The sequence below is a fragment of the Lissotriton helveticus genome, chromosome 7 (genome assembly GCF_964261635.1).
Source record: "Lissotriton helveticus chromosome 7, aLisHel1.1, whole genome shotgun sequence".
NCBI classification, from domain to species: Eukaryota; Metazoa; Chordata; class Amphibia; order Caudata; family Salamandridae; genus Lissotriton; species Lissotriton helveticus.
Window position 1 is genome coordinate 1,926,086,408 of NC_136068.1, and position 247,442 is coordinate 1,926,333,849.

Here is a 247,442-nt window from a genome sequence, read left to right on the forward strand (position 1 = left end):
TGAAGCTGCGCCGCCAGATAATAAAGTTCCTGATTGGGGACCGCGAGTCCCCCCATTAGCGTCGGGGCGTATAGTTTCTTCAGAGCCACTCTGGGTCTCCCTGTGTTCCAAATGAGTGCCCGCACTATAGTTTCCAGCTCTCTAAAAATCCAGGCGGGAACGTACACCGGTATGTTTGAGTAATAATAAAGGAGTCTCTGTAATATTATCATTTTCGTTAGAGTGACTCTGGCTGGGACATTCAGTGGGAGTGTGCCCCAGAAAGCCATTTGGGCTCGCAGGGAGGAGATAGCCCTCACCAAGTTGCCGTCCAGCACATCTGCCGGTGACCGGTAGATGTGGATGCCTAGATATTTGAAGGCACCTGCGTGCCAGGTCAGCGTCGTGTCTCCTAGTTGCACCTCACATTCGTGCATGTCAGGGTGAAAGGGGTAAACCCCGGACTTCCCCCAATTGACTTTCAGTCCCGAGTGGGCCGTGAATTCTCGTAGGGTGTCCGTGAGCCCTTGTGGTATCTGTGTGAGGTCCCTGATGTAGAGGAGCAGGTCATCAGCGTACAGCGAGACCGCGTGTGTGCCATCTATCAATTGGATGCCCCATTCTGCACCTTGCCCCCTCAGCAATTCCGCCAGTGGTTCCATCGCTAAGGAGAAGAGCAGTGGCGACAGGGGGCAGCCCTGTCTTGTGCCCCGTCTGACTCGTATGGTGTCCGACTGGAGGCTCCCGATCCGGACTCGTACGCTGGGCGTTTGGTAGAGGAGGCCAACCATGTCTGTATACGCCTCTCCTAGGTCGTACTTCTGCATTACTGCCCTAAGATGTGGCCATTCCACTGAATCGAATGCCTTTTCCAGATCTAGTACAAGACAGCCCGACCGTGGCCAAGGTATCCTCGCATACTCCTGCACCCGAAATAGTCGGCGGATATTTTGCGATGTACTACGTGTGGGTACAAAACCGTTCTGGTCTGCATGGACCAGTGTGGGCGTATACAGGGCTAGCCTCCGGGCCAGTGTTGATGCTAATATTTTATAGTCGGTGTTCAGGAGGGCGAGTGGCCTGTATGAACCCAACTGCGTCCCGTCTTTTCCTGGTTTTAAGAGGGAGACCAGGGTGGCTTCGTTTAGGGAGGGCGGTAATGAGGAGTCTTCCATCGCTGCCTCATATACTTTGATCAGTTCAGGGATCAGGAGGTCCGGATACGCCTTGTAGAACTCCGCTCGGAGTCCATCGGGACCCGGGGATTTCCCATTGGAGAGAGCCGCTATGACCACTCGGAGTTCTTCAGAGGTGATGGGCGCCGCTAGTTCATCGCGTTGGGCGTCTCTAAGAGTCGGTAGCGGCAGCGGTCTGAGGTATTCCTCAGTGTCCGGAGCAGGGGTAGGTAAGCAAGAGCGGTATAGTTTGTCATAGTGACCAGTGAATGCGCAATGTATCTCCTGCTGAGTGTGCAGGAGCATTCCATTGGCTCCCAGTATTTTCGTTACGGGTTTCGTCCTTTCCTCCCTGCTAATTAACCATGTCAGTAGATTGCCTGGTTTATCTCCTCTGTCGTGGGTACGTGCCGCGTGGGCTGCATAATTTAAACACCGTAGCCTCTCCATTAATTTCTCATGCTCCGCCTGCGCAGACTTCAACTCTGCTCCGTCATCCCTCTCTGTATCTTGTTCATGTCGTATCAACTCTGCCTCTACCCTTTGAAGGTCTTTCTCAACGCGCAGTTTAAAGTTGACCTGTGTGCCCAGGCATTGTCCCCTTATGACCACTTTGAAAAAATCCCATTCTATCTGGGGGGTGGTGGCAATGCCCGTGTTCTCCTCAAAGTAGTGCGCTATATGTGTAAACAGTGAGTCTCGGAAAGGTGCGTCCAACAGGAGATCTGGCTGCAGTCTCCAGGTGGGGACAGGAGGGTGTGTGTTCGTCCATGTGACTTCCAACATGTGGGGATTGTGGTCCGAGTGCGTCCGGCCCATGTAATATGTATCTGTTACTAACGGGAGTAAGTCTTCGGTGAGCATGTACCTGTCTAGTCGTGTGTGTAGGTTATGGGCTCCCGAATAGTATGAGTACGTCCGGGTGTTCGAATTTCGGTGTCTCCATACGTCCTGCAGGTTCCAGTGAGTGGCCCAGGCCATAAGGGCCTTCATGGCGCCCACCACTGGCGCATTGGGTAATGGTGGGAAGGAGCGGTCCAGTGTGGTGTCTAGCACACAGTTGTAGTCCCCTCCCAGTATCCAGGGGATCCCGTGCCAGTGTGATAGGGCTGTCGAAACTTTCGCAAAAAAATCCTGCTGGTCCGTGTTAGGAGCATAAACCGACACCAAGACTAATGGTCGTCCATCCAGGCGTCCCTTCACAGCCACCAGCCTCCCCTCTCCGTCTATGTAAGAGTCTTCAATGTCAAACGGGGTCCCCGGTCTCATCCATATCAACACACCCCGTGCATAGGAGGAAAACCCTGTCGCGTACAAATGTCCTCGCCACCGTCTTCGTAGTGTGTATACCTCAGGTGTTGTCAAGTGTGTCTCCTGTAAGAGTGCTATTTGGACCTTATGTCTCTTCAGGTATGAGTAGATCATGTACCTACGCGAGGGTGTGTGTATACCACGCACATTCCAAGTGCAGATTTTAACCGCAGCCATCACAGTTCATCAGCAGGGCCCCATCTTCCCTCCCCCCAGCCACATACACCTCCCTGGAGAGCCCCTCACCGCCCATCACAACATCATTTTCACACATGGGGGAAGTGTATGTTCCTGGCCGGCCACTCAGTGGGCCCCGCCGTAGACACTGCAGTGTGTCCAGTAAGCCGCGCGGGACCACTTGTGCCAGTCCTCAGAGTGTAACGGCGGCCCGGATCCGCCGAGAGGGACCGGTCCGGGGGGCCTCTGCTGTAGCAAGACCAATTAAGAGTGGGTACCTGAGGCCGTCTATTCGTTGACAGCTAGCGCCCTGCATGTCTCAGTGTCTACTCACTGCGTCTCAGGCGTGTGCGTCAGCGGGGGCGGTCTGGTCCATCAATCTCCTCTCGTGTGGGCAGTCAGTGCCTTGGGACTGCCTCCTTCCAGCACTCCGCTCCCTCCGTTCAGATAATGGTGGGAAGGGGAACGGAAGGATTTGTGGAGCGATGGAGAGGGGACGCCAGGGCGCGCCATTCTGTTAGCCGAACAGGTCCGACGTCTGCGGTGTGATGTCAGGCAAGTCACCCGAAACTTGTGAGTCTGGTAGTCCGTAGATTGCCTCGTCGTCGCTCAATAATGCCCTGGGGCTGGTGACCGGCAGGGAGCGCTGGGTCGGTGAGCTGCTGAATTCCGTGACCATCCGCAGGGCCTCCTGCTGTTCCCGGCGTATTTCCTCCTCGGGTGGGCTTGCGCTATGTTGTGTTCCGCCCGCTGCTGGTGAAGGTGATCTGTTCCCGCGCCTCCTTTTAGAGCCCCTGCGCTTCCTCGTCCGGGGCCGGTCTCCTTGTCTCTTGGTGCTTTTGTCCGTCCCATTGTCCAGCCATGCTTCCACCTCCTCCGAGGAATTGAAGAAGTGAGTCTTTTCATTTGCTATAACTCGCAGCCTTGCCGGGAAGAGGAGGGAGTATGTGAGTCCAAGTTGGCGTAATCGTCGTTTCACTACCAGGAAGGAGTGTCTCTGGCGCTGCACTTGGATCGTGTAGTCCGGAAAAAACATTATATTGGCATTATCCACCTGGATGTTGCCGAGTTTGCGGGTTTCTCTCAAGACGGAGTCTCGGTCTCTATAGTTCAAGATACGGATGGGTAGTGGGCGCGGGTATGAGACTGTCTGGAGCGGCCTGGTCGGAACCCTGTGTGCCCGCTCGACCACGAAGTGAGGCGATAGGGTACCCTCCGGCAGCAGGGTGCGGAGCCAGTCCTCCACGTGTGTTGTAGGATCTCTCCCTTCCCATTTTTTGGGCAAACCCACTATTCGGACGTTGTTGCGTCTCGCCCGTCCTTCTGCATCCTCCGCCCTGTCTTCTAGGAACTCTACTCTGTTGAGAAGATCCTTTAGTTGCTTATCCGACGGTGTAACCCGTGGCTCCAGATCCGTTACAGTGTGTTCCAGAGTCGCGGTGCGTTCGGCTAGTTTTCTGTGATCAGCTTTCAGGTGTGTCAGGTCTATGGCAACACCGTCAATTTTCGCCTCCAGCGATGTCCGGGTGGATTGTATGGAGTTCTCTAGCCGTTCCATGGCTGCCAGGACCGAGTCCAGTCTGGCCGTCACTGGGTCTGCTTCGTTCGATTTCTGAGGCTTGTCCATCTTGCCTTTCGGGTGCGTGCCCCCAGTTCCTGTGCGCTTTCCCGCACCTCCAGACATGGGCAGGGTCCTGCACTCCAAAGTCTCTGTCTGAGTGGTTGTCAGCGTCCCTGTTCGTCAATGGCCCAGGGCTCGCGAACGCTGATCAGGAAAAATTCTCCGGCTGTGGGTTCGAGGCAGGTTGGCCATATGGGGCCGTGCGGGTCTTCTGCTCGCCGGGTGATGAGTTAGGGCAGGTATGGCGTCATCGCACCAGTGTGGGGATGCGATAGGGGGCTCTCAGTGTATTGACCTTGGTTGGGCCAGGCCGATCGGCGTGCGGGCCTCAATGTACCGGTGTGTGTTGCACTACCTCCCCGTCCCTCGGCCAGGCGTGGTCTGCAAGGTCGCTCGGCCTCAGAGGTCGCGTGTTCTGTGTCCAGCACTATTCCGCCACGGTGCTGCCCACTTAATGGTGCAGGATTGCGAAGGGGGTGAGGCCTCGTGAGTCGTTCTCCGTGCACCTCATGGGCCTCAGCGTCCTTGATGAATGTAGAGCTCCCGGCCGGTAGGGCCTCTCGCGGCAGTCTTCCTTTCTCAGTCTCGGGTGAGGCGTTGTGAGCGGTCACTTCCTGCTTGAGGCCACTGAAGACGCCTCCCAGCGCATTCCTGTGTCGGTCTCTGGCACGGCCGGACTTCGCGCTCCCAGTTCAGGTTGTCAGTGGCGGCTGGTGCTTTCGCGCCTCAGTGTTAGTGGGGTACAGGCCCAGTGTTCGACTCCGGTGACCCCCGCCCGCCTCTTCATCAGCACTGCCAGTTTGCGAGTCGTACTTAGCTCGGTGTGCCTCTCCCGCGCTATGCCCGTGCCGGCTTTGGAGGTTCACATCGTCTGATTGCCGGTTGGCACCGCCATGTTGGTGAGGGCGCCCCTTCCCAGATATGTTGGAGGGCCCGCTGGTGGTCTCTGTTGCGCTCTCCCGTGTCCACTGGGCCTGTTTAGGCGGTGCGGGGGTCCCCAGGCTCTGGTCCGGGCGCCCCTGTGGTCCGGGGCGTCCCTACCGGGTATCGGCGTCCGTGACTACTGGCAGGCGCGCAGGTCTCTGGACGGCGGGTCCCCGCCTGCTGCACGCTGCCGTCGGAGCTCGCTCTTTCTTTCTCTCCCGAAGCCCCCGCCAGTCGACACCGCAGCCAGGGGGCGGGGGGAATCCTCAACGCACCAGTAGTCTTGTTCTCGACCTGAGCCCCCACAGTCGCCGGCTCCAGCCCGTCACGGGCGCCTCCTTGCTTTCGGTCGGTGTCCTCCGGGGGTCGGCGACGGCCAGCAGTGTCCCAGCTCTGCCCCCTCTGTGCAGGTTCCGCACGTCTCCGGCCCTCGCGGCCCGCACTTCCAGTTCGGTCCCCAGTCTTTCCTGGCGGGTCCCGCCGGCGCAGCAGCTCCTCTCCCGACTCAGACTGTCTCCGTAGGGCCGGTGCGGACACGGAGCTCGTAGGAGCTCGCAACTTGGTCCGATGCCGATCGGTGGTCGCACGGTGCTGCACCCCAAGTTGTGGCCGGCCAGTTGGGGTATTAGACGGATAAATTACCCCCAATGTGGAGGTTCACGCCGGAGCTCTCCTAAAACGCTGCCAGCCTCGCTGCGCGCTTAGCCACGCCCCCCACAATATCTTCAATAATATAGTAAAAGTATTAGTTCTTACAACTATAAACACATCAGTGACCTCCAGCAAAGACGCTTACTGCCGTGAACTCTCACAAACAATTCTATCTGCATCATCAGAGCTCCATCATAACTTAGGATTCCATATCATAAGACAATTACACACATCTCCTGCCTTATGTATATAAACACGAAACATTTACATAAACTGGAATTGATATGGCATAAGAAAGCGATAATACATTTTACATATTTCTACACAATTTGGATTAATAAAACATAGCTTGCAATAAAATATTTTCAAAACAGAAATAACACAGAAAGGAGATTATCCACTTGGTCCAGGTTCTTTGTATACATTTCTAAAACTCTTCTATTTTACATCATACTTTGTCACTACAGAACCCTTCCCCTTCATTCCCTTCCATGAATAAGAGCAAATACTTTCTCCATTTTTAAAAATTCTCACTCTCTTCACTACCACCCAATCACCTCATTTCACGTTTACAGTCCTGACACCCTTCCTACTGTAGGAAAGCCCCTCAAATTAATTTGCGTCAGTGCAAATAACTCAGTTCCAGCTGTTTCCATTCAGGTTCCTATTGGGGTCCAAACATAACCTTCTAAACACCTCCGATACCCTTTGTTAAAATTAGCAGCCACCCAAAACACAGGTAACCCCTCCAGAACCTGCACAAAACAGCCTGAAACAGCCCAAAGTTTTTCGATCCTTCCAGAAGAAGGGTGTAACCGAGTAACTCAGCCTAATTCGAGAAAAACCTCAGTCTACGCCCTATGCAGACACAAAGGGTGCGCAGGTGTCAACAGAAACATTACATTAAAATTCAAAATCCACTTCCCTTCACAATTGCAAGCATTATATGGAGGTCAAAATGACACCCCTCCCCAGATCAAAGTGTCACACCTTTGAACGTAGCAGCCCACAGGGAAAGAGTGCTGTCCCCACAGTAGCGATGAGAGAGGGGAACTCAAAATACAAAGAGCATTAAAACAGTTCCAAAGTCACCATTCCCCTAAAATTCTAGCACCCCTTAAAACAATTTGAACCTCACCACCCTCCTGAAACCTTAGCACTTCCTTTTCAGTACCCATTAGGAATCATAGCCCACAGCCAGCCCATCAAGTGCATTGGGAAAATGTAAACACAGGTATTTTTTAGACTGCATAACAATATGTTTTTTCTAAGTTAACCTACAAACTGCAGCTCTTATCCTACCGGTCTGTGATTGAGCTGAAAGGGCACCAAGACTTCCGCGACCCGCCATTCCATTGATTAAAAGGATTATTTTTCACAAGACCAAGTGCTCAAGTAACATAGAAAGCAAATAAACTTTTGCAGCAACCCTTTAAAAGAATGTTTTTGCACTGCACCAAGACAACTCTAGCCGCCCACCACCAGTCGAGAGACACATCACCCAAAGACAACCCTACAGCCTGCAAATGTTTCTTAAGTTACATATTTTTTCATTTCTGTACACGCTCTATTTTGCCGGGATGCTCTTGAGCCCCTCTGGAGCTAGACGTATGCCTAATCCAGTGAGCTCTACTTCTACATTCTTCTAACGTATTCGCAGAGACCTCGCCCATCTCACATACACGTTCACCGAACCAAACGCTAATCTTCCTCCTGCACTACACAACGCACACCTACACAACATATGGCATCAACACATGACCGCTGTAGGCACTCAAACTAGGAACTGGTCATGTTATATATCTTCACTGATACTCTACTTCGTAGGTGCAGACAGGCCTTACCTATCCCAGGAGTTACCCCCTGAAATAGCAGAATGTCTCGTCTGTCTGTACCTATGCACAATCCGGGCTAAGATCCATTCCAATGGAGAACCTCAATGGACAATAGCGCTTGTTTTCAGAGTGTGATCAAGCATGTATTAGTGGGCATATTAAAGCTCGTGTTTTGGTTGTTGTATGATTTTGTTTGTAAAAGGCGTGAGTAGTAGTCTTTGAACTCGTAGCATGTGTATCATTAGCATTGGTATTTACCTGCATTACGATAGTCATTATGTTGTTTTTCTACCTCATAATCCTCACTCAGCAGGATTATAAGGCATTTCATTGAATCTGCCCATGTAGGTGGTGGAGATGGTGGTTGAGGCCAAGTTGGTGCGCTGTGTTGTTTTTGTGGCAAAGCCTTGTTGAGGAATAGTAATGGAGATGCAAAGTTGTGAAGAGTATCATGTTGTTTATTTTGTTTGCGTCTGTTTAGGGTGGAAGGTGTATGGGTACTAGTGGTGGTGTAGCATGTGGGTCATGTTTTAAGGCTCCAAATTGGGCAATAGATGAGAGGGGGAGAATGAGTATTGTTGTGTTGTGGTGTCTGCGGTTGGTGTTGGTGATGATAGTGGATTTGAGAGTAGATATGGTTTAGGGTCTGTCTTATTTGTGTAGTCATGAGGGTTAGAGTGTGTCTTTGTTTCTATTTTGTGATAGAAAATAGTATGAAGTTGTGAGTGTGTGCAATTTTGATGTGCTGTGTGTTACATTTTGTTTATGGAGTAGTGAGATGAGATATTGATATAGCAAATTTCGGTATATGATTTTAATGTAAAATACTATTGGTGAGTGGAATTTGATTGATTGATAAAGGTCCTGGTGATGTGTGTTGGAGGGTAGTGCATGTGGTATGTGTGAAGGTATGGGCAGGGATTATGAGTGGTGGTGTTAGATTTGGTAGCAGGGAGAGGTAATGTGTGGGTGAAGTGTAATGTAAGGATTTTTTGATTGTGTGCTTTTGGTGGAAAGACTGGGAGGTTTGAGTATAGATTTGATGTGGAAGGTAGGAGGTCTGTTATGAGTAGAGGGTAGAGCTGGTGTTTTTTATAAACAGGAAGTGTCTGTTTGTGGGGATTAAGGTTAATTACTAACTGTGTTTGTGGTATGCTGGTGATGTGTGAAGTTGATAGTGGTATATGACAGAGTGGTGGGCTGTGTGACAGTGAAGGTACCATTGTGTGGGCATTTACTGAGAGTGTGTTAATAATTTGTGGATGTGTATGCCTTAAGATGGTTGCTGGTAAATGTTAAAAAGTGCAGCATTTCTGGCCCTTGACCCAACCTGTCCCAAACAGGCAACTGCCAGTGTCCTCTCTGCCCTTAGACTCAATACCCAGGCTCTGATTCTCTGAGCCCTAAGGTTAAATAGCCCTAAGTCAGGTGATCTTTGACCAATGGAAGCCCTATACCAAGCCCTAATCATTCATAACCATAGCTTTTAACCCTTTCAGTGCTCACGAGGGAATGATTCTGCCATGACTGAACCATTCTGCAGACAGCAGAGGGATTTCCCTTTTTTTTGTTTGCCTGGAGAGGTGGGTAAGAGCTTCCGCAAAGTCCCGGGCCAATTTTTATATTTCATGGCGCGCTATCGTCATTACAATGAAATCAAAACTGAAACTTAGATTCAGTTTCTCAGTTTTGGTGCATTTGGCGCTATCTCAGACCCCCGAGCACTGAAAAAGATGGGAGAGGTATCATACCCCTTTACAATGGTACCCTTCCCTAGTGGATCCCCGTTTGGAAATCACCCCAGGAGGACGGTCCCCAAACATCGATCCAACTACTAGCACCAGGGAGGGGGGAGCAGCCCCTTGGTCAGGGGCCTTTGCACCTCCCATTTTCTTTTGGGCACAACAGTCTTTCTGCCCCCAATGTGCCCCGACGGAGGGCAGAAAGCCCACTAGACACTAGGGATTTTTTTTTTTACTCTGGGGTGGGGGCTGCCCAAAAAGGGCCTGGTAAAGCCCCTACCCCCCAAATAAATGCCAGTCCTTCTGCCCCCCCAGATGGCAGATGGGGCAGTAGCCCTCAATCTGCCCCCAGACACAAGGGATTTTTTTCATTGACGCTGGGGAGGAGACGTCCCAAAAAGGGCATGGCAATGCCCCTACCCCTACATAGAAATGTCAGTCTCTCTGTCCACCTGGGGGGCTGATGGGGGCAGAAGCCCCCAATAAGCCCACTAAAAATCAGGGATTTTTTTTACTGAGGTTGGGGTGGGGGCTGCCCAAAAAGGGTATGCCAATGTCCCCCCACCAGAGAAATGTCAGTCTTTCTGCCCCCCAGGGGGCAGACAGGGGCTGTAGCCAACAATCTGCCCCCCTGGGGGGTTGAAAGCCCACTAGAAACCGGGGATTTTTTTTTAATAATGTAGGGGTGGGGGCTGCCCAGAGTGGGCATGATATTGCCCCCACCCCAAAACAATTACCACAGTCTTTCTTCCCCTCCCTGGAGGCATATTGGGGCAATAGCCCCTTTTATGCCCCCCCGGGGGTCTGAAAAAAGCCCACTAGGCCATGGGATTTTTTTTCAATTCAGGGGTGAGGTTAGCCCAGAATAGGCATGCAAATGCCCACATCGACCCCAAAAAATGCCAGTTTTCTGCCCCCCCAGAGGCATATGGGGGCAGTGGCCCCTGATCTGCCCCCGGGGGGCAGAAAGCCCACAAGGCCTCAGAGATTATGCGTGAGGGATGCCCTGAATGGGCATATCAATGCCCCATCACAAAAAATGGCCACAGTCATTCTGGCCCCCTTGGGGGCATATCAGGCCAACCCTTCCCCTTCAATTTCCCCACATGGCAGCAGAAAGCCCAAAAGGCACAGACTTGTTTTTAGCAATGTGGTTTTGCAAGGGGGGCCCCATGCGTTTTTAGCCCCAGGCTCGGCTGCCACCTATGGAAACCTACTAAACCCACATATTTCTGAAAACTACACACCCATGGGAGTCTAGAAAGGTATGACTTGCGTGGGTCCCCCGTCATTTCCCTACCCAGAATCCACTGCAACCCTCAAATTTTGTGTAAATAATCAATTTTTTCTCACATTTCTGTATGGGAAAGTCGTAGGTTCACCGGGCTAACAAAAATTCCTACCACCCAGCATTCCCCAAGGTCTCCCGATACAAATGGAACCTCACTTGTGTGGGTAGCCATAGTGGCTGTAACAGGAAAAGGCCCAAATCTTACTGTGGAGACTTCAAAATTACCTAAAACAAAACTACCTGTTTTTGGGGGGCACCTGGGGTTTTGGCCCTGGGCTCGCCGCCATCTAGGGATACTTAGTTACCCACACACACATTACTGAAAACTAGATACCCTGGGAAGTCCAGTGAGGTATGGCTTGCATGTATCCACCAACGTTTCCCTACCCAGAATCCCCTGCAAACCTCAAATTTAGCTGAAAAAACACATTTTCCACATATTTTAGTGTGGAATCACAGTGGCAGCACAAATATCCTACCCCACAGTGTTCTCCTTAGTGTCCTGAGTAAAATGATACCTCACTTGTGTGGGTGTCACATGCAGAATTGGTTAAAAACGTATTTTTAAAAAAATGTAGCGCTAAGAATTCACTGTGCTATACCCTTTGTCACTATGTTTTGGGCTCTCCCCAGTCAAAGGCCCTTGCCCCACCCACACATGTGAGGTATCATTTTACTCGGGAGACAGAGGGGAACACTGTAGGGTAGGACACTTGTGATGGCACGGTGGTTCCACACAAAAATATGTGTGAAGGTGATTTCAGCACCACACCCCCTTTTTTGATGCCATTTGCAGGGAAAAAAACAGACACTTTTATCTGTAGCCATTTTTCCAATTTTTCAACAACAACAAAGTGCTGTATTTTGGCTAATTTCTGGGTCCCCTCCATGGGAATCCACAAACCCTGGGTACCTTAGAATCCCCATGATATTGGAAAAAAGGACGCAAAGTTGGCATCGATACCTTATGTGGTCAAAAAGTTACAGGGGCCTAAGTGAGAACTATCCCAAATAGCCAGAAAAAGGCTTAGCACAGGGGGGAAAGGCCTAGCAGCAAATGAGTTAAACCTAGAGCCAATGGGAGACCATGTCCTATCACCTAATCACTGACCTAGCCCTGTAAGCCAAACCTATGCCCTACATCTTATAGAAGCCCTATCCCTTGTACCAATCTGAATCCTAGCCCTGTTAGCCAATCAGAACTCAAACCCTAGGTCCAAGGTCCAATAGAAATACGAGCCCTAGAAGCCAGTCAGAACAGAGATTCAACAAGAACAGAAACCAATATAAGTGGCATGTGATGCTACGCACAGGCTGGTGTGCAGGAGGCAGAGAGGTGTTCCTGAAGGCAGAATCTCCTTGGATACAGACGGGCTCGATCCACACTTTCTACTTTGTGTTCAACCCTGCAGGTAAGGCCCACATCTACAGCCACTCAAAATTCTGCTTTTCGCGCTCTTAAACTAATGACTTTATCTAGCCACAAACAAACACAGCAAACACTTTTCAAACACAATTTAAGCCACTCAGCAGATTGAGCAGTTTCTTAAACACACTTGTTGGATTTTGGGGTGTATTTCTCTTATTTGCTTGTAAAACAGGGGGTGGGTGGATGGCCGTTTAGAGGCCTTAGCACAGTATAGGGTCATGCTGCACACATCTCTCTTGGTTTAGAAGTGCTCTCATCTCATCATTCCTTCTGCCTCAATACCTATAATGAGCGCGCGCTGAAGCACAAGGCTTGCAACCAAAACCTAGGCTTCGCTTTGAACCTCTTGCCACGCGCTGAGTCGACGCTTGATGTTTATTAACTTTGCATTTCATTAACTTGTACTATATTACAATAAGTCATGAATATTTTATAGCGTTTCTTCAGGGGCTGATACTCGTTCTGCATTTAAAATGCGGCGCACCATGGGGCAAAAACAGCACAGATGCGTGACGCATCTGTGCCGTAAAGGCGGCGCATTGCTGGAGTTGCGTCGCAAGAGCGACGCAGCTTCAGCAAGGCTCGGGGGTGCCCTATCTGTCCAATGCTGCATCAAGCCTTACGCCTGCTTCAAGCAGGCGCAGGGTTTTGACGCAGCATTGGCCTAAAAGTGACTGAGTGAAATCTTGTAGATTTCACTCAACCACTTTTAGGAGGCGTTCCTGCACAGGAACGCCACCCCCTGCGCCAGAACGTCTCCTTATGGCGCAGGGCTTTACAACGTGACGCATCTCCCAGATGCGTCATGTTGTAAATACCCCGCAACACGGCGCATCTTTTGCGCCGCTGCTGCGTCACGTGACGCAACGGCGGCGTAAAAGAGGCGCAAGGGGCTTGTAAATCTGCCCCCTAGTATTTAAAAAAAAAACTTCATTTAATCTTCTGCTGCACGCAACACTACAATCAATATAACCCTCTAAATTTCACCATAAAAGGCAGCCCAATATCAGACTCCTTACCCAGGAAGTTCTCTTGAATGTTTTCATCGTAGTTGAGGTCACCACCTTATACTGCCCTCTGCACACATTGCATGTCGCCACATATGTAGTAATCCACAACATATCTTCAATAATGTGGTACTAATATTAATTCTTCCAAGTATAAAGCAATCATTGACCTCCAGCTAAGACGCCAACTCCCTTGAACTCTCACCGAAATTCCATCTTCTTCATCCAAGCTTCATCATAACAGGATTCTACATCATCAGACATTCACACACTGGCTGAACCCTGAAGCCTTGCTCTGTCCATCATAAGACATTTACACACAGGCTGAACCCTCATGCCTTGCTCTGTCCATCATCAGACATTCACACACAGGCTAAACCCTGAAGCCTTGCTCTGTCCATCATAAGACATTTACACACAGGCTGAACCCTGATGCCTTGCTCTGTCCATCATCAGACATTCACGCACAGGCTGAACCCTTTGTCCCTGCTTTGTCCATTGTTAGAAATGGGGTAGCATGGTGCAGGGCGGGCGAACCAAACTCCTGAGGACATGTGTTAAGCATCAACGCAGTACACACAGACGACACACAAGGCACACCACAACACCCGTTTTGATGAAAAAGAATAACTTTTGTATTGTCTCAAATATGCAATAGTAAACACAGTAGTCTCAATGCTGCGCCAACTAGCGCCAGGGCAATATATAAAAGGGGGATTATGTACAGAGCAAAGGAAAAGGAAGGAAAGGGTAAGTTCATCAGTGTCAATACTGCAATTAAACCATAAGCATTAACCTTTGGCATAACAGCCATCCAGCATACAACAAAAACATTAGGCACGAATTTCATTAACAGTGGGCATCACCCTTAAGGGGAAAATATCAGGCACAATAGTGTAGGCAGAACACAGGGCATAAAAACCTTCTCTGGCATGAACACCTTCCACATGGGGCATATACCGTTAGCATGAACATCACCGCAGTCAGCTTGCATCAACCCCTACAGTCCTGGCCCCCTACGCTGCAGATGAGGTTACAGGCAGTTTGTTACAGGCACACATGGTCACTGGAGACACATCTTCTGGCCCTTTACGCAGCTGCAGTCTAGTAAAAGCACTACACATTTACCCAACAAGGGAGCACTTACTGATTAGCCAGTAGAAAGTACTCCAGTTGAGTAGAGGTATTGTACAAAACGGTGGCATCTTCATGGGCAAATACGCAGGGCAGGATTCATTCTGGCACGATGCTCCTGTCACAAAAATTATACCTCAACAGGAAGCACTTACAGATACAAATTAAGCAGGTGCCCAAGTTGAAGCTCAAATTCAGTAAAGTATTAATCAGCCCTAAATAATTGTGCACACCACCGCACCAAAAGGCTCCGAGGTCCCTTGAGTAAACTGTCCATCATAGTGGGGAAAGGGCAGGAATACATACATTTCATAGCGCTAGTGTGTGTGGTGGACGGGGCCAAATGGGCGAAGCTTCTATGCGAGTTCACATGCCTCTTGTTTATAAAGGGTCAGAGACCGAGCAGAGCAGCAGATAAGGAGAAAGCAGGCTCCTGGTCACAGGAACTACACGGAGATGGCACTCGGGAAACTCATGGATGCAGAGACCTCCTCAAGGTTACAGCTCATTTTCGGCAGCAGATATGAGGATAAAGGACACTTGCCCAGCCTCGACCTTGCTCACAATTTTTTAGGGCTGATTAATCACAGCACCCTCTGGTTCATCACACCACCCTCTGGTCTGGTTCACCACTGCCACCCTCTGGTTCACCACTGCCACCCTCTGGTTCACCACTGCCACCCTCTGGTCCATCACTGCCACCCCCTGGCTCACCACTGCCACCCTCTGGTTCATCACTGCCACCCTCTGGTTCACCACTGCCACCCTCTGGTTCACCACTGACACCCTCTGGTTCAACAATGTCACCCTCTGGTTCATCACTGCCACCCTCGGGTTCATCACTGCCACCCTCTGGTTCACCACTGTCACCCTCTGGTTCACGACTGCCTCCCTCTGGTTCACCCCTGCCACCCTCTGGTTCACCACTGCCACCCTCTGGTTCACCACTGCCACCCTCTGGTTCATCACAGCACCCTCTGGTTCACCCCTGTCACCCTCTGGTTCACCACTGCCACCCTCTGGTTCACCACTGTCACCCTCTGGTTCACCACTGTCACCCTCTGGTTCATCACTGCCACCCTCTGGTTCATCACATCACCCTCTGGTTCACCACTGTCACCCTCTGGTTCACCACTGTCACCCTCTGGTTCATCACAGCACCCTCTGGTTCACCACTGTCACCCTCTGGTTCACCACTGTCACCCTCTGGTTCACCACTGTCATCCTCTGGTTCATCAGTGCCACCCTCTGGTTCATCACTGCCACCATCTGGTTCATCACAGCACCCCCTGGTTCACCACTGCCACCCTCTGGTTCACCCCTGCCACCATCTGGTTAATCACTGCCACCCTCTGGTTCATCACTGCCACCCTCTGGTTCACTACTGCCACCCTCTGATTCACCACTGCCACCCTCTGGTTCATCACTGCCACCCTCTGGTTCACCACTGCCACCCTGTGGTTCATCACTGTCACCCTCTGGTTCATCACTGCCACCCTCTGGTTCATCACTGCCACCCTCTGGTTCATCCCAGCACCCTCTGGTTCACCACTGCCACCCTCTGGTTCACCCCTGCCACCCTCTGGTTCATCACTGCCACCCTCTGGTTCACCACTGCCACCCTCTGGTCCATCACTGCCACCCCCTGGTTCACCACTGCCACCCTCTGGTTCACCACTGTCACCCTCTGGTTCAACACTGCCACCCTCTGGTTCACCACTGCCACCCTCTGGTTCATCACTGCCACCCTCTGGTTCACCACTGCCACCCTCTGGTTCACCCTTGCAACCCTCTGGTTCATCACTGCCACCCTCTGGTTCATCACTGCCACCCTCTGGTTCACAACTGCACCCTCTGGTTCACCACTGTAGATTATGGGGAAACAGCACACCTGTCCAGCCTCAACCGGGGGCTGGTTAATGTGTTACTGAATTTGAGCTTCATGTTCGGCACCTGCTTCCTTATCTGTAAGTGCTTCCTGTTGTGGTTTCATTTTTGTGACAGGCTGGAGCATTGTGCCATACTTGTAACTATTCTCTGACCCTGCTTCGAGGGTCAGAGCAGGGTCAGAGAATAGTTGCAAGTAGGCAACGAACTTTGGAGGCGCCGCTCAGGAATCACTTACAGGGTTACAGCAGGTGCCTAAGTTGAAGTTAATTTCTTTGTAACCATTTTGTAAATGGTTACAAAGAAATTAGCTTCAACTTGGGCACCTGCTGTAACCCTATAAGTGCTTCATGTACTTCAGTTTTTGAAAATCCGTCCCGCTCGCGATTTCGCTGATTTTTCTGCAATTTTGCGAGATTTGCGGACCGTGAAATTGCAGAAAATCCACAAATTCCGTGAACGGAACGGATTTTACGCCCATGCTTAGTGCTTAGTTTTATGTGAGAGGTTCCCCTGCAAGAGCAGAGCCCCTCTGCAGCCTTCAGAATCTATTCTCCAGGGTTACTTGTGACGCAGCCTGACCATATACTCTTAAGTGCATTATAACCTCACTGTAAACGCTAACTTTGGGATGGCTGCACGGAAACATGCCGTGTTTGGTGTAAAACACCTTGGAATCCTGCCCCATACCAGTAACTGGTGTGAGAGTAGGATCCCACCCTTCTAGAGGGAGAGACATGACACCACTGGTATACCCGAAACCAGCTTAACTAAGCCCTGGCATCACAAAATGGATGCTGCAGTCAATGACACAAGTCTGGCCTCCTGCTGCTGACAGAAACTCTGGCAGGGGACACCTGGACAATAGGTTTCCTGTCACAGGGAGGTGTAATCACCTCCCTGACAGGCTGATGTGTATTGAGGCTGGGTGGGTGCACTCTCAGAATGCTTTGAATTTCTGCACTGGGGGCACATTTGGTGTCCCTGTGCATAGTCCAGCTCAAACCAGTTCAGGGGCTTCCAGCCCCTGCTTTGACGTGAAACTGGACAAAGGAAATGGGGGTAGCCACCCCTCTTTCCAAACCCTCCCATAGGTGGGTTCCCTGAGTTAGTCCAACCCCTTCCTTAGGTATAAGTAAGGAACCTCTGAACCAGAACTTTAGATATCCCTGGACGAAACTCTGATACTGAATCCTGGACCCTCGACTTTCTACTAAAGACTAGAAGACTGAAGATTCTCCCTTGGAGTCAAGGAGTGACTCCCCTGTTTGGCAAGCACCAACATAGCATCTGTCCGGACTGCATCTCCAAAGTCTTTGCAACACCAGAGGTGTATTTCCAGACTTCCCCAAAGCTGACACAAGGCCCCAGCAAAGCTGAGACCCGTAGCTGACGTGGGAGACGTGGAGCCGGAACCCCTGGACAACGTGCACATTTGCTAGTGCATCACCTTCCTGATGACTCTTGAAGCTGTGCTTTGGCTTATTCGTAGCCCAGACCCCGAGCAGAGAATCCACTGAAGATTGCTAGCCTACCCACTCTGAGTGACCCGTGGGCCGCCATTTTGTGATTCCGCTCAAGGTACCTTTGCGATCCCTGGTCAGTCAACTTGTGCATCCCTGTGAAGGCAACTTTGATTTCCTTTGGGCTTCTCTGGTTGTTCCAGATGTGTCCTCACTCACCCTCGCTGGGTGAGTCCCTCAGGCCTCGCTGGTCTGCACCATAGCCTTTGTTCTCCTTCTGCTTGGATTGCTGCTGCCATGGCTCGCTGTGTCCAATTGGGGCACCAGTGCTTCAGCACTCGACATCCTTCATCAGACATCTAAATTTCAGCTCCTGATCATCATCGATGCCTCCTGGTCCTCGTGGCTGAAGAGACAAGCTTCCCATCAACTCACCTGACGCACCCAACATCAATGGGCATTCGCCTACCGTGCCCATGGTCACTGGCTAGTGACCCAGACTCTGTCCCCTCTGCTTTCAGGTTCTTCTCATCTTCGATCCAGACTTGGATCTCTTCGAACACTTCGCATCTTCCCGGCAGCAGAACTTCTTTGTCATCTTCCATTGAAAACGAAGCCGTGACCGGACACCATTTGACACCTATGCCCCCGGCTTCCCTGGGTTAGGTAACTCGAGTACTCTGGTGCTCCCCTGAGTGTTGGCCCTAGACACATCTAAGTCCAAAAGGGTTTGCTTCTGTCATCTTCTAAGTGTCCTTAAACTTTAAAATTCCAAATGCGACTTTTCCCATTGAAGTCAACGGTGATTCGCGGCTGTGTTCTCACACTGCATGCATCCCCCATGGGACCCCTGGTGAGACTAGTGAGACATGGTGCACACCTGCATCATTGGATACTCTTGTCTGTGATGCCCTTGCTTGCATGGGCTTGCATGGGCTCACATGGGCTCAAATGGGCTCGCATGGGTTTGCATGGGCTCACATGGGCTTGCATGGGCTTGCATGGGTTTGCATGGGCTCGCATGTGTTTGCATGGGCTCACATGGGCTCACATGGGCTCGCATGGGTTTGCATGGGCTCACATGGGTTCACATGGGCTCCCAAGTGCTCACATGGGCTCACACAGGTTCGCATGGGCTCACATGCACTCACGTGGGCTCACATGGGCTCACAAGGGCTCACACAGGTTTGCATGGGCTCACATGGGTTCGCAAGGGCTCTCATGGGCTCACATGGGCTCGCATGGGCTCACACAGGCTCCCATGGACTCTTATGGGCTCACATGGGCTCACAAGGGCTAACACAGGCTCACATGGGCTCACATGGCAGTCTTTAACCCCCCTCCTAGAATAGAAGCAGTGAGACTAATGCCACATTGTGCACACCCACATCACTGGACACTCTTGCCTGTGATGCGCATGTTCACATGGGCTCACGTTGGAGTCATTATCCCCGCTGCAAGACTAGAGGCAATGAGGCTCATATCACACAGTGATCGTCTTCCGCAGCACTAGACACTCACCTGGGATGGTCATGGTCCATGGGCTCACATGGGAGTCATTAACCCCATACACAAACTTGAAGCGGTGAGGCTCATCCTACTCAGTGCACACATCACAGCCCCAGACACTCAATGCCAGCCCATGTGCCCAAGTCACTAGCATTGTACAATGTTCTGTTATGTGTTATGTTAACAGGTGTATTAGGCGCGACAACTGCCCCAGCGAAGAGGCGTCCCGGCGCTAACCAGCAATGAGGTGACAGAACATTAAAGCCCCAGGATCTACGGAGTGGGGAAGAGAAAGATTTTTAGAGATTTCCTAAATTCGAGGTAGTTAGTGGACCACCAAATATGGGCCGGTAAAGAGTTCCAGAGGATGGCTGCTCTGTTCCGAAAGGAACAGCCATCAGCACAAACCCTCCTAACTCTAGGAGCTACCACCAGATGTTGTCCCGCAGAACGTATCTGGTGAGAAGGGGCATGAGGTAAAAGCAGGTCAGTTAAGATTTTAGGGAATGCCAGTTTCAGTGTTTTAAAGGCTATACAAAGAGCCTTAAACTCGATGCGCCTAGTCACAGGTAGCCAGTGTAAACGGAGAGTGGCGCCTGCCACAGAGCAGACTACAAGAGCAGAAAAGTAGATATTTGCACCTTTATACGAATGATAACTACAAATATGCAATCTGTGACATCACCAATTGAGAGTGGCTAAGGAACAGGTGCAAAGTGAGACATTCTGAAAAACATTGACAAAGTGTTCCTCTTTCAGATCTTCAAATGTTGGGATACATTTTGTTCCTGCTTCTGTCCCTGAGGGCATCTGCATCTTTCTGTCCTGACTGTGGTGAGTGCTGTTTGTCTGACAGGTTAATGACACTAGCCGATGATTTGTACATGCGCTACTTTTAGTGCAAAAGTAAAGTGAGGATCTACTGGGTGCATGTTTGTATTGTTAGTTTTGTGTAGCAAAAGCATTTGTCACCTCACGTCCTCTCCAGAGCACTAGAAAAAGCAGGCAGAGTGTGTGACAACTCTAGGGCAGTGAAAAACGAATACTGGTGTCACATATTATAGCATACCAAATTTGCGACATTACATAATACATACCAAAGTCTAATATTACATTATATCAAAATGACATGATATAGCATATTGCATTGTACTATATAGGGCTTATGTATCAATTATTTTTCCCGTTCGCAAACGGGAAAAAGCCTTTTGGGATGTATCATCCCAAAAGGCCATTCCAAAATAGGGAATTGCAAAAACTTGAAATTGGTGGTAATCTGCAAATCCTTAAAAGCAATTCTGGAAGCACCCAAGTTGTGCGAATTTGCCGTAAGAAATCGCAAATGACCACAAACTTCAAGTTGGTGGTAATTAGCGATTCCCAAAAAAATGCACAATTGTCATTTTTTAAAGTGCCATGTGGCGCACATACATGCCCCTAGGTCATGTATGTGTGCCACATGTGCACACATGCATATTTCAGGGGTGCAACTGGGTGTCCTTTTGATACCCTTGCAACCTTGAAATTCCATCCGCAATTTGTGTGTACCTAATGGGAACACGCAAATTGCAAATGTTTTCCCATGCATTCCTATGGGCCTGTAGGAATGAATGTGAAGGTATTCTTTAATTGCGAGTCACAATTTGCGATTCTCAATTAAGGAATATGTAGGAATCACAATTATTATTGTGAAACCTAAATACATTGCCTTTTGCGAGTCCTTAACAGCAAATTGCTAAAATTCGCTATTAATAATAATAATAATAATAATAACTGATTTTATAAAGCGCCTGGTTACACTAGGCTAGTGTGTAACCGCGCTGCAGTGCGGCTTTAACCAGAGCACCTCAAGCTCATATTTCATCCCACGCACCCGCTACCTAGCCCAGGCCTACTCTTTGGGAAACTCTTTGTAGAATGCCAGCTCTGACGTCTCCAGCCGGAGTCTCAGAGGGAACTTGTTCCACTGTTGAGTTGCCCAAGCGCAAAAGGAACGCCCTCACATCCTCGCTCTTCTGAATTTCGGAACCTGGACCTGCCCCGTCCCGCTAGATCTCAGCTGCCGGGTAGGATTATATAGGGTTAGCAATTTATGGAGATAGATGAGCCCTTTCCCCTGTATGATTGGGTGACTAACACATAAGCCTTTAAACAGCACCCGTTCCCTAATCGCAAGCCAGTGTAGTGTTTTCAGCGCCCTCTTCGAAGGAGCTCTCTTAGGCAGCATCAGGACCAAGCGTGCCGCCGCATTCTGTATGCGCTGCAGCCTCTGAGTACACTTGGCATTAGCTCCCAAATAGAGGACATTCTCATAGTCCAGCCTTGATGTTATTAAGGCATGGACCATGGTTCTCCAGGCTGTTGTTGGCAGTAGGTCCAATGTCTTCCTGAGACCCTTCAGGATGCCAAAACATGTGCCTGTGTGGTGTTCACATGAGATCTGAGTATCGAGCCATACCCCCAGATTCCTAACCTGATCGTTAGGTGAGGGTAGAGGGCCCATCGCTTGAGGCCACCAAGCCGAGATCCACACCAAAGAAACCTTCCCAAAAATCTTGTTTCCATTTAGTTTGAGGCAATTGTTCGCCATCCAAACCGTCAGTTCCTGCAGACAAGTACTGAAATTGCTGGCAACCTGCTCCTCTGGTGGTGTCAAAGCCACAACCAGTTGAGTGTCATCTGCGTAGGACACGACTTCCATCCCACATTTTTAGGTGATCTCCGCCACTGGTGCTACATAAAGATTTAAAGAGTTGGGCTGAGACTGGATCCTTGTGGAACCCCCTGTTTCAGGCTGACGTCTTTGGACCGGTAGGGTCCAAAATTAAGGACTCGCAACACGGTTTCTTGATACATATGCTCCTATACTTATATACATGTTAACTGAAAAAAACAAAGGGTAAAGTGATGGTATAGCTAGGGGAATTTATCAGTGACAACTTAACAATTTGAATAAAAAACCAAAGAAATTCACCAGTTATAGAGCTAACTATATCGTGCACCCACTCCATTCACTGCTTATGACCTCACATATTGCTTCACTCATGATGTTCTATGACAAAATGTATGCCATCATCATTTATGATATCTCAAATGAAATCATTGATGACATCACCAATGACATCACTGATAACATCATCCAATTAGTGTGTTTGCTGTTTTATAGCTCAAGTGGTTGCTGCTAATGGACTTTGCATTACTACAGTATTGTTATTAATCTTTGTATTCAGAGGTAACTCTGTGTGCAAGTGACAACTGATGTCTTCAGTTTCTTCTACACAAGTGTTTTGGTTTTGCAGAAAAAGTTCCAAAAGGGAAAAGATTCTACATAGTAGATAATAAGGTCCTGATTTCAAGTTAGGTACTGCCGTACTGGTGGTCTGACAGCGGTGGTCCATCAACCGTATTATGAGTCGAAAAAGTTGCCTGTGCAGGATTCGCGGTTGCACCGTTGGAATCACCAGCACACTGTCAGGACAGTGATCGGGGGAAGGCATCCTCCATTGGGTGGTCCAAAGGAGCAAAAATGCCATGCGTATTAAGAGTTGGCTGTTCGGCGAGCCAACCACTGCAGTCGGACCAAAGAAAGGATTTGCAGTGCATAGTTACTTCTATATTGTTTTTCCCTGAAGTTATTGAGGTGGATCTATTCCTCCTGGTACCCCATACACAAGAGCATCTTCACCCCAAGGACAAAGACCCCATCTGCAGTGAAACACAGGTAAATGCCCCTTATACAATATACTTATTGCCTGGGACTGGCCACATATGGGTCAGAACCTAGTATTAGGTAGGTGTCATCTTAACATATGTATCGTGTTTATGCGTGCATTCAAAACATATGTGTTTATATATATATATATATCTCAATATATATATAAATATATATATATAAACATATGTATATATTAATTGAAAAAAAAAGGTTTCAGGGGTGTTATAGTTAGCTGGACATTTCACTCATACAAAAGCATTGAAATTCCTCTGTTAAAGTTTGTTGTACTAACTGTAACTCTCGCGCCCGCAATCCACTGGTGATGATGTCACATATTACATCATTCATGACATAGTCAGTGACATCACTGAAGACATCACTGATGACATCTCAAATGACATCACTGATGACATCACTGATGACATCATCCAGTGAATGTGGTTTGGTCTGTTATTTAAATACGTGTTATATATATATATATACCAATCTGCATTGAAGAATCAGAGGATATATAAATATCTGGATAGAGCATTTAGTAGCAGTGTGATTCACTAATTAGTTGACTAATTTATAGTGTCTCACTAAATATATTGGATAGTGACTAAACTGTGTGAATGCCTGTATTACTTTGTCAGTTGTTGTGTAAACTGCTGCACCAGTTGGTTACTAGCTACGTGAAAGTCTATATTAGTTATTGAATAGTTAACTGACTATTTGTATGGGAGAGTGAATGTGTGTGTGGTTTGATGGGGGATCTGCGACTGCCCAAAGATATGTGAATAGTTAATTCAGTATGTATATGAGGTTCAGACTGCGTGTTATAATAGTTGTTTGGGTGAGTGAATATCTTTATGGGTGTGGTAATGAGCAAAAATATTTCTCCATGGTACATGTCCAAAAAAATGGAACAAATAAAAAGCAGTGTAAGTTCAGTTTCTCAAAGCACTTACTTGGAGAGTGATTTTGATTTTGACTGTGGACAAATAGTTTCACAGATTTCTGACAATAGTTAAAAGGGGCCTTTTGATGAGGTGATGGTGGAAGGTAAGGGCACTTGTGTGCTGTTTGATTCTTGGGCAAAAAGAATTGCTTCAAGACACTTTCCTTCTCATTGCTTAAAAGATAAAGTAAAAGTTTTAAGAGCCGATATTAAGCCTTTTCCTTAGCCAATTAAACTCTTAGGTTACTTTCAAGGGTTGATTGAATACAAAGGAAAGTTTATCTCGGGGAAAGTATATATTTCTCACAAAGGTGATAGTATTTTGAGTTGGTTTCACTAGAAAGATCCAAATAGCAATCCACCCATTTTATTGAAAGAAAATTTTCATTTGAACGAAATTGATACTGATGATGGTGATACATATATTTCTAATCTCAAAACATCATTTCCCAGTGTCTTCAATAGTAAATTGGGTTGTCTTCGAGATTATGTACATAAAATCAGGTTAGTGTCCAGGGCAGTCAGTATCTGTCGCAAGTATGGTTCACGGAGTTCCCTTTTTAGGTCTCGCTAGACGTAAGCAAAAGCGAAGCTTTTGCGTCTAGCGAGACAACTTATGTTGTTACTTTTCAGGGAATGAGGACAGCAAAGTGCCACGCGCTTCAGGCCGAGATTTGACCTCGTGAGCGCGCACGCACAGCCGGCGCCGTGCTCAGCCCCTGCCACAGACACACACATGCACACGCAGGCAGGAAGGGCCACACACACACACAGACACGCAGGAGCGCACCTACACACACGCACGCACACACGCACGCATACAGAGACTACAACCACCACCCCCCCCGCCCCCGCCTCCCTCGCCGCCGCAGACATAGAAGCGCCCCCGGCCGCCGCATGCATGAGGCCTCACGCCCCTCCTCTCTATCCGGGACTCACCGGGTCGGCTGGCGCTCAGCGGCGGGCCGGTCTCTCCTTCTCCAGCGGGGGCTCCCTCTTCTGCACGGGCCCCCCCCGCCATGGCTGGCACGGCATTTCCGGTCTCCCTCACGACTCAGGAGACCGGAGGACAACAGACAAAGCTTTCCGTAAGGCAGTGGGAGCGGGCACACCTCTTCCCGGCCCCGCCCACAACCAGGCGGCGGGCCGGACATCTGCTTCCGGTGTTTTCCTCCAGGCTGCGGCGGTGATTGTTGTCTACATTGCAGAACTGCCTTGTTTTTAATTGGCTATTAATTTAACAATATAACGTTATTGCACCTGTTATTTAAAGAAGCGATGTGGTTTAAATGAGGACAAGTCTAGAAGGGATAATGCACTGTGTATCGGCACAATCCGTATCCTGCTATGGTGCAGGGCAGACCATTGCTCGAATGTGTACCTGAAATCGAGGCAGTTATTGCCATTAACACCCACCGTACAGGCCATTCCCGCATTTCTATGCTTTATACTCAATTGTCAGAAAGTTTTCTGAATATTTAATATTAATATCAACTATTTTGCAAGTTTTTAACTTTACTTTTTTTAATACATATTTACATGAGGACCATGCTACTGATAGATAAAAACGGTCTATATTTTTCCATCATGCTGAGCTCTCAGTCAAATGGCATTAGTTCTTCACCAAGAAATACACTGACAGCTGTAGGCTTTACTAGTGTGCAGCAGGTAAAACATTTCGCAATATAGTATTTTAATCAGGGTAATAAACTTGAAAAACAGTTTCAGAAATCCTTTAAAAATTGGAAATATCAGCTTCCTACCCCAAATGGCACCCCACGCCCATTATCGGGCGGACTGCCTGCAGCTACACTGAGAACCTTCTTCGAGTACTGAACTACGCTATGTGGCTGCTACTCAGTCAAATTAAATATTACACCCTTCTATGTGTTGCAGTATTTTTCATGGTAGACCAGAAAAAGAATTGATATAGTCATTATAAATTATAATAACTTTTATTTAAGTATTAATTATTTAAAAAATAAAAAAGCCATTGTTTTTGTAATATCAATACATCTAAGTCACGTAAATACAACACATATTGCATTACAAATGCTATAGGTGTCACATTTGCGCAAGTTAAAACTATCGGCATTGTAAATGACAAAGCTATTAATTTCGCCATTTTCAAAACCCACACAAATAAAAAAATTGTCATTTACAATACCAATAGCTCAAACTTTCCTACTGCGAGACCTATTGCATTGCAAATGCTTGTCTTTGTGGGAGGAGATGAAAAATCAGTTAGAAAAATTAAAGTCTGAAGGTATAATTGAAGAGGTAGAAGGGACACAATGGTTGGCACCAGTTATAATCTTTATTTGGATATAAAAAAGATAGCCTTAAAAGCACGTCTCAATGACTCACACAACTATACACATTATTGAGTGACAGAAAGGAGATCAATTGAACAACAATCAGTAAATGAGGATCATCCGGGTCGCATCTTTCAGTTTCTGTTACGTGTTAGAGATTAAAATATAATGTGCAAGGTAATACGGACACATAACATTAGGGCAAAAGGGGATTGTTACGCTGAGAATTAATGTTATTAAACTTGTAAAGAACAATCCAATGTTCAGGAAATTACTACTGGTTACAATAAAATGCAGTCAGATTAAAAGAACGAACTGGTCAATGACAACAGTTATGATAAAATACAATCGATTAGAAATTATTTTTACATTTAGAAATAAAGTGTGTTTAGGTTTAAACAGTTAGATGAAGGAGGGGGGCGTTAGCTGGTCCTTCCGGCTTTTGCATAAAGTCACGGTATGCATGCCGTATGTAGGTTGTAAGGCCTATATTTAAATCTGTGTTTTCAGGATTCAAAGCTGCTATAATTGCCTATCTGCAGGTCAGAACACCCAGCCTGTTCCACTCCGCTTTGAGTTTACATCTGCATTGAAGCATAAGGGCGGAGCATAAGCAGACCACGTGCTCCAATGTTTCAGCTGTCTTCCCGCACCCTCTGCACATTAGGTCGTCCGTGGTGTGCCGCCAAGGGGGCAGACCTTTTAGGAATTGCCAATCACCCATTCTGATAGCCATGAAACTACGTTTTAAGTAAGTAAGAGTAAGTGCAGGAGAGATAAGTAGCGGGGGATATCTGCCCATAAGAATTCATAATTGCCCATGCATGACTGCGTTTAGCAAAATGAGCCTTGTCGATAATAGTTAATATTTAAATATGTGCCAATGTTGGAGGCCTCGTAATTTAATAGGCCCAGTTCTAGTCTGATCTGGGCAGCAGAGGCAGTTTTAGGCAAATAGAGGACTTTTTTTTATAGATTTTAGTCACGTGTTGATTTAAAACAGTGTTTAGTTTACCCCTGAATATCTCGATGCCATACGACAGGGTTGGCCCAGTTTTGGCTCTCAAAAATTCCAATAAAAATGATAATGTTGGACCAGACAGGTTTTTTGAAAGCTTGGCGAGGGTCACCTGTAAAGTCATAGCTTTTACTGAAATCTCATTACGCTGTTTGGCGAAATTACCCCTAGAGTCAAAATGGACCCCTAAGTATTTGTATGTGTTTCCTATTGCTAGGGTTGTATTGTTGTATGACCACCCACCACTGACCTTGCGTTTCTTCCCAAAGGTTACCACTTGGGTTTTCTTTAAATTAACCTCTAATTGGTTCATAGTGGTGCAGCTGTGTAGCTTATCTAAAAGCCTTTGCAACCCAACCCGTGTAAGGCTAAAGAGAACCAGGTCGTCGGCATATAGAAGATTACTTATTGCCGAACCTCCTACCTTCGGGGGGTGGCTGTTTATTTCGTCCAGTGTGACCGACAGATCAGCTATGAACAGGTTAAAGAGAAGTGGGGCCAGCACGCATCCCTGTTTGACACCTCTGGTTGTCATGATTTTCCGAGAGAGGTGCGTGCCAGACCCCAGCTTCACTTGTACCCATGTGCGTGAATACAGTTGGATAATCGCCTCCAGGAGTTTTTTTAAGGATCCCCATTATCTTAGCTTTTCCCATAGGGCTGCCCTAGGGACCCGATCGAAAGCAGCTTTAAAGTCAACGAAACAACAAAACACTGCCCTAGCTGTTGAAAGTGCTTTGTCGACAATTATGGACAATGTCAGTAAGTTGGTCTGAGTCCCGGATTTGGCGGTGAAACCTGTTTGATTCATTGGGATCAGGTTGTGATGCTCTGCCCATGACCTCAGCTCCTTCAGAAGAATTCCTGGATAGTGCTTGGCCTCGATGTCTAGAAGGGCAATTAGTCTGTAATTGCTTGGAGAGGCGCGGGAACCTGATTTGTAAATTGGGTGAATTATTGCGCCGTGCCAGGAGTCCGGGAGAACTGGGCGGGTGTCACCCCGCAAGATAGATACTTGAATAAAAGGCAGCCTACCCCTTACTGCCGCCGAAAATCACTGCCGCGGCCCAGCGCCGCCTTGGAGGGACCCCCACTGTTGTGCTCATCGGCGCTGCGGCCCCCGGTATGAGGAGAGGGCCGCCGAAGTGAAGAGAGGGCCGCGTTAGGCCCTGAGGCCGCGGTCACCAGTATCACATGACGGGGGAGACGCGACGTCACAGGCCGCACCCCCCCAGTCGCTGCGCAGGGATTGGCTGCCGACCGGGCAGCCCGAGAAGGCAGGGAGAAGCCAGCCGGCAGAGTTGCGGGGCTCCCATGGTGAAGAGGGAGCCCCGATTGTGCCTGTGAACCGGAGCGGGTCCCCACCCCGCTGGTGAGTGCCCCCGCTGGAGGAGGCCGACGGAAGCCCCGGTTCCCTGTGTGGAAGAGGAGGGGCCCGGGTGAAGCTGTGGAGGCACTGGGGCGGGGCCCCCCTGTGCCCCCGAGGGAGCCCGGTGAGAGTGACCGGAGCGGGAGCCAGCCCCGCCGGTCAGGATCTAGAGGAGGCTGCGAGGGAGAGCTATTCGAGGCGGGGCTCTTGGAGTGTGAAGGAGAGCCCTGCGTGTGTCCCGCGCCTCTCCCACCACTGCTTGCGAGTGGCCTTGGGCCCAGAAGCGGCCGCAAACCCCATCACCCAGCACCACTAGAGGAGGCCTACCGAGGTCCCGGAGGAACCCAAGTACCCCCGCCAGTAAAAGAGTGCCCCGTGTGTTGCTGCGAGTCCCGCGGATGGCTGCAGGAGTACAGAGGGGAGGGCCTCGAGGCACATTGTCGGTGCCTGCCCCCACCTCCCAGGAGAAACCTGCCAAAACAGCCGAAGGCCGGTGAGTGCGGGCGACGGTATACTGTGTGGAGGGTGGAGAGGGCAACGGGACACAGAGTCAGTGTCCGCCCCCCCTCCGGTTAACTGGTAAGGGCCTGAGTGCTCAGAGCACGGGTGAAGGCCGCACCCGGTAGTGCTAGAAAGTACTTTGCACTGGGCCAGGATACTACCTAGGCCCATTTGGAACTGCCTACAGAGACCCCTGCTTTTCCAGAAGGCGAAGGGGGAAGTATAAGATGTCCTGGTGGCCCCCACAAGACGACTGAACTGGGCAGGAGCCCGCCTTAAGTGCTGAGTGACAGACAGGTGGTAGAGTGAATCCCTGGACAGTGGAAGGGTCGTGACTTCTGCCCCGATACGTCACCTCCCCAGGGTCCCCCCTGGAATTATGGATGTCCCTTCTGCCTGCATATGCCCCGAGGAGGGATGGCCCTATGTTGAGGTTCTGGGCCTAGAGTCAGGCCCATATTAAATGCATAAATGCCCCCCAGGTTCAATGTGATACGGGCCTAGTGTCTATGTGACTGCTACCTGCATGACCTCCATGAGTTAGGGCCAAGTCTTATGTTAATGCTGGGTTGATGTTTAGGCAGATGGTTTTGCGCCCAGTGTGCTGATGGCCTAGTATTAAGGCCCCTGTTAATGGTGGGTGTCCCCATGCATTATGCTGCTGAGAAGACGCCCATAGGTCAGGCCTACTGCCCCTACGCCAAGGAAGGTCCTAATGGTCACAGTGGTGACTTGCACCCGGTTACGGCGCCCCCTCTCCACGACTGGGCGTGTCCTGTGGCTAAGGTTACTGAGGCCCAGGTATACTGTTGTTTTACACCTGATGGGTGATTGTACGCTTTTGTGCCCACAGGGCAAGTGAATGTGCCTTTTCTTACCGGTATGGGCCTGGTAAGTCCCTATGCTGGCCTGATGTGTCATTCCAGGCCCCTGGCTACATCCCATGTTAATGAGCGAGCCTTGTTGATTTATTACAGGTGCTCCTGTCTGTTAGGATTTGCTGTGATGCCGTGAAGCTTTTCCTTTACAGGGGTCGTGTTGGAGTTATACTGCATGGGGTGTCCTGATGCTAATGTTGTACTTTGCAATTACAGCCTACCACTAAAGATTAGTGCCTGAGTTGGCCCCGCCATATTGACCCCAGGTTCAATGTTAATTTAATCACATACTTCTTTATTTCAGCCATGGACTTACAGACTCAGCCCTTACTTCCCATGTAAATAATCCCCCCTGATACACTTGGCTCTGGTGCCAGTTGGCGCCCTGTGTGATACCACTGTTTATGTATTTTTTTGCCTTGCAGGTTGGAGATATACTAAACTACTTACTAATTTTCCAACTTAAACTGGTGTCCTGCCTCTTTTGTGGTGTGCCTGGTGTGTCGTCTGTGGGTACTGCGTGAGTGCTTCACATGTCCTCCGAAGTTTGGCCTGCCCGCTTGGTTCCGTGCTACCCCCCCTGGACATTTGGTAACCCCATTTCTTACATTGGTGGCAGCGGTGGGATAGGACTTGTGTTTGCGCAGTAACACAGCGGCCACGGGTTACACCACAAGTAGAGCTTTGAGAGTAATCACAGCCTTTTTGTGGGGATTATTGTTTGGCTGAATACTGTGTTTGTTGTATTGCTTCCTCTGGAAAAGTTTTTTAATTGTGTCCCCTTGTTCCACTGTGGGTGTGTCCCGGGTGTACCTCGCCACGATGGCGTTGGTTTATGATGAGGTGGAATTGATGGAGTACACCGAACAGGAAGTGATAGACTTCCTCAAGGAGAGAGGGATACCCCCAGTAGGAAACATTAGGAGAAATTTGTTTGTCTATGAGGCCTTTAAGAGGGGGGAGCCCTTAAAGATCGGTGGGGACCTGTCTGATTACCCCCCGAGTATTTGAAGGGTGGATTCGGTAGAAGCCAGTGGGAGGGCTCCCAATCTATAACCCTGGAGGGTAATTACCCCGATGAAGAGGAAGAAGAGTTTGATAGGGCGGAGATGACAGGAGCTGATGAGGACTCCGTGGAGAGGGAGTCCCGCCCTGGGTCCAGTCCCGGGGGCATTGCCCCACCCCTTTCCCTGTCCCCAGAAGAGTGGGTAGATAGGAGGGAAGAAAGGGAGCATCAACTAGCGCTGGAGAAGCTCAGGTTGGAGCAGGCCACGGAGTTAGCGCAGCTAAGGTTGCAAGAGCAGAGGCTAGAGACAGAAATGGTCCTTGCCCAGGAGAGGATGGCAGAGGCAGCGAGGGCCTTTGCCAGGGAGAGAGTAGCTCAGGTGGGTAGGTTGTCCCCTGAGAGTGGCTGTAGGAGTCTGGATACACCGGTGAGGGTGGGATCCAGTGGTGGGAGCGAGTGTAGGTCCAGTGCAAGGAGTCCCACTCCCGAAGCCCAGGAGACGGTGCCTGATTCCCAGGAAGAGTGGGACGGGTTAGTGTTCAGGGGCAGAGGGAAACTGTCCCACTAGTCCTGGGGAGAGTATGAGGAGGAGTGTTGGACTGCATTGGAGGATTGGGTGGTGAGTAGAGCAGTGGAGGATTGGGAAGGGCTGTGCCATGCCATTATCGGGGAGCACATGCTGAGGAGTTGTGTCCCAAGTCTGCGTCACCATCTGTTGCAGCGTGGGTTCTCAGACCCCAGGGAACTTGCACGGGAGGTAGACCTCTGGGTAAGTGCCAGAGAGTCTGAGAGGGCATTGGGGAGTGATCCTGAAAGTAGTGGTGCAGGGATCTTCCGACCCAGCGTGGCGGGAGAGGTGAGGAATGGCCCAGCTAGGTCCCAGGATAGTGAGAGGGTTGTAATGCCTCACATCCCATCTACAGGAGGGAGTGAGATGGGGAGGTATTCCGAGGTGCCCCAACCGCAGTCACAGGGCCTGGAGAGTTCTTTTAGGGAACCCCAGGTTGGGAGCCTAGGCTGTCCTGATGTGCCTTCCCAGGAAGGGAATCCCCTAGTGTCAGGAGAACCCGGAGCATCTGTAACCAGAGCTCCAGTGGTTCGGGGGTCTGACCAGTCACAGGGTTTAGATCCTGGACTGGGGTTCCAGGTTCAGGGGTTGCCTGACCTGGAGGGTTCGGTACCTGTAATTAAGGTCCCTACCTGTTTGACTCCCAGGGGTACTTCTCCCGGTGGGAGGGTGCGGAACTCTGGGAGGGGGTGCAGAGGGAGGAAGGTCTCTCCTCTGTCACCGGCTCAGCCACAGGGCGCAGATCCCGGGTTGGGTGGCCAGGTTGAGGGTTTGCCGGACCTGGCGGGTGGGACATCTGTGATCAGAGTCCCCCCAGATTTGATTCTCAGGGGTACTACTCCAGTTAGGAGGGTGCGGAACTCTGGGAGTGGGTGCAGGGGGAGGGAGGACTCGCCCCTGTCACCGGTTCAACCTGAGGGTTTCGACTCTAGGTTGGGGAGAGAGTGGTTGTTTGAGGGTGTCCCCAGGGGAAGGAGATGGCGGAACCCTAAGAGGAGAGGTAGGGGGAGGAGAGCCTCGCACCTGAGTGCTGGTCAGCCTGAGGGTGTAGACCCCAGGTGGGTGGACCAGTGGCAATTTGGAAAGAGGAGAGTGGTCCAATAGTACTACAAGCCTGAGTCTAAGCCTCCCACTCTATGAAGAAACAAGGGCCAGAGACTTCTGGATAGCCTAGAGGCCAGTCCTGGCCACATCCCACTAGGGAACACCAGTGGGGTGGTTTTGTTGGTGAAGGGAGGGTTGCGAGAGAGAACCATTGGGTACCAGAGTGGAGAAGAGACTGCAGGTGCTCCTGTAGTTGCAGGCATGTGTCCACCTTTTTCCGCCCCAAGCAGGGAAGCCCATCAAGGCATTGATTGGTCTACCCTGGCTTTTGGCTGGGGGGGAGTTGTGTTGGACTTGGCCCGTTTCCCCCAAACTTTTTCGCTTTTTCCCCCCTAATTTGAAATGTCTCCCCCATGGTAATAAACCTGTAGAGGCTATGTGTGGTAGAGTTGCCCTGTTTTAAAATGTAATGTCACGAAATGGTGTGCAGGAAATATTCCCCCATTTTAAAAATGTACCCTGGTGAAATGTTCTGTATTAAAAATGGATGCCAAGGCCATGGGTTTTGCCACCTGACTGCTGTAGGTCAGCGGTCTAGATATTATTACCCAGCCACCCCTAGCTTTTGGAGGGAAAGCCTGGTACTCAGGGTGCTCAACCCCTCCCCTTGAGCCAGTTTAGGCCAGCTTGGCAAACATCTAGAAGGATCTGGCACTGTCTGGGAGGAGGGTATAAGTAAGGGGGATGTGCCACCAGAGAGTCAGACAGAGCTGGGACAGGAACGTGAGGGGACCTGCTGCAAGGTCTTACCGCCACAGGGGCCTGTGAGCTGGGCCCTGCACCCCTCAAAACTCCCCCTCCCCTCTGCTGTCCCCTGGGCCCCTGAAGAAGGAGGGCCCTCCTAGTTCCCTGTCACTATTGGGACCTTGAACCACGCCAGCGCTGCGCCAGAGAAGCTTCCAGAAGGGGAAGAGTGCTGTGGACTAGCACCACCCTTCCCCAGGAGGTGAGGAGTGTGCCCCTGGGCTGGCTGAGGAGCTGTTCGCCCTCTGAGAGGTGTGCCTGTCAGACGCTGTGCTGCGAAGCACTGTATGGAGAAGATTGTACCCCCTAGAAGCTGTGCTGTGAGGAGCTGCATGTCAAGCGCTACAACCCTCTAGCACTGTGGATACTGGAGGAGTGTGCCCCATGTGGTGTGAAATGAAGCTCTGACCTGATCTGTCCAGCCGGTGAAGCGCTATAATTTGGAAGCGCTGGAGTAGTGCTAAATTCCTGCCCCAGATGCGTGGCCTGAGAAAGGAGCTGAGAGATGTGTGGGCAGAGGGGGATGAGCGGTGCACTGTGAGTAGCGCCGTTTGCTGAGGAGAATAGCGCCATGGGAGCCTACCCCGTGTTTTGGCGTGCTTTTGCCCCGTGAACTGGGCGGGTGTCACCCCGCAAGATAGATACTTGAATAAAAGGGAGCCTACCCCTTACTGCTGCCGAAAATCACCGCCGCGGCCCGGCGCCCTTGGAGGGACCCCCACTGTTGTGGTCATCGGAGCGGCGTCCCAGTATGAGGAGAGGGTTGCCGAAGTGAAGAGAGGGCCGCGTTAGGCCCTGAGGCCGCGGTCACCAGTATCACATAACGGGGGAGACGCGACGTCACAAGCCGCGCCCCCCCAGTCGCCGCGCAGGGATTGGCTGCCGACCGGGCAGCGCGAGAAGGCAGGGAGAAGCCAGCCGGCAGAGTTGCGGGGCTCCCATGGTGAAGAGGGAGCCCCGATTGTGCCTGTGAACCGGAGCGGGTCCCCACCCCGCCGGTGAGTGCCACCGCCGGAGGAGGCCGACGGAAGACTCGGGTCCCGTGTGGAAGAGGAGGGGCCCGGGTGAAGCTGTGGAGGCGCCGGGGCGGGGCCCCCCTGTGACCCCGAGGGAGCCCCGGTGAGAGCGACCGGAACGGGAGCCAACCCCGCCGGTCAGGATCTGGAGGAGGCTGCGAGGGAGAGCTATTCGAGACGGGGCTCTCGGAGTGTGAATGAGAGCCCCGCGTGTGTCCCGCGCCTCTCCCTCCACTGCCTGCGAGTGGCCTTGGGCCCAGAAGGTGCCCCAAGCCCCATCCCCCAGCACCAGCAGAGGAGGCCTACCGAGGTCCCGGAGGAACCCAAGTACCCCCGCCAGTAAAAGAGTGCCCCGTGTGTTGCTGCGAGTCCTGCGGCTGGCTGCAGGAGTACAGAGGGGAGGGCCTCGAGGCACATTGTCGGTGCCTGCCCCCACCTCCCAGGAGAAACCTGCCAAAACAGCCGAAGGCCGGTGAGTGTGGGCGACGGTATACTGTGTGGAGGGTGGAGAGGGCAACGGGACACAGGGTCGATGTCCGCCCCCCCCCCAGGTTAACAGGTAAGGGCCCGAGTGCCCAGAGCACGGGTAAAGGCCGCCCCCGGTAGTGCTAGAAAGTACTTTGCACTGGGCCAGGATACTACCTAGGCCCCTTTGGAACTGCCTACAGAGACCCCTGCTTACCCAGAAGGCGAAGGGGGAAGTATAAGATGTCCTGGTGGCCCCCACAAGGCGACTGAACTGGGCAGGAGCCCGCCTTAAGTGCTGAGTGACAGACAGGTGGTAGAGTGAATCCCTGGCCAGAGGAGGGGTCGTGACTTCTGCCCCAATACGTCACCTGCCCCAGGGTCCCCCCTGGAATTATGGATGTCCCTTCTGCCTGCATATGCCCCGAGGAGGGATGGCCCTATGTTGAGGTTCTGGGCCTAGAGTCAGGCCCATGTTAAATGCATAAATGCCCCCCAGGTTCAATGTGATACGGGCCTAGTGTATATGTGACTGCTACCTGCATGACCTCCATGAGTTAGGGCCAAGTCTTATGTTAATGCTGGGTTGATGTTTATTCAGATGGTTTTGCGCCCAGTGTGCTGATGGCCTAGTATTAAGGCCCCTGTTAATGGTGGGTGTCCCCATGCATTATGCTGCTGAGAAGACGCCCATAGGTCAGGCCTACTCCCCCTACGCCAAGGAAGGTCCTAATGGTCACAGTGGTGACTTGTACCCGGTTACGGCACCCCCTGTCCCTGACTGGGCGTGTCCTGTGGCTAAGGTTACTGAGGCCCAGGTATGCTGTTGTTTTACACCTGATGGGTGATTGTACGCTTTTGTGCCCACAGGGCAAGTGAATGTGCCTTTTCTTACAGGTTTGGGCCTGGTAAGCCCCTATGCTGGCCTGACGTGAAAGAACCCTACCACAGACAACATGACCGCCCTCAAGCACGCCACCCGCAAACACCATCAGCTGATCCACACCACCAAGAAGACAGCATTCAAGGAACGATTAGACAACAACGCACACAACAGCAAGGAGCTCTTCAGCATCGTCAAAGAGCTTTCCAACCCCAGCGTCGGAAACAATGACATCACTCCCTCACAAGACCTCTGCGACTCACTCGCCACGTTCTTCCACAACAAGATCGCAGACATACACAACAGCTTCGGCGAACAGACCACGCACCCAACCACAGAACCGACGCCCCCCACCACCACCCTCCGCGACTGGACCCCAGTCAACATCGAAGACACCATACGGACGATGAAAACCATCCACTCCGGAACACCAACCGACCCATGCCCTCACCACCTCTTCAACAAGGCCGACTCCGTCATCGCACCCCAACTCCGGGACATCATCAACTGCTCCTTCAACACCGCTACCTTCCCGGAGAGCTGGAAGCACGCCGAACTCAGCGCCCTCCTGAAGAAACCATCGGCAGACCCCACCGACCTCAAGAACTACCGCCCCATCTCGCTGCTCCCGTTCCCTGCCAAAGTCATCGAGAAGACCGTCAACCGGCAGCTGGCCGCCTTTCTCGAAACGAACGGATCCCTCGACCACTCACAGTCCGGCTTCCGAGCCAACCACAGCACTGAGACCGCCCTCATCGCAGCCACGGACGACATCCGAACCCTGCTCGACAACGGGGAAACAGCGGCCCTCATCCTCCTGGACCTCTCCGCAGCGTTCGATACTGTCTGCCACCGCACCCTAGTACAACGCCTCAGCAACGTCGGAATCCAAGAGAAGGCACTGGAGTGGATCATCTCGTTCCTCGCCGGAAGAACCCAGAGAGTCCGCCTCCCCCGGTTCAGATCTGAGGCCACCAAAGTCATCTGCGGCGTACCACAAGGATCATCACTCAGCCCCACCCTCTTCAACGTGTACATGAGCCCCCTCGCCGCCATCGCAAGCCAACACAGCCTCAACATCCTCTCCTACGCCGACGACACCCAGCTGATCCTCTCCCTCACCAACGACCCCGCAACTTCCAGAAACAACCTACACAAAGGGATGAAAGAAGTCGCTGAGTGGATGAAGAACAGCTGCTTGAAACTAAACTCTGACAAGACGGAAGTCCTCATCCTTGGATCATCACCATCTGCCTGGGACGACTCCTGGTGGCCCCCGGCCCTAGGCAGCGCACCCAAACCAACGGACCACGCACGCAACCTGGGCTTCATCCTGGACTCCTCCTTGTCGATGACCAGACAAGTCAACGCCGTCTCATCTTCATGCTACAACATTCTACACATGCTCCGAAAGATCTTCCGATGGATCCCCACCAAAACCAGGAAGACGGTCACCCAGGCACTTGTCACCAGCCGATTAGATTACGGAAACACCCTCTACACCGGAACCACAGCCAAACTACAGAAAAGACTCCAACGCATCCAGAACGCCTCTGCACGACTCATCCTGGACATCCCCCGCCACAGCCACATCTCCGGACACCTGAAAGATCTGCACTGGCTCCCCGTCAGCAAAAGAATCACGTTCCGCCTCCTCACCCACGCGCACAAAGCCCTCCACGACCTAGGCCCCAGGTACCTCAACAACCGCCTGACCTTCTACACTCCCACCCGCCAACTACGATTGACCAGTCACACCCTCGCCGCCGTTCCACGCATCCGAAGACCCACCATGGGAGGAAGATCCTTCTCCTACCTCGCAGCCAAGACCTAGAATTCCCTCCCCATCCACCTCCGTCTTACCCAAGACCACCTCTCCTTCAGGAAGCAACTCAAGACCTGGCTGTTTGAGCAGTAGCGGACTCCCCACCCCCCACCCCCCCAAGCGCCTTGAGACCCTCCGGGTGAGTAGCGCGCTATACACATTTCTTGATTGATTGATTGATTGATGTGTCATTCCAGGCCCCTGGTTACATCCCATGTTAATGAGGGAGCCTTGTTGATTTATTACAGGTGCTCCTGTCTGTTAGGATTTGCTATGATGCCGTGAAGCTTTTCCTTTACAGGGGTCGTGTTGGAGTTATATTGCATGGGGTGTCCTGATGCTAATGTTGTACTTTGCAATTACAGCCTACCACTAAAGATTAGTACCTGAGTTGGCCCCGCCATATTGACCCCAGGTTCAATGTTAATTTAATCACATACTTCTTTATTTCAGCCATGGATTTACGGACTCAGCCCTTACTTTCCATGTTAATAATCCCCCCTGATACACTTGGCTCTGGTGCCAGTTGGCGCCGTGTGTGATACCACTGTTTATGTAATTTTTTTGCCTTGCAGGTTGGAGATACTAAACTACTTACTAATTTTCCAACTTAAACTGGTGTCCTGCCTCTTTTGTGGTGTGCCTGGTGTGTCGTCTGTGGGTACTGCGTGAGTGCTTCACATGTCCTCCGAAGTTTGGCCTGCCCGCTTGGTTCCGTGCTCCCCCCCCTGGAGATTTGGTAACCCCATTTCTTACACTCTCCCATAATAGTTTGCACCAAAATTGATTTTCGTGTGCTCGTTTGTCTTTTTGTGCGGCCAGTCTGAATGATTTTTGAGCTGTTTGGTACACCTTCAGGAGCTCGTTGTTCCCTGGGGATTTTGTGAGAGACCGCAAGGTGTTATTTCTGTATTTCTTCAGCACCTTTGAGTGGTTTGAGAGTGTGAACTGACTAATGGAAGTAGCCTTGTTGGCATACTGTTTGGCTGGAAAGAGAGTTCGTCCATGCAGAGGCCCGGGAGGCCACCTGGTCTGATCCACCTGTTATGAGAGCCAAACTTGCCTTAATGATGTTGGGACTTATGTATTCACTCCATCTTAAGCGCTTCAGATTTTCAGTGTAGATTCCTGCACAAGTTGTTAAGGCCAGTTTATGATACTCTAGCTTTATGTTGAGGGTGATGACCTGGAGGCGGTGGTCACTTTCCGATCGTGGTTGGATGCTGAAACTATCCAGGTGTTGGAGCAGGACTGAATTGCAGATGGTGTAGTCAGGATAAGATTGTTTATGGCCAATTGTCCAGGACCATTTTGGAGGAGTATCATCCTTCGATCTTTCATTCATTACCAGATATCCGGCACTATAGAATTGCTGCTCCCAAAGTTCTCCCAGGCCACAGTGAGCTTGCTTTAGGGGTTTAGATTGGACCACTGCCTCAGTTAATATGAATGGGAAAAGCCCTCATATTCGGCTGGTTTACCCTGAAAGAGGTTGGTATTAAAGTCCCCTGAGACAATGCAGTCCGAATCGGGTTGGTCCGCGGCCAGGTCACTCATGATTTTTGTTAGACTTGCCAGATGGCCCCTTTTTGTACGCGTACTTGGGTTGATGTAAACATTAAGAAGTAAAAGTGAGCTTTGTTTGCACCATGAATTGATTTTGACTCCAAGTAGCCAGTCTTCGTCAAAGTTTAGTGGCACGATTGGACCTTTTAAGTTGTTTGAGACATAGATCGACAGGCCCCCTTTAGGGTGGCCGTAGCGGCAGTCTCTGATTGCCGGTTTCCACAATTCGATGAAGCCAGTGACAGGACAACTTTGAGTAGCCCGCGTTTCTTGCAGGGCTATTACGGTGTGCCCACATATAAAGGAGTGCGTCTCCAAGTTGGTTATTTTCTGCTGAAGGCCACTGATGTTCCATGAGCACAATGCAAAAGTAGGATCTGCCTTGGGATTTAAAACGATTACCGGTGAAGATGCTTGGGATCTTACTTCTGCCGAAACTTTACAGTTTTGGTCCACAAGGTGAATTTCACTGGTCAGTCTGTTTTAGTTTTACTTGAGAGGACAGCCGGAAGCCATCCCCAGCCTTGGATTTTATCAGGGTTGGGGTCACCAGTTGGAGGAATTGTTTTTAGTTCTGTTGTTCCTAACGCATTTTTTAATATTGAGTACGGCCTTGTTTTAAGTCCAGATCTAAGGCTTTCAACTTTTGTCGGGGTGGTTGACTGGTTTAGTAATACTGTGGGGTAACCTGGAATGGAATAAGGGTAGATTCTGATGCCCCAATCCCGGAAGGTAGCCTTGTGATCCAAAAATACTCCTGCCCAAGAGGCCGGCCTAAATGACACTAGGGTTACCTCGAATGGTTGTGTGCCTCTTGGTGGAAGGAATTCGATGGACTCTATGTCGTTCAATGGCCCTGGTTCGAACCCGCAGTGCCATTGACTAATTTTAATATGTTCGACCTATTAAGGGTGTCATGCCGACCTTTTGATTTATATTCGGGGGCTAGGAGAATGTTAGTATATTGTAAATCACGTTTAGTCCCTTTGCTACGTGGGCTTGGGTTAGACTGAGTGGTTTTGTTGATTGGGGAACCTGCGTCTGATCCCTGTTGGGATTGGGGCAGATGTCGAGAGCCCTGCCTCAGTGTCTGGCTATTTATAAGTTAAGTTGGTTTCTAATTGTAGATTGTTTTTGAAAGGTTAGTTTCAATGGTAAATTTTCCCGCCCGGGGTGGGGTTGTTGCAAGGGCTGATCGGAGTTGTGCTGCCGTGACTGTAGTCCTCGGTGTGATTGGTTCGTTGGGTTTAGGCCTTAGTTTTTCTATAACAGGCTGTGGCTCTAATGCCACAGTTTCAGGGAGTGTGATGTTTAAGTCCTGACACTTGGGGGTAAGTCCCCCTTTGGTTGACTGTAGCTGGGGTTTATTGAAGTTGGTGATGGTTAAGGGGCGCTTGAGGCTTTTTTGTTAAGTGCCATTGAGAAGAGAGGAAATATTTTCGAAGAAACGGCTGTTGGGTTTGCTCTTAATTTATTTATTTGTTTGCGCTGACCTTTTTGCTCTCTCTTACTACAAGGTGGCAGGGGGACAGGCGGTATTTCAAGGTTGGAAGGTGCAAGGGCCTCTGGGCAGACAGACAGCTCTGCCACATTGGGGCTGATGGGATGTGTTTGCTCGCTTGCGATCCAGGCATTAGGGGCCGATGCTTCCATCGACGCTGATGCTATTGGAGACCATTGGGGTTGGTCGGACTTTGTTTGGTTGTTGGTCTGACTTGATCAGGGTTCTTGTTCCCGACTCAGCTGAGTCCCAATTGCAGGGTTAACTAGTTCTGAAGTCAGCTTTAAGGGTTTTTGGGGTTGTTTGTGGGAAGTGTCAGATAGACTACCTCCCTTCAGCAGCTTAACCTCTTTTATTACAGTGGATAAAAAGGCTGGAAGCGAATAGAGTGAGTCAATGATAGGTGAACAACAACAAACTGACTGTGCTAGTTTTGAAGATGATTGTGCTCCTATGATTAAGTTGTTCAATGTATCCAATTTATTGTCGATCCCTGCTGTGAACAGTGCTAAAGTGTTCAGTAGGTCGACCTGCGTATCTAATTTATCAGAGTGGTAATTTAAAGCGGTGACTGTCAGTTGAAAGGTTTGGAGTAGTTGAGGCCAGACACTTGATATTGTAGGGGCTTCTTGATGTAACTTCGATTTTGAGGTCTGGTTGGGGGAGTTTTGAGGATTTTTGAAAAAGAAGGACATGTCCGATAAAAATTGATCATTTGAGTCAGATTTTTTTGGTGATTTTGGTGAAGTTGTTATTGCTGCTGATGGTGGTGAAAATTGGCACTGTTCGAAGACAGGTCGAGTCCAAGCTTTCCTTTGAGGAGCTTGGGGTATGTAGTAGGGGAGGACTGAGTATGTCATTATTGGGAGCTTGGCCGTTTTGCGCATGAATTTGTGGGAAGATTAGTTGAAGGTGAGGGGAAGGGGGTAACCTCCTTTGGCGCAGCAGAGTTTTGAGATGGCACTGTTGATGGGATCTCTAATTGCGATGGCTGCCATGCAATGGAACTTAGATTATGAGTAGGGCTCTCTGGAGGCGGTTGAGTGGAGCAGACCTCTTGCTTATGAGTAACATAAGGAGGAAGAAACTGGCTCGGTGTGGGTAGATAACATGGTGGGGGATTTTGAGTGGACCTCACGCAGCCCTCCCGGACAGTTGTCTGTTCGTTGGATACGGACCCAAAGATGTAAACTTCCGGTGAAGCAGGCTTTTTGGATGTTGTTAACAGTGTTTGCTGCAGATAAGTGCTTGTCTTTGCTGGTTGATCCGAGACACGAGGCCTGATTACCTCCACGGGCTGGGGGAGAGAGGAGGACTTTGCCATGTCCGGCGCTTTTTTAAAGTAGTCCAAGAGGGTCAAGGGTTTTAGACTGTTCGACGCTGGTGCCTAAGGGAGGGACGTGCTACTGCTACAGGTGAGTTGCCTTCCATTTGGGGTCGATTTTAGAGCCTTCAGTGTGTCCTGGGGGGCCGGAGGGCTCATGTGGTTGGCCGGGAGGCGATCTTCAATGATTGCCGACTGTTTTGATTTCTTCCGTTTTAATGCGGTGGTAGTTTTTCTTATTTTCCCAGATCTCATTTTTTCTATTGATGGACGGGGTTATTCAGAGCCAGCTGGTGTGGGGGCCTATATAGTGGGACCTTTTTCCAGACCTGCACTGAGTTGTTTCTACTAAGATCTGGGGAATCGTAGGGGTCATAGGGGTCATGAGGAACCCTAGTGCCTCCCCGGTGAGTTTTTTGATCCGGCTTTAACTTTGGCTTATCTTCTCGTGGCCGCAGAGTCAGCTGTTCTGTACTGCTGCTATTACTGGCGCTGTTTCTGGTTCTTTGCCTGAGGGCACCCCTTGCTTGCTTGTTCCCTGTCCTGGCCCCCCCACTCGCAGCCACCTGCCCGCCGAAACGACCACACCGGAGGTCAAGGAACCGTGCTTTGGCTCAGAGACACCCCCCCAGATGCGACACCTCAACCAGCCAGGTGGGGTCACACGTGGGGGGGGGGTGAGTTTGTGAACCCCCACGGCCTGGTCTCCACCCCAGGCGGTGGCGGGGCCAGCAGGATGTCAACGGGCCTGGGGAGTCAGGGGGAGTGGGGGGAGCAGAATCAAAGCTGGTAGGCTTAACCAAAGCGCCCGAGTGGCCAACCGGCAGTGGAGGTAGGTGTTGGCAGGTGGGGGGGGGGTCAATCGCGCAGAGTTGAGAGGGGCGAAAGGGGCTGTAATCCCCGGAAGCTGGTGGGTGCCTTATGTAGTTGACCCGGGGAAAGTACTCAGGGGCAGGCTAGATCAAGCGGGCAGGGCAGGGCAGGGCGAAGCAACATGCGACTGGGGGGGGGGCTGGATCTTGGACTTAGCCTTGAAAGCGGCGCCACACACACCCCTCGCGTGTGGACTTACTTGGTTTGCTTCACCACACCGCACCATACTGCACCGCCGTCACCTCGCCCTGCCTCGTCTCCGGGTCTGCGGGGCCCCAGTCCCGCTAGTGTAGAATCAGCTCCGGTAGCTCCTCGACCTCCGCTCGCTCCTCTTGCGCGACCCAGGTCCTCCCACCTGTGACCAGCTATGCCTCGCCTAACCACGTCAGCACGCCCTACATGCTCTGCGTTCTCCTCTGTCAGTCAGTGGAATGCAGCCTGAGTATCCTCACTCCCTCACCCAGGAGGTGAGGGAGTGGCGCCAGTTGTTACAGCACGCAAGTCTGGTGGCAGTCTGCGCTTATGGATAGACTTGAGAGCTCTTAATAAACAGGTCATCGTTGACATGTACCCTCTTTCAAAGATTTCTGATATGCTTATGTTGTTAAAGGATTCTAAGGTGTTTCCAACAGTGGATCTCAAGTCTGCTTATCACCAGATTAAGTTGGATGATGACTCTAAAGATTACACTGCCTTTATTACTCCTTTTGGGACCTTCAGGTTCATCAGGTTGCCATTTGGATTAGTATCGGCAGCGTCAGTGTTTCAAAGAGCACTTGAGAAAGCTGTGCAAGGTCAATTTGGTGTTTAAATTTACCAAGATGATGTTTTAATCTTTGGGAGAGATACTGAGGAACACGATTTAAGGTTGAGACAAGTGTTAGAAAGGTTTAGCCAACCTAACCTCACTGTCAGGTTAGAGAAATGTAAGTTCAAGAGATCTTCCATTGACTATCTTGGACACACTATTCCTGGGAATGGTGTGGAACCTAAGCATGGGATAATTGAGACTATACAAAACCTGACCCCACCAATAAATAAGGAAGAATTAAGGAAATTTCTTGGTATGACCGAATATTACAGCAAATTTGTCAACGGTTTTGCCACGAAAAGTGTCAACATGAGGACTTTGTTGTGCAAAGGGGTTGGCTTCAACTGGTCTGAACTGTGTGAACATGAATTCAATGATTAAAAAAATTATCTTAAGAAGACTCACAAACTGAGGAGTTTTGATACATAATTGAATTCTGTGTTGATCACTGATGCCAGTATGAAGGGCCTTGGAGCTGTATTACAACAGGAGAAGGGTGACATGGTTAATGTGATTTTGTTTCTCTCTAGAAGTTTAAGAGGGGCAGAGCTGAGGTATTCTGTAATAGAGAGGGAAGCTCTGGCTGTTCACTGGGCCACAAAGAAATGTAAACAATGGCTTTGGGGTACCAAATTCACTGTGAGACCCGATCTCAAACCGTTGTGTGAAGTTTTTCACAAAAAGGGTTTTCATGCTACATCGAGCAGAATATCCAAATGGGTTGTAGCTCTCCAAGCTTATGATTTTAATGTTATTTGCCTGGTGCACGCAACTGTATTGTGGATACTCTCTCAAGACTTGTACACTCCAATGAGGACAATGTGAATTATGAAGATCAAGAGATGAATGAATGGGTGTTCAACATTGAGCATGACGGAATAAAAGAAGACAAGTGGCGTGAGGAGTGTAAATCTGATAATGGACTTAGAGAACTGTGTGCCCTGATAAAAAAAGGTTGGATAAAAAAGGTTCATGGTAATTTAAAGACATTTTGGAATGTTAGACATGAGTTGTCTGAAGCTAATGGTTTAATCTTCAGAGGGTCAAGATTAATTCCTCCGCTGGTGTTTCTTGGTGAATTAATAAAGCTGGCTCACAAAGGACACAGGGAATGTCAAAAACAAAAGGAAGACTGAGAATTAATTACTGGTGGCCAGGAATGGATCTCCACGTTGAGCGGACGGTTAGGGATTGTATTCCATGTACATTAAGTGAGAAATGTTTCAACCCTATGGTTCAACCTATGGTCATAGGGAAGCATCCTAAAGGCCATTGGCAAGAACTAGCTCAGGACATTTTGGGTCCTGTGTGAGGTAATGGGTGTAAGACTTATGTTTTTGTTCTTATAAACATTTAGTCCAGTTGTCCTGAAATCAAATTTACTAAAAGCATTGACACAAAACATGTTATTTCTTTTCTTAAAGAGATTTTTATGCATGAAGGTTTTCCTGGGTTTTTATTGACTGATATTGGGGTGCAGTCTGTGTCAGCTGAAATGGAGGAATTCTTACAACGCTGTTCCATCTGTCACAAACAATGTTCACATTATCATCCCGAAATTAATGGTATAGTGGAACACTTTATTCGGGTCCTTAAAGAAACCATTTCTATGTCAAAACAAAATGGGCATGACTGGAAGGATGAACTGAACAAAAAAGTTGAAGTTTACAGGTTCACCCCTCATGCAACTAATGGATGTACACCTTTTGTGTAAATGATGTTGAGTCTAGGAGAGAGTCTTCACATGATTTGTGGAGGTCCAAAGAAAAGAAAAAAGTGATTGCAAGATTGCAAGAAAAAAAGATTATGATGCTAGGAAATCTGTTAAAAGCACTGTTGTTAATGTGGGAGATCTAGTTATGATCAGAGCTCCAATGGGACGTAAGGATTCAGGTGTGTTTCAAAGACCTCACAAAGTTATCAAAGTGTTAACCAATGCAATTAAGACTGAAGAATCCCGCATCTGGTATCTCAATAGGGTTGTTGTCATTAAAAAACATTCTTTGGTGGAGGATGGTGTAGTATCCTCAGGTTGTAAATATGTTCATGTATTCCTCTGCATCTAGCTGCTCAGCTAGTGTGAGTGTTCCGGTTAGAATGTTAGTGTGAGTGGAATGTTTGGGTGCATGAGTGTGAGTGTGGTCAGTTGAGGATGGGCTGAGAAGCTAGGAGGCTGCTCCTGGTGGGGCTGCTTGTTCCAGACTTATACTTCCTGTAATCCTATTTATGGCTGATTAAACCTTCTACATAACTCAACTACATCTGCCTCGGCTACATCATTATATGTATGAATGGACCAAGATATTACATATTGTTCAGAGGTTAATCCAACAAATGATTCCTCTTGCTCTCGCCAAGGTTCTGTCTCTCCTCAGAGGGAGAGAAGTATGAGAAATAGAGTAAAACCCTCAAGGTTCGTGGACTTTGTGATGAATTATTAAATCTTAGTTAGATTCTTAACCTCTTGGGTGCCCATGACGAGCTCAGCTCGTCATGCAGCACGGTGGCGCTGTGCTAATGACCAGCTGAGCTCGTCATGACCACGCCCGTTACAATGGAACGCCCAGCCCAGCAGGGGAATTATTCCCACGTGGGCGTTCCGTAACGGTCATGACGAGCTCAGTTGTTGTACAATATTATTGTACCACACAATGATATCAACATAGATAGGTGGATATCAATCATCTCCTCAAGTTGAAAGGTGGCCAACTGTTGGACATGAATATGATCCAAGCGTGTTGAGAGCCTGCGTGGATAGGACATTCCTAGGGGCAGAACCCTCTCTAGGGCCACTGGCTCGCACAGGGGAAGGACTGCTGTAATTGCCCAGTGATCACTACCCTCATATTTAGCCACCTCAAAATTCTCAACAAGGTTGAATTGTCAAAGAGACGTAAATATGTAATCAATAGGGCCTAAGAACTGGCCCTGCCGGAAAGTTGCTGCTGCTGAGGAATCATTTTGTTATTGTCTGTTTAAATAAATCAGACCTTGATTCGCCAGCCATTGACTAAACAATTTAGCCTACTTAGAACACCATAGTGGAGAAGGGCCCAAGGGGAATTATAGTTTATAGACCTCGGGGTATCTTGTCCCCCAACTAAACAATGAAACACACGGAAGATACCGAAGGTCTATCGTTAATCCAAACTCAATGCAGAGCCTAATGAGTGTTCTACACAGGTAACTGGAACAGAACAAGGATTCTTATTCTACAGGAGACACACAGAGAAGAAGTGAATATAGAAATATAGTTCTAAAGAAGAACTCAGTCCAGAAAAAGAATATGAACCCATAGAAAAGTACCCATCAGCCCACTCAATAGTGGAACTTCGTCATCTGGGGTTTTTTGTTTGAAAAATTGGTGTCCAATATGCCCTTCCTCAGATGAAACTTGAGGCAAGCTTAGGACCCAATGGTTGAACCCTCAACCAAAGCAGATGACAGAGTATGAATGCTGATAAGGCTTAGTTGCAGTGCTAAGAAAAAGTGTAAGAGAAGAGGATAGTGCTCAACGTGATTAAAATACCTATCTTCATGTCAATAAGAAAACTTTATTATATGTGCCCATCAAGATGGTATAGTTAAAAGCAGAGTGAGAATAGCAGTGAAAATATTTGCTATTTACCATAGATGTTTAATTGGTCAACATGTTTCAGCCTCTCCAGGCTTTCGTCAGGACCTGTAGTTCACTACTGCAACACTTACTTTTATGTGCTGTGAAGGACAGACTATAGAAATTCTTTGAATTTGTGTATCAGCTCCTGTAAAACAACATAAATACAGAGAAACGAAAAAACCATACAGCAACCAGTTATGGTGATTTCAACAACAATCGTTGGATTAGTGTTTTCCATACATATACATTTTATTGTATGATTTATAACTTACCCAGTATTATGGGATGAAGGACCTCACCTCACCTGGCAACGGCTCAGGATAAGGAGGCCACGCACTGTAGAGGATTGAAAAAGTGGTGTATTTTAGTTCATCTCATTACTTATTTGAGTTAATCTCATGATTTGGAAAGGTGTATCCAAATTGCGTTCTAGTAAAGACACAAGAATGGCAAAAAGGAAGGCCAAAGCCTAGATGACTATTACTGGTATGGTGTTTCTATCACAACTCACTCCTGTTCATACATGATTATCCGGAGTGGCAGAATTGTAACTTTCTGCCCTGAGTGTTAAGGGCATGTTTGTATCTTAATACCTGTCATTCACGCTAAGGTTAAGGACAGGGGCCAGTAAATCAGGCAATATTCTAGGTCCCAAACGGTCCCTTCCAAATACTCTATCACGATTATTTAATAATAGCATGTGTTCAGCCAATATTCTAGGCAGAGACTACCACGCAAGACCCACCGCCGCCTGGAGCACACTCACCTCTCCGTCGTTACCTCGTGCTTCACCGAGCCGAGGGGGAGGTGATGGCCCAGTGCGGTGCGCTCGTTTAACAAAGCGGCCTGCGGACCAGAGAGAGAGCTGTATTTCTCTGTAATCCGATAGGTTCATCTATTGAGCCAATCAGAAAGTGTATATTACCAGCGCTCGTTTCACAGAGCAGCCTGCGGACCAGAGAGAGAGCTGTATTTCTCTGTAATCCGATAGGTGCATCTATTGAGCCAATCAGAAAGTGTATATTACCAGCGCTCGTTTCACAGAGCAGCCTGCGGACCAGAGAGAGAGCTGTATTTCTCTGTAATCCGATAGGTTCATCTATTGAGCCAATCAGAAAGTGTATATTACCAGCGCTTGTTTCACAGAGCAGCCTGCGGACCTGAGAGAGAGCTGCATGTCTCTGTGATCCGATAGGTTCATCTATTGAGCCAATCAGAAAGTGCATATTGCCAGCCCTGAATGCTAGTAATTGGTCATAGTAGCCTTCCTGTTCAGCCAATCGTAATGTTTCTTTTACGGACCGCTCTGGGGACACGTGTGGCAAAAGCTGATTGGCTCAGCGGTTATAAACAGGAAAGGAATTAAAGGGCCAATGGCATTCTACTTTTACCTGTGTATTTACATTTTAAAGTCTCAGCGCTCGTTTTTAGGAAAAGCGCGAAATGGCATAAGGATCCCATATGGGGCTAAATTTTGAGATTTGTTACTAGAAGATCCTAATTCTAAAAACTGGAATAAGTGTTAAAGTCCAGTTGTGAGGAGGCAGTCCACTATGCATAGAACTACTGCCTTAGACCGCTAAGTTAACATGGTATGCATTCTTATTGTGTTATATTAGATCTTTCAATTTATAATTGTTTATTTATTACATTTTGGTAATACAACACACCCTAGTTATATAAAGAGCCAAAGTGGTAACGGAGTAAAAAAGACATTCCCCTTCAATGACTTTAACAGATGGCTAAGGATAGTGTGTTTACGGAAGTTTCCACACACATATTTGAAATGAGGAAGTGAGATCACCCGCATGACTCATAAACAGAAAACAGGAAAGGAACAGATCCATTATATGGCATGGTAGAGCCGGCATGTATCTTACTTTTGCAGCCAGGCCAAGTTTTTAATGAAGGTGCCATGGATAGTGTTCTATAACCGAGGCACAATTACAACTGTATCCAAGGGATATCGTCGTTTAACCCTTCTGTGTCACATTTCAATTTATGTACCCATCTCTGTTCCTTTCTTAGTAGAAAATGGGATACGTTAGTAACATGTTGAGGTATATAGGGTTGTTCCAGAACAACCCATCTTATCTCATCTGCTTGATGTTTGGCGGTGAGAAAATGGGAAGTCAGGCGAGTCGCCTGTTTATTGCGTCTGATTGTGCTCTTGTGTTCCTGTATACGTAGCTTAATTTTCCTGGTCGTCATTCCTATGTATCTCAGACTACATGGACAGGTAATTAAGTAGATGACTCTCTCGCTGTTACAATTGGTGTGACGTTTTAGCAACCATGGTCGTGTGGTGCCAATGTCTACATTCAAAGTTCTTTGCGTAAGGGGACACACTGAACAATTCCCACAAGGGTGATGTCCCTGAACAGGAGGGAGATTCCATAGAGTGGGGATGGGTTCCTCTGTGGTGTGTCGTGGTCTTGTGTGGACCAGTTTGTCCCTTAGATTGTTCCCTCTCTTGAAAGAAAAAAGTGGTAGAGGAATTGTCTCTCCAGCACTGTTCAAAATCCTCCATCTTTGTCTTATGATTTTCTGTATCTTAGAAGATGAGGTATTAAAAGTGGTGACACATGCCAGTCTGTCCAGAGGTGGTTTGTTGACTGGGGGTGCCAAGAGCGCCTCACGGTGGTTGTTTTCTGCCCGTTTGAGAGATTTTTTGACCAACGTTCCTGGATACCTCCTTGTTCTCAATTTCGTCGAAAGATCTTGAGCTTGCGACTGGAAATCTGCTTTATCTGAGCAGTTCCTACGGACCCTCAGGAACTGACCGAATGGCAGGTTTTCTCGAAGAGAACGAGGGTGATAGCTATCAAATCTTAGCAAGGAGTTTCGCGCCATGGGTTTTCTGTACAGAGTGCTCGCTAAATGTCCATCTTGTGGAAAAATTAAGAGATCTAAAAACGGGAGTGCAGTCTTACTGTGATCCAAAGTAAATCTAAGATATTCATTTTGGCTATTGAGCCAACCTTGAAAAGCCAGAAGAGATTGTTCATCTCCTCGCCAGACTAGGAGAATATCATCAATATATCTTCTCCACATCATCAATTGATGATGGTGAGGGTTGTTGATATTGAGGACATGATGGGTCTCGAACTGGTGAACATAAAGATTCGCCAGGCTGGGAGCAAATTTACTGCCCATAGAAGTACCTGATACCTGTAGGTACAGGTCCTCTTCATAGGCAAAGAAATTTTCTGTCATGGCAATTCTTGCTAATTCCATTATAAAGTGGATAGGTGTTATGCTGTCAGGGGCAGAGTTCTCCAGAAGTTCTCGAACTGTTTCCAGGGTGTCTGTTTGGGGTATACAAGTATACAAAGATTCGACATCTAGACTAGCCAGTATATCTGAGTCTGTGTCGAACTGTACCTCTGGAAGTAAACGCAGGACATCCTTTGTGTCTTGTAGATACGATGGCATCGTCTTAACCAATGGACTCAGAAAAACCTCCACAAAAGAAGATAAGGGTTCTAATAGAGACCCTATGCCCGAGATGATGGGGCGGCCTGGCGGTGGTCTGGTTGCTTTGTGAATCTTCGGCAACGTATAGAAGTAAGGAGTTATAGGAAATTTCGTTACCAGAAAAGTTGCCTCCTGTGTCGTAATCCAGCCTTCTGTGCTGGCCTCTTCTATTAGATGTTTGATCTCGTTGGTGAGTCTCATTGTAGGATTCTCAACCAGACGTTTATAGAACTGGGTGTTCCCTAGTTGCCTTAGACATTCAGTCCGGTATGCGGTAGTGTCCTGGACAACTATGGCACCACCCTTGTCCGCTGGTTTGATCACGATATTGGTGTCTCTGGACAAGGTGTCTAGTGCATTCCTCTCAGATTTTGAAATATTCTGATAGTCATCTTGTTTGGAGAAATCCAAGGATTTCAAATCATTCAGTACAGCTGCTTCAAACGCTCCTACTTTGGGCGGTACTTGATGGAGCAGCGGCATGAAAGTGGACTTCACCCTCAAACCTGTGTTCCTATCTACGGTTTGTTCATCTGAATCTTTGTCTTTAAAGAGGTAGTGCAATCTCACAGTTCTAAAAAAAATTTCAATTTCCTCTCGAATTTGAAAGGAGTCTCCATTGTTGGTAGGCACAAACCCGAGACCTTTATTGAGTACCTTTTGTTCCATGGGGGTCAGTATCCGAGTGCTAAGATTCACTACGAGGTCTTCTTCCACCTCAGGGACAGTACTTGAACTAGTTGGCCTCATTTGTTGCGGGCTGTGGGAAGATCTTGCTCGTCCGCCCATTGGACTTGACCTTGTCCTCTCCGTCTGCCTCGATTCCAGCCTCGGCCCTGTCCTAAAAAAGCTTGACTGTCAAAATATTGAGGTTGCATTGGATAGTGTGACATTGGAGGAGGGAATTGGGGGTATCCCCATGGGGCCGGCGGCCACCATGGTCCTGCTTGGTACATATTGCCTCGCCCATTGTATCTGCGATTTCCTCGATTTTGGCGACCTTTCCCTCTCCATTGATTGGTACTGTTCTTATCAGTGTCTGAAGAGTCAGAGTCTGAGGAAGTGGCATAGGAAGAACCGTGTGTTGGTTTCTGTTTATTAGAGTCATTGGGATTATAGTTCTCACTTGTGTACGGGTATATTTTTTCATGTGAGAATTTCTCGAGATCTTTTTTGAATTTCTCTATTTTCGCAAAGAATATTGGGTCCCTATATTCTTTGTTTGCCTTATTTGAATCTTTCTGTTGTTTTTCAAATTTCTTTGTTGTTAATGTGGTTTTAATTTGCCCTTCAAGGACTTGGATTTCAACTAGGATGGCATCTGCAATTCTTTTAGCTGTTGTAATAATTAGAATGAGACAGTCTCTAGTGCAGCGCCAGGCTATTAGTGACCAGTCTTTAATAAAGGCTTTATCCGTCAGGAAAAGTCTTGGCGCATTCGTTACTATAAGCCCTGTGGGTGCACATTTCCCATGTAGATATTCAGCCATTATTTGGCCATGTACTGTTGTACGAGAGAGACTTTTTTTCAGATTTAATACTGTTTCCCAATCTCCTACCACTGCTGTAGTTGTGGGGGGGAGTTGGTCTAACATGCTAGGGTTCTCGCTCAGGATGGAGGAAAGAAATTCGTCATCAAAACCTAGGCCACCAAAGTCTGCCATTGTGTCACTAGAAATTGAGATGAACTAAAAAGACAAAACCATGCACCATTGGATGGAGCAGTTGCCTTTTGGAGAAGGGAAAAAGAGGGGGGCCCGCAGCCGTAGCTGCTCAAGATAACTTTGTGATGAATTATTAAATCTAAGTTAGTTTCTTAACCTCTTGGGTGCCCATGACGGTGGCGCTGTGCTAATGACGAGCTGAGCTTGTCATGACCACGCCCGTTACAATGGAACGCCCAGGCCAGCAGGGGAATTATTCCCACGTGGGCGTTCCGTAACGGTCATGACGAGCTCAGTTGTTGTACAATATTATTGTACCACACAATGATATGAACATAGATAGGTGGATATCAATCATCTCCTCAAGTTGAAAGGTGGCCAACTGTTGGACATGAATATGATCCAAGCGTGTTGAGAGCCTGCGTGGATAGGACATTCCTAGGGGCAGAACCCTCTCTAGGGCCACTGGCTCGCACAGGGGAAGGACTGCTGTAATTGCCCAGTGATCACTACCCTCATATTTAGCCACCTCAAAATTCTCAACAAGGTTGAATTGTCAAAGAGACGTAAATATGTAATCAATAGGGCCTAAGAACTGGCCCTGCCGGAAAGTTGCTGCTGCTGAGGAATCATTTTGTTATTGTCTGTTTAAATAAATCAGACCTTGATTCGCCAGCCATTGACTAAACAATTTAGCCTCCTTTTTAAGGATTCCAGGAGGGAACTGCGCTGATGGAATGTTTTAAAAATCCAAAACTGGGGGGAGGAGCTACGCTCGAAAACAAGATGGCTGCTTAGGCTCCCGGCTCCGCCGGCCTCCGTCTCCCACCGGACTATCCTGCCATATATCCTGATTTTACGTCCGACCTCCGTGTGTATAAACCGTTGCTGAGCCCGATGGTGCAATCCTGAGCGTTTTACCGACTCGATCGACGGAGTTACACTGTGTTGTAATTCTCAGCCTAACCCGGATGGTGAGCCGGGGCCTCGAGTACTGGCCCGGCCGGGTTATAGTTGAACAACATCGGCCGTGGGACCTAGGCGGGTTCCGGTCTCTCGCTGCGGAGGTTATTTTGCCCAATTCTGATGTTGGTCACGCGGCATGGTTAACATCAAAGGAGTGGTGCCGCGACGCTACTGTGGCCGTGGGCGGAAGTCCCTTGTCCCGGAGACCGGGTGCGAGCCCTCCCCAGGTTCGAAGGGTCGGGGTCCTCGCTTGCGGTAGCGGAGGATAGCTTGCTGTGGTGGTCAAAGTTCAGCCGCCCTCCGTGGCCGTCCGCTCTGTTATTGCCTGTTCCCTCGGAGAGCCGGTCACTCTGGGGACATATAACTTGCCTGCCATTGAACGAACGGAGATGGTTCGGACGCAGTGCGAACCGTCGCTGAGGACCGCTTTGGCCGCCATCGGGGCTTTACATTAGCATGTGGAAGACATGGTCCACAAAATGTCCGCTGGTGCAGTTGGGACTGAGGGCCTGAGACCGGTCTCTGATCCGTTGCAATATCTCTTACGAGCGGGGTCTCCCACGGTGCATGCCTGGTCGGTGGATGATGGCCTCATGTTGGATGCAGTATTGGAGCCCTTGGTCAGTGAGAAAGTACCTGCACGTACCCTTGGAATTGTGAGTGCATTGCTGCAACTGATGTTACGTCTGATGGAGGTGGAATCACTCGGCTCTCCGTCTCCGGAGTCTCTTCTCAGTGACTTTTGGATTGTAATGTCATTTTCTTCGCCCCTGGCAGTTTCATCATGTTATCGGAGGACACTGCATCAGGACTTACTGTCAGAGTGGGGGTGCTTATGTGCGACTGGAGTTCTTGAAGGCCTACCACTTTTGAATTTATTTGGACTGAACTTCGTTGATCTCCTTTTGGAGTGGTTCCAATTGAAGGTGTCCGCATTGCAGACCGAAAGGGCCAAGGATGAGATTTACTGAACGGGGCTGATATCGAGGATACAATGGACATGGGGTTTGCTACCACTATTCTTGCGGAGGGTTGGGTGATGTTTATAACTTCCCCTGATTATTCTGACTAAATCTCCTGATTGCTTTTGGTTATAGTTGGGGGTCGTTTGTTTCTGGTGGGGGGAGGGGAGTTCGGGAGCGTGTATGTCAATTTTCTCCCCCAATTTTCTTTTCTACTTTTAGTACCCAGTTTGTTGGGGCAACAGGCACACTGTTAGTTGGGGTTGGGCGGAAGCGTTATGCAGGGGTGCAGGCTGGGGGGTTGGGGTCTGTTGTAATGTCTTTCCCTTTTTTTGTTTATATGTTCATTCTCCTGTACCTCCTCTGTTATTGGGTGCCTTCTAGACAGATAATCCTATATGTTGGGTGGACAGGCCTCGGGGGTGGCGTTGTTTATTTTGATCTTCCTTACGTGCCGGTTTGGTAGTGGGTATTGGATGTGCTAATTGATAGCTCGCTGCTCAATGATGTTTCATTCTCTGGCCACTGGATATTACCCCGTCTCCTAATATCCTGTTGTTTCGGGTGGTGGGACTTACAATGACGCTAGTTGCACTGTCTGTACTCTCCAGTACGTTATTGGGCGGCTCGCCGGCACGCACTGTGACCTTCGTTTCCTGGGGGGTTACCCATCTGTCCAGTTATGTTGCTTGTATATTGCTGTTGAACTCGTGATGTAAGGCACCTGCTGTTGGTTTTTCTATGTTTTTCAATAAAAATTGTTTTAAAAAAAAATAAATCCAAAACTTCCTCCAGCTGCAGGTCCAGCTGCACAGGGAAGAGACGGGCATTAACATACCCGGCCATTATTATCACTCCTTCAGGATATTTTGCTAACAGACGCTGAAAAGGGGATTCAAATCATTCCAGCCAGCATTTCATTTGCCGATGATCTTCTTTGTGAATATAGACATTTATAAGTAGGCAGTACCTATGAACGTTGTTGCTCAACCCCATTTTCAACCACTGAAAACTTCAGGCCACTTGACACATTTATAACCTCCAATGATGTCTTGATCACCTTGGTAGATATTAGTGTTAGAACACCTGCAGATGCTCTCCCCTTACCTCGGCTCCTGCCTTTACTATTCAGTGTCACAAAGCCTTCTACTGGCTGGTCCTCTCTCAACCAGGACTCCTAACAAACTTCCAGTACACCACTGTTCCTTAAATGTTCAAACCCGTGGATATTCCCACTCAGGATTATCAGCTTGGAGAGGAGCCATCATTCTAGGGGGCACTAGGCCTGGTGTTCCAGTTGCCATCCTCAAAAAGGTGCTGCAAGGGAGAGAACCTATTACCATGAGTGCATACTGATTGATTAGGCTGTGAGAGAGGTCTATCATTTACTATAACCACTCTTACATCTTCAGGTGGCTGGCTACTTGCCATGTGCCTTCAGGCCTTACAGGTGGATCATAGGGTATAAACCGCTCCAATTGGGTAGCAGATAATCCGATGTGCATAATTAGTATTGTTGTAATTGAATCTAGGACCCTATTTAATTATTCCTGATTCTTGCCCTTATGTAGTTAGATCATATCATAACCTTATGAGCTTTAGAATCGCACCTATATAAATTCATAGCCAACGCCGCTCGAACACAGCACGGCTATTTCCCATAGACTCCTAGAAAAGTACAATGTGTTCTTAAACAAACTAAGCCTCCAGCAGCCCGGGAATCCCCCCTGGTTCTGTTTTGATTTGTCCTAGAACTCGCAAAGTCCTGAAAGAACTTTTAGTTCTTGTGACATCTTATGTCCAACCTTACGTCAAACTCGGCACCTTTCAGGTATAAATATCACTGCATCTGCCTTAGCAAACACATGGTGGTTTGGAGCAGATCGACTGACTACTTACCCGAAGCCCTGCTGTAGCAAGTGCCGAAGGAAGCCGACCGTCCCATTTGACGCACCGAGGAAGACGCTGTCTTTTCTCTGCCGAGAATCCAGCTCCAGTGTTTACCGGCCACCCTCGCGGGTTGCTGGGAGATCGAGTCCTGAGAAAGAGATACAAGACCTCCTTCATCCTATACCCAAGGTACGGAGCTGATTAGACCCTTAGAGAATTCTTGACTACTTACTCCTTCCCTGTACTAGGCTTAGGTTAGGCACACCGGGGTAGGCGTTTCTTAGAAGCACCAGTTGAGTACTTTTAGTCATTGTATATCATTGTATGTATTTTAATCATTTTAAAGACCGTATGGCTTAGAAACAATACCATGCTTTTACAGTATTATTTCATAATGCTCTTTTTACTGTACGCACTTTACTTTATAACAAGTATAACAATTGTAGCAATCCACTTCTCCTGCATGAGAAAGAAGACTGTTCAATAAATAACCTCTTTTATTGAAAACGCCCGTCTCTCTATTTTCTCTGCACTTCTGGTGAAACGAAGCATGCACAATTTACTGAGTGAAATAGCTATCTATTGTTTCCGCGACTCTGGAGGTATACTCCTTATTCTGGAGGGAGCACAGTTGTCATGTTTATGCGGTTGTCAGAAACTAATCCCTTCTTGTTTACTCGAGAAAGTTTCTAGTGACCTCTGAGCTAGTCGGCACACATAATTAAGTCTAACATATTCAATAGAGACCTAGTCGACCTCAGTCCTACGTCTACACTATCGTTTATGTTATTCCAATGCGCAGAGCCTATTGGGAATATAGGAACTACACTACATGGCGCCCAACGTTTGGTAAGGCGATATTTAACGCTAGATACTAAAGTAACTAAGTCGTGCTTTTCACACAGACCCCTTTTCCCGTAAAAACTCCAATAGACGTCTGGAGTGGGTGAAAGGTTAAACATCCGCCAATACTAAGTAGGATGAGAATCCTATGAATTAGTTTATGGTTTTGTCAACGTTGAAGAATACAGAGTTCCAAAATATTGTGCACCTAATCTTTGTCTCCTTGAAAATCGCTCTGCAAACTTTCTGTCGACAGAAATGTCTGACGATGAAAGAGATATAATAGCAGCTGAAGCAGCTCAAATATTGTTAGACGACACAACTGTCCAACAAAATGACGCGGAGGTTAGACTAATCCTGGTCAATCTAAGAAGAACTATAACTTGCAAACTTATAAATAATGGAGTAACATCGAGAGGTGGTACTGTCATATTTGTGGTAGAGGCACATGAAAATCGGCAGACAGAGGTATTCTATTCATGGATAAAATTCTCAACAGCAAATGCTGTAACACACGATTTCCACTACTACAAAGCAGAGGAAACTCCGGATGAATATGCTCCTTTCGAGGACGTTGAAATTACTCTAACCTACCAAGAGCATCATCTCTGGTTCAATGGCGCCCTAAAACATAATAATCACATAACCAGGCTCGGTCCACTAGGTAGACCAGGAGCCACATAGCCAGCTATACACCACATCCTGACATTGAAGGAATGTCGGACGGAGAACTTTTAGTTCAGCTAAAACAGTTAATTAAAATACATAGACAATTGGTCCAATATGTCATGCGGACTCTTACAACTCAACCAGCAATAAAAATTGCACAGCACACCCCTCATCAGGGGAACCCAAATAAAATTACACCACAGACTATACAATCAGTCAGTGGCAAATTACCTGCAAAACGGGAACAAATTCCGTTCTGGTTAGCTCAAAAAATTTGTCAAATAGATCCAGTATTTCCAGATAGTACACCTCTGGACAAACACAGAATATTAACAATCTGTCTACCAATGGGGATTGCACCACATGTGGAGGACTATGACACTTGGGGAACAGTCTTTGCTTCCATCTACATAAAAACACTTGGTGTTCCGTCGTTGGCGGTTATACCAGACGTACTGAAACAGATTCAAAATGAATACGGTCCAGAGCCTGCTTTAAATCTGGGTATGAAATTACTGAAAGACTTTAAACAAGTCTCGGCTATATTACTAGCCAACATAAAAGGAGAAGCAGCATCTGTGGCGATCCGCCAAAAGTTAAGAGAAACAGAGGTAGCTGAGCAACCGTTTGAACTTGCCAGAATAATTGAAAAGTGCTATGAAGAATTAGGTAGAGATAGTTTGGGTGGGAAACCACTAAAACCACAACTAACTGAAAATCCTGAAAAAACTTTTATTAAGAATAATCTGATTACTCCTAAAAAGAAGTGGAAGGGTAATAAACAGACCTCTCCCAGGGAAAAACAGTTTCAGTCCAGAGGTAGGTTTCCCCAGAGGAGAAATAGATCTCCAGGCCGGGGGGACAGGTCCCCACAACGGGAGCCCTCTGAAAAAAGATACAACCTTAGAGATAGGGAAAAAATAAGAAAACCTGACAGATATCAAGATAATGATATACGTCCCTCTCGATCTTTTCAGACTACCTCGCAGAAATCGGAAAGAAGAGGACGGTCAGAACACAAAGAAGAGCGCGTCAAGTCCAAAGACAAGGAACCTGCTCATCAAAATAGAAAATCACAATTTTCAAAGAAGAAGGTAGCAAGTATTAAAATAAAACATGCCGAGGATTCTGAGGACACAACTCAAGAACGGAGAGTGGGACCAGACAATGCTAGACAGAGCTGCAGAAGTGACCATAGCTCGCAAGATCCTGATGAATCTTCTGGAGACAGTGGACACGAATGAATACATTCAGGTGGAAACTGCTGACACCAGGGTTAGTGTACCCCATAAATTATATGAAATAACATTACGTATAGAGGGGGATAAAACTAGGAAAATAAAAGGTCTCTTTTGGGAGAACCTATGAAAAGGCTATGACATCCTTTTAGCAGAAAAAGACTGGCCACCAGAGTTTGTCAGGGAGTGCCCACATGGCGAAGAAATGATTATGCATTTGAGGGAAGCAACCTAATGCTCCACCGGCCGCACACTTGCTTGATGCCGCCCTGGCAGTCAGTTTCTTCACCATACTTCTATAATCCAATATTTTTCATCATTAAACTATTCATCATATGTTTTGTCTGAAATCTTCAACCTTTTCCATCAGTCCACAGACGGGTAATTGTGCCATTTTCTAGTTTCTACTGTAAATGCTGTGCCCATCCAGACCTCTTGCATAAACATGACAGATGCAGGGGGGTTCATCCAAAACAGCGTTTATTAAAAACCAATGCATTTCGAGCATCAAGTGCTCTTCGTCAGGGTACGCTGAAATCAATACAGAAATACATTTTCATTAGCATCATGTACAGTGATTGATATATTTAGTCATTGTTCTATAATAATACCAAATGCATGCTAATTCATTTGTAGCGTAACTCTCTTTCGACTAAGCTACTAGTGTAACACCCTCTGGGGCCATCTCACACTGCTCACTAATCCTCCAGTGTTTGCACGAGCTAAGAGATAACCTCTTGTCTCTAAATAATCTATACATCAACTTCCGTCACTGCTTTCCTGCGCCTCTCAAAATTACTGTCATTTGCGTTCAAGTATCCCCTTCCATGTTAACATCCAACCTCTTCCCTGCCGTGATTGTAATGATCTGCTACCACCCAATCTTGCACTCGCTATTTCATCACAAGCTCGCTGGCCCATTAACTCATTCTACATATTTTCCGTATTCACATGCAGCCGTTACCCCTTCCTTTTGGAATCGGATTTCCCCATTATCCTACTCACATAAATACCTCACAACGAAAACACTGAAACACTAAAGAAAACTAATATATATTTTTTAAATCGTCTACTCAATCTTCCGCTCATTCAACTCTTTAACCGAACAGACTGCTTGCTCCCAAACATTCACCCAATCAGTTACAAACCCATTTTTAACACGCACTCACTCGGTGCTTAAAACAGATCAATCCTCATACCTGTTACATGCGCTCTTGCTACTCGTCAACCAAGTGCTTCTCTCAAAGTGAACTGGTCACCCCCCTTAATTTAACCCCTCTCTCACGACACATCCCTTTCTAATTGCAGTGCTAATTGCCTGCTAATACTCTCCCGCTGTTTAAGTTTTTCTTGAGGCAGCGAATATATAAAAATTACATGACCCATAATGCCAGTGGCTGAATAAACAAGTGCTAAACATTCACATAAGTTCTGAAAGGAATACTCTCATGTGCGCTACTGCTAAAATGTCCCAAAGTACTCTGCTGATCGCCAGCTTGTCCATTCCAAATAAACTCAGCTTTATCCAAGAACCCAGATGATTGCTCCGATATGTGAACAGTCTTTTTAACCTCTTTATCTCCATTCTTCATTTTAGATCTGGCGGGTGCTACCTAAGCATGGGCGTAAAATCCGCTCTGATCGCGGATTTTTCGGCAAATTCGCAATCCGCGAACTCTCGCGAATTTGTCGAAAATCCTTGAATTCGCTCGCGGCGGATTTTTTGCTTGGTGATACAATATTGCGGCGCGCGGCGTGGTGCACGGCGTTCACTTTCCGTCATTCAGCGTTTGCCGAGTTGTTTTTCTCGATCATATTTTGCTAGTGCTGCGCCATTTTGCATCTTGCTGCGGGATCCCGCGGGAGTTTTGCGCCCGCGAATACGTAATCGCGGCTTACCACCTTGCACAGCACGCCTCGCGAGAGTTCGCAATTGCGAACACGTAGTTGCGGCAGAAAGGAACAATCTTGCACTCGCGAAATAGAGATTTTGCAATTCTGCACAAGAAATCCACCAGCAAACAGGATAAACCTTCAGAAAATGATGATTTTTTATCAGATTCACTGCTCAGGTTGACATTTGCATGGCCTTTTTTTTTGCAAGGAGTCCATTTTTTTTGGGGGGGGGGAAGGAAGTGCCCCACAGTCTCCAACATCCTGTTCCTGTCCAGCAGGCTCCTCCCAGTGCTTTCTTCATGTGCTGGTCACTTTCATTTGGACCTTGACCAGGAAGGATTACTTTTTGTGGGTGCTGCTGGATATTTGGATTTGAGGCCTTTTTGACTTTCTTTGGATCACTTTTGGATTAGAAATCAACTTTCACAAGTAAGTTTGTTTGGGGCATTGCAGTTGCTGCAACTACTATTTTGGAACTTTTTCAGAACATTAAATAAAATATATTGTGGGTAGCCACAGTATCCAGTAGGACCAGTGTTGGTTATGGGTGCATGATACAACTGTTTTGTTGAATTTAAACACCATTGAGGCCATGGATGGGCTGGGATTGTGCTGATTTTTGTTGTTTTTGTCGTTTTTTTGGGGCTGCTGGTGGGGCCCTTTGCCCAGGGGTGGTGAGTGTTGCATGGGCCTAGTCTTTCTGTGGGGTGTCGTCTTGAATGTAAACACCATTGAGGCCATGGATGGGCTGGGATTGTGCTGATTTTTGTGTTTTTATCGGTTTTTTTGGGGCTGCTGGTGTGGCCTTTTGCCCAGGGGTAGTGGTGCTTGAACTGAGTGTGCCTGTGGTGTGGCCTCACTCTCTTTAATGTAAACATCCTGGATGGCATTGGATTGTGGTGATTTTTGGGTGTTTTTCTGTTTTTTTGGGGTGTACTGTTGATGTGGACTGGCCATGTGGGTGGTGGTGGTGGCCATCTTGAGTGCTGGCTGGTACAGGCAACATGTGCTTGGGGTGCAGGGGGCCATTTTGAAGAGAGGCAGTGTCTGAGGCCTGCACTTATTTTGCCTACTTTTCATCCATTATCCCCAGGGGTAGTGAGTGTTGCATGGGCCTAGTCTTTCTGTGGGGTGTCTTCTTGAATTTAAACACCATTGAGGGCATGGATGGGCTAGGATTGTGCTGAATTTTGTGGTTTTTGTCGTTTTTTGGGGCTGCTGGTGGGGCCCTTTGCCCAGAGGTGGTGAGTGTTGCATGGGCCCAGTCTTTCTGTGGGGTGTCCTCTTGAATTTAAACACCATTGAGGCCATGGATGGGCTGGGATTGTGCTGTTTTTTGTGTTTTTTGTCGTTTTTTTGCCGCTGCTGGTGTGGCCTTTTGCCCAGGGGTAGTGGTGCATGGACTGAGTGTGCCTGTGCGGTCTCACACTCTCACTCTCTTTAAGGTAAACATCCTGGATGGCATTGGATTGTGGTGATTTTTGGGTGTTTTTCTGTTTTTTTGGGGTGTACTGTTGATGTGGACTGGCCATGTGGGTGGTGGTGGTGGCCATCTTGAGTGCTGGCTGGTACAGGCAACATGTGCTTGGGGTGCAAGGGGCCATTTTGAAGAGAGGCAGTGTCTGAGGCCTGCACTTATTTTGCCTACTTTTCATCCATTATCCCCAGGGGTAGTGAGTGTTGCATGGGCCTAGTCTTTCTGTGGGGTGTCTTCTTGAATTTAAACACCATTGAGGGCATGGATGGGCTAGGATTGTGCTGAATTTTGTGGTTTTTGTCGTTTTTTGGGGCTGCTGGTGGGGCCCTTTGCCCAGGGGTGGTGAGTGTTGCATGGGCCCAGTCTTTCTGTGGGGTGTCCTCTTGAATTTAAACACCATTGAGGCCATGGATGGGCAGGGATTGTGCTGTTTTTTGTTGTTTTTTTGGGGCTGCTGGTGTGGCCTTTTGCCCAGGGGTAGTGGTGCATGGACTGAGTGTGCCTGTGGGGTCTCACACTCTCACTCTCTTTAAGGTAAACATCCTGGATGGCATTGGATTGTGGTGATTTTTGGGTGTTTTTCTGTTTTTTTGGGGTGTACTGTTGATGTGGACTGGCCATGTGGGTGGTGGTGGTGGCCATCTTGAGTGCTGGCTGGTACAGGCAACATGTGCTTGGGGTGCAAGGGGCCATTTTGAAGAGAGGCAGTGTCTGAGGCCTGCACTTATTTTGCCTACTTTTCATCCATTATCCCCAGGGGTAGTGACTCAGTGTTGCATGGGCCTAGTCTTTCTGTGTGGTGTCTTGAATGTAAACATCATGGATGGCATGGGATTGTGCTTATTTTTCTGTGTTTTTCCATTTTTTGGGGTGTATAACTGAACTGATGTTCCTCTGTCTTCCATTGCTTTTAGGTGCACAAGACTCTAGAGAACCACCAGTGCCAGGAAGAAGTCCTGCAGCGGTGTGTGTGTGCAGCATAACGTCACGCGACATCACGTCTGGACACAGACAACTCTGCAACTCGTGCAACTGCTGCCTGCTGTTCTGAAGAAGATGGCCCCAAAAAAAGTTACCCGTAGCTCCTCTAGCAAGAAAGTTGCCAGTAAGGAGCAGAAGAAGCATGTTACCAAGGAGACTGGTGTGCCGGCCGCCCCTTTTTTTGGGAGTAAAAAAAAAAGTATGCCTGCAGCAGCAGTTGGATCTGCTGGGGACCAAGCTGGGAGCAGCACCCCCACTCCATTGGGCTCAGTGCCACCACCACCACCACGCCAACTTAAGTCCAAGCCCTTCAGTGCTGCAGAGGCACTTAGTCTAGTTGTTCAATCACCATCGACCAGTGATGTTGGCTCATCGCAAGAAAGTAGCAGCAATGTTCCTCAATCAACACAGGTTGTTGTAACTCATCTAACGAGTGTTGAACAACCACAGCCGCAACAAAAACCACATGTGCAAGTACAAGCCCAAGTACATGTGGAAGGAGAGGCAGCGCAAGGAGATGCGCAAGCAGAGGTGCATGGAGGGTCACAAGTGCCCACAATAGTTGTTCCTCCCGAAGTAGGGGCACATCAGGAAATCGACAATCAAGGCGAGGTATCATTTGAGGAAGAAACTCCTCCTGATGATCATTCATTGTCTTCCACACCCCTAGCAAGGAAGAGATCAAGGGTGGTGTCTACATCTTCTTCAAGCACACCTCCTTCTGATGATACGGATCAAAATTGGGAACCAGCACCACTGCCGTCTGAGAGTGAGGCACATGATCTGACAAAGGTAGTTAAGCGTAAAAGGAAGCTCGTCCAAAGTCTCAGAGTTATGGAGTGTGATGATGAGGCTCAACAAGAAGTGGCGGATACTGCTGCTGATGAAGACTCTGACAACGACGACCCAGTCATCATAAAGGTCACTGCAGCCCCAGCGGGCATGCAGCAAACAGATGATGATGATGTTGTCGACGAGGAGGCAGTGGAAACACCACAATCATTGGAGTTAAGTACACCAACTCGTACCGCTTCCATATTTCTTTCTCACAAGAAGGGACCTCCATCCACCTCGACCTTAATTAGTGGCGGTGAAAGTGCACAAGGTACAAAAGTTGGGCAATCCAGATCCTCCACTTCATCTGGCATTAGCAGCATGACCACCACCACCAGTATCGCCGCCTCCTCCAGGCCCCACAGACACTTCAAGTCCCCAGTTTGGGACTTCTTTACTTCAGAGAAGTGTGGCTCACTGGTTAGAGGAGGCAGACCTGGAAGCAGAGGTCAGCCCGGGACCAGGGTTCAATTCCCGGCTCGGCGGGGTCTTGAGTCCTAAAATGTCCATGGACTCGACAATTCTCGCTCCGGTGCCTACTCGATTCACAGGTTCACACTCTGCGACTCTGGGCAATAGCTTGCTTAATCTCCACAACGGCCCCTCGCGGCGGGATGCCTGGCTTTCACCTTGCGGATACCCTGCCGGGGGTATCTCACAGGGGAATACCAGGACGGGTTCCCTAAGCAAGCACTTAGAAACCGCTTGGTGATTTGCGCTATATAAATTCCTGTACATTTACATTTACATTTGCCCAAAAAGGGAAAAGTTCGCCATTTGTACCCTTTGTAAGCTTGCAGTTAGTCGTGGTAAGTCAGGTACCAACTATGGTACCGGAGGCCAGAGAGGTCATCTTGAGAGACAGCACACTGTCCAATGGTTTGCGCACCTAGATGCGATCAAGGAAGCCCGAATTGGAAGTCAAGAAAACGTTGGTGTTGCATCTGATGATGACGAGGAGGAAGAAGTCGTGTCAAACACTTCACTTACACCCAGTACCCCTGTCAGCAGCACACCCCGTGTGAGGCACACTAAGAGTGTTGGAGCGAGTGAGACACCAACGCGCAAAAGTTCACCAGCGAGCATAATTGGGTCAACGAAGTCATTATCATCCCGTAAATGCTTGGTCCAGGGCAACATTAGAACCATGTTTTCTTCAGACGCGCCATATGAACGCAACCACCCACTGACGCGTCTGTATAACACTAAGCTGGCTAAAATGCTAGCTGTGGACCTTCTCCCTTTTTCTTTTGTAGAAGCGGTAGGTTTTCTAGAATTAGTGGCAACGCTCTGCCCTAAATGGAAGGTTCCTAGCCGGTTCTATTTTGCCAGAGTTGCGGTTCCAGCACTACATGAAGATGTGCTGGAGGTGATTGGGGCAGCTTTGCAGAAGAGTGCTGTTCACACAATACATCTGACAACAGACATGTGGACCAGTGGCGCAGGCGCTGATTACATGTGCATCACTGCACACTGGGTATCTTTTTCAGGTGTTAAAGCAAAGCTAAACGCAGGTGTTGACCCGGACCAAGTTTTTAAAGCTGCTCGGAAACATGCAACACTAGCCATGTTTGGCTTGGAGAAAAGTCACACAGCACAAAACATTTTGGACGAGTTTAACAAAAAGGTCTTTCACTGGCTGTCCCCAAAAAAACGCCAGATTGGTTATGATTCCACAGATAATAGCGCCAATGTAGTTAAGGCCATGGCGCTGGGTGAATATTTCAGAGTGCCGTGTTTGGCGCACTGTATCAACCTGGTAGTTCAAAAATTCTTGAGTGATAAAGACAGTCCAGCGTTCGAGGTAATGGCCACCTGCCGCAAAATGTGCAACCATTTCAGCCATTCTTTTAAGGCCCGGAAGCATCTGAGGAGCCTGCTACTTGAACGTCGAATGCCAGTGAAAGCACTCATCCAGGAGGTGGCAACACGTTGGAACTCAACCTTCTACATGCTTGAGCGTCTGTATGAGCAGTATACGGTACTCGATCACTATTTCATAAAAGAGGGTACAGCTCAGAAGGACCTGCGGATGGGTGCGGCGCAATGGGACATAGTTAAAAGCCTGACAGACATGCTTCGTCCTTTTGAGTTCTTCACGCGTGCAGTCAGCCAGGAGGACTGTAATTTGGGAAAAGCTATCCCATTGTTGTGCATGCTGGAGCACCAACTGAAGGCGGTGTCTTCTGAGTTAGAAAAAGATGAAAAAAAAAAGACCCTTTTCTTTTGTCGGAGAAATTATTAGAGCGCCTACGTGGTGATGAACGTCTTAAAAAGATCAACTCAGAACAGCATTACATTTGTGCTACTATTCTGGATCCACGCTACAAAAAGGCGCTGGCAGGCCAAGCATTCTTTCCTTTTGCTGATGAAGATGTTAAAAAGTACAAACGTTGGCTAGCCTGGTCAGCCAAGAGGTTTGAAAAAGAACGGCAGGATATTAAAGGAGAAGGCAGTACATCAGCATCAGCAGGCCATCCCCAGTCAAAAAAATCCACTTCTGCACCTGTGGCTGTGGCACAAGTGACCTCTCAGCTGTTAAAGACACCGGCAACTGGATCATCTGCACCACACACAAGAGTAACAGTGGCTGCTGAAGAGGATTGGCTAACTTTGCTTCGGTATGGTTCTCGAAAAAAGGTAACAGGCACAGCAAAAAGTAAGCAAAGTGGAGGAACCGTTGAGGACCTTGAGTCGATGGTGCAGGACTATCTGAATGACTCAACAGAGGTCTTTCTTAATGATGAGCCATTGCAGTATTGGCATGGGAAAAAACAATTGTGGCCACAGCTCTCCAACCTGGCTATAAACTATTTGTCTTGCCCACTCGCAAGTGTGTCTTCTGAACGTGTTTTCAGTGCTGCTGGTGGCATTGTAACTCCCAAACGGAGCCGCCTCTCGCCCAAAAATGTGGGAAGGCTAACAATGATCACGATGAATCAGCACCTCATACCACCAGATTACAAAGTACGAGAAAGCACGCCGCATGAAGACGAGGAGGACGGCAACGTAGATGAGGGGATTTGTTCTCTGTTCGGTGACGCTGACCTCATCCTGTCTGAATTCGCAGAGTATGATGACGAATTCTTCTTCTTATTCCCTGACACCGAGCCCTGAAAATGAGACAATGAATCAATAACTTTCTTTTTCGTCCTTATTCACTTTTATTCCTGTGTGTCTGTCTTTCTTTGTTTTGCACAGTTAATTTAATTCAAACTTTAATCACCTAATCCCAAAAACAAGCCCATCAGCAGAACTGTCTTCACTTGTTTGCTTATTGATTTGAAGGTGCCGCAGTCTACATTCCTCAGGTTCACAAGTTCAGAAGAACATGCTCCTCTATCCTCCTCCTCCTATTTCCCTCAAAGCAGAGGGCTGGATTACGCCCAATGAAGAAAGACTCAGCACTTGTGGGGGTGTTCTACTTCTTTGCGAGTGAGTTGACGGCTCTGGGCCCATTGCTGTGAAGCTCTAATAACGGATAAAAGTGTTTTGGACCAAATATGAGGCGGAAATTTCTTGCCGTTTTTGCTAACTTGCTTGCCTTTGAGGTGCTCTTTGGCGGGGTTCCGGGTGTTTGTGGGTGAGTTTTGGGGTCTGGGAGCACTGCTGCGACAGTCTAATCTTGATTGCATTTGCTTTTCAGGAAATCCATGGTGGAAAACAGGAGTTATGATGATGATGACCTAGCTGCACAGCGCGTTTGGACCGAAGGCCGAGAGATATTGTAAGTATGAGATTTTGCTTTTTGGCTGTTTGGGGGTGTTGTCGCGTGCTTTTTTGCGGGTGGGTTGGCGGGTCTCTTGGGGCATTCCTGGGAAGGTCTAATACCGGATAGAAGTGGTTTGGACAAAATCCATAAGGAAAAGCCTTTTTTTTGCTATTTCTTCTGACATGTTGCTCAATGTAGCATTTTCGGGGGCCTGTTTGGGGGGCTTCCTGGTGTTTGTGGGTGGGTTGCGGGGTCTCTGTCGAAGCACTGCTGCGACAGTCTAATCTTGATTGCATTTGCTTTTCAGGAAATCCGTGGTGGAAAACAGGAGTTATGATGATGATGACCTAGCTGCACAGCGCGAATGTCTGACTAAATATCGACATTCACAATATCGACGTACAAAATTATCGGAGCAAAAATATCGAAATGAAAAATATCGGCTTCCCATACTTAACTAGATATATACACAAATATCGATTTTTTTATATCGATATACTAAAACATCGTTTACTTTTATATCGACTACATTAACATCGGAAAACACAAATATCGCTATCTACAAAAAATAATGACATTAACTATAATATCGACATCAAAAATATCGTGCACTTAAATATTGGATTATCAACTATATCGACTTTTTATATGCTTCTGTTTGCATAATTAATTAACGTTTTATATGTTTTCACATCTAAATAAACACACAATACTGAAATTAATACTATAGACACAATATTAATCAATCAAAAATATCCTATTGCTATAATTATATCACCTACACATATAAAAATATTTTATACTACTTTGTATAATTGTATAATTTTTTGGGGATTTTCACTTCTATTACAAAGTAATCACAACTTAAATTCAAATATACTAACTAACCAATCACAAACCTAATTTTTAAAATGAACCAATAGCAAAGTAATTACTACTGACACTCCCCTATATAAACAATTAACATCTAAGCACAAACTACTTGCCAAAAGTCACTGAAGGAGATTCATTTCTATCCGATTTGCTGCACAACAACTAGAAGAACGAGACTATCAACCTACTATCACATCTTCTAAGTAAGTAAATAAAATAGAAACTGCATTATTTGCTACTACTACTTACTTACCTGCTAAATACCCAGTGCCCCTTTACTATTCATACTACTTAACATGTTAAATAATTATATGAAACAATTTTTTGTAGATACTACGACTACTGAATATTCTACTCAAAATAACTGTGAACAAACCCTAGGAATACAGATTCTAATAACTATGTAAGTAATTTCAAATTGTTTCATTATGTGCACATAAATCTAAACACACAGAAATAATGACTTTTGGCCCACATATTTATTTTTTTCTGTAGATTCTACTACTGAAAACTGCACTACTAATGAACTAAGGACATCAGTACTATTTATCCAATACATTTTACTAAGTAAGTATTATGCAACAGAAATAAATGTGCAAAAATAATACAAACATTTAGAACTGTTCTAATTATTTTCTATTATATATTTTTTATTTACAGAGCAAACACAACGAATAGATATACAGACTTAATACAGAACTCCACATTCTGAATAATACTGATACTAATCACAAAGTAAGTATATTAAAGGACATAATTACCAGATAATCTATTAAAAACATACCAACATGGTGATTATTCTAACACATATGTTCCTTTTTTATTTAAGATAACACTACAAACTACTCTCCAGAAGCAGAAGAAACAACTATACTGGCAAAGACCAACCTAAACAAATATGTAAGTATCTTCACAATGTGAATCATGAAGATACACTTTTGTAGTACAAATGAGCTCTAACATTGCAAATGTACCGAAACATTAATTAATAATATACTACTTTCATGTTTATCATAACAGCTACAACAACATCACAAACAATTATCCCCAACTAAAGAAGCAAGCAACTCCTAATTTTGCTGTAAATTCTAAAACACGTAAGTATAAACATTCCTACTTATCACTAACATAGATTATTTATCACATTTAATTTGACATTAACTATTATATATATATTTTATAGATATACAAAGTACAAAATGACCGAAGGAGCCGAATTTGTGACCAGCCAGAAAGGAAAACTATTACTATGCTACATGGGTTACACTTATACACAAGAAAAGCAATATGGCAGGAAAGTTAATTGGAAATGTTGTAAATATTATTCTAACAAGTGCTATGGCAGAGCAACAACTAGAGAAGCTACAGTACTGTATACTAGGGAACACAATCATCCACCTAATGTTACAGAAATAGAAGTTAGAACAGCTTTGGAAAATATAAAAGAAGCTAGTACAGGTTCCCAAAAGCAAACAAATGTCATTTTAAAAGAAGCCATTCCTAAAATCCCAAAAACTGCCACAACTCAAATGCCAAATATCCTCTCCTTAAAAAGAACTATAGCACGAACTAAAAAAGCTACTACTGCTCCAACACCATCTCCCAGAACATATCAGGATATAAATTTAACTGCTAACCAAATAATAACTTTAAATAAACAACCATTTATAGTTTACGACAACGAAAACAATGACAAAAGGCTTATAATATTTGGTACCAATATGAATTTAGTTAAACTGCAGCAAAGCCAATATTGGATGATGGATGGAACATTTAACATCTGTCCCAAACCATTTTTCCAATTATACACAATACATGGCCTATACCACAACTGCAACATACCTTTGCTATATGCACTATTACCAAACAAAAATAATTCCACATATATGGAATTAATAAATATAATTAAACAAAAAACGAATGATTTTTCTCCTGAAAGTATCATTCTTGATTTTGAGCAAGCAATGCTCTCAACTATCCTAAAAATCCACCCCCATACCTGCATTCAAGGCTGCTATTATCATTTCAACCAGTGTTTATGGAGACACCTTCAAAAAACTACCCTAAGTGTCGAATATGCTACAAACTCATCTTTTGCTTTCCAAATTAAAAAACTCATTGCACTTGCTTATGTCCCTGAAACAGACGTAGCTGAACACTACAACATTGTTATAGACAGCCCCTTCTACAAACAAAATGAAGCTAAATTAAGTCCATTTCTCGACTACTTTGAAGACACCTGGGTAGGCAGACTCCACAGATCTGGCCACAGACGAAATCCCAAATTCCTCATACCCTGGTGGAACGTTTACAGAAGTACCCTTAACGGAGAATCAAAAACTAACAATGCAGTGGAAGGTTGGCACAATGCATTTGTACAATCAACTGGCAGAACCAAACCTACTCTAGAACATTTCATTAAATGCCTACAGAAAGAACAGAGCTACCAGGAATTTAGAATGGACCAATCTGTAACTGAACTTGTCCCTAAAACATCAAAGCAAAATAAACAAATGCACAAGTACCTGGAAGAACAAGTTAAACTTTACCCTAGTACAAAAGGCATAGAATACCTAAACATCATTGCCAAAACACTACTCTAATTAATTCCCAAAAAGGTAAACAACAATAAAAGTATCACCTAAGTATGCAAAAATATGTAACGTGAGCTTCTAAAGTATTTAATGTATGCAATATATAGAGATATTATTATAATATATGCACACATTAAAACTAAATAACAAGTAAAAAACAATTCCATAATAAAAATAACATTACCCACCCACACAAAATAAGAAAGCAAGAACTTACCAATCATGTTGTCAATCCAATAACGTCCTCCTCCCCAAAGTAATCCAGGTAGTTCAAAATTAACCCCCAAAAAAATGTAAAAATACAACTATTCCAAAAATAAGACATCCACGTTGTCCAGAGCCATCGAATAACCATAAAAAACCCGAAAAATCGGAAAAATAAAAAGAATCGCTCCAGCAAAACCGAAAAATTTAAAGAAGTGTTTGTAAAGCAGTGTTGAATAAAACAAACAAACACTTCCTTAAAAAAAAAACGGAACTTCCGATGTAGCGTACACCTATGACAAAAACATAGAAAACAGACATTCCCACCCACATTAATTAGCTAGTAATTAGGTACAAACATATTAAAATTGATGATTTCACTTGTAGATATACCGTAAAAGACTAAAATTCACTCTATATATAATGAGTTAACTAACTAACACTACGTGTATATACCATAAGTAATTATCTGTTTTCGAAATCTAAAACATCACTCCCTCACATTGAACAGCACAAAATATAAGGTCACTAGTCTCAAAACATCATTAAAATACACATAAAACATATAAAATAAACCTTACCTGAAGCGACGTGAAGTGTCTCCCAACCGCGATCAACACTTCTTCCAAATAACCCAAAACGACCTAACCCGGTTACAAAATAAAGCACCCAAATGCAATAAAATAGTCCCAAGTATAAAATATAATATCTATACTTAACTAAATAGGCAAAAATAAACCTTAAGTTTCTATTATTGTAAAAAAATATTTACTTTAATCCTACAATGATTTGATTAACAAATATGTAAATGAATGTAATAAATACATATTATGAAAAGAATAATATTTATGTTAACAATGTCTAGAAATTTAAGTACATTGTCACAAATTATAATAATAGAAAAATGTGTAAACTATTTTTGTACAAAAAGTATGAAAATAATAATGCTTCTGTATAGTTGCTTATCATTGTGTTTATAAAATATGTTTATAAAACTAAATATAATAAAAAGATTTTTGTTATGAAATAACATTTTATTTGTGAAACATAAATAAAAATAATGTTTCTACAATCATGTACAATTATTTGTATCATTATCTTACTATAATGTAACAATCTTATTAGAAAATTAGCACTGTATATTAAATGTGAGTATATGTTGGACTCTAATAATTTAATTATTAGTATACCAAATCCAGCTTACATTAAATTAAAACTGACCCAGAACCCAAAAAACTACCCCTTTAACCAAAAACTGAAAACTGACCCTGAACTCTAAAAATACCCCAGTACCCAAAAACCCAAAACTGACCCTGAACCCTAAAAATATCCCTTTACCCAAAAACCCCAAACTGACCCAGAACCCAAAAAATACCCCTTTACCCAAAAACTGAAAACTGACCCTGAACCCAAAAAATACCCCTTTACCCAAAAACTGAAAACTGACCCTGAACCCAAAAAATACCCCTTTACCCAAAAACAGAAAACTGACCCAGAACCCAAAAAATACCCCTTTACCCAAAAACTGAAAACTGACCCTGAACCCAAAAAATACCCCTTTACCCAAAAACTGAAAACTGACCCAGAACCCAAAAAATACCCCTTTACCCAAAAACTGAAAACTGACCCTGACCCCAAAAAATACCCCCTTTACCCCAAAACTGAAAACTGACCCTGAACCCAAAAAATACCCCTTTACCCCAAAACTGAAAACTGACCCTGAACCCAAAAAATACCCCTTTAGCCTAAAACTGAAAACTGACCCTGACCCCAAAAAATACCCCTTTACCCAAAAACAGAAAACTGACCCTGAACCCAAAAAATACCCCTTTACCCAAAAACTGAAAACTGACCCTGAACCAAAAAAATACCCCTTTACCCCAAAACTGAAAACTGACCCTGAACCCAAAAAATACCCCTTTACCCCAAAACTGAAAACTGACCCAGAACCCAAAAAATACCCCTTTACCCAAAAACTGAAAACTGACCCTGAACCCTAAAAATACACCTTTACCCAAAAACTGAAAACTGACCCTGAACCCAAAAATACCCCTTTACCCCAAAACTGAAAACTGACCCTGAACCCAAAACATACCCCTTTACCCCAAAACTGAAAACTGACCCTGAACCCAAAAAATACCCCTTTACCCAAAAACTGAAAACTGACCCTGAATCCAAAAAATACCCCTTTACCCAAAAACTGAAAACTGACCCTGAACCCAAAAAATACCCCTTTACCCAAAAACTGAAAACTGACCCTGAAGCCAAAAAATACCCCTTTACCCAAAAACTGAAAACTGACCCTGAACCCAAAAAATACCCCTTTACCCAAAAACAGAAAACTGACCCTGAAGCCAAAAAATACCCCTTTACCCAAAAACAGAAAACTGACCCTGAACCCAAAAAATACCCCTTTACCCCAAAACTGAAAACTGACCCTGAACCCAAAAAATACCCCTTTACCCAAAAACTGAAAACTGACCCTGAACCCTAAAAATACACCTTTAACCAAGAACTGAAAACTGACCCTGAACTCTAACAATACTCCTTTACCCAAAAATAACGAATATTATGTAATTACAAATTATTTATTAATTAACAAGAACAATAAATTAAATATATGAGCACATTAGCTGTAAATAAATACATATAATAATGAATAATATTTTTTCCAAATTAATTTACAAGTAAAACAATTATATTAAACTAAATGAAGCTAATTAATATAATTAACTAAATAATATTAATGAATTACCAAATATTTATTAGTTAACATTATGTAAACAATTATATTAATTAATTAACTAATTATTAATTATTAATTACCAATTAATTATTTATTTAAAATTATGTACATAATTGTATTAATTAATTAACTAATTAATATTAATTAATTAGCAATTAATTATTATTATTTAATTACTATATATTTTTTTTTAATTATATACTAAATAATAATAATGAATTAATAAACTAATTAATAATAATTAATTACCAACGATTTTTTTTCTAAAATTATGTACGAAATTATATTAATTAATTAACTAATTATTAATCAGTAATTACCAATTAATTATAATATAAAATAATGTACAAAATTATATTAATTAATTAACTAATTAATATTAATTATGTACCAATTAATTAATTGAATTTTTATTTTATAAACATATATTATTTTATTATTTATTTTTAAATTACTTCCCACCCTTATCCCCTATAAACCCAATAACCCGCTCCTAAAACTTGATATCTATTCTTATTTTAAAATTTTATTAATTAAAATATTATTTAAAAAATATATTTTTTTTATATTTCTTATTATTTTATGTATTTTAAAATACATTTTAATACACTCCCCACCCTTATCCCCTATAAACCCAATTACCCGCTCCTAAAACTAGATATGTTTTAAAAGAAATAAAATTTGTTAAATATATAGTAATTTTTTAATATAGACCTTTTTATCACATTTTTATGTACAATTATTATATATTTTCCTATACTATTTATTTTTTCCATTACTACACGATATTTTTTATAGTCGATATTTCGTCATACGATATTATTATTTTCGATATTTATACTTACTTACCTATTACGATATTTTTGTATCCGATATTTTTGCTTCCCAATATTTTTTACCTTCGATATTTTTACTTCTATATTTTGTCTTTACGATATTTTTTTTTCGATATTTTGTCTGTGTACCGCACAGCGCGTTTGGACCGAAGGCCGAGAGATATTGTAAGTATGAGATTTTGCTTTTTGGCTGTTTGGGTGTGTTGTCGCGTGCTTTTTTGCGGGTGGGTTGGCAGGTCTCTTGGGGCATTCCTGGGAAGGTCTAATACCGGATAGAAGTGGTTTGGACAAAATCCATAAGGAAAAGCCTTTTTTTTGCTATTTCTTCTGACATCTTGCTCAATCTAGCGTTTTCGGGGGCCTGTTTGGGGGCTTCCTGGTGTTTGTGGATGGGTTGCGGGGTCTCTGTCGAAGCACTGCTGCGACAGTCTAATCTTGATTGCATTTGCTTTTCAGGAAATCCGTGGTGGAAAACAGGAGTTATGATGATGATGACCTAGCTGCACAGCGCGTTTGGACCGAAGGGCGAGAGATATTGTAAGTATGAGATTTTGCTTTTTGGCTGTTTGGGGGTGTTGTCGCGTGCTTTTTTGCGGGTGGGTTGGCGGGTCTCTTGAGGCATTCCTGGGAAGGTCTAATACCGGATAGAAGTGGTTTGGACAAAATCCATAAGGAAAAGCCTTTTGGCACTTTTTGTAACTTAGGGTTCATTAGGGTTAGCCCTAGCAGCAGGATTGCATGTGTTTCGGGGTGTTCTAGATTTTTGCAACTGAGTTCTGGGGTCTTAGAGCACTCTTGGAGCGATGCTGGCTATGGATACTTTTGCTTGCTTGCAAGTGGTTTGAATACAATCCACGGTGGGTAAGGGTGTATTTGGGCCTACTTTTACTTTCAAAGTACGTTTTGTCACCATTTTTCTGCTAGGCCTCGTTTTTTGAGATCTGATTGGGGGTCTTCTACATTTTTGCGACTGGCTTTAGTAAGGGTCTTGGTGGGAGCATTGCTGGGAAGGTCTAATTTTGTTTTAAAACACAGTTTACAGTACACCTAGCTTGAAGGGAAAGATCCGCTAAATTAATTTGGCCATACTTACTTATTTATCCTTAAAAAGGTGACTCAGACAGATTACGCAATTTCAAAAATATTGTACTGTCTATTAGGAAAATCAAAGTGTGACTTTTTGCACCACACAGCGTACATACCTTATATTTATTTATCAGTGGTATTGTAATAGCACTTCCTGTTTTCCGTTCAATAATTACAGGCCGGGTTTCAGTCAACATCCGCCAGGCAGGCAGTGGACAGGGTGTCTTCTGTCAGTGGTCACTGGTCACCAACATTGATGGACGAAGCGTCAGCTGGAATGGAGTACTGCCGCTAATAAGAGGAATTGTTTGCTGCATGCAACTTACTTACCAAATTCAACAGGACAACTCCAACAACATACAGAATACAGATACAGTATCCATTGTTTTCTTCTATGAGTGTGACTGCATGTGGTTAGCTTTAGTTTGTACCCAACGATTTCTTTATCTTCAATTATTGTTTGTCCATGCTGTGCTTTTTTTTTCTTCTCTCAACAAAACCTACCCAAAAAGAAACCCCCATTCCCATCCATTTTCCAAACCCTAACCCTCTTCTCCCGGGCTGTGTGGTTTTGCTTGATGTCTGACTAAATGACATCAATAATTCCACACACTTGCTGGGGAGGATAAGGTCATAGCAACAGGCTGGTGAAGGAATACGAGGATATATTCTAAACGTACTCAGCTTCAGTACTATTTCTTGTAGTAGTAGGAGCCAATGTCAAATAAATTCAACGCAAGTACTAGTTATACTTGCAATACTTTACCATTTGTTAGGCTACATTGTGGCACTGTTCTAGTGTACTGTCACCTGCTATATTCTCTATCGTACCGTAACCGTTGTAATGCTACAGTAAGGACAAACCAGGTTTCGTTTTCTTTTTTTCCATAGGCATGCAACTGCCACTGTGTCACACCACTAGTACCACCGCAACGAGGAAATTTCATCCGCCCAGGATTGCCAACCTTAATCTCCATTTCCCATGGAGCCAGCCCTGGTCCTAGCCCTAATTTCTAACACAAATTACAGGTAAGATAAGCGTTTGGTGGGAGGTAGTATTATGGAGTATTAGGAGTAGACGAGAGATTGACGGTAGTACTACTAAAGTCCTGGGACTCTTCAGGAAAACAAACGTACTGTTAAACCCCCACCCACCAGACTGAAAAGCAGTAAAAAACAGGTATGGTCAGATAAAGTTTAAAAAAGTATATTTATGTAGCCCTAACAAAATAATCTCCCTCAAGACCCTCCCTAACCACAACGATTGTCTTTGAAAAGTCCCAAAAAGAACCCAACTCCCAAATCCCACCCCCCAAAACTCTCTAAAAAAAGGGCAAGGGACACTCCACTACTGGAGGGTGCTGGTGAATTTTGCGGCCAGGGCATTATACTCCTTGCGGAGGGTGGCATGGTCGAAGCGGAGGCCCTCCACCAAGTTCTTGTACCTAAGGACCTCCTGCTCCAGGTAGGACATTCTTTCTCCTAGGCGGCGCTGGCGTGCCTTGCAACTCCTGTGGGGGGCAGCTGGTCTTTTTGCTGCTTGGCGGTGGCGGTTGGCTTTGTTAGCCCGGCTCCGTACCGCTGGAGCACTGCGCTGGCTGGCAGCCCGTGGGGGCACGGAGGAGGATGCAGCTGTCCCAGTGGAGGATGTTGTGGTTCCACCGGTTGACTGCGTGTCCTCCTCCTCCAGGGCCACCAGCCACCGATATTGGCAACAGTGGCATCCAGCCTCCGTTGCCGGGCCATTCGAGCCTGCTCCCTCCGTGATGTCAATTTGGAAGGAGCAACTATATGAAGAAAGAAAGACATAGTCTGTAACCAATGCTCCTTAACATTAATAACACAAAGTGATTGAGCCGAAAGTTGTCACAGTACAAGTAGCAAATTGAAAGCACAGTACATAACTATTGAGGACAGTATCTATCTAACCTCCCACTTCTGCATCCTTGCTCTAACATTAGTGGGAGTTTAATGAACAAATTCTACGACCACTATGGACTTCCATTACAGTCGACTATGACAGTACACCAGTCTTATTCTTCTTCTTCTCTCTTGTTTAGGAAAATTGGTACGTTATCTTATGCAAGCCGGCAGAATACCAGCGCAGTGAACTTGCACCCGAGAAAAACGCACACCATGATGAGTGAGACAGACTTGCGTTACTGTACCGGTCCAGTACATGCAGGTGGTGAAGCTATTACTTTTCTATTAGGGGTGGCACTGAGAATACTCTGTTACAAGGGCTACTGCTTAATTAATTTACCTTTCACCCTACAGTGCAAATGAGTACTAGAAAAGGAAAATGAAGAAGCTAAATAATTTGATTATCTATCACTTCACATGGGATGTATTTGATGACATATGGGATGACTTTAGGTGCTTTGCTTATTATTGAGTGAACAGTGATACACCCACACATGAATGACGTACTACTACTAAACTTAAGTTATTAAGAGAGGTACGGAGTGTCCACCGTAATAACCGGATATATGCTGTGCTTGCAGTTGCAATACAAACTACTGCTACTATTCATGGTAGTATTGGACAAATTTACAATTTATTTTCCTTGCCTTCCCTACACTGGAACGGACGTGCGGGTGCGGTGTTACATGCTCTTCAAGGTAACACTTAGTTCATCCAGTGACCATCTACTCTCTCTAGATACACATATGCTATCTAAGAGTCAGATAATACCATGCTCCAGGCATCCATCCATTCAAAGTATATGCACACATACAGTTTCTGTTTCACCCACCCAGGCTGTTGTCCTTCCACCCATCAATGCTTCATCATTGACCCAGCCATGCACCATACCATATTCTTTCCTTCCCAGCCACCTCGGGGGCCAAGCAAACACATATCATTCTTCTTTGCCAGCCATCATAAAATGTCTCGTCCTTCCACACTTACTTACACCCTTCTTTCGCTTTTCGTTCATCCCATCCATCAAGTTCATCTAAGATCTTATTGGGATTCTTCTCACCAAAAACTTCACAGCTAAGTCGAAGTACATTTAGAGGAGGCTACTACCTGGTTGATTTATAATACACCCGTGCAGAAAGCACACTATGCAGTCTTCAATCTCAATAAGTAAGGAATATATAGCTTACCTCTTCCCGCCACCACCGTGCGAACCCTCACAGGAACGTCCGGCACTTGCACCGCCTCCTCCCCAGAGTCCTCGCACAACACCACCACCTCCGCGCTGGCCCCGCCACCAGATGTTCCACCTACAAAGTACATTTAAGAATGTTAGAATACACCACTCACTACTATATAATATTTGGTCTAGGAGGAATAAACAAATGTTAAAAAAACGAAATACAATGTAATAATTTGTAACTGTCTACTCTAAAGTAAAAATGTCCCTTTTTCCACAAGAAATGTGTCCAATTAATCGTTAGCACTAAGTACTTTTCCATTTTCAGTTAAACGTTTACTTTTATGACAAATTTGATTTTAATAAATGTGTTTACTTTTAATAAAGCTTTTAAACTTAAATAGACTCTGTGGTTTTTGGTCCTCCAGACTAGAGTGGATGAGCTAAAGGTTTTGGAATTTTTGCAAGCATGAGTGCCTCTGGCACTTCTTGACTCTGACTCCGTACTCTTGTCCTGCGTTGGATAATCTAATGATCATTGGGGATCAATCATCGGCGACTTTGGGAGCTAAATGACTCTGCCACACTATCTAGTCATTAAGGAGATTGGGGGGTCCTTCAAAAACTGATATCACTGAGGTATGTGGAAAGAAAGTCTACCTGCGCCTATTATAATTGATAAACAATGCACTATTTAGTGTTCATAGTTCGGTTTGTGCAGATTTGTCCCTGCAACAGTAGTAGAATGGATTGTCCTCCTATCCAAACCAAAAGTAATGTAGTATCTTATTCTTTCTTGGTGGTCATTCACCTTTTTATTGTTGGCAATTGTCAAAGCATAAACATTTAGAAGACTTGAAAAGACATTATGGACAATCCCAGAGGACTGCACTCAGTGCATAGAGCTATTGCTGACTAGAATGGGAGTCCAATGGAATTGCCAAATGTGCAATCTTAGTTAGCTACACAGACAGACTAATAAGAATAATCTAGTAATACCACAGGGAGTCATAGTCGAGGCAGGATAATAATTTAGATCCAGTCTACAAGATCAAAGACGATTTAGAAAAAATCGAATGAGGAACGCTAGGAAAAAATAGGTACTCTATATTAAAATTCAAACTTACTGGGGCCAGCAAAGGAGCCCTCGCCTGCCCGATTCTGGCCTGCATCCTCCTGAACAGCACCCTCCTCCTCCTCCTCCTGTGTCCTCTTGCCCTTGGGGGGAGCTGATGTACAACATGAAAGAAAGAAAGACCAGAAAACATGGATGAGATTTGTCAACCAAATCAAACATTTCAAAAGAACAATAACAAAATATTTTGGAGAAATAGCAAATAGATAGACAACTATTCCACGGGATATATTGACCTATCTCATGTGGTATACTACGTTATTCGTATTGCCTGATTTGCGGACCATTGACTTTGAAAGTTCCTATGTAACTCACTAAACAGACTACTAAAAAGGTTTGCCTAGGCCTGGCAGGCAGCAGTCCGCAGCACGCGAAGTGACAGACAAAGTCCATCCTGCTTGCAGATCAGTGAATACTCAAACTATCAATCCACCGACCACCACCACTATTTCTTCTTATAGCCATGTGTCTAAAAGGAAGTACTGGACTTCAGTCTGTTGGGGCTGATTTAGAAGTCCCTTGCGGCTCACATTCCTCCATTCCTCCGGCGCAAGGGAGGGCGTTCCTGCGCAGGAACGAATCCTAAAAGTGGCTGAGGGAAATCTACAAGATGTCAATCAGTCACTTTTAGGACAATGATGCGTGATTGAAACCCTGCGCCTGCTTGAAGCCGACGTACGGCTTGATGCAGCATTGGGGAGATAGGGCACCCCAGAGCATTGCTGGAGCTGCGCCATCGTTGGCACGCTACTCCGGCAATGCGCCGCCTTTACGGCACAGATGCGTAAGGCTTCTGTGACGTTTTGGGCCCATGGGTGGTGGAGGTGGCATGGCGCACAATTACTGCCGCATCCCTGCTACTTTGCAGGGATGCGCCGGTAATTGAAAATATGACCCTTAGTGTGTAGCATTACGCAGTTCTTTACACTACACTCATACATAATTTCTCAGGCCAATGAAATGAACACAAAATACAAAACAAATAAGCATAGTAGCAAGCAAGGCTACTGAGAAGGTGAGCAGTGCACCTGAAATGCATAGAAGATTTTGAAATATAATTTACCTACAATGTAATCGGCAGCATTATTGCTCTTGGTAAAGAACAAAGATTTGCAAATAACAGAGCCGGATAAAACAGAGTAGTGATGAAATAGCTAGAAATAGCTACTACTACTCACCAAGCCCGGGGACCTCTACGCCGAGCGCGTCCAGCAAGTCCCGTTCCCGGTCCATGACATCCGTCCAGCGGTGTGTGGCCTGGTTATAGGTGCGCCGGACCCCAGAGAGCTTAAACATGGCCCGGCACACCTTCTCCCACCGCTTCCGGCGCTCCCGGATGCCATAGCCGGTTGCGATCTTGCTGCCTCCCAGGATGGTCTTGGGGAGGCGGCGCTGGACGTAGAAGATTAGTGCGCCCACCTCCTCCGCGCTAAAGATCTCCCGTGGCATCACTTGCTCCCCCCTCAAACGCCCGCACGGGAGCCGGGCATGGGGTGCGGGACCCTTCCCCTTCTCAGGGTGCTTCCCGGCTCCCTTTACCATGGTCTGGGCAGAAATGAAGTTAAATGATAAAGAAGAAATAGAATAGGGAAGAGAAAAGAAAAGAGTTTAAAAAAGTAGTTTAAAATTAACTAAAAGTAGCAGAAAACACAAAAATATAGAGCTAGAAAAATAGAGGGATAGATAATAAGTAAAATAGATCAAATAAACTTCAAACAAGCAAAGGATGGCAGAGATTCAGAGAGGATACAGAAAGCATGCCCAGAACCATAGCAATGAATGAGAAACAAGATGGCCGCGCCCATTCACGACCGCGTGGGTATGTTCGCGCGAGATTTTCCTCGCGAGCACGCGCAAAATTGTACTAGCGAGCAGCACACTTTGCGAGATTACACATAGCGGCCGGAAACGGAATAACGTCACGCAAACAAGATGGCCGCGCCCGTGTACGACCGCGTGGGTAAGTTCGCAAACGTATCACTACAAGCGCCTTGCGAACACGCAAAAAATCACGCGAACATACACGCCACAAAAAAAAAAATAGTGTATTTGCACGCATTCGCGGCTTCTGAAATCGATTCACGGATTCGCGCCCCGCAAATTGCGCGAAATTGCAGAAAAACGATTTTTGCTAAACTGAAAGCAATCACCAGGTGCAAAAGTTCAAACTTAACATTAGTAACCATTCACTCTAGAGCTTCCTGAGGGGCCCCTCCAGAGTTCAGTTGCCTATTTGCAACTATTCTATGACCCAAACAGCAGGCTCATAGAATAGGTACAAGTAGACCATAAAGGTCCTGTGAAAAAAAATTGCACTGCAACAGAAAGCAAATTACAGATAAGGAAGGAAGTAGGTGCCAGCTAGACTGGAAGTTTCAAAATTACTGACACATTAATCACCTCCAAACTAATTCATGGCAGTTGAAGAAGGGCAGGTGTGCTTGCTTTCACTGCAACAGAAAGCAAATTACAGATAAGGAAGGAAGCAGGTGCCAGCCAGACTGGAAGTTTCTAAATCACTGACACATTAATAAACCCCAAATTAATTCATGGCAGTTGAAGCAGGGCAGGTGTGCTTGCTTTTTTTCACCCCCATAATCTACAGTGATAAACAAACCTAATGGGTGGCAGTGAGGATGTACCAGAGGGTGGCATGGGTGTACCAGAGGGTGGCAGTGGTAAAACAGAGGGTGCTGTGAACCTGTGATGATAAACCAGACGTAGAAACAACATAGTCGCGGCCGTTGCGAGCCGAAAAGTAAGTTCGCAATTGCGAAATGGTCCACAAATCCTCGCGAACGCTCGCCAACACAAAAACCGTAAAAATCCGCAAATCCGCGAGAGTTCGCGTATTTTTGCGGATTGCGAATCCGTAAATTCGCAAATTCGCGTACGCGAGATCCGCTAGATCCGCCCATGCTTAGTGCTACCCCAACGATGGGTTTCAGTGAAATTCAAAAATTGGGGGGTGTGGGGTGCACACCTAGTTTCGACATTCTCAAACGTTTGACAATGTCGAAACTAGGTGTGCACCCCACACCCCCCAATTTTTGAAGAAATGATTATGCCTGCCTTCTCAAATCACATTACAATTCACAAAAAATACACTTATGTTGGAAAATGGGCAGTAGCCCAAGCCCCTGCATTATATAAAAATCATGTAGGGTGGGATGAGGATTCACCTAACCATAAAATACAGTTAATAAATCAACAAACTGCCCAGAGGCAGTATCCTGTTTAGCAAGAAGCTAAAAAACAAGTCAGGGAGATCTCGGATCAACTTGAATATCAGGGGGTGATTGAAACATGCACCTCACAAATGAACAACCCTTTGTTTCCGGTCTCCAAGCCAGACAATTCATATCGTCTAGATTTGGATAACAGACACCTAAACTCTTGTTGCAAAACATTTGCAGAACAAAACTCACATAGTGCAGCACTAATGAATAACATTGTGCACAAAAAATATAAAACGACATTAGATATATCAAATGGTTTCTTCTGTCAAAACATTGCACCAGAAAGCCGGTATTTGACCGCTTTCTCAAGTATGGGGGCACAAAAGCAATTCTGTTGTCTCCCACAGGGATTTAAGTACAGCCCAGGATTATTTTCAGCTAGGGTAACAGAGTTACTAGAAATGTATGATGATGAGGCATTATCCTATGTCGATGACATCTATCTTACAGACAATGACCTGGAGACACACTTGAAAAGAGTAAATACCATAATACTTGGGTTCACATCAGAAGGGTACAAATTCAACTTTAAAAAATCTCGAATTGCCCACCACACTGTCCTATTTCTAGGATATGAATTATCAAGTGATGGCAAAAGCCTAGCAGACAACTTCTTAGAGAAGTGTGCAGTACTCCAAGCACCAAAAACGCTTTAAAACTTACAATCAATTCTAGGTTTCCTGAATTTCGGAAGAACTTACATTCTCAACTACGCAGAGAGGATTAGCACCTTGGCTGCTTGGGCGGATCCTCTGCTGTGCTGGGCCATAATGATAATGGGTGTGGTCATGACGAGCTCAGCTCGTCATGAGCACCCTAAAGGGAATACCTCATGACGAGCTGAGCTCGTCATGAGCATCGAAGGGGTTAAACCCCTCTACGAGTTATTAAAACCTGATTTCAAACAAAATAATTGGACACAGAAACACACAAAGATTTTAAGATCTATACAGACAGACATGTTAATGAAAACAAAACTGCAAACATGCGCAAACGAATGCAACCTTGTAATCCGAGTCATCCCAGGAAGATGCAGATTCACATACCTAACCTCTAATGAGGGAGAAACGGTACCTATAGCTTACAAATCACACTTGTACACACAAGCTGAAATAAAATTCAGTTCCACTGATAAAAATTCTAACTGCACTATAAACTGCTGTAGCAAAAGAAATAGCCCTAGCCAAAGGGAGGAGCATTTCTGTTTTAACAGCAGTGTCAGCCCTGGAGGCTGTAACAAGACCAATCAATCAAGGTTCTATGGCACTACATCCGAGATGGATACAGTGGGTTAATTTTCTTGCTATACCAGACGTGCTACACACATATGATCCAAAAATGAAAAAGCTAGAAGATCTAGAATACGAACAGGAATGTTCTCTGTCAATCGAAATTCTGCCTCTCGAACAGTACACCTGTGTAATCTACACAGACGATTCTGTACAACACTACATTGTGGACAAACAAATTCACAATGCAGCATGCGCGATTGTTAAAGGTCGCTGGCTTTTAGGTACATTTTTAGACCAAAGGTTACCAAAAGTGAATCACTCAGAAAATGTACAGCTCGGCGAGCTGAACTACAAACTTTGAAGATGGCGCTCGAGAATGCCTATCGCGAGTTCCCCACACTAATAGTGTGCGATTCGCATTTCTGCGTAAATTCTTACTATAATTTGCTGCAGAAATGCATTGTAAATGGTTACAAAGATGACACAGGTGCCACAATAAAACATAGGAAACTATGGGAACAAATAGTTCTTTTACAGAAAGAACTACGAAAGACTCACGCGAGCAACGCACTGAGTCATCAACGTGATGGCGTTCACGTTGCAGGGAATTCATTGGCTAACAGAGCCACCACGTCAGCTGGTCAGCCGGCTTCCGTAGCTACAAAAAAGTGTTCTAAAAAACACATAGATGGAGAAACCATGCTGGCCGTGAAAGCCTCACTAAAAGGCGATTATGCGGCATTACCTCTAAACTATCCACTCAGTAATACATACATAATTGACGCAAACTCGATTCCTTTTGCTCGAATCCCTGGAGTGGGGGACAGAGTAATCCCAAACACGAACCAAAGGGTTTTCTTGATTGCAGATGCACACATGGGGTTGGGTCTTAGGAACCAAGAGATCTTGAAATTTCTAAAGGATTTACAAGAAGAATTCTGGTGGCCGGGGATGAGCTTGCATATTTTTAACTTTGCACGAGCATGTCCAAACTGCAACAGAGATCGCAGTTGTGAACCAGCCCAGATACCAGACCGAGTACCACTAATAGAGAGCATCAGGCTATCTATGCACAAACGTCCGGAAGGAAATGAGCAATCCCATTAATATTAAGACAAAGTACATTTAGTTGTGCCCCCAGCGCTCGGCTGACGCCAGAACTGTTCTAAAAGATTTGTGAGTCTTTATCGGCACATACGCAATTGGCATGCTACATTTTGACCAGGGTCCTGCATTTAGCTCTCGGGCTTACAAGGAGGCCATGGCCAAACTGGGCATTGCATTGCGGTACTCTAGTCCCTTCCATCCTGAGGGAAATGCGGTTGTGGAAAGAAAAAACCGAGACATAAAACAATCTATAATAGCGAGGTTATTAGGTTCGGGTGATGGGTGGGTCAAACATCTAACAAGTGTCCAACGTAGTCTTAATAATCTGCCAAGGAATTCTCTAGGAGGGATCACTCCGTACGAACTATTGTTCGGTACTTGGATGATAATTCATGACCTCGATTGTCAGACTTCAGTGGTAGAACGAAAAACCTTTGATATCACAGATCGTTTGGCTGTTTTACAGGACTTGAATGAAACAAGAAGAAGTCTAAGTAACATAAATCAAAAGCCAACGACCACTGAAGAAAAACCACCTGTCCCAGCAAGACCTGTCTGGATTCCAAGATTGGGGATCTGGTCAGAGAGAAGATCGCGGTGAAGAAGGAATTTGGGCCTTCTTACAGAAAAGCAGTACCTGTCTTAGCAATCAGCGGAACAAGATCAGTAGTACTACTGCCCCTTGCTGGTAAAAAGGAGAACAGAGTTGTATCAATCGACCTGGTAAAACCACAATCATGTGGCCAATAATAAGTAATAGGCCCAGTGGACTCCCAAGAAAGAGCAGACCAAATCTTGATACAATTCAAGAGGTTCAAACTGAAAGACTAATCACATTTGAAAAAACTCCTGTGAATAAAAAAGGACTATGCAACAAAGCAATGGAACTTGTGCCTCTTGAAACCCAAATTGCAACAACTAATCGTGAAACACCAATCTACAATGATGTAGCATCAGACTACACAAAAGAAGAAACAACTGCAAAGATTAATAAAAATCCTGAAGCAATTGAAACAATTGACAGAACTGCATCTGGCTACTTGATCAATTTCGATGACTTCTCTGTAGATCCAAGTGAACAAGAAAAAGAGCCAGCAGATAAAACTTTCAAACAAAAAAATTACTGAACTCTTTCATCAACTAGGAGAAACGTATCTGATTTCACCATGGATTGAATTTTGGATTATATTAGGTGTACTTTTCCTGCTACTATGGCTCATTTTGGTTCTAAGCTTGGGAAGATTTATTGATGGAAAATATAGTACAATGGACACAGCAAGTCAGAAAATCAACCTGGTTCTGAAGCCCCACAGATCTTCACACATCGAAAAAATAGAAATCTCTTCAGTGAACATCACAGCCATTCCAATACCTGGTGGTGTAGCATGGGATGCTATTGATTACAAAATATATAGCCCGGTTGAACTATTGAAATATCGACATCAGTTCAAGGTTTCCTTAAGTGACTTTGTATCACCTAGCACTTTTGATGATTGGGACTTTGAATCAATTAATAATATGATGTCAGATTTAGAAATGTCAGCAAAATTTACAGAACATCATTATTTAGAAGGGTCAGCAAACTATGAGGAAATATATTGTTATAACCATTATGGATATCACTATTTGCATAAATCTGCTAATCCGAGAAATGTTTTAATTTATAATCAATGGAAACATTGTCCGACACCACCAAAAGGTAGCTCGAAAACATTTTATGAAAAATCCCCATACTTCTCAGGGTTTAATCACACTGATCCAGAAAGTTTTTTTTCTCCAAAAATATAAATAAGACAGGAACAAAAAACATGTTGACAAACACCAAATTAATATATTCAACAGAACTTTATGAAAAATTGTCTACATTTGGTTTTGAATTTTGGAAAAACAACATTGAGACAAAAACAATCTGGGGTACAAAAGATTGGCAGGTACAAGGTATAGAATCTTTATTTAGAGCCTGTATGATCCCAGAACAAATTACATTCCTGAATGAGACGATTCAGCAAACTACCTGTCTTGGCCTAGCCAAGATAAAAGACCTAAACAAACCGTCTATTCCTAGACCCATACCTGATAGTAATAGCACTACAGATGTGGAAATGGACGTGTCCAATATTTTACAAAATAACAGAACTAATCCTGATTGGAAAAAATGGTTGATCTGGCCCACAGACACTAATAACTGTCATGATAGATTCCTGAACAAAACACAAGGTTTCAAACAAAACAGGTCAGACCCAAGATATTCCCAGAGACAACATCCAGGGATAATCACAACATATAGTGTAGGAAAACTATGCCTAGATTGGCTACAGAAATCCACACTCCATGAAATTAAGCAACACTTGACCTTACTTAAGGAAGGTGCTGACTTGCGAGATTTCATATTGGGACCTCGCAAACAGCGTCAAAAACGTTTCATATACGCCGGTATATACGCTGCTTACAATGAAAATTGGAAATTAAAGCAAATTGAAACTGCTAAACAAATACGAGAAATTGATCGTATTCATTTGGAAAAAACACTTTCTGTAGTGGACAATAGGTTAACAACTCTGTCCTCCAGAATCTATTCACTGGATAGCATTGTATCATCTGCTATTGATATAATAGAACAAGACATGCTAATGTTACAACATGGCCAGTCCCAATTGCGTTCTATTGTACAGTTAGGCTGGACGTTACAAAATCTCCGTTCAGGCCACGTGCCCTGGCGTCTTATCAACACAACGTCATTATTCTCTGTATTTAACCTTACAGATAAACAAATCTCTTTGGCACAAAGAGGAGCAGACTATACGGTGCTAAGCATTGAAAAAATAGAGAGATTACCATTGACAATCTCTGAAAGGCCAGTTATCAAGTGGATAATACATGGCACCCTTACAATTCCAATAACAACTTTTCAGTTTCAATATTGCCAGAAGCATATACCAGCAGGCATGTATGAAAGGTTGGGTAAGGGGCACATCAAATCGACCTGGAGTCTACCATACACACATAGATGTTGAATCGGGGGTAACAAAGAGGTATTTCTTAGTGGTAACAATTGTAAAAATTCACTGAGCGGTACACTTCTGTGTCAAGGAATTAACTTGCATGGAGCCGGCGAAGGTTCTTCAAATAACCTTTCATGCCATCTGCACGGCACCCCTACTACACAAATAGAGCCTTTTTTCAGCCAACTTTCCAACGGCAATTACTTTATATTAAGTGACCGCAGCTGTTGTGGCATGGTGCCAGGAACGCCATATCTCGTGAGCGTTACATCCAGGGTCTTTTGCAAGTATTGTATCCAACCAGCAAACCAGACATGGAGGCAGCAATATGGCCTTCTCTGAATATCTCTTCTATTCAAATTGATACTTTAAGCAGAATGAAATCTATTCTTTTACAAAAAACTGTGCCTCTGACCTCGTCCAGAGAAACGTATGATCTGCAAGTTGCAAGGACAGAAGCAGAGATACATGCATTATTATCAACAAATTGCCCCGTACATTTCGTAGAAATGTTAAGACAAATCTTAAACATGTTTGATTGCAGTGGCATCGCACATGTATTTAAGTCAGTTTTTGTTGGGACTGTTAGCACTCTTTGAAGCAGTCCTGAGCATCTTCCTGAATTTTGTGCACTCTGTCTTCGGCGGCCTGCCTCTCACCTTGGGACTCGTAGCAGGAATCTTACTTTTATTCCTTCTGCTTCGATATGGCAAGTCCAGTCACCGACAAAACTCAGGCTACAATGGAGGAAAAGCTTCTAGCTGTAAGATACCAAGAACGGATAACTAAAGCCCTTGGCCTGGCCAGGCTGAGAGATGTGAATACCACATGCAGTCTTTCATTCAGACCAATCTGGAAAGATTGCATCCTACCTGTTCTACGATGCCTGCTATATGGAATGGAATGCTTGCTAGACATCTGTCTTGCAGTCCCATCGGAAGTACTCTCGGATGTCGATACTTTGCTTGGTTTGGTAACGGATCATGCAACGTGTTGTCCCCAGCGGCTACCAATCCTGATGACGGCATTTGTTGAGACCTCACCATTATGATTAGGTGGCGGTGAGGTACGTGATGAAAGCGGCACACAGGTACAACCTTCTACGAGCATTGCTAATCCAGACATCGATGAAAGCAATGCATCTCATGATTGCACAATCGCTGCCTTTTCATACTTGGTGGAACGTTCCCCTACTGTTGTCGACCAATTCTTTGCCGGCCTATCAGATGTAATGTTCTCTCCTAACAACGAGAATAACATTTGAAACATTTTTAAACCTCCAAGTGCACACAGCGTTCCCTGAACAGAACTTCTAACATACTATTGGAACTATTTTTTGAACAGATGAATATTTTTTCAAAGGTTCCCAAAATATTTACCTGTTTCTTGACACAAGATACTCTGCTTAAAGTAGACCTAGTCTTAGAGGACAAGATTTCTGTTTTGAGCATCTAGAGGCAATATTATGACTCAGCCTGTAGCCCTTGAACAAATATTATATAAATATGTGATGAAATGGTCTCGAAATTCTTTTCTGTATCCAGAGCCATTTCATGAATGTAAAATTTTTTACTTAATTCAACCATTAATTAAAATGTACAACATATGCTTTATCTATATGATACTACTGCTTGAAATGCGTACAGTTTATATTCATTTTTGTGTATGCACCATTTCAAATGCATTTTTTTATGTATTTTGGGGTGGGACGGAAAACACATGCATAGTTATCTTTCTTCATTTGCTTAGTATTTTAGTAATGATGGACATTATACGTGGAGTGGGTGTTGTAATTGAATCTAGGACCCTATCTAGTTATTCCTGATTCTTGCCCTTATGTAGTTAGATCATATCATAACCTTATGAGCTTAAGAATCGCACCTATATTAAATCATAGCCAACGCAGCTCGAACACAGCACGGCTATTTCACATAGACTCCTAGAAAAGTACAACATGTTCTTAAACAAACAAAGCCTCCAGCAGCCCGGGAATCCTCCATGCTTCTGTTTTGATTCGTCCTGAAAGAACTTTTAGTTCTTCTGATGTCTTAGGTCCAACCTTACGTCAAACTCAGCACCTTTCAGGTATAAATATTACTGCATCTGCCTTAGCAAAAACACAGTGGTTTGGAGCAGATCGACTGACTACTTACCCGAAGCCCTGCTGTAGCAAGTGCCGAAGGAAGCCGACCCTCCCATTTGGAGCACTGAGGAAGACGCTGTCTTTTCTCTGCCGAGAATCCAGCTCCAGTGTTTCCCGGCCACCCTCGCGGGTTGCTGGGAGATAGAGTCCTGAGAAAGAGATACAAGACCTCCTTCATTCTATACCCAAGGTACGGAGCTGATTAGACCCTTAGAGAATTATTGACTTAGATTCCTGGCAGAAACTATCTTAACTTAAAATGTAAACCTACTTACTCCTTCCCTGTACTAGGCTTAGGTTAGGTAGGTTGAGTACTTTTAGTCATTGTATATCATTGTATGTATTTTAATCATTTTAAAGACTGTATGGCTTAGAAACTATACCATGCTTTTACAGTATTATTTCATAATACTCTTTTTACTGTACGCACTTTACTTTATAACAAGTATAACAATTGTAGCAATCCACTTCTCCTGCATGAGAAAGAAGACTGTTCAATAAATAACCTATTTTATTGAAAACGCCCGTCTCTCTAATTTCTCTGCACTTCTGGTGAAACGAAGCATGCCCAATTGACTGGGGTGAAATAGCTATATATTGTTTCCGCGACTCTGGAGGTATACTTCTTATTCTGGAGGGAGCAAAGTTGTCATGTTTATGCGGTTGTCAGAAATTAATCCCTTCTTGTTGCACACATAATTAAGTCTAACATATTCAATAGGGACCTAGTCGACCTCAGTCCTACGTCTACACTCTCGTTTATGTTGTTCCAGTGCGCAGAGCCTATTGGGAATATAGGAACTACACTACAGTATAGCGGGCGGAATAGGGCCCAACTGGGGGGGCTGGTGGCAGGGGGCTCTTTTTAAAGGGCATAAGGCTTGTAGTCCATCGTTGGCTAAGTCCTCTTTGGCCTTAAGCACTAGTTGTGCAAATCAGGGCAAAATAAACGAAACTCTAGAAATTTCTCTACCTTGTATGCCAAGTTGAAAAACCCAACTGAAGTTAGATCCAGCGAGGATACCCATGAAAGGGAGGGAATTTGATTAAATGTATGGAGGATTTTTGAGCGGTTCAAAGGTCGAAGTTTCTTTGCTTTTTTCCCCTGGCAGGTAATATCCAACAATAGCTCTGAACTCACCAATTGTGACACGAAGGAGGGAGTTCCACATGCGATTTATTCAGGGTCTGGGTCTTAAACACCTTGCTGCGGGCTACTGTTGGATCTTTATTATTAGAGGTGGAGCAGACTACCAGGGGTGAAAAAATGGGGTCCGAAATGATTTTAGGACAAAGTTTTACATTTTATTTTGACTTTTTATATGAGGAGACATCCACAGATCTACCACCAGGGGACCTTGAATATTGGCCTTGGGAACAAATACCTCTTACTGGCTTTTCCTTTCGTACTCGGGCCTTCCTTTTGCCTACACATGGGGCATGAGACGCAAACAATCCATTTTGAGGCCGTGCCCCCTGTGTATGGCAGGACCTTGAGGTAAATTTAAAAGGATTTAAACAATGATGTTTCTCCTCATAAGCATAGGAGATTTGGAAATATTAACGTATCCTTCTAAATTTAATTGACCATCAATGTTCCCTGAAATGGCACAATGGGCCCCCAAGGCTCTGTGACCAATACTGCAGCGGGTGGCTGTGAAATTGTGATTCGCTCACATTATTTTTAAAATATTGCAGTTCATGTTGAATGTCTTTCAAATATTTTGATTGGTCCACTTGCTTTGACCTTATTGACACCGGCTTTTCCAAGATCCTATGTAGAGTGGTCTGCATAAGTAGCATTACGTCCATCAATGATAGAGTTTGGTTCCTCAAACATGGAGCCTGATATGATGATGAAATAACTCCATTCGGTTGATCTTCTCTGCATTTACGCCGGAAGAGTTCAGAATCATCAGAACAAAAAGGTAATAAAGAGATATCTAAACGGTGTGAAGAAGACCGTCTTGGACCCCTGCTTGCAGTCACACTTATAGCCTGAGAAGACACCGAAAGGTTGGCTATTTGCACTTCCTCTATTGCTGCGCATAATACGTCTGTTGCCAGACAGGTCATGGGGTATATTAACCCCCCTCCTCCAATGAGGGTTAGACTCCATTATTAAAATGTTTAAGGATGAAGGGCCAAATGTACAAACAAGCAAATTGCACCTCGCAAAGTGCGGGTCACAATTTGAGAGGCGCAATATACTATGAACAACAGTGTTCTTCTCACTGTTAGCGATTCCCAATGGGGTCGCAAATAGAGAGGCTCATGAATATTAATGAGCCTCTCGCAATGTGCGACCCAATTGGGAATGGCAGGCCCTCCAAGGTAGGGTGACCTGCTGGGCTCAGCAGACCACCATGTCTGGGACTGCTTTTAATAATGCAGTTTTTTTTTCAAATGCTACCCGTTTTCCTTAAAGGAAAACAGACGCATTCTGTTTTTTATGGGCATGCAATGGACCCTGGGACCACTGCCTGCCCTTAAAAAATATTTTCCCCCCCAGGCACTGGGCCTCTTACTGCTGGACGCGGGGACACTAAGGAGGGCCCCCCTGATCACTCCTCGGCCGTCGCTGCGGAGCCGGCTGGGCGCCGCGCTGGGGGTTGGCCCTGACCCAGCCGAGACCGGGAGGCTGCGCCACACCACGAGCCATAGGAGGCCCTTCGCCTGTAGGCCCCAGGCCCTGCTTGCCGTGGAGCACCTGCTGCCATCGCCCCCCTGGCGCCTCCTCTACCTACACGCTGCCTTGCCTCCCCGGCTGCGCCATTTACCTCAGCTCCTGCGGCCTCTTCACATCCTGGACTTCTCTTGCTTGAGTGCGCCCCGCGCCCTGTTGGCGGACCGCTCTGGCTTCGGGCTCGTAAGGGCCACGGCACACACCGCCATCTCTAGCCTCGTGGTCTTGAGCCCCTGATCGTGGGACCCGGGCGGCTGGGTCGCGGGGCGCCAGCGCGGCCTCCCACAGCTTATCCCCCGCCACAGACCAGGGATCGACCACAGCGACTGGCCCTGCCCCCCACTGCCCTTTGCCGCCCCGAGTGGACCATGACCCGCGGCAAGGGGACCAGGCTGGACCCCCCGCCCACGACGACCAGAGGAGCATCAGTGGCTTCCATGTGGGGCAAGGCGGGATCGCCATCATCCTCCGGGGGCCCCCCATCATCATCAGGGGGGAAACCCCCACCGTCAGCCGACTCTCCACCGGTGACACAGGCCTTCATGTCCTCCTTCATGGCTGATCTAAAGACTGAGATTGGATCCCTCAGGTCGGAGGTCCATACGTGCGTCAAAGAACTTCGCAAGGAAGTCACCGACCTTGGCGACCGGGTCGACGGCCTGGAAAAGACGGTCGATTCCCACACCGAAGACCTGGAGCAGATCTGGCGGAGAGTGGCGAACCTCGAAGAACAACATATCCAGCTCCAGATCAAGCAGGAGGACTTGGAAAATAGGGGACGCCGCAACAACCTCCGCATACGGGGTGTGCCACTTGGAGAAGAGGGGACTAATACCATGGCCTATGTGGCCCTACTCCTGCAAGCGGTGCGGGGCGAGGAAGACGCCCCCCCGCCGCGCCTCGACCGCGCACACCGAGTCTTTGGAGCGGGAGGAAAAGCGGGTCTTCTGCCCGACATCGTCACCAGGCTTCATTATTTCACTGAGAAGGAGGCCATTTTGAAGGCGGCTAGAGACAACCCGGACCTGAGGTACGAAGGCCACAAGATCCAGATCTTTCAGGACCTGGCCCCCTCCACCCTCTACAGACGAAAGGTCTTCCGCCCGATCACGGAGAGACTCCGGACCCTCAACATCTCTTATCAGTGGGGCCATCCCTTCGCGCTCATCTTCAGGTGGGAGGACAAGCGCAGGGCACTCAGGTCCTATCAGGAAGCGGCACAACTGCTAGGCATGCCGGAGTCCCCGGACCACAGTCCAACCCGCCCTCCCCACCCGGAGAAGGCCCCTCCACGCTCAGAATGGTCCACTGTGCGCAAACGTCGCCGGCCCCCTCCGGTGGATGCACTCTCTGCCTCACAGACCAAACAGGACATCATCGCACACATCCGCTCTCTTGAGGGCGACCGTGAGGAACAGGCCTCCCAGCTCCTCGCTTCTGGGTCTGAGGGTGGGGATCGCCCCTCGACTGCAGAAGGACACTGACCATTGCTACTGTGCCCACAGCTGCCCTGAGCATACGCTCGCCCATTGGGCACTCTGATGTGTCCTCATGCACCATGGAGACCTCATCCCACTGTTCTTGGGGGAGGGGCTTCCCCCCTCTCACTGGCAGGCCACATCCGTGGCTCTCCCCCCCCCACCCACGGGGGTCTGCAGGAATGGACGACACCTTTTGCCTCCTCCAGGCCATGTACTGCATCACGGAGCCCCAGCGCCCCGTTGGCGCCTGAACGGACCATGTGGCCCCGCGGCCCGACACGCCCCCGGACTACCTTGGAGCAGCGGGGTGGACGGGCTCTGAGACGACTTAATCTTATTCCACTTACCTAGATCTCCGCTCCCCCCCTTTGTCCCGTAGGAAGTGACATTCCTGAGTTCATCCAAACCCTCGGGTAGAGGATGTCCGGTACCTGGGACAATGTACACTGGCCCTGTTGGCCTGTTTTGGTTCTGTTTCTTCTCTGCGCCTTTTCTCTTTTTTCTCTCTCTCCTCTTCCTCCTTTCCCCTTCACTGCCCTCTCTTATTATTCTCTCCCCGCGCCTGCGAAGGGGTGGCGGGGTGGGTCCTGCGGGGGTTGGCGCGCTGGAGGCGAGATGAGGCTGCCGCTGTCCTGTCTGCGGGAGGGTCTGCTATGTTGGGTCTTGCGCGACTCGACTCCCCCTTAGTGCTATGACTGCGAACATCCCTACACCCTTGAAGGTCCTCTCCCTCAACGTCAAAGGGCTCAACTCCCCCAACAAGCGGAAGCAGATATGGCGCTACCTCCTACACCACTCCCCTGACATTATCCTCCTCCAGGAGACACACCTTCTCAGGGGAGACACCAAACGCATGGCGCACCCCAGATACCCTACACAGTTCTGGGCATCCTCTGACACCAAGACAGCGGGGGTGGCGATCCTCTGCAGGGCTGGCATTAGGCGGGGACCCGTGAAACCCTTCAAAAGCGCTGACGGGCGTTTCCTCCGAGCCACGGTACAGATGGGACGAGCACAGTTCACTCTAGGGTGTGTGTACGCACCCAACCAGTCGCAGGACAAATACCTCCAGGCGCTTCTGCGGGAGCAGTTCCCATTGGGCGACACTAATGTGATCCTGGGCGGCGACTTCAATCTTGTCTGGGACCCTGAGCTAGACCGGGCGGGTGCCCCCTTTAACGGCGCGGGAGCAATGTCCTCTACCCTTAGAACGCAGCTTACAGACCTGGGACTCGTGGACGTGTGGCGCTACCACAACCCGGGGGCGCGGGACTATTCCTTCTATTCGCATTCCCATCGGACATACTCCCGAATCGACTATCTCTTCACCTCCCTTGAATTGGCCCGAGACTCCTTAGCTGCCGCTATCTCCGACATCTCCCTGTCGGATCACGCTCACGTGGAGCTTTTGTTGCAGGACCCCCTGGCCCGTACCACTCGTGAACGCAGGTGGGCGCTCCCGCCGAGGATCCTCCGGGACCCGGACGACGTCGCCAGCATCCGAGACGCCATAGACTCTTATTTCGCCATTAACGACACCCCCGACCTGCCCTTTCACACGGTCTGGGACGCCTTCAAGGCCACCATTCGGGGCCACATCACCTCCCTGGCGGCGGCGCGGAGGAAGGAAGCGTTCAAGATGGAAACCGACCTGGCTAGCGAGATCAAACAGGCGGAGGCTCGGGACCGGGTCTCCCCTTCACGGGCGTCAAAGAGAACTCTTGCCATTCTCAGGGGGCAACTCCGCGCCCTGCGCACCAACAAGGCGGAACACTCCCTACTAGCGCTCAAGCAACGGTATTACGAGGGAGGGGACAAAGTTGGTCGTCTGCTGGCCGGCAGGCTGCGGGCACGTGCCGCTAGGGCCCACGTTGCCAATGTCAAGCGGCAGGATGGCACCAGTGCCACCTCAGAGACGGCCAAACAGGCCGCATTTGTCGCTTACTACTCCTCCCTATATGCTGAGGAACCCACTTCTGCGGAGGCACGAGAGGCCGTCCTCGCGGACTTCGGGGGGTCTCCACTGTCCCCTGCATGTGCAGCCACGCTAGAGGGCCCCTTGCAGGAGGAGGAAATAAAAGAAGCGGTCAAAGACCTCCCCGTGGGGAAAACCCCGGGACCGGACGGCCTGCCGTTGACCTTCTATCGCCTGTTCATGACCCAACTCCGCCCGCATTTACTGCGGCTCTACAGCTCCTTCTCTGATACCGTTGGCCCATCCCCTGATATGGGCCTGGCGGAAATTGCCCTGATCCCCAAGCCTGGGAAGGACCCCGACCTATGTGCCTCCTACCGCCCCATCGCCCTCCTTAACACCGATCTCAAGATCTACACTAAGATCCTGGCCAAGCGGCTGGACCCGCACATGCCGGGATTGGTGAACCCGGACCAGGTGGGATTTATACGGGACCGTCAGGGAGCCGACAATGTTCGCAGGCTGGCACACTTAGTGGGAAAGGTGCACCACTGGAAAATCCCGGCCTGCCTCCTCTCGCTGGACGCAGAAAAGGCCTTCGACCGGGTCGACTGGACCTTCCTGCGGGCGGTCCTCACGAAACTTGGTCTTGGCCCTACCATGATCTCCAGGTGCATGGCCCCTTACCTTGGGCCGCAGGCCAGAATTCGGGTCAACGGCCAACTGACATCGCCGCTCTCGATTCACAGGGGCACGAGGCAGGGATGCCCGCTTTCGCCGCTCCTGTTCGCTCTTGCGGTCGAGCCACTGGCGGAGCTGATTAGGCGCGCTCCTGACATTCATGGTATCCCCCACGGAGGGCGCACTAACAAGGTAGCGCTGTTTGCGGACGACCTGATTCTTACCCTTACGAATCCTCGGGTCTCCCTCCCAGCGGTGCACGCAGCCCTCTCACTGTTTGAGCAGGCGTCCGGCCTTAAAATTAACCACACCAAATCTTGGGCGCTTAACCTCACCATCCCCGATGAGGAGGTCTCCTTCCTGAAGGGGGTCACACCCTACCGTTGGGCGGATGACCACATTCAATACCTGGGTCTGGACCTCACACCCCACCTTGACTCGTGGTCCTCGAGGAACTGGGCCTCTTGCCGCAAGGAAGTTCTGGCAGACCTGCGGAAATGGAAACCCTTGATGATTTCCTGGCTCGGGCGGCTCAACGCTGTCAAGATGTCGGTCCTCCCCCGCATTCTGTATGTTTTCCAGTGCCTCCCCACCCCGATCCCGATTCACTGCATCAGAACCCTCCAACGCGACCTCACGTCCTTCATATGGGGGGGCAAACGGCCCCGGTTCTCGCAGAAAGTCCTCATGGAGCCGAGAGACAGGGGTGGCCTGGCCTGCCCGAATCTCCTCCACTACTATTGGGCGGCGCATCTCCGGTTCGTGATCGAATGGGGTGCACGCGAAAGCGACAAGCACTGGTTCCACATGGACCGAGTGGTCACGGGGCGCACCATTTGGGACCTACCTTGGCTACCGCGTGTGGCGCGCTCCAGAAGTGCATATATGGCGGTCCCCACAAGGACGGTTCTTGAAGTATGGGACAGAGTGGCAGTGTCCAAGGGCCTAACCACGTTCCCCTCTCCACACACCCCCATTGCAGGTAACCCGCACTTTCCCCCCGCTGCCCAGACCCGAGCCTTCGAGAGCTGGACACAAGGAGACTGCAGGGTTGCAGGAGATCTTTTTCTTGGTGGGTCGCCTAAATCATGGCTGGACTGCAGGGAAGAATTTGGCCTCCCTTTAACTGCTAGCTTGCAGTATGCGCAGCTGCGCCACTGGATTTCGGGAGACGACATGTATCAGGCTGCTACCAGGGCATATACCCCATTTGAGAAGTTGGCACGCTCCCTCGGGGGACTGAAACGGCTCATCTCCCAAATCTACAACATATTGCAACACCCCGTCGTTCCGCCTGCACATCCCTATCAGAGGCAGTGGCAGTCGGTGACTGGCGCTGATATCACGCCATCTCAATGGACTCGGCTCTGGAATGACATCCCCAAAACCTACCGCAGCATCCCGCAGAGGGAAAACGCGTACAAGATGCTAACACAATGGTACTACACTCCCCTGAGACTCAGCAAAATGTTCCCCACTTCCTCGCCGCTGTGCTGGAGGTGTGGCACTGCGACTGGTGACTTCGTACACATCTGGTGGTCGTGCCCTACCCTAGCTGTCTTTTGGAAGGAGGTCCTTAGTCACATTAAGAAGGTGTTGGGTTTTCCCCTCCCTGAAGAGGTTTGCACACTCCTGCTGGGCATTCGACCCCCCACACTTAGGGCCCTCACGCGCAGCGACTGGATCCTCACCCTTCACATGTTAGGTGCTGCCAGGCAACTCATTGCTCTGTACTGGAAGCGGGCTGAGGCACCGCCGATAGCATCCTGGTTCGTGCGCCTCTGGCACGTCCTGACTATGGAGCTACTCACGGCGCGGATACAATCAAGGGGGATACGCTTCAAGGCAGTGTGGGAACCTCTCGTGCGATACCTGTGCTCCATCAGCTATGCCCGCCACATGCCTCCCAGGCTCCGCGCCCTGCAATTGTTTGAGGATGCCCTCATCCCTGCTGACCCGAGCAGGCTAGGCGCTTAGTCACTTCCCCCAGTGCCGATTTGCGTTTTCCACCCCATATTGGCGACTGCAGACGCACCCCCCAGACCCCTCTCTACCTCGCTACTGCTCACTCCTCTTCTGACTTTTCTTCTTTCCTACTTGCCACTCTGGCTTCCGCCCCTCTTTGGGGCAGTTCGGTCCCTGTTGGGCCTTTGAAAATGTGGCACCACTGCTCTCCCGCACATAAGCGCCTCCCCCGCGCAACGACACATTGCCATCATATGGCCGCCTCTTGCTATACTCTCCCCTAAGCCACGCGGCCGGCCCCTCCAGGGGTTGTAGGCAGAGCGCTGTGTTAATGGTTCCACCTCCCCTGGTTAGTACTACCTACTGGCTTTTTTTTTCTGCGCGGCCGGCCCTGAAATGGGGTTGTAGGCTTATCGCTGTGTTCACAATAAAAAACAGATTTGAACAAAAAAAAAAAATATTTTCCCCTGTTTTTGCGTAGGGGAATGGGTCCGCTGGGGACCGGTGCCCTTTTGTGACCCTATTACCACCCTCTTGAAGAGGGTGGTAATTGCAAGTGTTTTGCAACCGCAATTGCAGACAAATAACATCTGTACATAGGGTTGCACATGCAATTAGGAAGGGAATGCCCCTTCCTAATAGCGAGTCACAAAACCCTATTTTGGGACTCGAAAAATAGGGCTTGCACATACCCCTTGCTGCTTTTGCATGTGTAAATGGGTTCACAAACCTGTTTACCGCATACAAAAACCATTGTACATCTGGCCCGAAGTTCTTTATTGAGGTAACAAGAGGTGAGCACGAAGTTTTCCAATTAGAAAGACCGCTTTGAACGTGTTGAGCAGACACCTTCCTCTATCCTGTTTTCCTCCTTTTACAAACTCTCCCCTGCAATCTACATTTTATGGCACTAGGGACTGCTCTCTTATAACGAAGCACAGGAGGTGATGGGTGAGAGGAGGTATTCATTCGTGGACCAACAGTAAGTAGGTGAGGTTATCATTAAAAGACAAAAGTTGAACTTACCTCCTTCTTGAACACAACCCCAGCTGCAGCCACCTCCTCACCCACTTAGTCCAAAGTTTTCTTTACATTCATTTAAAGACCGTTTTAAACCCCTCTTTCTATTCACAGAGGTAGGGGGGTTGTCATCTTCATCCACAGTATGGGTGTATTTGTTAAAACATATATATATATATATATATATATATTACCTACTGGCGGTCGCCAGTAGGTATATATAGTTAGGATTTTTTCTCTATGGGTTTTTTGAAAATTCTATGTCTAATAACTTTGGCGTTTGTGGACGGAATCGGCTGAAATTTTCAGGAAAATGGCACATTTTGTTTCTGAGCAGCCCTTGAAAATTTGGGGGGGGTTCGTCCAGTGGGGGCCGAGAAAAAAGGGGGGTCCCAAAACGTGTTTTTAACATTGAGTTTTCCATAGGGCGGTTGGCCTCACTTTTAGCCCGAACGGCTGAATGGATTTGCACGAAACTTGGCAAAATTGTAGGGACTGGTAGCCCGATGTGCCTTTTGTAGGTCTCAATATATGTGCTCCAGTGGATTTTGAGAAATTAACGTTTAAAAAAAGATATATATCTGTAACAGCGGACCGGGCAGCGTCCCAGGACGCGTACTTTTCGCGCAACGGAGCTTTGTGAAGCGAAGCTGATTGGTTCTCCGGCGTCTGTCAACATTCCAAACAGTCCGTAGCGGCCGCCATCTTGTCTCTCGGTAGGATCGAGAGACAAGAGGAGGTCAAAACAAAGGGGGAAATAACTATAAGGGGGCATAGTAGATCCTCGCTGACCCCCTAGGTTTGATGTGGAGGTTTTAAAAGGGCCCCGCGGGGCAAAAAAAAATAATAATAATAATAATCGAACGGCTGAATGGATTTGCACGAAACTTGGCAAAATTGTAGGGACTGGTAGCCCGATGTGCCTTTGCTAGGTCTCAATATATGTGCTTCAGTGGATTTTGAGAAATTAACGTTCAAAAAAAGATATATATCTGTAACAGCGCACCGCTTCGCGTACTTTTCGCGTTACGGAGCTTTGCGAAGCGAAGCTGATTGGCTCTCCGGTGTCTGTAAACATTCCAAACAGTACGTAGCGGCCGCCATCTTGTCTCTCGGTAGGATCGAGAGACAAGAGGAGGCCAAAGCGAAGGGGCAAATGACCATAAGGGGGCATAGTAGATCCTCGCTGACCCCCTAGGTTTGATGTGGAGGTTTTAAAAGGGCCCCGCGGGGCAAAAAAAAAAATAATAATAATAATCGAACGGCTGATGACCATAAGGGGGCATAGTAGATCCTCGCTGACCCCCTAGGTTTGATGTGGAGGTTTTAAAAGGGCCCCGCGGGGCAAAAAATAATAATAATAATAATAATCGAACGGCTGAATGGATTTGCACGAAACTTGGTAAAATATTAGGGACTGGTAGCCCGATGTGCCTTTGCTATGTCTCAATATATGTGCTTCAGTGCATTTTGAGAAATTAACGTTCAAAAACAAGATATATATCTGTAACAGCGCTCCGCTTCGCGGAGATAAAATTATATGTGTATTACCTAGCTGTTGCTAACACCAGTTAGCGACGGCTAGTAGGAGATAGCGACCATCTTGGGTCCCACTTTGCATGTGAGTGATATTTATCACTAATGACATGCAAAGTGGGCATGCCAAGATGTTAGCGACTGGAAACAGTCGCTAACATCGCTATCTCCTATTATCAACTTTTGGAAATATTCGAGATAAGCGCGAATATCTCCAAAAAGTAACAGCTGCCCTGAGCAGTTCTTAGCCATGTTATCCAATGGGAGGTGGATAACATGGCTAAGAGCATTAGCTCGGTAATGCATGAATATCGCGGAGTTTTCAGCGACATTAATGCATTGCGCTCGTTTTTTATCGTATTTGCGATAAACCTTGATAATAGCAAGGTTTATCTGCGATAATTTCTGACGGTAAAAAAATCGTTGCTAAGCATCGTTAGGGATAAATATCGCTTAACCTTGGTAATATGCCCCAACGTCTGTTAACGTTCGATTCGAAGGAAATCAGGAATTGTTGAAAAACATTGTGTGCGCCATCTTGTCTTTTTTCAAATGCCACACTTTTGTCGTGCACGGCAGCCATTTTAGATGCCTTGACCAGATCCACTCTGTGAACGCTGTCGATCCTTAGCATGGCTCCCCACCCTCGCAAGCATCTCCCCCAGGCAGTGGTCACCCCCGCTCTCTGTTTTATGCATGGGTAATAAACCTCCCCCCATCTGCGCTGTTCTTCCCTGAGAATCACACCCTGTGCCCGCCCGACACCTCCCTTTCGCCCTATTCACTACCGCACCCTCTGACACTCCTTTTCCTCTGTGTCCGATTGTCCAGGCCGGTCCTAGGCTATCAGCTAGCCCTGCAGATGTAGTTTATGGCCACAGCTGTAAAGAATCACCCGTCTTCAAAGGAGTTATAGTAGATCAAGGCCCACACTCGATGAGATCCGTCACAGCAGAAGCGTTGCTATTATCTGAAAACCATTCTGTATTGTGATTGGGGAGGGGACCGAGCGTGAAGCGGAAGATTCCAGGGATGACTCTTTGTACATCAAAGTTTTTACAATTATGTGTCACATTAAAAATATATAGCACTCCGACAAAGTAGTAAGATTATAAAACTTTAATAATTTATAAATATATACAAGAAAACAAAAATAGTAATAACATATAAACATTTTTAGAGAAAAACAACGAAGTAGCGGTCGGCTGTGCGAATAGTCCCAACGCAGCACAACGTCCAGATTTCCGGCGTGGGGCGTCGCGGGGGGTGGGTGATCAGTAGCAAACTGTTGTGCGAATAGTTCCAAGGCAGCAGAACGCGCCGAAATCTAGATGACACAAAAGTGATGTCTAGTAAGTTGCCACCCAGCAAATAACGGCGTGGGGCGTCGCGGGGGGTGGGTCATCAGTAGCAAACTGTTGTGCGAATAGTTCCAAGGCAGCAGAACGATGGCACCAAGGTGATGTCCAGTAAGTTGCCGCACTGGTTTTGGTATCCTACAATGCTGCTCCGAATAACGGCGTGGGGCGCCCCGGGGGAGGCGGCGTGAACGGGCCTCTCCAGGTGGAGTCTCGTCTGTTGTAGTGGGGCGCCCCTTTACCGTTTCAGTTGCCATTCCGTCCGCTTTTGGTCCACTGTGTCAAAATCCGCCATTCAGCTGAGTTGCGCCCACTCTTGCGGTGCAGCGATAGGCGGCTGTCACAGGACTCTCAAAATGGCGGCAGGCTGTTTCCTTTTTGGGCCTGGTCCACTGAAATGGCCCTGGGACACCTTGGAAATCGGACGGTTGTCTGCTAGGTCTTGGACCCCATTCTCGAAAGCGTCCCCTCCGCCTTGAGAATTCATCAAAAGTTTTGGGGGCCCCGACTCCTGCAGGCTTCTGGTGGGGAGCGGCTGCCATGATTGCTCGCGGAATGACCACGACGGAGCTACGAGATGGTGGTGCTCTCATGGTGACGCCAGCTTCAGTCTGAAACATCCAGAAACAAGGTGGGGCTTTCATCGTTTGGGGGAAAAAAAAAGTTTTCATCCAATGAAAAGTGTTGTTTTTAGGTCATATGATCAAGCCTTCCATCATTAGGAAACCAAAAGTAAAATGAACCAATGAAAAGTTTTATAAACAAGTCACATGACCTGTTATGCGGCATAGGGTATAAAATGCGGAGAAAATACGTTGGCACGTGAGGCGGCGTCAGTAGCGGACCGATGTGCGAATAGGCCGAAGGCAATACAACGCGCCAAGATCCGGATGGCATCGAGGTGGTGTCATAGTTGAGAGTTCTGAGCAGCGGTTGTAACACTGTCTGAAGCTTATTTGCAGCTGCTGCAGCTTCACTACGCGCCAAGATCCGGATGGCACCGAGGTGGTGTGTAGGAAGTTGCCGCACTGGTGTGGCCATCCTACAATGCTGAAAGTCGGCGTGGGGCGCCCCGTTGGCCTGTGAGTTTGCGTCAGTAGCGGACCGATGTGCGAATAGGCCGAAGGCAGCACAACGCGCCAAGATCCGGATGGCACCGAGGTGGTGTCTAGTAAGTTGTCGCACTTCTGTGGCCATCCTACAATGTTGAAAGTCGGCGTGGGGCGCCCCGTTGGCCTGTGAGATGGTGTCAGTAGCGGACTGATGTGTGAATGGGGCCAAAGGCAGCGCAACAATATTTTCTACTATATTTCCGGTGTAGAAGAGACCACAAGGCGCTGAGATGCCAAGATCCGGATGGCACCGAGGTGGTGTCTTGCAAGTTGTGGTACTGGTGTGGCCATCCTACAATGCTGAAAGTCGGCGTGGGGCGCCCCGTTGGCCTATGAGATGGCGTCAGTAGCGGACCGATGTGCGAATAGGCCGAAGGCAGCACAACAATATTTTCTGACTGACACCACAAGGCGCTGAGATGCCAAGATCCGGATGGCACCGAGGTGATGTCTAAGTTGCGGACTGATGTGCGAATGGGGCCAAAGGCAGCGTAACAATATTTTTTGTATGGAAGATACCACTAGGCGTTGAGATGCCAAGATTCGGATGGCACTGAGGTGATGTCTAGCAAGTTGGTGTGGTCATCCTACAATGCTGAAACTCGGCGTGGGTCACCCCATTAGCCTGTGAGATGGCGTCAGTAGCGGACCGATGTGCGAATAGGCCGAAGGCAGCACAACGCGCCAAGATCCGGATGTCACCGTGGTGGTTTCATAGTTGAGAGGCACTTCATCTGCAGTGGGGCGCCGAGATCCGGATGGCACCGAGGTGATGTCTAGCAAGTTGCTGTACTGGTGTGGTCATCCTACAATGCTGAAACTCGGCGTGGGTCGCCCCATTAGCCTGTGAGATGGCGTCAGTAGCGGACCGATGTGCGAATAGGCCGAAGGCAGCACAACGCGCCAAGATCCGGATGTCACCGTGGTGGTTTCATAGTTGAGAGGCACTTCATCTGCAGTGGGGCGCCGAGATCCGGATGGCACCGAGGTGATGTCTAGCAAGTTGCTGTACTGGTGTGGTCATCCTACAATGCTGAAACTCGGCGTGGGTCGCCCCATTAGCCTGTGAGATGGCGTCAGTAGCGGACCGATGTGCGAATAGGCCGAAGGCAGCACAACGCGCCAAGATCCGGATGTCACCGTGGTGGTTTCATAGTTGAGAGGCACTTCATCTGCAGTGGGGCGCCGAGATCCGGATGGCACCGAGGTGATGTCTAGCAAGTTGCTGTACTGGTGTGGTCATCCTACAATGCTGAAACTCGGCGTGGGTCGCCCCATTAGCCTGTGAGATGGCGTCAGTAGCGGACCGATGTGCGAATAGGCCGAAGGCAGCACAACGCGCCAAGATCCGGATGTCACCGTGGTGGTTTCATAGTTGAGAGGCACTTCATCTGCAGTGGGGCGCCGAGATCCGGATGGCACCGAGGTGATGTCTAGCAAGTTGCTGTACTGGTGTGGTCATCCTACAATGCTGAAACTCGGCGTGGGTCGCCCCATTAGCCTGTGAGATGGCGTCAGTAGCGGACCGATGTGCGAATAGGCCGAAGGCAGCACAACGCGCCAAGATCCGGATGTCACCGTGGTGGTTTCATAGTTGAGAGGCACTTCATCTGCAGTGGGGCGCCGAGATCCGGATGGCACCGAGGTGATGTCTAGCAAGTTGCTGTACTTGTGTGGTCATCCTACAATGCTGAAACTCGGCGTGGGTCGCCCCATTAGCCTGTGAGATAGCAGTTCTTTGGATTTGGGCCTGGCTCGTCTGCTGTAGTGGGGCGCCCCTTTACCGTTTCAGTTGCCATTCAGCTGAGTTTCGGCTGCTCTTGATGCTACAGCGACAGGCGGCTGCAACAGGACTCTCAAAATGGCGGCCTGTTCTTTGGATTTGGGCCTGGTCCACTAAAATGGCCCTGGGACACCTTAGAACTCGGACGCTCGATTTTTTTTTCCTTTCCTGTACATGCAAAAAAAGGTAAATGCCCGGTACGTTACACGCTTCATCTGCCACGATGAACTCTCTAGAGGAACCGAAAAAAAATATAGTTGTGGTAACTATACCATGCATTGTCATATGGAGAGGTGGCACCAATTAATTATAGTGCTGCATAAAAGAGATTTGGAGGAGAACCCCTGACCTGCTAGTACATTCATCAAAGAAGTGGCACTGAGAGCTTCAGAGGCAAGGGAAACGGTCCCAAATATTTAGAAGAACTTTGGAAAGATTAAAATGACATGTTTAGATTGTGGCAAATTTATTTCATGTGGACATCTGAGTGTTACTCTAATAAATACAGTATATGAACATCATCATAGTCGATGGTTGGTAGAGACATTTTGACTATATCCTGGACCTGCCCGTCCTCGCCCAAAATGGCGCCAGAATAAATGGGACTCGTAACTCCTTGTTGTGTACTGGTTGCAGAACCTTGAAATCACGAGATACGTATGCAGTTTTGAAGCACATGGCGGGCGGGGACGAGAATTGATTGAATATTTCGACATCCCTATTGATATTAAGTTCTGATGTGTTATTGATTACTGTACTGTTGAAAGTTCGAATTAACGTCACCCATGGTACTTGCCCGCAAATGTATATCTAGATAATTTTATTGTAACTGGCCCTGTCGTATTTTAATTATAAAATGTACGTCCACCGATTCCGTAACTGTTAGACACCTTAGTTCTTGCAACCTAATGGCCCGCCCGTTACGTTCCTCTACAGTGTAAATGTCTATTTATCATATACGATTACAGTTTGCTCCGTGGCCGGCCCACGTGGTTATAGGCTCGTATTTGTATAATGAAATTTTCACAATAAAGGTTTTTAAAAGAAAACATGGTAGTAGTATATACATTGGTAAAGTTTTTAATAATAGTCACTGTTTTAGAATCATTAAAAGGCAAGTGAAATAAAGCAGACCAATTACATGAAGGGTAAAAGGTATAATACGAAGGAACGCAGTAAAGATAAATGGTCAAGGGCTGTTGTGTTTTCTATTCCTGCAACATAAAGTGATCGATAAGAATCTCATATTCAGGCGTATCGGCGACTAAGACAGCAGGTCGACCCTCTTTTGCTCAACGGCTCCGTCATGGGACGAAGAAACGCTCTTTTTCTCGAAAAAAGAATATATTTTACTTGCAGGACAGTTGTAAAATTTCCGGGAAAGTACATTAGCCTGGAACATTATAACATATATTTAAGAAAAAATAATGTTCGGAAGTAATGAAAAGCGTAATTTTTAGGTCATATGACCAAGCCTTTCATCATTACAATAAGAAAAGTAAAATGAACCAATGAAAAGTTTTATTAACAAGTCACATGACTTGTTATGCTTACGTTACGCGCTGCGCGCCCCGGATGACTTCCGGATGCGCTAACGCGGCGCGTCATATGACGCATTACGCGACAACGCAGGTACAGAATATAGTCAAAATGTCTCCACCAACCAGCGGTCGGAACACAACCCCTTTCAGCAGGCTAAATAGTTCTGTTAAATGACAACAGAAGGGACAGGCAACAAGAACCATCAGTCAAAGAGGGGAGGGCTAGTTCTTCTCTACCGGGTTACATTGGGGCGCTACCGGAACTGATCGAATTGGTAGTCTACAGTGTTTCTGGATGTTTCAGACTGAAGCTGGGGTTAGCATGAGAGCAGCACCATTTCGTAGCTCCGTCGTGGTCATTCCGCAACCAATCATGGCAGCCGTTCTTTATCGTTATTTTGGGCGGGGTGGGTGGCGGAGCAGAGCTGTTTTGCAGCCATCATTGTGTGGAGTTCAGTTCATCTCACTAGTTTTGTATTTGTCATGAGGGGTTGTTCCTAATGTTTCTATTTTAGCGAGGTCAAAAAGAGATCCCATTAGTGGCCTACTGATTTTGCTCGATTCCTTTTCTTTTTTTTTACACGATTTTTCGTTATCTGCAAAGACTAAACAGAGTATTGCGACTCTGTGTTTGTTTGTAAATAGAGAATGAACCAAAGAGAACTAATTCTAAAACAGTAAATACTTGGATAACAATGAATCAAATGGAGAGAGAAGCAGGCACGACGGATTACAATGGGGGCAAAGACCTGCGTTAACTACCTTTCACTATCTGCAAAGAGAGAGTACTCCTAATAGAAATGAGGGGGGGGGCACCATTCAAAGCAGATCAGTGTGCATAAACACGAAAATGTTTTCACTTACCACGTACTTGACATTCGACAGCTTATGATATTTGCTATTAAAAAACCATTGAAATTCACTGAAAAAACCATAGGTTATAGACCATATATAGTTAGGAATTAGCATTTACAAAACCTTGAAAATTCACTGAAAAAACCATAGGTTATAGACCATATATAGTTAGGAATTAGCATTTAAAAAACCTTATTTTACTCACACAAAACCATTGAAATTCCATATATAGTTAGTTGCACTAACTATATATCGCGCACCTGCAATCCACTGCTGATGATGTCACATATTACATCATTCATGACATGGTCAGTGACATCACTGATGACATCACTGATGACATCTCAAATGACATCACTGATGACATCACTGATGACAACATCCAGTGACTGTATGTTTCTGTAAAGTTAAAATGTGTCTTACATATTGAAGAATGAGTGGAAGTATAAGTGTCTGGACAAAGGATTTAGTAGGTGTATGACTGAATGCATGAGTGAGTGATTAAATGTGTCTCACTGAGTGCATGGGTTAGTGACTAAAGTGTCTTAATTTGTGCATCATTATGTCTGTTGTTCTGTAAACTGCTGCATGTTTTGATCAGTAGCTATATGATTAACTATATGGGTTATTGATTGATTGCCCAAGTATTTGCATGGGAGACTGAGTGTGTGTGTGGCTGGATGGGAGGTGTGTGACTCTGTACAGATCAATGTGTACTTGTATCAATGATTGTATAAGAGAGTAAGTATGTGTTAGTATATGGTTGAAAACGTAAGGTGCTCTATGTTTAACTGTATAGAGTAGAAAATGGAAGTGTGATTGATTCTTTACAGGACTGACTAGGTGTGTGAGTAACTCCATGGATGAGTGGCAGAGTGTGAGTGTCTGTATAGGTGTATGAGTGCATATGATTGTGTTGTAAACATGAGTGATTGTATGTATGAATGATTGTATGGGTGAATGAGTGAATGTGTGTGTAGACGTAGGAATCAGTGAGTACGTATGTAGTAACTAGTATTGGTGTGTCAATGGTTTCAAAAATTATACTCTGTTTTTAACACTGGGTGAAACAGAGGTTATATTAAAATGTGAGGAGATGCATTGTATTGTCACATGAATGATATCATCAGTGATGTGATCATTGATGTCAAGTGAGATGTCATCAGTGATGTCATTTGAGATGTCATCAGTGATGTCATCAGTGATGTCACTGACCATGTCATGAATGATGTAATATGTGACATCATCAGCAGTGGATTGCAGGTGCGCGATATATAGTTAGTGCAACTAACTATATATGGAATTTCAATGGTTTTGTGTGAGTAAAATAAGGTTTTTTAAATGCTAATTCCTAACTATATATGGTCTATAACCTATGGTTTTTTCAGTGAATTTTCAAGGTTTTGTAAATGCTAATTCCTAACTATATATGGTCTATAACCTATGGTTTTTTCAGTGAATATATATATATATATATATAGTAACATAATATAATACAAAAATATCCAATATTATTACCTTAGGATAGCGGAAGTGTAACAATTACTATTCCCACTCCAGAGAGTGCAACAGTAGGGAAAGCGTTGGATAGCGTAGGGGTACAAATTACTATTCCCACTCCAGAGAGTGCAAAAGTAGAGAGAGCGTTGGATAGCGTAGAGGTAAAAATTACTATTCCCACTCCAGAGAGTGGAACAGTAGGGAAAGCGTTGGATAGCGTAGGGGTAAAAATTACTATTCCCACTCCAGAGAGTGGAACAGTAGGGAAAACGTTGGATAGCGTAGGGGTAAAAATTACTGAAAAAAATCCTTTACAACGCAACTTTTACAATGCACTACCATTACGACACAACTTTTACAATGCAAGTCATTACAACGAATTGCGCTGGAGCGCGCTCTAGGATAGGGAATAGTTTAATTACTATCCAACACCTTAAACTATTCACTATCCAGCGCCCCCCAACGCAAATCGTTGTAACGACTTGCGTTGTAAAAGTTGTGTCATAATGTCATGCGTTGTAAAAGCATGCGTTGTAACGACATACATCCAAAATTACTATTCCCACTCCAGAGAGTGCAACAGTAGGAAAAGCGTTGGATAGCGTAGGGGAAAAAATTACTATTCCCACTCCATGAAGTGCAACAGTAGGGAAAGCGTTGGATAGCGTAGGGGTCAAAATTACTATTCCCACTCCAGAGAGTGCAACAGTAGGGAAAGGGTTGGATAGCGTAGGGGAAAAAATTACTATTCCCACTCCAGAGAGTGCAACAGTAGGGAAAGCGTTGGATAGCGTAGGGTTAAACATTACTATTCCCACTCTAGAGAGTGCAACAGTAGGGAAAGTGGTGGATAGCGTAGGGGTAAAAATTACTATTCCCACTCCAGAGAGTGCAACAGTAGGTAAAGCGTTGGATAGCGTAGGGGTAAAAATTACTATTCCCACTCCAGAGAGTGCAACAGTAGAGAAAGTGTTGGATAGCGTAGGGGTAAAAATTACTATTCCCACTCCAGAGAGTGCAACAGTAGAGAAAGCGTTGGATAGCGTAGGGGTAAAAATTACTACTCCCACTCCAGAGAGTGCAACAGTAGAGAAAGCGTTGGATAGCGTAGGGGTAAAAATTACTATTTCCACTCCATAAAGTGCAACAGTAGGGAAAGCGTTGGATAGCGTAGGGGTAAACATTACTATTCCCACTCTAGAGAGTGCAACAGTAGAGAAAGCGTTGGATAGCGTAGGGGTTAAAATTACTATTCCCACTGCAGAGAGTGCAACAGTAGAGAAAGTGTTGGATAGCGTAGGAGTAAAAATTACTATTCCCACTCCAGAGAGTGCAACAGTAGAGAAAGCGTTGGATAGCGTAGGAGTAAAAATTACTACTCCCACTTGCATGCAGTGTACCACAGAAGTATGTCTGTAGTCTGGATCCAGATCAGTATTCCAGATAAATGTGAATTTCCATATGACCTATGCGGTCCCCATAGTATTTTTTAATTGTTATCTACCCTGTGACATCTTTCATGAAAACTTACAAGAAGCTGATCTGCACTTTCTTTGTCTTCAAGGCAACTCCTGACCACCTCCTAGTGTTGTCTGTCAAATGAAAATCCCCTCACAGACCCTTTCTTGCTGGTTAACGCCTCTTAAATGACATTTTGGACATCATAGAATGACTAGGATCAGGCTGCCCCCATGTAAGACACCACATCACACTAACGAGAGCTGATATACTTAGATCATACTAAGGATATACTAACCATGAGTCAATAACCTCATTATAGTTCCTCCCATGTGCTTCACCTTCACCTATGTATCCATGTAACTGCACCTATACTTTCCTCATCCCAGATCCATGCACTGCTCGGCATGTCCATGGATTCCCATCCACCCGTGTATTCTCAGTTACTTCTCTATTAACACTTTTACTGATCCTGCTATCCAGACAGATATTGACACCATTTGCACATCCATCCATGCTTCTCCATGCATCTAATATAGAACCTTCCAATGCATATCTCTGATTATTATCATCCATGTATTGATCCATAAACCTTTAGTTGTGCAGATCCAGCTATCTAACCACACGCATCAGGCTTCCTACCTTCTCACAATTATAAGCAGTCCTACTCACCCAGCCATCTATTCATTCCATGGACACCCACACAGCCATCCATCCATCCATTCATTAATTCATTGAGTATTTCAAAATGCTAGAACCATTTCAGAGGGGGGACATGGAAAGCAGGGGATAGAGGGTGTCAGCTGTGGGGCTAAGGGTCCTTTTCTTCTGATGTCCTGGGGTGCATCTGCTGTGGCTCTACAAAACTGGGCCAAGTCCAATCCCTCAGGTGCTTGACTCACAGTGGCAGCAGTGACAAGGAGTCACAACTGCTCTGGTGGTTCAGTTCCCTCACACTTCAGCAGGGTTAGGAGGCTCTCTCTCAGCAGTATGTTGGTTACAAGGCGCTTCTGTCAGAGGATCAGCTCTTTCCAGCAACATGAGACCCCAGATGGCTGTCACGCAGACCCTGTATCTGGTGGCACAGCAGTTCCGGCTGCTCTGCAGTGCAGCCCCTTCCTTGGTCAAAGAGAGCTTGAAGCTGGGATCAAAAGTGGCTCAGTGTCCCTTGCACATTCAAAGCAGACAGGGGATGTGGTTTCTCTATGGTTTGAGAGCAGGTTTGGGCTGATTTTCTTTCCATGTGTCAACTGTAGGCTGTTCTCCAGACAGAGCCTTTTTGTAGATTGATGTTCCTGACAGCAGGGTGGTTTGCACCCTGGAGTGCCCACAAAAGAGGCACAAAGAGGTCTGAGCTTTTGGCACCTTGCTATCAACTTCCAGAATGAATACAGTGATCAGAAATGAGAACAAAGGCTGGGCTTGCCAGAAGGATCCCTGAAAGCATCCTGTCCCTGAGCACATTCATGCACCACGCATCCACATAATGACCTCAATGCAAGGTTAAACACCACATCAGACTAATAAACACACATGCACTGATAATATCATCAGTTTACAGCAGCCATTAGATGAGTCGCACGGTCCATCGACCTTTGCTGTGCATGGCTTGACCTTTGCTGCTGCATGGCTTTGACCTTTGCTGCTGCCTGGCTTTGACCTTTGCTGCTGCATGGCTTTGACCTTTGCTGCTGCATGGCTTTGACCTTTGCTGCTGCATGGCTTTGACCTCTGCTGCTGCATGGCTTTGACCTTTGCTGCTGCCTGGCTTTGACCTTTGCTGCTGCATGGCTTTGACCTTTGCTGCTGCATGGCTTTGACCTTTGCTGCTGCATGGCTTTGACCTTTGCTGCTGCATGGCTTTGACCTCTGCTGCTGCATGGCTTTGACCTTTGCTGCTGCCTGGCTTTGACCTTTGCTGCTGCATGGCTTTGACCCTTGCTGCTGCATGGCTCTGACCTCTGCTGCTGCATGGCTTTGACCTTTGCTGCTGCCTGGCTTTGACCTTTGCTGCTGCCTGGCTTTGACCTTTGCTGCTGCCTGGCTCTGACCTCTGCTGCTGCATGGCTTTGACCTTTGCTGCTGCCTGGCTTTGACCTTTGCTGCTGCCTGGCTTTGACCTTTGCTGCTGCATGGCTTTGACCTTCTGCTGCTGCATGGCTTTGACCTTTGCTGCTGCATGGCTTTGACCTTTGCTGCTGCATGGCTTTGACCTTCGCTGCTGCCTGGCTTTGACCTTTGCTGCTGCATGGCTTTGACCTTTGCTGCTGCATGGCTTTGACCTTCTGCTGCTGCATGGCTTTGGCCTTTGCTGCTGCATGGTTTTGACCTTCTGCTGCTGCATGGCTTTGACCTTTGCTGCTGCATGGCTTTGACCTTTGCTGCTGCATGGCTTTGACCTTTGCTGCTGCATGGCTTTGACCTTTGCTGCTGCATGGCTCTGACCTTTGCTGTGCATGGCTTTGACCTTTGCTGCTGCATGGATTTGACCTTTGCTGCTGCATGGCTTTGACCTCTGCTGCAGCATGGCTTTGACCTTTGCTGCTGCATGGCTTTGACCTTTGCTGCTGCATGGCTCTGACCCTTGCTGCTGCATGGCTTTGACCTTTGCTGCTGCCTGGCTTTGACCTTTGCTGCTGCATGGCTTTGACCTTTGAGCTGCATGGCTTTGACCTTTGCTGCTGCATGGCTTTGACCTTTGCTGCTGCATGGCTTTGACCTTTGCTGCTGCATGGCTCTGACCTTTGCTGCTGCATGGCTCTGACCTTTGCTGCTGCATGGCTTTGACCTTTGCTGCTGCATGGCTTTGACCTTTGCTGTGCATGGCTTTGACCTTTGCTGCTGCATGGCTTTGACCTTTGCTGCTGCATGGCTTTGACCTTTGCTGTGCATGGCTTTAACCTTTGCTGCTGCATGGCTTTGACCTTTGCTGTGCATGGCTTTGACCTTTGCTGCTGCATGGCTTTGACCTTTGCTGCTGCATGGCTTTGACCTTTGCTGTGCATGGCTTTAACCTTTGCTGCTGCATGGCTTTGACCTTTGCTGTGCATGGCTTGGACCTTTGCTGCTGCCTGGCTTTGACCTTTGCTGCTGCATGGCTTTGACCTTTGCTGCTGCATGGCTCTGCTGCTGCATGGCTTTGACCTTTGCTGCTGCATGGCTTTGACCTTTGCTGCTGCATGGCTCTGACCCTTGCTGCTGCATGGCTTTGACCTTTGCTGCTGCCTGGCTTTGACCTTTGCTGCTGCATGGCTTTGACCTTTGAGCTGCATGGCTTTGACCTTTGCTGCTGCATGGCTTTGACCTTTGCTGCTGCATGGCTTTGACCTTTGCTGCTGCATGGCTCTGACCTTTGCTGCTGCATGGCTCTGACCTTTGCTGCTGCATGGCTTTGACCTTTGCTGCTGCATGGCTTTGACCTTTGCTGTGCATGGCTTTGACCTTTGCTGCTGCATGGCTTTGACCTTTGCTGCTGCATGGCTTTGACCTTTGCTGTGCATGGCTTTAACCTTTGCTGCTGCATGGCTTTGACCTTTGCTGTGCATGGCTTGGACCTTTGCTGCTGCCTGGCTTTGACCTTTGCTGCTGCATGGCTTTGACCTTTGCTGCTGCATGGCTCTGACCTTTGCTGCTGCATGGCTCTGACCTTTGCTGCTGCATGGCTTTGACCTTTGCTGCTGCATGGCTTTGACCTTTGCTGTGCATGGCTTTAACCTTTGCTGCTGCATGGCTTTGACCTTTGCTGTGCATGGCTTGGACCTTTGCTGCTGCCTGGCTTTGACCTTTGCTGCTGCATGGCTTTGACCTTTGCTGCTGCATGGCTCTGCTGCTGCATGGCTTTGACCTTTGCTGCTGCATGGCTTTGACCTTTGCTGCTGCATGGCTCTGACCTTTGCTGCTGCATGGCTTTGACCTTTGCTGCTGCATGGCTTTGACCTTTGCTGCTGCATGGCTCTGACCTTTGCTGCTGCATGGCTTTGACCTTTGCTGCTGCATGGCTTTCTATAGCAAGGAGGGTCATTCACACAACTGTTCCTGATGCATTCTGGCCGATCAGCCTGGGCGGAATCTAGCCCCCAGCTATACATTTGGATCTGATTCTGCCTTTAGGTTTCCTTTTCAGGAAGTGCATTGTGTTCTAGGTGGAACCGCTAACTGTAGGAAGGACAGGGTGTGAACTAGCAGCTGCTGATCCCAGACTGACCAGCTTCTGAACTCCTTTGCATTTTGACATGTGACTGATTTCCTTAGCAGTGGCGCTGACAAATGCACGTTTGCATCAGGCCACTAGCCTCGAGCCACATTCATATGTATGATTCTGCAATTGACTACACATTATAGGGTTGACTCCTGTGAGGGAAAGCACATTTTATTCTCTGCTTCCACATTCCCTGCATGTCACAGTTTTTTTAAAGCAGCGCCTTTAAAGAGAGGGCGAATGCTTTTGAAAAATCCAAGCAGTGGCAAAGTCAACAGGTCTGCGTTGGCCACCAGGCTTTCGGCAATTCTTTTTTTGCGTTGACATGATTTTTTCAAAACAGTATTGTTCGGGAAGGTGCTGGGGCCCAATTAAATCTAAAAAAAAAAACATTGGCTAAAAGCAAAATAGTTTTCTATTCTCAAGAAATTACACATTACCATGGTATGTCTGACAATGAAGAAAACTGCCTAGTGTGGATGTGTTCCTTGTGAAAGGACAGCATGGTGAAACTCATAGTATAGCCAGTCAGTGGCTGAAGGGGGCTAAGATTGCCCCTCGATACACATGGAGAAGAAAATTGTGAATGACACAATATAAACCCTATAAGTAACTATGTTATAAATACTTTTAGTAAAATCAAAAAAAGGACAAAGGGCAGAAAAAGAAAGAATGAGGGATGAGAAAAAAAGAAGGACGTAGGACTAAAAAGGAAGAAAGGGAATATGGAAGGAAGGGAACAAGGAAAGAAAGGAGGTAGGTAAAAAGGAGAGGAAGGAATGCAAAAGGGATGAAAGAAAGAAAGAAAGAAAAGAAAAAAGGAAGAAAGAAAGAAAGAAAGAAAGAAAGAAAGAAAGAAAGAAAGAAAGAAAGAAAGAAAGAAAGAAAGAAAGAAAGAAAGAAAGAAAGAAATGAAAGGACTAAGGTTGAAAAAAATAAAAAGTATAACAGGAGCCAAAAAGAAGGAAAGTAAGGAGGAAAGAAGGAAAAAAGAAAGAAAGAAGGCAAACAAGGGAAGAAGGCAAGAAATCAAAATGCATCATTTTAAATCTCATATTTGATGATTGTGAAAGCCTAGGATTGTGTGGAAGGGAGCGTGTTATGTTATGTTATGTGCACTTTTAAAGCTCCCGTCCCACCCGGGAGGGTATCTTGATGTTGATGAGGAGGTTTACTTCCACCCCGTCAGCGTCCTATGTGAAGAATCAAGTTATCCGTTTCTGCTTGAATTTTAAGACTGAGCTGGTGGCCCTAATGTGAAGGAGGAGTATGTTCCAGGCAACAGGAGAGAGGTGCGGGAAGGCGTGGCCACCAGCGTTGGCTCCTTGGATGGAGGGGGCGTGGCCACCAGCATTGGCTCCTTGGATGGAGGGGGCGTGGCCACCAGCGTTGGCTCCTTGGAGGAAGGGAGCGTGGCCACCAGCGTTGGCTCCTTGGATGGAGGGGGCGTGGCCACCAGCGTTGGCTCCTTGGATGGAGGGGGCGTGGCCACCAGCGTTGGCTCCTTGGATGGAGGGGGCGTGGCCACCAGCGTTGGCTCCTTGAATGGAGGGGGCGTGGCCACCAGCGTTGGCTCCTTGGATGGAGGGAGCGTGGCCACCAGCGTTGGCTCCTTGGATGGAGGGCGCGTGGCCACCAGCGTTGGCTCCTTGGATGGAGGGGGCGTGGCCACCAGCTTTGGCTCCTTGGATGGATGGGGCGTGGCCACCAGCGTTGGCTCCTTGGATGGAGGGGGCGTGGCCACCAGCGTTGGCTCCTTGGATGGAGGGGACGTGGCCACCAGCGTTGGCTCCTTGGATGGAGGGGGTGTGGCCACCAACGTTGGCTCCTTGGATGGAGGGGGCGTGGCCACCAGCGTTGGCTCCTTGGATGGAGGGGGCGTGGCCACCAGCGTTGGCTCCTTGGATGGAGGGGGCGTGGCCACCGGTGTTGGCTCCTTGGATGGAGGGGGCGTGGCCACCAGCGTTGGCTCCTTGGATGGAGGGGGCGTGGCCACCGGTGTTGGCTCCTTGGATGGAGGGGGCGTGGCCACCGGCGTTGGCTCCTTGGCTGGAGGGGGTGTGGCCACCGGCGTTGGCTCCTTGGATGGAGGGGACGTGGCCACCGGCGTTGGCTCCTTGGATGGAGGGGGCGTGGCCACCGGCGTTGGGTCCTTGGATGGAGGGGACGTGGCCACCGGCGTTGGGTCCTTGGATGGAGGGGACGTGGCCACCGGCGTTGGCTCCTTGGATGGAGGGGGCGTGGCCACCGGCGTTGGCTCCTTGGATGGAGGGGGCGTGGCCACCAGCGTTGGCTCCTTGGATGGAGGGGGCGTGGCCACCAGCTTTGGCTCCTTGGATGGAGGGGGCGTGGCCACCAGCGTTGGCTCCTTGGATGGAGGGGGCGTGGCCACCAGCGTTGGCTCCTTGGATGGAGGGGGCGTGGCCACCAGCGTTGGCTCCTTGGATGGAGGGGGCGTGGCCACCAGCGTTGGCTCCTTGGATGGAGGGGGCGTGGCCACCCGCGTTGGCTCCTTGGATGGAGGGGGCGTGGCCACCAGCGTTGGCTCCTTGGATGGAGGGGGCGTGGCCACCAGCGTTGGCTCCTTGGATGGAGGGCGCGTGGGCAGTGGAGAGCTGAGTGCTGGAGGGTTGCTGAGAAGAGGTGTGAGGTGGGATGTGGAACGTGATGCTCATTCCATTCACCCAGAGATGCTGTTGATTACCATCTGGGTGCACAATCTTTCCTAATTTACCATTCAGGCTTAGTTCTCAATAATGCTTTATTGGTTTTGCTGTATTTTTGCGACTCTGTGATAATTCTAACTATGTACTCTGTATTGCATTATCTTCAAGACAACTAATTATTCTATACTATCTTTTTCTACATTCTTTAACATTTCCCATGGCGTAAAACTTTGTTAATCAGTGACCTAATTTATTCACCGATTTACTGATGTTACTTAGTTGTCCCCCATTGTGAGAATAGTGGAGTCTTTACGTCTAGATCAAAGTTGTTTGAGTGAATGAATGAATGAAATGAAAATGGATTTGTAGAGCGCATGGCTGCCCGAGAGCATCCCAGCGCTGTAGAACAAGGAATACCAGGGACAGTACCAGCGTCTAGGAGTCCTGGGGGAATAGAAAAGTTTTAAGGAGCTTTCGGAACTTCGGATAGCTCGGCTCCATCCGGATCCTGGGTGGGAGAGCATTCCACAGGGTCGCTGCGTTCACTGAAAAACGGCGTACCCCAGTTCGTCCCCCAACGGCGTCCCCCAGTTCGAGTCCGCCTTACTCTCTGCACACAATTTGAGGTAATTTGAATTAATTTGGGGTGATCTGAAATATTGGTGTTTTGTGAAATTATTAGGCTCTGCTCCCACATAGCCACAGTGTGGGTTAAAGGCACCACCCACGCACACACATACACACGCACACACATACACACGCACACACATATACAGGTACACACACAGGTTCAATCAACAATTGTGATGACTGGATTGATGGATTCATTGATTGCTGATTGTGTGTGTGTGTGTAGCGTTGGATGTCTGGATACAATGATAAATAGATGAGTCCAAGTGTGTGTATGGATACATGTGTGGATGTTTATATGATGGCTTGTATAGAGGACTGCACAGATCTAGGATGAAGAATATATGGGTTGGTTCTGGATGGTTGGGTGGAATTATAGTTAGTTTATTCATGTGCAGAGGTCACAGTGGCTAAAGCTATCGATCAGGCAACAACGTTTGTCCCAGTTCTGGTGAAATGTATCAGCTGTACAGAGTGTAACATGGAAAACGTTTTGAGTTGGCGGGATTTTAATAGATCACCTATAAGAAATGTTAGTTGTATATAAATGTGTTGTAAATAAAAAATGAAAAATACCATATAGCACTACTAATTAATTGACCCCTGACTAATCTTATGACTTCCTGCAGCTTTAATCAAACTTATGAACTGAAGATCAACATCTATTTAGGTGAGCAAACGAATATCACAACAAGTGATTCCAATACCACCAGTTCAAATGTGTGTGGGTGGTCCATGCCCCCAGTTTACTGAAGATAACATCTCAATCTAGTCATTTCAGTCTAAGCCTCAGGCACACACATAACATCCTTTGGAAAATCTAAGATTTTCCACTAAATTCAGGTTTGTTGTTTACATTTCCTCACTTACCTGGGAGATCCTCTGTAGACAGACCATCTTCCTTGTGCTCCCTAGCCAATTGTCTACAAAAAATGTAGGCAATTTATTGCAAAGAAAGGCAAGATATTAGTACATGTTGTCTTAATGAAATAACAGCAAATAAAAAGCTAACAGCAGTAATGACAGTACGTTGGACTGTGTTCAGATGAAAAATCATGTATGCACAGCTGAAGATTGCTACAATGCAAGCCAAGCAGTTAGACAGTACTGTCAATTGATACGCGTGAAGGCATAGGCAGTTGACTGCACCAACATAGAAAAGCCGCCACCCTTCCTGAAGGTTGCTGCTCTGTCTGATTATGACCTCATCTGCTTTAACTTCATTTAATGTTGCATGTTTTGTATTGAAGCTGGGTTGTCTTAAAAATGCTGTGGGCTAAACTTGAGAACTTCATTCCAAGAGTGGGTGATACATATGAGTTGCATACGCTGAGATCCTCAGAGAAGGACTCGCATGCAAAGCTTCTGTTCTGTACTTTCTGATATTCTATGGGCCATTGGTGGTCCAATTCATTAAACATGGGCCGCCAAGTCATATATTTTCTTTCCTTGCTGTCTCTGGCTGCAGGTGAGATGGAGGACCTGAGGTTCTCAAGGGCCATGAACCGCGAAGGTACAGTGGTTGTTAGGTGGGACTTGAACAAGGCCACCAAGGAGATCACATTTCAGGTGGAAGCCCAGACACTAGGATGGGTCGGGTTCGGACTCAGCCCCGGCGGAGGCATGACTGGGGCAGACATTGCGATCGGTGGAGTGATGCCGAATCAAACTACCTATTTTGGAGTAAGTGCACCAATTCTTGGGGGAAACATACTTATTGTATAGTAAAGTGCTGCATGGTAAAGTGACAATAAAAATAAACGTGTGGTAATTCCCTCAGGATAAGGACGCCAGGATGAAGTCTACATAACACTGAGATAGATAATGAGAAGTGTTGTGATATCCTTTCCTTAGCAATGATTGTGATACATGTGATCATGGTTGATTTGGAGAGGGATTCGCCTAAACTCAGTGATTGCTTGGATTGGAGAGTAAAGAGAAGCGGACCAAAGTAGAAACTTTTTTAAAGATACATGCCTTGGTCAAGGATTTTAACAAGTTTAGGTCGGCCGACGTATGCAAGCCCGCTAATAAACATAGACAATCAATGATGCTTCTAGTATGCAGAGAATGTCATCTAGAATCTTTTGTTTCACAGTGTCTGTGCAGCGCAATTTGGAAACAATTTGGAAACAGATTGGTATGAGACCAACAGAGACATTTTATTGATGTGGGGTGATATACAGTCCCATGACTTTTTGCCACAAAAAAGTTGTGACCGCTCTATAGTTCAACACATGGTGGGATCTGCCTATTTTATTTATTGTTAATTAGTGATGCTTCTGATTTTCAGAGCTTGTAGTGATATTGCGGGAGTTCCTTAGCAATAGATTCTGTGCACAGAAAATTCTTAATCATGTCAATTGGATTGCATTGATAGGTTACTGTTATAGTGGAATATTTCTTCTTCGTAAGCAGGAGTAACGTACCCTGTCCCCATAGGTTAACAGGTTGTAGGTATATTGATGAGGTACAGGCTACTTAGAAGACTCCACCAGAAGCACCATCCTCTCCGTTAAGCCCACTCTTTCTGACTGTCATCTATCTTTTCAGTTATTTACCAACATATGACATTATGAGGTTGGCTGACCAAAGTAGGCAAATAAGGTTGTTTGCACAGAGCACATTAGAAACACAGCAGAACATAGAAGAAACCTTCCCATATCTCTTAATTGTGATATTAGCTTTTACAATAAAATGTAATTTCACTCACATAAACATTATTTAATGGTATTATGTACTCCATCCACCTCCTACAACCTAATAAAAACACCGTACTAACACTCAAAACCAAGAAAGGGATATCTATGCACTGATGAATTAATCAGCAAATTGTGTTTCATTTCAGGACTACCATGCAGTTGGGCAGATTAAGCCAATATTGGATCCAATTCAGAACTTGAGGCTACTTTCTGTGACTGAAAACGAGACAAGTACCATTATGAGGTACATCCGCAAATTCAGAACATGCGACCCAGATGATGTGGATGTCACAGTAAGTGCTGATGGTTCGGGTGTGAGACTCGTGATTTACACCAATCGCAGTATGATGACTCCATACGGCGCTTGTAGGATCAGGTTTCACTTAAAATGAATGTGATCATTAAAGCATTTCCCCTGTGCATTGATGGAAGCGATCTCTAAGCTTGGAACGATGAGATGATAATCTCATGTCAATCTGATGCTGATGTTGGTGATTGTGTGTTAATGTTGTCTTGTGATTTTGAGTCTAATGATTGGCAGAGGAATAACCATCACAAACAGTGTCTTGAAGTTGAGGTTTCCAGCCATTTAATTATGACAGTGTTCAGCCTCTTTGACATGACTGTTGAAGGTTTCAGCCGAGTCTCATCTTATGGTAGTTGATTATTTAAAGACCTAAATCAAGTAGAGTATCATTCCAATTAGTTAAAGAATCATGAACAATATTTAATATGCTAATCATGAGGAGCATGCCTAAGCACATTTCAAAATGATCTCAGAAGATCAATGTAAGTGAAGAGGTATCACATTAAATCAAGTTTGTATTGGGCCAGAAATAGAGCAAATTGTCCTAGGTATTGTTTTCAGTGGTTTCTTATTAAAGACAGGGTAAACAGGGGCTGCTGCCGTCCTGATTGTTTAAGCGTGTCACACAAGAGAAAATATTTGATCAGAATGGAATGAAAGTTTCTTTGATGAGTTGCATGAAAGGGGAACCTTTGAGGAGTGCCATATCTACTAAGATACAGTGATTTTTGTGCTGCTTTACTTTAGAGTGTCCTGTGTCAGCACACTTATTGCGCACCACAGTACAAGGTCGTGTGCGTGATGTTAAGCATGGATTGTGTAATGGAAGAATACACCAGTAGAAAATGTATTCATTTGTTCAAAGTTTAACACATCTCCCCTTCTGTGTTTGGAGTGTGTCAAATGTGTAGAATTTGCCTGTGCCTATTTATGTAAAATGACAGAAAGATTACGTGAAATTACAAAAAAGCAGTGTGCTTAACAGATACACATATTCAGTTATGAACCAAAGTCCTGTGCACACTTATACGTCTGGGATTTCTCATTCACACATAGGGGTTAAAGGGAGTTTCCTCTAACCTTTGGCACAGTACTTACAGGTATCCAGCACACTACACGCAATAGCAGCAGGGCGCCACTGCTTCCTGGACCACCAACACCCCACTTTTAGACTTTAAATTCGCATTCAGGTATTTTTTTCATTTGCTGTCATTTATTTTACCACAAATGGTGCAATCGCAGTAAATATTTTACTGCAAATGCTCAGTACAAACTATTCGACCTAGAGGCTAGGAACAGGACAGATAATATACAGTTGATGGAGGCCCAGAAAAGGTAGATGGTAAAATGTATACAGCTTTCATGTCAACATCCTCCCTGATTTACTGGGCATAGAATTCTGTCCCCCCTTTGAATTTCAAATGCTGCACAGAACATGATCTTTAAATGAAGCCCTAATGAACATCTCCGTCATTGCCTGTTTCCTGCGGCATCAGCATGCCTGTCATGCTCTCTCTGTGTTCAGAATTCTGGCCCACATGAAAAAGTTGAGGCACATATCAATGTTTCAGCCGAAGATTCCCACGAGAACAGCTTCCAAAGTGAAACGTTCCTAGCATTGCCGCCTGCTCTCTTCAAAGGTTTTATCTGATTTGTTCTCTTAGATTTAGCTGCCATGCTGTTCAAAATTCATGGGAAATCCAAAGAATCTTATGATTCATCAACCGTGGAATTGTTTCAGAGACACTTCTTTGTGCAGTGCTGGGCACTCTAAAACCAACGATTAAAACAAGCAAATAGTTGACTCCTGTAAATCCCTACAGCCCTGCTGATCAGCCTGAGAGTGACCAGGGAGAAAGAGTTCATACTACACACAGAAATGAATCAAAACACTCAGCCAGACACCACCACCTGCACAGGCTCCAGAGAAGGAGACTTCTAACACTGCTCATGCTGAGGACTAAAAACATCAAGACCAATATTGACACTGTTTCCTCTTATTGGAGAATACAGGACTCATCTCCCCCCAATCTTTTCTTATTATTTACTCAATAGACATGTAAAGCCACTATTCCACAGAGGATGTGCTCACCTAAACCAGGCATTCTCTGTAAAAGAATTGCCCACCTTAGGGATCTTTAACATTGCACTGTACTGCTGAAAATCTGAAGCTTTGAAAATGCATACTAAGAGGAGCATTATGCTGAGTGACATTAGCATAATGTGTTTGCATGAGACATGGGCACAGAAACCTTTCTTCCTAAAATGCTATCACTTTATTTTCACGCAAGCCATCCTTTATATCAAAGGTAGAGTCAAAGGGGGTATAATAACACTCGGGTTTGACAAAATAGTATTTTTTAACAACTCAAATTATTTTCACATCATGGTTGCAAGGGGATGGAAAATCCTGATTTAGTATTAATACATTTCTACAACAACAACTTCATAAATCAAGCAGAGGTTGTAGAAGAACTGGGACACACAATGGAGGGCTTGCTTTCCAGTTATACCAGATGGCCATTTATTATATGGGTCGGGGATTTTAACTCTCACACTTGTAATCACACTATGGAGTGGTGTGGCTCACTGGTTAGAGGCGGCAGACCCGGAAGCAGAGAACGGCCCAGGACCAGGGTTCAATTCCCGACGCGGCAGGGTCGTGGACCAGGGTCAGCGGACTCGATAATTCTCGCCTCGGTGCCTACTCTAACCAGGGATCACACTCGGCAAGTCTGGGCATTAGCTTGCCTCATCTCTACAACGGCCCCCCACATTCACCGGGGATGCCTGGTTTCACCTTGGAGATACCCAGTAGGGACCATCTCACAGGGATAGCCAGGACGGGTTCCCCAGCGGTCTACAGCGCCATGACGCCTCAGGGCAGCAGTGCGCTTTACAAGACACATACATTACATTACATTACATTACATTACTAACCCTACCCTATGTGGGGTTATTGGTGAAAAGAGTCATCCCCTGACTCATTTCAACCATCATAACTACAGCAACGCGTTAAATAGCTTACTGATGGCATGGCACTTGGAAACTGTTAATCCAAAATGTTCTATCACAGGACAAATGGCGGTAATGTTTCATCAGGCAGGGGGGTCCTCAAGTATTGATTTCATGTTGTTCCCTATGTCAATCAATCAATCATGCCATTTGTATAGCGCACTACTCACCCGGGAGGGTCGCAAGGCGCTTGGGGGGAGGGGTATGCTACTGCTCGAACAGCCAGGTCTTGAGTTGTTTCCTGAAGGCGAGATGGTCCTGGGTTAGCCAAAGGTGGATGGGGAGGGAGTTCCAAGTCTTGGCAGCCAGGTAAGAGAAGGATCTTCCACCGGCGGTGGCTCTTCGGATGCGTGGTACGGCTGCGAGGGCGAGGCTGGTGGACCGTAGCTGGCGGGTGGGCGTGTAGAAGGTCAGGCGGTCATTGAGGTACTTGGGGCCCAGGTCGTGGAGAGACTTCTGTGCGTGGGTGAGGAGCCGGAACGTGATCCTCTTGTCGACGGGGAGCCAGTGCAGGTTCCTCAGGTGGCTGGAGATGTGGCTGCGTCGGGGGACATCCAGGATGAGTCGGGCGGAGGCGTTCTGGATGCGCTGGAGTCTTTTCTGTAGCTTGGCTGTGGTTCCGGCGTAGAGGGCGTTTCCGTAGTCCAGTCGGCTGGTGACGCAGAAACCAGAGACTCCTCATGCAGAAACGTTAAGAACATTGAGGTCACACTGTCTGAATTCAGTGATCACTCCTTTCTGCATTTTACGTTTAGCTGGCACTCACCCAAAAGTTTGGGCCCCAATTGCTTACCCAAACCAACACTAGCCAGGAAAAACAGCTACACTGTAAAATGGAAGAGCATTGACCCCACAAACTTGTTACCGAAAATAGTGTCCTTTTCATATAAGGAGGTCTGTCTATGTCTGAACTTACCTTCCAAGGTTAACCAAATCATGGAAGCATTTAGCAGTATCCAAACTTCCATAAAGGAGCACCTTACTTGTAAAATATCCCAAAAAACACCCTTACAACTAAGGTGGTTTGGAAAAATTGATCACAAGCATTAGCGGAACTTCATAAAGCACTCAAATCGCAACCTACAGATCAAAATCTTACGGAAGCCTCAGGTCTGCTTATAAATCTGCAAGGCAGGAAAGAAAAAGGGTTATAGCCAATGGAGCCTGGGAAAACCTGAGATCAGCTTCCATATTCAAAGACAGCAAATCTTTCTAGAAAATAGTTAATGGTGTCTCTTTTCCAGGAAGAGAGTGGGCCTTCACTGGACCTCCACATAGATGCGGCCACATGGGTAAGCCATTTCCGAAAAAATATTCCAGGAACAAACACCCAAAATGCTATAGCTACCTGAGCCATATTCGAAGACTCCACCAGCACTGGAGTTCTCCATAGATGAAGTAGAACTAGCTTTAAACAATCACCAGTGCTGAAGGCACCCGGGCCAGATGGGATTCCACTGGATGTCTTTACAACTAATACACCTCTCTGGGTACCGGTCTTCACAGCAGCATCGAATGCCATAGCTAAAGCCGGCCTTCTGCCGTATTGGAGACAGTCCGTCATAGTCCCAATCCATAAGGAGGGGAGCGGCGCACATCCGGCTAACTACCACCCAATCTCTCTATTGGACAGCACAGCAAAGTTAATGTAATAACACAAAAAAACGGGGGTCTCACAAAGAGCCACTCAGTTGGCTTCACATGGCCAGACTCCTTTACTAAGTGAGTCAAGACACCAAATCCTATATAGCCTCAAAAGTACGGAACAAACAGTAGACAAAAACAAGGACGTGAGTGATTGTCAGTGAGACCCAAAACAAGTCAATGGATTCCCATCAATATATCGTGATGATCAATTTTCTCATTTGGTCCTCCACAAGTTGGGATGGTATGTCTCTTGATCATTGAGACTTTTTTCCATACCCACTGTAACAGACTGAAAAATGGGTCAGACCCACAATCACCTTCCGAGCATGAGAAATGTAATCAATGGGAACGGTGCAGTGCAGAACCAAAAAAGGAAATGGTGGAGTAAAATAGGGTGAGGAGTCCGGATAAGGAAATTTTTTATTGAAGTATCGGCTCAACCCCTAATTAAAACCAAGAACAGTGCAACAAAGCAGTTTTAAACAAATAACTGCCAACGGGCCAACATGTTTCAGCCAGACGGGGCATCATCCCACAGCTTTCTTCAGGGCCGCTGCTCTATAATTATTGCTACTGCAAAAAGTGATACTACTAGCTTAAAAAAGGATACACATAGACATATAAGTGTTACTGTTCCTCCATCTCAAGTGGTGTGTCTCACATCTATAAAACAAACACAAACACCGAGTTATTCTCTTACTTTGTTCCATACATGAAATTAAGCACATAATTGCAATTTCTTATAGCTCACCCAGCTTGACCGGGGACTGGACCTCACCTCACCTGGACCAAGCTCAGGGAATAGGAGGTCACACTCTGTGGGAGTAAGGCATGAGATGCATGGATAGAAAAAGGGGGACACAGGGACTCCTATGAACTCCTCGGCTGTGGGTCTATTTTAAATGATTACACTGAGTTGGTAGTCTACTTCAATTACACGTGTGAATTAGGTGTAGAGCACTATTTTCTTTGTATACCCAGTTAGTGTGTTTCTAGAGACTGTGCACTCTCGCATCTATAGCTGTGACAAAATGGCTGAAATTAGTGGACTGGCTTATGACGACACAATTCTCCAATCCATACTCGATAGCATGCCGAGTATTTTGGAAGCACTTCCGACTCTATCAGCAGGTGCGCTTGATGAATGGACTAAGGTTCTTACACTGAAGAAATCACATTCGCGCACCTCAGTACACGGTATAGCTATGGCAGAATACCTTAGGGCAAGCTGCGCTCCACCGGGCTTTGGTAGTGACCAATGCTCCCTGTTTGTTTCTGAATGACAAGATCTTTTTAAAGGACTGGTCACTAATAGCCTGGCGCTGCACGCGCGACTGGCTTAGCCTCATAATTAGTACAGCTATGAGGGCAGTCGATTTGATCTTAATTGAAATTCAAGTACTGGATTCACAAATTAAAACCACGGTGACATCCACTCTTTTCAAGCGTCAACAAAGAATTTAAAGATTCTATACAACAAATCAAGTTAGATAAGTTTAAGAGAGACTTAGAGCAATTCAAACATGAACGCGTTTATCCTTATACGAGCGATTCTAACTTGGCTCCTGAATTCAGAAAGAATGGCAAGAGATATGGTTCCAACTATTTAGGGTCCAGCTCTGATGCCAGTAGTGATTCTGATTCATCCAGCCCACCTGCACTGTTTGCAAGAGGCAGAGGAAGACAGAATAGATTTAACAGCTATAGGGGATACCAGGCACCACAATTTCAGCCATGGTGGACTCCAGTACCATGGGTCACCCTCCCCAGCCTCAACAACATCATTATCCACCCTCAATTGCACAATTTCCAGGCTATCAGACCAATTACACCAGCCAGCCTTTTTTAGGGGGTGGCCCACGGAGGTCACAAGGCAAAAGAAGAAATCAACAGATGCAGGTACACTGGGATGATTCGATGGGGCCAAACGCGGGCACCCGCAGTCACACCAGGAGGAATCCTCCTCCTCCGACGGGGACCGAAACGAATCCAGTCTCGTAGTAAATCTGAGCAGCAAAATACTAAACGGAATGGAAGAAAAGGTACTCAACAGGGGCCTGGGCTTTGTTACAACATTCAATGGGGATCCATTCTTGCTTCAATGCGAGTTAGCTCAGTTCTTCCGGAAAATTAAGACTCCGGTAATTCTTTAAGGATAAACACGATGAAGTTGATAATTCTGTTGACGTTAACACCGTTAACACCGGTCTGAAGACAAAATCGACCTTCCAACCACCCACCCATTCTATACCTCCTCAGGTTTTGACATTTGAGAGAGGGGTCAGGGATGATATGTTATGTTATGTTATGTTATGTTATATTTGTGCTTCTATAGCGCACGGCCACTCCAGTTGGAGCATCCCGGCGCTTTTTCGAAGGTATCCACTAAGTGAGGGAGAAACATAACACTGAAGGGAATCGCAACACACGCATAAAGAAAAAAACAGCAGCGGTCTAAGGGAAAAGCCATGTTTTAAGGGCCTTTCGGAAGGACATCAGGCTAGAAGCCTGTCTTAGAGAAATCGGAAGGTCATTCCAGGCACGAGGAGCTAGATAGCGGAAAGACCGACCTCCTGCTCTGGTGCGCTTAATGATGGGAACCTTCACTTTGGATAGCGCGGCAGATCTAAGAGATCTTGAAGGCTGGTACCAAGACACACGATTGGAAATATATTTTGGACCGATGCCGTGTAAGGCCTTGTAGGTCGTAGTCAAAGTTTTAAAAAGAATCCTTTTATCAACCGGGAGCCAATGTAAGGTCGAAAGAAGAGCAGTGGCTCTAGCTCTTCTTGGGAGACCAAAGACCGCTCGGGCTGCAGAATTCTGAGTGACTTGAAGACGCCTGACCAGGTATTTGGGAAGCCCCAGAAATAAGACATTGGCGTAATCCAGTCTGGATCCCACCAGTGCCTGGACAATAATTTTCCTGTGCTCAATGGATACTAAAGGTAGAAATTTACGTAGCGTTCGTAGAATGCCAAAACATTTCCCCGTGAGAGAGGAAATATGTGGACCAAAAGAAAGGTCATTATCAATGATCACTCCCAAATTTTTGGCCTTCTGGGATGTGCTAACTGGGGGAGACATCTCCTGCGGCCACCAGGGTTTCCAATCTGGCTCGGAGGTGCACCCGAAAAAGAGCAGCTCCGACTTGTCGGAGTTGCATTTCAGTCCATGGTGTCCTAACCACTCGAAAACCGCACTCAGACAACCTCTGATCTGCTCGTCATTAAACAGGCCATTCCTGTTGCTCACAAACAGGAGCTGGGTATCGTCAGCGTAGGTGACAATCCGGGCACCGAAAGACTCCGCGACCGCTGCCAGAGGAGCCATAAAGATGTTGAAAAGGAGGGGGCTCAAGATGGACCCTTGAGGAACCCCCACTTCTAGCAGCGGCATCTCAGCGGAGTACGGAGGAGCCCAGATTGTCTGTCGGCGGTCGGCTAAGAAGGATTGAAGCCATCTCCACACCGTTCCCTGCAAACCAAAATCCCAGAGTCTAGCAAGGAGAAGCGCATGGGGAACGGTGTCGAATGCCGCCGACAGATCAAGCATGACCAATACCGCCTTTCTTCCAGCATCCAGCTCCTCCCGGATAGCGTCTGTGCCTTCGAGGAGCGCAGTTTCCGTGCTAAAATTCGCACGGAAACCGGATTGGGTGTTATGTAACAGATCGTTTTCCTCGATGAAGTTAGATATCGATCTGTGAACAAACCTCTCAGTCACTTTCGCTAGAGCCGGGAGTAAGGAGATAGGTCTGTAGTTGGCATGGACCAGAGGGTCGAGTGCTGGTTTTTTCAGGAGTGGCAGGATCATGGCGCTCTTCCAAGCCTTAGGAACTACCCCAGATAAGAGTGACATATTTAAAATGGGGTTGACCAAGTCATTTAGCACAGGTGCCAAGTTCGCTAAACACTTGGCCGGGCACGGATCCTGTGGAGATCCCGATTTAAGGTTGGACAGAATGTCAAGAGAACTTGCATTGTCCAGTGGAGGAAACTCACACAACAAAGGACCATGATCGGACATGGGACACCCCAGACTCACAGGTTGCTGCTGGAAAGAGGAAGAGAGGGAATCTTGAATAGTAATAATTTTCTGTACAAAATATACAGCCAGATCCCTCAACCAGGGTTCAGAGTGCGTGTGGATGGGGGTGTACGCAGAGGGAGAAGTAAAGTCTTTTACCACCCTATTGAGAAGCTATGGAACGTTAAGCCTAACACCTTCAAAAACCTATCCAGACAAGAACATCTAGCTTTACAGTCTCTATCGCAGGACTCTACGATAACGATCAAACCAGCCGATAAAGGCGGGGCGATCGTGATCCTAGACACCAGCGAATACAGGTCTGAATGCCTTCGTCAACTTAATGACAGGAGATCCTATGAGCCCCTGTCGGAAAATCCAACTGAGAAACTAACAATCCAAAGTAAGATTCTGGTAGAGGAGGCACTCAGCGAAGGCTGGATCACTAATCATGAAGCACAATTCTTGCAGACTAAGCACCCAACAACACCATATTTTTATGTCTTGCCAAAAGTGCACAAACCCCAGAGACCACCTCCTGGGAGACCGATCATATCGGGTCAGGGTTCCATTTTGGAACCCCTTTCCACCTTTGTGGATCATTGTTTGAGACCCATTGTGCACACCATACCCACCTATCTGCGAGATACTAAAGGTGTGCTCAGAGTGATTCTGGATATTGAATATGATCTTGAAAGAGACTATTTGGTCTCTTTCAACGTAGAGTCCCTGTACACTTCTGTCCCCCAGGATGAGACTTTAGAGACCATCATGTCCATCCTGGGGCCATCTGAATTGGACACCATCACATCTGTTCAGTTCGTAATGTCACTAGCGAGACTGGCGATGAAAGAAAATGTTTTCAGGTATGAGGAGACGATCTATCTCCAGACATCAGGGACCAGCATGGGAAGCATTTTCGCTCCAAGCTTGGCGAACCTGTATGTTCATTGAACAACAACACGTCTTGGTACCCACCAATCCATTCTATGAATCCATCAGGTAGAGGAAACGTTATATCGATGACGTGTTCGTAGTGTGGAGAGGTGATAGAGCATCGATTTTTCAATTCCATCAATGGCTGAATACCAGGAACCAGTATCTACGGTTCACAGTAGAGATCAACAAGAGAGACTTTCTTTCCTTGATCTCTCTATTTATGCCACTCCCACAGGGCTGCATAGCGAACTGTACCACAAACCGATGGCCAGAAATTCCCTTCTACAATACGGAAGCCATCATCCGAAAGCATTACGGGATAATTTACGGTATGGGCAATTTCTCTGAGTTCGGAGGAACTGCTCTACTCCACAAACTTTCCATAAACATGCAGAGGGCCTGTCACAACAACTTCAGGCCAGATACTATTCAAAGAACCTGATGAAACGCTCGCTTAAACGGGCTAAGAACAATCATCGCGAAGCTCTTCTTGAGCCTCCAATAGAGAAACCACCTATGGACCGTTTGACTTTTGTCAGTACCTTTAACACACAAACCAATAACATCCAGAAGATTGTTCGTCACCATTGGCGTATTCTAAACTGCAGGAATGACAGAATTGACCTTCCATTATTTGCTTTCAAGCGGTCGACCAGTATACGCGACCTTTTGGTTCACACACGACCAAAAGAGACACCCAAACGAACGATTGGTGCACTATGGGATCTACCAGCTGTGGCAGGACACCACCCAATCCTGTGTTGTTCTATCTGTCCACATACGAAACACACTACATCGTTAGAGTTAGGTACTGATCGCCCTTGGGAGCAAGTGCAATTCACCAATTGCAATAGTGCCCAACTGATCTATTTGCTTACCTGCCCCTGTTCTATCAGGTATGGCAGTATGACGACCCGGAAAGTCAGAACACGAATGCTCGAACACAAGAGTTCTTTCAGGTGTAGAAAGACTCTCACCAGACTGACCAAGCATTTTGTGGATAAGAAGCACGGACGGGGAAGAGGACTTTCAGTGGACAGTACTGGAGAAACCATTTATACCATTGCACATCAGTGATGTCTCCAAGTACTTGTTCACGAAAGAACAGAAATGGATTTATAAGCTGTCGACTGACACTCGGGGCTTAAACGATGAAATACCCTGGGTCAGCCTATAATATAGATATTTGACAGCCATTAATATTCCTGCATTAAGGTCTCTGCAGTTATATATATTTCTTGTATATATACTTCTGCATATATACACGTTTTGCAGTTGTTTCCATTATTTACTGTTCATTGCTGGCCAATTGATCTTCTGGCTATACTATCGAGGGCAGTGGTTTGATAACTATACTAACAATCTGTCAACACTTGTAGGTCTTCTCTTCTCCTTCTTTGAGGCAGTCCCATCGAGAACAGCAGTTTGCTAATTATACTACCAAGCTGTCAAACAGCAGTTTAGAGATATGCACTATGACCTTTACAACCACAACCTTTTTGGGCGACTGAGATGGCAGTGAAGTGAACATGGACCAGAGTAACTAACCCTATGACAATGGGGTCGTTTTAAGGCTGTGTGGAAAAGTAAATTTTGCCATGTTCTGTGTCCCTACGTGTCCTCCATCTTATGTTATGTGTGCATGATTAATATGCATATGTATTCCCCATGTTCGATTAAAGACGCAATTACAGTTGTGTCCATCTCTAGTATGCCAGTTTCCAGTTCTCGTGAAAGCTACGAGTATTAGGCCTATGTAAAGTTGCGTTGCCACGTTTCTCAGTGTGCACGTTATTTCATTGTAAAATCCCCGTTTCTAGGCCTCAAAAGGGCCCGGACACCAGATTCAGCTCCTGTCTCCTGACTGAGCCCTCGCTGAGGAGCGATACAGCCCCCACCTGTATCCTCGACCCTTAACTTACTTCCTGCCTCGCCTGGCTCTGCCCACGAGTCTGCCAAGAGTATGTTATGATTCTAGTTATCAGTCCAGCCCTCCTTCTCTGCATTCCTAAGCTACTGAATCGCATCAATAGTTTCCGTCATTGTCTAGCCTTTACGTCTCCATGTAAGAGAAATACTGCATTTAATGGTCATTTAATATTCCTCAACGCACTACATGTAGAATAATGCATGCTCCAGTCTTAGAGTCTGTTAGCCTCTCCCCTCCTGACTCTTAGTTTATATCAACATGTTCTCTAAACATCAGATACTAGATACTGTTTAGGTACATGTCGCCCTGACTCTCCAGACTTCAGTCTCTGCTCCTAGCACAGAGTTCATAGCCCCCAGCTTCTCCTAGTAACACGTCATTGTCAGTTTGCGCGCACCACTAGGTTAGAGGTCCCGGCTCCTTAGGTAGCCCCCTCCATGTTTCCGCCCCATTCATGACATATTCTGTTACGTTTGCATCACATGTCTATGTATACGCCCTGTTACACCTACTTTTATGCCTTATCTTTCGCGACTGCTATTGACCACACCCACTGCTCCGCCTATCATATGTATTGTAATGCAACTGTTTTAGTATATATGCTTGTGTACTGTTATTAAAGCTAGCGCTAGCCATCCCAGATCTTGTCCGTGCAGGTTGTCCTGTTCCTGTCCTTTATGCTGTATTAAACCTGCAAACTCCTACTACCTCGAATCTTGACTCTTATTTATTGAGCTATCTGTTATTCATTTATCCATTCAAAAATAGAGGTATTATTTATTTATTTACCACATAATGGCGCCCGAATAGGGACTTGCCCTTTCCCCACGAGCCGGTGAAGCCACGCCGGCCCCCTGACCCTCTGCAGCCGTGACGGAACCATACCGTGCACGTGCAGATATTTCTGCTTCAAGTATCCCTCAGGCCCACGGAGGAGACGGAGGTGGCGGTCCAGCATCCAGACGAGGCGGTGGAGGAACGCGGCGAGTCCCGACCAGAGCCCAAGCCGAGAGTCCAAGGTCCGAGGTATCCGGAGGCCCACCCGTAACAGAAGTCCGAAGTTCGTCCGTCCGGCGTCGAAGCAGTCCAGTCCAGTCCGAGGCCTTCCGTTCTTGCTGCCCGGTGAGTACCGTTGCTGGGGTAGTATCTAGACAGGGTCAATCTAATTGACTCTGGTCCGTGGGTTTTGGTGGTACACAGACCCAAAACGAAGTGTCCACTTCGGTGGATGCGGGTCCTGACGTGTCTCTTTATGAGACCGGTAAGTTTCGTACTGTTTTAGCAGTGCATCTAGTTTCTGTTCTAGTCAGTTCTGTTCTCGAGAAGATTCATGTATTCTGTTTTCCGTATTCCAGGTAGTATTCTGTGCGAACTGTTATTTTAAATGTTCTTCATGTATTTTAATGTCGTGGTATGAAAGTGGTGTAATTATCGTGTTCATTGTGTATTGTATTGTGTCTAGATTACAGTTCAGTTATGCCTTTATTTTCTAAACTACGTCAGTTAAGAACTAGAAAAGGTCTGTTAGAAGAAGCAGTTCCTGTCCCGCCTAGGGACAGTCCAGGTCATTTTATGTATCAGAAGCATGGCATAAGTGCCATATTGTATCTAGATTTATGGGTGAAATACACCAAAGAGTTAGAAGAAAAGTATAGATGGCCCGTATCAGGTACGTGGGATGCTGAGTGCATCATGCGAGTAGAAGAAGCATTGTGGAAAAAGAAAGCCAGACAGTCACAGAAAGATGCCATCGAGTTATGGCGCAAAGAATCTCATAAAAGAACCGAAAAAGAAATCAGAAAGTCAGAATTAAGTAGAGAATCCGCAGAAAGAGCCCAAGAAAAGGAATTAATCGAGATAGGTGAACGAGTTAAAACAGAACAATCAGACAGACAGAGGAATGCCCTCATCAAGGGTATGTATCCTCTTCTTGCTGAGGGCTTGCCAAAAGCGACCCCGGAGGCATCCAGTAATTTTCCGCCACCATTAGTTCCGACCAAGCTACGTCACAAACCGACCGCAGCTGATATTTTTATCTCATCCTATTTGGACGACACAGTCCCGGAATATGCAAATCCTGTTCCGCCAGCTCCTGTAAATAATGTAAATCCAGCTCCTCCAGACACCGGGGCACCTTTTGCAGTACCTGCTACGGTACCCCCTGTCCAGCCTACATTGCAATTTCCCACTCCGCCAGCACGAAGAGTATCAGTCGACGGTTCCAGTTTAGGGGCCGCAGGAGGAGGTCCTCCTGGTACCCCGCCACCACACCAACGTAGAACGTTGGCCGAGTTACATGAATGTGCGTTACAGCGTACGCCCAAATATAAGTCCGTTGCAGATATCCGACGAGCTCTTACTGAATGCCGTTATGATCCAGTTGCAGGTGATGATAGTACAGTAATATATTCCATCCGTGTAAGACGGGTGACCGGGTATTTGGACACCCTACCGGATATGAAAGGAGATCTAGACAGAATATATTGTTTCATCCGTACAGGGGATGATCCAGAAAGTATTGGCGAAGCCATGTCTCAAAGGAAAGCTGAGATCCAGCTCATGATATTAAAGTTTCTGATTAATTGTCTAATAAGAGAACAAGATTACCCGACTAAAGATCCGGCCGAAATGAGAATCCTGACAAGGTGGAGTGATAATATAGCCGAGGGTAAGCACAAGACTATCAGTAGTATAGAGAGTATGTACAAGAAAATTCGTAAGGAAATACTAAAGTTACACGAACAACGTAAAGCAGCACAAGTAAGCGAGAAAGAAAATGACTCTACTGAAGAGGTAGACGACGAGAATCCCACCAGAATAGCGTATGTAGGTAGAACTAGACTTTCCGACCGATATTCACGTCTAGATTACAAGAAAACTGTTCCTCATCCAGCACCAGAACAAGGTTCTCTAGAACAAGTATTTCAAGCTACCGATCACATTCTGAAATCACGAATCGGTTACAGTGAATTAAGTACCATGCATGAACAAGAACTAGCCCGATCAGCAGTCCGATGGATTACTGATTCTACCACTTTTCCAGACGAAATAGTGGCACAAATGTTTCTGAAACTGCCCCCAGCCGAGCAACGACTGGTGGGTATGTATATGATCCAGCACCTCATTACTCTGTATGAGGATCAGCATTCTGATCCAGGTCCGTTACACGATGTCCTGAACGAGTTACTCCAGTATAGATGGAAAGGTCTAGGTACCGATTTAATTAGTGTCATTCTAGAACAACGCCACAAATATAGAACGTTTTTGAACCCGCATTTTGTTCATGTCTCACCCCCAGAAGGTAAACCGTTTTATATAGACAGACAGAATCCGTTACGAGAAGTACACCCAGTCAGGACAGCAGATGGTGAAATGCAACGAGTGTTTGTTTACACTCTGATCACAAAGATGGAACTCTTAGAGATGAAGAAATTAATTCCCTGTCATGATAAAGATCCAGCAGGGTTCCACCGAGAATTAAAAGACATGCTCCGTATGGGAGAATACACGTATCCAGATATAATTAAAATGTTAAAGGTCCTGTTGCCCGCAGGGGTATATGAAAAACTCAAGGAAAAAGAATGGGAGGTGGGAGAGAAAAAGATCGATTGGGCAGTCCTAGAAGCTGAAGACAAGATACGAGTACCAGGTACCGGTCTTGGAGAGAAATGTAAAGAATTACCAGAATTGTTGATACAAGTTTTGCCAAGATTATTAGCCACTAAAAAGGAAGACTGGGATGCAATCTCAGCCTGTAAACAGAAACAAGATGAAGACACTAGTGATTTTTATTCTAGATTTGAGAAATGCTTTAGTATCAACAGTGGCCTCAAGACAAGTAGCAAGTCATACCCTCATCTTTTTGTTACTAAATTAGTCGAGAATTCAAGTCCACAAGTTAAGAACCGAGTTTTGAAAGTCGAAAGTACCTGGCAAGCTAATACCCCGTCCCAAATGTTACAGATGCTTCAGTATCACCAGAATAGAATCAGAGAAGAGCAAGATCATGAAAGGAAACGTATGAAAGACACGAAAATGAAAGTATTAGTTGCACAATCTGTTCCTCAAGACAGTCAGAAGAGGGGTACGAATCAAGCCAGTCATCCTGCAGTTCCCGTTAAAGGGACCTGCAATTATTGTAAACAGCCAGGTCATTATATAAACGAGTGTGCAGTTCTGAAACATAATATAGCTACTGGTAAGACTAAAGAAAGACCACGTCCGCCTAGACAAGAACAAGTTTCACAGACTTCTCAGCCACAGAATGCACAACAGACAGTTACAGCACCGCAGCCTATTGCTGCAACACAGCATGTTACACAGCAGATGTACCAGTATACACAGTCCGAGTATCCAGAGTATCAGCCGTACTCATGAAACAGCCTAGAGAGGGAGGCAGGCTTGCCTCTCATCGAGATACCTGTAGATCAAGAGGGTCCCTATGTTCACAGTCAAGTATTAGGGAAAGACAGAAAGTTTTTGATTGATACAGGGGCAAGTAGGACCACCATCAGTCACGCCGAAGTTCCAGGGGCTCTGCTCTCAGGCTCTAGAAATGTTTCCCTTGGATTTTCAGGAAAGCCTATTGTAAACGAGATATCTAAGCCAGTTACTCTAGAAGTAGGTCCATTGTCCCGCACTACTGATCTGTTACTTACGAAGTCCTGTCCAGAAAATTTGTTAGGTATTAAAACACTGAAAGAATTAGGTGCAGTTATTTGCTGCTCCCCAGAGGGAATACGATTGTTCTTACGTGACTTCAAGGGTCACTATGTATTACGAGATTTTGATCCGAGATTGTCCAATGTTCCGCAGCATCTATGGGCACAAGGTCCAACTGATGTTGGCTATATGCAAATCACACCCCATCGTGTGACTCTGAAACCAGGTGTAGTATTACCACGAATCAGACAGTACAGATTGCCACCTGAGGCTGTAGCAGCCTTATCCAAAATTATTGACGAGCTCATCGCTCAAGGAGTAGTTGTAGAAACTGACTCCAATGTATGTAATTCTCCGATCATTCCAGTCATGAAACGTACTGATCCAAATGCACCACCAGTATATCGATTAGTGATTGACCTTCGAGAACTCAATAAATGTATCATTCCCCAGTACCCAGTTGTCCCAGATATCTCTTCCCTATTGACAGCCATTGATTCTGAAGCCTCATTTTTTACAGTCATAGACCTCAAGAACGCGTTTTTCAGTGTCCCCATTCATCCAGACAGCCAGTTTCTTTTCGGTTTTTGTTTAAATGGAAGGAGCTATATGTTCACACGCGCTCCTCAAGGTTTCACAGAAAGTCCAAGTATTTACAGTCAAGCACTTAAGAGACAACTAGACAACATTCACATGCCAACTGACACTGCCCTGCTCCAGTATGTCGATGATCTACTGATCACAGCCCGTTCTGAACGTGCTTGCGAGCGAGCATCCCTTACAGTCTTGTATTTCCTTGCCGAGATGGGGCACAAGGTGTCCCCTTCAAAGCTTCAATTCTGTGTCCAGCAAGTGATCTATTTAGGCCACTTACTGTCCAAGATGGGTAGGCAGTTGACACCAGACCGTATCCAGTTAATAGCGAGTCTTCCTCAGCCCAAGACCCAGAAGGAGGTACGTGCTTTTATCGGCCTCACTTCTTATTGCAGACAATGGATTCCTCAGTATGCATTTCTAGCCAAGCCACTGATACAGTTAACGACACAGGAGGCAGCCGTATAGACTGTCCTCCCTTGGACATCTGAACATACACTTAGTTTCAATGAGTTAAAGAAAGCTTTATGCCAAGCTCCAGTTCTAGCTACACCGAACTACAGTAAGCCTTTTACACTTTTTGTCACTGAACGTGAAGGTACAGCATTATCTGTTCTCACACAAGATCAAGCAGGACAATACAAGCCTTGTGCTTATTTTTCGAGCACATTAGATCCTGTAGCCCAGGCTCTGCCTGCGTGCCTCAAGTCAGTTGCAGCCACAGCACTAGCTATCAGACAAAGTGATTCCATAGTATTAGGACATTCCTTGACAGTACAAGTTCCACACTCTGTGGAAGTTCTTTTAAACCGAACACAGACTCAGCACTTGACAATTGCACGTTTAACAGGTTATGAATTGACACTGTTCCAGCCACACATAGAAATCAGACGCTGCAACGTTCTAAATCCTGCTACACTGTTACCGTCAGTTATTTCAAATCCTGCCACACATGACTGTGTGGAAGTAGTTAATACTATGACTAAGCCAAGACATGATTTGACAGACATTCCATTACCAGATCCCGACCTGACACTTTATGTGGATGGTTCATGTATGAGAACAAGTACAGGAGAACTAGTAGCCGCGTATGCAGTGACTACTGACACTGAAGTTATAGAAACACATCGTATTGACACTCTGTCCGCTCAAGCAGCAGAGCTAGTTGCTCTGACACAAGCCTGTATACACGCTAAGAACCTGAAAGTTAACATTTACACAGATTCACGCTACGCATTCGGAGTCGTACACGACTTTGGAGTGCTCTGGCAGGAGAGAGGTTTCATGACTTCTCATGGAACCAAGATTCAGCATGGTCTCCTTATTCAAGCTCTGTTAGATGCCATACATTTACCGACATCTATTGCTATCATGAAGTGCAAAGCACATACGAAAGTTACTGACACTATTTCCCAAGGTAATGATCTAGCAAATCGCACAGCCAAGCTTACAGCTCAGACTCTAGACATTTCAGTTAGTCCGACCCAGACACATACTCCAGATCCGACTACATGTATGACAGTTAAGGACCCCACTCAAGATGTCATAGATATCCAGTTACATGCTACTCCCGATGAAATCAAGAAATGGTCCGAACAAGGAGGGGTCCAGACAGATCAGGGATGGGTGACGAAGGGAAAAGCCACATGGTTTCTCCCCGACTCTATGGTTCAAGTCATTATCAATACCGCACATAGTCCAGCACATTTAGGAGAAAAAGCTATGTTAGATAGTATCCAGAACATTTGGTTCAACAAGCATTTACGAGCTGCAGCCAAGCAGAAGGTCCGTACCTGTATGATATGTTGCCAGTTCAATCCAGGTAAAAGTGTCCCGGTGGAACAAGGTGGATTCCAGCCCCCTGACCACCCTTTTGAAGTCCTCCAGATGGATTATATTCAGATGGAGCGATGTCGAGGTTTCAAGTATGTCCTTGTAGTTGTATGCGCTTTGTCCAGGTGGACAGAGGCATATCCAGTCCCAGATTACACAGCCACGACCACTGCCAAGCAGCTGGTTCGTGAATTCTTCCCTCGCTACGGACTCCCTAGGGTCGTATATTCAGATAACGGCCAGCCATTCTCATCTGAGCTCATGAAACACATCTCCCTTTTGTTAGGGTACCAGTGGAAGTTCCATTGTGTACGCCATCCTGAAGCAGCTGGTCTAGTAGAGAGACATAATCAGACCCTGAAAATCCGCCTTGCCAAAGTCTGTAAAGAGAAAGGTGTGGATTGGCTAGTAGCTCTGCCAGTCGCCCTATTCTATATGCGCATGGTCGCACATTCCAGATCAGGTCTGTCCCCGTACGAGGTCGTTTTCGGCCGCCCCCTAATATGTGGGGTACACCTAGACCCCGAAGTATTACAGATGTTTCAAGTAATATGCTGACAGATTACCTAGCTTCCTTGATGTCTGCCCTACACTCTTGTCGTTCACAGGTTGCCGCCGCATTTCCAGACAATACCGAGGTGGCACCGCATGAAATCGTTCCTGGATGCATGGTTCTTGTGAGGAACTTTGATCGTTCAAGTCCGCTGGAGCCCCGCTGGAAGGAACCCAAGCAGGTCCTCCTAACCACCCGTACAGCCGTGAAGTTGGAGGGGAGAAAAGGCTGGGTGCATCTGTCGCATATAAAGAAGTTTGATGGACTAAAACCTGTTTCAAAGAACATTTCCGAGGATTTCAAAAACTGCCAAAATACTATTCTTAAGGACTGTCCCGCAAAAGACTCTGAGACGAACCCTTCCCTGTTAGAGAAAACTCCGCAGCAGGAGTATAAGCTTAAATTAAGGTCTAGTAAAATAAGTCAGCCAGTTTGATTGTCTAAGTCCTCCCCTAGGTGAAACGGTTAGACCGGTTTCTGACATGTATATAATAGACCCCCACAGAGAGAGAGTTAGTGAGAACTCTAAAAGTTGCACTATTATTTTATGTTTTCTGCTATATTTCAGCATTATGATTTCCTGCACAAGTTATGCATTTTATTTGTGTTTCCCAGTTTCTCATGTAAATAAGTCTGCTAATGTTACAGTAGAGCACACGTTTAGTGATCTGCCTCCTCATGAACTCTCTTATCGTCTTGCTATGCGTAATAATTCTTTTATCCGCATGTTACATTATTCACACCAGACCAGCAATGCCACTAATTGTTGGGTGTGTGGTCGACTCCCCCCTTTCCAGACACCGAAGGGAGTTCTGCCACTCTTTCCTTATCCATTTTCACATAATGGTTCGTGTGGAGCATGGTCCACGTTAAAGTCATCCTCAAATGATATGTCCTTTCTGAACAGTACATGTTTTCCAGACAAGCAAGGTCTTCCCCACAGAACAGGGTTAGATCCAGAAAATGAAGTTTATAATCTAGGTAATTATTCTTCGAATTTTATGGTCCTGAATGTCCAGTCTGATTCTACTCCAGACTTACCTGCTATGTCAGTATTACCAGTCAAAGGTGAATTATGTGTCCGAAAGAATGGTTCCGTACATGTAGGCCATAGTGATTGAGACTACTTCTGCTCTAGGTAACTTAACTGAAGAGCAATCTTTTATGAGAATTGTCGTGCTCCAGAATCGTCTCGTCCTTGACGTCATACTGGCCGATAGGGGCGGGGCATGTAGAGTCATCGGATCTAGTTGCTGCATTTTCATTCCTAATAACGCACCGTCTGTTTATTCAGCTATAACCAGACTCCATAAAATTGCCCATCTGTTACACCAAAATCCAGGCACCTGGACATGGTCCGGTTGGTTCTGGAATATAATTTCTGCCTGGGGATGGAAAGTATTGTCATTTCTGGGTATTGCAGTAGCGATCATATTCAGTTGCTGCCTCTGTATACAATGTGGCCCTGCGATTTGCGGCATTTGTGCTACCTCTTGTATTCCTAGTCCCAAGTCCCGTTCTAAATCCAGTTCCAAGAAAATTCGAGACGAGCAAATGATACTATATGAAATGATAGATGGTATCATGAATATTGATGTTTCCTGATGGAAACGTAGTGACAAGGAGGGAATGTGGAAAAGTAAATTTTGCCATGTTCTGTGTCCCTACGTGTCCTCCATCTTATGTTATGTGTGCATGATTAATATGCATATGTATTCCCCATGTTCGATTAAAGACGCAATTACAGTTGTGTCCATCTCTAGTATGCCAGTTTCCAGTTCTCGTGAAAGCTACGAGTATTAGGCCTATGTAAAGTTGCGTTGCCACGTTTCTCAGTGTGCACGTTATTTCATTGTAAAATCCCCGTTTCTAGGCCTCAAAAGGGCCCGGACACCAGATTCAGCTCCTGTCTCCTGAGCCCTCGCTGAGGAGCGATACAGCCCCCACCTGTATCCTCGACCCTTCACTTACTTCCTGCCTCGCAGTGCCCGGCTCGGCCTGGCTCTGCCCACGAGTCTGCCAAGAGTATGTTATGATTCTAGTTATCAGTCCAGCCCTCCTTCTCTGCATTCCTAAGCTACTGAATCGCATCAATAGTTTCCGTCATTGTCTAGCCTTTACGTCTCCATGTAAGAGAAATACTGCATTTAATGGTCATTTAATATTCCTCAACGCACTACATGTAGAATAATGCATGCTCCAGTCTTAGAGTCTGTTAGCCTCTCCCCTCCTGACTCTTAGTTTATATCAACATGTTCTCTAAACATCAGATACTAGATACTGTTTAGGTACATGTCGCCCTGACTCTCCAGACTTCAGTCTCTGCTCCTAGCACAGAGTTCATAGCCCCCAGCTTCTCCTAGTAACACGTCATTGTCAGTTTGCGCGCACCACTAGGTTAGAGGTCCCGGCTCCTTAGGTAGCCCCCTCCATGTTTCCGCCCCATTCATGACATATTCTGTTACGTTTGCATCACATGTCTATGTATACGCCTCTTGTTACACCTACTTTTATGCCTTATCTTTCGCGACTGCTATTGACCACACCCACTGCTCCGCCTATCATATGTATTGTAATGCAACTGTTTTAGTATATATGCTTGTGTACTGTTATTAAAGCTAGCGCTAGCCATCCCAGATCTTGTCCGTGCAGGTTGTCCTGTTCCTGTCCTTTATGCTGTATTAAACCTGCAAACTCCTACTACCTCGAATCTTGACTCTTATTTATTGAGCTATCTGTTATTCATTTATCCATTCAAAAATAGAGGTATTATTTATTTATTTACCACAGCTGAGTAGATATGCAATTATGTATTTTAGAAACTTGTAAGTAGGCCTTAGGGTAATTAAAGGATGAACCGTGAGCAGTGCTTTAAATGGGCCGGTACTCACCGGTACTTTACTTTAGCGCTACGAGGCCTTCGGGTAGTATTGCGCTCTATAAAACCCATTTTCATTACTGAGTACCGGCCCTTTTTCCTTTTCTCCCCTTGAGTACCGGCACTTTTTCCTAGCAGGAAGAGAGTACCGGTACTCATGGGACCGGACTTAAGCCCAGGCAGCGTGCCCAGGCAGCGCTTCCTTTATCACCTCCACTACCTCTGCAGCTCCTCTAACAAGCACTGTCTGCACGGAATTAATCACGGGAGCGCTTGTCACCAGGAACCAGCGTGAGGTGCTCCGGAAGTCTTCAGAGCGGGGAGGGAGGGGGGTCTGCAGAGTGCTTATCGGATCCATTGTTCTTTCACAGTGGGGCTGAGAAGGGGCTGTAAAATCTAATGGGTGGCGGTGGGATGCACTGTTCTGGATTGAATATTCCGTGAACAGAACAGATTAAAAGTGGGTTTATGTGTTCTCTAACAGCGGCACGTTAAGCGCACCTGGGGACAGGCGCCAGCTGGCCTGCCCCTCTCGGCCTTGGACCCCTCCCGGTCTGCCCTGGGTGTATGATCCAAGGGGGGGGGGAGAGGGGGCACCGTTCTTCAGCAATTATTAAATGAGTGCGTCCCTGGCTGAAAATTACAACTTGATCTATATTTTCTAAAACTCTATCTTGTTTTGAACTGTGTTTCTGTATATTGGATAAGTGGCAAGTGTTTGTGTACGTGGTTGAGAAAACAAGCTGGGGGAAGGCACTGAACTCTGGCTGCTACTTCAGAGTGAGTCACAGGAATGAACGCAGCTCACTCGGAAGAACACGCTCTTCGGATACCCTTCAATTTATTATTTTTTTTTTTAAAACAAATGTCCATGAAATACTTGATTTCCCTGTTGCACAAATAAAACACACATTTCAAGCACAGTAGGCAAACACAGTAGTGACGCACACAACACAGTAGCGGACACATGCACACAAACGATAATGCACGGACATAGATGAGTACATACTGCTGATGTAAATGCACCAAACATCCATGCCAAAGCATGCACATGCAAACACTTGCGAAAACCACAAGCACGGACACACAGCACACACATTCCATCGGTAGACACACACATACAACATGCACACATACCAAACGCATACCAACTCACAAAAGAAACTATGGAGCTTCTACTGGTCACCTTACAGTATCTTGCTGCGCCTTTCTTCACAGCATAACATTTGATGAAGTCACATTTCCTTTATGGTTATCTTGATAAATAACTACCATGTATAGTGTGTGCTGCACAAACTGAGCAAATTGATGGACCGAATGCAGAACAAATCAGAACATTACAGTTTTTGTCGCATAGAGCCTTGTGTTACCTGCAGGTCAAAAGTTAAGATCCTTGTAAAATAGCTGAGTGAGTTATGACCCTGCAGCAACGACATGCCTGCAAACAAGAAGGCATATATTTAGATCCTCGCTGCTATTTCCTCCATCTTTTCTTATTTCAAGGATGCTAAAAAAAAACTACTTTGGGTAGTAATAAACACTGATAATTAAGTGCCATATATATAGTTATTAGTGAGATAACTAATGGACAGATACATCCGACATTCTAACAATGCATCCAGATTTTGTGCATACAACCTTGGCAAAGTCAAAAAGCTAACCCGGCCCTTGTCCCACCTTAGCACCGCCCTTAACTCCGCCCACTGCTCTTTTTGGTGAGTAGCTGCACTTATTTTTTTCCATTTAAAGCACTGACCGTGAGGTTCCTCTAGAGTGACACCGGGGTTACCTACAATCTAGAGAAAGTGATTTAAAACCCGGCAGGAGTTCTTGCTAATAAAGTTATTGTTTCAAGAGACTAAGAACTACAGCGTACATATGGATGACGTCATACTGTACTTTTGAAGGTACCGTGAGATCGAAACTAATCCTCTATTCGAGACGGTTTTAAGACGCGCTCTTGCTAAATGAAGAAGGCGGACCCGTAGGAGGAGCAGGGGAGGGCCTGGACGCCCCCTCTGCTCCCCCGTGACTCAGGTTCCGCCCGAGGGAACGACGGACAGGTGTCAGGCGGGCGCAGAGGTTCCATCGGCTTTGCGAGTTTGGAAAGGGTATTTGTTAACTGCAGCCCCCTTCGAGTACAGTAACCTTTGAACATAGAGTTTACTGTTTGATGGAGCGATTTAAGCTCAATTATTCCAGGATGTAGTAGTTCCAACATGCTATGTAGCGCCAAGACGATAGCAAAGGTGCTTTACAAATAGTTATGTTATGCCAGCGCCCCTTAATCAGGAAACTGACTTTGAAAAATATTGAGAAAGAATAAGACATTTAAAGTTCAAGACATATCAGATTGGACACTTGGGGATGCTGCAGTATCAAGAAACTGCAATTCCTGAACACATTATTGTTCTTAAATTCAGTATCAATATGAAAGGCAGAATACAAATGGGAAGTTTAAGTAACATAATGGCGTCTATCTCCCCCCTCTACAGGCAAACACCCAGCGCATCATCGCTGCCTTCGGGAACACCGACACCCTCGAGTACCATGGACCGAACCAACATTTCCTGGCATCTGTCCAGCTGCTGTCGGAAACACCTGTCCCACAGCCTGATCCGGTTCCGTCCTTTACCCACAGCCTAAAAATGAGCAACGTGAGCATTTAAAGAACGAATGTGGTATTTAATCATGTATGTGCATCTGTGGTAAAGTATATCTTGCAGAGGCCTTGTTTGTGGTGCTTTGATCCTTAGACATTGTGTGTTCGATAGGATGGGATCTTAGGTATCAATTATAGGCGATTGCCTTTAAAACTGTCCCCATCTCATCAGGAAAAATTAATCCAATTGTTGGTAGTTTGGGGTTGATGGAACCATAGGACATGTGCAGGGATGTTTGGGTCACCAAAGAAATAGATCAGTTTGCAACTGAAGTATTCCACATGCACCAACAAGGAACCACTTTAAAGTGAACTGGTCTTCCCTTTAAAGATCGGTGCTGGCTTGTGGGCATTGCCAGTGGCTGCGTGTCGTATAATTTTCATGTTGATACACGTGCTTCCATTGTTTGGATTAATACGTGTTCCCAAAGTAGCCATCTTTTATCCCATTCCAAGATGGCCACTGTGTGTGCACATGTGCCCATCCATGCCAGCAGTTGCGTCTTTGCACAATAATCATGACCCACTCATGGACAGGTCCTATTTCCGCTGTCTGTAGGCAGACCTATTCTCTACAACTTATGCCATATGCTTGTAGTGGGCTTATGTTCAGACACATGCTCATGATTGGATGGTATTATTGTCTGTACCAGATTTGTGGTCTTGGTTTGAGGGCTGCATTCCCCATACTTATGTCTGGACCATCCAGGAGCATTCTGAAAGGATGATTAGTATCCTTCTACTGCTGACATCACTGGTTCATTTGTAAAAGTGCTGGGGCTCTCGACAGGTGGCCGCTGACACATGCACATTTCTCCTCTTAGCCCTACCTAAAACATAACCTACTACAAACCGTGAAAGTTGGGAGAGGTTGTGGTGTAATGGCCAGAGCTGCTGACTTCAGAGTTGGGGGACCAGTTTGGAGTCTCAGCGTCTGGCTCAACATCCTGTGATTCTGGGCAAATCACTTAATCTCCCCCGTGCTTACCATAAATGATTGTGTCCTTAACCGGTGCTCATGAAAAGCGGCACTGCTGATGATCACGTGCCAGTGCTGAGCAACAGAAACAACCGGCTCAACTTAAGCACCGGCCGCATTCAAGAGTATCAAGGTCTGACTTGAGTGTGTGCAGGACTTTGGTCCAGATGTGCTATTTACTGCTTGCAAAATACTTCTCCAATTTTTGCTACCAGTATTTTTTTCAACCAATAAATAATTTTCTAATGTGATCTAGTACAAATAGTTTGGTTTGGAAAATTGAGGTGTGGGGTAATTGTAGCTAACCAGATAGGCAGCAACATTGCCTCTGTACTTAAGGTTAAGTAAGAGGCCTCGTTACAAGTGACCCGGAGTCCTGCACAATAATTATCGCACTTGATACAATCTTCGAGGTGTTGTGACTTCATCCTTTGAATATTTAGCCTCAAAATAAACATGCTGATACGTTACATTTTTCAGGTACATTTCAATACTTTCCATTTCTACCAAGTATGTGTGTCCTACCTTACCAAAGAAAAACCAAAGGTGGTGATGGACGGAGCGTTGACAATACAAACACTCACCCCAGTCAGTGTTCCTGGAAAGGAGGTGGTTTAGCTACGACTGCCACACAGACTATACTGAGGGGAAAGACAAACACAGAGATCTCTACACTAACAAGCAGCTCATGCCTTCCACCTTTCTTCGAAACAAATGCTAGTCATGGGTTCATGTTTTACTTTACTGAAAGAAAGAAGTGCCTGAAGGTGAAAAATACTGTGAACACTGTCAATGCTATTTCACAATTATCCCTCTTTTCATCTATATAATCAATTATATATTGTGAGACAATGGGTTCTGCCCATCTAATCCGCCCATATTTTTCACTTTTTGATCGCCTCTTTTTGCCCTTTTACTGTGGGGGTAGCCTCGTAACCTTTGACTCACCCATGGTAAACTGCAAGTGTTTACCACCAGTGTCTGCCTCCTAAGATAAGGCAGCTGAGACGCAGCAAAGGTAAGGCGCATTTGGCTGGTTACACATGAACACGTGTGCACACATGTTTGGGCTGTGTGTGGAGACACCTGTCCTTCGCGGCCCGGTAACCGCACCCAGGTAGCTTGGTGCGGAGGGGCTCTGCAGTTTTGGATATTGACCTGGGGTAGGCCTCATAATGTTAGAATACACTCATAGGGAAGGTCAGTGATGTTTACTGTCTTGTCTGCAGAGACATTCCCTTGAGTTGGCCTTGGACTGCCCTCCTCGGCTCTCCTGAGAGAGGCCAGCACTTTAATGGAGTCTTTGGTTCCCAATGGATGGCAAATGTGGGCCCATTACTTGTGCAGGCCACACATCTAGTGGCCTGTTTTCTTACACTTATAATTTAGCTTGCAAACACTTCTTAATTAAATTACTGCTATGATATCTGTTTTAGGTTTAGATTTAAGCAGGTAGGAAGTAACACGTACCACTGCTTGTTTCTATGTTTTTACTTGCAGATACATACAAATAAAGGCTATGTGATGAATCGACATGCAGAGCCTGCTTGGCCGGTGGACGGATCTCTTTATTCCACCTGAGTGTGCTCTTTCACGTGGCCAGTTTTGAAGACTCCTTGAGCAGGGGTTGGAAGTTCCTTAAGCAATATGACTGCTCATCATTAGGCATTTTAACACTCTGAAGGTGTTCGCATTCCAGGCACATATTTGCATCCTGCATCTTTCATGGTGAATGGGTTGATTTTCACTCATTTTTTAAGCCAGAGACAAACGTGTAAAGCTAGAGAGTAAAGCAATCTTTTACCGAGTACTGTCAGCAGACACTTGAAAAGGTTTGTTCTAGAATAATTCTTATTGAAAGGATCCTCCATCAGGGCGTTACAAACCGTGCTCTTACATTATCTTTTTTCCTCATGTCCAATTTTTAGTTTCCTGTTCCATCTACTGGCACGACATATGGCTGTGCATACCTACCGCTGCCTCAGGTGCAAGTGAAGCATCACATCTTTAAGGTAACCTTCTGTTTACTCAGTAGAGTTCATTGCCTTGTTAACCCATTTGCCATGTTCATCATTTTAGAATTTAGAACATTACAATGATCGGTATTCCTGTAATTGGCTATTATATTGCTTGATGCTGGTGGTTTACCTGACTATACACCACCAACGTCAGTGTAGGAAGGTGGATATCTGACTATGGTTGCCCCCAACTTTTTGCCTGGTGTTTTGCTGGTTTTTCGACTTAGTTGACCTGGGGCCCTGCTATTTAGGACCCCAGGCCCCTGCTCTCTCTGTAAAATGGATTCCATGTACCCTAGGTACATACCTAATTGGATACTGAGTCACCTTATCAACCCCTGTACAGTGTACCTTAGGTACCCAGGGCATAGGTGCACAAAGGGCCTACCAGGGGCTGCAGCATGTATTATGCCACCTCTGGATGGCCATCCAAAACAGACACAACTGGCTGCTTGACAGCTGGGGCAAGGTGGTGTAATCACCCTTGCTTTAGATATAGTATACCTATATCTAAACCTAAAATGGGCACACAGATCTCCTATCAGTCACTCCTATGGCAGGCCTTAACAATCCTGAAGGCAGAGTGCTTGGAATCGTGTGAGATAGTGCTCTGGCATGAGCTGAGCCTGTCTGCGGCCTTCGGGATCTATCCCTTAGCCGTTTCCATGATAGCGTCAGACCATATACTTTTAAGTGCCTTATAATCCTCGCGGTTATGGTAACTTTGGTCTGACATTATCTAAACATGTTGTGTAAGGTGTCATACGCTTTGGAATACTACCCCCTTGCCAGTTCTGGCGACGGGGGTAGCCTTCCACCCCTCTAGAGGGAGAAGACATGTTGGTAGCTGTAACCCCGGTTAAAGTTAACTCAAGCCTCAGCATCACAAAATGGATGCTGCCACCACAGACACAAGTCTGACCTCCTGCTGCTGGGAGTCCTTCCAGCGAGGGAGGCCTGGACAAAGGGTTTCCTGTCAGGGGCGGTGCCAGCACCATCCCAGGCAGGATTTTGTGTATCCCAGGTAGGCAGGGCTGAGAGGAAGGTGACTGCAAGTGGCACCCCGGTGCTCACTGTGCATATGCCGGCTCAAACCAGTTCCAGGGGCACACCAGCCCCTGAGCTGGGGAGAGCCGGACAAAGGAGAGGGGTGTAACCACCCCCCTTCCTGGTCCCACCCATGGGCAGGACCCAGTCGCGTGCCAGCCCCTTTTCTTAGAATAAAGGTAGGAGCGGGCACCCTTCCCAAATTGGATAATCTTGAAACTTGAACTACTTTCCACGAAAGGAACTCTTGTCATTCTCTGAAGACTCTCCCTTGTGGCTAAGGAGTAGCCACCCTGCACCAGCAGGCACCATCTAAGCGCTTGCAGTTTGCTGCATGTCCATCCTCCGGATCAAGACTGACCAGCTCGACGAGACCCGGATTCCCTGCCATCTCTGACCTCTACCTGCATCATCAGCCCAGCTGAGATTCGTGGGTGCGACGAGACCCGTGGGACCGGCTATCTTCAAGACCTGCACGATGCTTAACCAGCACGACCACCGAGGGATCCTCGAGTGGGTGCACTGGGGTTCGAGAAGCCCCAACCCTGAGCAGCTCCAGCACCGAAGTCCAGCCCCCCAGCATCCATGAGATCTGCGTGGGGCCCTTCTACTGCCTTGCTGTTTGCCACGTTGTCCGGTCACTTGCCCGTCGGCTAGTGGCCCTCCTGACAACGTACCACGACGTTTTCACCGCTGGTCTAGGTCCTCTAGACTGGCCCTTGATCCTTGTTCAACAAGAAGTGCCCTGGACCCTCCTGGTCCACTCCAGACGCCATTTTGATTCAACCGCTTGGGCTTGCCTTTGCCAAGGTTTGTTGCTCCCATCCTGGATCCAGCATCGCCGACAGCAGACAGCAGACACCATCGTGGGACAGCTCGCACCTCCAGCCTGGACGCCGACAACGCCTCCTGGCCCGTGTGACTGCAGAGTCCAGCGTCATCCACTCACCTGGTCGAGGTGACTTCATCCGGTGCCATCCTGGTGCCCACACAATCACTGGCTAGTGATTGAGAACTGGGTCCCCTCTGCTTTCAGGTCGTCCTCTTCACTGATCCAGCCTTGGATCACACCGAACATCTTCACTGGTCGCCTGCCAGCAACATCTTCTTTCAGGCTCCATAGACTACAACGCGGATTCCCGACGTCATTTGAACCCTATGCAGCCGCAGCCCCTGGGCTAGGTAACTCGAGCATATCGGTGCTCCAGCACAGGTTCACTATCCTAGTGTCCAGATCCTTTTTCGTTTTTAGTCTACCTAGTCGGATTCGTCCGGAAACAGTAACTTTAAAAATACTAGCCTCCATAGACTTTGTCCCGCATCCCGCGTAAGAGTTCCCACTCTGCACCCGGGTTCCCTAGGCCTCCTGCTCCTAACCTGGGGGTTCAGTAAGGTAGTCCTAGCGGTCCTGAAGCCTCTGGATTGTGTTACTTACCTGCTAGTACTTCGCATTCCACTTTTAGAGTATATGGGTTTTCGTGCCCCTCGGGCAGTTGTGTTATTTGTGCAACTTACAGTATTTTCTTAAGAGTTTTGTATTGTGCTTAGCTCCCTGACTCATAAAGAGTTCAGGGTAGACTTGTTAATAATAAATATCCTTTATTTTTTATAACAACTTGTGTGGTGTCCTTTCACTTGGTGTTCAAGGGGTATATGTGATGGTGAAACAGCTGGCTTAACACGCCCTCTAGAGTTTAGCCTAAAGACTGCTCTTGTCCACGCTACTAGGATAGCTGGTCTATAAGGTTGACTTACAACCAATCATCAATAAGGGTTGTTTGGAATGATACAGAGTGATCACTAGAATAGTGAACACTATATATCAGGCCAGCTTCTCACATTGGTGAGCAGCGGTTGGGATTTGAGCTTGCTGTTGTTTTACCACACACGTAACCTAAGAATATCATTTGAAAGATCACATAAGTACCAAGGTACATATAACTTAGCTTAGAATACTCTGAGTTCTACTGAACCAGCTGTTGTAGTGTAACAGGGCTTAGCACACCCTAAACTACAACTCTAGCAAGGGATCAGTAGGTAAACCCATAGTGTAGGTAGGTGCATCACTTACACCACACTAGAAGCATGTCTACCCACGGAGAGTCTTCAGAGACTCCCCTAGTGGTTAGTGACCCTCCACAGGTCATCTCAAGATATGCAGCTCTCAGTTTCCAGGAGATGAGACAATTGTGTACCTCCAGGAAATTGAAACAGGGTTCTAACCCTACCACTCCCTTTCTGATAGGTCTCTTAGAGACTTATGATGCTAGAAAGGCTTCTCATACAGATGGGAGCATGCCAGCCTTAGAAGGTACCCTTGGTGATCCAGACCTCCCTGAAACTGAAGAAGTAGAGGAGGAGGAGGATGAAGAGGATCTTTCTGGGGATGAGGCAAACAAAGGTCCTGAGCTAGTCAGCAGACTTACTAGGGCCAACTTAGACCTACATAGGGAAGGATCTGGGGGACCCCCAGTACTGACCCTAAGCAGGCCTAACTTTGGAGTTAGAAGAGACAGGTCTCATTCTAGGGACTCCAATAGATCTGTGCACTCTCATGCCTCTTCTCAGAGGAGAATGATTTCTCCCCAGAGGAGAATGACTTCCCCTCAGAGGAGAGAACATGAAGCAAGGATGAAACAAGCTAATCTAAGGATCCAGAGGGACGAACTTGCCCTTGCCAAGGAGAAGCTTGCCTTTGCTAGAGAGCAACAGTTGAGTGGGGTAGTCCCCACTGGTGGCAGCATTATCCCTAAAGATAAAGACAGGAGTTTTGATACTAGACACCTGAGTAAAATAGTGCCACCCTTTAAACAAGGGGATGACATCCACAAATGGATGACTGCTTTGGAGAGGGCCTGCACTGTCCAGTGCATTCCCCAGAGTCCGTGGGCAGCTATACTGTGGCTCTCCTTTGAAGGTAAAGGTAGAGATAAGCTCCTCACTACTAGAGCTGAGGATGCTAACAATTACCAAGTCCTGAAGAATACACTGGTTGATGGGTTTGGCTTAACAACTGAGCAGTACAGGTTGCTGTTCAGGGACACCCAGAAAATTCAGTCTCAGGATTGGGCTGACTTTGTTGATTGTGCCACTAAGGCTCTGGACGGCTGGCTACTGGGTAGTAAAGTTACTGATTACAAAGGATTGTATAATCTAATTATGAGAGAGCAAGTCTTAAATAATTGTCAGAAGCAGTTATTACACCAGCACCTGGTAGACTCTGATCTGACCTCTCCACAAGAATTGGGTAAGAGGGCAGACAAATGGGTCAGAACCAGGATTAGGCCTAAGAACCAGGGTGGTGACCAAAAGAAGGAATCAACCAAGCCTCAAGAGAAGGGTGGGAATAAATCTACAGATCAAACCACATCAGGGCCCCAAAAATCCTCTGAGGGGGGCGGGTCCCAGAATCCTTCCAATACCCAGAAGAAACCTTATTGCTATACCTGCAAACAGGTAGGCCATTTGAAAACTGACAGCAGTTGCCCAAGGGCCAACAACAATAAGGAAAACATACCCCCAAGTAACACTTCCAAGCCTCCTGTTACTACTAGTAGTAATCCCCCAGGTGGTGGGAGTGCCTCCAAGAATTTGGGTGGATTTACTTTGGGAGTTCCTGGGGACTCTGGCCTAACCAGGTCCCCTAACTCAGATACTCTTGTCTGTGAGACTGGCATGGGGTTTGCCAACTTCACCGATTGTCCCAACACTTTGGACAAGTACAGACAGGAGCCCCTCATCAATGGTCTGAAAGTTGAGGCCTTTAGAGACACAGGGGCTAGCATCACCATGGTGACTGAAACCCTAGTCCCCTCAAGGCAACTTATACCTGGAGCCACATACCAGGTGACCAACATTGATGGAGTGCAGAGAGATCATCCCATAGCAGTGGTAAATCTCAGCTGGGGAGGTGTCACTGGCCCCAAGAGAGTGGCAGTGTCATCAAACTTGCCTGTAGATTGCCTACTGGGGAATGATTTAGAGATCTCAGCCTGGGCTGAGATAGAGCAAGAAACCCATTTTAGAATGGTAAACCTCCATGGTAAGGTTAGTGGGGCGGTGATAGCCACAGCCCCAGTCCAAGATGTCCTCCCTGAACAGGTCAGGAGGGCTGTGCCAGTCACAGCCCAATCTCAGACAAATTCCTTCCCTGAACAGGTTAGCAGGGCTGTGATGGTAACAGCGCAAACCCAAACTGAGTCCCTTCCTGAAAAGGTTGGTGGGGTTGTGATGGCCACAGCTCAAACTCAGACAGATAATAGTGTTGTGAAGCCTGAAACTATGGATCACTCCACTCAGACAGAGAGCATTGAGGAGGAAGAGAAATCTCCCTCCCACCAGACATTAGGAAAGGATCAGCCTCCTCAGGGAACTGATCTTACCCCTTGTGAAGAAACTGCCCCAGAGGTAGTCAGGCCTAGCCTGGCAGAGCCTCTGATGTCAGTGGACCCTTCCAAGGTGGGACCCAGTCTGGAGCAGGTAACCTGCCCCTCTCTACCCTGCCTCAGTCAGCTCAGGGCTGTGGAGGTCAGTGAGGCCAGTGGAGGACCCCAAAGGGCCCCCTGTCCAAAAGAATTCCCCAATCAACAGATTAAGGGCACTGAAGCTAGTAGTCCTAGCCAAGTGAAAATAAAACAAACTCCTGAGGGATCCCCCTTAAAATTAGTTAGGGACTTCCCACAGATGGACACTGTTGGGCACAGCCAAACCTGGGACCTAAGGGCCCCAAACCTGGCCTGTCCCTCCAGTAAGCCAAACAGAGGGACCCAGCCTCCAGCTTTAGGTAGGCAGAGGTTGACCCTGAGAGCATACAGCAACTCAGTCCTGGAAAGAAAGGCATACATGGTGGATAATGATTGGAGGAAGCTGAGCCCAAAATTAGTGGGGCCTCACTTCAGTACTCCATCTCAGCACCAGCCTTTTCCTTTGCCAAAACACACCACAGGTAGAGATTCCCTATGGTGGAGACCCTCAGAAACCCTTAGGGTGAGGGATTGCTTAGTGGACCATGAGATAGGGGGTAACCATGCCAGTGCTGGTACTTCCTTATATGGCCACTCAGGCAATATAGGCTTACCTGGCAAGGATAGCCTTATCTCCTTTCGTTTGGGGGGGGGGGGTATGTAGGAAGGTGGATATCTGACTATGGTTGCCCCCAACCTTTTGCCTGCTGTTTTGCTGGTTTTTCGACTTAGTTGACCTGGGGCCCTGCTATTTAGGACCCCAGGCCCCTGCTCTCTCTGTAAAATGGATTCCATGTACCCTAGGTACATACCTAATTGGATACTGAGTCACCTTATCAACCCCTGTACAGTGTACCTTAGGTACCCAGGGCATAGGTGCACAAAGGGCCTACCAGGGGCTGCAGCATGTATTATGCCACCTCTGGATGGCCATCCAAAACAGACACAACTGGCTGCTTGACAACTGGGGCAAGGTGGTGTAATCACCCTTGCTTTAGATATAGTATACCTATATCTAAACCTAAAATGGGCACACAGATCTCCTATCAGTCACTCCTATGGCAGGCCTTAACAATCCTGAAGGCAGAGTGCTTAGAATCGTGTGAGATGGTGCTCTGGCATGAGCTGAGCCTGTCTGCAGCCTTCGGGATCTATCCCTTAGCCGTTTCCATGATAGCGTCAGACCATATACTTTTAAGTGCCTTATAATCCTCGCGGTTATGGTAACTTTGGTCTGACATTATCTAAACATGTCGTGTAAGGTGTCATACGCTTTGGATTACTACCCCCTCGCCAGTTTTGGCGATGGGGGTAGCCTTCCACCCCTCTAGAGGGAGAAGACATGTTGGTAGCTGTAACCCCGGTTAAAGTTAAACACAGCCTCAGCTCCACAAAATGGATGCTGCCACTGAGACACGAGTCTGACCTCCTGCTGCTGGGAGTCCTTCCAGCGAGGGAGGCCTGGACAAAGGGTTTCCTGTCAGGGGCGGTGCCAGCACCATCCCACACAGGATTTTGTGTATCCCAGGTAGGCAGGGCTGAGAGGAAGGTGACTGCAAGTGGCACCCCGGTGCTCACTGTGCATATGCCGGCTCAAACCAGTTCCAGGTGCACACCAGCCCCTGAGCTGGGGAGAGCCGGACAAAGGAGAGGGGTGTAACCACCCCCCTCCTGGTCCCACCCATGGGCAGGACCTAGTCGTGTGCCAGCCCCTTTTCTTCGGATAAAGGTAGGAGCGGGCACCCTTCCCAAATTGGATAATCTTGAAACTTGAACTACTTTCCACGAAAGGAACTCTTGTCATTCTCTGAAGACTCTCCCTTGTGGCTAAGGAGTAGCCACCCTGCACCAGCAGGCACCATCTAAGCGCTTGCGGTTTGCTGCATGTCCATCCTCCGGATCAAGACTGACCAGCTCGACGAGACCCGGATTCCCTGCCATCTCTGACCTCTACCTGCATCATCAGCCCAGCTGAGATTAGTGGGTGCGACGAGACCCGTGGGACCGGCTATCTTCAAGACCTGCACGACGCTTAACCAGCACGACCACCAAGGGATCCTCGAGTGGGTGCACTGGGGTTCGAGAAGCCCCAACCCTGAGCAGCTCCAGCACCGAAGTCCAGCCCCCCAGCGTCCACGAGATCTGCGTGGGGCCCTTCTACTGCCTTGCTGTTTGCCACGTTGTCCGGTCACTTGCCCGTCGGCTAGTGGCCCTCCTGACGACGTACCACGACGTTTTCACCGCTGGTCTAAGTCCTCTAGACTGGCCCTTGCTCCTTGTTCAACAAGAAGTGCCCTGGACCCTCCTGGTCCACTCCAGCCGCCATTTTGATTCAACCGCGTGGGCTTGCCTTTGCCAAGGCTTGTTGCTCCCATCCTGGATCCAGCATCGCCGACAGCAGACACCATCGTGGGACAGCTCGCACCTCCAGCCTGGACGCCGACAATGCCTCTTGGCCCGTGTGGCTGCAGAGTCCAGCGTCACCCACTCACCTGATCGCGGTGACTTCATCCGGTGCCATCCTGGTGCCCACACAATCACTGGCTAGTGATTGAGAACTGGGTCCCCTCTGCTTTCAGGTCGTCCTCTTCACTGATCCAGCCTTGGATCACACCGAACATCTTCACTGGTGGCCTGCCAGCAACATCTTCTTTCAGGCTCCATAGACTACAACGAGGATTCCCAACGTCATTTGAACCCTATGCAGCCGCAGCCCCTGGGCTAGGTAACTCGAGCATATCGGTGCTCCAGCACAGGTTCACTACCCTAGTGTCCAGATCCTTTTTCGTTTTTAGTCTACCTAGTCGGATTCGTCCGGAAACAGTAACTTTAAAAATACTAGCCTCCATAGACTTTGTCCCGCATCCCGCGTAAGAAGTTCCCACTCTGCACCCGGGTTCCCTAGGCCTCCTGCTCCTAACCTGAGGGTTCAGTAAGGTAGTCCTAGCGGTCCTGAAGCCTCTGGATCGTGTTACTTACCTGCTAGTACTTCGCATTCCACTTTTAGAGTATATGGTTTTTCGTGCCCCTCGGGCAGTTGTGTTATTTGTGCAACTTACAGTATTTTCTTAAGAGTTTTGTATTGTGCTTAGCTCCCTGACTCATAAAGAGTTCAGGGTAGACTTGTTATTAATAAATATCCTTTATTTTTTATAACAACTTGTGTGGTGTCCTTTCACTTGGTGTTCAAGGGGTATATGTGATGGTGAAACAGCTGGCTTAACACGCCCTCTAGAGTTTAGCCTAAAGACTGCTCTTGTCCACGCTACTAGGATAGCTGGTCTGTAAGGTTGACTTACAACCAATCATCAATAAGGGTTGTTTGGAATGATACAGAGTGATCACTAGAATAGTGAACACTATATATCAGGCCAACTTCTCACATTCAGGACCAGGCATATTTATCCAGTTAGATCGCACCCAGGTCCTTAACACCCACATTGCACATTGCACATCAATCGGTGTCTAGAGCTATGAAAGGTACATGATATGGGAAACATCCTTTACAACGCAACTTTTACCACGCAGTGCTGTTACAACGCAGGTTTTACTACGCATACCATTACAACGCATTACACTGGGGGGCGCTCTAGCATAAGGAATAGGTTTAATTTACTATCCAACACCTTCCCTAGTGTCCACGGGGATTGGAGTTGGAATAGTAAATTAAACTATTCACTATCCAGCACCCCAAAGTGTAATGCCTTGTAATGGTATGCGTAGTAAAACCTGCGTTGTAACAGCATGCGTGGTAAAAGCATGCGTTGTACCGTCATACATCCCATGATAGCGGTAAAATATGGACTCTGAATTCGTCCATTCAATCTCTAAACCTGTTGGCCAAAAACAGCATTTAGTGATATTCACAGAGAAAAACAATGGCTGACTCTAGCAGAACTAGTATGAATGCATCCAAGGTGAACCTGATTAATGTGATAAATAGTTTACTTCACCAAAAAGGAAGGAAAGAGTGGTGCACGGTTGGGTTCCTTTTCACACTATTAATTGAGGAGAGTTGTCCAATACTACAAGAGGTCCAGGAATATATTCCAGGGACATTTGGTAACAACAATACAGTCTTCCCTTGTATAAATTCCCAGAACAATGAAGTATTTGGAAGCAAAGAAACATAACTATATATAAACAATCATCAATGATGATGAGCATAGGGCAACAAACAAAGCAACTTAAGATTAGGAACCACGCACGGTAGTGGTGGATATGATGTCGCACTTCCAAAAACAATATTGCCAGAAATAGGTACGGTTTAAATTGCACTTTTTTACAAGTCACCAATTCCAATAGGTTGCCACTCAGGGTAAGATACCCCACTACCCAGAGTATCAATTAGAACAAGACACAAGGGGCTTATTCAAAAATATACAAACAGCAAGACCTCGGCACTCTAAATATATCATAAACACGTTTTGAATACATTTCTATAGCATAGAAAACACCCAAGGATCATGAGAGAGACATCATGTCGCAGAGATTCAGTGTACAGAACAGATTCACATTATTCAACAGTAATTTATTACAGTGATTTATTTTCAGAGATACATGAAATAAATATATAATATTTATTTCATGTATCTCTGAAAATAAATTACTGTTGAGTAATGTGAATTTGTTCTGTACACAGAATCTCTGCGACATGATGTCTCTCTCATGATCATAGGGTGTTTTCTGTGCTATAGAAATGTATGATATATTTAAAGTGCCGGGGTCTTGGTGTTTGTACAACTTAAAATTAGGGGTTATGAAGATTTCCACTCCACCTGTGTAGTTTGAAGAGTTGTGCACACTCCGCACAGAGTTCCGAAAAACTCTGCAAAGCGATGCAGAGTGGAGTGTTTTCACTTGCTCAGCTTGCCAATGTTAAGTTGATGAGATAGAGAAAACATTTGAGAGACCCCCGCGCTGCTAGACTTCTGAACACAGGCGGTCGCGGGAGGTCACTACTGCTCATATTGCGAAAGATGCTGCTCGCATTGAGGCAACTGTTGCTCGCATTGAGGCAACTGTTGCTCGCATTGTTGCTCGCATTGAGGCAACTGCTGCTCGCATTGAGGCAACTGCTGCTCGCATTGAGGCAACTGTTGCTCGCATTGAGGCAACTGCTGCTCGCATTGAGGCAACTGTTGCTCGAATTGAGGCAACTGTTGCTCGCATTGAGGCAACTGTTGCTCGCATTGAGGCAACTGTTGCTCGCATTGAGGCAACTGTTGCTCGCATGGAGGCAACTGTTGCTCGCATTGAGGTAGCTGCTGCTCAAGTAGAAGATCTATTGAGCTGCAGCAAGAAGCAGGGCCCTCTGTGTGATGTCATTTGTGCTGATTTTACTGCGGGGGAGAATCTCTTGGTGCTAACAAATCATCTGCACAAATAGCATGATGTACCGAACTCCCCCTCTGGTGGATCTGAGGTGGAGATTTGTGGGCAGAGTTTTGCTTAGAGCATCTCCATGAACTCTGGCCAGACCTACTAATCAGAAGGAAAAACAAATTGAATATTAATTATCTAGAGACAAATGGACGGGATATTGTGTTTACTTGTTTAATTAATGAATAGTAAATCCCAGTAGGGTGTTCAGGATGACTAGCATACATGTATTATCATGGAACATTGCAGGCGCAAAAAGATTACTGGAGGAAGGATTCGCACTGGATGAATGGGCGGACTGCGATATAATCACTTTACAAGAAACATGGCTGCAAGAAGAAATTGCTTTGGTTGGGTCTATACACTATACTGTTGCTGCTGTCAATTGTAAGATCTATGGTCGTGCCATCGGAGGCCTTTCAGTATATGTGTCAACATCTTTAAAAATTAACTCTGAACAACTAAAATCTCCTGATCCAAGTATCCAATTAATCAAATTAACAGGACAAAATGCAAGCAATACCAAGTCGACAATCCTGATTAATTATTACACTCAACCTAAATCCCAAGGGAAAAAGACAAAGAATGCGCTACTGTGTAATGTAATAATGGGCCTTCGCACTACAGAGCCATCGACGAACATTATAATAACCGGCGATTTTAATTCTAACTTGATATACTCCCCAGAGGAAGATGATATATTAACTGCCAATAACATGCACTGGAGTGATCCACAATAGATACATGGTGGGGCAGGAATTAAAAAGGATCATTTAGGGATTCAATTAGTAACAGAACTAGAGTATCTAGGTATGCCTGTCCTGAATGGGAGGACAGAGGAAGATCAACCTCCAAGTAAAACTTATTATAGTCCACATGCCCAATCAACCCTGGACTTTACAATTGTAAGTCTTTCATTAATCCCTTTAGTAATCAGCTTCTATATTGAATACACCCCGATGAGTGATCATGCAATGCAACATTCCGAATGCAACCATCGTACATGTTAGAAGGTCATCTATATACAATTAATTTAAAACGCATACATTGGTCTAATTAAAATAAAATCGAGTGGGTCTCGATAATGGAGGACACGTTGAATGATTTAGGTACCGCCCCAAGGAATAAGATCCAAGCATGGTCTTTCTTTCTGGAGAAACTAAAATTGAAAATGAAGTTACCCGATACGAAAACTAACAGAGATGGTTCACAGAGCAAACTATCGAAGGAACTACAAGACCTACGAAGGTATCTGCGAAGAACCCGTAAGAAGTTGCAGTCGAACGATAAAGGTGCATGTCAATTGGTCACTTTTCTTGCGCAAAGAAATTTATATAAAGAGAAGGTCTGGGAGTTTAAAAAGAGGATAAATGAGCGCTTTTGGTCCAAACTGCTCTTTAGTTCAAAACTCCCGAAAAACTCCTCGTAATGTTCTTACATCAAATGTGCAGGAAATTGAATGAGCGACTTTCCTTTCGTCAAAATGTAAAGAAAAACCTCATTAAAAACCTCAGGTAACGAACTCGCCCTAAAAAATCAAAACAAAAGGATAACAGATAAAGAACAAGGGAGTCAGCCATCAACCTGTAACTCATGCAATGCCTCAAGTTCTTAAATCTCGTACGATCCTTTCACTGCAGAGGAGATAATAAAAATAATTAAAAAGGGCAAAACCAACGGGGCACCAGGGCCGAATGGCATCATGCAAGCTGTTTACAAATATGCACCCGAATATTGGAGTTCACTTCTGGAGAAACTCTTTGCAGATGAGCAAATTTATAACCGAGTCCCTGAAAGCTGGCAAGGCTCTATAGTTATGCCAATATATAAAGGAGGAGAAAGAACTAACCCGATTAATTATCGATTAGTAGCATTGCAGGACGTAAAGGCAAAATATTTTGCATCGCTTCTTTTAAATGACTTGGTAAACTGGACAGGTGAAAAATAATTTATCCCTATGAATCAAACAGGGTTCAGAAAAGGGATTGGAACAATATCAAATATCTTATCCATCAACATGATAGCGGAAAAATGCCTACGCAGTAAACAGGATTTGAACCTGTGCTTTATAGACTTACAAGCCGCCTTCGACAGTGTGGACCGAAATTTATTATGGAAGAATTTAAGAGCATGGTCTATACCAGAGAGTATCTTAAGGGGCCTGTTGCTATTCTATTCTGACACCTGGATTCAAGTGAAACTGGGGGATGGTTCCGGTTTATCGAGAAAAGCGTTTACATCAATTGGCTTAAAACAAGGGTGCGTACTTGCTCCTCATCTATTCAATCTTTTTATTTCAGATCTTTCTGGGAAATTAAATATCTGTAATGCACATCCTCCGAAATTGGGCAACTTACAGCTCACACATCTGGCTTATGCCGATGATATCGTCCTTATGAGTTTAACGAAGGTTGGTCTATCCAGGCTACTAACAGAACTCTCAGTTTTCCTGTCTGCAAACAATCTGGCTCTAAACGCAACGAAAACCAAAGCAATGTTAATTATCAACCGGCGTTTAACACATCATAATATTTGGTTAGAACGAAAACAGTTGGAGAAGGTATCAAATTACAAATACCTGGGATATTTTATCGACGATAAGCTCGCTTTAAAAGACCAGAAAAAATATCCGACTCAAAGAGCAGGAGCCTTAATATTTGGGCTCAGCACTCTGTCGAAGAAACTGAAAGGTCCATCCTTAAAACCACTATTAACTGTGATTGCGAATAAGGCCCTTCCCACTTTGACATATGCAAGTGTAGCAATGCATGGAAAGGACTCGGACCTTTTAAACAATTTAATAACCAAAATTTACAAAAGGCTCCTTCGACTTCCCAATTCCGCTTCTCCAGCGCAAATGCGCCTAGAATTTGGCTTAAAGAATGAATCATTGGGGAGACTCTATTCATACATCAAGGTGTGGTACCAGATTAAGAAGAAAGCAACCAACAATAATCTTAATACATTTTAAGGCAGGAGTTGGAAACTCATAGAAAATCAGAGGCAAAAAAAATTCCTATCGCGGGCATTGGAGGAAACATGCTCTGCAAATCTCTGGGACAAAAATTTGGCATTCGCTTCATTCAAACAGGCATTAAACAAAGCGGCCAAATTTCATTCATTGATTACGGACAAAGACATTTTTTCCCATCGTTCCCACTCCTGGGCCGTGATCAACAGTTACAAGTCACTTACCCCGGCAGCCTACTTGGATACAACTTATTCCATTTTTATAAAAAAAAGCTGATGGCCCTGGCTGAGATTTGGTAACTTTCCGACCTTAGCTGAGGAGTCTGCTTGGAAACAGTCCGAGGTTATCACCTGTCGTCTCTGTGGCAGTACAAAAGAAGATTTAATTCATATAATATGCCACTGTAAGATGTTTATCAGGGAACGAACATTCTTTTTAAAGACTATTTTTCGGATTAAGAGACTACATACTTGCAGAACTGCCATCAATAAACAATAAAGTTTAAATTAAAAAAAAGTCTAGCAAATATGCAAATATTCTCTTTAGAGTATCAATGTATGTGATTTTATTATGCATATTCATTATGGATCTCCAGAAGAAATGGATTTTATCATTGGTGAGTTGTGAGCTCTGTCTCAAGGAATACACATCATGGAAATCATGAATGGTCCAGAATTATTCTTACTTTTAGATATTAAAAAATGTGGCCATTAAATAGGTTCCGCAAAACACTCAAGGGTGTATCTATCATGGCACTCCTAACATGTTTATTAACTGCAAAACAATGCTGAAGGCTTAAAATTGAATATAAGCTTGAGGGTGTCAGTAAATATACTAATATAGCGCTAATTAATGGTCTGAATGAGTTAGCTCAATACCTATTTAACAGTGGACCAGACTTCAGTTCAGTGAAGAATTGCCACTGTACAGATTGACATTATAATTCATTATGATCCTCCAATGAGCAAGGCTTGCCTAAATCAACTGGAGTGAGTGGAAAGCCCATAGGTTCATACAAATGTAATTGCTTTTTATATACAAGTTTCAAATATGAAGGAGATTTTCTGGATAACCATAAAGTATCAAGATTAGGCTTAAGTTAATTTATTTGGAAATGTAGTTCATGTGTGTAAATAGCCTGAAAGTCACTCTTTGTCTATGATCTTTGTATTGGACACATGAATGAGTCTCCGGAAAAACAGGAAAAGTTGTGGTTAGTAGAAAACCCCACTGGCAGTGAATAAATTATATGAAATCTTACAAGCAACTGAAAGCCATATCTGAATGCAAGTGTACCCTCCTACTCATCAATACAAGAGGCCTTTCTGTAACATGTATCTTTCCCCTTCACAGTTTGAGCCGGACATACAAAGAGGCAACGAGAATCTGGTTCATCACATGATTATCTACGGATGTCCCAACACTACGAACGTCTCCGTCCCACCGGGGATTTGTATGAACAATACAGATTTTTTCCCCTGCAGACAAATTATTTTTGCATGGGCTGTTGGTGGTGGGGTGAGTCAAAGAATGAAGAACTGAGGTTGTCCAAAGTCTGTGTTCATAAATACCGTGTATTATATACCTCCACACAACATTTCTAACTCTAGGCTTGCCACAAGGGACATCCCTCTTGGCCAACCACCATTGCTTACTTTTTTTGTCAAATACCTTTTCTCTATCTGTATCACAAGTGATTTTTCTATATCACACCATCACTTCCCCTAATTTTCTGCTTTTATCAAACTTGCAACTCAATGTAGGCTTCTGCTCTTGTGTCCTCGGTTGCACCACCAGTACTTTATATTATTTTCCTCTGTCACTGTATGATTCCTTTAACTTAAAGAATAGGAGGTGCCTACAACACCAGCATTTCAATATCACTTATGGTGAGTTTGGTCAGGAGTATCGCAGCTTAAAGTCTGAGAAGCAATTAAACACCAAGAAGATAAAAGCTAAAGACAAGAGAAGAAAGGGAAAAGAAAAAAAAAGTTGAAAAAACTTTACAGAAAAAATGACAAGCATACGTCAGAAAAATAGTTTAACAGATATTTCTGAAATGTGGTGATAAAAAGAGAGGAGCATATTATCAAGGGCAATATCGCCGCGTTAGCGGGACTTTTACCTTAGCGGCAATATTTTTATCGCCCTATTAGCAGGCTGTCGCTAACAGCAGTTAGCGACAGCTTATAGGTGATAGCTACAGGTTTGTGGCCCGCTTTGCATGTCAGCGATATTTATCACTATGACATGCAAAGTGGGTGTACCCAACCTGTTAGTGACTGAAATCAGTCGCTAGCACCGCTATCGCCTATTAGCTAGACAGGCGAAGCGATAAAAGAATTTGCGCTAAGCGTGATTATCGCTAGAAACTAATGCCTGCTCAGACCAGGACTTAACCTGTATATCCAATGGGAGGTGGATATTCAGGTTAAGTCCCTATTAGCGATAAGGCCTTAATATCGCTGGATTTCCAGCAATATTCACACATTAAACCGCTATCACCGGATATTTTATAGCTTTAGAGATAAACGTTGCTAATAGAACATTATCTAAGCAATAATATCCGGCGATGTGCAGCGATAAAAAAAATTTGCTAAGCTCATTTAGCGATAATTATCTCTATTTGTTGATAATATGCCCCAGAGTCCCTGGGCAACCCGAAGTCACAGGGTTTAACCTCTTGAGCGCTCATGACGAGGTCAGCTCGTCATGAGCCACGGCACTCCGGTGGCCACTCCCGTTAGATGGAACGCTCGAAAGCTGGGCTGATTCCCCTGCTGTGCTGAACGTTCCATTGGAACGGGCGCGGTCATGACGAGCTCAGCTCGTCATGAGCACCGGAGCGCCGTGGCTCATGACGAGCTGACCTCGTCATGAGCATGGGGGCGCTGCACGCGCAGCGCCCCCTGCCCCCCAGCACAGTGGGGGAATCCTGCCAGCGGCAGAGGGGTTTAATATTAACAACCAGACTTTTTCAATTCTGTCTTCCAGGAACCCCTGTTCTGTGAACTGCAACACTGGAAACCAGTACCCATTTGAAGACCTGTCTATCAGGGTGGAGAGGTAGTGCAGTTTAAGGTTTACTCCCAGAGGTGCCTTGCTGAGAGATACAGAGCTCAGCAACCACAAAAATATAACAATCAAACAAATTGCAGTCAGTGATTTCTCTCTAAAAATAAGCAATACAAATTTACAGATATATACAAGATGGCAGGTAGAAATACCAATGATATGATGTGTAAGGTGCCTCGCAACATGCACGGAGCTCACATTAGGGACAGGTCATGGTCACCAAATAACTCCATCCATGCCTGCTAGACCCAAGGCTGGAGACATCCCTCATGGTTTGTGCTCAGAGGCAGATGACTCAAGCTGCAATACTCTTCTGCATCCCTGCAGCAACTCACCAGAGATGTTCATCAGATCCGTAAAGCAGCTGGGAATTCCCACAGATAGGGCCATGAGTATGATGCAGAGGTTGAATTGTATTCAAACCTATAAAAGGAGCTAACAAAGCTTCTTCATGAGAGGGCAGATGCGATCAAATTTACTTTTCTCTGTGAGTAACTGGGCTGAGGATTGCAGTAAAAGCTTTAGGGGTGGCATGGTGCTCACTGGGAAGCCAAACAAGGTAGTATTCCCGTACCCATAAAATATGCCCATTTCCCTGCAGAATCCCAGTAGCTTCCAGTGTGATCCACTGGGGTTGTGGCTAAACCTTTTATCTAGCTGATGAGGACCAGTAATTGTCTACTTTTTGTTTTTGGTCAATTTGTGTGGCAAATAAGTTTTTTTTGGATGTCCATTGCTCCTCCTCTGGCCTCTGACCCACACTAGTCGGCCCCTCTGCCAACATGGCACACTTTCCTCCATCTCAACGGTGAAGCCCGTTTTCTGCTCCCCTTGTTGTCTTCACAAAGGAGGCACAGCCCCCAGGTGTAGGCACAGGGAGTAGAGGACAGAGTGAATCTGAGGGAGCTCCAAGCTCTTTATGGGCCGTTGAGCTCAGACCCGGACACTCCGCTGCGCAGAGGAAATTTAATGGCAGTCTCTCACTTTTAAGGGAAACATTTATAAATATTGCATCTTGCTGGTCCTCTGGGGAGACCCAAAGCCTTAGGGGCTACCAAGGGGTATAATGTAAATTCCATTTAGGATGGCCTTGCTTCTGTGGATGTTCCTGCACAGAGCACTCACTGTGGTGTCCCAGGGAGATGCACATGGATGACTTAGTTTTTTATAGAGTATTTTTTAAAGGCCTGTTAGCTAAATCAAATGGGGTTTATAACGCTCTGGTCCGGATGGTGTCCAACTACTTTTTATACACTTTCATGACCCTCTATTTTTGGATGCAGTCTCTGTGTGGGATCTATTACTTTTTAATACCCCTAGAAAATGCTGCCTCCTCCCTTTAGCAGGATTGGACAGAAAAAAATTTGGCACTACTTCCCTGGCTGATTGACTGTTTTTCTCCTGACCTGTGCTCTCCCGGGAGCAGCGCCCATGGTCCTCAGGCATGCCACTCTGCCTGCAGCCCCCACTAGAGATCATTTTGCATGTCTCGGGATAATCTGAACTGAGCCACAGAAGGTGGATCCGGGAAACACTTTAGAACCAATATCATTTAACCAGAGATCTACATTGCTCCTCCATTCATACTCATGAGCTGTAAACAGTTTACAGTCAAAATCCCAACTCAGAGCTTATTTGTCGGTGCAGGAATTCAACATTCTGTGAGTGATATGACAATATTAACTCAGTTTAAGTTGCAGACTAGAGTATTGTCTTCCAAAGGACAAATATTATGCATTCATGAAAATGAAACCCAAGTAAAATGTGAACACCGTGACTCCTAAATCAGTTCTCAATGATGTGCAAATGTCCCGGCTAAAATATATGCATGTAGAGTTTGCACACTTCAAAATAAAAATACTCCAAATCTGGAGAGGTGAAATACTTTAACGTTTTTCACTCTGATTTGCCTTTAATGCTTTATAAATCTGTCAAGCCATCTTGGGATCCATGGCTGACCCTGCCATTCCCAGTTGCCCCAAGCCTGCCTACCGCTTACCTCCTAAAGCAAAAGAAGATGGGGTAGTTCTGGGGCAGAAAAGAAATGGTGAACCATTTGTGAGGATTACAGATGACACACATGTAAACCTGCTATGTATACTATCAAAACTGAAGTTTTCTGCCATTACTAAGTCAAAGTCCTCCAGCTGCAGGTAATGCTGAAGGTGCATGTAACATTTTCTGAAAGGTAGATTTAGGCCCTTTATCTGAGTGTTTGCTATATCCACATTATGGGCTCGATTAGGATCGCGGTTTTCCCACATCCTCCGGGCCGGCGGAAGCCACCGACGGCCCAGAGGATGCGGGAAAACCGCTGCGGAGGCACAAAAGATCCAACGCCAAATTAGGATGGCGGTGGGTCTCAAAATCCGTCCGCGGCTTTTCCGCCGCGGTCGCCTTCCGACCGCGGCGGAAAAGCTCTAACATGGCTGGCGTTGTCTATCAGACACCACCAGCCATATTCGGATGGGGGAAATGATATGCTTTTCCACGGCGGCTTTTCCGCCGTGGAAAAGCATACGAACATTGACTTTGGGTGCCCCCTTGGTGAAGGGGGGTGGGGGGTGCACATGGGGCGGTGCCTATGGTACCCCCCTGCATTTGCGTGGACAAAGCGGCAGGCACCGTGCGGTGCCTGCTGCTTTGTGCACGCAAATGTCGTGCATGCATTTTTAACATTGCGGCGGGTGCAGCTTGAAGCTGCACCCGCCGCAATGTTAAAGATTGAGGATGTGACCGCCACACTGGTGGTCACATCCTAATCTGCACGGAGGGACCGCTGCAGCCCCTGCGGACGGTCCCTCCTACTCTATGGTGGCGGACGGACTCAGGTCCGTCCGCCATCATAATCGGCCCCTTAATGTGAGTAGAGTTCATTGTACTCCGTACAGTGTTTACAAAATTCTTTTCACCTCAAGTGTAAGCCACCCATCTAGATTGTTAGACTTGATGCATCTATGGGCACACACTCATGCCTGGATCTCACCCCTCCACTTTTCACCTCTTGTGGTGACATTGTCAGTTGAGATAGTATATGTGCACCCCTATGTGTTATGGTGTATATCAGATAACATATGTTAGCGCCATGATGACAAATCCCATGATGCTCTGTGGTTGTTACGTTAATTTGGCCACTATTGTTTACACCACACTGGCTCCCACCTCAACCCTATCCTATGGGCTCTGGGTATGCGATGTACTCCGCTAGTCGGCATGCCCTCCGCAGAGGTATCTCTACATCGTATGTTGTTCACAAGGACTATCCTGTGAGAGGAACCTGGGATTAGAGCTCAGAGTTGCATAATCACCAGACCTGCATCACATACCGGAGACATGTCAATAATGTTTTGTATTTTGCCATGTGCCTGTTCTGACTCCTTAGGAGGTACACGTTATACACGCGTAGCATCTAATGCGCCAGATGGCTTGGGGAATCCCTTTTTGCATAAGACCTGACTTAAGAGCATTTACTGTCTGAGGTTCTGTTGCTCACACATGCACTACTGCATGTGTGAGCAACAGCGGTGACCGTCTTGACCCTTCCAGAGGCGGCCGCTCCCCCACGCAGCTCCCCACCCCGACTGCAGTGGTATCGTAGCGCTTGGCATTCATTACAATCTCTGCCTCCTCGCATTGCTCGTACTTTAAACTGTGCTGCTCTCACTTAGAGGCGCTGCAGAATCGACTTAATTGATTTAATCTGGCTAGAACACGCTTGTTGGTATCTGTTGCTGCTGGATTCTAGAAAGTGACAAATTTGAAGCGCGCAGCCCGCATTGTGACTTAATTTATTTACTTAATTATTTGTGAATGCGTGTTTGCACAACGTAGTACTGCCCAATCCAATTTGGTTATTTTGGTAGCAGCCATCTTCACGTTTGTTGGTGCCTCCTTGCTCGGACCTAGACCCCGCCCTCGGCCTCCCAGCTGTCCCTCCCTCCCACTGAGCCTACTACCCCGACCATCCGCCATATCCTTTGTGACCGTCTTGACCCTTCCAGAGGCGGCCGCTCACCCACGCAGCTCCCCACCCCGACTGCAGTGGTATCGTAGCGCTTGGCATTCATTACAATCTCTGCCTCCTCGCATTGCTCGTACTTTAAACTGTGCTGCTCTCACTTAGAGGCGCTGCAGAATCGACTTAATTGATTTAATCTGGCTAGAACAAGCTTGTTGGTATCTGTTGCTGCTGGATTCTAGAAAGTGACAAATTTGAAGCGCGCAGCCCGCATTGTGACTTAATTTATTTACTTAATTATTTGTGAATGCGTGTTTGCACAACGTAGTACTGCCCAATCCAATTTGGTTATTTTGGTAGCAGCCATCTTCACGTTTGTTGGTGCCTCCTTGCTCGGACCTACACCCCGCCCTTGGCCTCCCAGCTGTCCCTCCCTCGCCCCTCCCCCCTTCACTATCCATTTATGACAGTTGCATTTGCGCGCAGCGTTCACGCGCAGCGATCACGCCCCAGTCGCGCCGAAGGTGCGCCAAAGGTAAGCCCGTCTGCGCCCGTCCGCGCCTGGACCGCGCCCAGCGCCCTGCCCCCTGGCCCACGCCGTACCCAGCCCACTAGAATAACATACAATGCCGCAACTCTCCTCGCCCTCAACCCCGGACGCACTCCACAATGCTGCAAAGCCACCCCAGGACGGACCCACGGCCCATTCGCCTGCCTCTCCTGCAAGTTCACCTGCTCCAGGACCCTCACCAAATCCACTCCCTCCAGTCATAGCTCCGAGTCTAACCACCTGAAGTGCATCCTGCTAAACACCCGCTCGATCCACAGACACGCCACCGAACTCTGGGACCTACTCGACACTGCATCACCGGACATCGCCTTCCTCACTGAAACATGGATGAACACATCATCAGCACCCGACATCGCCATAGCCATACCGGACGCTTACAAGATCATCCGAAAAGACCGCACCAACCAAACAGGAGGAGGCATCGCTATCATCCACAGGAACACCATCAAAATGATGACCAGCACCGACGATAACCTCGCTACCGCCGAACACCTTCACTTCCAGATCCACACCGACCCCAGGACCACACTTAGAGGCACCCTCATCTACAGGCCCCCAGGAACCCGCACTAAATTCAGCGATGACATCACTGACTTCATCAGCCCACATGCCCTCGCCTCCGAAAACTACATTCTATTAGGAGACCTCAACTTCCACCTCGAAAACAAACAAGACAGCAACACCAACTCCCTTCTGGACAACCTGACCAATCTCGGACTCAAACAACTTGTGAACACCCCCACCCACGTTGCCGGGCACACGCTCGACCCCATCTTCACCTCCAGCAAGCACATTTCCTTCGACCACACCACAGCTCTCCATTGGACGGACCACAGCTGTGTTCACTTCAGCTATAAAACCACCTTGACCCACAACTGCACACAACCTATTCCTCGGAGAAACTGGAACAAAATCACCTCCGACCAACTCCTCACATCGCTCAACCAAAACCCTCCCAACCTCTCATCGGACCCTAACCAAGCGGCCACCAATCTCAAGCAATGGATCACCCACAGCGCTGACGAACTAGCTCCCCTGAAAAAGCGCCAGATCAATTCAGGCAATAAAAAGGCCCCGTGGTTCAATGATGACCTTAAAAAATCCAAGAAGCTATGCCGCACCCTAGAGAAAACATGGAGAAAAAACCCAACGACCGACATCATGGCCACCCTCAAGACGGCCACCCGCAAACATCACCAACTGATTCGATCCACCAAGAAATCTGCTTTCAAGGATCGTCTCGACAACAACGCCCACAACAGCAAGGAACTTTTCAACATTGTCAAAGAATTCACCAACCCCGCCGCTGCATCTAACGACATCACTCCCTCCCAAGACCTCTGCGATGCGCTATCCTCCTCCTTCTACAACAAAATTGCCGACATCCACAACAGCTTCGAGAACACTCCCGGCGAACTAACCTCCCCACCCTCCTCAGATCCCACACCGCCAACTAACAACCTCAGCGCCTGGAACCCAATCACCACCAAAGACACCATCCGCCTAATGAACTCAATCCACTCTGGCTCGCCAACCGACCCCTGCCCCCACCACATCTTCAACAAAGCTGACTCCATCATCGCACCCCATCTCCGTGATGTCATCAACTGCTCGTTCAACTCTGCCACCTTCCCAGAAAGCTGGAAACACGCCGAACTCAGCGCCCTCCTGAAAAACCCCACAGCAGACCCAGCTGAACTAAAAAACTACCGACCCATATCCCTCCTCCCCTTCCCCGCCAAAGTTATTGAGAAAGCCGTCAACAGCCAACTCGCCGCCTTCCTTGAATCCAACAACTCACTCGACCCCTCACAGTCCGGATTCCGAGCAAAACACAGCACCGAAACCTCCCTCATCGCAGCCACAGACGACATCCGAACACTACTGGACAACGGAGAAACAGTGGCCCTCATCCTCCTCGACCTCTCCGCCGCATTCGAAACAGTCTGCCACAACACCCTTATACAACGCCTCAGCAACATCGGCATACAAGGAAAAGCCTTGAATTGGATCATCTCATTCCTCGCCGGGAGAACTCAAAGAGTCCGACTTCCCCCATTCAACTCTGATGCCACTGAAGTCATCTGTGGAGTACCACAAGGATCATCACTCAGTCCCACCCTCTTCAACGTCTACATGAGTCCACTCGCCTCCATTGCGCGTCAACACAACCTCAACATCATCTCCTACGCCGACGACACCCAGTTAATTCTTTCCCTCACCAAAGACCCTAACACCGCCAAAACCAATCTTCACGAAGGCATGAAAGAAGTAGCCGAATGGATGAAACATAGCCGCCTAAAACTCAACCCAGACAAAACGGAGGTGCTCATCCTAGGACCATCCTCCTCTGCCTGGGACGACTCATGGTGGCCTTCCGCTCTGGGCACAGCACCCACACCCACTGACCACGCACGCAATCTGGGCTTCATCCTTGACTCCTCTCTCTCGATGTCCAGACAAGTCAACGCAGTCTCATCCTCCTGCTTCAACGTACTTCGCATTCTCAAAAAGATCTTCCGATGGATCCCCCTCGAAACAAGAAAGACTGTCACCCATGCCCTGGTCACGAGCCGATTGGATTATGGTAACACACTCTACGCCGGAATCACAGCAAAACTACAGAAGAAACTCCAACGCATCCAAAACGCATCAGCAAGACTCATACTAGACATCCCTCGCCAAGATCACATCACCGGACACCTAAAAGACCTCCACTGGCTTCCCGTCAACAAGAGGATTACATTCCGTCTTCTCACCCACGCACACAAAGCCCTCTACAAACTAGGACCCGAATTCCTCAACACTCGACTGTCCTTCTACACACCCACCCGCCAACTTAGATCGTCCAATCAAGCCCTCGCCGTAGTCCCGCGCATCCGAAAATCCACCATGGGTGGCAGGTCCTTCTCCTTCCTTGCAGCCAAGACCTGGAACTCACTCCCTACACACCTCCGCCTTACACAAAACCACATCTCCTTCAGAAAAGAACTCAAAACCTGGCTATTCGACAAAAACTGACCCCCCCCCCCCTTCCCCAAGCGCCTTGAGACCCTCTGGATGAGTAGTGCGCTATACAAATCTTTGAACTTGAACTTGAACTACTTGGTATCCTGCTGAAGGTGGGCCAAGCTGCAGCATACTGACTGCACACTGAGCCATGTCGTCCTCCAGTCAGGAGATTGGGTTGGGGCTAGTCCATATCCCTATGCTTAGTTCCAGTGCATCCCCATTAGAAGTCAGCAGGACCCAGATGTTTTGTTTTTGCAGCCATGTCGAATACCGGCTGTGGACATTATAGTTGAGCTGCTACCAGCTGGAAGTATGAGCGAGCGGCATCTGTCGGATACTGTACAGTAACACTCTTGGCTGTCTTACACTGTCATTGACAGTCACCTATAACAAGCATTAGTTTACTTTCACTGAAGAATAAGATGTTAAAGCGTTCTTGGATGCTGCTTGAAACTGCAATTGTTTGACATTTGGAATACCTGTTTTGTTTAGATGTTTATCAATTATTTCGATTTCTCATTGATCAGTGCTACTTTGGGATATTAATTTGGAATTCCTTTGGCTCACCCAGGGAGTTATGGCTTAAGAACTCTTAGCTGCCTTTTGAATTTCCTATTGGTCCTTGGAGCTGCATTTGATCTTCTGTATTTGATTTCTGAAACTTAATTGAGCACATTGAATGCTCCGGCTTTTCCCACTTGGCCCCTTCTGTCACCATAGCTCTGCCATTTGTGTCTCTTTCTAACACTTTTTTCCCGATTACGATATCAGGTGGACCTGAGTCCATCTGACATCGTTTGGGAACTGGGACCGAACAACCTCCTGTCTTTGGTCCCAACCCACCCATTAAGTTGCATTTCTATTCTTCAAAATGGGAGCATGAATTCTGGCCAGAATGCAAGCTCTCGTTATAAACCGCTGAGGTTCAGTTCATCCCCGCACCCCAGGGTAGGCTCCTCAAGGTGCCTGCCTCTGGGTGCAGGGATCAACAGGGGGACACCATAGGTGCCCACTAGGCTGCTATCCAGTGGCCTTGCACGCAAGGGGGCCCTGCTGGTGGCCCCCAAAGTCAGATTCCTACAGCCTTTCTGTGTCAGAAAGGCCAGCACAGAAAGGCTGTTGAAATCTGCCATTGTAATCCTTCGGGCGGTAAGAGCCGCCCAAGGGACTACTGGAAGCTTACCGAATGGTTTGGTCGGAAAGGAATCCGAACAGCTGATTACCATGCTGTATGAATGGCTCCAACAGAGGGTCGGAGCCATTTCCTCCGGCATCGTAATCAAGCCCTAAATGGTATATGAGATTCAACACAGCCGCTGTTAATACTACATATAGGTACTAACCAGGTACAAAAGAGAAGGGCCTGTCATCCAATAAGTATCAATGCTCTTTTTCATGGACTAGAATATCTCATTGAGTGTACCATGAAAATATGTATTCACTTTGAAAAGTAATTAAATCATTGAAACTAATAATTGATTGTTGGTTTAAATATTCTTACAACTTCTTGCTACACTTCAATCATTTTCAGTAAACGCACCAGCAATGTATTTTTCTTTGTAATGTCAGAAGCGAAATAACTTCACTTTGGAAAGAGAATACATCTAAACAATGAAGACAGATTTAAAAACATATTTGGATGTTTGTTTATGGTTGAATGTAGCACTGCATGTTTTCTACAAGTTGTTGTATTCTGAGTGTTTAACTGCGCAGTTTACAGAAAAAGGTGATTCTGATTTGCCAGAATAAAACCTTTTCTACAGTGTATGTCCGATATGTCTGACAATGGTTATGTATCAATGTACGTGTTAAAATGTCATAATAGCGAGATAATGATTCACAGAATGTGCCACATAACTCTGCATAACATAGTCTACCCACTCCCCTCCATTGCTGCATAAATCCAGTGGCCAAGGAGAAAAGACACATATCTACACACACATATCAATGGTATATTTTTTCAATCCTAAGTGCATTGTAGGTTGCATTTTCTGTGATCCCCATGGTACAAAGGGGGTGACGCTGAACAAAGCTCGCAAATATCATTGCTCCTAATCCTTTTGTCAAAATTTATCTTTTTTCCCCTTTCCAGTCGTTCACATTGCCAACCAATGCTGGAATGTCATTGGGCACAAATCTCGATCCGCAGTTCATCAGACTAGAAAACCACTACAATAACCAGGAGCTGAAAAGTGGTAGGTGTTTGGCTGTGGAACCCATTCCTTCCTTCTAAACTTATCTTTGGATGATTTGCTGTTTCAGAGACAATTCTTTCTATCGGCTTGGGACCAACACTAAAGTCTACTGCTCTGTTTTCTATTCATTGTTGTGTCTGATCTATGACTAGTGTTCTACATACATCTGCTTCACCTCAGTGCAGTAGTCCACCCACCTATACAGTGTGTGTTGTATGGTCATAAATGTAAATTCTGTGTGAGTTCTATTTACCACAAGGAAGGGCTTCCACTACCTATAATAACATAGGTGCATTTCATGTGCATCTTATTTGGTCGCACAACAAAATATCGTAGGCAAAATGCAAAAACACATGCAAAACACTATGGTGGACAAACATATTAAGTCTTCATTCTTGCAATATTGAATTAAAAATATTGTCTACATAACATACAAAAGACCAAAATATTGTTACAAACCAAATGAAAAATTGTTGGACTTTGGAGAGGTCAGATTTACTATTCCCACTCCAGTATAAACAGCAGCTTACATTTGCAAGGTTCATATGTACTATTCTCACTCCAAAGTAAGCAACAATAAGGAAACTGGTGGATATTGCAGGGCACTATTCCCACTCCAACCTGAGCAAAAATGTTAGATTTGATATTCTCACTTCAACTTGAGCAACCGTAAGGAAAGTGTGATCTTTAGAATGGATAGATTTACTATTCTCACTCCAACATGAGCAACAGTAGGGAAAGGGTGGTATTTGGAAGAGTTAGATTTACTATTCTCACTCTGACATAATCAACAATTTGGGCAGCTTTGGACTTTGTCGGCATTGACTGTATTATCCCCACTAGAACCTGAAAAAGATCAGAGAAAGTGTTGGTCTTTGGAGGGGTCACATTTGCTATTCTCATTCCAACACTAACAACAGTAAGGAAAGTGTTGGACTTAGGAGAGGTCAGATTTTCTAAATGCTCTACTATATTTTCTATTTCTACTCCATCCCAAGCAACGGTAGGCAAAATGTTGTACTAAGGAGGCATCGGATAAACTATTTACTCCCAAGCATAATAAAAAATAGGGACAAGGGTAAGTTTTTCTATTCAGGGAAGCGCTCTGGCTTTGGAGGGGTCAGATCTGCTATTCACACTCGAAAATAAGCAACATTCATAATTAAAAGTATTAACATAGAATATGTTTTAACAAATGTACATAATTATGTATTTTGTACATTAAAATTGAATACAAATGATTACAACCTATAATTGATACATTTGCAATAAAAAATAATTACCAATTAAAAATTGCAATGCACTTTCAACTTAGCACTCCAAACAACTCCCACAAAATACATTAAAATAATACTTGAAAATAATTAACAGTACACTTTAACTTAACAAATAATACTACAAATATTTAACATACAAATTATTGCAACACATTAATATACACAATATTATAACCAATAATATAGTCAACGGCGTTACCTTCAGACCAAGTGGCTTATTACGAGTTTGGCGGTCCTCCTATGGTGCTGCCACCATGCTGTCTGCAGGAGGACCGCCAAAGACGTGTTGAGCCTACCTGCGGGATTACGATTGTAATACATGGCGGACAGGCGGTGCTGCATTGGTCTCATGGCAGTCAGATTTTAGGCTCATAGGAGGGCCTGACATACAGCCCGCAATCATGACATCACCTGCGGCAAGTTCCAGGCTTGGTGTATCTACCTTATGGTGCATCGCGGTCAAACAAAAATTGTATATAGGTTGTGGTCAACTAAGAACAGTTAGTACTGATTGTCACTTTGCATTTTCTTGGGGCTTTGTGCCCTAATTCTTTACTGGGTTGTTGTTGTTACAATCAATACTTTAATTATCCAAGTAACAATTTAAAATATTAATCTGCATTTAAACTGATCTATTAAATAATTTACAATTAACTTGAAGTAGTACATCATTAATCAATAAATACATTCATTAAAAATAAAACAAAACGCTGGATAACAATTAAATATAGAGAGATACTAAAGCTTCCTACCACATTTCCCTACCAAATTAACAACCTGCCTCTCTCTCTCTATATATATATATATATGTATACAGATACATTGTATCCCAAAGTACTCATTCGAGCGAGAGCGGACTCCCACGCAGATGAAACCATTTGGATTTTACTCTTTGGAAACCAGCATTGGAGAGCCAGGTAAACTTCCAGCCAGACGTGTTTTGAGGTAACATCCTCTTATTCATAGGCACATGAAGTTCATAGATAGTTCCATTTATCCAGATACATCTATAGATATATATTTATATCCATATATATGAGTTCCAAATACATCAAACAAACTATACTGAAAGAATTACAGATGCTTAACATTAAAACAATAATAACTTGCAAAATAAACACTAATGAAACAAAAATAAAAAAAGAACAATTTCATATACAACTGTATTCAAAACTAAAACAACCTCTCTATTGTGTCCTGCACTATTTTTGACATACAAATATTTATTAACTAATTATGTTGTATTGAGCACTCCGAAACTCCGGTGCTTGCACTGTGTGGTATCCTGGATAGCAATTAATTTATATTGTATATGTATCTTATTCACCTTTGTACAATGCCCTGAGGCTGCTGAATTAATAAGTCATATATGTCTATTCTGTAAGCGTCCTATTCTCTCCAATACAGTGACCACACTCTGAGGCTGCCTCACACTACTGCCAACTCAACAAATAATTCAATAATAATTCAATAAAATGAAAAGAATGTCATACGGAGTCTAGCAGCAGAGATTAAAAGCTGTTTTAAATGAACTTTGTTTAAATCTTAATATCATTATTCCTTTTTTTCAAAATCTAACGCCTGCTACCTACAGAGGCTGCTCTATGGATATGGTGATGTGAAATACTTTCTTTTTAATTTTAATGTTTGCTTTTAATTAGAGTATAACATGTATTACAAAATGCACAATTGTTGTAGATCGATACACTTTATCTATTCACTCATTCAGAAATTTTACAAAGTGAAAACACATCTGTACAAAGGAAGAGATGTTTCACCTCAAGTTCCTGGAAAGGTGCCAAACTGCTGGAAAGCCTTTAGGCCCAGCAGCTTTAATATTTTGGAGCCCTACGGTTGCCACTGAAGGTTGGATCCATAAAATGTGACGACCAGTTCTTGATCAAGAAGGATCAGTATCAGTATAAAGAACTAGAAGTTACTGGATTGAATTCACTGGTCATGAGTGCTCTCCTGAAATTGCCAGGAATGAGCTTCACATAAGCCAGTCGCATCTGCAGCCTTCGCCATTAAGGCTACACTTTTCTTCTGTAAAGTGGCTAGAGGAGGGCTTAAAAGGAAGAGTTTTTTGCAGACCAAAACATTTTCTTATGTGAACATCTCATATGTGCCCTTTTGATTTTAACCATATTGGTAGATTTGTTTGTTTGATTGCTCAATCTTCTAAAACAGGTTTGTCCAAAATATGGTCAGAGGGCTAAAATGTGCCACTTTTAATTGTTTTATTAGGCCCACAGGAGTAGCTGTGCTTCCCATTACAGCATGTTAGCTCTGCGAGGAAATATCTCTCTGAGCGCAGCACTGGAGGAGTGAAGATCACATAACACCAGGGTACTAATGACCATTCAGTAAAGGTTGGGAGCTGGCCAGCTAACCAGAACCTTCACTGGATATATTTAACTTACGAGCGTCAAAGGGCATACTGTTCTACCAACTTGTAACTTCCATCCACTGTGCAATGGGTCTTAAGAGTATAGCGGGTAAGGATGGGGCAGGTGCCTTGAAAGTTTGCTTAATTAAATTGAACACAGTCAGGAGATACTGCTTTACCTCTCTGCCTATAAATCTACTCATTGACATGTCGCAGCAACTAGAATACTGACCAAGATGACTGCAGGTCACTCCCCAGAAGTTAAAAAGATAATATTTGGCTGGTGAGTACTCTGCTTCAGCCAAATGCACGACAATCATCATCAGACGGATTAAAGTGGCAATCTAGTCACTTCTTTCAAAATTGCAGATCTGCTGTGTGGAAAATAGATAACTTCACCACCCTCAATTAGTTATAAGAAGATGGGCATGTGATAAAAAGTAGCAAGTTAAAAACATTCCAAATTCAAACAAAATGCATACAAGATCTCAAAGTTGGTCAAATGATCGACCATGATGCACGCTTCTTGGATTCTCTGTGAACTACTTTGTAGTGTGGCTTAACTTAGGGGCAAAAAGTAGAGTAGGTATGCCACCTCTTAAATAGTAATAAAGTGAAACAACAACCCAAGAAAATGTATAAATTCTATTAAAAAATTATTTGACACCAGATTGACAAAAATCCTGTTTGCGCACTCGTATAAGGGTTGCATCAAGGATACATTGAACTGTAGGATTTCCAATCAGCTGCAGGTCTGTGATACGGGGTCCAGAGTTTGGGATGCATCATGGAGTGCCGGTTCTTATGAGGTCTCGATCAGTGATGCAAGGTCCTGTGTGCGGGTTGCATTGCTCAGTGCTGCAAGGAGATTCATCGTGCTGCTTTGGTTCTTGCTGAAGAACATAGCTGGGCTGGCTGAGCACCTTTAGCCCCACTTCCAAGAGTCCAGGAGTGGAGGGGCATCACTTGTGAGGTTAGGACCCAGAGCAGGCACAGTCCCGGGTGCAGAGTTCAAGACAGATGGAACATTTTCTGTCCCTGAGGCTCTGATCAGGAGGTCCACATACTAGTCCTTTGAATCACTCTGGGTTCAAGGTACCGGTCCAGTTCTTGTCCCTCAGGCAATAGGGCTGCAGAGTAGCAGGGCAGCAGAGTAGCAGGGCAGCAATGTAGCAGTTCTTCTTGCAGCAGAAGGGCAGAGCAGTCCATGTTCGGAGACTTCCACACCCCCAGAAGTGACCTGAAAAGTGGGTCTAAGGGTCCCTTTTTCAACCTGGTGCTTCTTTGTAGGGGGAAAATCTTCTGGAGACTCCCCCCACAAAAGTGTTTAAACTTTCCTGCCTTCCTGCTTTGACCCCAGACTGGTTACAGGCACAACAGTCTGAGTGAAGTTCTTTGTGTGTGACCAGGGCCCAACTTATTGATGGGTAAGTGGGGCTGGTCACATCTCTGCCCCCCATCATGCCTGTGACGGCCCATCCACGCATTCCTAATCCCTCTATTGTGTGGCTGTTCAGAAGGAATACATAAAGACGAACTGCCAACTACACCTGGTCATGTGACACAGGAAGAGGCTTCAGGCAAATGTTTAGGGCAAGAAAATGCCAACTTTCAAAAAGTTACATTTTTAGCATTAAAGAGGGTTGTTAAATTGCAATTACAATCCCTCAGACACCAAACATGACTTTTCTACCTGTTCCCAATCAAAAGTTATAACGTTGCTGTGTACACGGACATCTACTTTGGTTCTCCTTTTGGAAAATAAAAAAACTGACTTAATTCAAAAGTTATGACTTATTAAATGTAATGAGGTAAGCTAGTGTTACCCACTACGCAAAACGTAAAAGTACATGTCTAACTTTTTAAACACATTACATGTTGCCTTATGAGTTGTTTATGGCCCGCCCTACCTTAGGGTGCAACTGTATCTGTTAAAAGGAAAGGCTTGGTTCTATATTCAGTTTAATTTGCCAGGTCAAAATGGCAGTTTACAACTCCACACACAAGCTGCAATGGTAGGACTGAACCATGGCTAGTTAAGTGGGTGCCACCTTAAATGCAGCAGGTACACTAGAAGCAATTAATGTACTGGCACTGGGCATATGGTATACAACTTTACTAGGGACATATAAGTAAATTAAGTATGCCAATCAGGTGTAAGCCAATTTTACCATGTTGTAGGGAGTAAGCACAAGCACTTTAGCCAGGGTTAACAGTGGAGAAATGCACAGAGTTCTAAGAGCCAATGAAAATTGGTTATAGAAACAGCAGTGAGAAGGCAACATGTTTGGGGATGATCCTGAAGAGAGGGCCAAATCCAGCACTTGGCCACTTAGAGCATTATATAGAATATACAATATATTAATGGGAGGAACACTTGCAAATTATCCTTCGACTAGAAATCACTTTGGATTTCATTACTAATATTTGATTTCACTGAAACAGGTATGGGATTGCTTGAGTTCCCATCTTGAGAGCAGTCATCCCGTAGTTCCAGTTGGAATGTCACCACAAGTGATTGCCATTGGATGGAAAATTGGGAACCATTCCTCCCTACACCTGTGAGTGCTTGATCAAGAAGCCAAAGGGGTGTATTTAACCCATCTCAAAATCACTAATTTGAGAAACCTCATAACAGAGAGTTAGAAAAAAAGTAAATCCAATGTTTTAGAGTATCTTTAAAACCAGCTTTGGGACAAATAATTGTAACTTGGACAGTTGTTGTTTAAGACAAAGGAGTGTAGCTAGAAAATCAGCTACACAAAAGAAGGCTAAAGATATATATGCAACCTTTCCCCAAGCTGTTTTAAATGAACACATTGGTGACACATTGTACCGGTCAGAACTTAGACGGATATGTCTCACGTGTTCAAAGTATTGCAGTTAGGAAGTGTTGTTTATCTCTTTTCTTCTAGGTCAGAAAGACAACTCTGGTATTCTCATTCACTACACCACAGAGTTGAGGCAACTTGATGCAGGAGTTCTGACGATAGGGATCTTTGTAGAAAAACTTGCCTTTATCCCTCCAAAGGCAGCTGCATTCAAACAAACTTCAGTCTGCAAAACTGATAAGTTCAATGAGGTGAATAGATTGAACAGCTAGATTCATTTACAAGTATGCTGTTTATCTTTGGCAACGCAGGTGAAAGTGAAATTACTGTGGGCCAGATTGATCCACTGCATTGTGTAGTGCATAGGTTAGCATTGAATTAGTAATACATAAATAATGCAAAATTTAGATCACAAACATATGACCAGAGACTTCTGCCTCTGCCTTTCGTATCTTTTCTGTTCTTTGCACAAAGTTTGAATACTACTATATAGTAAGTGTGGGAGGTACCAAGGACAGTACAGGGAGAATAGAACATATTTGTGGCTAAAAGGGCGGAGTTTGGGGAAATATAGAGAGGGGCCTGACACATTCCCAGATATATAAGAAATGCTCCTTTGCATCATTGTACGTGCAGTCCAAAGTGTGCGCTCCTCTCAGTATTGACTGTAGTGTTACACCAAACTTTGGTGTCACACTACAGCTAACACTGAGGGGAGAGTCAATTGTGGACTGCATTTACCATGATACAAAGGAGCAAACTTTTCTGGGATGTGATGTAGTGTCTGGCCACACCATTATCCCTTCCCATACTGATTTTCATGATTTCCTCTACAATTTTTCTCACATTCCTAAAGTTCCTTTTAGTAAAAATTGCATTCCGGCTCATTGATTACACTTCATTCGGCTCGAGCCAAGGATTCCAACCAGAGCTGGAAAATATGGCTTGAGCCAGAGATTCCGGCCTAACTGTGGATGTAAATATATGACTTGTAAATTACCTCTCGGAATACCAAAAGTCATAACATTAAACTTTAGTCTCAGATTGCCTTTGTGTCTCTTGACATTTCATTACAAACTAAAACACACCTTTTCAGGCTCTTTCTACCATCATTCTCTCTTCCTTATTGCTAGGGAAGGTTATGAGGTTTGCCATAGATAGTCACAGGCATCTTTGTTGGAAGCTAATGTTATAAATGTTCTATGTTTTGAAATATTTTCAAGTAAGCTGCCTTGCTGCATTGGCAGTGAGAAGCAGCAAAGCAAGGATTCATAATTACAAATCATACCATTATTACCGTAACCTATGTGGTGAATATTTGCGCATCTCGCCCGTCTACTTTATGATTGGATGATCAGTCAACATAATGCAAGACAACTACAGCATGTACAACTCATAAGCTTTAAACTTAGGTAGGTCAATCTTAACATATTGTATGGAATGCAGCTATACGATTAAAACCTACTTATAAGGGTGTGATCAGCCACTCAATGTCCTCATTCTGAGTCAAATGCCAAGCTGCACCTGAGGGTCTCCAATGAGGGAGCAGTGCGATTGTCTTTTTTGGTGCCCTCCCATGACCTCCTCCTCCAGCAAAAGTGCCCCTCATCTTTCTACAGCCCCACTCACATACATTTCATTTGTTTTAAAATGGTAGTAAAGGCTGGTTTTACTAATCCACTAAGCTATCCACATAAACTACAGATTCGTTCTTTGCAGCAGGCATATTACGCCTCTGTGCTTTTTTATGTTGAGTCAAAACTGCCACTAGACAAAACTCTGATCTCTTTTTGTAGCAGGAACATTAATCCCATGAGTTCTCTTGATTCTTGACTTTTTTATCGTTGCCTGAAATCTAAATGCACACGGAACTCGGTAGCAGGTGCTTTAAAATTGAAAGTTATTGCTAAACACAGTGTTCTCCCCTGAGATCAGTGCCGCTCACCCTGCCATTGCCCAGGTTGGCCACAATGGTGGCACCACCCTAAAGCTGCCTCTCGGTATAGTCATCAGCAGTATGGGTTTAGAACAACTGGAATGTGCAATATCTTGAGAGCAATGTGTTCCCCAACACACACACAATCCTGAATCACCCCCACTTAACTCAGTATGTACCCTGCTTTGGAATGCAGGTGAATACTGGGGCATGAACCATCTGCTGCTCATTTTTCATCATTTTATACGTTTTTTATGGCAATATTTCCCAACTCAGTGGAACTCATTTTATTAACCTCAAAAGAATACAAGGGTTTAGACAGCTCCATAGGCATAAACAAGCAAGACTTTTAGGACACAAAAACATCTTTGCAAAAAGCAAACTAATATCAGATCAACTTTAGCTACTACATCACACTAATAGATATCTGAATTGTACTACTTTTATTGACTTTAGATATCTGTAATGTTGAATGTCTCTGTCCGGATTCAAATTAGGCATTTCTGCTTCACACTCTCTCTGTCTCATGATAATTAGCACATCACAAACTCACAACGCTGCTAATGATTTTTATATAAATATAAAACATTGTATACCATTGTTTCATCAAAGTCAATTGTTGTTAAAACAAACAAAGTTTAAATATCAATTGGCTAGCTTCTTACACTCTTTATCGGGTACTACCTGATTTACCACTTTTCTTGATCATGTAAATTCTACAGAAATTTGGCTTCTGAAAAATATTTTTTAAAACGATTAAAACAGAAAATGTATAGCTTTTATAGCTCGCCATTCAGAATTAGCCCACCAGCCCCTTTTCTAATTAATGTATTGTTGTAGTGTAGTTAATGTCCTTCTGATGAGCTCTGATGGTGGCGGGCTGTTGCTTTTTCTATTTTGCAAAATGACTAAATGTATGTTTTACATCTTCTGGTAGGTGGTCGGTGAGCCAATTCCAGACATGCAGGTGGTTGCTTTAATTCTCCATACTCACTTGACTGGAACAGGTGTACAAGTCGTTCAGTACAGGTAGGTTGTTTCTAAGCAATGTTTTGATGACAGTGCCAAGGGACATTGGAGCTCAGGTTAGCCGTATGCGAAGCATCAGCAAGGCAGGTTGCATGGTGTCCGTGTCTGGCTGGATCACTAAACACTCCAGTAATTATGTTCAACCATCCTTGGACACTGTGGGTAGAGTTACGAGTTGAAAAGGCTGATTTGCCACTTCGTTAACGTTTAGAAAACCAGCGATCAAACATATCTTTTTTCCTTGAGATGTTTTGGTCTTTCATCAGACTGTCGTTTGAGTCAAAAACAGTACTTGAGATCTAGGGGTAAATTTATCATGGTGTTGCGATGCCCTTGTGCCACACAAGGGTGATGCAAAACATAAGTTCCGCCTTCCTGCACAAAAACAATCTTCCCCCCAACACAGCCACCTTTGCCTCCATTGATGCAAGACAGCAGGTAGTGCCCCAGCACAAGTAAAGGACAGGGGTGCATAATATCATGCTCATACAGCACATTCCTGCCCTCTCACACGGCACACTGTGTCAAGGTGTCTTGCTGCCCGACATAATGATAAATATGTCCCCTAGAGTCGCTCGTCAGGTTCTACTATAGATGCAGCTGTTTGCTTCACTTTGGGTCACCAAAGAAGTGAATGTGGTGAAATGCTCCCAAGGTCTGTCATATTGCTATTAACCCCTTGCATGCTGGTGACGAACCCCAGCCGTCACGCTCCGCGGTGCTCGTGTGCGGATGACGGCTGGGGTTCGTCACGGCCCCGCCCTGTTTGTTTGTTTACCGCACAGCGGCGGAAACGGGCCAGCATCGAAGGGGTTAATGATGGGGATGTATGTGTGAACACCTTTTGGTCTCTCTGGGTTTGCCGATGCATCATCCCTCTTCATGCTCTGGCATAGATGTTACCACAATGACACAAGGGAGTCCAGCATTCTCCCCACAGTGTGGTTTACTGACCTGAATGTATTTTTAATTTACACAGGCCATTGGTAACACTGTGACTCCTTAGTAGGTTTATAATCCCATTTTCATGTTTACAAGTGCATTCAGAAGATCTGTTACAATACTTGAAACTATGGGGCCGATTATGATGGCGGACGGACCTGAGTCCGTCCGCCACCATAGAGTAGGGGGGAACGTCCGCATGGGCAGCGGCGTTCCCCCCGTGAAGATTAGGATGTGACCGCCAGGGTGGCGGTCACATCCTCTATCCTTAACATTGCGGCGGGTGCAGCTTCAAGCTGCACCCGCCGCAATGTTAAAAAAGCATACTTTGCATTTGTATGCAGAAAGCGGCAGGCACCGCGCGGTGCCTGCCGATCTCTGCATACAAATGCAGGCGGGTACCATAGGTACCCCCCATGTGCACCCCCCAACCCCCCTTCACCTAGGGGGCCCGCAACGGGCCCCCGCAGTGAAGTACCACATGCTTTTCCACGGCGGAAAATCCGCCGCGGAAAAGCATTTTTTCAGGCATTTCCTAATATGGTGGACGGTGTCTGAGAGACACCGCCACCATATTAGAGCTTTTCTGCCGCGGTTGTAAGCCAACCGCGGCGGAACAGCTGCGGACTGAAACCAGGACCCACCAGCCATCCTAATGTGGCGGTGGGTCTCTGGTGGGTCCGCTGCGGTTTTTCCGCATCCTCTGGGCCAGCGGTGGCTTCCGCCGGCCCGGAGGATGCGGAAAAACCGCAATCCTAATAGGCCCCTATGTGTCTCCACTTTACCTACAAAGATCACTTTGAAGATAGGATAATCTGTTCTTGTTCACCTCTTTTGCAGTTACCCACAGAAAACTGATCAATCAAAATTCTCATTTTGTATACTTGCAGTTCTTGAGTGTGATGGCGGCCAGCCTGCTTGAGGGAGTGATGTGGCCATATTATCGGGAGCATTTATTTACTATATATGAGACATGATGGACATTTCCAGAATTGCAGCTTTCCTTAACACTTTAGCTGCTAGGCCTTTTCCCATCCCCTGTGCTAAGCCTTTTTTTTTGCTATTTGAGGCAGTTCACGCTTAGGCCCCTGTAACTATTTGACATCATAAGGTATTCACGGCAAATTTGCGTCCCTATCTACCAACATCATGGGGATTCTCAAAGTACTCAGGGTCTGTGGGTTCCCCTAGGGGGGACCCAGAAATTAGCCTAATACAGCTAAATGTTTGCTTTTTTGAGGAAAAATGGGAAACATTGCTGCAAATGAAAGCGTCTGTTTTTCCTCTGCTAAAGGTATCAACGAAGGATTTGTGGGGCTGAAATCACCATGTTCCCAGCTTTCAGGGACTGACAGACTTTTGTCAGAAAACCAACATTTTTTACACAGTTTTGGCATTTTACTGGGACATTGCCTATTTTTGCTATTTTGTGTGCTTTCAACCTTCTTCCAGTTAATGGTAGAAATGGGCATGAAAGCAAAAATGGATCCTGAAAATCTATACAGTTGAATATAGGAAAAACCGAACATGAGTTAAAAAAGACAGCAATTTGTGCCAACGTTTTCACCTGTAACAACTTCTAATTATGACAGTTGTTTAAAAACAATGTACTGTTACATTTTGTGGACCCCTCTGGTTGTGGGAATATATAGGACTTGTAGATTCACCATGAACCTGACGAACCCAGAGCCAATAACTGAGCAGCCTCTTTCAATTTCTTTTTATTATGTACCGGGTATATAGCAATTAATTTGGGAAAATATATACAGTGAAAAATCGGGATGAAAGACACCTATGTATTTTCGAAACTGGAACAAAATATAGAGTTTAGAAACAGTAGCTATTTGCATATTTCAGAAATTGTAAGTACCCATACTAGCATGAGAATTGTAGGACATTTTTTAAAGTGACTTCTTTTTTACACATTGTCTTTAATTTGGAAGGCAGAAATGCGTCAAAAGTCAATAGGTATTAACAGTTGCTCTACAATTCTGTGTTACCCTAAGTCTCCCGATAAAAATGGTACCTCACTTGTGTGGGTAGGTCTAGTGCCCACGACAGGAAGCGGCCCAAAATACAACGTGGACACACTTCATTTTCACTGTGAAAACGGACTCTTTTTTTTGCGAAGTGCCTAGCTGTAGATTTTGATCCCTAGTTCTGCCGGCACATAAGAAAACCTAGCAAACCTATATATTCTTGAAAACTAGACACCTAGGGGAATCCAGTATGGGGCGACTTGACTGGCTTTCACCAGGTTCTGTTACCCAGAATCCCTTACAAACCTCCAACTTTGCAAAAAAAACACATTTTCCTCACATTTCTGTGGTGGAAAGTTCTGGAATCTGTGTGGATACACAAAATCCCCCCCCCATTCTCAGTGTCTTCTGAGAAAAATGGTATCTCACTTGTGTGGGTATGTCTTGTGTGTGACAGGAAATGACCCAAAACTTGGACACTCCACATTTTCACAGTGAAAAATGACCCTTTTTTTGCAAAGTGCCTAGCTGTGGATTCTGACTCGTAGCTCTGCCGGCACCTAAGGAAACCTAGCACATCTAAACATTTTTAGAAACTAGACACCCTGGGGTGTCCAGAGAGGTATTGCTTGTGTGGGTCCCCTAATGTTTTCCTACCCAGAATCCCCAGCAAACCTCAAATTTAGATGAAAAAATCACTTTTTTCTCAAATTTCTGTGTGTTAAAGTTCTGGAATCTGCATGGATCCACAAATGTTCTAGCACCCAGCATTCCCCCAGGTCTCCAGATAAAAATGGTACCTCACTCGCATGGTTGGGTCAAGTACTTGCGACAGGCAAGAGCCCAAACATAGTAAACAGAGTTAACAAAGCATTCAAAACAACGCATGGCGTAGCAACACGGTCGTTACAACGACCACGTTGTTAGTTCACATACCGTTACAACGCAAGTCGGAACAATGACTTGCGTTGTAAGGGCCAGAAGTTGTTGGATTTAAAATCCAACACCTTCCCTACTGTCAGCACAGACTGGATTTGGAATAGTAAATTATACTATTCCAACATCCAACGCTCCTTACAACGCAAGTCGTTGTTCCGACTTGCGATATAACGGTATGCGAACTAACAACGCGGTTGTTGTAACAGCCAATATGTAACACCATGCGTTGTAAACGCATGCAAAATAAGGTGGCATATTCTTCACAAAACAACCTGGTTTTGCAAGGGGGTCAACCTGGATTTATTTCCCCGGGCTTGGCGGCCATCTTGGGAAACCTACCAAACCCACACCTTTCTGAAAACTAGACACCCAGGGGAGTCCAGAGAGGTATAGCTTGTATGGGTCCCCCAACGTTTTCCTACCCAGAATCCCAGCAAACCACAAATTTAGCTGAAAACATAATTGTTATCACAAATTTGTGTGGGAAAGTTCTGGAATGTGCGTGGATCCACAAATGTCCTACAACCCAGCGTGCCCGCAGGGCTCCCAGGTTGCTAACGACTTATGCCATCTTGGATCATCAAATTCTGTCTTTGCTGTAATAATGGCCAGTGCATCTTAGTCTGAGACTTTAATGAACAACCTCAAACTTCTGGATAGGGAGGCATATTTCAATTTAGATCAGCCCAAAGTGGAGCACAAATATCCATAGGTAACTTCGTACAGAATAGTAATGGGTCCACAGTCTATGATGCTAGAAGTTTTAAAGTAACTTCACAACCCTGTTCTTTGAGGGCATCCTTCACTCCAATGGCCCATTAGCACAGGGTATTTGAGCACATCAGTGCTCCCAACAAACAAAAGACTAGCAGATTTGCCTAAACAAAAGTTACATTTGGGGTAGCTAGTCACTAATAAATAATATAAATTCTAGAACACATACCAGGCTAAAGAAGGGACTGATCATTAATCAAAAATGGCCTAATGCACTATTTACAGCAAATGTGAAATCATACATAAGTCACTTATGGTCCGCCAATAAGTGGGTGATCAGTTCACTGGGTGCACAGACATAATATCGACTCCAAAATATCGTATGGACAGAATATCGAGTTTTAAATATCGTTTGGAGAAAATATCGACTAGACAGAATATCGACAGCCAAAATATCGTTTTTAAGGTAAGTGAAGTAATATCGACTGTAAATAATATAGACAGTGAAAATATCCAAGTATATAATCTAGATAGTAAAAAATATAGTTTTTTAAATAATATTTAATTATTTATAGTGTGTTTATGTTATAATATGTGTGAAAAGTGTCAATTTATTTTATTATTTTTTTTAATTAATTATTTTTTTAATTATTGTGTAATTTAATTCTGTAGCGGGTTGTGGGTTTATAGGGGAATAGGGTGGGAAGTAATTTAATTATAATTAATTAAATATGTAAATTTATTAATTGGTAGTAATAATTAATTAATTGGTAATTAAATAATATATGTTAATTATTTAAAATTTAATTGGTAATTAATTTTATTTAATTGATTAATTGCTAATTATGTCAATTAAAATAATTTATTTTCTCTAGCGGGTTGTGGGTTTATAGGGGAATAGGGTGGGAAGTAATTTAATTATAATTAATTAAATATGTAAATTTATTAATTGGTAGTAATAATTAATTAATTGGTAATTAAATAATATATGTTAATTATTTAAAATTTAATTGGTAATTAATTTTATTTAATTGATTAATTGCTAATTATGTCAATTAAAATAATGTATTTTCTCTAGCGGGTTGTGGGTTTATAGGGGAATAGGGTGGGAAGTAATTTAATTATAATTAATTAAATATGTTAATTTAATAATTGGTAGTAATATTTAATTAATTGTTAATTAAAAAATGTTTGTTAATTAATTAAAATGTAATTGGTAATTAATTTTATTTAATTGATTAATTGCTAATTATGTTAAATGAAAGGGGTATTTTTAGGGTTCAGGGTCAGTTTTTAGTTTTTGGGTAAAGGGGTATTTTTAGGGTTCAGGGTCAGTTTTCAGTTTTTGGGTAAAGGGGTATTTTTAGGGTTCAGGGTCAGTTTTTAGTTTTTGGGTAAAGGGGTATTTTTAGGGTTCAGGGTCAGTTTTCAGTTTTTGGGTAAAGGGGTATTTTTAGGGTTCAGGGTCAGTTTTCAGTTTTTGGGTAAAGGGGTATTTTTGGGGTTCAGGGTCAGTTTTCAGTTTTTGGGTAAAGGGGTATTTTTAGGGTTCAGGGTCAGTTTTCAGTTTTTGGGTAAAGGGGTATTTTTAGGGTTCAGGGTCAGTTTTCAGTTTTTGGGTAAAGGGGTATTTTTAGGGTTCAGGGTCAGTTTTCAGTTTTTGGGTAAAGGGTTATTTTTAGGGTTCAGGGTCAGTTTTTAGTTTTTGGGTAAAGGGGTATTTTTAGGGTTCAGGGTCAGTTTTGGGTTTTTGGGGTACATATACAATATTGCCTATTATTTAATTAAATGTTGTTACTATATATATATGTTTTAAGAAATATGATTAAAAATATATATATTTTTTTACTTTCATTAAATATTTAATTATTAAAAGTTATTTTAAGTATTGTTAATTATATTTTAGTAATTAATTTTTTATATTAATGTAATTAAACATTGTTTTTAGTAAAGTCGATATTTTTTACAACGATATTTTTGTAAACGATATTTTGTAGTCGATATTTTTGTACTTACCTGTTTGTACATACAAACTCGATATTTTTGTAGTAGATATTTTCACCTCGATATTTTGGGTACTCGATATTGTGGTAGTCGATATTCTTTCAGTGATCCCAGTTCACTGATAGTGTTGTGGCAACAAAAGATGCCCACAAGAGTACTTGCCTACTGATTTGTGCCCGTCATTTCTTGTGGACTATGTGGATTAATCAATTTTAGGATCCAACCCTGCACTAAGATTTTGCCTAAAATAATCAGCAGGTTTTGAAACAAAATTAAACGTTGCCCCTGGAAGGATTATAAATTGAAGCAACGGTGAAGAATGTAGGGAATTATCAGGGCCAACTTCCTTTCCTCACCCAATTTTGAGACAGATCTATAAATAATTAAGAAGCAGTGTGATTACAAATTAGTAGATATATAGTTAGAGTGGTCTCGTTAGCAAGCTGAAAAGAGTGTGAGTGGTTGTGTGCTACTAATTACACCAAGAAAAGTCCTGATAAAAAACTTTAAGGACTATCAACTAAATTTACTCCAGAGGGGCCTCCGGACAGGTACACTTACTACATCCTTCCTAGATGTAAAATTCGCATACCTCCTAGAACCAAGCATCGACAATATACATCCCCTCCTAGCCAAAAACTGTACATGCAGTGTAGGCATCGAGTACTCCCCTTACATGCTGTCACCCATAAGTGGGGGGGGGGTAGCCAGACGAAAGCTTGCCAATCTTGCAATAACTGTACAGAGACTTACTTGCATGTGTTGTTTTTCTGCCCTACCTACAAGGCAATAAGGGCTCATTGGCTAAGACGGCTTTGCAGGAATCTTGGAACCTCACACTGCCTACAGGCCTATAGAATTCTGAAATATGACACTGGCATGCCAAACGTTTACTCTGTCTCCCGTTATCTTTTTTCAATGTGGTGTGCTCGGCGTGCAGTTCTAAAGAAAGTACAAGCTTACATTGCCCATTCCCCGTACTTTCCAAAGACCCCGGACACCTCATTTTGTTTACTTCCTCCTCTTAATTCATTTGACTTTGTTTTTTATGATAAGATACTTATTGCCTAGCAAACATTTTATTCTGTTATCTTTTTAACTTTTTTTCAACTGTTTTTATATTCAAGTGTATACAAACATTTCTATATTGATCAATTGCAATGAATTTGAAAATGATTTATATGTGCTTTTATGGTCTTTTGAAGCCGAAATAAGGTATCTTTTGACTGACTGACTGAATTGATCATTTGAAATGTGGTGAATAAGCTGCAAATGAAAGTTATAACTACAATTTTAGAATTTCGAACGTTTGTGCAGTTTAAATTTGGGTGGTATAGTAAACATTTTTTTCTTAACAATAAATAAGCGTTAACCTTTAGTTTTGTCTTTAACCCCTTCCAGGCTGATGACGAGCTCAGCTCGTCATGAGCATAACCTGCCGTGCGCTCATGACGAGCTGAGCTCGTCATGTAACGCGGTAATTTTAAAATTGCTGCGTACAGCGGGAAAAGCCGCGGCATCGATGCGGTTAAAGTTCAATTTTTTTTCTAATTGTTAATAAAAATGGGTTTTAAGTCGTAGAGTTCAGTGTCATTGAGTGGAGTCGGTGTCATTATAAGGAGTGTTGTACCATGTTGTGGAGGAAGATGTCATACAGTGTAGTATGGTAGACTGGAGTAGAGTGATATAGAGTACAGTGGAGTAGTACATAGTGAAGTAAGGTGTCGTAGAGTGGAGTGTTGTCTCTTAGAGCTGGGTTGTGTGGAGTGCATTAGTGTGGAGTGGCATACCATACCGTAGAGTAAAGTGCAATTAATTGGAGTGGCGTGTTGTATGGTACAGTGGTGGAGTGTGTCATAAAGTGTGGGAAAGTCTCGTAAAGAGGAGCCAACTCGTACAGTGGAGTGTTGTGGGATACAGTGGAGTACAGGCTTGTAAAGTAGAGTATACGGAAATGAAGTGTAGTAGTTATTTAGAGAAAACCTGCATAGAGTGGAGTAGTGTGTGCTAGAGTGGAGCAGTGTTAACAGGAGTTTTGAACAGTGGCATACAGTGGGGTAAAGTACGGCAGGGTGAAGTGTAGTCGATGGGAATTGCAATGGATAGAGTGGATTAAAGTGCCATAGAGTGTAAGGTTATGTTGTGGAGTAGAGTACAGTGGAGTGGAATAAAGTGGCCTGGTGAAGCATAGATTGTAGTAAAATTTCATATACTGGAGTAGAGTGTTGTGTCATACAGTGGAGTAGAGTGATGCTGAGTGTAATGGTGTGTTGTAGAGTCAAGTGGAATAGAGAAGAATAGAGTCAAGTACAGTGTGGCAGAGGGGAGTGGCACTGAATGTTGTATAGTTGATAGTGGAGTGGACTACAGTAGATCAACGTACAGTGGATTGTCTTAGACTATATTGGTATACAGTGGAATTGTGTTTAGTCTACTGTTGTACAATGGAGTGGTGTATAGTGGAATGTAGCATAGTGGAGTGCATAGACTGGAGTGGCATACAATGGAGTGGGGTAGAGTGGAATACTATACAGTGGAGTGGCGTAGATGGCGTAGATGGAGTTGAGTATTGTGTAGAGTTGAGCCACGTACAGTGGAGTGATTCAGAAAAGGGGGTGGTGATGAACAGAGTGTCTGAATTAAGCAGACCACTCTTACCCAATCCAAAGATCAGGGCCTGATCCATCACCGTAATTTAGCTCACTGCCCCATCCCAGCTCAGAACCTGGCTATATGCAAATTAGTCTGTCCCTGGCCCAGCGTACAGTGGAGTGGCATACCGTGGAATAGAGTAGAGTGGAGTGGTGTAAAGTGGAATAGAGTACAGGGGAGTACTGTACAGTGAAGTGGTAAAGAGTGGAGTGGGGTTTAATGGAATAGCATAGAAGGGAGTGGTGTAGAGTAGAGAGGCATCCACTGGAGAGACAGAGAGTGGAGTGCAATACAGTTTTATAGTGTACAGTGGATTGTCATGGAGTGAAGTGGCATACAGTGGAATAGTGCCCACTGGAGTGGCATACAGTACAGTGGCGAGGAGTGGAATAGTGTATAGTGGAGTGCTGTATAGTGGAGTACCATAGATTGGAGCGGCATACAGGTGAGTGGGGTACAGTGAGATACCACACAATAGAGTGGTCTAGAACGGAGTTGCATGCAGTGTAATAGTGCAGAGTTGAGTAGTGTACAGTAGAAAGTGGTATACAGGAGAGTGGCGTACAGTGTAATAGCACATAATAGAGTAAAGAGGAGTGGTGTAGAGTGGAATAGCTTAGAGTGGAGCACCATAAAGTGGGGTGGCATATAGTGGAAAGGCATACAGTGGAGTGGTGGACAGTGGAGTGGGGTAGAGTGGAATAGTATATAGTGAAGTGGCATAGAGTCAAGTGGTGTCCACTGGAATAGCGCAGAATGGAGTCACATAGAGTGGAGTGGCAAGCACTGAAGTAGCATAGAGTGGAGTAGCATACAGAGGAGTGGCTTACAGAGGAATATTTTAAAGTGGAGTGTTGTAGAGTGGAGTGGCATGCAGTGGAAGAGCGCAATGTGGAGTGGCATACAGTGGAGTGGCATACAGTGGAGTGGCATAGACTTGAGAGACATACAACAGAGTGTGATAGGCTGAACTACCATATAGTGTAGCTGCATAAAGTGGAGTTCCGTATAGTGTAGTAACATAGAGTAAAGTAGCGTACAGTGAAGTGGCATACAGTGGAATATTGTAGAGTGGAGTATAGTGGTGTGTCGAATTGTGTAGAGTTGAGTAGCATACAGTGGTGTCAAATACAGTGGATTAGCTTAAAGTGGTGTGGTGCACAGTGGAGTGGCATGCAGTGGAAGAGCGCAATGTGGAGTGGCATACAGTGGAGTGGCATACAGTGGAGTGGCATACAGTGGAGTAGCATACAGTGGAGTGGCATACTGTGAAAGAGCATCAGTGGAGTGGCTTGTAGTGCAGTACCGCACAGTAGAATAGTGTAGAGTGGAGTACAGTGGAGTGTTGTAGAATGGAAAAGCGTACAGTGGAGTAGCATACAGTGGAGTGGCATACAGTGAAGTGGCCTAGACTGGAATGGTGTACAATGGAGAGGGGTAGAGTGAATGCCTTAAAGTGAAGTGGCATAGTGGGAAGAGGCATCCAATAGAATAGCATAGAATGGGGTAGTATAGACTGGAGTTGAATTCCGGGGAGTGAGTGGAGTGAATACCATAAAGTGAAGTAGCATAGTGAGAAGTGGCATTCAATATCATAGAATGAATTAGCATACAGTGGAGTGGCATACTGTGAAATAGTGTACAGTGGGGTGTCATAGATTGGAGTGACATTCAGTGGAATAGCATCGAGTGTAGTGGCTTACAGTGCAGTGGTGTAGAGTGAAATAGCAAATAATGAAGTAGCTTGGAGTGGAGTGGCATATAGTATTGTGGCATAGACTAGAGTGGCATACAGAGGAATGGTCTAGATTGGATTAGCATACAGTGTAGTGCCGTACAGTTGAGTGGCGTCCAATGGAATCATGTACAAAAGAGTGGCAGTGAGTGGAGTGGCTTACACTGGAGTGGGGTAGAGGGCAGCAGTGTACAGTGGAGTGGCATACAGTGGAACAGAATACAATGTAGTGGCATAGAGTGGCAAGATTACTGCTAAGTGAAGCTGCATAGTGATACTGATTTATATACCTCCATGTACTACTCAGACTTTTGCAATGGCTAATTTAGCTGTGAACTTTCTGCTCGGAAAGTCTAACCTCCAGTTTTGCATCCATCCTCCAGCCATCAGCATCAAGACAAGACAAGATGTGAACAGTGAGTGAATCTTCCCCCGCTTAGTGCTGCCTCCTCAGCCCCTCCATTGCTACACTTCCTCAACCCTTAGCGTCCCTTGATCTGGGCACAGAGCCTCAAGGGGAGTTGCGGGCATAGGGAGCCTTGTGGCCTGGTGAAGTGAGGCTGAGGAGGTGTGGAGTGGAAGCCTGGCTGGACTGTGCAGAAGACACCGATTCAATGACTCAATGAATCTGGGAGCAGAGAGTAGGAAGATACAGTCTAGTACAAGAGTAGCTCTACTGTGGGTGATCGGCCTCAGAACAGCTGGGTGCCCACAGACATCTTGAGGGAAGCGGGCAACTGTAGGGATTGGTGAGGCTTTCGTCCTTGGTCTTTGTGGACCCTCCACTTCCTCTGAGTCACTCACATCAATATGCCACTCTCTCTAGGCACTCTAGTGCAGCAGCCAAAGCTAGCCTCTGCTGGTTAGTGTGAAGCAGCCGCGGTCGGTAGTGGGAGTACCTGCCAGGCAGTGACGTGAGGAAGGGGAGGGGCAGGGTGGGGGATGGTAAACTATGGATTATGGAGGTTTACAGGTAAGTAAACATATAAATAAATACATTTCGTTGCATGCACTGCATCCCCAAATGCGATGCAGTGCCCGCAACGCATCGCATATGTTAACAAATAAGATGAATTCAATAGATGACTATGAACATAATCAAGCATCAGCACACTCTAGAATCAAAACAGCAAGCTGCTTGAAACATTTGGAACAAGGATCTCAGAGCAATGTGCCTGCGTATGAAAGCCATATCCTTCAAAATCATTGGAGACCTCACCTAATTGTTCAAAACTCTTCACACCCCTATATAATAGCGAAGTCCCACCTGACATACTTAATCGGGGAATGATCTTCTGTATATTTGCTGAAATTGATTCCCTTTCAAACATTAAATCAAGTAACATTGAGTGTGTCACCTTTTTAGAGGAAACACGTTACAGTAGAAATCTGTACCTAAGGAAAATGAAATGAGGAGATCGCTACCCTCATTATAGCTTTCTTGAATGGGGTATTGATATATAGCCAGAAGCTAAACGTAATACCCACTGAGTTGGGACTACCTATAGCCAGATGGTCTAGCCACCCAAACAATACAATTCAGTCCTCAATGTAATCTGCAAAGCGCAAATAGACAAATGACAGCCCCAGTGTTAACGGAAAACATATCAGACACAGCAGACGGGTCTAGAAACAGGACAATCAATCGTCTTGTTATGAATAACAAAGTAATCGCTGAACAGGCACATATTATGTGGAGCTGGCTGCCCAGTGTCCTTTCTGCTTCTCCCATGCACATTTTGGCAAGTTGAGTGCAGATGCTACAGCTCAATGTCTCTCAATGGTCTCTTGAAATTTGACAGGGGCTCATTAACTCACAAATGACTCAAAACTGACAGGCTGACTCACAAGTTTTTCTATAATTTATTTTTAGGAATCTTGGGGTAGGCACACGTTTGCCCTTCCTGGCATTATTTCTATGGGAAAAACAGCAGTACATCTATCTATACATGTTTGAATCTCGTGAGGATTGCCCACCCATATTTAATTAAATGTGAAATGTAATTGGTCAGCTGTCTTGATTTTATCAGATTATCTCCTAATTTCTGAAATAATCTTTCACAACATGCCCTTATATTGTGCATATTCCCTCAGATGCTATCAGAAAAAGATCTTATCAGAACATTCTATTTCTGCATCTTGGCGCTCAACATTTCCAGGCCATGAAGTGATAGAAACTGGAGAAATAAATGACATATTGACCCCTGAAGCATTACAATCACCAGTCCTCCATGAATTAAAGTATTACAATCACCAGTCCTCCATGAATTATATACATTGTACTACATTCCACCTATGTCCTTTGCCCCAAAGAAGTAAAGCATTAAAAGTAAGCACTTCTGGTCACTATTTTTTAATCAGGTCTTGATAAATCTAAATGGCAGTTTTAAACTGGACATTCCTGCAATGGCCACTCATGTAACAACACATTGTGCCACAATACTGGACAACACGTTGGTCACTCCATAGTAGTAGGTAGGGATACCATTGCATCAAACTCTGGCCGCAAAAGTGACAGGTTTGGTCTTAACCTGCTGGTCTTAAAAGTGACAGGTCTGGTTTTAAAATTGACAGGTCTGGCAGCGAACTGATGGTCTTAAAATTAACAGGTCTGGCAGCAAACTGCTGGTCTTGAAATTGACAGGTCTGGCAGCAAACTGCTGGTCTTAAAAGTGACAGGGCTGGTCTTAAAATTGACCGGTCTGGCAGCAAACTGCTGGTCTTAAAATTGACAGGTCTGGCAGCAAACTGCTGGTCTTGAAATTGACAGGTCTGGCAGCAAACTGCTGGTCTTAAAATTGACAGGTCTGGGAGCAAACTGCTGGTCTTGAAATTGACAGGTCTGGCAGCAAACTGCTGGTCTTGAAATTGACAGGTCTGGCAGCAAACTGCTGGTCTTGAAATTGACAGGTCTGGCAGCAAACTGCTGGTCTTAAAATTGACAGGTCTGGCAGCAAACTGCTGGTCTTAAAATTGACAGGTCTGGGAGCAAACTGCTGGTCTTGAAATTGACAGGTCTGGCAGCAAACTGCTGGTCTTAAAATTGACAGGTCTGGCAGGAAACTGCTGGTCTTGAAATTGACAGGTCTGGCAGCAAACTGCTGGTCTTAAAATTGACAGGTCTGGGAGCAAACTGCTGGTCTTGAAATTGACAGGTCTGGCAGCAAACTGATGGTCTTAAAATTGACAGGTCTGGCAGGAAACTGCTGGTCTTGAAATTGACAGGTCTGGCAGCAAACTGCTGGTCTTAAAATTGACAGGTCTGGGAGCAAACTGCTGGTCTTGAAATTGACAGGTCTTGCAGCAAACTGCTGGTCTTGAAATTGACAGGTCTGGGAGCAAACTGCTGGTCTTGAAATTGACAGGTGTGGCAGCAAACTGCTGGTCTTAAAAATGACAGGTCTGGGAGCAAACTGCTGGTCTTTAAATTGACAGGTCTGGGAGCAAACTGCTGGTCTTGAAATTGACAGGTCTGGCAGCAAACTGCTGGTCTTAAAATTGACAGGTCTGGCAGCAAACTGATGGTCTTTAAATTGACAGGTCTGGCAGCAAACTGCTGGTCTTAAAATTGACAGGTCTGGCAGCAAACTGATGGTCTTAAAATTGACAGGTCTGGCAGCAAACTGCTGGTCTTACAATTGACAGGTCTGGCAGCAAACTGCTGGTCTTAAAATTGACAGGTCTGGCAGAAAACTGCTGGTCTTAAAATTGACAGGTCTGGGAGCAAACTGCTGGTCTTAAAATTGACTGGTCTGGCAGCAAACTGATGGTCTTAAAATTGACAGGTCTGGCAGCAAACTGCTGGTCTTAAAATTGACAGGTCTGGCAGCAAACTGATGGTCTTAAAATTGACAGGTCTGGCAGCAAACTGCTTGTCTTAAAATTGACAGGTCTGGGAGCAAACTGCTGGTCTTGAAATTGACAGGTCTGGCAGCAAACTGCTGGTCTTAAAATTGACAGGTCTGGCAGGAAACTGCTGGTCTTAAAATTGACAGGTCTGGCAGCAAACTGCTGGTCTTAAAATTGACAGGTCTGGCAGCAAACTGCTGGTCTTGAAATTGACAGGTCTGGCAGCAAACTGCTGGTCTTAAAAAGGGTGACATGCAGGGTTAGTCCCAAAAGTGACAGGTCTGGCTGCAAAACAGGGGTAATTATGTATGTGTTTAAAAGTGTGTAGAAAAGTATGTGCATGTAGGAGGGACATGTCTGGGCATGTTTAAAACTGTGGGTTGCAGACAGCTGTTGGCTGAACAGCTGCAGAGCTCTCCTGAGTCCCCAGCCCGGGGCCTGGGAGGAAGGCTATAGCATGTAGTTGTCAAAGTGGTAAAGGGTCCTCACAAACCTGCCTATGGCAATTCTCAAAAAATAGGTTAATACAAAGCCCTTATAAAATAATAAACCACAGCCACCCAGGAGCTTTAAGATGCGAAAAAAAGACAGGTGGCATGTAGAGCAAAAGCTTCCCATGAGACCCTGAAACAGGGTGACAGCTGGTAGGATATAATTCACACACACCGCAAAGCCCAGGGTTCCCAAAAGTGACATGCATGGCAGGAAAAGTGACAGGCTGGTCCCAAAAATGACAGGTCTGGCAGGAAAAACTCTGGCCTTAAAAATGACAGGTGATGGGGTTTGGAGCTTCTCAAACAAAAATAGGTGTGCAAGGCCAGTAGTGACTGGATTAGAAAAAACAAAATGTGTCAGGAAATTGGAGAATAGCAGCACAGTTAAGAGAGGAGATAACGAGATTTGCTCTGACTGCAAAATGTTTTATCTAGTGCAGAAGTGACATTTAAAACCCAGGGGTCCAGGTCAAAAGGCAGCAACATTTTATAGACATGTAGCATTGCATATAGATATAAACCGGTTTTGTGGAAAATACTAATGATTCTATGTGTCTGAATGCCCAGACTTCTTGTAATACCCTGTTTAGGTTTATCACATTCATCACTTATTTATTATACCCTTAAACATTTCCCATTTTCAACTGGATTCAGTATTAATGACAAAAAATTGGCAACATCACAAATTGTGGAAAAAGACGGTCTCGATTGAGAAATCTATTTTATCATCAATCATAAAAATTGCCTTCACATTGTGCTTTAAATAGTGTACTTGCTGTCCAATTGTTGAACACCTGTCTCTGAATTTCGCTGATTGTTTTCGTTTAGTAGAAGAAAGTTAAAGAAATACTGTGCTATTGCAATTTATGGAAAGCGTGTTTTGTGCACTAATTGCTCCTACTGATGGCTTCATTTGGAGGATGCAAATTTCAGGTTTAGACATCAGCTCACTTCGGTCTCCTCTCCCGACAGCTACATTCCCGTAGTGCAGAGTTTGCTATGAGTAGCTTTCTGCCTAACAAACACTTACTGCTGCCAGTGTGTGAAGCATGCCGAGATATAGCTGGGAGGTTCAGGCTCTCGGGCCTTTGTTATGCTGAACCTGGGAGAGGCACATTCACACATGATTCTCAGCCGCGATCATGACTACGGAGGCTCTCACCAACTACATCACTGTGTGTTTGGGGGAGGGCTGCCACAGAGGATGGGGCACTGAAGGGGTTCTTACCTTCAAAGAAAAAAGTTGGCTTGAAACTTGTCCCTTTGATTTTCACATTAGAAGTATGGGGCTGGAGGCAGCAGAATGCAGAAAGAAATTCATGTCGATACTGAATATCTTAATCTCAGTATGTGTGTACACTCAACCGCGAAGGGCATAAGGTGCAAGCTGGAACTGAAGTAATTTGTATTGTATGTTCTGTATGTATATATGTTATGTATGTATGTATGTATGTATATATGTTATGTATGTATGTATATATGTATGTATATATGTTATGTATGTATATATGTATGTTTATATATGTTATGTATGTATGTATATATGTATGTATATATATGTTATGTATGTATGTATATATGTATGTATATATATGTTATGCATGTATGTATATATGTTATGTATGTATGTATATATGTTATGTATGTATGTATATATGTATGTTTATATATGTTATGTATGCATGTATTCAGGCATTTATATATTCAAAGGCAATGCATTTAAGCGCAGATCACTTACATGCTGGGAGGATGGGCAGATGTGTCATGAGAGGAGATAAATGTAGGTCTACTTCTCAATGCCCAGAGCTCTAACAATTTGGCACATATTTTAAAAACACCGAAAAGCAATCTTTTACACATACATAATCCTATGGTTTCATGATCTGTATGTTCTTCAAACAAAAGTGCTTTCCTGCCCCCGTATTCAGTTGTTTGTAGATCCTTGCATCTCAAAACACCCTCAGTCTCCTGTCATCTAGGACATCTATGTGGTAGTTATCTCTGGACAAGAAGCCCACCACTCGGTCTTTTTGGATGCTTGAGATCTCTGTAGCTTGAAGGAGGTTATTATTGGGTTTCATAATCAGTTAAACATTTGTTCCATATGCAAGAGTCTTTCTACCAGCTTCTCAGGACTCAGCAACCTCAATGCTTTCTGCAGCATTAGTTTTAATATCAGGATTTGGGCCTAGAGAACAAGGACAGGATCATATGTTTAGTTGTCAATAAGAGATGCAAAATTGTCTCTGGACTAAATGCAGCAGATATGTTGCTGGAGCCAGTAGGCCTAATATTATTGTTTTGGTGCATCACTCCACAACACATCAAATTGCTTGTATGATTCTCTCTGGAACCTCCACTCAATTAGGTTCCAACCTTGGACACACCAACTTCCCAGCCAGAATAGTGTTCACCTCTTTGCAGCCTCTCTAACATTGCTCCAACTATGTGTGGTCCATTTTTTGTAACACTGTCCTACCATAGTGATGGAGGTCATGACCATCCTGGGGGATGACCTCCCAACATATTTGGAGGTCTTCACCTACATAGCTCTGTGGGCCTTCAGAGATTTTAAAAAGCCAACTGCCAAAGCTTGAGCTTGTTTGTGGGTAGCAAAGTAAATTACCCGGACTCGCTGGGGCACTAGGGTTCATTTTTATTTTCCCCCGTTTGAGGCCTTAAGGCTTTTTCCCAACTCATTATACAGAAGCTGACCAATAGTATAGTGAACATGGTACTCCTTCATGTTTGTGGTGGAGTAGCATACCTACAAAACTCAAAATAAGGCCTTAAGTGTTTTTAGGATAATAGTATCTGGATTAATCACTCAAAAGGTATGGAAGATCTTATGAAGTACAAGATGTAGAGCACAATATTTTAGTTGTGAATAGGGGAAACGTTCTGTGTCCGGAATCCCATAATGTCTCTTGACTTTGTCAAGGGACCATCTTATTACCTTTATGAAGCACGCCTGGTGACTCCAAATCTGAAATCAGTACGGGCCCCATTACAAGTCTGGCGGACCGCAGACCGCCAGACTCGTGCTATTGCGCCAGTGGCGATCCAGCCACCGCCGCACCTATGGTCCAACCACCCCATGAGGAGTTGGCTGATCGGACCGCCCTGGGAATAGGTATAATAATGGACATATTCCAAGATGATGAAATCACATTGGTTCTGGCTACATTGAACACGCTGTTTGAGGATGGGGCCCCACAGGTCTATTGCTGCTTTAAAGACACCAACTGTGACCCCATTGGGTTCCTGAGCTTTTCACCCTACACTTTCTTTCAGGGCTAACAAACCCTTATCAATCAGAATGTTCATTGGAAAAGGAGTCCAGCAACAAGGCATCTCGCAATGTTTATGCCCAATCGTCCTATCAGAGTGTTTGAAGATATCTGAAAACGGGGCCACCTAGGCCTCACAAGTAACATAGGATAGCATCTCTAAGATTGAGTCACTCTTTCAGAATGTTGAGTTCACTGTGTCCCAAAAGAGTTTATTACCCAAGGTTTCTGCAGCCTGGAACAATTTTCATGTCAAGTCAGACAAGCTTTATTCGACGATTGTCATAAAAGCAAACAGTACATACAAATAGAAGTTTAGACATATAAATAAAGTTTAAAAATTGTACATCTTTACATGTAAAACCCATAAATTCATTATACAGTTAAATCCGTCACAACTATGGAAGTAAATAAATATACACATGATTAAAAACTTGATTTCGGTACAGTGATTACATATTAATCTTTGAGCATTCTACTTCTGATAACCCAGGCCCAGCCCAAAAATGTTGCCACGGCTATACAAACTGTCATATCAGTACAGGAACGGATAATACGAACTGCCACCGACCCCCGGTCGGTACCCATTAACCTGCACATTGGGCGAAGCCACACTCTCCGGGGCTCCATGTACACTGGGCATTCAAATAGCAGGTGTCTAATAGTTTCCGGGCGAGCTGAACATGATGGACAAACAGCCTTAGCCCCCGGAGACCACCTACTAGTGAATGCCCCTACCGGTAGGCTCCCAATCCTCAGTTGAAAATATAATTTACGGTCAAGAGGTTTTAAGATAACGTCCCAAAAGGCTTCCAGTTTTGGCACATCCTTAATATCCAAAAACATTCCGGTCAAAGACCCAGGGTCAATAGACCTGTAGGACCCAGAAACCACAAACTACCAATACAAGGTCTTTAGAATCTTCTTAGGCGGGAACCTTTTAATCCAAGCTTCCTCTTGAAGCTCTTTTTTTTCTGGGCAAATAGGAATGTTTTGCAGCTAAATCAGAGGGCCTTAATCAACACGATATCTCTAGGTTGGTGGTGGAGTGCCAATGTCAGTTGTTGGGAGGCATTAGTACCTGGATAATCGAACAAACCTCTGCGCTTTCCATATTGTGATATACAGGAGCAGGTCCATAAAGAATTAATATTACAGGTGACAAGAGTAGAGCTGGCTAGTAACTTTTTAGGAATAACTTCATTGTCAAGACAATAGGAGATATCAATGAAGTTCCTAGACAATATATTATGAGGTAATCTGGGGGTTCAAGGCCAGCCCACTTAATACAAAACCCATTTGGTCTAGTAGGGATAAAAGTATTGATGATACTAAATGGGTCTTTGCTTTGCGTTCCCCAGAAAAAACATAAATATAATACAGCTATGGTCACTTAATACAGAATGAGCGACACTTGGGGTACTATACATATTACTAGCATGGGTGGTAATCAAGATATGATTGAGGATAGTTGAAGCATTTCTTCCTGTAAAAGTTAGAACCGGACCGCCATTATTATCACAATCACATTTAAGTAATTGTAAATCAAACTTGGTAATCATAGAATTCAGTTGACCCTCACACTCATTATTACAAATGTCTAAAACTAGAGCATTAGACATATTACAAGCATTATTATATATGGGATGAATGTTCTGTATGTGCCCATAAAAGAAACCCAGAGGCTGGAGAGACATATTCAAATTCATCTGGAAAAGAGGTATGGCCCTGGCTAGAACATCTCTTGCTCCGGTTAGGATCCCTGAAATTAATAATAATACAGTCGCCTTTGAGACTCTTCCTCAAAGGACCAACACCTCCCACTCTCCTGGTTAGTAAAAAGTGGTGTGCTCTTCCAACGGGGTATTGACAATTCCTAAAGCGCCAGTGTATCACTCTATTTTTCAAAGATTCAGGGGTTTCTGTTTGGCCTAGCCGCAAGGGGTGGGGGGACATTAACTAAAACGGCCACATATGGGCAACACGGCAGGACAAATTGATTGTAACATGATCCCCTACAGAATTTACAGCATTGTCACCCACTGAATCTTACATTTTTAAACTACAACTCCATTTAATGTATATGGCTTAATGTTGAATGTGCCTTAATGATTGAACCTGGCTAAGGAATAGACTGAATTTTGTCCTCTGGTACAAGTACACTTGCAGGGTCCCAATAGGATGGCCCGGAAACAGAGCTAGCCATGTCTAATTGGAAAAGTAGATAGGATCAGATCCTTTTGTCAAAATGTTCCTCTTGGTAATTTAACGGCCGATGATACAGATATGTCATCACCACAAGCCATAGTACCCTCTTTACTAGAAACTAATTCCAGGGCGACCCATCATCATGTGGAAAAGCCCTACAAGGCAAGCTCTATTTCTGGGCCAACCCAAAGGGACCCTGCAAGTGTACTCTTACCAGAGGACAAAATACAGTCTATTCCTCAGACAGGTTCAATCATTAAGTCACATTCAACATTAGGCCACATACATTATACGGAGTTGCAGTTCAAAAATGTAAGATTTGTAGTGTAGTTCCTATATTCCCAATAGGCTCTGCGCATTGGAATAACATAAACGATAGTGTAGACGTAGGACTGAGGTCGACTAGGTCTCTATTGAATATGTTAGACTTAATTATGTGTGCCGACTAGCTCAGAGGTCACTAGAAACCTTCACGAGTAAACAAGAAGGGATTAGTTTCTGACAACCGCATAAACATGACAACTTTGCTCCCTCCAGAATAAGGAGTATATCTCCAGAGTCGCGGAAACAATAGATAGCTATTTCACTCAGTCAATTGTGCATGCTTTGTTTCACCAGAAGTGCAGAGAAAATAGAGAGACAGGCGTTTTCAATAAAAGAAGTTATTTATTGAACAGTCTTCTTTCTCATGCAGGAGAAGTGGATTGCTACAATTGTAATACTTGTTATAAAGTAAAGTGCGTACAGTAAAAAGAGTATTATGAAATAATACTGTTAAAGCATGGTATAGTTTCTAAGCCATATGGTCTTTAAAATGGTTCAAATACATACAATGATATACAATGACTAAAAGTACTCAACTGGTGCTTCTAAGATACGCCTACCCCGGTGGACCTAACCTAAGCCTAGTACAGGGAAGGAGTAAGTAGGATTACAGTTTAGTTTAAGATAGTTTCTGCCAGGAATCTAAGTCAAGAATTCTCTAAGGGTCTATTCAGCTCCCTACCTTGAGTATAGAATGAAGGAGGTCTTGTATCTCTTTCTCAGAACTCGATCTCCCAGCAACCCCCGAGGATGGCTGGGAAACACTGGAGCTGGATTCTCTCGGCAGGGAAAAGACAGTGTCTTTCTCAGTGCGTCAATGGGAGGGTCGGCTTCCTTCGGCACTTGCTACAGCAGGGCTTTGGATAAGTAGTCAGTCGATCTGCTCCAAACCACTGTGTGTTTTGCTAAGGCAGATGCGGTAATATTTATACCTGAAAGGTGCTGAGTTTGACCTAAGGTTGGGCATAAGACGTCACAAGAACTAAAAGTTCTTTCAGGACTTTGAGAGTTCTAGTACAAATCAATATAGAAGCAGGGGGGATTCCCGGGCTGCTGGAGGCTTGGTTTGTTTAAGAACACGTTGTACTTTTATAGGAGTCTATGTGAAATAGCCGTGCTGTGTTCGAGCTGCATTGGCTATGTTTAATATGGGTATGATTCTTAAGCTCATGAGGTTATGATATGATCTAACCACATACGGGCAAGAATCGGGAATAATTAATTAGGGCCCTAGATTCAATTACAACACCCACTCCACGTATAATGCCCATCATTACTAAATACTAAGCAAATTAATAAACATAACTATGCATGTGTTTTCCGTCCCACCCCAAAATACAAAGGAAAAATGCATTTCGAATTGGAGCATACACGAAAATGAGCATAAACTGTACGATTTTCAAGCAGTGATATCATATAGATAAAGCATATGTTGTACATTTGAATTAATGGTTGAATGAAGTTAAAAAAATATTTTACATTCTTGATACAGAAAAGAAGGTCGAGACCATTTCATCACATATTTATATAATACTTGTTCATGGGCTAGAGGCTGAGTCATAATATTGTCTCTAGATGCTCAAAACAGAAATCTTGTTCTCTAAGAAGAGTATCTTGTGCCAAGAAAAAAAGGAAATATTTTGGGAACGTTTGAAAAAAATTCAGCTGTTCAAAAAAATAGTTCCAATAGTTTGTTAAAAGGTCTGTTTATCAAAACTGAAGGCTGAATTCAAAGTTCAGGGAACTCTGTGTGCACTTGGAGGTTTAACTGTTATTCTCGTTGTTAGTTGAGAACATCACCTCTGATAGGCCGGCAAAGAATTGGTCTACAACAGTAGGGGAAAGTTCCACCAAGTATGAAAAGGCAGCAACTGTGCAATCATGAGATGCATTGCTTTCATCGGTGTCTGGATTGGCAATGCTCGTAGAAGGTCGAACCTGTGTGCCGCTTTCATCACGTACCTCACCGCCACCTAATCGTAATGGTGAGGTCTAAACGAATGCCGTCATCAGGATTGGTAGCCGTCGGGGACAACACATTGCATGAGCCTTTACCGAACCAAGCAAAGTATCGACATCCAAGGGTACTTCCGGTGGGACTGCAAGACAGATGTCTAGCAAGCATTCCATTCCACATAGCAGGCATCGCAGAACAGGTAGGATGCAATCTTTCCAGATTGGTCTGAACGAGAGACTCATGTGGTATTCAGATCTCTCAGCCGGGCCAGGCCAAGGGCTTTAGTCATCCGTTCTCGGTATTTTACAGCTAGGAGCGTTTCCTCCATTGTAGCCTGAGTTTTGTCGGTGACTGGACTTGCTATAACGAAGTAGAAGGAACAAAAATAAGATTCCTGCTACGAATCCCAAAGTGAGAGGCAGGCCGCCGAACACAGTGTGCACGAAATTCGGGAAGATGCTCAGGACTGCTTCAAAGGTTGCTAACAGTCCCGAAAAAACTGTCTTAAATACATGTGCGATGCCACTGCAATCAGAAACGTTTAAGATTTGTCTTAACATTCCTACGAAATGTACGGGGTAATTTGTTGATAATAATGCATGTATCTCTGCAGCTGTCCTGGCAACTTTCAGATCATACATTTCTCTGAACGAGGTCAGAGGCACAGTTTTTTATAAAAGAATAGATTTTGTTCTGCTTAAAGTATCGATTCGAATAGAAGAGATATTCAGAGAAGGCCATATTGCAGCCTCCATGTCTGGTTTGCTGGTTGGATACAATACTTGCATACAGCAAACGACCCTGGATGTAACGCTCACGAGATAGGGCGTTCCTGGCACCATGCCACAACAGCTGCGGTCACTTAATATAACATAACTGCCGTTGGAAAGTTGTCTGAAAAAAGGCTCTATTTGTGTAGCAGGGGTGCCGTGCTGATGACATGAAAGGTTATTTGAAGAACGTTTGCAGGCTCCATGCAAGTTCATTCCTTGACACAGAAGTGTACCGCTCAGTGAATTTTTACAATTGTTACCACTAAGAAATACCTCTCTATTACCCCCACTCCAACACCTATGTGTGTATGGTAAACTCCATGTCGATTTGATGTACCCCTTACCCAACCTTTCATACAGGCCTGCTGGTATATGCTTCTGGCAATATTGGAACTGAAAAGTTGTTATTGGAATAGTAATGGTGCCATGTATTATCCATTCGATAACTGGCCTTTCAGAGATTGTCAATGGTAATCGCTCTATTTTTTCAATGCTTAGCACCGTTTAGTCTGTTCCTCTTTGTGCCAAAGAGATTTGTTTATCTGTAAGGTTAAATACAGAGAATAATGACGTTGTGTTGATAACACGCCAGGGCACGTGGCCTGAACGGAGATTTTGTAATGTCCAGCCTAACTGTACAATAGAACGCAATTGGGACTGGTCATGTTGTAACATTAGCATGTCTTGTTCTATCATATCAACAGCAGATGATACAATGCTATCCAGTGAATAGATTCTGGAGGACAGAGTCGTTAACCCATTGTCCACTACAGAAAGTGTTTTATCTAATTTAAAGAGATCAATTTATCGTATTTTTTCAGCAGTTTCAATTTGCTTTAATTTCCAATTTTCATTGTAAGCAGCGTATATACCGGCGTATATGAAACGTTTTTGATGCGGTTTGTGAGGTCCTAATACGAAATCTTGTAAGTCAGCACCTTTTTTTAAAGTAAGGTCAAGTGATGCTTAGTTTCTGGCAATGCGGATTTCTGTAGCCAATCTAGGCATAGTTTTCCTAAACTATATGTTATGATTATCCCTGGATGTTGTCTCTGGGAATATCTTGGGTCTGGCCTGTTTTGTTTGAACCCCTGTGTTTTGTTCAGGAATCTATCATGACAGGTATTAGTGTCTGTGGGCCAGATCAACCATTTTTTCCAATCAGGATTAGTTCTGTTATTTTGTAAAATATGGGACACGTCTATTTCCATCTCTGTAGAGCTATTACTATCAGGTATAGGTCTAGGAATAGACGGTTTGTTTAGGTCTTTTATCGTGGCTAGGCCAAGACAGGTAGTTTGCTGAATCGTCTCATTCAGGAATATAATTTGTTCTGGGATCATACAGGCTCTAAATAAAGATTATATACCTTGTACCTGCCAATCTTTTGTACCCCAGATCGTTTTTGTCTCAATGTTGTTTTTCCAAAATTCAAAACCAAATGTAGACAATTTTTCATAAAATTATGTAGAATATATTAATTTGGTGTTTGTCAACATGTTTTTTGTTCCTGTCTTATTTATATTTTTGAAAAAAAACGATTCTGGATCAGTGTGATTAAACCCTGAGAAGTATGAGGATTTTTCATAAAATGTTTTCGAGCTACCTATTGGTGGTGTCGGACAATGTTCCCATTGATTATAAGTTAAAACATTTCTTGGATTAGCAGATTTATGCAAATAGTGATGTCCATAATGGTTATAACAATATATTTCCTCATAGTTTGCTCAACCTTCTAAATAATTATGTTCTGTAAATTTTGCTGACATTTCTAAATCTGACATCATATTATTAATCGATTCAAATTCCCAATCATCGGAGAAAGTGCTAGGTGATACAAAGTCACTTAAGGAAACCTTGAACTGATGTGGATATTTCAATAGTTCAACCGGGCCATATATTTAGTAATCAGTAGCATCCCATGCTACACCACCAGGTATAGGAATGGCTGTGATGTTCACTGAAGAGATTTCTCTTTTTTCGATGTGTGAAGATCCGTGGGGCTTCAGAACCAAGTTGATTTTCTGACTTGCTGTGTCCATGTACTATATTTTCCATCAATAAATCTTCCCAAGCTTAGAACCAAAATGAGCCAGAGTAGCAGGAAAAGTACACCTAATATAATCCAAAGTTCAATCCATGGTGAAATCAGATACGTTTCTCCTAGTTGATGAAAGAGTTCAGTAATTTTTTGTTTGAAAGTTTTATCTGCTGGCTCTTCTTGTTCACTTGGATCTACAGAAAAGTCATCGAAATTGATCAAGTAGCCAGATGCAGTTCTGTCAATTCTTTCAATTGCTTCAGGATTTTTATTTATCTTTGCAGTTGTTTCTTATTTTGTATAGTTTGTTGCTACATCATTGTAGATTGGTGTTTCACGATTAGTTGTTGCAATTTGGGTTTCAAAAGGCACAAGTTCCATTGCTTTGTTGCATAGTCCTTTTTTATTCACAGCAGGTTTGTCAAATGTGATTAGTCTTTCAGTTTGAACCTCTTGAATTGTAGAAAGATTTGGTCTTCTGCTATTTCTTGGGAGTCCACTTGGCCTACTACTTATTATTGGCCACATGATTGTGGTTTTACCAGGTTGATTGATACACCTCTGTTCTCCTTTTTACGAGCAAGGGGTGGTAGTACTACTGATCTTGTTCCGCTGATTGCCAAGACAGGTACTGCTTTTCTGTAAGAAGGCCCAAATTCCTTCTTCACCGCGATCTTCTCTCTGACCAGATCCCCAATCTTTGGAATCCAGACAGGTCATGCTGGGACATTTGGTTTTTCTTCAGTGGTCGTTGGCTTTTGCTTTATGTTACTTAGACTTATCCCTGCTTCATTCAAGTCCTGTAAAACAGCCAAACAATCTTTGATATCAAAGGTTTTTTGTTCCACCACTGAAGTCTGACAATCGAGGTCATGAATGAGCATCCTAGTACCGAACAATAGTTCGTAGGGAGTGATCCCTCCTAGAGAATTCCTTGGCAGAATATTAAGACTACTTTGGACACTTGTTAGATGTTTGACCCACCCATCACCCGAACCTAATACCCTCGCTGTTATACATTGCTTTATGTCTCGGTTTTTTCTTTCCACAACCGCATTTCCCTCAGGATGGAAGGGACTAGAGCACCGCAATGCAATGCCCAGGCTGGCCATGGCCTCCTTGTAGGCCCGAGAGCTAAACGCAGGACCCTGGTCAGAATGTAGCATGCCAATTGCGTATGTGCCGATAAACACTCGCAAATCTCTTATAACAGTTCTGGCATCAGCCGAGCGCTGGGGCCACATCTAAATGTACTTTGTCTTAATATTAATGGGTTTGCTCATTTCCTTCCGGACGTTTGTGCATAGGTAGTCTGATGCTGTCTAATAGTGGTACCTGGTCTGGTATCTGGGCCGGTTCAAAACTGCGATCTCTGTTGCAGTTCGGACATGCTCGTGCAAAGTTAAAATATGCAAGCTCATCCCCGGCCACCAGAATTCTTCTTGTAAATCCTTTAGAGATTTCAAGATCTCTTGGTGCCTCAGACCCAACCCCATGTGTGCATCTGCAATCAAAAAAAACCTTCGGTTCTTGTTTGGAATTTACTCTGTCCCCCACTCCAGGGATTCGAGCAAAAGGAACAGAGTTCGCGTCAATTATGTATGTATTACTAAGTGGATAGTTTAAAGGTAATGCCGCATAATCGCCTTACAGTGTGGCTTTTACTGCCAGCATGGTTTCTCCATCTATGTGTTTTTTAGAACGCTTTTTTGTAGCTACGGAAGCCGGCTGACCAGCTGACGTGGTGGCTCTGTTAGCCAATGAATTCCCTGCAACGTGAACGCCATCACGTTGATGACTCAGTGCGTTGATCATGTGAGTCTTTCGTAGTTCTTTCTGTAAAATAACTATTTGTTCGCATAGTTTCTTATGTTTTATTGTGACGCCTGTCTCATCTTTGTAACCATTTACAATCCATTTCTGCAACAAATTATTCTAAGAATGGATGCAGAAATACGAATCGCACACTATCAGTGTGGGGAACTAGCGATCGGCATTCTCGAGCGCCATCTTCAAAGTTCGTAGTTCAGCTCGCTGAGCTGTACATTTTCTGAGTGATTCAGTTTTGGTCACCTTTGATCTGAATTTACCTAAGAGCCAGCGACCTTTAACAATCGCGCACGCTGCATTGTGAATTTGTTTGTCCACAACGTAGTGTTGTACAGATACGTCTGTGTAGATTACACAGGTGTACTGTTCGAGAGGCAGAATTTTGTTTGGCAGAGGACATTGTTGTTCGTATTCTAGATCTTCTAGATTTTTCAGTTTTTGGATCATATGCGTGTAGCACGTCCGGTATAGCAAGAGAATTAATCCACTGTATCCATCTCGGATGTAAAGCTTTAGCATTCGGAATGCTGGCTCTCGTTACCGCCTCTAGGGCAGGTACCGGTGTAACGATTATTATACGTTTACCTTGTTCGAGGGCTCTTTCTTTTGCTACAGCAGTTTGTACCGCAGTCAGAATTGTTTCAGTAGAACTGAATTTCATTCCAGCTTGTGTGTACAAGTGTGATTTGTAAGCTATAGGTACCGTTTCTCCCTCATTAGAGGTCAGGTATGTGAATCCGCATCTTCCTGGGATGGCACGGATTACAAGGTTGCATTCGTTTGCGCGTTTGCAGTTTTGTTTTCATTAACATGTCTGTCTGTATAGATCTTAAAATTTTTGTGTGTTTCTGTGTCCAATTAATTGGTTTGAAATCAGGTTTTATTAATTCGTAGAGCGGTTTAATCCTCTCTGCGTAGTTGAGAATGTAAGTTCTACCGAAATTCAGGAAACATGGAATTGATTGTAAGTTTTTCAGCGTTTTTGGTGCTTGGAGTACTGCACACTTCTCTAAGAAGAAGTCTGCTAGGCTTTTGCCTTCACTTGATAATTCATATCCTAAAAATAGGACAGTTAGGTGGGCAATTCGAGATTTTTTAAAGTTGAATTTGTACCCTTCTGATGCGAACCCAAGAATTATGGTGTTCACTCTTTTCAAGTGTGTCTCCAGGTCATTGTCTGTAAGATAGATGTCATCGACATAGGATAATGGCTCTTCATCTTACATTTCTAGTAACTCTGTTACCCTAGCTGAAAATAATCCTGGGCTGTTCTTAAATCCCTGTGGGAGACAACAGCATTGCTTTTGTGCCCCCATACTTGAGAAAACGGTCAAATACCGGCTTTCTGGTGCAATGTTTTGACAGAAGAAACCATTTGATATATCTAATGTTGTTTTATATTTTTTGCGCACGATGTTATTCATTAGTGCTGCACTATGTGAGTTTTGCACTGCAAATGTTTTGCAACAAGATATTAGGTGTCTGTAATCCAAAACTAGACGATATGAACCGTCTGACTTTGAGACCGGAAACAAAGGGTTGTTCATTTGTGAGGTGCAAGTTTCAATCACGCCCTGGTATTCAAGTTGATCTAAGATCTCCCTGACTTGTTTTTTTTCTTCTTGCTTAACTGGATACTGCCTTTGGGCAGTTGGTTGATTTTTTAACTGTATTTTATGGTTAGGTGAATCCCCATCACATCCTACATGATTTTTATATAATGCAGGGGCTTGGGCTACTGTCCATTTTCTAGCATAAGTGTATTTTTTGTGAATTGGAATGTGATTTGAGAAGGCAGGCGTAATCATTTCTTCGCCATGTGGGCACTCCCCGACAAACTCTGGTGGCCAGTCTTTTTCTGCTAAAAGGATGTCGTAGCCTTTTAATACGTTCTCCCAAAAGAGACCTTTTATTTTCCTAGTTTTGCCCCCCTCTATACGTAATGTTATTTCATATAATTTATGGGGTACACTAACCCTGGTGTCTGCAGTTCCCACCTGAATGTATTCATTCGTGTCCACTGTCTCCAGAAGATTCATCAGGATCTTGCGAGCTATGGTCACTTCTGCAGCGCTGTCTATCATTGTCTGGGCCCACTCTCCGTTCTTGAGATGTGTCCTCAGAATCCTCAGCATGTTTTATTTTAAAACTTGCTACCTTCTTTGGAAATTGTGATTTTCTATTTTGATGAGCAGGTTCCTTGTCTTTGGACTTGACGGGCTCTTCTTTGTGTTCTGACCGTCCTCTTCTTTCCGATTTCTGTGAGGAAGTCTGAAAAGATCGAGAGGGACGTGTATCATTATCTTGATATCTGTCAGGTTTTCTTATTTTTTCCCCATCTCTAAGGTTGTATCTTTTTTCAGAGGGCTCCCTTTGTGGAGACCGGTCACTCCTGCCTGGAGATCTATTTCTCCTTTGGGGAGACCTACCTCTGGACTAAAACTGTTTTTCCCTGCGAGAGGTCTGTTTATTAGCCTCCCACTTCTTTCTAGGAGTAATCAGATTATTCTTAGGATAATTCTTCAGGATTCTCAGTTAATTGTGGTTTTAGTGGTTTCCCATCCAAACTATCTCTACCTAATTCTTTATAGCACTTTTCAATTATTCTGGCAAGTTCAAACGGTTGCTCAGCTACCTCTGTTTACGTGTGTTACAGCATTTTCTGTTGGGAAGTGTATCCATGAATAGAATACCTCTGTCTGCCGATTTTCATGTGCCTCTACCACAAATATGACAGTACCACCTCTCGATGTTACTCCATTATTTATAAGTTTGCAAGTTATAGTTCTTCTTAGATTGACAGGAATTAGTCTAACCTCCGTCTCATTTTGTTGGAGAGTTGTGTCATGTAACAATAGTTGAGCTGCTTCAGGTGCTATTCTTTCTCTTTCCCTATCATCGTCAGACATTTCTGTCGACAGAAAGTTGGCAGAGCGATTTTCAAGGAAAGAAAGATTAGGTGCACAATATTTTGGAACTCTGTATCCTTCAACATTGACAAAACCATAAACTAATTCATAGGATTCTCATCCTACTTAGCTTTGGCGGATGCTAATCTTTCACCCACTCCAGACGTCTATTGGAGTTTTTACGGGAAAAGGGGTCTGTGTGAAAAGCACGACTGAATTACTTTAGTATCTAGCGTTAAATTATCGCCTTACCAAACGTTGGGCGCCATCTAGTGTAGTTCCTATATTCCCAATAGGCTCTGCACATTGGAATAACATAAACGATAGTGTAGACGTAGGAGTGAGGTGGACTAGGTCTCTATTGAATATGTTAGACTTAAGTATGTGTGCCGACTAGCTCAGAGGTCACTAGAAACTTTCTCGAGTACACAAGAAGGGATTCGTTTCTGACAACCGCATAAACATGACAACTTTGCTCCCTCCAGAATAAGGACTATATCTCCAGAGTCGCGAAAACAATAGATAGCTATTTCACTCAGTCAATTGTGCATGCTTCGTTTCACCAGAAGTGCAGAGAAAATAGAGAGACGGGCGTTTTCAATAAAAGAGGTTATTTATTGAACAGTCTTCTTTCTCATGCAGGAGAAGTGGATTGCTACAATTGTAATGCCTGTTATAAAGTAAAGTGCGTACAGTAAAAAGAGTATTATGAAAAAATACTGTAAATGCATGGTATAGTTTCTAAGCCATACGGTCTTTAAAATGATTAAAATACATACAATGATTTACAATGACTAAAAGTACTCAACTGGTGCTTCTAAGATATGCCTATCCCGGTGGACCTAACCTAAGCCTAGTACAGGGAAGGAGTAAGTAGGATTACAGTTTAGTTTAAGATAGTTTCTGCCAGGAATCTAAGTCAAGAACTCTCTAAGGGTCTAATCAGCTCCGTACCTTGGGTATAGAATGAAGGAGGTCTTGTATCTCTTTCTCAGGACTCGATCTCCCAGCAACCCACGAGGGTAGCCGGGAAACACTTGAGCTGGATTCTCTCGGCAGAGAAAAGACAGCGTCTTTCTCAGTGCGTCAATGGGAGGGTCGGCTTACTTCGGCACTTGCTACAGCAGGGCTTCGGGTAAGATGTCAGTCGATCTGCTCCAAACCACCGTGTGTTTTGCTAAGGCAGATGCGGTAATATTTATACCTGAAAGGTGCCGAGTTTGACGTAAGGTTGGACATAAGACATCACAAGAACTAAAAGTTCTTTCAGGACTTTGAGAGTTCTAGGACAAATCAATACAGAAGCTGGGGGGATTCCCGGGCTGCTGGAGGCTTGGTTTGTTTAAGAACACGTTGTAATTTTCTAGGAGTCTATGTGAAATAGCCGTGCTGTTTTCGAGCTGCATTGGCTTTGATTTAATATGGGCATGATTCTTAAGCTCATAAGGTTATGATATGATCTAACTACATAAGGGCAAGGATCAGGAATAATTAATTAGGGTCCTAGATACAATTACAACAGATTCAGTGGGTGACAATACTGTAAATTCTGTAGGGGATCATGTTACAATCAATTTGCCCTTGGTGTGTTGCCCATATCTGGCCGTTTTAGTTAATGTCCCCCCAGCCCGTGCGGCCAGGTCAAACAGAAACCCTTGAATCCTTGAAAAATAGAGTGATACACTTGCGATTTAGGAATTGTCAATACTCCATTGGAAGAGCACACCAATGTTTACTAACCAGGAGAGTGGGATGGGTTGGTCCTTTGAGGAAGAGTCTCAAAGGAGACAGTATTTTTATTAATTTCAGGGATCCTAACCGAAGCAAGGGAAGTTCTAGCCAGGGCCATACCTCTTTTCCAGATGAATTTGAATATGTCTCTCCAGCCTTTGGGTTTCTTTTATGGGCACATACAGAACATTCATCCCATATATAATAATGCTTGTAATATGTCTAATGCTCTAGGTTTAGACATATGTAATAATGAGTCTGAGGGTCAACTGAATTCTATGATTACAATTACTTAAATGTGATTGTGATAATAGTGGAGGTCCGATGCTAACTTTTACAGTACGAAATGCTTCAGCTATCCTCAATCATATCTTGATTACCACCCATGCTAGTAATATGTATAGCACCCCAAGTGTCGCTCAGTCTGTATTAAGTGAATATAACTGTACTATATTTATGTTTTTTTCTGGAGAACGAAAAGCAAGTCCCATTTAGTATCATCAATGCTTTTATCCCTACTAGACGAAATGGGTTTTGTATTAAGCGGGCTGGCCTTGAACCCCTAGATTACCGCATGATATCATCTCTAGGAACTTCATTGATATCTCCTATTGTCTTGACAATGAAGTTATTCCTAATCAGTTACTAGCCAGCTCTACTCTTGTCACCTGTAATATTAATTCTTTATGGACCTGCTCCTGTATATCACAATATGGAAAGCGCAGAGGTTCGTTCGATCATCCAGGTACTAATGCCTCCCAACAACTAAAATTGGCACTCCACCACCAATCTAGAGATATCGTGTTGATTAAGGCCCTCTGATTTAGTTGCAAAACATTCCTATTCGCCTAGAAATAAACGAGCTTCAGGAGGAAGCTTGGTTTAAATTGTTCCAGGCTGCAGAAACCTTGGGTAATAAACTCTTTTGGGACACAGTGAACTCAACATTCTGAAAGAGTGACTCAATCTTTGAGATGCTAGCCTATGTTAATTGTGAGGCCTAGGTGGCCCCGTTTTCAGATATCTTCAAACACTCTGATAGGACGATTGGGTATAAACATTGCGAGATGCCTTGTTGCTGGACTCCTTTTCCAATTAACATTATGATTGATAAGGGTTTGTTAGCCCTGAAAGAAAGTGTAGGGGGAAAAGCTCAGGAACCCAATGGGGTCACAGTTGGTGTCTTTAAAGCAGCAATAGACCTGTGGGGCCCCATCCTCACCAGCGTGTTCAATGTAGCCAGAACCAATATGATTTAATCATCTTGGAATATGTCCATTATTATACCTCTTCCCAGGGCGGTCCGATCAGCCAACTCCTCATGGGGTGGTTGGACCATAGGTGCGGCGGTGGCTGGATCGCCACTGGCGCAATAGCACGAGTCTGGCGGTCTGCGGTCGAGCCAGACTTGTAATGGGGCCCGTACTGATTTCAGATTTGGAGTTACCAGGCGTGCTTCATAAAGGTAATAAGATAGTCCCTTGACAAAGTCAAGAGACATTATGGGATTCCGGACACAGAACGTTTCCCCTATTCACAACTGAAATATTGTGCTCTACATCTTGTACTTCATAAGATCTTCCATACCTTTTGAGTGATTAATCCAGATACTATTATCCTAAAAACACTTAAGGCCTTATTTTGAGTTTTGTAGGTATGCTACTCCACCACAAACATGAAGGAGTACCATGTTCACTATACTATTGGTCAGCTTCTGTATAATGAGTTGGGAAAAAGCCTTAAGGCCTCAAACGGGGGAAAATAAAAATGAACCCTAGTGCCCCAGCGAGTCCGGGTAATTTACTTTGCTACCCACAAACAAGCTCAAGCTTTGGCAGTTGGCTTTTTAAAATCTCTGAAGGCCCACAGAGCTATGTAGGTGAAGACCTCCAAATATGTTGGGAGGTCATCCCCCAGGATGGTCATGACCTCCATCACTATGGTAGGACAGTGTTACAAAAAATGGACCACACATAGTTGGAGCAATGTTAGAGAGGCTGCAAAGAGGTGAACACTATTCTGGCTGGGAAGTTGGTGTGTCCAAGGTTGGAACCTAATTGAGTGGAGGTTCCAGAGAGAATCATACAAGCAATTTGATGTGTTGTGGAGTGATGCACCAAAACATTAATATTATGCCTACTGGCACCAGCAACATATCTATTTCATTTAGTCCGGAGACAATTTTGCATCTCTTATTGACAACTAAACATATGATCCTGTCCTTGTTCTGTAGGCCCAAATCCTGATATTAAAACTAATGCTGCAGAAAGCATTGAGGTTGCTGAGTCCTGAGAAGCTGGTAGAAAGACTCTTGCATATGGAACAAATGTTTAACTGATTATGAAACCCAATAATAACCTCCTTCAAGCTACAGAGATCTCAAGCATCCAAAAAGACCGAGTGGTGGGCTTCTTGTCCAGAGATAACTACCACATAGATTTCCTAGATGCCAGGAGTCTGAGGGTGTTTTGAGATGCAAGAATCTACAGGCAACTGAATATGGGGGCAGGAAAGCACTTTTGTTTGAAGAACATACAGATCATGAAACCATAGGATTATGGATGGGTAAAAGATTGCTTTTCGGTGTTTTTAAAAATATGTGCCAAATTGTTAGAGCTCTGGGCATTGAGGACTAGACCTACATTAATCTCCTCTCATGACACATCTGCCCATCCTCCCAGCATGTAAGTGATCTGCGCTTAAATGCATTGCCTTTGAATATATAAATGCCTGAATACATGCATACATAACATATATAAACATACATATATACATACATACATAACATATATACATACATATATACATACATACATACATAACATATATACATACATATATACATACATACATAACATATATACATACATGCATAACATATATATACATACATATATACATACATACATAACATATATACATACATATATACATACATACATAACATATATACATACATACATAACATATATACATACATATATACATACATACATAACATATATACATACATACATAAGATATATACATACATATATACATACATACATAACATATATACATACATGCATAACATATATACATACATACATAAGATACATTACAAATTACTTCAGTTCCAGTTTGCACCTTATAGCAAAGGGACAAGTTTCAAACCAACACCATCATTTGAGGAGCTGATTGCAGTTTTTTGTTTATGCCAAGAAGACATGGTTAAAGCATCTAATGAAAAAGCTATCCTCTCATTAATGCATGTGCAAAAGTAACATTAATTGTACGCACTGATTTGATATCAAAGTAGTTTCCTTTCACCAGCGATGTCTATTTTAATTAGGGATGTAAACTGACTTACATTGCTAGTTGTAGTTGATTTTACGCTGTTTTTCGAAGCACATACATAAAAGTGCTCAAATGCCCGTTTTATAAGTCTGGGAATGGAAGTGTCTGCTCGCTCTGCTAACCTGATAACTTGCAGGGAAAGGATGACATATGAGTAGAACACATTCATTTCATGTACCGCCACAGAGACTTTTCTCTTTGAAGGTAAGAACCCCTTCAGTGCCCCATCCTCTGTGGCAGCCCTCCCCCAAACACACGGTGATGTAGTTGGTGAGAGCCTCCGTAGTCATGACCGCGGCTGAGAATCAGGTGTGAATGTGCCTCTCCCAGGTTCAGCATAACAAAGGCCCGAGAGCCTGACCCTCCCAGCTACATCTCGGCATGCTTCACACCCTGGCAGCTGTAAGTGTTCGTTAGGCAGCAAGCTACTCATGGCAAACTCTGCACTACGGGAATGTAGCTGTCGGGAGAGGAGACCGAAGTGAGCTGATGTCTAAGGCTGAAATGTGCATCCTCCAAATGAAGCCATCAGTAGGAGCAATTAGTGCACAAAACACGCTTTCCATAAATTGCAATAGCACAGTATTTCTTTAACTTTCTTCTACTAAACGAAAACAATCAGCGAAATTCAGAGACAGGTGTTCAACAATTGGACAGCAAGTACACCATTTAAAGCACAATGTGAAGGCAATTTTTATGATTGATGATAAAATAGATTTCTCAATCGAGACCGTCTTTTCCCACAATCTGTGATGTTGCCAATTTTTTTGTCATTAATACTGAATCCAGTTGAAAAAGGGTATAATAAATCAGTGATAAATGTGATAAACCTAAAGAGGGTATTACAAGACGTCTGGGCATTCAGACACATAGAATCATTAGTATTTTCTACAAAACCGGTTTATATCTATATGCAATGCTACATGTCTGTAAAATGTTGCTGCCTTTTGACCTGGACCCCTGGGTTTTAAATGTCACTTCTGCACTAGATAAAACATTTTGCAGTCAGAGCAAAACTCGTTATCTCCCCTCTTAACTGTGCTGCTATTCTCCAATTTCCTGACACATTTTGTTTTTTCTAATCCAGTCACTACTGGCCTTGCACATCTATTTTTGTTTGAGAAGCTCCAAACCCCATCACCTGTCATTTTTAAGGCCAGAGTTTTTCCTGCCAGGCCTGTCATTTTTGGGAACCTTGGGCTTTGCGGTGTGTGTGAATTACATCCTACCAGCTGCCACCCTGTTTCAGGGTCTCATGGGAAGCTTTTGCTCTACATGCCACCTGTCTTTTTTTCGCATCTTAAAGCTCCTGGGTGGCTGTGGTTTATTATTTTATAAGGGGTTTGTATTAACCTATTTTTTGAGAATTGCCATAGGCAGGTTTGTGAGGACCCTTTACCACTTTGACACCTACATGCTATAGCCTTCCTCCCAGGCCCTGGGCTGGGGACTCAGGACTGCTCCGCAGCTGTTCAGCCAACAGCTGTCTGCAACCCCGAGTTTTAAACATGCCCAGACATGTCCCTCCTACATGCAGGCACTTTTCTACACACTTTTAAACACATACATAATTACCCCTGTTTTGCAGCCAGACCTGTCACTTTTGGGACTAGCCCTGCATGTCACCCTTTTTAAGACCAGAGTGATTCCTGCCAGACCTGTCAATTTTAAGACCAGCAGTTTGCTCCCAGACCTGTCAATTTTAAGACCAGCAGTTTGCTGCCAGACCTGTCAATTTTAAGACCAGCAGTTTGCTCCCAGACCTGTCAATTTCAAGACCAGCAGTTTGCTGCCAGACCTGTCAATTTTAAGACCAGCAGTTTGCTGCCAGACCTGTCAATTTTAAGACCAGCAGTTTGCTGCCAGACCTGTCAATTTTAAGAATAGCAGTTTGCTGCCAGACCTGTCAATTTTAAGACCAGCAGTTTGCTGCCAGACCTGTCAATTTTAAGACGAGACCTGTCACTTTTAAGAATAGCAGTTTGCTGCCAGACCTGTCAATTTCAAGACCAGCAGTTTGCTCCCAGACCTGTCAATTTTAAGACCAGCAGTTTGCTGCCAGACCTGTCAATTTTAAGACCAGCAGTTTGCTCCCAGACCTGTCAATTTCAAGACCAGCAGTTTGCTGCCAGACCTGTCAATTTCAAGACCAGCAGTTTGCTGCCAGACCTGTCAATTTCAAGACCAGCAGTTTGCTGCCAGACCTGTCAATTTTAAGACCAGCAGTTTGCTGCCAGACCTGTCAATTTTAAGACCAGCAGTTTGCTGCCAGACCTGTCAATTTTAAGACGAGACCTGTCACTTTTAAGACCAGCAGTTTAAGACCAGACCTGTCACATTTGCGGCCAGAGTTTAATGCAATGGTATCCCTACCTACTATTCTCCATGTCTCTTAGTCACAATTGATTCATTTCGAATTGTATTCAGCAAGAAAAGTGATAATTTACATCAAGTGTAAAAGTGAACTGGAAGCCAAAGCATAATGACTCTGATAAAACAATCTTGTCAGAGATTGCTATTACTAACCAGTATAAAATAAAATGTATATAAACAATGGAGGCAGGTGGATGGCATAACCTGATCGCCAGCTCTCCGAGCAACATGCGAAAGACAAGATCAGCCAGGGATAGTGTTTCTTTTTTAATTCTTTTATCAACTATCATCATAGTGTGTGCCTACAAATAGGCTCAACACACTAAGGGTAAGAAGGAGAAAACTGAGAAGGATACACTCACCACCTGGTAATAACCTGAGCTAAGAGATCTATGGAAATCTATACACAAATTAAAAAGGTACTCACACTATGCTTAATCAAATCATGTACCAAGAATCAGCATTCAACAGCTAACTAAAATCTATAAAGCTAAATGATGGAATTCCAGAACTGAATTTTAAGCCAAGAGATGGTTTGACATTAATTATTAGACTCACATCAAAGATAGCTCAACATTTCAGAGCCTGATCCCCATCCTAACTATATCCAAGTGGTCATTCAATTCAATTGGTGAATGGACCTGGGATGCTTATTTGACAAACCTCTATTAGATCCAAACTTCAACAACTAGTGGTAGCTGCCTTTCTTCCACCATCATTTCAAACATAGATGTCAGATTGTCTGACAACTCACGGTCACGATCCACATTGTTACACACTCAATATGCTGTATTCCGAATCTCCAGTGATAACATTATAACAGTGATAATGGGCAAACATGGAGTTCCTATGACTATTTCTAAGCAAGACTTAGCTAGTTAGCTCACTCTGCTCTTAACTCTATACTCAGGCATACGATCTAATACCATCATCCCGGGCAACTGACGTTGCTCAATTCTTCAACCCATTACCAAGAAGCGACCGATAAATGAACCGCAAAATTATAGAACTATTGCCCTATTAAATGCAGAGTCTAAAGCCTTTCTCAGATTAATAGTAAAAGAACTAGAAGTGTGTGCATTTAATTCGAAATTCTAGTGTGGCTTTAGGAAAGGCTGCCCAACTCTTTGAAATCAGCCTACTCACAGAGCCTTAAAAGAAACCTTGCCTCTTTATGTCTGCTTCCTGGACTACGGCATAGCTTTTGATAAAGTGAATTGTGGCATAATATGGGAAAAATTGCAAGGATGTGGAATCTCTGACTATCTTCTCCAGGCAATAAGACTGCTGCACATGGACTTTTGGATACGTTTTGAGCTGGGTCCTGGCTTCACATTCTCAAAGAAAATTCGAAAGAATCTGGACTTAACTCCAGCTCTTTTTAATATTTAGACAGGTAACCTTTTACCATCTATTGCAGTCTTGAGAACTCTACCACCAAGATTGTAGTCAGCATGTGACCTTACTACAGTACGCCGATGATACCCCCAGCTCTGCCAAGTATCACGCATCAGGCGTGACGCTACCGCATTTCAGTGAGGTGGTCCGCATCACTGCACGGAAATGCATAGTCACGCATATAAGGGCCTGTGCCTATCATGTGCTTTTCTTATAAAACACTAGCATCAGTTGTATACAGACTCGCATTGCAGGGGAGACTTCTTGGTGGCTGGGTTTTAAGTTGCTGCGCCACACTTGTTACAATGTAACAACTGTATTGAATCAGTGCGGTATTCTTTCACTTTTCCAAGTTCACAGCCCGGGCAGCAGCTTACTAACCTGAGGAAGGGCTCAAGGCTGGTCTTTATGAGGTCAAAGCCGGTGCGGTAATGAACCCCGCGCCCGCTGCATCAAACGCGCCTGACCCAGCTCTATCACAACGGTACAGGCGGTGGCAGAGTCACTTAAGAAACCCCTGTGCAGACTGCGGCTGTCTGAGTGGTTGCTTCGCGGTCCCAGAGCACCAGGAAATGTGCAGCTGAGCCGGCCGGCCCAAGCAAGCCTGATCCGGGCCAGTCACAACACTGGGAGGGGGGAGCTAGGCAGCCGGCATCGCCGCAAAGAAATGCATCTCTGAGTGTTCGACTTTTTTCAAGTAAGTGTGTGCGCCTAGCCCCAAAGTTAGAGAGGGGCGTAAAGTAAGAGTACTTTGCAGTGGCAATAATTAAAATATCCAAATAAGCTATGCTCCCGGCATTCAATCAATCAATCTTGCAATTTGTATAGCGTGCTACTCACCCGGAAGGGTCTCAAGGCGCTGGGGGGGAGGGGAACATTACTGCTCGAAAAGCCAGGTCTTCAGTCGCTCCCTGAAGGAGAGATGGTCCTGGGTCAGCCGAAGGTGGATGGGGAGGGAGTTCCATGTCTTGGCTGCCAGATAGGAGAAGGATCTTCCTCCGGGGGTGGCTCTGCGAATGTGTGTTACGGTGGCGAGGGCGAGGCTAGTCGATTGCAGCTGGCGGGTGGGCGTGTAGAAGGTGAGGCGGTTGTTGAGGTACTTGGGGCCCAGGTCATGGAGAGCCTTTTGTGCGTGGGTGAAGAGTCTGAACGTGATCCTCTTGCTGACGGGGAGCCAGTGCAGGTCTCTCAGTTGGACGGAGATGTGGTTGTGGCGGGGGATGTCCAGGACGAGTCGTGCGGAGGCGTTTTGTATGCGCTGGAGTCTTTTCTGCAGCTTGGCAGTGGTTCCCGCGTAGAGGGTGTTCCCGTAGTCCAGTCGGATGGTGACGAGTGCCTGGGTGACCGTCTTCCTGGTTTCGGTGGGGATCCACCGGAAGATATTTCGGAGCATGCGCAGGGTGTTGAAGCAGGATGACGAGACGGCGTTGACTTGTCTGGTCATCGAGAAGGAGGAGTCCAGGATGAAGCCCAGGTTTCGTGCATGGTCCGTAGGCTTGGGGGTGGTGCCCAGGGCTGGGGGCCACCAGGAGTCGTCCCAGGCAGAGGGGAATGATCCCAGGATGAGGACTTCCGTCTTGTCTGAGTTCAGCTTCAGGCGGCTGTTCTTCATCCACTCGGCGACGTCTTTCATTCCTTCGTGTAGGCTGGCTCTGGCGGTGGCGGGGTCGTTGGTGAGGGAGAGGATCAGCTGGGTGTCGTCGGCATAGGAGATGATGTTAAGGTTGTGTTGCCGTGCGATGGCTGCGAGGGGGCTCATGTAGGCTTTGAAGAGGGTGGGGCTGAGCGAGGATCCTTGAGGTACGCCGCAGATGACTTCGGTGGCCGCGGATCGGAACGGGGGAGGTGGATTCTCTGGGTTCTTCCGGCGAGGAACGAGATGATCCACTCCAGTGCCTTCTCTTGGATACCGATATTTCTGAGGCGCTGTATTAGGGTGCGGTGGCAGACAGTGTCGGACACTGCAGAGAGGTCCAGGAGGATGAGGGCAGCTGCTTCCCCGTTGTCAAGCAGGGATCTGATGTCGTCGGTGGCTGCGATAAGGGCGGTCTCGGTGCTGTGGCTGGCTCGGAAACCGGACTGTGAGGGGTTGAGGGATCCGTTAGTCTCAAGGAAGGTGGCGAGCTGTTTGTTGACGGTCTTCTCGATGACTTTGGCAGGAAAAGGGAGGAGCGAGATGGGGCGGAAGTTCTTGAGGTTGGTGGGGTCCGCTGTCGGTTTCTTCAGGAGGGTCGCTGTGCTCGGCAGGAAGGTGGCAGTGTTGAAGGAGATGTTGATGATGTCCCGGAGTTGGGGTGCGATGATGGAGTCAGCCTTGTTGAAGACGTGGTGGTGGCAGGGGTCGGTTGGGGATCTGGAGTGGATGGTGTTCATCATGTGGGCGGTGTCTTCGGTGCTGACCGGGGTCCAGGCGCAGAGGGTGGTGGTGGGGGGCGTTGTTGGAGCGCCAAAGCTGTTGTGTATGTCGGCAATCTTGCGGTGGAAGAAGGAGGCGAGTGAGTCACAGAGGTCTTGCGAGGGAGTGATGTCGTTGTTTCCGGCGCTGGGGTTGGAGAGCTCTTTGACGATGTTGAAGAGTTCCTTGCTGTTGTGGGTGTTGTTGTCCAGTCGTTCTTTGAATGTTGTCCTTTTGGTGGTGCGGATCAGTTGGTGGTGTGTGCGGGTGGCGTTCTTGAGGGCAGTCATGTTTTCTGTAGTTTGGTTGTAGCGCCAGGCTTTTTCAAGGATGCAGCAGTTTTTCTTGGATGTTTTGAGTTCATCGGTGAACCACGAGGCTTTCTTGCTGCCGGGTCTGCTGGGAGGGTTCTTCAGTGGTGCGAGGTCATCGGCGCAGTTGGTGAGCCACTGTGTGAAGATACGGGCTGCTTCGTTGGGGTCCGTTGCGCTGGCGGGAGGGTTCTGGCTAAGGGAGGTGGTGAGCTGGTCGGCGGTGTTCTTGCTCCAGCTCCTGCGGGGAACCTGTTGCGGGTGGTGGTGGGTCGTGGTTCTCCTGAAGCTGAAATGGACGTAACTGTGATCAGTCCAATGAAGTCCGGTCGAGTGGCTGAAGGAGATGTGCTTGCTGGAGGAGAAGACGGGGTCTAGCGTGTGGCTGGCGTAGTGGGTGGGGGTGTTGACCAGTTGCTTGAGTCCGAGGTTGGTGAGGTTGTCCAGCAGGGTGGTGGTGTTGCTGTCCTTGTTGTTCACCAGGTGGAAGTTGAGGTCCCCTAGGAGGATGTAGTCAGAGGAGGTGAGGGCGTGCGGGCTGATGAAGTCTGCGATGTCTTCGCTGAATTGTGCGCGTGGTCCCGGGGGTCTGTAGATGAGGGTGCCACTGAGGGTGGTCTTGGGGTCGGTGTGTATCTGGAAGTGGAGGTGCTCGGCGGCGGCGAAGGTGTCGTTGGAGTTGGTCGTGATGCAGATGGCGTTCCTGTGGACGATGGTTGACACGATCCCTCCGGGTGATCTTGCATCCGTCCGGGATGGCTATGGCGATGTCGGGCGCTGAGGAGGTGTTCATCCAGGTTTCCATGAGGAAGGCGATGTCTGGAGATGTTGTGTCGAGCAGGTTCCAGAGTTCGACGGCGTGTCTGTGGACGAAGCGGGTGTTGAGCAGGATGCACTTGAGGTGGTTGTTGCTGGTACCTGGCCTTTCGGGTGTAGTGCAGGTCTGGGGGCAGGTGAAATTGCAGGCTTTGCAGGTGAAGGTTCCATGGGTGCGTTTCGGTGTGGCTCGGTAGCAGGCGGGATTCCGGTCGGGTTTGAGTGCGTTGAGGGTGGCGGAGTCGTAGGTCCATCGTGTGGGCAGGCATCGTCGGGGGCCAGGGGTCCTGGCGCTGGGCGTAGTCCAGGCGCGGACAGGCATAGACGGGCTTGCCTTTGGCGCGCCTTCGGCGCACAATCGGCACGCCCGCTGTGCGTGAACACTGCGCGTGCGCGTGCGTGCGGCCTCCAAATTAGGGGAAGCGGGAGGGAGGAGCAGCTGGTAGGCGGGAGCGGGGCGGCCAATGGGGTTACAGCAAAGAAAATGGGGCGGGCCACGAGGGAGCACAATCAGTTGAACAGAAATAAAGAGATAATAATTACCAAAAGCACAAAATGAGGGCAACACTCCAATACTAACGAGGCACAGAACAGTTAACTGAGAATAAGAGAAAGTACAATTACGAGATGTATGAAAAAGGGCAACAGCGGGGAGAGAGGGAACGAGCAGCAGCGAGGGGCACCGAGGTCAGGAGCGAGCCTGTGCCGCCGGGGAAGAGATGCGCTTCAGCTGGCGAGCCGTGCGGCATGGGGGTGTCCTGGGGGCATTGAATTCTGACGTCCTCACCAAGTTCAATGCAAACAAACACGCGCCACTATCCGCACTCGCAGCCACACACAGACTTTCACATATTGGCCAGTCAGTGACACGCTCACGCACAGATAACATACACTGCATGACACCTTTTGCAGGCCGGCTCAGCAGATGCCACACGATTTCTCTGTGCCGCATAAACACTCAAGTGACATCTACTAATGTCTCTACATGATCTTTCATATAATTGCCCATTTGCTCGAGGCTCCCATGCCCCAAATGCCCAGCGTGCATGCTGCAGTCTTCCGCAACGCAATTAGTTTTCCCTTCGCTGTGGGCCGGCCAACAACTCAAACTGTGCTTTACTTTAGTCATGAGAAAATTAAGTCTGGCGCTCAGGAGAGGCTGGCGGGTGTCTCTTGAAGGCGGTGCCCTTGTTTGTGAGGCATTTCTTGTTGCTCTACTTTAATTTATTATTTTTCCCTCGTCTTCATTGCTGGATTTCTCTCACGAGAAGGTGTCACTCCTGGTCGTTGAAATGTCACTCATTATTACACTGACATTATGAAAATGTCACACATAGCCATCTGAAACCTTGGCAGCTATATACCCCTATCCCTTGACCAAATTCAAATTGGCCTTCAAAGGGCCTCGTCTGATTTAAAGACTTACAACATCCAGACTATTTTAAAACTAAATGTGGCTAAAACAAAAATCATGAAATTTTGCTCTGGCAAAATCAGATGCTCATAGAGTATCAACAATCAAACCAACAACAGACATATGGGTTACTTAGGGGTTTGGATAGATGAGAAACTAAAACTAAACAATCAGCACAAAGCTCTGGTTGCCCATTTTTCTTTCCTACAAAAACAATTGTGGTGCTTTGCTACAGAACCAATAATACCAAAAGGCTCATATGTTTGGATACATTTAAAGCTAAAGGGGTTCCGGCACTCTCAAATGTGTCTCCAATGTTGGCACCACAACTTCATTTATTTATTTATTTTATTTTTACAATTTATACAGCGCGAACAAATGCCCGAAGGCGTCTCGGTCATAAGAGCTTAGAGAGTCTCTGTCCAGGAGCACTTATAGTCCTATTCAAGCTGACAAAAACAATACCTTTTAGTCAATTGAGGCTAGAGTTTGGCAAATTGATTATAATCTTATTAGCTCATCTCAGCTTTGTGAACTATTGTCACAGGATGAGAAGCATGCACGAAGAGCCCCTACAAATTTGGAAAAAATCAGCAACCGTTCATAAAATCCATCAAACAAACATTTTGTGCCAACTTGAGAAGATCCTGAAAAATATTTAATTACAGGACCTGTGGGAGTCCAGACCATATTATACCATCTTTAATACAACGGCCAAAGCTGTTGCTAAGAGTGTGTACATCAGTACCAACCCATAGGGCTTCCCTATGCTACCAAGAGCACAGCTATTATTGGCATCTTTCACATTGTCAATTCAACAACTGCTCCTTTCTATCAGTTTGAAACATTCTTTACATCTCAGTTCACCAGATGTAAATATCTAGTGTTATCATTTAAATCCATCCAACCCTGCACATATAAAAAAGCCTGCCCGTGCTGTAGGCAGTTTGGATGTAGTTCGGAATCAGTGATGCACATAATTTGACTCTGGCCCCTTCTCTTAAACCTCAGAAGGAAATTCTTGCATCCCAATTTCATTCCCCTGGGAAAAAGATCCACCAAATGAGCTCTAGATGAATGTCTGCATGGAACTCATATACAGATTTGACTAGATTTCTTAAGTGCCTGGACCTTGCAATAATTCAACTGGGGCAAACAACATCTATCGCCACAGCCAGACATGCATTAAATCCAATCATGCACCAACAAAGAATTTCATCTTATAGGACACATTGAACTTTTTTTTACTGAAATGACTATGTGTAAGCTGCCCAGGGCATAGCTTCAAACCCGGATGAAATCGACATCAAGCACTCATAAGTTTGAGTTCTATCACAGTAAGGATAGGCTCCCATCATGTGGGGGCACTCTTTGTTGATGGCTATCCAGAAAGACTATCGACTTATGACACTGTCTAATCTGACTTAGAATTTTATAAAATATTTTTACTGGGGGAAGAATATTAGTTAGATATTCATATTGTAATGTTTTGTGTTACGTATCAATAATTGAAGCCGATTTGATTGTTTTATATGGCATGTTTTAATGTTTTTACGGATATTAAATCCCTCAATAAACTTATTGCATACAGTGGAGTGGAATAAAGAAAATTTGAGTAGCGTATAGTGGACTGTCTTATAGTGGAGTGGAGTAGACTAGAGGTGTGTACAGTGGAGTGAGGTAGAGTGGAGTTGCGTTCCCTAAGCCCATAACTAGGGTGAAACTGGTCCTAGGTTGCTTGTGTTCCGGTTCAGGGAGGACCTGGCTTTGAACCTCGGAGTTCCCATGAGTATCAAGGTCAATACTGATTTGTAGATGGCTGGGTTCAAATTGCCTCCCATCACATGGTGTGCGTTTCATGTATCGCCACCAGTGGCATGGGTATGCCGAGTAGTGTGTTCCGTATTCACTGATTCACTAGAGACAAGCTGTCCCAAGCTGATGAGCCCATAACTAGGATGAAACAAGTCCCGGGTTGCTTGGGTTCCAGAACAGTGAGAACATGGCTTCACAGTTGGGCCTGGACTGTTCCCATGAGAAGTAGGGTCAAGATTGATTCACATATGGCTGAATCTAAACTGAGGTGGTATGATGAGTAAAGGAATGATGGGTTGAAGTGCTACCTCGAGCCATTGCCTCTGTTTAGACTTATTACAAATAGCCTCCCATCACCTTTTATGTGTTTACTGTACCATCCTAAGTGCCATGAGTATGGCTAGAGGTTGTGGCCCATGCTCACTGTGTCACTGGAATCAAGCTGTACCTAGCTACTGAGCTTATAACTCGGGTGAAGCTGGACCTAGCTTCAGAGGAGTGGCCGGATTGTCCGTGGAGTGGTAGCCGATGGTAATGACTACGGCGAAGGGTTCCCCTAGAGTGACATTACACAAGACCTGAGACCCGGGAGATGGAAGGGTCGCACTGCCGCGGTGAGGCGAGGTAAGGGGAGTGAAAGCAGAGGAGCGCCTGCACTGGTTGGAGCTGAGGAGGAGAATTATCAGTGGCCAGCATGAGGAAGGAGAAGGGTGCTAACGTGCAGTCAAATAAAATTCTGAACTATGTGCAACCCCTGCCCTAGGGGCTACAACAGCGGGAGATGCGTAACGAGGAAGATGATGAAATAGCACCAGGGGAAGACGCACGAGAACCATTTCTGAGAGATATACGAGCGCGGGAAAGACAACAAGAAGCAAGATGATGACCTGAATTGATGCAGTGGTAATCGATGTGAACCTTCTATGGTGTGACCTGCATTAAGTATCAGACAGGGTCACCTCTGTGGAGCAGAATGTGGACAAACTTCAATCGAAGGTAAAGGCTCTATGGACCACAGTCATGGACTTCCAACAGAAAGCCATTACACTGGATGAGCGTACCGAGGAGCAAGATGGGCGCTCCCGTAAGAATAACCTGCGGTTCGTGGGGTTTCCTGAGAAGGCGGAGGGGCTCTCAGTGGAGCTATTCCTGGAGGACTGGATAACAAAGATCCTGGCTCCTAGTAAGCTGTCCAAATTTTTTACCATCGAAAGAGCCCACTGGGCATTGGTCCCTCTGCCAAGACCAGGGGTGCCGTCATGGACCATTATAGCCTGTTTCTTTAATTACCGGGACATGCTCCTACAGGCCTACAGCACAATGTTAAACTAAACTTTGAGGGGCATCATATTGCTATCTTCCCCGACACAACCCAGAGGGCAAAGGACCAACGACACACATTTCTGGCGGTTACAAAGCGCATGAGAGAAGCAGGGATACAATACAGCCTTCTGTATCCTGCTAAGCTCCGGGTGGAACATAAGGGCAAGGCTCTGTTGTTCAGATCTGCGGAGGAGGCTTCTGACTGTATGGACAACTCAAGAGAGCAGGAGCTGTGGAAAAGGATGCAGACACAGTCAGCACAACACACAATGTTGCTGGACCGGAATGGACAAGACACCGATTGACTGAAGGACTGGTACTAAGAGACATGAGGGACTCTGGGAGGGTTCAGGTGTGTGATGATGACACCCTGCAGGTGGTGGAGGGATTGCCAGACTCTGAGCTAACCTCATCGGCGAACATTCCGAACACAAATGCGTAGTGAATATTGGAGGGGAGTAAGGACAATAGATAATCAGATAAGTGTCTGTACCTTAATGTTTTGATACCAATTGTTCTGAGGTGCACGCTGTAAGTTGAAGGGTGAGGATGTATTGTATATGCACCCCAAGGGGAGTGGACACGCCCCTCACCAGCGGCTGGATTCATTTGTGGGAGCTGGAGGCCCAGTCCTCGTACCCGATTCTGGAGCCAGCCACTTGCATTGCTTTGATGATCAACAAGAGACAGGGTGCGCCCCTACGGGGAGTGCTCTGGGTTTCATGGGGGAGGGTGTTGTAAGAAATACCAATGTTTGCTTGGGAAAGCTCGTGGGGGGTATAGGGCATGGGATAGTATGGCACCCTCACTATGTTTTTGGTGGGATTTGCTTGTCGCACTGTCCAGGGGATGAGGATCAGGATGTTTGCTCTGTTTCAGTTTTTATTTATGGTTGTTGGGGACAAGGGTGAGATCCATGTCTGGGTCAAGACTCAATTTGGAATGCTCAGGTCAATGTTGTCTTGGAGGGATGGGAAAAGAAATGGGCTGCCAGATGTGTAGGCATATGGCTCCTTCCCTGATTAAGCTAATTAAATGGAACATACGGGGTATGGCCTTACTAGAGAAACGTAGAAGGGTACACTCATTTATAAAGAGATATAAAATAGCCATTGGGGGGGTTGTAGGAGACGCATGCGTGGGGAGAGACGCTGCCATACATCCGGCGGAGATGGCACGGACTGTTTTATGCCTTCTCCTTCTCGTGATTTACATGGGGGGGCACTGATTTGGATGGCTCCTGGGACACATTACCAACATTTACAATACAAGCTAGATCCGGAGGAAGTAGTACTATATGGTAGGTTGGGCGGACAGGAAGTTTGCTTTATAAATGTGCATGCCCCCAACATGGACAAGCCAGCTTTTGTCTATGACGTAATGAAGGTAGCGGCACCATACTTGAGTGAGGATGTGATATTCTTAGGGGACGTCAACTGTGTCATGGATGGGACATTGGACCGCAAGCCTCCTCGAGCCAACACCAAGCTCGGCATGACGGGGGCTCTATTGGATGTTATGAGGGAGATGGACTTGTTTGATGTGTGGAGGATCTGGCACCCAGTGTCATAAGTGTTCTCATGTTATGCCCCAGCCTCCAATACGTATGGTAGGCTAGATCAGATTCTGGTACCACGGACTTTGATGCCCAGAGTAGAGGAAGTAACATATCTACCGAGATAACTCTCGGACCACTCCCTGTTGCTGGCGTTGCTGAGTATGGCCAGACCCAGATTGGCAATCCCTAAATGGCAGCTCCAGTCTGAGGAGCCAGCGTATTCTCCCTTTGTCAGGAAACTGAAGTAAGAACTTACGTCTTATTTCAGGACCAACTGGGGATCAGAGATATCGAGAGGTATGGACGTGGGAGGTGATGAAGGTGGTTGTCAGGGGGTTTGCCTCAATACAACTTACGGCGTTCTAAAGGAACTAGAAAGGGATATTTAGAGCACCGAACAATGACTAGCTGAACTAGAATGTATTTATTTATTTATGCTTTTTTATATAGCGCAGACTTTACCCGAAGGTGTCAGAGTGGTGCAGTCGGAGCATCACCGCTGGACGGAGTGGCGGGAGAAATGGGAGGAGGTTCCGGCAGCATTGTGTTTTCTGGAGAAGTTCCATTACACCACATACCGGCAGCGTCTGCATGCAGAAGGAGACCGCTACGGGGCATTGTTGGCGAGGTTGATCTGCAACGAGATGCAAACCTTGTCTATAGTGCAGTTAAGATCGGGGGATGGAAGCATGGTATACAGTCAGCATGGTATTCTGGATACTTTGGCGGACCATATGGCTGGAGTATATGCAAGGCGTCAGGCTCTGGCATTGGCGGAGCTGGGGGAATTCCTTACTACTCTACAGCTCCCCTGTTTGGAGACTGGGATGGGGCATATGTTGCATGAGCCACTCTCGAATGAGGAAGTAATGGGAAGGATTAAGTCCCTGAAATCTCTCAAGAGTCCCGGGAGTGATGGCCCGCCGGTCGAGTTTTATAAGATATTTGTTCAGTCCAGTCTCGGGCGCTTCCACCTTCCATGAGTGAGGCGATAGTAGTGATCCTTCCTAAGGCGAGCAGGGACAACCAACTTCCAGGGTCATATAGGCCCATATCCCTGTTGAATAGTGACATGAAACTTCTTATGTCCGCACGCCTGCAGCCATGCCTGCAGCGACTCGTTCACTCAGATCAGATGGGTTTCATCCCTAAACAGAGTACGGCCATTACTCTTAGACATCTGTCTCATGTCTGGCATTTGTCGGTGCTCCAACGTAAGGAGTGTGTGATACCGCTCCTTGACATCCAACAAGCATTCAACTCTGTAGGGTGGACATATCTGTAGGAGGTTCTGCGGGCAATGGGAGTGGGAGACCAGTTTCTGCAATGGGTGCAGTTGCTGTACTCAGTGCTGTGTGCTAGGATTAGAGTGGGGTGGCTAGTACACTGGGGCACCAGGCTGGGGTGCCCACTATCGCCATCACTCTTTGCAGTGGAAATGGAGTCCCTGGCAGTAGATATCAGGGCAAGGATAGCACTATTTGGAATCAGGGTCGGCAAGCCTAATCATGTGGTGTCCATGTATGTGGACAATAACCTGGTGTATGTCAGGGACCCGGATGCAGTAAAACCAGTTCTACTGGACATCCTGGAGGGGTTTGGGAGCGTGTCTGGCCTAGAAATCAACCAGGGGAAGTCCAAGTTGGTCCTGTGCCACTGAAGATAGAGGTAGGGGGGAGTTGTGTTTGTGAAGGGGTGGTCAGAGGGAGTTAGGTTGGCTGATCCATAGGACAGAAGCCAGAGGGGCATGCGCCATACCAGAGATCTGCAAGAGTGTTCAGGATCAAGTCATCACGTATAAGATACGGGGGGAGATGTCTGACCTCGGATGAAGCTTGATGCTGCTGTATTTGGGATGCAGATGATTATATTTGGAGTGTGAACAATTGGCATTGTATGCACATTGATATGGTACATGTCACTATTTATGGTGTTTGTCTGTACAAACGATGAATAAAAATATATAAAAAATAGTTTCATCTGAAGCATATCTTACTAAACTCTACTCAGTTGAACCCCAGTTTTCAAGTTCCTGTAAACAGTACAATGGCATTGGTCGCATCCCAGCACTCCTGGGTGATGAAGCTGAGTTTGTTATCTGGACAGAGAATGCTTTGATATCATATGTGGCTCATTTCAAGAAATATTTTAAAATGACAAATACTAGCAATACATTTCCTATGGTCAAATGATAATAATATGCCACTGCACAGGTTCGATATTAACTTGTAACGCCACACTGCCCATTGTCTGGACAGTATAATAGCTCATTCTACTCATTCTATTTAAAGTATTGAATGATCACAGGTCTTCTTTCTTATAGTTAAGATTTTTACTAATTTGCTATAGTTCTTGTTTAAAACATCACAAAGTATTCCACCATACACAGCGGTATGCCCCAGTGCCCCAACTCAAGTTTGGCTGGCCCCTTCATGTATATGTGAGTAGTGGAGGCCATTTTATATTACAATCATTCTATCTGAATAAGGTTTCGATGATTTTACTTTGTGGACCAGGGGTTGCATATTGAATTGATCAGATTAAAGTAAACCAATTGTTCAATCAGAAGTTTTTCCAAATTTCTCTTACTTGTCATTCCTAACTTACAATGTTTTCTTCATGAAGCTATGCAGCACCTTCCCTATCTTACATAAACATTTCCGGCATGTTGATGTTTTTGTTATTCAACAGCCTTTTTGCTATTTTTGTCCAATACATATCCGAAAAAATGATAGGATGAAGGATTAGTTCCCTTCAATTTGAAAATTGAATAGGAAATTTGGAAGTAACTTTGAGTTACAAGTGGGTGCAAATTCATCTATACTGTCAATTAATAAGGTCACATAAACAGAAACAGCATAATGAGCCAGATGATGTCCAGTGTCCCATTAGTAATTCATTATCTAAGAAATAGATTTGAGGATAGACTGGATCGTCCTTTTGGAGTAAGAAATTGTGCTGTGTTGGTCTCCAAAAGGTACAAGAAAGTTCCTTCACAGCCAAGAAAATATCAGACAACTTGTCAAAATATTCTGTTGTTTTTTAGTAAGACTATTTGGGTTGTAGTGTCCTATAGTTTTGGAACATGCTGAATGAATCTGAGACAAAGGGATACCTCGAGTGTTTGCATCTGACTTACAAAAATGGAATTCTTGCTTGAGGAAGCCTGACAACTGTTTTGAGTTTTGACCGTCTTGAACTTATGTTTTGTTTTGGCTGAAGAGAGTTTTAGCCATCATTCTTTCTGGATGAAGATAGGATTAAAACGTTCAGTCTTATCACTCAAAAAATGTTATTAAGTGAGAATGATCTTAACAGCCTTTCTTTTTTCCAAGGGATGGAAGACAGATCGGATTTGTTAGCCGTGACATGTCCTATGATTTCAGCCTGCAGGAGATGAGATACCTGCCAAATATCACAACCATCAAAATAGTAAGGACACCTAAAATATATGGACATTCACCTAGAAGGAATGACTGTTGACACATAGAGTGCTACTATATCTGAGACAAGCTCCATTGAAGAATTTGTTGATACTTCTGTTTTTCTTTACTATGTACAATACATCTTTTCCATGTTTTAATCCAGAATGTTGAATTATTATTACATAGGACGAATTATGCAATATCATTTCAATATAAAAAAACACTTCTCGCTGTGGCTATGGTATTTTATGAAGAGTCTTCTAAAAACTTTTTTAAGTTAATTGTTTTCAATGCTCAATAGAATAAGCTATGTTTGTGTATTTATAGACCAGTTTATATGCTAATTTACCATCTTATGACTCACCCTTATTTTCTGAAGTGATTAACGTTGAACAAATAAGCACGAATAATAACCCCCAAGAGTGACCCCTTGCCAATGTGAACCATCCTACGCGTTATTATAAATAGTATGTTCTACTAGGGGTCTATTTATTATAATGTATGCATCATCTATATTATCTTCACATGATGAAACATTGATAGAAAATGTCCAATAGGCTAGACCTGAATTATTTTCAAACAATTTCACTGCAGAAAAACATATTACACATATTGTGATTTTAGTAAATTGATCAATAGCGTAATAATAAATATCCGAAACCCTGGGAGCTTCATTGCATAGCACATTATTTGTAATTTTACAGTATTGCTGCAGATACCATGTGGATGATGGTCACAAGTCCTATTTCGTCGCCTAGATTCCTGGACTATCTGCATAAATTATCCCTATCCCCTGATAGATAACCGAGCGACCATTATATCAGTAGTTCTAGAGTATATCTTCTATGCATCTTCCACAAGTTCTTCCTCATTTGTACTGGCCACCCTGCATGTCTTTACTAATCTGCTGCTGTCACGTATTATTCAACACAGCAACCATACGGTGATAGCATCACAGGGTATTTTCTATCTCCCCATACCTGTCCTCCCAGTTGCACCCTCTACTAGCAACCATGGCCATCATATGAAGGGGGTCAGCAGCTGAGTGTACACCCAAATAGGGTGGAAAGGGGCATAATCCAATCTTTAGTGAATGTCCTGCATCCACATTTCTCCATATAACACTATTAAAGTTTGTTGATATAAGTTATTTTCACAGTAGGAAATAGAACAATATAACTGTATAGGGAAAATGAAAAATTACACCTCTGATTGGCTTTATAAATAAAGAAACCAGTAGCTAGTATTTAGTTGTCTCATTTTTCAGTAGACACATGATGCTAGGGTAAAAATAATAAAAGAATTTAAGTCTCATATGGATTCAAAAAAAGTCTCAGATAACACTGGCAAATTCTGCATGATCATAAGTTTGGACTACTTTTTCAGATGATTTTTACTGAGCCAGTAGCTTGTCTTATGATGATGCAGGAGAAAACTCATTGGCCATCTTTTAAATATGGATACCATTCTTCAAATGATTTGGCAATTGATACAGCTGACCAGGAATAGAATAATGAGCTTGGTTGAAGACACTTTGTTTCAGACTGCAGTGGACATTGGTTACCATGAGTAGACTGAGGATGCTCACATTGGACATGTGTCAGAAGTGCAAACAGGATTTATTCACCTATAAACATTTGTGGTTGCCATGTACTAAAAGCACACACCAAAACCTGTTCAGGGGTCATGAGGCACACAGGAATTCTGTGTCACAATCTTGGCGATTGACTCCTTTCACCGCTGATGACTAGGCTATCCTTGTATGAACTCTAAAAACTGAGCAACATGGACACTCCTTTAGTAGTTCACTAGGAGACTAGTAGTGCAAACATTTCAAGGTTTATATGGGAGATTGGTGTGGGGTTAGAGACTAGAACACGATTGCTCCCAAGCACCTCTTGCCACGAAAATACTGTAACTTGATTTATTAAAAATACTTTATTCTACAAGCAATACAATACTACACAAACAGATTGTGTGTGATACAAGAACAACTACAGGAATTACTAGCAAGATATGGTATTATTAGCAACCGAACATAGTGCACCCCAATACTGTTATAACAGTTCTGATTATGCTGCATGACTTTGAAACTGACAGCTGGCTCATTACCTGTGTGACTGCTGCAGAGATGGGTCAGGTTGTTAGGGCACTATCTGACTGCGGCTGCTGGTCACAGTTTTCTCTCCATCTGTCCCCGCCTTTTCTCAGATACCAGTATATAGAGCAGTAAGTAGTTGTTTTTCATTTGTGGCCCTTCAAGCTCTGGTCACAGGTCCAAACACAATTCTCTGATCTAATGGCGCCCGACATGAGATTCTTCAGAAGCTGATTCAGTTGGGGGCCTAGAAGTTTTCTTGCAGCTACTGATTCAGGATTCTTGAGTCATGGAAATGTTTGAAGATGCTTAGAGGGCAAATGCCAAAGTGGTGCACGTGCAAGTTCTGGGCATGGCCTTTAGCAAACTGTCTAAGTCGCCTCAACCCAATGCTCTTTGGGAGCTGGATACAGCCCTAGGAAATGTAGCTTGCTCCATTGCAGCAGAGATCACCACTGCAACTGCCCTGAAGCTGCCATTTATAGTGTCAACTCCTCTAACATCTCACAGGACAGGGAGGTCTGGGAAGCATTAAGGTCCAATTAGGGCAGTCGGGTACATGCACTCAGTGAAATCCATGAAGAGCTGATCTGGCCCTTAGCTCCGCAGTGCAGAGGTCTCTGTTAGTGCACGATCAGCTCCTCCTAAAAGCAGCTAATGCTGGAATCACCCCATGGCAGTATGTGCTCATAGAATCACCTTCAGTGCTTCTCTCAGCAGTAACATAGGCATTTCATGAAAGGCAGGTTTCGACACTACACATGAACCCTTGTACTCCAGGGTGCTTATAGAATCACCTTCAGTGCTTCTCTCAGCAGTAACATAGGCGTTTCATTAAAGGCAGGTTTCGACACTCCACATAAATCCTTATACTCCAGGATGATGTCTTTGGCCTGGCTGTGAAGCTGCCTGTCAAAGACAGCCTCCCTGGATCAATGAGGTTTCCCACATACTCTTTGTGGTATTGGCTGAGCACTGGTCAATGAGAATGCGTGGACCACAGTTGAGGGGTGTTAGATGCCTCTGCTGCATAGATGCTGACAGGCTAATGCTCTGGGATGCTTCTAAGTGGTTCTGCTGTGGTGTGTATACCTCTCCAAACTCTTCCAAAAGCATTAATATTGTATTTGTTTTCTTCAGACATGTTAGTCATGAGCTCTTTGTAGCAGTTCTGCACAGGCTTGTGGCCTACTCCACTCTTTCTTCATCACATTTGTTTTACGCATGTACAGTTTCGTTTAGCACTTTTTAGTAAAATATAACTAAGTTAATGATTATTTTCCAAAACAGGGTAATCAATCTGAGCAGGTTTTATTACACAATTACTTACAACAAAATTATTATTGCTACTAATCTACCTTAAACAGCTAACAACCTTCAACAAATTCAATAGCCTGTTTTTAGGTGTGTAGGTTGGTATGTTATATGAATAGAAGCAAAAAAGAATGCATCGAAAATAACTGAAATGCTGGTTGAGTAATCCCCAAGCAATATCACAGAAATTTAGATTATGTGTTTAGGTCACTCCCTTAATTAGACAGGCCACGTCGCTTTTTAAAGACCCTCAATCTTCGCATCCTACTTAAAACCCTGCATCCAGTGCTTCCAATGCTTAACCAGCGTTATTCTCCAGGGCTTCATGTTTTCCCCTCCTTGTCATGCACCTCTCTGATGCTGTCTGAAGCCCCCTTTTCTGCCTGCTCTATTCTGTTATTCTCTTCTGGTTCTCCTCACTGCTCCTTCTTCTCAGTGTTCTATTCCGTTCTGTTCCGGTGCTCTCTGTTGCCCTCTCCTTTTATGGCCTTATCCAGTGGACTGGGCGACCCACTCCTCTTCCCCCTCTTTTCTAGCACTTTCTTCTTTATGCTCTCTTCCAGTATTATCCTCCTCCCCCTCTGCTTTGGGATCTTCTCCACTGCTTTCCCCCGTCCCTTCTTCTTCACACTCTTCTTCAGAGTTCTTCTTCGTGCTTTTCCCTAGTGCTCTCCTCTAGTGTTCTCCACCTCCCCTTTCTCCTCATGCTCTCCTCCAGTGCATTCCAACATTTACTCATCATGCTCTTCTTCAGAGGTGTCTGTTGGTGCTCTCTTCTAGCTCCTTCATCCAGTGCTTTCTTGCATTGCTCTACTCCTTGCTTCTCTTCATCTTTGTTCTCTCCTCCAGTCTCCACATTGCCTGTTCCTGTTAGGGTTCTACTCCAGTTTTCTCCTCTGCCACCTCCTCCTTCAGCTGTCCTCCAGTGCTCTCTTCTAAAACCCATTCTTTGTTCCCTCCTCCAGTTCTACTAGCTCCTCTTAGTGATCTTGTCATAGGTTCTCCTCTGGAGCTCTTTAGTTTACACACCATGATTGATATTCGCCTTTTAATTTCAAGTGGATAAAAGATAATCTGTCTCTTGGTGCTTGCCTCTGTGCGGAGGTGTAGGGAAACCAGTTGGGAAGTAAAGGCAACAGGTAACTTTTGCTAATGTACTCAATTCCACAGGCAGTTTTTGGGGTACTCAGTTCTCAAATAATGGCAGATTAGGAGACCCAGGCACAAGGAGAATAGGATTTGCTCAATGTTAAAGTAAAGTAAAGTCCACATTTGTAAAGCGCACAATCACCCGTAAGGGTCTCTAGGCGCTGGGGGCCGTCGGGAAGATTAAGCGAGCTATTGCCCAGAGTCACATGGTGCTGGGCTAACCTGCCGCCGGAGCCGGGAATCGAACCGTGGTCCCCAGATTCCAACGTCAGTCGCCCTGGCCGCGGCGCCACACCTCTTCCACGTTAGATCTGGGGGTCTGTAGTTGTCAGTGGTATTTACCTTTGTCCAAATAGGGACCCTTACTTCTAAGTGAGGATAAGGGGATTACACTCCTCAATAACCCCTGCTCACCCCCTTGGTAGCTTGGCACGAGCAGACAGGCTTATCTCGGAGGCAGTGTGTTAAGTATTTGTGAATATACACAGTGATACAGTGCTAACACTACAGATGGACACAATACAGATTTTTTTAAAATAAGTATTCTTTATATAGACTTAACACAAGACCACAAAGGACAAAAATCCACAATACTACACTAAGATTACTTAAAAGATGATTTAAGTCTCTTAGTTCAAGTTGATAGTCGATGCGACAAAGTTCTCAACAAAGTACCTGGATGCGTAACGGAAAGTAAACAAACAGACTCACAGAAGGGGAGATGCGTTGGTTCCGTGGCCCGGGGGAACGGTTGCGTCCTTCCACAATGCTTCGCAGAATAGGGAACTCGTCGCGAGCCTTACCGGTCGGAGGTGATGCATAGATTCTTGGACTGCGGGCCCGATGCGGTGCGCAAGATGGCACCTTGATGCGATGCTATGATACGGTTGCGATGCGAGAAGATGTCGACCTCGATGCGGCGATGCGATGATGATGATGAGATGACGCCCTGGCAGCCTTTTGACGACTCTGTACTTTGGAGCCGCGACAGGCCCTGTGACACGCTTCTCCGGTGATGTGATGGCAACTCTCTCGATGGCGTCACGCTTCTGCGGTGATGCGACAGCAGGCAGCTTTGATGAACACACGCTTCCAGGGAGATGAGGCGAAGGCTCGCTTCTCCGGCGTTGCGATGATTTCAGCTGCGGGGGTGACACGCTTCTTTGTGATGCATCGCGCTTCCAGCTCCCAGCGGCAAGCAAGTGTCAGGAGTCAGAATTCCCAGCAAGGAAATTCAGGAGGGTGCTGGAGGTGAAGTCTTTTGGCCCTGAGACTTCAGCAGGAGGCAAGCACAGTTTAAGCCCTTGGAGAATATTCTGTAGATGAAAGTCCTTACAAAGTTCCTTCTCCTTTCCCTTGGTAATGAAGCAACCACAGCAGGCCAACCCAGCAAACAGCACACTAACAGAGGGGCAGTCCAAACTCCTGCAGCTTCCTTGGTTCTTCTCCTTGGCAGAAAGGTTTCTTGTTCCAGAAGTGATCTAATTTCTTGGGAGCAGGGTCACAATATTTATACCCCAAAATCCTTTGTTCTCTGAAGGCAGAGAGGCATCTGCCAAGTTCAAACCAGTTCCTAGCACTTTGTTGACATGACTCTCTTGTTCCTTTCACTGTGCAGGGCAGAGACATCCGACGCCCCACAGGAGGTGGAGCCAGCACAGGGCAGGGAAGATACAGCTCTGGAGCACTCTGTTGACATGATCCCTTCTCTCCTTTCACAGTGCAGGGCAGGGACATCAGACAAGCCACAGGGGGTTGAGCCAGCATTGTAGAGGGAAGGGCCAGCCCTATTCAGGTCACAGGTGCGACTCTTCCCTCCCATCTAGATGCAGATCTCTCTATTCAACACTGCCCTGCCCCAGCCTGTCTCCTGGAATTCCCCCGCCATGTCACACACAAACCCAGACAAGGAATACACAACTCAGCAGAGGCGGGCTCAAATGGTTAGGCAAGCAAATACCTGCTTTCAAAGTGGTATTTGCAAACACAGAATATTAAAATAAACTTTACTAAAAGATGTACTTCATTATTCTGAGTTCAGGCAAACTAAAATCGAATTTCTACCTTGTTCCCTGAGTCAGTTAGGATTGTAAGAATGTAATAATCTAACTGCCCATTCTACCCTATGTGAACAGGTGGCCTTCAATAGTGAAAAACGAAATTGCCTATAATTCATAATTCACTATTAGAACATGCTACACACATCAGAGCATGTCCTACCTTATACTTACAATGCACCCTGCCCTTGGGCCTGTCATAGGGGGGTCTAATATGAAGCAAAGGGCAGGTTTAGGGACTGGCAAGTGGGTGCACTTGCCAAGTCGACATGGCAGCACTAGACTGCATACAGGCCTTGGAATGGCAGTCCTGAGACACACTTTACAAGCTGCTTCTGTGGGTGGCACAACCAGTGCTGCAAGCCCACCAGCAGCATTTTATGTACAAGCCCTGGGCACACAGGGTGCACTGTACTAGGGGCCGACAGTAAATCAACTAACCCAATCATGGAATAACCAATCAGCACATTAATTTAACATAGGGCACACTTGCGCTGTGGCAATGATTAACAGTGGCAGAATGCCAAAAGCATAAACCCAGCAAAAACATATCAAAACAGAGGAGGCAATCTGTCAAAATGGAAGGGAGGCTCCCGCCAATGATGTCAGGTCTAACACTCAAATTCAAATAATTCGGCAAAGTAGTCAAACTGCAATGAGTGGTGCAAGCTCCAAGAGCTGTAACTTTCATGCCTAAACATATTTGGTAAACAGACCATGAGACTGGCTGTTGTCTCTAACAAGGTTGTAGCCAATGAGCTCCAGTCCAGTTCTTTAAATCTCATAATTTCAGCAGCCTTCAGTCTGATCATGAATGTTCACATTGTTGGCAAAACATGAGCACAGAAGCAGAAGTTAAAAATGTGATCGACAAATAAGATACATTCTACCCATATGGGGGAGCTGGGATTATAATCCAATTCTACTGGTTCCACAGTTTTCACCCTGCCCACTAGCCCAACGCCTATGTGGAGTAGTTCTGATGGCAAATGCCACTATGTTGGAGGCCATGTCTACATTATGTTATAATGGGTATTACTAGCATGTTTAGATAATGGTAAAGCTGGACTTTAGAAGTTGAGTTTCCCATTTCCACAGCTAAAATCTATCCACCGGACGTCGAGCAGTGGTGCCAGCCAAACAAGTGAATTGAGGGGTGCCATGTCAATGATATTTTTATAGCGTTCACTACATAAATCAGACCCTGTTTTGCAGCATGATTAAAGCCTGCAAAAGTAAAGTGAATAAGATCATAAATAGAGCATGGCTACTGCATGTTTTTCTTTGGGCTCGGGTTATGACGTTGGTGGATAATGTAATGTCCCATTGGTTTCCCAGGAAAAAGATACTATTTTACTCCAAGGGATCAAGAAAGGAAGGGTGAAAAGTTTCAGCATCACCCAGGAAGGAATGACAGCATTTTTATCATTTGAACCAACTCATTTTATCAACACTTACAGAATAGATGAAAGTGTGATACAGTAATGGGAATCAAATGAGGCACACTTTTAGCATTTAATAGCTTACATAATCTTGCATATTGAATTGTCACATGCCATTTGCACACTGCCGCACAGAGAGATAAATATTTAGGGGGAATATTGATCATGATGTGTAACTATTCACTGGTCATTACTCACATTTTCCACGGGCACGTGGGAATAATGCAATCAACTAGATCGCGAGCTGCTGCTGTTTATGACACTATTGTATGCAGCACGGAATGGACACACAGATGCATTTCATGCTAAAATATATCACCAAATGCCAGCTTTTGTATCATGTAACTTTGTGTAATTCTATCAACATTTCACCAAATTAGGATCCAACTGTCGTGGAGGCAGTCGAAACATGTCTCTTGGCATTGAGGCTTGTGCTGCAGCCCAGAACAGGGCCACAGCACAACCCCGTGGCCAAAAGGAATGTTTGTAAACA

The 247,442-nt window shown here is 45.4% G+C and overlaps 1 protein-coding gene across 1 annotated transcript; it reads left to right on the plus strand.

Annotated features, from left to right (window-relative positions):
• The first annotated feature begins 120,886 nt into the window (after positions 1–120,886).
• Positions 120,887–240,398, plus strand: LOC144769986 (DBH-like monooxygenase protein 2). The gene is made up of 10 exons (XM_078654182.1): positions 120,887–121,150; positions 122,316–122,462; positions 147,052–147,213; positions 150,126–150,209; positions 165,432–165,596; positions 176,787–176,889; positions 183,471–183,637; positions 186,260–186,351; positions 238,800–238,896; positions 240,276–240,398. Exons 1-10 carry the CDS (start codon positions 120,887–120,889, stop codon positions 240,396–240,398), a joined length of 1,404 nt encoding a protein of 467 aa, XP_078510308.1.
• The last annotated feature ends 7,044 nt before the right edge of the window (positions 240,399–247,442 follow it).

Coding starts and splice junctions, on each gene's coding strand:
- LOC144769986 (XM_078654182.1), top strand. CDS start 120,887: ATGGGCCGCCAAGTCATATATTTTCTTTCCTTGCTGTCTCTGGCTGCA. Junction 150,210..165,431: donor TGAAGCATCACATCTTTAAG/GTAACCTTCTGT, acceptor TCCCCTTCACAG/TTTGAGCCGGACATACAAAG. Junction 183,638..186,259: donor AAACTGATAAGTTCAATGAG/GTGAATAGATTG, acceptor ATCTTCTGGTAG/GTGGTCGGTGAGCCAATTCC.